The sequence below is a fragment of the Lingula anatina genome, chromosome 5 (genome assembly GCF_051362555.1).
Source record: "Lingula anatina isolate TDL-2025a chromosome 5, LinAna3.0, whole genome shotgun sequence".
NCBI classification, from domain to species: Eukaryota; Metazoa; Brachiopoda; class Lingulata; order Lingulida; family Lingulidae; genus Lingula; species Lingula anatina.
The window spans coordinates 15,680,927-15,897,160 of record NC_141771.1 but is presented as its reverse complement, the minus strand read 5'-3'; the positions used below and the strand labels follow the sequence as shown (position 1 = coordinate 15,897,160).

The window sequence follows — 216,234 nt, the reverse complement described above, 5'->3', positions numbered from 1 at the left end:
CTGTATATTTAGGATAGCCAAAATCTCGGTTTATAAGTAAAGACTGTCTTTGGTCAAGGTAGTATATATTTATTTATTTACTTCCTTGCTTAAGTCTTCCCTTGTTACTATGCATGGATAATACCGCCTGCTCCAAGCATTAAAATTTGCGACGATCTTTTCACCATAACTTTGCCATTTTGCAGGTCAAAAATACATTCCATAGAAGTAATCAATTAAAAAACAGTGAAGCTTTTTAGTGCATCTTCCTAACTTTCACCAAAGAGATTATTTCATTTCTTTGCCTTCACCTTTTTGCGACGCCTTAAAACTTCGTAATTCACCCCCCCCTCCCCTGCACCGGGCAAGGTGCCGTGGACCTGCCATACCCTAGATAAACACTACATTCTTCCTAAGGAAGCCACCCCAAGGAGCCCAGCCCCTCGGCAACGCCGTGATGAACCGCTCCCGTTTTGCCCCTGTTCAAATACAACAGGAGTAATATAATAAGAAGAAGCACCGGGGATGGAAAGCTTCTTGGAGATGACGACAAATATAGGTACAGTTTCACGCCCAGTGGCGAGATAACGGGACGGTATAATAAACAGCCTTATCGCCGCAGTCGTGACGGACGGGCAGGCTACTGTAGAACTACCCTCGGCCGATTTAGCGACCCTGTAGTCCAACGAGAAGAAAGGGTGATTTCTGTGGACGATGATCAGGGATAATAATCGATAAAATTGGCAAATTGGACGATTGATTTTATTTATTATTTGTTTTTATTGTCATTTTTGAAAGATTTGCTTATACAAAGTAGCAACATATACGCGTATGTTGGGATTTGGGATTTTAAAATTGGGGAGGGGAGTAGTTGTCCCTCAGTTTGATGAATGAAGAATTTCTTGAAGCTATTTGTGTGCCCCCATGTAACTAAGTAGTCCATTTCTGGGTTTACACATGCAATGCCTGTGTCGTATCAGGCACTGGAAGTCTACGCGGAAAGTAAAAGAATTAATTCGCTAGGGTTCACTAGATACGTCTATGTGGTAAAAAGTAATACGCATAAAATCAAGAGAGGGAGGTGTGAAATGAATAAAACTTACGGTTTTCTCCCCCGTACCCTTTCCATTGATGGGATCCTGTTTCCACAATTATAGCTGTGTATACTCTTACATATACAGTATATCGAACTATTCCTAATCTGCCAAACTGTACAAGATCACTTACTCTGCTGCTTGGTCTTGGAGTTACTTTATGTTGTGTCATTTTTTATCTTCTGAGAATTTTTCTCCTGATATGATCCTGAAATATGAAGTGCATAGATACAGTATATGAGTGCACTGATGCATACATGAGAACGTTCTAAGGATTTTTACATGTGAGGAAGACATGGGTTATAGGCCTATTCTTGTGCTTGAGATAATGAAAATAGAAATACGAAAGTCTCTCTCCTCTTTTTTTCTTCTGCCCCCTCTCTCTCTCTTTCTCTCTCTCTCTCTCTCACACACACACACACACACACACACACACACACGGTGGTAAGTTCACAAAACCTTTACAACCAGTATGCTTTATGGCGTAAGGTAAACTCGGGCGACTCGTGAACCTTTCCCCGTTATCATTTTTCAAAAGACACACAATGTAATAGTACTGAAGTGGCCCCTTCACATTAAGCCTCTGAATGCTAAAATCTAAAGATAACTTCTTCAATAAAGTCATAATAGCAGATATGGGCCAGTAAATCATAAGGAGTGAGGGGTTTTATGCTACATGAGGTGTATTAAGGGTTGGATGAGGACGTTATTACGGAGAAGACCGGAAATCTTTAATAAGTTGTGTGAGAACATCGTAATGTCATATATTTGATATTTTGGGTCTCTGGACCAATGTCCCTCTCTCAGTCTCTCTTTTTCTTATTCTTCTCTGTTTTACTTCTTTTATTTTATCCGCCTTCTCTCTCTCTCTCTCTCTCTCGCACACACACACACACACACACACACACACACACACACACACACACGCTCGCGCGCACGCACTGAACACGCGCGAAACACGCACCTCAATCAGGCGAATAGTGCATGTAGGTAATAAAACATTCTCATTGAGGACACGAGAGCGGAAGCTGAACCGCATAAAGTTGCCTCAAACCCCCGTAAGGTACACGTAATGACTTTGAAGACGCAGTAAACGGAATCTTCCCTCTTTCTTTGGAAGACCCTTATTTATCAGCGCAATCTTGTGCAATATGGGTTCATAAACATCTCGATTTCGATAAGACCCTTAACAGAAATCTTAACGCAAACCGAACAATATTTTGATCGCGTAAGATCCCGCTTTGATGACATAAGACGAAGCCGACAACCTTATTTCTGACTGATACAGTTCAACCACCATCTCTTGTGCAGTATAGATTTACAGACATCAATTGTGATAATGTCCTCCCTCCCCCTCATTACTCCATTACAATTACGCTATAAAAGTCGGTTTTGCGGGCGTACCTGACGTCACCCAAGATGGTAAATTAGTACCCTGGAAAGCGATTACAAGTGTCAAGTTGCACGCTTTATGTCATGCACTGCAATGTTAAATTTTTACTCCTGTCGTTGCCTTTTTCTGCTGCGAGGCGAGTCTGTATTTCGATAAAGCCAATCCCCTTCCCTCTAACAGAGCCGTATATTATATCATGTGGACATTTTCCTTGACAAAGTGAAGAGAATCACCGTCAATTTAACCAGAGACATTTCTGCGACTATCTAGTGAAAAATCAATCTGTTTCTCTGGTAGAGGGTAAACTTCCCCCCTCTCCTTCCTAAAATATCATAATATGCAAAATACGTTTCTAAAGTTCAATATTGAACTAGTAGGCGTAAGCGAGGCAATGTAAAACGTCAAACTGACACACGGGAACATGATAATAAGTATCCCGGTGCGCGTATTGAATCATTCTCTTTCAAAAAAAAAAAAAAAAAAAAAAAAAAAAAAAAAAAAAAAAAAAATTAAAAAAAAAATGTAGAGGAAGATATGGTGGACGTAAACCTTATTAAGAAGCTGACCAACAAAACCGCACTCAAAGTGCATTATGGAGCCAATAACCAAAGACCGCTTTAACTTCAAGAAAAGAACCCCACTTTTCACTAGTAAATATCGAACCGCAGTTTAAGCTATATAGCCTTCAAACGTTCTACATCCACAATCGGCTTACTCTGAATTATCCCCTATAGCAGAGAACAGCACAATGAACAACGCACTCTGGCAGCCGTAGCACTCAAATGCACCGATAGAAAAATTCAATTTGTGACCGTTCTTCTTGGGTGAAATGAATAAATGCCATTCGCCTTTGAATAAAATAACTTTGATTTGAAGGGGGGAGGGAATGGCAAATAAGAAACTTAAATGATGTTTTATTTGCTCAATAGTACAATGCCAGAAAAAAATTCGATTACCCCACACCGTAGAAAAAAGCCACTAATCGAAAGAAATTAACAGCTCTTTTAACCACCTTCAGCGCTTAGATTTGAATGAAAATCGCTATTTGTTAATGAGAATGTCGACCTTTTGAACCGTGGGTTTACTCAACCAGTGTTTGGGATTAACACGTTTTATCAATTGAAATAACAACAATGTCAAGATGTCGGCAAATATTCGAAAATACGTCTTCTGCTTGAGCTGTTTTGTATGGGCCTAAACGAGAAGAGCGCCTTAAAGGCTCGCTCTCTCCACCCCGCGTGGCAAGAGTTTAAAGAGGTATCGGAAAATCTGCCCTGTGTGGAAGCCATGCTCATGAAAATCAGCCTTTTTGCAAAGCCACAAAAGCGTAGTATAAATGATGTTTTGACTCGGGATTGCGCGAGAATGTCTTTCCGGAGCTTTTGTTCTCGCGCGAACTCTTTGTCTCGCGTGATTAGGCACGGGATTGAGGTATGAAAACAATTAAACTGTAGAGGGAAACCATTAGCTTTAAACTTAATCAACAACCCCGGGGTAAAATAATGTAGTTAATGTGGCACGGGTCTCTTTCTCCATTCAAATCTTACTACAGTTCAGTTCATTTGAAAGATCTTTCTTGTGTCATATACCTATATAGTCTCTTTCCCCATTCAAAATTCATTGCGTTTCTCTTCGTTTAAAAGCGGTTCCGTTTTGTTGAGACGGAGATTGCGTGCACCACGCGTGCTTTACAGTTTTGAAGAAAACTTCGGGGCTGTAACGTTATCCAACGTTTCGAGGCGTTTGTTATCTTATCCACTGAAGCGCTCATACTCATGACGCTTCGATGAAGAAAGATGACATCTCCCAGCTTTATGTAAAATAAGGAAAACTCATTGTAGCGTACAGTTGTTGATTCGCCCTTGTAATACTTGCACTTGCAAGTATATATTTTAGAAAGAAGTTTATAAGAGAAGGACAGCGACACTCAACCTTAATTTGATAAGAACAAGGAATCTACTTTCTTGTTTAGAACAACATAGTTAATTTGGTCCATTACAATAAAAGCAAACCGTTAAATTTAATGTTGTGTCCTGTCGTTTTTAATGTCCTGTGATGCAGCTATTTCACAAGCATGCGTTGCTAGATTTGTTTGTTATTGTTACCTTCTTATAACAAGAAGATATATTGTAAAGAAGAGTTTGTGAAAAAAAGTAATAAGGATAGGTTTCATAGATTTCTGAAATAGGCAAATAGACAAAATGCATTTAAAGTAAATTATATGAGCATGCAATAGTTTCGATTAAATATTAAGTACTACTCTACAAAATAGTGTTTTAAGACGAATGGCGTTTCTTACACTGGATATTTAAGGTAAATAATTCTTCTAAAAAGAATAGTTCAAAGTAGGCCTACATACAAAGGGCATCCCAGTTATTTCTGTCTAACTGTCTTTTTTCATATATTCAGCTACTTAGTTACTTATATATTTTTGATTTTTTCTGACTAATTTGTGTCACCAGTGAGAATTTTGTATAGAATTTCAGAAATGACGTCATCTGAAAATTGTCGACTGTGGCTAATATTTGTAGGTCTGGATATAGTATTTTTTTCGAGTTTCGGGGCAAAAATGCAACGTTGTTGTTTTGGATCTTTATTCAGCTGGTCACTGGAAGATAGCTTGATTTAACTACGTGTCAGAATATATGTTCACCAGGAAAAGCACGCCAGGCAAAATTATATTATCTTGTCTTATCTAGTGTTATCTGCACTGCACTTTATGAAACAAACGGATATGAACAAACTGAAAGCGCGAGTGTCAGGCAGGAACTATGTTTTGAACCAAACAATGCATCTGGTGGTGCAGATTGCCGGTGACTGACTCATTGGATATGGAACGCAAAAAAAAAAAAAAAAAAAAAAAAAAAAAGGGAGAGAGAGAGAGACATCATTTTTGATGAGTCAATTTGTCTCCGCTTGACAGGAAATGGGCTGAGTCACAACACGAGACGACTGTGGTAGCACAGGCCTTTTTTTCTTTTTAAATACCCTGAATAATGATTCTTTATAAAGAAACAGCATGCGCAATTAGAAAACACCATCATGCTATTTAACATAAGTCTAGACTTGGCTACTACGTGGTGCAAATCCTACAAAAGATTAACCCCGAATTTTTTTTTGAAAAATTTCAGTATAAGAATGTACATGTTTAAACCCGAATTTTGTCAATTCGTAGGACAGTATCTCTCTTGGATTTACCTTATTTTCTGTTCCTTTATTTATTTATTTATTTTGCTGAGGCGGGCTTTATTTTTGGGAATCTTTTCATATATCAATCATTCGTGATCACTTAAAAGCTCAATGTTCTTTTGTAAAAAAATGAACGTCACTTTGACAATAAATCTTACAGGCGTTTTCAAATAAATTATAAACACAACTCTAACAACGTTATTTACCTACAGGTGCATCTGTTTTTTGTATTCATGTCGCATGTATTTTTGTTATCAGTCTGATTCCTGGTAAGAAATTTGTATTCGTACTTTTTCTTATTTTTTTGTAATAACGGACACAATTCTTCACAACTAAAATACATGCACATATACTCAACATATACACAAAACTCATGGCTTACGCGTTATTATTCTGCTAAATTCGTAATTGATATACTGGATTGGTGCGCATTAAGTACTAATTATTATCTTGAAAATGTCTATTTACTCACAGTCATTAATGCTTAATTAATAAATTAATCTACTGTCAAATAATGACTATAACTTCTTAATTAAATACGTCTGCAATATCCTCTCCTATTGGATTAGATAAGCGAGAGAGACAGTGGAGATGGTTTCTGTTTAAGGACACGTTCACACAGGACTTATCTAAATCGCATCTGGTTCGACCTTATTGAAAAAGTGCCCGCTTCCACTATTTTAATTGTATTCAATCTGCCGAGCCATGCTTACGTCTATGTATGTTGTAATTATGCCGTCAAATCTGCAGACTAAAATTGGAATACCCACTGTCTTAATAACAATCCAACATTTTTAACGGAAGCAAGATAGGTCGATTAAAGAGCCGTCATTTTCGGCCTAGTGTGCGCGCTCCCTACCCTTGGAGAAAATCCAAGGACGTCGCGCTATCTTAAGGTCGAGAAGAATCGATTTCGTGCACCTGCAACCGCGCGTCAAATGTTGGGACACAAAACAAGGCGAAGAAAGACCCAATGTCAACACGGACGACAAACATTGACAGAAATCGAGTATTTGGATATAGAATTTCGTTTAGAAAGTCAAGATAAACCTTGGCGTTAAAACAATGCCTCTCGACTTCGTTGTTGTCGTTGTTACTACACTTGGATTGTCTCGTGGCTTTGATTGATGTTAGGCTGAAAGATTTGTCCAGCTGGCGCTAGCCGTCCTCTGTGATACCTCAGTTAAATTTCACTGTGGTATTCCGCGGGAAATTTACTACGGTTTTTATATCCACACTTCCTTTCTCTAAACAAAGACTGTATATTTCGTTTTGGTTGAAATGGTCTTAGTTTTCAATTAGATTTTATGATTTTAGAATTTATTTTCTATTTTCACTTTGATATTAAGCAGTACATACATAAAGCTACATGCCATTTATTCGTCCAAGACATTATGGGAACAGCGCCTTGATTCCAGTGTAAAGAAAAATATAAATTGGGCTCCTATGTACTGTAGAAAAGAAATTATAAAGTTAACTGTATCGTTTTAATGTTGTAATGATGTTATTCGAAATATTAAATACAATTTATCAAATAGCAGTTAATTAAAATCTACCATTTGATCGATATATTAGTAGTAAAATTATTGATTGCAATTGCACACAAAAACGTCAAAATAGTTTTGGCTGAGGGAAAACTCAATGGATAACAAAATAAATGCATGCTTTGTCAAGATTAATCACTTCGAGTAATACGCATGGAATGAAAAACGATTGGAGTGCAGCAAAATTTCATCTTAAGATGTTCAGCTTTTTTTCTGTCAGTTTAAAAGCCAATATTCTCTTGAAAATTTGTAAAATATTATGAGACGACAAATATTTTTCGTCCTGCGTAAACTATATGCCAATCACTGCGGAGACAAAAACCGTTGCTGTCAACATATTTTTGCATACCATCAAACAATGGAATGTAAAAAAAAGGAGACGTCCTCACAAAAGTGAAGTTTCTTAAAAGCTCTTCAGAATATTCTCGACTTCCGAACTACCCCACTTTAAAATGGCGTTCAAGGAGCATTTATGTGTCAAATTTCTAAAAGGTACATATGTAAAATTCGATCTGTCCCTCTCCGAAATGAGCGTCGTCTCCCCTTCTCATTGTGTTCAAGTTTGGTAAACGCATCAGCCACGGATTAAGGTGTTTTCAACTGTTTACGAAATCCAATACCGTTAAGTAGGGACAGCCTTTCAATTTTCAACCCTTGTATAGAAATATTTATATATTAATTCCTTATGATGCCTCTTCAGTTCTTATCCCTTTTATACACGGGATTACGAAGTCTATCCTGAAAGCCCTTATGGATTGATCTCTTTACCCGATCATTAGAAAGTCCTTCCGTCAATAGCGTTCGTCAATGGGATACACCCCGGGGCGTGGACTGAAAGACGATTTCGGTTTCTGAACCCCGGTCTCGGGGTGTGTCTAAATAGCCGAAACACGTGTAAAAGATCCAGATATTCCCTGGGTGATATGACCCGGAGTGCTAGCGGCAAAATTGAGTTGACAGCTCCGCCCGCGCCGATAAGGAAAGGGGGAGGGGAGGGGAGGAGGGGTGTGTAAGAATTTTGTACTCAATTAAGGTTGGGAATTGTAACATATTGCGTTAGTTTTGCTGACCGTTTTAAAGGATCATTACTACGCACGCGTGTCTCATCTCCCGCGGTCTTTGTTTTAGGATTATCTTTCACCTTATATAAGAACGGTCGCTGTCACTTTTTTTATTCTGTTTACAGAAAATATTAGCATATCTTAGGAGAAATAAAAGTGGGCTTATGCATTCGACACGTTGTCAGTGAATGGGGCCTTTCAATTACAAATCTGCACCTAAAGTGAAGGCTTCGATTAACAAAAGACGAAAAAATATATCGGTAATTGAAAAAAAAAGATGTGCTTTTAGGTAACATATCGAAGTTTTACTCACAAGAACAACAAACTCGTGTCAGTCTTTATAAACCATTTACCTGAAAATCAGATTCTGTTGTGATTAGGCTCTCATTCGGTTCAAATAGTTAATTGAATGAAAATTTGGAAAAGAAGGGGTATAATATTTCCATCACAACGCAACGAACGCAGGTTTTAACATCTGCAATCCAACTTGAACTCGGGCATGCGCAATGGGTGCGATTAAACTCGTGATTCCGACTTATCCGCAAACCTAATAAACACAAGACAGCCATTCTAGCGGCGTCTTGCAATATTTGAAGAAAACTTTAACCCGTACTCGAGTGGTATAAGAATAATTAATGAAGGGCCATTCGCCCCATAATGACTCATAACGACAAACACTACATTCGGTGTCTTGTGTCCTCTCAGATGGCAAAAATTCGGTAAGATTGTCACTCATAGCGTCGTAGCACTTGTCTTAAGTGCGCTCGATTTAAAGGCAAGACTCCGAGGACAATGTGCGCCTGTTAATTAAGACGATGATTCAAGAGGGATTAGGCGACGGCGAGCGCGTCGGCCCTACCGAAACCACTCCCGATTTTACTGCTCTTCTAAATGATGAATCGTGGTTTTGAAAAATATTTGAAAATAATTTATATGATTAGGTTGTTTAAGAAATGCGCTAATCGAAACAGTTAGATGTTTAGTTTGATTATGAAATGTTAATGGGTGAAAGTGAAAACCATTGTTACATAGTATGTGTACACAAACTTGAAGACAAAATTAAAACTTATCAAATACTACTTTTGTGCCTAGTCTTCCGAAAATGTTAAACCTAGTTTTTATTTATTTTTTTAATAAACAAGATTATCACAACGTAATACACAAGCTCTATGTCATCCAGATAGATCTTATCTACCTGATATTGCAAAATCGTATTTATTTATTTATTTATTTATTTATCTCATCCTGCACCCCCTCCCTAACCTCCCACCCCCAACCCCACATCCGTAAAGCTCCCAACACACGTGTCCGTCGCTGACATTGATTCGCGTGTTACGATAACATTACGTTGGGAAATCAACAGCATGTCGATCTTTCCGCTTTCTGTGATCTAAGCACGTGTGTCGCTTGATTCCATCCCGCTGTAGTCTTAATCGCATCACACGGTGTGCGATCGAAAGTATCCATTTTCGTTTATTGCGTATTTGGCCGTACCAGATAGTTCGGTAGAGGATCTCCGATATACACCCTAAGTTTTAGATTCTTACAGGGACTTTTCGTTAATTCAGGGTTGCTGACCGCTTCATTATTAGTGAAATAAAGGTGGAGGAGGCTGCTCTGATGTTGAGGTACATATACAGTTAACGAGGCTATTAATATCGCTTACGTGACTCCTTTAAGTCGTATTTTTTAAATTTTGATAAAATTCTTATATCATTTTTGTGACTTGCCTTACGTTTCTGTACAAATAGCCAAAGAGATGAAAAAGTAGTCATTTTTTTACACAACGGGAGATATTTTGCTTTTCTCTCTCTCTCTCTCTCTCTCTCTCTCTCTCTCCAGTTTATTGCAAAATTATACACGAATGGCTTCCCCATCAAGTTCTTGTATTAGCCATTACCCACTGAGAGAGAGGGACCTGCCCTTATATTTGACAAGATAAATTCTGGAAAACGACGTGTATATATCACATCAAAAATTAATGAAAAAATAAATAAGCCAATGAGAGAGAGAGAGAGAGAGAGAGAGAGAGAGAGAGAGAGAGAGAGAGAGAGAGAGGTGGGGGGGGGGGGGCAGCCCTATATTTTACAAGACAAATTCGGGAAAAATGTGCACATAACCCCAAAAATAAATATATAAAATACATACTGACTTGATATACGCCCGTAGAGTGAGACACTGCCCCCGCCCATTGTGTCCAAATGAGATTACCCACCAATCACCAATAACCACAGATCATCCATTTCATGAATACGCCTATAACCACTAAGAGAGAGAGAGAGAGAGAGAGAGAGAGAGAGAGAGAGAGAGAGAGAGAGAGAGAGAGAGGAACCTGCCGTTATATTTGACGAAATAAATCCAAGGGAAATGTGTACATACCACCCTCCAGACACACACACTGACTATAAATACGGTCGTAGAATGAGACACTTCAACCCTATTAATGCCTGATAAACATTAACCGCCAATCACCAATTACTACCGATCATCGATCTCTGACCCCATCAACCTCCTCCTTGTACCCCTTTGTCACTGGTCACTCAATTATAGCCACTGTTAGGCCGCCTTCACAACCAAAGTAGATGTGCAGACTAACAGAACTGCGGATCAAACATGGTCGACTCACTTGAAAATTTGCCACATAATCTCCTAATATGCACTCAATAGATTTCCAGCAGGAATCACACGGCAAACTTTCAAATGTGTCGGCCATATCTGATCCACGGATTTGCTAGTCTGCGGATCATTTTTTGTTGTGAATGCAGCCTCAGACCACTTAATGACCAGGTGTGCACTCTTTTGTTTCAGAGGGCATGGGTCACCGTACTCAAGGTAGATACTCGATTATCCCATATTTAAAATTTAAATCTAGGGCTCGATGCAGCTTGGACTTGTTTTAGATAAAATCGATGTTGAATAGTTGTAGTGCATTTACTTTCTAAGGGCTGCCATCGAACTGCTGATTGCAATTCGTTGACTGATGGTTTGGATGACATGCTTTGAACTCACAGGTTTAATAGCACTCATTATAGTTTCGACAAATACTACACCGACTTAGACCGAATCGAAACAAGCGTATTATAAGTCCGAGGCCCCTCCCCCTTTATTGGGGGGGGGGGGGGGATAAAGGTAGAGGTGCACTTAATTAAGTGATCACCGCCTCGCCGTTGGCGTTCTAATAAGCCTCATTGTTTATGATGATTGTCAAATTGTTTGAGTTTAAGAAATGACGGAATGTTTGTACAGAGGCGCACAGCTCGGTTTTTGTTTGCGAGATTGGGCGAATTGTTCGAGGCACTGATCCCTACTTATTTCGTTTTTGTAATAAGAGGCGATGTCAAACCTGCCCCGTAAAAACGCTGTGTGATTAAGGTGAACGGACTTATTAGTGGTCGTAAGTTAATAAAAGAACACTTATTTGCATAGGCAGATAATCCTGTGGTATTGTCGGGCGCTCATTGTTGCGGTGTCAGTAATTAGTAGACTAAAGTGAAGCGGATTAATTTCTGACATTAACATTACCAAGCGGTTGTGTATTTTGTTGTAAGCATTATTTTGATTTATTGATATGTCATTGGGTCCCCTACTTATTAAAAAAAAATGGATATTTATATTTTTCACCAACCTTACAGCTCACGACAGATTACCTATTGTTCCTTAAAACGTTGCATGATAAATCATACTTGTATAAATATAAATATTATATATATATATAAAAGCACAATTCAGTCCTTTACAGGCCTAATATGCATTGCCTCTGACAGTAAGGTTTAAAACTACTGCAAGTGGTATAAAGTAGTACATTTAAGTGCTCTTTAACTTCATATGTTCTTTAAAATATTCAATAGTTAAATGTACAGAGTTACTTGGTTTAGTATGACTGTAACGTTTTAGAGATATCAGCAATGGAATTAAAGTGCCGGATTTGCTTTATCCCTAAATCTTAGGGATAATTTCAGCAATATCTGCATGCAAAATAAATCTTTCTTTATTACACAATATGCAGGCAAATGATGAAAAAAAAAGAATCCTAATCTTTAACTAACATGCAGATACAACATTGACGTATATATATACATATATATACAATGTTGTATATATATATATAGATATATATATATATCATTTTCGTGCGTCAAATTTTACAAAATAATTATAGCCCGAAATTTAGTATGAGTGTTACACCAAATATTTGTTACTCATATCAGTCCGTTGATGTGTTATTAAAATGAACACAATATTTCATTTTCCTGCACTTGTACTGCTGGCACATCTTTGGTCGAGTATAGTAAAAAAAAATATGTAAAAGCAAAGACCGATTTTCCACCAAAGTTATTTTTGAAACAGGTCCAAATTGCCTGTAATGATAGAGCTGAAGTGTAAACACAAACGCGCGTGTAAAGGTGTCGCCACCGGTCGAGGAGTGTTCACTCGCATGTGTTTGTGGTCTCACGGCTGTGAACGCTCCCATCTGACGCTAGGCTCAGAAACGATATATTAAATACGGCTTTGTCTTAGGCTAACAATATCTCGTAACTTTAATTGAACGCTGAATGGCGCGACTTAAATAGAAGACCGTTTACGTGTTTTATTTATTTTTTTTAAAAATTAGTCAGAAACATGCATTTCAGTGAAGATATTGCATATGTTGAAAAATCAGAAGAAATTTGAATATTGATGGGCTCATCTCTCTCTCTCTCTCTCTCTCTCTTTCACACACACACACACACACACACACACACACACACACACATATAAAACTAAAACAACACGATTTATAAATGCATGATTGACCATCCATCATAATAAAGTCAATTACTGCACATTTTTTTCTCAAACGCCGGGTTTGTTTGTTTGTTTTTTCTCTAACTATCGCAATTATAGATTATCTTCTTAGCAGGATTATTACTTTTGGTAAGCCTGTTCGTTTAAATCGTTGACGTAACACCCACTCCTGCAGTAATATCATACACGTATTTGTACATGTGCGCCGGGCATGTAATTTCATACCCCAAAAAGAACAACAATAGCATCGCCCCGGTGTGTTTTAAACCCATGCCAGTTATGAAATATAATATTTTCACCTGTCTGTTAATGATCCGATTTCAAAATGATCGGTCAAGTGCTTGCCTAACTCGCTGGCATATCGGTCAGGGTTGTTGATTTAGTAATGTTATCGTCCGTCGCGAGAGCCGCACGTGTTTAAGTGCCACTCTCCGTGTGTTTTCTCTCGCTAAAGGTGCATTAACTATTTTACAATCGTAGTAATTCTATCTGATTACGCCAACTCTAAACATGGGGTGTTATTTAAATCGCTGTCAAATAACAATCTGGATCCTTGACACAAAATGTAGTGTTAAGCGCTCGTGTGCTATTATTGACCGTCGCTTGTGTAACAACAACGACAAAAAAAAAAATAATAATAATAAAAATAAAAAAAGAGGGGGGGGGCAAGGGTGCACTGGCTTTGGAATATACTTGCAGCCTGTTTCACAAAACAGGCTATATTAATATAGTCCAAAAGTCAGTCCAAACATTTACACCGAAATGTGAGTCCACTTAGGCACAAGCTAGTAGTAGTCGTAGTCCAATAAAATGCTACACCCTGTTCTATAGCAAGAAAATAATGACCATTACTTTAGACCAATGCTTTATTGAGCTGGACTACTAAGGGCTCATCAGGTATGAGATACGGCACAGTTTTAATCTAAAAATTCAGACCAAATTTCGACACGAAACTTTTGTGAAGCAGCCCCGGGGGTTAAGCCACTCAGCCAGTTAAACACTCTCGTCCCTCGCCTCGCGAGGCTTTATTAAAACTCGCGTTGAAAAACGATATTCTTGGTCACTTGAGCTGGCACTTCACAGCCGCGTGTGCTGATTTAGTGGGCTTTTACACGCGAGGCATAATAAAAAGCCGCAATAAAGGAAGACGGATCGAAATGTACAAGAAATCTACAAGGGCCCTTGAAAAGCACACTCTTCCTTTTCAAGATGAGCCGTTTGCAGATGCGAATCGATTTGAAGGGGCTTATTGCTGAGTTAATTTGCACAATGTCTAAAAACGCGCTTTGTTAAAATGGATTTTTCCTTACGCTCATCGATGCAGATGCTTTTGTACTTGAAATCAACGGTAAAATGACAAACAATATTTTCATGAAAATGAGCAGTAAATGAAATATAGTCTTTACCCGCGTTTGTTTCCCTGTCTCGCCACGGTTTATTGGCATTTAAGAACAGTATTTGATACTCAAACAAAAAAGGATATTTACAGACAGGTATAATTTTATGCAATAATGATTGGAAAGCACTATATTTAGAGGTAAAGAGATAATAACGAGGTCGATTTTAACACGCGTTTCTACCAGAGCGATGGTTTTACCGTAGCAGGGCACACAATACGTGACATTCTAATTAAATGATATGTCCATCTTAGGGTAATTTTATGAAGGAATAATTGGAAAGCACTCCAGCAAGCTCTGGCGTGACAACTTGTGTCACTGTCAAGTGCATCGTATACGACCATCAAAGGGACGCCTCTGCTCAACACTATCAATTTCCGATTATCTGACATATGCATTTTTGTTGCATGTTCATTTGAAAACGTTTTTACTTAACATTTAATGTTAACCGGTGACTTTCATAATCCACCCTCTTGACAACGAAACCTCACTGCGTTTTGGGTTTTTAAATTTCGAGGTGATAGAACTGGAGATTCATTTTAACCGTCAAACTCTCAAAATCTTTCACTCACCTCTCCGCAGTTTCACTGTAACTTCTTAATTATTCGAGCTTGAAAATCAATATTTTTATAGCTATTCCAACCGCTAACATGTAAGCCATTTTTCTTAAGTACCCATTGTAGTTACTTTGCCATAGAAATATGATAAAAGATGATACTAATTATCGATAATTAATTTTAACGAAGATACCTTAATGAATTCTCTGTGTAGTGAATGGTTCAAGCTTACTTTTTATTCTAAGGATGAGAAAGGCGAGTTATCATTAGTAGGGAAGTGTTATAATAATAATAATAATAATAATAATAATAATAATAATAATAATAATAATAATGACACAATGTATGTGGCTAACACTGTTGTCCGTTAACTATTTTTTTTCTTATTGACAATATCACGTTTGACGTCTAGTTTGCTTCCGTTCTGCCCTGAAAATATCTTTAATTATTTTGTTGCTAACATAACGGCCAGGTTTGTGATTAGATAAGCAGTGCTAATCCAATTACTCTACATGCGTTTCTCTAACAACTCTTTTGTTTTGAAATCTACTTGGATTTCCCTGTATATTTAGTGTTTAATGCTAACGAAGGGAAAATGCCTTAATGATCCACTTGTGAAGAAATTTAAACAAAAACAAACTCTTAACCATCCATGACAATATAATGACGTTAAAACGTACTCGTATTACGCTGACAATCTACGGCGCGTGCCTGAAATTTACAAAGGCCACCGATTGGTTAAAATCTCTCTCGGCCACGTGGGTGATATTGACAAGTTTTTCACGATAAGATATGAGGCGCGTGGCAGGCGCACGCTTAGTATTGAATCCCACTTCATAGCCGGACGGAAGAGCAACTTTGATCCTTTTGTTCTGTTATTGAATTCGCCATTTGCTGATAGGCGGAGAACGATTAGTGAAAGTATGCAGGCTTATGGATGCGACCCCTTTGCTCGACATTTCTACCCAAGCATTAATGGGTTTGACAGTGAAGCTTATTCCGGTTATTCCTCTCATTCGTATGATGGATACTCCCAGGGCGATTCCCCTGTCGATTATTTGAGCAGTTCGGACCAGGAGAATAACAACAGCAGTAACAATAACAATGACAGTAGCAGCAGCATTGGAAAGGTCCGACGACGGAGGAAAAAGGGGGCCGGTCAACAAGTATTTCAGAGACAGGCGGCGAACTTGCGCGAGCGAAAGCGAATGCAGAGCATTAACGAAGCGTTTGAAGGATTAAGGGCACACATTCCGACTCTTCCGTACGAGAAGAGGCTGTCGAAGGTTGACACTTTGAAACTGGCTATTGGATATATTAGTTTTCTGACAGAGATTGTTCAGTCGGACCTTCAATCTAAGGAAAATATTAACACGCAGAATAACGACCAGCCGAGGAAAATCATAATACATTGCCACAGAGGTGAGTTGCATAGGTTTTTTTCTCTGCTTGTTGGCTTGTTTTAAAAATTCCTCGAACCCGAAGAGAGAGAGAGAGAGAGAAAGAGAGAAAGAGAGAGAGAGAGGGGTACATTTTTCCTTCAATATCTCTCCTATGGACTTAATTTGCCTCGTTAAAAAGACTCAAAATTAATAAACAAAAATCAAAAGAAATGAAAGCACACCGTTTATCGATATTTTTCTTTTTTAGATTCCAAACTATATATTGATCAATTAACAACCTAAATATCACACCAGAAATGGATTCGCTCCATGCCTTTTTTATGTGTGTGGGTGTTTTTCTCTCTTCCTGTGTGACGACTCGATTCTCTATAAGTAAATTACATTATACTAAATAATCTAAAAGCACATAACTATATATCTTATAAAAACAACTACTTCGTAATCGAGAAAATAACTGGACAATCTGCATTACAATTTTTGCATCATGCGTTCATAACAATACTACATTTTTTCGCAAATCGAGAAAAATTCCTCGCATTATTGACCACAACTAACTTAGATTTCTTAGACCATAAAAATGTAAAGGGATTACAAATAATTGTAAAAGAGACTAGTGCAGGATCCTATCTGAATATTTTAACAAGCGGATTTAGTTGATTGCAAACTCCTTGTGGTCTCCGTACAACTGTATTAAAATTTGTCAACATGTTAACAGTGTTTTATAATGTCAATCAATACAAAAATTCTCGTCGTTCAATATCCTAGAAATTGCCATCGACTAGGACAGCTTAAGACTGATATACTCATGCCAATGGTGGATCGGTGGAGAGAACAGGAGTGCTCCCTCCCTAGCACACACATTTATTATTTGTAAGAACGCTCCCCCTTCCCCAAAAAAATTAATAAAAGCAAATAAATAAATAATTAATAAAAAAACGTAACAACGAAACAAACCTACAAAGCCTCTATCACTATGACTTACATAGGCTTATTGCAGTAAAGACTTACATATTACAGTAAAATTATCCTTGTCTACTTTGTAATATGATTTTTTTATCCTTGCAATACCACCACTCTGTGTACAATTGTGCACCCGCCAGTGCGGTAGTGCACGTATTGTGACTCACAGAACAATTACGACCAGATAGGTGAGGAAAACAGATATCATAATTGCCGAAATCTGTAAATTGCGTGTGTTCAAAGTTCCTGGCAGTGTCTCGTCATTTAATGGAATCGTTTGTATGATCATTCTTTGCGTGATCTTTTGGTTAATTCATTAATTTGATTTTTTGAAAAGATTTACTTTGAGTGTGATGTTTTTTTATAACACGTTAGAGTACAATGTCAAATGTGCTGCTTATTTCTTAGAGTGTTTAAAGCGTTTTACTGCCTATAACATGTAAATATTTTTTACATATGAATCTAATTAAATAATAATTGTCTTCTATTTAATACATCAATATGTATATCTGAATATATGACTATTTCACAAAAGAATTTCTGAAAATAGATAAAACGTAGTGGTTAATAAGTTGCCATTTTTGTTCCTTTTTGACTATAGTTACACACTAACCATTGCAATGCTATTTGCTTTTCTCTCAGTTATATAAACCCGAACACGTTTATTTCAGTGACAATTTGAAGGTCGGTACTTTCACCCCAGCGTGCGTTTAATATTACGACCTACACCATAGAATTCTCTACAGAGGTCCTTATACCAATCTTTAAATGAATTAAATATGCGAAGAATAAACAAAAATATGTTGTTCAGTTACACACGTTATACATTTAGCAAAGTTCAAGCGATGGGTGCTATTGACAAATTGTTTAAAAATCGAGATTTGATTGGGCGAATATCTACTTAGTGACGTACCTCTATCTTCTTTCATTAATTCAATTTTTATTATATTAATGTTCTAATTTCTAAAACATATCTCTGTAAAAATGCCCGGCTATTTGCAATAGCGGTTAGCTGAAAGAAACACCTGTTAGCAATGAATATTAGTACACTTAATGCAACTAACATACGTATTACTATCGAGAGGTAATAGATATTTAGTTTAACAAATAGATAAAGACATACGGTTACAAGTAGGACAAATATCTAGAAGACTATAAGTGCAATCATTTTCTTCTTTTGGCTTAATCTTTTGGCGTGAATGAGCAGGGTTTAACGTATATCTTATGGTGGTAGGTTTCACTATTATCTGGTTTCTGCGACTATTAAAGCATGCTTAATGGCAGAAACCCACGTCCACTGTCCAGTCTAGTTCATTCTCTGTCGGTGATTACTCAATCTTTTTAATGGTCAAATTTAATAACCAATGGTTAATTTTATAACCATAAAAATCATAGTTCTATATAGCATATGTGTTTCTTTTACTGCACATAATAGAATCATAGAAAACCTGCTTTATTAAAATTCTGTTGCTACCAGGAATGTTCTAATTTTAAGAAATTATGACTTAAAATACAGTAACTATAAAATCCACAATTTCCCCCATTGATAAGATAGCCTTATTACCGTACTCCTGTCCTGCACGAGTCTGGGAGGTGCCCTGTACTTGGACCCCTTTTTAAAGTCCAGATTTGAACGAACAAATCCACTTAACGCCAGCACTAGTTTAATATGAAAATTACCCCTAGCACAAAACGAAAAAACGATGACCAAACAAGCTAGCGGTCGTGTTTTCATCTGCTGATTTTTTAATTGCTTATAATAGATCCAAATTGTTCAGTTAAAGTACTTATTTCAGCGCATTGCAGTGTTCATGAACGGCTGGAGTTTTATGAACTTAAAGGCAGTTGTTAAAATATTAAAAATGGGGTGATACAATGTGGTACAATGGGGTGATAGAATTACTTCCCATGGTCTCCGTTGAACTTTGGGACAGCGATATTTTCAAATCTAAATTTTAACTTAAAAGTCTTCTCGTTTACAAAAAAAAGAAAAAAAAATCATTTTTACTTCTTGACTTTTCGTCTTGGGCAATTATATTAAAACTTCTGATTGATGGTCGTTATAATCATGCTGGTCAAATGTTATTATTACTATTATTATGGCTTATCTTCTTCTTGGTTTGGTCAGTAATTTAGAATATTTATCGCGGCACTTTTCGCTGGTCGTGATGATAACAACCGATTATCAGAATTTACGTTTTGGACAGAAACGTCAATTATAGACCCGTGACACATCGGGGTTTTAAGCATTTATTCTATAAGTGCTTAAAAAAATTGACACTCGTTAAGTCTCATTATAACGCGGCGGGGATGAATGTGCCGTAACTGAACGCTATCGCCTGGACATTTGACCGTTAAAAAGGACAGCAAATTGATGAATGACCATAAAGAATATTGTCGCGTTAAATGACCCGGTAAGTTCCAAATGCTACTATTAACTGCAACGCTTTGTTTACAAATCCTTTATCTGTTTTGGGTAATATGAGAAGAAGTGCAGGCCAAAGCGGGCAATTGTTGTTTGTAGGATAAAAGGTATTTTGTACAGTAAGAATTATTAACACGTAGCCGTGGTGACGTTCAGTTTTAGGATCGCAAAATACACGCGCGTGCACGTGGCATTTCTACCTACATCCTTGAGCCCTTCATGAAGCGCTTCAAGATACATCTAAGCACCTTAAAGTGTAGAGCTACATGTACTATCGTACTCTCTTGAGAGATAAGTATTTTATAGTTTTCGTTATAATGATGTGGAATGTTTCACTATTCTCTTTTGTGTGACTTTCAGCGCTCTTATAAAAAAAAAAAAATCTGCGTTTTGGATTATGACCTTAAATATAACATATACAAAGCGAATGATTGTGTCGGCCTTTCATTGCTACAGGTAACTATACGTAACTCAACATTTGTTTTAATTATAACTTTATTTTATAGTTTTAAATCTACTTCATATGTACTTGGCCCGTGCGAGTGGAGGCAATGTGAGCTTATTTCGTCAAAAATGAAAACTACAAAAACTATTATTATTTTTCAAAGAAAAGAAAAGATTCAATTTTTTCTTTTTTGTTATTTATTTCAATGACGAAATAAATGAACCATGCTCTCTAATACACAGAGAGTATTCAAAATACTAGAGAAGATCGTGTCATTTTCAGTTCACTTTTTGAGTGAGTGAATTTTGATAATTTTAAAAATTATACTTTGTCTTGAGTAACATCTGAAAAAAAAAAAACGCTTAAATTGTAAACAGATTTCTTTCTTTAACCAATTATCGGACATGTCAACATTCAGCCGAAGAAAGGGTATCAGTGTCCAAATTCGCTGACTAGATAGCGCCACGGAATATCTTAATTAAAAATATCACCTGTTCAAACGTCCCAACTACCAATTTAGTTCAACTTTTCTCCATCGCCCTAAATCTTCCAAACAACTGCTCCTTCTAATCAAGTTCATGTGACTCCATGCATTATCGTATTGCCTGTCTGTCACGAATTTAGCCTTACAGATGAAACATGTTGTGGTTGACCTAAGGCTGTTTGTGTGTGTAAAGAGATTTAGAATAAATAAATAAATAAATAAATAAATAAATAAAACGCACAAAACAAAACAAAACAAAACATAACCAGTCGAAATAATTAGTAAAAAGCATGTCCCATTCTTCATGAGGTTTTATCATAAAAGGACAAACAGACGTCGTATATAAGATATATATATATATATATATATATATATATATATATATATATATATATATATAAGGTTTTCTTATGTATATCTTCTTCATTGTTGAATTATGGTCCAGAATATCTCTGGGAAAGCACGCACCCCTTTTCACCAACTACGCTGAAATTTCCTCTGAAATTAATTGCCGCTGGTAAACGAAAAAAAAGTCAATGTAAAGAGTACAGGTGAAAGCCATTGATTACACCGGTATATTTAATAGGGACCCTTCATTTAGACACAATTAAATATAATACGACAGCGTTCTCATTATTAATTATGACGTTAAGCATTGATTAACTAGGGTCTGAAACATTAAAGAAGAGGCGTATGAATATAGCTGTCGGATGGATATGTAACCAATACGCCGTGAAGCGATGCAAACAAACACGCTTAGGCAGTGATACTGGTATTCATTTGAAATGGGGTATTGTGCTTTTTGTTGTTTTTGTGTGTGTGCACGTGTGCATGTGTGTGTGTGTGTGTATGTGTGTGTGTGTGTGTGTTGCAAGAATTTTTGTCTCGCATACAATCAGAGGTCAGAAAAAGGGAAATCACATCAGGCTGACGACTTTCTTTTATCAATATGGTAGAACGCAAAAAAAAAAAAAAAAAATAGATACATAAAATAAAACTTTTAATGAAAACAAATGAAATATCAATAGGCCTATCATCAGCATGTGTCAACAAATAAAATGCATTCCACGTGTCGGTTTTGGAGACAACTACTACTACTACTACTACTAATACTACTACTACTAATAATAATAATACATGTTTTTTCTTATAATAATAATAAAAAAAAAAAATAATAATAATAATTAAATAGCTATATTCTTTCTTGCAGCCTTCCAAGACGAATGTGAACAGAACGGGCTCCCTCCTCTGGCGGGTCACTCCCTTTCTTGGTGCGACGATAAAAAGGCCCCGTGTGTCACCCAACAGGGCCCCAAAAGGACCATGACTGCCAAAATCTGGATGCCGGAGGACCCACGTACTCGAAATATAAATGGTGAACTTATCCTCGAACCCTTATCTGACGAGGAGGAACATTCAAATAATACCGGAGAGCCGGATACGGATTCTGTTACGGATCATCCGGAACCGGATTCAGATCCCGAGAGTTAGGATTTATTTGGGAAAGTTTATGTCTAGGCAGCTTTTTAGGAATATTAGGCAGGTGCAAATGGAGGTTTTGACGCAAAATATTTACAACAAGGATCGTTCTGCTCACCCCTACCCTCGATATTGGTTTATTTCAAGACGTAGATCTGAATGTAACTGCTGATATTTATTATTTTTGTCTGTGGTTCAAATAATTTATTGTGAAATATTACACCGTATTTGTTGTTTAATTCATCCATTCATTCGCTCATTCGTTCGTTCGTTCGTTCATTCATTCATTTATTCCAACATTCATGAATTCTTCCTTGCATCATCAAAATCAGAAAAACCTCCTTGATATTATTTATATCAAATCTAATATCTGATGTAAATTAGTACGGCCTTGACCACAAAGTATGCAATGCTTCTCAATTAAGCCTCTCGTTTATGTACAGTGTTTTAGGCCCCTTACTAATAGGATAAAAAGCTGGCACCTTAGCAAGTTCTACCAGCACGAACAAATATTTCACTCAAGCTGTCAGTTATGAGTCTACTTTATATAAAATTTAAAAAAGAAAGATAATTTCACCATAGATCACTTGTTCACACAAAGTCGCGGTAAGGCCTACATCCCCCTCCCCCCCCCCAAAAAAAAAAAAAAAAAGCGATTATAAAACAAACTATCTGTGCATAACCGGTCGGTGATTGAGGGGGGGGGGCAAAGTGATTACCATTTTGTCAGAAAATGAAAAAAATGCCGTTTTTTCTCTTTCTAACGAAATGGAAATCTCTTTGCCCCGCCATGCACAGACCATAACTCCATACCCACCTGACTGTGCTCTGTGATTGGTCGAGTCGGTTGTCGTCTGGTCCCAACCACTGTCGTCTGATCATAAAAAATCCTTTCCACTCGATGTCAATCGTCCCGCCCTGAAATGCGAGAAACCCTTTCACTTCGAAGAAAACAAGAATATCAATATCGACTCCTCCAAGTGAAGAAGATGGTCTAATTATAATGAAGTAGATTATAGCATCGCTTGGCTTCATTTGCCTCACTCAACCGGACATGCTTTGTGTGCTTTATCGATGTCACGGCATGGCCGCCGGAGGAGCGGAACGAAAAGAATACAACCGGGGTCACGATGATACTTCTAGGGCGCGATAACAATGCGAATGAGTTATGAGTTGGTTGCTAATAAGACGCAGAGTGGCATGGGGTCGGTTTTTAATAGTGTAATGTCAGAGGCGTCCTGCCGTCAGTTCATCAGGCGGAACTGAGGGCCTCAGTGTAAATACAAGTCAGGGAGTCATTAAGCGATAATTTAAGTGTCATTTCGAATCAGGAATACATCCAGTGATCATCCTTGTGAATTAAATTGAAGTGCGACGAGTTTTAATTGGATTTTTGCCCCTCCCATTTTTTTCTAGTCATTGGCCTTGTCGCGTTTATTTGATATGTGGTGAATTATTTGAATCTCGTTGCTGTCTTTCATTTTCGTGTTGATCTCTCTCTCTCTCTCTCTCTCTCTCTCTCTCTCTCTCTCAGAGATGTTACCTTAAAATGTTGATCAAATACGGGCATTTACTGTGGCATTCCAAGCATTTCTATCTTAATTCCCATTAACTGCAGTAGCTATTATTTTAATAATAACCTATTACAAAACTGATGGATTTTGAATTCTACAATATTAGCAAACTTGCTGTATAACAGTTGCATGTGCAATATTTGTTGAGACTATAGGTCTTACTGTGTTATGAGAAATTGGTCAGGTTAAAATGACCAGTGAAAAAATCTTACTTGAAGATTTTAATTAAAATGTAAAAGATGTAAAAGAGCAATATTGAATATCAGAGAGTGTTACTTATCATTTTTATACCTCACTATTTTTTTCGTGTACTGTTCATATTTTTTTATTTGTATTTATATTTATAAAATTTGTGCTAAGATATTGTTCTTTATGCGGCTGGACACATATACGCAATTAAAATATAAAACAAAATTTAGAACAGGGGACGTCCACTTATCTAACTTCCAAACTAGTCTTTTAAATTTTTATTTATGGCAACTGTCTAAATAAATCAAACTCTTCTCTCTAACGGTGAAATTGTATTCGCAATCTGTGTTTGGTTTTTAGCAACATTATTACCACGTTAATAGGGATGGGCAGATAATGTTCCCTAGGCATGAGTTTCTTGACAGTTTGCATAAACTATTTTGTGCTATTTTGGGACTTACAAATATTTCTTTAGGGGTAAATCAAAGGAAGAAAATGTAAAAAAAAAAGGTTTGATGGCCAAATACATCATCTCTCGGGACAATTGTCTTCGGTGCGAAGAACAGACACGGTTGAAGAGCGGTCCATTTCGAGATCTTAAAATTACAACAAAAATCGATTTCCTTGAGATAGTCGCATGTGTACATGACTGTGGATGAACGATATTTCCATCACACTTTTCGCGTGTTCGTGTGCTTTCGACATGTGTTGGAGTGAAATTAAAACTTTTATTGACGACGCGTAACCCAGCGATATATTACGTTCGATAGCCCGTTTTATTATTCAGAGAGAAAACAGACAAGTTGTATATTTTGAATTAATCATTAGATTCCTCATTTTTGCTTGTTAAGATGTATGTATGGAAAGTACAGTGCTGTTGAATGCCTTGCTTCAGCAGGGACTTAGCACAGAAGTTTAATTGCAGACAAATGCATCGCTGCCATGGTCTTAATGTAAACCAAAAACAAGCGAAATATTTTTCTCTGACCACAGACCTGCTTGTAGTGTGTTACAAAGTTATTGTATCGCCTATACTTTAATTTTGTGTACTATTTAAGAGGCCCCTGAAATCAAAGGGTAGCAAAATAATATGTTTTATAGACGCAGCCCTTTCAGGCAGTCATGGCAGCCTTTGAGACCAAAAATGACCATAAAGATATTTGTCTACGATAAGCTATTGTGAAGCTCTGCCTTTCACTGCCTTAATTCACTGCCGTCCAGAGAGATAATGCTTTGGCAAATTACTTCAAAAATTATCTTTCACGCTCTGTTATCCAATTTTATACCGCGTTAGCTCTTGCTAAACCATCTCATCTTTTTGAATTAATAAAAATACCCTTTTCTATTTCAATATTATAATCAGTCGTTGCTTTATAATGAAGATTCCAGATATGTTGATGATTTTATTCTATTAATTTTTTGTTTTTGCATTGCTTTCGGTACCATTCTGAATTTTCTTTTTTTTATATAATGCGATATCAGAGACTGCTTTAATTGTACTTAGAAAAGAAATAATCAACAGCGTCAGCATCATAAAAAAGAATAAAAACTTTAAGGTCTTTGTATGAAAAATAACCCCTGCTTTCTTTAAAAAAACTCCGTAATTAGGGTTCTAATACTCATCGTTTCAATTAAAGAAAAGCGAACGTGAAGAATTCACCTGGTCTACATTCAATTTACCCACAGCGACGGCGTAAGATGGCCCAAAGAGCACGCACACATTTCAATCATACACAGGAAAAACATATGTTAATTAGAATAACCAGATGAAAGGACTTAAAACAAATGTTCGTCAACCTTTTGACTGTGAGGATGCATAATTTGCACAAATCGGGAGGTTTTTTAAAATGAAAAATCAATCCTTCAAAAGCTAGGGAAAAGGGTTATACAACGTGATGTAGGCGCACTTCTAAAGTGTGACCAGACACCATAAAATGGACCGGTGATACAGGAATGGTAGTCCGCTAGGAACCGTAGTCCCCTACCCATTACTTTGAACTGGTGACGTTCGTCCCATATACTAACCCCTATACTCCAACTAACCCTAACCTGTACTTATCATATGGGAGTCCGGCCGTCCATTACTAGGACTACCATCCCTGTTACACCGGCATGGACCCTAAATGAAGTCACTGAACAAGGAAATAAATTCAACTATGTTTAGGATGTGTACTACGTGGGTGTTGGATACCCCCCCCCCCCCCCCAACCCCCAACCCCCCCCCCCCCCCAACCACCTCTTCGCACAACCACACCACTGTTGATTAATATTAATTGCATTTATCATTATCAACAAAAGTTATCCATATTACATGGAGGTTTTTATCCATGCATTTATCAAATTTTTAATGAGAAATAATTGAATACTAGTTCAGCTATCTCGTTGTCTTATAACCTTGAAACCCAAACCGTCCCTAGACTTTTGATGTTCGTCTGTGTGCCACGCGGGTACATGAGCTTGCATACCTTAAACCAAACCGAGAGCCGGTCGTCTACGTAATTGCTTCAAAAGACTCCCCAGTGACGGCCAGAAAGATGTTGAACAAGTGTTTATCGTTGTATCGGGCATGAGCCTGAATACGTTTAAGCAATTTTACTTTTTTTCGCTCATTTGTTTCTTTTTTAAAAAAATGTCCGCCCTGTGGGAGGATGTTGAACAAGTGCTGTTGACATGGTAAATGAACGCGTTTGCGCATTTTTCCTTTTTTTTTTTTTTTTTTTTTTTTTTTTTGAAGAACACCGCTCTTTCTACCTAATGAGTTCTCAAGTAGATTGTCATTTTCAGGTGATCTTCAACGTTTCTGGTAAACGCACGCAAGCTTAAGTAAGAATACCAAGTAACTTTTTGATTGCAGATAGCTACAAAGATCTGGAAGATTTATAGCAATAAAACAATGTCAACTCCCCAGAAATTTGTGCATTTCGTTCTATGGATTATTGGGTAATTATCGCACAAAACTTAATGGGACGCTGAGTTAAGTAATTTACATTAATTGGCGGTTCGAACATTTAAAGGCATTTCAGAAAAGAAAAAAAAAGTTCATCTATTCTCAAAACACTTCTTTTGAAAATGAAAAAGAAAATACGCAGCCCTGAGAAACCGCCAACCTGCAAGAGGTGTTTTTCGATAATTGTCTCGTGCGTATCAAATAAAAATCAGCTTTGGTCCGTCGCCCTTTCTGATAACTCTGGGAAACTCGGTGTCTGTTAGCGATTTCGGTGCCATTGATTGGCATACAGAGTAAATGGTGGCGTTATCATGTTGAGTCGTTTTGCGTGTCCCGTCTAGGTGATCGATGTGTGAACTCGCCAGCTGGGTTTCTACTCGTCCTTGGGGTATCGCGTCTACTTTTCTGATGCGTTCTGACGGAGGCGTTTGGCAGTGGAGGCAACGAGGTTTAACCTGGGTTCTTCATTTTGAATAATTTTATAATCGTATTTTGGATGGCTTTCTGGAAGTTGACCAATGCTCCAAAACAATATGGATAGTATGTACATTTGTTATGAATCTAGTTAATAAAAACGTGTCCAAATATGTCTATATGTTGACAGTTGGTTTTCATTCTAATAGAAAAAATTAGTCAAATTACCAATAATAATTGTAGTCCACATGCATGAAACATTGCACCTGTTATAAGAACAAATATGGCGACTGTTTACACCAATAGTTTCTTTTTCTCAGTATCTTACCGGGGGCGTGTTCTTAGTAAATATAGATCACAAACTTCGATCTCAAAATTAAGATCAACTTTAAGGCTTTAGTACTTTTATGAAACCGTCCTCGAAACGATGGAGTAGTTGACTTAAAGCAACACGCACCGGGGGAGAACTGAGTGGCACTCATGTTTTTATCGAAGTAGCCAGCAGAATAAATCAAACCCATGTTACACAGAGAAAGGACACATGCTACCAGCCATACTCATACATAAAAAATAATAATAATAATAATAATATCGTAGGCCTACACTTATCTGTACCTAAAGGCCACTATTTAAACCAGTTCACAAGATGTTTATGAAATTGTTACGATACAATAAACTGTATCTTACTTGCCTACATGCTGTGAACTGGACACGTGCCTATTGCCACCCACATTGCCCCATGAACACATTTGAACGCATGGTAAGATCGTCTGTGGTTAAAGAGATAACCGCTGTTCGTTTTGGGCAAAAAAAAAAATTCCTAGGATGAGCGACATTTTCCCATACTTACCAATGTTAAATGAATCCGTTCCGACATTTAAAGTTAGTCCCTGTTTTTTGTTCCTTGAAAGTTTTTTTGTCATAATCTATTTAGAGATTATTAAAGAGGGTAGCCATCTATGGAGGTCACGTGGTCCGTCGACAAGCACAGATTCCAGATGAAATGCGATAACCGTTGTTTTGGTGGTAAAATATAATTTATTATATTTCTATGAGTTGTTTAAAAGGTATCTATTTTGAAAAATGGATCTCATGCGAAGAGTTGTTATCCCTTTAGACACCACTGGAGAAGTGCAAATTGTCCCCAAGCATATAGGGTCAAAACAATTCACCCTAGCAAATTTTATCGTGTCAAATTTTATACTGTGGAAAAGATAATGGGTGAAACAGTTCACAAGGGTGGCGGTTGAAGCACAATCAATATTGGAATACTTTTTAAATTAATATAATAATAATAATAATAATAATAATGATGATGATGATGATAACAACAAGTTCTTCAAAACCACGCTCTACGTTCGTCTCAGGGCTGTGTACAATATAAAGATTTCAGCCGGTCACTCACACTCTATCTCTTTCTCAATTCATGTGTGTTCGTCACCATAGCCTTCATAAATCACCCAGTCTTTTATAATCGTTTAATATCGAGTACGGAAACGACTGGGACGTTCAGAGCAATAAACCTCGCTCCGCAACCACCCAACAGTGAGGAGAAAGCAAATACTTCTATTATACGCTAACTACTTTTAAATTGACGGTCTCGAGTTAAACACGATACCGCGGCGACCGTTAATCGGGCGCCGCGTCACGGGGTCCATAGAGAAGATGTCCGCAGGGACGCCCCGGTAGCCGGGCAGTAGAAAGAGCGTGGTGTCATCGGGCCCTGAAGGGGGCGATTGTTTCCCTGACAGGCGCTTAGTCCAGGTGACGGTGACTTGACAATGACGTCCTTCAGCGTCCCTTGGGTGTGCCACTTGTAAATGGAGACGCCGAGGAATTGATTAAGCGACGTTTGTATTAATGACAAGGGCGGGAGGACAAACGGTCTTTGGTCTAAGAGCAATCAAAGCGGCCAAATGGCAAATTTAACGATGATGTAGTCGACTAAAGAGAGGATGAAGGCGTTTTTTGTTGATCAGAACTGATAGCCTCCCGAACGGATTGCGTTACACAATTTAATGTGATCGCGAGCGATAATGTATTCATTGATTAAATCTTTTAGAGTAAGTGCAGTATTTAGAAGAAAATGATACGCCTCGAAGTTAATATTAAATCACGATGTTTAACTATGATTTATAGCCCTAGTTTTATTTGCGCATTTCAAAATTTCCTAATTTTTTTTTCTAATTCAGAATATGAGCTACCAACCTTGCATCAAAGACGATAAATTTATTTGGAAATCACGTATAATGTCCATTGATTCCTATCTCGGTGACGCAAAGTCCTGTTGAATTTATTTGTAATTTCAAGATGTGGCGTTACTTACGGTATTATAAAAGTTTCGTCTTTTATCGAAGCAAAAATCGGGGCCAATCCTGTAACCAAAGATGAAGATAAAGACCAATTGCAAAGAAGAAGACAAGGTCAAATAAATAGCCCCAGTATAATAATAATAATAATAATAATAATAATAATAATAATAATAATAATAATAATAATAATAATAGTATATTATTTTTGGTTACTGTAAGCGAATGAGAGACAATAGAGGCTAAGCTTTGGAAGACGATGAAAGACCTTGAGAAAAACCTCATAAAAAAGAAACAATAATTGATTCATAAAATTAAAGACACAAAAATCCTTAAAAATCTCTATATATTACAGAAACAACGGACTCGCCGCTGTTTATTTAAACTGGAAAACTTACTCCAATGGTGATAAAACATTCGCTAAAATATGACGCCGGAAAACGTAATTCAAGAACAGAATTGATCTGTTATCATACCGAAATGATACAGTTGAGGACATTGTTTCTCTAGCTGGTGATATAGATATGCAATTGCATTACCTTACTCACTCCATTATCAAAAACATCACAAACAACAAACCCGATGCTGATAAATCATTTAGCATCGTAAAGTTTTTGTTAACGAAAACGGATAACATGCGATAAAATAGAGAGAAATGTGCCAAAGGGAAAGCATGATTCTGAAGTCGCAGAAAACAGACAGGGGAGCTTTTTGTAATAATTGGTAATTGATCATGTAGTGAAAGTTCGAAATAAAAAATTATAAAATAGAAGGAAAGGGAACATAAAACCTACATGTTATGATGCATTACTTATGAATGGGTACTTTATTACGCGAGATAGCCTTGTCACAATATGCTAATAGATGGGAGTAGATAATACATGTGTAAATACTACTCAATTACAGTTATTCATTATACAAAATGTGGTTGCTTTTAAATAGAATTTAAATGTGTCAATAACGACCTAGACACAAGCCCAAGCTGCTGTCTTTGCTTCGAGTATATTTTCCTTAAACAATTACTATAATCAAAATGCTTTCGTAATCATTAAAATGAGGCTTCCCTTTGTTAAGCAAATTAGCTTAAAAGGATGTGAAAGATTGTTATTCAAAATATAATATGATATAAAAAGGTTGTAATATTAAAAAAAAAAAATGTTGTTATATTGTAAACAAATGCAATGTGACATACATGTAATACCACAGAGACGAAAATATATTCAATTTTAGGAAGATGATGCTTTTCAAATATCTCTTAAAGATTGTAAGCTCTAATCGTACCAATTTATTTATTTATTTGTTTGTTCATTTACATACGTTTTTACATCGATAAAACTGTATGAACCATGTGCTATTACATCCGAATACTACTCTTTAAATGGAAGTTAATGTCACGTCGCAACTTTTTGTGGCTACAATACTAATATTTACTTTTCAATTTCAGTAGACGTGCATAAGCGACACAATTCATTGCGTCGATTTCTGGAACCTCAGGTCAAACAATTCCGGTTTGTTTTACTAACGCACTATTAAAACCGGGTCAATCCAGAAGAAATAAGCCCCACAAAAACCGCCCGAAAAAGAACGAAGTTCAAATAATACTCTTAATTACTCTTTCTGTAGGTAAAATGCACATAATGAACTATGTAAATTTTAACTAGACACCTTTTAACATTTATCGAATTTTTGTCTGCCTTTCCGTATAGGCTACAAAGGGTGTGTATCCTCCAGCGTTAAAACGCACGGTGCATTTGTATACTAGAAACATTGAAAACTGAAGAAGAAAACTGGCCTTCTCAACTGACCTTCTTTATATATAATACAGGATACTCAAATAGGCTTTTATGATGTCTGAATAAATCATTTTGGAATGTTTGTCGATTTTTCTGTTTTCTTAGTACCGTATGTCGTTCCCTTGGGCAGTTTGACTTGGAATAACCTCAGTGAAAAGTCATAATAACAATCATGGATGTGGCTCGGAAATTATGCACAAAATAACTTAATATGCTCCTTTTAAACATTTCAGTAATATACAGTAAATTATAACAGGCCCCTATTTAATTTCTCTGTACTTTATAGCACTTTAATAATTAAATTAATATTGCTGTATGGTGTTTAGAACACAGAAGTGTATCTAACATAAAATATTCATTATTTATTCAGGGGGATGGCTGCACTTTTCAGCTAACCTTCAAAATGTAGCTTTCAAGAGTATCATGTCGAAGAACTAGCCAACACGATGCTAAGTAGGAAAATAACAATAAAAGCATCGAAGGACAGAAAGGCCGATTTGTTTGATTTTTGTTGTACGAGTAACATACACTCGCTAGACTAGCTGCAGAATTTTTCCTTTTTTTGTGCAGTCAGCGAATTTCTGTGTCCAATATTGGCCTCTACTTCATGTATACTGTATGTGTTTCGCAGTGGAGAAAAGAGTCAGAGTACGATTCAAAGCAGACAACATATTTGCGTTTCACGGAACCATTTAAAGCGCAGACAAATCGATCAAGCTCGATAATACACGTTGAGGGGACTTATTTTTACACCCACACTAAAGGATGGGAATTTAAATGCTTAAATCGATGAAGGGCAGAGTCAGGGCACAGTGAGCGACGTTTATGGCCCCAAGTCTGTATTTTCAAGCGCGGTTGTCCACGTCTCGAGCAGGTGCGAGATACGACTAGATTTTCCCGGATTAAGATGCGATATGAAGAATTAAATATCAATTAGTTATATAGATGGTTATTTAGACAGGAAGGAAGGAAGGAAGGAAGGAAGAAAGGAAGAAATTTGCTTACAAGGAAGGATGGAGGGGTGGATGCAAGGAAGGAAAGATAGAAGGATGGGAAATGGAGGAAATAAGAATTAAATATCAGTTAGTTGTATAGGTGGTTATTTAGACACTGAGGAAGGAGGGAAGAAAGGAAGAAAGAATGGAAGGAAGGAAGGAAGGAAGGAAGGAATATAGGAACAAATTTGTTCATAAGAAAGGATAGAGGGGTAAAAGGAAGGAAAGAAAGTAGAATGGGGAATGGGGGAAATAAGTAATGGGGGGACGGAATGATGGATGAATAAATGAAAAGAAGAAGGGAAGGAAATACGGATGGATGGATGGGCGAAAAGGAGAGAGAAAGGAAATTAGGAAGGAAGGGTGATGAATGAAAGAGATCAAAGGTATAAGGAACAGATGGATAGATAAAATGAAGGAAAGAAAAAAGAAAAAGACGAAATAATAAGAACATTCAACAACCGCAGAGACAAGCATAAGCCCCAAGTATTAGTGGTTAATCACATCATATTTATACATAAAAAAATCCTTTGTGAAAGAACGATTGGAAGTATCTGTGAACTCCCCCCTTTAATCTGTTTCTACATGCAGCGAGCACGATGTTCACGATATCAGACAACACTCAAGATTCCACGTGTGTGCTAAAGCATCATCTTTCAGTTTTCACTGGCCCGACGCGGATTATTTAAATCTGTCAGACGTGTTGTTGCCATGGTGACGTAAACATGATGTATAATTTCGCAGCGGCGATGTGACTGAGACAGAATTGTAGTGGACTTGGGTTATTATGATTGCCGTAAAATAGTTTTAAAAAGAAATGAGAGAGCTATTATTCTTTATGGGAGTTGAGACGAGACTACCCTTCGGCTGCTTGGTATCATAGTGCTGTACATTGATCTATTTCGTTTATTCATTTATTTAATCGGAACTCACATGTCGAGTTAATTCGTGGCCATTTCTGCACAGTTTTGTATATCTCAAAATGGGAGAGAAACGAGAGGGACTCAGGCAACATTGGACAAAATGGGGGGCATTTCAATTGTGAGCAAGGGTTAGAGGCTGGCCTATACTATGACCAGACTCTTTGAGGGACAGAGGGTTAGATCATCCTACTTTTACCTTCTTCTTCTTAGTTAAGAGTTGTTTTAATAACTTAAATTTCCAGACTCTTTGAAGGGCAGAGAGTTAGATCTTCTTACCTTTATCTTCTTCTTAGTGTTGTTCACTAATATTTCCAATCGCATAACATTGTAAACACACCGTCCACTGATGTCCTTGACCGAGGGATGACCACACTGTGTTAGGGGAGACGGGGAGTAGTGGTCAGGTGTTAGCTGGAATCTCAGGCCAAGCACAATCTTCAGAGAGAGAGAGAGAGAGAGAGAGAGAGAGAGAGAGAGAGAAGAAAAGAGAGAAAGAAAGAGAACGAGGTGAAATAGAGAGCGCGCGCGTTTGTTTGTGTGTGTGTGTGGGGGGGGGGGGGGGGAGGGGGGATGAGCCACCATTCATATGACAGTCGCTATACCCCGACCATCTATGGGCTATAAATAAAATGATAACGCTGCCTTACGTGAACATTTAAATGTTGCAGATTTAGTCAATTCATCCAGGAATGTCGCTCTCATAACTCTGCAAGAGAGAACAGACGGGGATGAAAAGAAAAAAAAAGATAGATCTATTATCCATTCAAAATAGTCAAAGTAAAGACCTGTTTCATGTTTAATTGTGACATATTTAAATGATACATCATTGATATATCCCTAAAGAAGAAGAGACCTCTGGGGTAATATGAAAATAAAACAATTAAAATCATTGCTATTTGCATTTTATTGTTATTTCTTATTTCACTTTATTGTATTTTATTTTTTATTGTACATTCTATTTGATTACGTTGATTAAATACTAGAATGGAAATCTTTAAATACAACTCTATTATAGCATTAATGAATATATTTCGTAGTGACTGAACAAAGCAATATCATCAATTACAAAATTGAGACTTAAAGTATTACTTTTATTTGAAGAGATACATTATGATATTCAATAAATATAATACCTACTTTATTTAACGTTAGTATTAGTAATACAAACAGCATAATGTATTGCGTTAGAAAAAAAGTTCAACTACATACTTCTGATAGCGGCTTCCTATTCAAACTGTCCACTCCATAACAATACCCTTTGATTAAGCTCGTCTCCAATGATTCAGTTGTACCGCAACAATGATAAATTCATGACCTTTTTTTTTTCTTCCGCGCGATTAATAGCCTAACAACGTCTCTTTTCTTGGCTACGATTAATGAAAACTTAATGAGAGACAGCAGCAATATGACCACCTGCGCAAAACACTCTGGCAGAGTCAATAGAGTCACGGTTCGAGAGATATAATGAGCAGTAATTAACAGATTAATTAGTTCAACTATTACCAAGCATATGAGAAGCAGCGGTAGTTGGTCTATTAGAACGGCGTTTAAAAACGGTGGTCGGTTAGAGGCACGCTGCGTGATATTTGCCCGATGTTTCTGGAGACGAAGCGATTTTTTTTTGCCTGCAATTCAGCTGCCGCTATGCACGAAAGGCGGACGGCGGAAAGAGAGAGGAAAGTTTGTGAAAAAACGAGGAGGAAATGGTATTTTGAGATCGTGACTTAGATGTTGGTGAACTCGCCGGGTGCGACGCTGAGTTATTTAATTAATTAATTAAAAAAAAAACTGATTGTCGCACCAGATGAGTTAATCGACATATAATTTATTTATTTATTTATTTATTTAATCTATTTATTATTTTAATTTATTAATTAACTAAAGAGGAGGAATAAAGAAGTGAAGGGACTGACCGAATGAAGACGTCGTGGAGAGTAAACTTTTCGAGGAAAAAAGGAGCAATAAGACATCGCAGTAAGTTTGAAGGGGAGAGTGTTTCGTGTACTATGCCACTTACACCCACCATAGCGAATCTCTGTTAGGAACCTCCTAAAATAAAACAATAAAACGATACATATACATACATAAGTTGATGAAATTTTGGGGCGTAGATTAAAAAAATGAACTATTATACAGCACAGCCAGCAAACGTTTGTCAACTAACATAACGTTCTCGCATCGAGAGAAAAAGAATGATTTAATGATTTGTTCATGACAAGAGAGAGAGAGAGAGAGAGAGAGAGAGAGAGATTTAAGGGTCAAGTACACCTTAAATGACTTCACCTTGTCGCTGTCCGCTTTTTTTACGTCCATACAGACTACAAAACCTCTCCATTAATTCTTTTCTGAAGTTACACGCAGCCGACCCTGTAACTTAACTCCACTGCAGCAAAAGTAACTCGTCTTCGTAAGTCCGTTTTCGCGTGCAGCGAGGTCAAGTTAATGGCCGGAGTCAACCAAGTGACAGAAGTGAAAAATAAATAATTATTCTAGCGCCGGCAATAATACACCATCCTCTTTCCTTAAAAACGCACATATTGTAATCAATACGTTAAGATCCAACTCGATTAAGTAGCTCGAAGCGCACTTAAACAATAACCAATAACGGACACAGGGCAGATGGACCTCCATTTTTTAAAAAGACCATGTCATGACCACAAAGCCAAGATGTTTAGCAGACGACACCTAAATACGTGATGCAGGCGATCTTAATCCATCATGGAGACTGCGTTCACATTGTGTTCAGATTGACCGACGATCAATCAAAGCAATGCGTGATTCATTTTCACAATATTCGTGGAACTCGGCTGTCGGCAATCTGATGTTGATGTCGAAAAGACACAAATAATAAGTTCACTTTTATTTCATTTTTTAAATTTCATTTCTTTTTATTTATTCTATTTTAATTTATTTTTTAATCTATCTTATTTTATTTTATTTTATTCCTTTCCTGTCATTTAATTTAATTTAATTTTATATCTTATTAAAGAAAAAATTAGCCTGGACTGCACGGGAAATGTTGTTACGAACACCAAGGTTGTCAATATTCTCATTTCTGACAAGTTTCTTATTTTAATGATATTTAAAACTACATGCACACACATGTTCAAACATAGAAAACAGACTGCACACAGTACAATACTTTGGTTAAATTATTGGCCTGTTATGAAAAAAGGGGCATCGGAGGTTTCAGATTGAAACCGTTAAAATGCCTGGTTAATATCTAATCTACATTGCCGATCAATGCTTATCCTTATACTTTGGAAGAATTAAATGAGAGAGAGAGAGAGAGAGAGAGAGAGAGAGAACTAGTAAGAGTATTTTACAATTGCTCTTTTATGCACGAGTACATGTGCATGCGTGAGTTGAACAGTTAAAAGCATTTATACTACATCTTTGAATAATTAATAATTGCAGCTTAGAGGGCCATTTCTGTTTTGGTCAATTTTTACTTACATAATTCGATATAATGTCACGAATCTCTTCACTTTGACTCAAATTAAGAAGGCACATACACAACACACACAACGCACACAACTCACTCGCACACACTTGCATAATGCACACACACACACACTCACGGAGAGAGAGAGAGAGAGAGAGAGAGAGAGAGAGATACTCCCTCAGTCCACCTACAGAGAGAGCACTTTAAAAGCCAAACGCTAAACACGTGTGATTGTGTTAGATGAGCCGGTAAGCCTGCACAATGTGTCCCTTAGTAGAGAGAAGAGAAGGACTGAAGACGGAAAACTGAAGTTCACGTAACATTTACAAACTTCATTTCAAGTGAATATAAACTAATTGCGTAATTAAATGGATAATCAGGTAAGTCTTTGTCCCTCTGACCAAGCCTCTGATTGCAGACTCCATTTGTTAACCGCACGTGTGGGGAAACACAACGCGCGCGGCGGCGTCGGTTTTCTCAACTCATTTCTGCCGAGTAAAACACGCCCTAATCCGTCATCCCGACGACAGCGAACGCCAATTAAACATCGCTTATATGAAAAACTAACAAATTCATAGACATTAGCAGTGGATGGAAAAGCAGGGGCTCTCTTTTCACGCGGCTTTACTACGCAATTTGATCGTCTCAAACCCCTCTTGGATCTTCTTTGATAGGCTCTGCGGGACACCTGTTTCAGGCAGATAACTCCTTGATTTGGTTAGTTACAGGCGTTTAAAGAAAGGATACATATTCATCAAGACATCAAGAAAACATAATAGCGTCCCAAACTCCGATTTATCTCAATTCATGGAACTTGGGATGAATTGTATCTTTAGTCATATCGTTGCGATAAAACGACGCGGTGTTTATGCCGTGCACTCCCCCCCACCTGACTCTCCAGAGTCTTTGTCCGCCTTTTCATCCTTCCTCCTAGGTCACAGGGATCAAATTGAATTATAAAAATGTCAGGTTTCGGATAATTTACCGCTGAAAAATTTCCCTTATAATGAGTGCCTTTTATCCGTCCCTATTTGTTTAAACGTAAGTTACTGCTAATTCGCCAGGCGTTTCCCTGAAAATCTGAGGATAAAACACAAAGAATACCTGCAATTCTTGCACCTGACATTAGTTATTATTCCCAGTTTCACCTGCTAAATTTGATTTCTGGCTCATTACGGTAACAACACGTAATATAAGAGAGCTTGGTGCGGATCACTTAGAGGTATATTTGAAGTTCCCACACTAACGCACTCCAGGCGCGTATCGCGCATGCGTTTCTGGTTGTTGCCAGGTAACCGATCGTAACACCTGGAATGGCTTCTTTTGTACCTTGAAGACTTCTTTGTAAAAATCAGTAAGATATGTGTCCAGTTTAACAAATCTTGTGTATTCCTATATAGGTTTAGGTTGCGTCCGGAATTTATACATGAAAATATTTGCTCTTAGCATTAGGTGCACATGACTGAAAAGCAAGACAAGGGAAAATAAAAGTTGAAGATCATTTAGGGCTGATTATGGAAACAGTTTCATGAATTTGAAACGTTTTAACTATTATAAGTCGATTTTGTTCATTGTTGACTCACTTCAAAAGGAAGAAGAAAAGAAAGATATTCAATATCATAAACACTGGGTCAAAATGACAAGAGTATGTGGGATGATGAAAGAACTCGAGTCATTATGAGATTAAATGTGAACTCCAAAATCGATTAAACTTCAGGATCGAGGAAAAATGCAAAGAATGGTAATTGCTATATGATGGTACGGGGTCCTCTTTTAAAGAGAGAAATTACCCGGACTTCGGGTCACGGTGTTGAGTTCAATGAAAAAAAAAACTCGGCCATTAAAACTTGTGTTGATCTGGCATTTTTATCAATAAAGGTGTAACACGAGAAAAGCTGATTAGCAAGGGCCTCTCAAAAATCACCTCGCTTTGATTTCAGAAAGGTAGTTTATTCTGTTCTGTACCATGTTACATTCATTTGTCTTTCCGCCCTATTGCTCTAGAATTGTATGTATGAATCGGCAACTGTATATTGGTATTGTTGTCAATCTATGGATACAAGTAAAAATCACTGATTTCCTACGTCAAAAATAATAAATTTGCAGCAATAGTTTTAGATTGTTTTGAAACTTTTTTTTCTACTTCCAATTTCGGATCGGACACAAGGGAAAGCACAGCAGGTGCGTAGTCCACCCTTAACTTCGGAGATATCCCATTCACCCCCCCCCCCCCCAAAAAAAAAAAAGGTAAAACAATAAAGCAAGTGAAATGAGACAAAATCATGTATTTTTGTCACCACTGTGCTCTACATATCATTATAAATCTGTCCCCATTACCATCCATTGCTTTATGTATTCCGATCGGGGCAATCTTTTAAGCTATTTTTTGTGCTCCCCCCTCCGTAGCAAAATTTTGGATGCATCAGTGACTTCATAAAAGTGCGCCACCATTATTGACAAAATCAAATAGTTTCCAATAACAGAAAAAAACTTGCAGCGAATGTCAGAACTATCGTTTATTTTTATTTACTACAGTGTAGCTAGACCGTCTCAGCGACGTAATTGTCGTTTTCCTCATTTTCTTTGTAACTCTCCTCGTTATTCCCTTTCCTCGTTAAATTAAAACCACAGCGATGATTAAATAGCGAATGGGCTGCACGACACGCGAAACGCGTTCTTGAAAATAAAAGATAATCATTAAAGAAATTCGTCGACGAAAGATATCACAGCGATTCACAATGTTGCCAACACAAAATGGATGAGATAACTTCATCGTTTACTTCCAATAAAAAGGAATTACAGTCGATAATTTTGCTAAAAGAACACGAGTGGTATTCCCATAATGGGCAGAGGTAGCGAATATACAGTATGCTTAGCTATGCAAGCTACAATGAGCGTCCTAGGCGCCACCTTTCGGCGTTACATTGTCCTGTCCCAATTAACACTCACACTTTACAGTATATGCACAGCCATATTTTCATATCAAAAAACTTCGATTTCTTCATTCAGACCTTGAATATTACAAATCCTCTACTCTTTTAACTGAGTCAAGCTCTGTGCAGGCAGCAAGAGAATCCTCCCCTCACCCACCGACGTTTATTTAATTTACTTTCCTTCGCGCCTGCATTTATTTATGGCCATCTTATGGCATCACTGACATCTACTATCAAGTCAAGCTAACCTTTTTTTAGATTTCTTCTCAATATTCTAATTAACCGAGGAATGCTTGTGTTACAGCAATTATCGATAGTTTTAAGAATCACTAACTGTTTTCTGTGCATGGTTAGCGGAGTGTTATCATATGAGTATACTTTGCAAACCATAGTGCACCATTTAATATAAGTAAAACCTTGCTTTCTACACACCGAACACGTAAGTGGTCGTGGAAAAAACTCTACTGTGTATATACCTGCTTAACGTTCATTTTTGTGACAGGCTAAACGCTATGTACTATCGCAATTGCGGTAGTTGGTCTAGGGAAGAAATTGTGCGCGCGTCATTCGCAACAGAAGCAATATAATACCTGTGCAGCAGATGCAGGGAGGTGAATCATTTCAGATACTAGGATTCCCTACATTTGTATTACGGAGGGTGGGGGAAGGGGTGGGTGGTCAGTGGGGCTTAAACCCTCTTTTTCACCCACGTCAGTCCTATGCCTTGTAAACAGGTGGCTAATTATTCCGTTAAATTCTTTAAGTCAGATGTACCCGGTATACTTAATTATTATTTAAGATATTGCGTCAAACTAAAAAAATGTTTATTTTTATGTATGGTTATCAACTCATCTAAAAAATGGGATTCCTACGCGTCTATATTGGTCCCATTATTCAAGAGTTATTATACATTTACCAGTTCATGAAAATTTTAAAAATGTTACTACGACTTCCATAGAGTCCTAACTAAATATGTAAACGATATATGTAATGCAAAATAAATATAAGACTGGGTTCCCATACCTAGATCGATCTAACAGGATTTATCCATCTCCAAGGAGTTTACCCCCTAGCAGCTTCAGAAGGTGTGAAGGACATTTAAGTTAATTGCAATTTAACGAAAATCCCCTTTGGAGATAGATCGATCCACAGTTAGTACAATAAGGTCTGGAAATGGTCCCTAATGACCAAATTGTCTTACACGAAATGCCCTGTTCGTCTGACGCTTGGCGTTTTCAAATCCTCTATATTGCTGTTAATGTTTCAACCAGCTTCTTGCTGGCCACCACCAGTTAATTTCGTCCTTATTTTTTCGCCCTGAGCGACCCCGGCAGTGGCACCGTCGGCGTTGGGGTCAACATCAGGGCCATTTCCGGTCAGCACGGATGGCTCTTGTCCGACCAGGTCATTCTGTCTTAAGAGTTCCTGTCCTTCGGGCCAGACCAATGGACAGTAGAAACGGACCTCGTAGTCGTCGCATGTCTTATTAATGGTCAGCAGGTTGTGGTCATCTATGCAGAGTAGCCCCTGGGAGCTGCAGGGGATGGCGAAGTACTGACCGGTCTCCGTGGAGTCCATGTAGTCCACTCGTCTGCGACACTCGGCGGCGATTGGAGGTTTGTTTGGCGCGCAGGGACTCTGGGGGAGGGAAGAGGATAAAAAAAGTATAAAATGAGAGCTGAAAACGGAGAAGATCGAAATAGAAAGGATGGAGAAAAATGTAAAGAAGACTGACCAGTGATGATCATTACTGGTGCACAATCCTCCCCTCTCTCTCTCTCGTTCTATGTTTCTCTCTCTTTTCTCTCTTTCTCTCTCTCTCTCTCTCTCGCACTCTGTTTCTCTCTCTCTCTCGTCCTATGTATCTCTTTCTCTTCTCTCTTGCCCCTCAATCTTTCTTCCCTCTCTCTCTCTCTCACACAGATTATTTCAAACATTCCTTTTACTTACCGGTTTAGTTTCAAGCCTGTCATATAATTCATTGTCCTCGCCGCCGACTTCATCTCCCTGGTCCATGTTCATCCAGGCAGACCAAGCTTTGAAAAAAAAATAACAAAAAAAAACATACATGATTATCTTCACAGATTTATAGTAAACCGTCAGTAATTTTAATTCGTACTTTGAGTACTTCTCAACGTACGAATGCTAATAAAATGACACTTCCAGCTTACAACTATGTGATTCTTTTGTATCTTAAAAAAAAAATTGACAGCAAATAATGTCTATAAAATGACATTTTCAACTTGCAACTATATGATTCTGTTGTATTAAAAATATCAAATTGGCCTCAGAGACTCTTATCAATTCATGCACACATAACTATATTTTTCCGTATTTGTCACGTCTATTAAGAATGACTCTTCCAGGCTTATATTCGTGTTTGTAAAACAGAGAAGATAACAGTAGTAAGCGAAAACTTTGTCAAGTACAGCTCAAGTAAGTGTAGAAATTTAAAAGTTTCAGCGCATAAGATTACAAAACAATGTTAAAACATCACACTCACCGTGGCGCTCGCATGGGTCGGGCCTGCGCCTCGTCGATCGTTTTCTCCTCATCGCACACGGGGCCTCGTCGTGTAACGTCCCCAGTTTTAGAAATTCCGAGCGCACTCGGGTCCCAGGCGGACAGGGCATTTTATAGATGAAGAAGAGTTTATCGGCGGGGTTAACGACACAGCGGTAGTAGATACAATGGTCGTAGAAGTCGGCGATGTAGTCCCCGTTGTCTTCGCACAGCATGACTTTTGGAAATGTTTGGAAATAAATATGGAAATATTTAGAGAACTGGAATTGTGATAGGTACGAAAGAAAATGCAGCGTTTTTAATTAGAACGTTATCGATTTCCTAGAGCATCTACAAATTCATGTATGCTAAAATTTAAACTTTAGAAATTGAAATTCTAGAATGTAGTATAACCTGCAACATTCAAATGACCGAAGAACGGGAATTAAGAGATAGTCAGTGATTTTTATGGATACAGGTTTGCTTATCGTGATGATTAAAACACAGTACAATCTGTAATATTGGAATAACTTAAGAAAGGGAATTACGAATTTGATAAGTGAAATGTCAGTGAAATTGTATCTGTCAAAATTTACGGGTATGATTGCCGTGGCTTTTATTATACTGATAAGGAAAAAAAAAACAGTTTTACCTGAAATTAAAATAATTTAAATGCAAATCAAGATGACGAATAAAACCAAATGCTGTTGACATCGCCGTTCTTAAAATCTTTAGATATGGCGATAGCGGAGATGAAAAATCGTTGAAATACCTAAAATATTAAAAAAAAATTAAGTCTAGGAATTTAACATAGATGAGTTTGAGTTAAAAACGCAGCGCCGCTGACAGCATCGTTTTCAAAACCTATAAATCTGCGATATTTCCCTTTATTTGAATGCCCTAGAAGGAATTTTGTTGGTAATGAGTTGTTGCCATCACCTAAGTAGCCAGTTTTTTTTTTCAAAAGTCATCAAAACCTAGAGATTAATGCGCCTTGTTGTTAAAGGAATGAAAAAAATTTCGTCGTACATTATCCCCTACTGCGGCTGACAGCGGTGTATAATAAGGCGTTGTCCATGTCAGGAGTTTTTTTGCGATGCAATTATGATAAGAAAGTAGTTCATTTAAAGGTAACAATCGGCTATCTGTAACATCGAAATGAGCATAATTTAACATACATGTACCATCAATGCATTATTATTCTAGACATTTTCTAATCTAATAGCTTTCCATTTTAAATGACATAATTAATTTATATATATCGTATGCCTATTTCTTTGGTGCCTGTCCGTGTTAAGACTTCTTTGCCAACTGCCACTAGTTAGATTTCACTGCGATCATAAGGCGTCTACCAAGCATACAGCAGCGGTTTAAGTTGCCAAGGAGAAGGTTTTACGAAGTTCTTAATTAAGTTAAAAGATATTGAAATTGAACGTTTGCTTTAAGACCGGATATGGGAGTCTCTTGGAACCTTAAGTAAATCCATTGTAGTCCTTATAATTGAAATAATTTATCAAGGAGGTTATACAAATACTGCCGTACATTTCTACTACTAGCAAAGCTACCTTATTACTACAGTTACAACAACAACAACAATAACACCACCACCACCATCGAAAACAACAACAACAACAACAACAAGAACAACAAAACAATCATCACTTCCAGTACTAGAGATTTTAACAAAAAACCAAACTTTTTAGAAAAAAAAAAAAAAAAAAAAACAGGGACTAACTTTGAATGTAAAAATGGATTCATTAACCACTGGAAAATGTATGGAAAAAGTGTTGTTTACTCCAGGAAAGTTCATTTTTTGGCCGAAACGAAGAGTTATTATCCCTTTAATATCAGCATGATAATTATATTGGAAGGATCAGAATATGTTTGTATAGCACTACGTAGATTAGACGTCTGTCTCCTTTCGCTTGTAAGATGGAAAGGGGGGTTATTGTCGACAAATATAGGCACGTAGAAGTGAAATATCATCTTTGTTAGTCAATTTTACTGCCTACTCAGTTAATTGACAGGATCTTTATTCTTTCCTCATTTTCAAACATGTACGTGTATACATGTATAAGCTAATGGCTAAGATTATTACTGTCTCTTTGCAATTTAGTATTCTAAGTCTCTTCCAAGATGTTTATGTGGTACATGTAGATATGTTATAATAACTATGAACTTGTCAGACCTTAGAAAGGGTCTATTTGCCCATTTAGTACAATTAAGTGGCATATGTACTTGTTAATGTGACTGCATGCTTCACGGGGTTAGATATAAACCTATCGCACATAATAGGAGAGGGGGGCTACCATACATGTATGGCAGACGGTGCTTTTAATGTTATTCGTTATTAAGTTTTTTTTGTAAAATTATATCTCCTCCGCTTTTATTTACATCTATGATGAAATATCTGTGTCAATTTCAAAGAAGAAACATTACGCAAGAAGGGTGGATCCTAGACAACGTGAATGGTATGCTAATTGACTAACTTGTAGTGAAAGTAGTCTAAGAATAAAAATGTCTGCTACATTACCTTGAGCTAGTGCAATCCCTGAAAGTCCTAGAAGAGAAAGGCAGATGATTGTCAGCCATTGTTGTAGTGTTGTTCCTTGCTTGTCTCCCAGTGTCTGCTTCATGCCCCAAAGAGTCGACATGGCTTTCTTAACCCCAACAAAATGGCGGTGTCACGTTTGCTCGAAAATCATTCAAAATTATGCAGTGATGTCCATAATTTGAATGGATTAACGACAGCAAGTATAGACATTTAGAATTCCATTCAAATAAAATCGTCAACTGTCTATGTTTTTGCTCAAATCGATTGTCGTCTGTTTTGAACGCGTGTCGTCTGCAGCGTAACTCAAGGGCGTCTGCTGAACTGAATGTGTGTCCCCAAATACATATACCTGTAAGCGTTCACCTGTGAGTGTACATTTGCTTCGGTACAGAGTAGGCCACCGGCATGCAATGATAGTAAATTCCAACCGTTTTCAATTAGAAAATAATGCAAATTACTGCCCCGTCTTTCTTGAAATATTGACCAACATAAAATAATATGATGAAATAATTCAAACTTTGAAAACTTTTTTGTGATATTTAATAGAAATAACACAAAGACGTATGGCCGTTAAATTCACATTTAGGACTGAATAATTTATTGTTTGACTAACTGTGTCTAAGGCACGGTTTTAATACTTTTTCATTAAGTGCCATTAATATCAACTGACTCGCTCCTTTCTCGACACTTTAGAATAATAAAGTACATTAATGACTTAAAAACCGCATCAAGTTGAAATGAAGGGTCTTCTTAACATCTTGGAAGGTAAACTAAATCACAGTTCCTGGTGCGTTAATTGCGGTGCTTGCATTTTTGAATTATTTCTATATTAATGGCACATAAATACTTATATTCAGAACAAGCCTCATCTAAAAGACCACATGCCTTCGTGTTAAAGTCTCCGCATTTTAAATTTCATACTTTTTGGTTTTTCTAGATAAGCATGTATTTATGTACCTTCTGATTTTTACACTTAACGAAAGATACACGGTTTTTACATGTAAATTATGTAAAATCGCGAGATTCTGAGATGTTGTAAAAAGTTATATAATGGAAGCTGTGAAAAATAAAATTGGGTGTTCATCTTTTTTTTATTAGATTCCTTTTACGAATACCCATCGCATAATTTAAAAACCATTGTCATACGTAAAAAATAGTGAGTGGTGAAGCACAGAGAGATATAAAACAACCATCTCAACTTGCGTAGCATATCAGTAGGTAAAACGTGTGAGAGAATATATGCGTGCACGTGCGTGTTAAGTGTGTGTGTGTGTGTGTGTGTGTGTGTGTGTGTGCGCGCGCATGGGGAAATGCATGTACGAGTGCGTGTGTTTACCTGCATGTTTGTGTGTGTGCGGGCACAAGTGTGTGCGCGCGCGTGTGTGTGTAAAGCATGCACAATATAGTTTCAACTTAATTTTCCATAGCCTTTCCTTAAAAATGGAAAACTTGTTCCCGAAATCTATTTTATCGTAACATTATGAGACGCATTTAATTTTACAACACGCTTAACAGATAAGTTCTGTCAATAAAGAACATTACCTCTTGGTTTATCGTTTAAATGTACATTGTCTAGAACCATAATTCACTCCTCACTACTTTTACTGGTATTACGGTCAGCTTAAGCTAATAATTTAGCTCTTGTAAGGAGTAATTTTATGCATTTTAGTCATGGATGTGGTAAGTTGTCCACGCAAAAGTTGGTCAGTATGTAGACTTTATTTCTCTCGCCCTTAGTTAATAATAGCGTTTACATAGATATTGCGCCCAGTAATGTAGATTTTTATTTTCTGTCCGCGGTGAATATCAAAAGGCAGTTTGTGACTCAGTCTTAGTCAGATCTAGATTATGGAAAAATACTGCTGTTTTCCGCGTTCGAATCCCAATCGTTACAACAATTTGTTTAATCGAAGCTCATTTATGAAATCTGCTTTGAAACGGCGGACAATGCGTTTTTGTTTAGGAAACGCTGGAGGTTTATTGCTGAATCAAACTTGAGAAATTATCGGGACGCTTTGTACAAGAGGATGTCACTTGGAAAACCACCCATATCCTTTCTCTGTCGAAAGCAGGTTGTGAGGAAGATGGATAGTTCCTTGAAAGTTTCCGCCATCTTTTGTCAATTTGCACATGCGTACTAATTATACCACACAAAAGAGAAAAAAGTAAAATATTTTTTCTGCTTAATCAAGCATGGAGGCAACGTAGCAGAACAATTAAACTACAATTTCCTTTTCCTTCTGTATGGTTTGAATTGTTTCTAGTCAAAGAAGTTATCACAAGCAATTTAACGCCATTTGGATTCTTGGAGGCACCAGTATGCGAAGATGGAAGTGACTGAACTATATTTTTGCTATTTGTATGTCATATTCTTTGGAGGCTAACTTTGACTAAGAGAGAGAGAGAGAGAGAGAGAGAGAGAGAGAGAGAGAGAGAGAGAGAGAGGGATGAAGAGAGAGATATTTTTGCTGAGAGCAACTGAATGGGTTTAATTTTTTAATTCAGAAAGAAGGTTGGAATAAAGACGACAATTTTGAAAATAATTTTCGTTCATATCGACATTAGACACAGTCACCATTGTATTTATAATACCTACAACCGTGTGCTTATTTTGAAATGAGCAAGCGGCGCATTCCATTCACATTTACCAACAGTAAACAGTTAGGCGGTACCTGAGCGGGGTAATTTGTCTGGGATGATGGTGCACTAAGAGTCAATTCACGCGTCATACACACCATTTATAGCATTGTTAGCCTTGAGGTCATTTGAGAAACTCGAGTCATGTCACGGCGTGTTTTAGATGGCCGTTTTAGATAGGGTGTATATATATATATATATCAATGGCTTATTTGAATGGTGTGTGTGTGTGTGTGGGGGGGGGGGGGGGCGGTGGTTTACAGTGGTCAGCGCTCCCTCCAACCCCCCCAACCCCCATTCTTAACTTCAGATGTCCGGTACCCCTTATTCAACCTGGCATTCTCTTAACTACCCGATAGAAACACACACACACACATACACACACACACACACACATGGCAAGGGAAAACGAGCAATTTCTTACTCCTACGGGCTACATATTACAGTAGCCTACAGTTTAACTGTCCTCGACTATCAATCAATATCTGCCGAGTGAATCAAAACAAAACTATTTTCCTTGTGTTCCATCTGAGAGAACAAACCTCTGGATCCGCCAGCGCCTATCCTACAAACAATACGGTGAATGTGCTGTGAAATTGTCCCCAGTGTTAAACAATGACTGACCGTTTATTTCACGCATCATCTTTGTCAATTTCACACTCCCGCAGACCGTGAAAAGGATGTAGGATGATTTTTTTCTACGAATCTTAATCGTAACTCGTACCAAATATCCTGTATTCCGTGTCCGTATCTTTTGTTGTAGTCCAAACTATTTGGATTTTAAGGATTAAATGGTGTTTAATGGCTCATTTCCAATGAAATTATTGTTCTACGTAGATCGACCGAACTCCGTTGGGACCCCTCGACACTCAGTGAGCGTCAGACCTAAAGAAATCATCAAAAAAAAAAAAAAAAAAAAAAAAAAAATCCTTGATTCAGTTATTTAGCTAAACTACCATTAAAGTACACTAACCCAAAACAGTTCAACGAATCTCCACCCAAAAACCCGTTGTCTACTTCAAAGTTGCAAGTTTTTGAGTCATTTTCTTAAAGGAAACAGAGACCGGTGAACTATATATGTGGCGGAAAGAATAAGCAAAAATATAAATATATTTTGGAACAAAATAACGAGTAAGCCGTAAACGACACATAAAGGGTGACATTAGCGTTATGGACGTTAATATATTGATGATCACTCCTATATGTGAATAACTCATCAGGGCATTGGCTTCTGAGTACGAAGAAAATAAGAATGCGGAAACCAAGGGAGAGAAAAGAAAGTGAGATAGTTCTATGACCTAGGGGTTTGGGAATGTCTTTTTCATTGAAATACAAATAACAGTTCCACTTAAATTAACATTTTGGTCTGTGGCATCTCATTTCAAACTGAGATTAGCAAGATATAAAACACTGATTGCTTTTTGAGATTTATGGCATCAAATTCCTCGTGAATCGCGGAATGCGCAGCCTCACCTAACACATTTGTGGTTGTGACGGCAGGGGAAATGAGACTTACACAACTTGATGCTTGGGTAATCGTAGTTTACTAATAGTGTGTTCTCTTTGCTTGTGTATCTGATTTTCTGTCCGTCTCTCTTTTCCGCTGTTTGATCTGTCTTTAATTGTTATCTGGTCATTTTACATAGACGTCTATCGCTATCTGTGCTCTCTGTCTCACTTTCCCTCTCTCTCTGTTTGCCTGTTTGCTTATCTTTTACCCTAGCCGTCATTCCGCTGTTTTTAGGTTCTTCCATCCGCCTGTCTGTTTGTCAATCTGTCTGTTTTTCTTTGCCTGGCTGTCCGTCTGTATATCTGTCTGTTAATTAATATGCGGTCTGTCTGTCAGATTATCTGTGTTTTAACCGTCATTGTACATGTACCGAAATAACTATTTATCACGATCGGTTTTATGATCATATAATAGGAAGGAAGAAAAAGTAGCTCATTTTACCCTTGTAAATGTTGGAAAATTTTAATTGAATACATGCTACGGTCACACCCGCACGCACAGACACGCACGCACGCACTCACGCACGCACGCACGCACGCACACACACACACACACACACACACACACACACACGTGAACGACCATCTGTGATGGTAAATTAAATAGTCTTCGGCAGCACCTTGAAATATTTCTCCGAATTCCAAGTCACTATTGTCCATCGGACTGCATTTCATTGCTGGTCACTTGAGCTTTTTTTCCCAACCAGCCGTGTCCAGTTACTATACTCACGATGCCCCGTGCAACCACTGAGTCGCCAGGGGGAACATTTACCCTACCCCTACCTCTACCCCCGCCCTGTAGGGTCCATGCTAGTAGGTGGCTAATGCAACTAAAGTAAACAAAAGAGACAGTACTTGAACCACAATATTGCCGCCTCTTTAGTACACGCCCACCAACATTTTTGCCTTACTGAGCAGTATTTATTTTACGGTAACCTCCGCAATTTCTGGATCATACATGCATTTCTAATGAGAAAAACAATCCTAAATCAATTAAGCTGTTAATTATTGAATTTACGCCTGACCTCAAAAAGGAGCCAAGTACAAGAAAGTTTTCTCGTGCGTTACGTCAATCCACGACGTCATACTCGTTGAGTTTGTGTTTTCTTACAGCATATGTTAACAAGTTCAGGCCCGTAGCCAGCAATTTGAAAGGGGGGGGGGGGTTCTTTTTCTGAAAAAGTGGACCTTTTACCATATAATCCCCATGTACCTAGGTCAAATTTTACCCAGAGTGGACCTTTTTCCAGCAAAAAGGGGGGTTCTTTCGAACCCCCTGAACCCCCCTGGCTACGGGCCTGAAGTTCTACTGGCATGCTGTCGGCGTTTGTCCATTTTAATTAAATTACCATGCACTATGGCAGCAGTTTATATCTTGCGCCAAAGGTAAATGGCGTTTCAATGAGGAGAGAGAGAGAGAGAGAGGGCTAAATGATCAAGAATAAACCCTGGTATTGCACTCATTCAGTGGATGATTCAAGAAGTTATTTGCCAGAGCGTCTTTTTGGCAACTTTGGGTCTGGGATTCATCATGATAATCGCAAGTAATTCAGTTTCTCTAGTTTTACTAGAACGAGAGTTGAGATTAAATAACGACGCCTTGGCCAAATAAGAGAGATGTTAAAGAAAGAGATCCCGGCAAATGGCCAAAACCTAATATGGCAAATGACCACAGCTTTAACAGCACATCGATATCTTTAACTCAATTTCGGATACATACAAGCGCGCTAAAATCTGTATTGTTGGCGTCCTCATTTCATTACTTGTCACTGGTAATTCTTTTAGCGTAATGTGGATAGAGGAGAGCATTATATAGATGCCTCAAACTGCACATGCATATCAGAAAGCACACCGTAATTAAGTCCCATTCTTCAAGGGTTCTCGGCTGTCACGGGCCGCTTTCAGAACAGTGGACTTACTAGTCCGAGGGTCAAAAATATGGCGACCCACTATAAAGCTTGAAATATTATCTGCTAATAGACACTGAATAGATTCCCCGTCGGGAAGTATCCAATTGAGTCGGCCATATTTGACCCTCAGACTAGTTAGTCCACTTCTGGATGCGACCATGGTTTCATTCGAAGGGTCAAGTATGGTACTTTGAAAACAAAGAAGCTGGCCACCGTCCAGTTCTGAAACTAAGGACTGCAGAGGTCGCTTCCAGTTGATTCCAAACCCCTTAATTCTACATGTGGGTTGATCTGAAGTAATCCGATCTCGTTTATGATAGCGGATCGACGGGAAAACCTTATATCCTGTCAGCTTATGTCTTGGGCTGGTCATTTCGTGTCAGATCAGTGTATTAATTGTGTTTCTGGTTTGACATGTATTCCGGTAAATGATTGGGAATGAATTTTCCAGCAAAACAAAATTTGTTGTGAGTCATGCACGTTGCAATGCCTGGTGCCTTCTGTGCGATGGCCACGGTCCCGTAGCCAGGTGGTAGGGTTAAGGGGGTTCGAAAGACCCCCTCCCTCTTTTTTTGCAGGGAAAAGTTCCCCTCTGGGTGTAATTTTATTTAGGTACACAAAGGTCTCATGGTTAAAGGCTCACTTTTTCAGAAAAAAAAAAAGATCCCGCCTTTTGAAATCGCTGGCTACGGGCCTGGCCATGCAGTATGAAGAACAGACCCAAAAATGAAATTTAGATCAAACGCTTTGGCAATACTTTCTAAGTCTTATTTGACACCGGAAATGTTGTTTTTTAAGTGAAATTGCAACAAAGCCAACATCAAAATATGTCATTTTTTAATTATTTTCACAATGAACAGTGTCATAGTGCGTCACCCTTTTCAATAGCCAAGTCATATTTTTACTGATGTCAGATGACTGGGTATAATGGAGATTGTTTGACGTGTCATTTGGGACTTTAGCCTAAACTGCGCCAGGTTGAAAAACGGTTTGGGAGAAAAACATTAGAGTGTAATGCTAATAATTCTAATAAAATGATAATAATTGTAACATCAACAACAAAAACAACAACAATAAATAAATAAATAAATAAATAAATAAATAAATAAATAAATAAATAAATAAATAAATAAATACACTAAAGGTGACTCTTCTGGAAAACAAAGCAAATTGTCTTTTCATCTCTAGAACTTCAAAAACTTAAAGATTGCGACATCAAAGTGGTAATATAATGTTTATAGCCTATAAATGTGTGTATATACACATTTTAGAAAGACTTTCCCCTGGACGAGAAAGAAAGAAAACAGCACATTGTTTCCTGGGTTTTTTTTGTACTTAATCCACGCGATAAAACAGCGTGAAAATGTACAGAAATACATTACAGAATCATAAATCAGTAACGCACTTTAGATACATACATGTGATTTTTTTTAAATATAGAATTAGGTTATATCAGATATGAAGAATGTCCATGTCAACCTCACTATATATTAGTGTTAATGGCATCGTGGGTGATTGATGACATTTCTTCATTGCTAGAAATAGACACGAAATAATAATACACCTTTGTCATCCTTTAATGAATTGTTTGCAGAATTGGCTATTGTCGCTCAAGAAGTGTGAAGGAAACCGGATATCCTAAGCCTGTCTTGGGTGCACGAGTCACTCGGTACGAAGAGCAGACGATCTCGATTCTTATTCAAGGCGAATCAGGAATGGCAATTCGCGTCACTTCTGTTGGGGTTGAAAATTTTGAATTTTAGCACTTATATCTAAAGTGTTTAACATTTGACTGAACGTCAAGAAATGGCGGAGAGAAAAAAACTCCATTTATTTGCATTGAATCAAACCAACAAGCACGATTTTAATTAATCAATATTTTTCCCAATTTTTAAATTTGTACATTATCTCACAAAAACTATTTGGCAAAAACAATAACGCAGCTGTGGTAGTAAGTTTCTCGAAATGCGTGGGGCCCATAAGTAGCTACCAGTATATTCGAGGAAACAGCTTTTTTCATTTGGCACTTGTGTTATGACGAAAAAAAAAACAGAGACAATCCATAAGTGAGTAAAACCAAGATCTTTTCACGAAGGGTCGAAAGTTTAAGCCTCACACAAAAAACATTTTGTCACACTGCACATTGTTTTTAATAAGTACCCGGTAAGCCACACATGTGTAAGCGGTAGGTTACATACGTAAGTAAAGGGATTACTGGTATTTGATCGCAGCCAAGGGAGGGGATCGTAGCCGCGGGTCCTACTTCCTACCGCGTGTTCTACCTTTTTAAGACCGTTATTTAGCTCTTAATCCCGTACTGACCTCGATTGCATTGAAACCTGCAAACATGCATTGCACAATAACTAAAACGGAAACACAGCTCAGCTTATTGGAAATGTTGTTTAATCAGTTATAGTCGGCTACTCAACGGCTTTATAGTTGCAAAATGGTGACTTGTCCCAAAAAGCAGAATTATCGGGTTAAATAACGCGTTCCGCATTATTTCGGAATGTTGAATTTGGTTTACTAATACTCTTCGTTGGCGTTGAAACTACGTCATTACATCTTAAACGTTCTGTTTTGATTTTGGCAAACTTTCATTATCATTTCATAGTCAAAATCTTTGATCAAAATGCTTATCTGGCATGTGTGTGTGTGCACCCTAAAATTGATATCTTTAATGAGATGCTACTTTACATGTATATACAGTGTAAATTTATACTGAGTACATGTACAATATCTAACGTATTATGGACGTTCTTAATTCCGTTATCATTATGTAAATATAAACAAATGTTCCCATATATCCATCGCCCTATATTAAAAAGAAATAGTCTTACATGTAGATCTAGAGATCTTTTCAACAGAAACCTATGCCAATTTCTTTATTTTTCTCCCTGTTTCGTGTCCACTCGGATCATTTCGCACATGGGAAGGTCCTGACTTTACTTGATCATCAGTAGATAATAAGCTATATTTAAAAACCGTTTAATAAACGCGTTTGGTTGTTAAGAAGACTCACTGGGGTATCTTTAGAAAATAAATTCTATCGTTTTATAATAGCATTACAGATCATGGGCTGTTTGTTTTCCTTCATCATAGCTTATGAATCTGTTTAAATGAACTTTAAATGGGCACGATTTATCATTTCATTTAAAAGTGTTAATTTAAACGTTAGAATACTTATGGCATGTTCTTCTTTTACGTCCATATTTTCAACAAAATGTACAAGTCAAAATAGGAATCAGGTACAAATACATGTAGGTTTTGCTTCTTTCAAAGCAGCATGGATTAAAAACCTCATTTATTTTGTTGGATCTCCAAACGGTCTGACTAATTTTGGTCATGTCACACCTCGAGCAAAATATCCAGTATTTTTTTTTATATACTCTTCATCTTTGTCTAATTGAGGTCACACGAAATTTATTCAGAGTAACACAACTAGCATTAATATTTCAATAAAAGGTTTTATGGAAAAGGCAACTCGATATGGTCTAAAGTAAATTTAAGGTTTTAAAAAACATTAAGATAAACCCAGATCTTTAAATATCTAAAATGATTCACCACTCAATCCTTTTTATAGGTTTTTGCTCAAATAGCACAAGGCCCAGGAGTATGCCTTCCAAGAAGTGATGTTGTTTTATGAAAATGGCACTTTTATATATAGTTTTCCAGGTAAGCCCTGGTCATTTAATGTGACGTTCAACAGCGTTAAATAATACAGAAAAAATAGCTAGGACAGCCTTTTAAATGTTGCCCCACTTAAACGAACTCCAAAGGGTAACCGGAAACGGATGTCGGAGAAAAAAGAATTAAAACAAAACCTGGGAAGTGTAACGTTTCAGAGACCGTTTGAAAGTCCAGACCTCTATTAATGTACTTGTTGCCCCGGAACGTTTGATAGATAACTTCACTTTTCTTTGAATCAGCCATGAGCTACAAGGACGCTGTATTAACAACACGAAACAGAGTTAGAAGAGGAAGCGGCGGTGAGGGTTTGACACAAACGAAACAGAATTGGAAACGGAAGCGGCAAGGAAAGGCTGAAAGCTGTAGTTGTATGGTGACTGATGTAAAGTCGGGGGAGAAACAATGGGTTGCGTGATATGTGAGGTTTTACATGTGTGACCTCCTGGGTGGAGGCCTTAGATATCCCATGTACTTTATGCTGCGTTATCTTTGACGGAGAGAGGTAAGCGCAGTCAAAAAAATAATAAATAAATAAAAAAAATTATAATAAGTGAAATTATGAGGTACTAGTCTGTATAAGGTTTGACTAATTGATTTAAACTTATGCGTACATATTTTTACCCATTTTTTTCCCTTTTCGAAAATGATTCCCATAGACCTCATAATTTTTTCCTCTGTACATTTTGGATCTGCCAAACGTTTATTTCAAAGAACCTGACTTTTGCACTTGAAGCTGTCTCTTGCACTCAGATGGGTTCAAAATCCGGGTAGTTTTATTTCCTGTATCTTGGGGTTACCGTCGACAACAATACACAGTTGTAATTTTTGTTTCCCTTCGGGAAGTATTAAGGTTAACACGTGCACGTTAGATAATCGTGAAATGTCGTGATGCAATGATGATACAATAAACTGACGGGGTGAGGGAGTTGCTGTCACGTGGGTAGGAAGCAGCTGTCACGTGGGTAGGGAGTAGACGTCACGTGGGTGTGCTAACGTCATCTAGGCTGACAACCTAAAAGTCTCGTCTCGCAGGCAGGTAGATTTCAGTGTTTTGTGTTGTGCATAAATATATTACAAATGGCAACAGCAACTCAACCGAAATTGCCCCCATGAAATTCCAGCCTAAGACTTCAAACTGATGCTTTGAATTCAGTTTCCATAAAACAAAAAATCCACACTCGCAATTAAGTCATATGATTGATGGACGTTGAAATTGAGGAAATCTTGAAATTATTTTTTTAAAACTTTATGATTTTTAGGTGCGTGGTTAAAAGTTTAATCGAGTTGGTTCTGATCCGTCTCTTTTTCGCTGGTACTCTAGTACTTAAATTACCTTTATAACACCGTGTGGTTTGTAAATTCATTCCGACGTCATATTACAACCTTAATGCCAAGTATACTCCGATATGTACTGTTAAATATGGGTGTTGACAAGAGGGCGACTAGCAAACCAGAATACAAATAGACAGTGGGTTGCAAATAACCACGTACATCACCATAACGCGTCTTTGAACGTGCTTTTAATTTAGTGCTTGATTTAAAGATATGCTTGCAAGCAAAGACTTAATTTCAGAACCTAATTTTGAGTACACCGTGCGGTTTAGTGCTAAAACGCGCAAATCCACCGAGACCGCCATCAAAGGCTTTTTCACCTAATCACATATTATTATTGCTTATGGTCTCATCCAAAAGTCATCATTACCAAATTAAATAATTGCCGCCATCGTTTGGTGTTTTTCCTACTTTTATTCCCAGTTATATTCCCCCACCTACTTTAATATAACTTATTTCTTTCTACATGCTCCCATGGCCTCCGTTTTTTAAACAGCGATCTCTTGAAAAAAACTCCTGGAAAAATCGGCGCTTTTCAATATGATACCATTTGTATCATTGTTCAACTTGATAAAAATACCTGTTTTTCGCCCGAGGCCGACACTGGTCAATTAAGCCGTTCTTACGGTCGGCAGTCGCGTGATTCTATTTTCCCTTCTTCGCGTTCTCTCTCAATATCTAAACGTTAACGGGTTTACGCTTCTATAGTTAATTCGCACAACGTTTTATGTTGAGTCTATTTCCGAATACCTTTACCCAGAACCGTTTTACACCCTGAAGAATACAGTTAAGGTTTCTTTTACAAGGAAACCGGTATAAAATGCCCGTTAACCGCTTTGTTTGTTCCGGACAGTGGAGCGGATTCTGGACGTAACCCATTCGTTACCTAACGCGCTGATCTTGGTTAAAAAGCTATAGAGATATGATCAATGTCAACACGACTTTAACTACAAGGTATTCTAAGCTATTAATGTATGTAATCGGCTGGCAATGGTAATGGTGATGGTAAACTTACGCCTGCAATGTCCTTAGGCCACGAGCGAATGGACTGTCGTTCACACCGAGGGATCCGAATCGTTCCTGAACTGGTTTGTCGTAGTCTGGTGCCCATTCCGCAAATGATCTTAAACCCGAACACGCTAGTTATTCGGCTAAATTTTCCTATGGAACTGGATTCTGAAATTAAAGACTGAATAAGTCAAAACTTACGACCTGTTTTTTTTTATTCTTAAGCTTCTTTTCTGAACCAAGAAATATAAGCCAAACATCCTAATTGCACTGTTGATGTTAAACCACAATTCATTTCACAATGCTATATAGAAAAAAATACGTATTGGCAAATGAAAATAGCTCTAAATAAGTCAAATGTGACGACTAAAGCAAGGTGTATCTGTTTGATGACAATAACCAATTTTGAGCCTCGATCTGAACGGGTTTATACAGGAGATCGTGGCTGCGGGTCTATTCAAAACCGATCCATCGAAACCGTAGTGTGAGCGAGGCCAAGCCCGCACTGCGGGAGAGTTGAAAGGGAGCGCTCATTTTGCAACGCGTGTTGTCATAGATCAATGAAGCAATGACGATATTAAGTATATGTTAGACCACTGACAATCAGCGCTTGGCTAGGCGCCCAGCACGTGGGTGATTTAAAAGCCGACGGAATTATCACTAATTCCCCGCCCTGAGGGCATTTAAATGGCGCTCAAACACAGGCCATGCACTGATTTGGAGTTCTTGCCTCGCAACGTAAAGGCAGGCCCTCGCTCTCCCGCCCAAACGTAACAAACGTTTCTAGATCTACTATTCTTCGGGACGCGTGAAAGTCTTTGTGACAAAATTTGACGCTTTCTATGAGGCAAAGGAGAGAGACATTTTAAATGCTGACACACTAAGAGGGAGACTATTTTTTTGCCTACAAAGGAGCGAAACAAAGGGCATATATCGACCATTGCTGTCCAACAGACTGAAATACCTGGACAAAAAATTATCTTTATTTGTCCTACGAGAACGTTTAGCTGACAAAGGTTACCAGAGATAAAGCAAGAGGATATTACACAAATAATAAGGTAAGCTGCAAGACACAAGAGACACAGTGTACTTCAAGAAATATTTCACACTTACAATTTTTGCATTCAATAAAATACTATTTTCGTATTACGGTGATCGTTGAAGAAAACTGCAAGAAAAATAGACCCGAAACATACATTCAGGTTGTTCCATTCACAGTTTCCTGTTAACAGGTTTTGTCTTTAAACAAGATACCTTAAGCTGAGTGATTTTTTTCCTAGAAAATTGAGACAAAACCGTATGAAGTGATTAAAAATCACATCAGCATTAATGTAATTCATTAAAGTGATGTAAAGGCATGCGTCATCCGTTTTTGATCAGCGGATCTTAAACAATAAGGTGCACTATATGTTTTCTTTTAAAACAAATGAATGGGAAGGTTACGTACGTGCTACAATATACTTCACTATTTATATATATACTGTCTTTTGTCATTTAGTGACTTAGCGGTTTCAGATTTGGCAAAGCCAGCGTTATTCACATGTAATACTATCTGTTGGTTACGTTATTGACAGAAGAATCCAATTTGAAATTAAACATAATTGACGGTAAAAATGTGAAGGTATCCAGGATGTGTCAAACTTTCAGGCATTTTAATGTTGATATTAAGTAATTGTGTCAATTATTCTGTCCTTTCCCTGTCAACAAGACCCAATCACACACACACACACACACAGAGAGAGAGAGAGAGAGAGAGAGAGAACTGCCCACTGCCATTTTCAACGCCCTATCATCAGATACTGTGACTGACCAATAAGCGCATTATTTAATCTAACCGAAGTGCAGTTTCGAATAGGTTCCATAATATTGCTATGTTTGGTTATCAAAATTCAGCTAATTTTGATGTTACTATATACGCAATACCCAGGCATATCACACAAAGCTTATAGTGTGCCAGTTGAGCAGTGGATGAGGACGTGTTTTTAGTTGGGATAACATTTTTTCACATATCCAATCGAAACATAAAGATATGGAAAGTATTGCCAACAATAATACTCTTCTTTTTGTTCTAAAAGTACGCGTACATTGTATCATGGATATTTTCTGTAGGCAGAAACAATTGATGGAATATCAACATGTATGGGTTCCTTACACATACGGCTCGTTCGCAAAGCAATATACATATGTACATGTATAGGTAAAGTGACAGTCTTATATAAAGTCATTTTGTCTTGAAATCCAGATGAGGATGAAGATATGAACATGCCCATTATCTTTGTAAATATAAGCTTATTCACATGTTAAAACCCATAAGGTATCTACAATTTTCTGTAAAAATGCCTATAAATAGCGGAAGCACCTGGCAATGCTACGTACAAATCACATTTTGTTTCTTTCCTTCGCCATAAAATATCCGGAAATTATTCTCAAAGCAAGACGTAACCAACTACGTTTTTTTAAGTAAGTCTATGTTAGTTTCGCATTTAAGCAAGAATTATGGCAGATCGAAGAGATGTACGGATTTGACGCCGTAAAGTAAGTACAAGTGTCCTTGTCAGACAAAAAAAAAAAAAAAAAAAAAAAGAGCGTGGCTTGGCATGGCTGCAGTATAAGCATTGACTAATGGGCCTCTCTGACCATTCTCCTACTCGACCCACCCCCACCTTCGATGAATAAACACCAATGTGATGTACAGGTACATTTGCGGTTTATTTCACATTGTCCAATGTAGCCTAAATTGTCAATCTTCTTGACCATCACAAGAATAAAAAAGTTGCCAGACTATAAGTCACTAGGTCACCGGATGTGAAAAAGAAGGCTTAAGCTAGACCCGAACTACATACATTGAATATTACCCACAACATTAAAGAAGGCGAGTTGTCTTAAATCAAGATTCAACCCGTCTCCGGAGTATTGTTCAGGAGATAGAGGTCTATAAAGTAGACAATAAAACGGTCGTTTGGCTAATTTTCCAGATGCTTCGACATCGCATTTCTGTTAATAGTGGCAATATATGTACAACTTGGTTCGTCGAAATAGATGGGTTGTTTTTCGCGAATGTGTCATATTCTTTTACAAGTTTGCGTACATTGCGCTATTTGGAACATTGAGTATTAGATTGTATTTAATATACGACTGCATCCGGCCATGCTATCGCTAAACGGTAAATAATCGTGCAAATGTCAATGGCAGTTTACAAAGAATAATGATCTATACTTATAGCATAGGTCATATTCATTTTAAATCAAATAATATATCTGTTGCAGCTTTGGTCCCAAATTGCACTAGTTTCCCGTCTATAAATATACATTACATTGCAAAAGTGTCCTGAAGTGCTAATTGGACATTGTGGAACCTTATCATTCGAAAAATTACAAGGTCAGTGCTTTCGGGAGATGAAATAAAGTTTAGTTCTTATGGACTAAAAGCAGGCAAAGAAGAAAATGTTAGCAAACTATCTCAATGGAATTCAGCATGAAAGTCCTGAAAGTGGCAGTGAAATTGCAGGTAAATTCTAATTTTGATTTTGAAGAGAAAAAGGGGGACATCAGTTGAGTCTCGAATATCAATACGTTAATGCGTGCCTAAAAGTGATTCAAATACACATACAGACGCATTCCGGATGAGAAGACATTGCAAACGGGAACTCAATGGGGATGATATTATCAAGCAGAGCACAGCTAATTGTTGTAATTGAAGTCGTTCCCAATGTCAATAAGCCAGTTCTGAGGTCAACTTCGAAGATTAAGTTTGTAATGTGGTAATAGAAACATTTAGAATGGACCATGATCGATTCAGATATTAAACAAAAAGTATTACATGTACATTTTTGTAGTATACGAATAAGTGTAGACAAATAACAAACTTATCTGTTTGTTCAAACGGCATAGCGGTGCTTATAGAAAACTCTCTCTCTCTCTCTCTCTCTCATTCTCTCTCGTGCACAATGCAAGCAAGGATATTACATAGACGAGCTGAATATGGTAATATTTCTTACTGTTTAGAAATCCATTTCTAATAACTTTTAAAAGACATTTGACAGCTTAAATCCTCCTATAATGTCTTGCGCTTTTAAAAAAATCAAGAAAGATAAATAACATTTAATGAATGATTCAACGGCGTCCCAAAGGATCTCCTTCACGAGTTATTTGAGACAGCGTCTTTCCCTCTTTGGGACCATTGCCGATATTGTAATAGTAGAAATTAGATTGGTACAACTACAGGTGGGGTAACGGCAGGAGAATACTGCCTCGGGCCTAGGACTTCGACAACAGGGCCACCTCGGCGTGGGAACACTGTATCAATTAAACGTCAAATAATTGGATCCGAAACCGCAGTTTCCGCTTCATTTGTCCTTAATTTTTTTAATATTCAGTTGAGAAATGTGATTAAGTTATATTTATACTCAACAAATTAACAAACGTTTGCGTATTTCCACCAATGTACCTGATTACTATTAATATTATTTTTCGTTTTTGTTAAAAAGGGGGGTGGGGGGATGGGTGGGGGTGGACCACCTTTATTCAAGCACCGTTTATTGTGATCTGATATAATTCCTGTTCAGCTATAGATTCCGACTCCTTGAGAGCTAGATAGATCTTTATCATTCAATAAGACACGAAAACGCCGAAAGCCTTTCATTTAATTCAGTTTTGATACCCCAGATAAGCCGGTGTATCAGGAATGGTAGCCGGCTAGGAACCGCTGTCCTTTCCCCATTACTTTGTACATGTAAAATTAGTCCCAAAACTTACCCTAAAACTCAAACTAACCCCTAACTTTTACCAATCACAGGGACCCCGGTGTTCCATTCCTAGGACTACCATTCCTGTCACACCGGTGTTAGTGTAACATTTTAATTTTAACATTTTAATTTTAACTTTAAAATTTGCCAGCCCCGCCACCAAGGAACGCTTCATATACTTTTTGCGTTTTTGAATGTGTTGATTGGTATTTTTCATCTTCGATTAAGAATTGAAACACCGTTTATACATTTGATTAAAACTAAGCACAGATCCCTAGACGTATCAGCACTAGGATCTGAATAAACCTCATTTTGATGCAGTCAGATATTTGGATTGATTGAGTAGGTAATTTAAGTCAAACATTTAAACATTCCACCAGGAATAACTTGTAACAGTGTTTGTACAAAGTGATTTTTTATAGCATAACGGTTGAATTAACTTAATTTAATCTTTTTCCTGTCAGGCACCATTTTTTGGGGAATTAAAAAAAGAATAAATTGAATAGCTTCGTGGATCCATAGGTCTATGAAGAATGACCCAACTCCGTGGGTACTCTTGCTGAATACAATCAGTTGAGGAGATACTTTGAAGTACGAGTACAACTGATATTTCAAGCAATATAATTCATCAAGGGATACGTGTCATTGACTTGACTAAACTGAGATTTCAGGGGTCCTTTCACATTTTCAGAATAATAAGAAAATAGTCGTATAATTTCGCGATATATCCGTGTGTTATAGTTTGTTACAGTTTTAATGGATGCGAAAAAGTATCAGGTGGTGCGTTTCGATGGAATATTTGTAAAACGCATCATGACAAGTGCGTACGTTAACTGTTCAGTGCATGGAGATACATTATTTCAGTGTGAAAATATAAGACAGGAAAAACGAATGCAAACATGGGGCTTTGTGTTATTCCTCATTCACCTATGACAGTTGTATAAATTCAAAAAACCAACGTTGTCATTTTTATTTGGTTTTGGATAGGGCATACTTTGGTTATAAAGGGAAGTTTTGTGAGGTTTTGCTATGTTAAGATCTAAGCAGTGTTGTATGCTTGTCTATGCATAATTCTCCTTAATAGAAACACTGGTTGGCTAAATGATAATAACCGCATTCATTTCTCTCCCTTTGGCAGCATTTGATAACCAACTTTTCACATTTGTCAACTTAAGGAACATGTCCAGTATACTGCAGTTCAAAATGTGTCACTGGAGATATCGTGGATGGCGTACCAGACTTCTTCCGGCCGCAAAACTTCCTGGCACCACGGCTGTTACAATACGCCATTACAATAATTTGTCTCTAATGTGGTTCTCATGTACGCATGATTGTCACGACAATATTCAGATTTGGCGTGTAGACCAAATGTCTACCGAAATAAGTAATAGGCCTACTCTTCAAACTTCGAAAGTGATTTATGTAAATTATAGTCTAATAGCACAATGTACTTCGGTGAATTTCGCCTCGGTAAATTTGTGTATCTGTGACTTCCTAATAATTGCTGTACCACGAAGTCAGTCTCTAAAAATATTATTGGAATTTCTGTCGCTCTATTAGCGTTCGCTGTATATAAACTCTTACAAACTACAACGTTCAAGAATTTCCATCTCGAAATGTGCAGCGATGTCACTTTTTTTTAAAGTCCGACGTCCATTTCGAAATAACTACTGATAGGCAGATATGGATTCCTTGGTGACCAAATACATAGATCTAATATTTAAGTCTAACAGCTATTGTCAATTGGTGTTACAAATTATACATCTCGGAGCCAACAAATGGTAATCCCCCCCAAAATGTCTTGTTTCTTTTCGGGCAACTAACGCAGTGGTCAAAATGCCATCAAAATGTTCGATATCCACATTAGGAAGTCAATCCTATGGTGATTTGGGGACAAATAGTCTAATCGGCTCGTTTATGCCATAGTTAATTTGATAATCGCCGTTAATCGGTGTACAAAAGTTACCCAGTGAATGCGATATTTAACCGGCCAAACCATCATTAGTCGACGAAAAGCATGTCTCATTCTATTATACAACGCAAACTTCGATAATATCGTTTGCTTAATAAGAAAAATGTGTGGTTTACAAATATAGATCTTAATGAAGAAAACCGGTGATTCATGGATGCAATTGTATAATGCAATGTCGTGTTCGATAATCAGGCTGTTTACCTCTGCAATTAAAGCAATTGAACCAAGTGCTTTCCGACAACCATGTTATGCCTTGTAAATGTAAATTGCCCATAAATACCTCGTTGCCTAAACTGTTCGCATGCTATCGCGATATGTGTACAGATTAGAGAGAGATGCGACCGGGTGACAAATATTGTGTAGATCAAAAGCTAAACCAGCTTTGGAGTGGAATGTCCTTACACTATACATGTGTATTACATGCAAAGATGCGTTTTCGCGAGATCACGTTTCTTCTACTTTAACAGCCACCTTGTCAACTTGCATGGAGAAAATATCGTTTGGGTCGGTTTCTTTACTTAGATAGCCCAAACTTAGCACGGTCGATACTACACCATACAACATTGCATCATTCCTCTGTCCGCCTATGTGCCTCGATTGACTCTTTTGTGTCGCAGCATAGCGCGCTCATTGTTTGGGAAATGTCACCAGTAGTCTAGTATATGACGCTCAAATTTGTCGCGACAGTTGGCCTTTACCGAGGCATCAAAGTCAATCAGGGAGCCAATTGAACTGTACTAACTATCCTGAGTCAATAAGATAGAGACGAGCGAAACGTGCTGTACTCGTAATTATGTTGACACGACTCCACTGACATGTGAACATTGATTCCTTGACCCAACCGTGAGCAGATCAAATGCTTAGTTTATACATTGACTCCTTTTAGAAAAAAAAGAAAGAAAAATATTTTTTGATATTGCTTTACACAAAGATAGAAATCATTCTTACGTGTATTGGAACATTTACCGAAGGTCTGCAATGCATATGTGAAAAAGGTGGATACACAGAAGATGATAAGATTAACCAGAGAGAGAGAGAGAGAGTACGGATGATTTCCACCACGTTTTAGATATTTGAAAGTCGTACAGTGTAAGTGTCATTCTCTCAAAATGTCAACAAACAATGTCTCTTCCAATATGGTCAACTGAAATAAGAAGCAAACATGCTTAAATTTCAGGTGAAGCGGTACGCTTTACTTAGAATAGAAAATACGGAACCAGGATTACTAAGTCGCAATTTGTGCTGTTTCTGAATTCTAGTATAGAATAAACCACTTTTAATAATGAAGGGGAATAATGGCACTTTTCATGGTATAATACATTTGAAATACAACACGCTGTTTTCATTGATATCGCCTTATGAAATATACGGTTGTCACAGCATTGGTGTCACCATATCAATCATCCACGAAAGTCATGTGTCATTTTGGCGAAGGCGGGGTCATTAATTAAAAGCGATTAAGCTTCGAAATCTGTTATTAAAACCTCTTGGATCGTTAATTATGATTAAGGAAAACCATAATTGAGATTCATATGCTACTTTTAACATATCCTATAGCAATATGCAAAGCATTAACCCATTCCGTTATAATATTTCTGGCATTTTTCTTGATGATTGAATGGTATACTCAGTAGACCGCTGCAAACGCAGAGTTTTATCTTGGAAGTTGAAGGGTCACAGGCATTTAAAATCCGATCACAGATGAGATGTTCAGCCATACTACTGTACATGTATGTGGGGTAAAGCGATTGGAAAGTTGCTTAGTTTTATGGGTATTTATTATGTCGGCGAAATCCTTCTTTTAAATACAATAGTGAGATACTGACTATGAACTCTACAAGGCTGTTTTTTTTATTTATTGTAATTGCACAAATTTCGTTTTAATTTGCTTTAATTGAATTGGTCTGGTTGGCAAATTTAAGAATAATTTTCATTTTAATATTCACATCAAAGTAATTATTGTGTTGTGTGTTCGTACCACAAAATTTGGGATAGAGACATTTGGAAATTTGGAGAACTGCATGCATTTATGTCAATAGACCAGTTTCACGAGTCAAAATTTGGTCTGAATTTCGGGGGAAATTACCAATATCTTCCCCGGCACTCGTGCACACTCTAGTAGGGTGTTGGGAATAAAAACGCTCACAGAACAAGCTCCTATGAAAATACTATCTTTTGGCAACAGAATTAATTTTTTCGCTGGGCGACTTCGACATATTACAGGCACCTGTAGCAGGAAAATGTTTTAAATGTGTAAAATCGACATCTTTTATATCCCATTGACGACCCATTAATTGCCGTTGATGGGGCTGTCGTAACAGATTACGCCATTAGCTGAACATCGAAAAACGCTTCCCTCGCGGGTTATCTTTGATAGACAGACTTGAATGATGATATTGGATGTGTGTAACCCTAGTAGGCAATGCTTTTATGTCACATGGTAATGCCTGTGGGGCTGTTTTGTTTATACGTTCCAGTTCTTTTTGATCTACCCTGAGACCGCCACATCAAATGGAATTTTGTATGTAAACGGGCATTAAATTCAATTTATCATCTGCTGTATTACAAAACAACTTTGCACTGTTGTTGTTGTTCATTTTTTAGTTAATTTTAAGTTATTACACCAATAAAGCAACAGAGCATGAAAATAGCTGAGCTTAATCAGTTTTGTCTTAACGAGCTATAGCGCAGCTCGGCACAAATCTCATTCTCTTTCGTTCTCGTTTATAATTTCCATCTACACTCTTGCAAGGGTGAATGGTGGTTTTTGTTGGCAGCTAGTCTGTCTCCCACAGCTTCTGTGGTTATTATTTACCATTCCTCTATATTAATGACGCTTGCGCTAAGTTCCTTATCCGGTAGGATGTAGAGTTACATGTAACTGAATTGCGTAGTAGAGCAAGCGTGAACGCAGTCGTCCCCCTGGTTTTGCCATATTTGCTTCGAAGCGGAACGCAAAACGTGTGAGTACCTTGACGTACTAGTACGTGTAAGAACTTCAGCTCTGACATTGTACTAAACACAGTAGATATTTAAAGATGCGTTAAAATCTAACTTATGTATTTGTTATAAACTAGATATATTTATAATGGATCTACATGTAAGCCTAAATGCTTGTTTAGAATGAAGGAAGCTTGAGGTTATTTTATTGTAATTAACACTTTAATGTGAGAAAAATAAGTGCGGTATCCATTCATTTAAAAGAAACTGGGAAAATGGGAATATACTTAAATATACTTAAATTACTTAAATAAAAGCAAAGCGGTAATTTTTTATTTTTTTTCGTAAATTGCAAATTTATAGCAGAATATACAGAATATTTAGTATTAAGTATTTTTCAAGTTTGAGGATATGTACGTCCCGTATTTCATGTATGTTCACGGTTTAAAACCACGTTAAACCGAGCAAAAATGGGCCTTCATCAGTCTGATGAAGGTCCAAGGCCAGGTTGGCCGTAAGCTAGGGGAAAGTTTTACGGCTTGTGTTTGATAATTTTTCATTTATGATCACGTTTAAATCGTATAACATTACTCTGCACGCGCCAGGGACCAATTAATTTGAAATCCAAACGCACTGCTAGCAGCATCAATTTATTAAAACATTAGGGGAATTATCTCTAAACACCGATCTGTGTGAAATCAAAGATCGATCAACTATCAAATCTAATCCCGTGGCCCTATTGTTCGAAGCGCCAACCGTAGGATAAGTCGATAAATCGGCTGCGCCACAAAAATTATGCTCTTGTTTGTAGCTAGTATACAATGGCCGACTCGTGTTGTAACTAGTACAAATAACACCTTTGGGCTTTCTAATCTGGCCCGCCTTTTAAATGCCGTTCGCTTAATAACACCCTAGACGTTCATTGAGTAAAACAACAAGAAGAGTGGCCGGTATCATAAAGTAATTACCCTCCATCATCCATTATTTATTATCGTAATCTGTCTAACTACAGCAACCAGTGTATAGCTCAGTACACCGTGTACTAATACACATGAAAGGGGTCGGAATTCAAGGAGAATCTTAAAAGTTATTGAAGGATCCTAGATTTAGGGAGCACAAGAAGAGACAAAGGGTAATTACACAAAAAGTGAACAGTGCGTTTATTTGCCATGGGATCTACCCTGTAGCTGCAAGGTGCCGTAGTCTCAATTATATAAAGCGAAAACTCGTGTGATTGATGCCCGTTTTTTTTTTTTTTTTTCTTTTTTTTTTTTTTTTTTTTTGCGTTATATTTACATAACTGTTTTAATCACTTTTAACTACTTCAATTTTTTTCCATATTGGATAGTACAATAGTAAAATTAAAACAGCAAAAATTATGGAATATATAAAAAATATACAAATGTTTCACAAAATGTGTGCTTCGCTGGTGTGACTCAAATTTTCTTTTTTTTTTTTTTTGGGGGGGGGGGAGGGGGCCTACAAAAATATCCAGCAATTAATGCGATATAAAACACAGTGCTTTTTTATCATTACACCATCCATGCACAGAATGTCACCTAATATTATCACAATCTCAGCCGCATGTCGTGTTAAGATATAATTCTAAGATAAAATACAATTCTAAGGTGAAACGTGATCCAATTTATATAGCTCCCTTTCTGCTGAAACTTCATAAACCTTACTCTCAAAGACATTCACTGCATTACAATACCTATAGGTGGATATGAATAATCTGATAATTCTTTCAGAGGCACAAAGCACAGCAACGTGCAAGTGAGCAAAACACATTTATTTCAAACGAGAAGGGCATTATCTACAGTGCATTTGAATGCTTTCTTGGAAATATGACTCTGTTGCTAGTTTTGTGGTAAAGTACGGATGGCAATGAGTGGATGTCGCTTGCAAAATGATGTAAGGCATATAGGACTTAGCCTGCTACATGTATGAGTGTCTCCGCTACTGTCAACTTTGGCATTGCTGCTCATCTTGTAACTCGAATTATCGTTTACCAGAACAAATCACGTGGATTCTTTTTTTTCTTCGAGAACCAATATGAACAATTTTAACGTTGCCTGTAACAACAATTTTGAAGCAGTTAAAGCAACATTCCAGTTTTAAAAAAATTGGGTTATATTAAGTTCTGTGGTATCAATGTATAACCGCCCTTAGCAAAATGAAAAGTCTGTAGCAACAGGTGTGCAGGAGTTTGCGAGAAAAATTGTATTGTTGCAACTTTGCAGCCATATTGTAGCAAATTTGCTGCAAACTTGCAAGAATCAACTGCAGTTTGCAGCAATATTGCAGCAAATTTGCTGCGTTTTGCCGCATTTAAAGATAAATCTTGACTCCTTAATTGAAACAAGTGCATTGATGTTTATGGTTGCAAATTTACATTCGCGGGCCATACGTTAATTACTTGTCGAGATTCATTTTGTTTTATTTAAACAGAAGATAGCGATGTATTGTTTCTAATGCATCAACTGACGCTGCGTTTTTTTTTTCAAACATGTTTTTATTCCTGTTAAATGTATCATCCATTCGTGCAGAATGCGTTAAATGATAATCAAAAGTGCCTTCCAACAAAACAAAGTGATGTCCAAAGTACGAACGATTTTCTATCTGCTCAATTTATTCATTCATTTCCCTTTCTGAAAGCGGACTAAAATGATTTTGTTGATGCTCAATTACGTGAGATATATAGGCTATGCATTGTGTTTTACCTCGATGGAAAACACATTTTCTGAGGTCAAAGCCTCTGAAGTCTCGAGTAGACATTCCGTCGAAGCCATTACACGTTTCCCTTCAATATCATGCCGCAACATACCAACATCTTTGAGGCCATATTATATTTCGCTTCCATTCCCGGTTCTACATTGCACTGTTTCTTTCTTTTTATACCTACAGTGGTGCATTTATTTTCAAGTTGCGTTTTAACTCTTGGTCTATGAGAAACAAATTGTTTTTTTATATATATTTTATGCAAATTTTTCTATGTTCCTTCACTTCACGTGTCTTATGCTTTCGTTTGGAACCCGTCCAAAATTTAGACCCCATTCCCATAAACACCATCGGTCTACGTAAATCGATCCAAAGTTGCTGGGACTCTTGCTGAGTGCAATCAGTTTGACTGAATGACACATCTCCTCTGGTTTCCAACGTACTAGTATAATCACCATATTTTCTGTATTCTATTCAACGTCAGGAGGAGGCAAGCCATTCAATTAAGCTGATTGCATTAAGCAAGCTGCCTGGGTGTGGAGCCTTATATTCAAGCTATAGTTCTGTTTTTTCTACCCTCTACCAGGGCCACAGATTGATTTTTCACTAGATATTAATAGATATGTCTCTGGTTAAATAGATGGCCAATCTTTGCACTGTCGCCTTAGCACATATGTCCACAATAATAATGGTAGAGGGTATGGTTTTTCAGTGTTTTTGACAACGGCGAAAAGGGGAGTTCAGGAGACGTGTCCCGCTGTGCCTCAACTGGAACCGTCACTATAAACAGAAAGTTTAAGGGATAAAGATTAATAGAAAGGATGCGTATCAGAGGAAATAATTCCATATAAATCTTCATCAATAATAGCAGTTACAAATAATGTGGTCCACGTCGGTCACAATTAGTTTTCCTTCCAACCAGCGTGTTTTGCAGCATGCCTGATTAATCAAAAATTTTTTTCGCGACTTTTCTATCATGCGATACGGCTTAATTATACACTGTTTAATATAGTCGTGATAAGCTTATCCGTTCTTCGGCGTGACAAGCCATGGTATTCAGGTGATGTGGAATTCTGTAATGAGTTATTAACGGTGTGCGGAACAAAACAGAGAGTTTAAAACATGGTCAAAAGGCCAACTGAATTTGGGATAGTGACGAACTGAATGAGAGTGAGGCAAGGAAATTAAAGATTCTCCATAGAGCGGGCTTCTGTTCGTTGTGTTTAATTTTGCAGATATTTTGACATTTGCGAAAATGTGTGTGTGGGGGGGGGGGGAGAGCGCATGTGCATGTACATGCGTGTGTGTGGGGGGGGGGACGGGGAGGGGACGAACATAAGGTCTTTAGGACAAAGTGGAGTATATAAAAACCAAATAAAATTGACAATAATGGGTACTTATCGTGTAAAGTGAGACTTGTATGTTTGGCATTCTGTTGGCATTTGACTTGATAATGTTGCATATGTACAAATGGATGCCATAGTCATACATGTGACTATAAGAAAATGACTGTTCATAAACATGTCTGGTTTTAAAAAGGGGGTTTCCGTGAGAGGGGTGTTCAAACTACATAAATTATTTTGCGGCAAAATCACGGATCCATATAATGTTACTGTTAGTGCTATGACAGATTCGAGAATAATTGCATATTTGCGATAAACGCCGTTTTGGTGGTAAAATAGAGTTTATTATATTTCTATGAGTTGTTTGGAAGGTATTTATTGTGAAATATGGATCTCATACGAAGAGTCGTTTTAACTATAGCATAGGACATATGGCTAATATAGCAGAATTGCAGCGACACAGCTTTCCAGTTTGAATGCAGCCGACAAAATGTACCTTGTTTGAGGAATGGCAAACCAAACGTTTGCTTTCATGAGCTTGGTGCGGCTTTTTAAAGTCTTGATTATGCCTTTTTGTAGTGACAAGACATTTATTGTGGTTACAAAATGCATATTCGTTTTTTTTTATAATATACATCCCTGGAGTTTTTCTGTGATATTCAAGCCTAGATCTTGAACATGCGTAATTATCTACAAAATCCGATGGACATTGCTGACATTAATCCTCGATGCCCCACAATTAGGATGTATTAAATATTTTCTATCTGGTTATTTAAGCTGTGTTGAAAATGAGCCGGATTAAAAGACATGTGCGTTAAAAGAAATTTATACAGCAATAACAAAAAAAAAAAAAAAAAAAAGGAAATTGGAGCGATTTATACTTGTACACCAAGGTTTTTCTTACTGTACCTAAAACTATTTTCGAGTTTTAATTTTCCATTTTTCCGTTAAGGTCGAGTAGAATTGATAAGCCTTTTTATCTACTACCAGAGAATCTGACTTTTAGAACATGCAAAAGGCCTGTGTTTATGGGTCGTATTTCTGTGAACTGATTTGGATATGGTATACCTTTGCGGCTACAGGAATGGTGTTCAAGCTCTGGTGTGCGATATATTTATTTCAAATCTTCATACCAAAATGATGAGAAATACCATGGGAATAACCAATATTGGCAACCGTTAAATTCCAATTAATGTTCTCGTCTTACCTGTCACGTTAACTTCAAGATTATAAGTGACCTGCCAATTATTTAGTCCAGTAGCGATTTTACAACTTTACGAAACTATGATTAGCGGGTAAACTAAGGCTCAGCGCTGTTCCAAGGCTAGACCAAAAGTGGACTAATTGAAGATTCTGAACATCGGAATTCATAGCCTGAGACGCGATAAAGATCGACTGCTGAAGCAATTGGCTCATTTCCAATACACGCACGTACGGTGGTGAAAGAGCATTTTAGTGCAGTCACCCTTGCTTCCTTGCAGTGCCTCTCTCTCTCTTTCTCTCTCTCTCTCTCTCTCTCTCTCTCTGTGTGTGTGTGTGTGTGTGTGTGTGTGTGAATGTTTTCAAACATTTATTATTATTATTATTATTATTATTTAAAAAAGAAAGCTATGGTGGTTTTAAATGAGTTATCAGCTTTTCCTGGTGGCACGGATTTATACGATATCATCCTGTTATTAGATAATAAAAAAACTGGTACAGAGATATGAGGTCCATTGGCTACTACATGATTACATACGCTACAATTTTAGATTTTCCATCCTTTGAAAGCAACCCTCACAAATACATGTACAAGCACCCTCTCTCTCTCTCTCTCTCACACACACACACACACACACACACACACACACACACAGAGAGAGTTCACTTTTGTCCCCATCAAACCCCTGTAGTCAATACAAACGTGTAGTACATGTGCAAATGCACAAAAATATTTAATAATGCAGATGTGCATTTTGAACACGCACGATATGCGCCTTTCTCTCATCATCTCAAAGCTACACAAACTAATAATTCCTCTTTCGTAAGGTTCAATTCTAAGAAACAATTATAAAAAAAGGTATTCCTGGCAGGTTGACTCAGGTAGAGCAGGGATGGAATGACGTCAAATAAGTTCATTCCCGTGAGATCCCTATATAATTGCATTATACAATGTACCGTCTATAGTTCTTAAGTTCCTGCCTTTGCGTGGTCGACAAGTTACATTCTCTCACCACACTCGCCAAAACATATGTAACACATATCAAAAGACTTAGAGTGCGAGGACGATACATTTCGTAGCCGACCAAGCAAAGCAAAGAAGAATAACCAACGTATTAAGGGGTTGGTTTTTGTTTTTATACAATATCATTATTGTTATTATTATTTTATTATTATTATCATTATACTACAAGTGCAGTGTACAATAACATGTAGGCAGTTTTTATTTCAGGGAAACGTTATTTGAACCCAATGTTTATTTCCTTTATTTCGCGCGTCATGAGGTATTAATCATGAGCATCCGATGGTGACCGTCCAAGATAAGACTATATGCGGCTAATTATTTTGAAATAATGCGAGATATTCCGAGAGTTGGTTTAAGGGAGGGGGGTGTCAAAATCACGGTTATTATTCCATGTTTTTTATGTTTTGTTTTGTTTTTACAGCATGCGGTCCAGGCGGTGTCAACCCTCATCTTATGGTGTCTTCATTGCCCTGTTAATAGTTCTACTTAGTGTTCTTATCACCAGTGCGACTGACTTCCAGCAGCTCGACAATACGAACTACTTGGCGGACAAAGATGCAAACGTAAGTGGTTAGATGCATGTGTACTTATATGTGTTTATACCGATATTTACATGTATATGTACATGTATGTTTATATGTATGCAAGTATGTATATATGTTCTCTATGTGTAAACGATAGAAAATAAATAAATTGGTGAATGAAATAAATTAACACAAAAGCAACTTTTGACAAGATAGGTAGGACATACCGCTACCTGGAGCACAAAAATGAAAAATTAGAAATAATGAGAAAATTACTAGTTAATTTAAGACAACGAAATGCGGAGGATTGCCAATACCACTCCATTTGCGTATCATGGAGATATTTCATTCCTAATTTGTTTTCAAGGCGCTGCTCTTTGATTCAAGAGGTCCTAGGTAATTTCGTGTTTTTCGACAGCATGTTAAACATTTGATTCTAAACGCGCCATTACACTTTTTATTACAATGCATTATTATATATACTATTATATTATATATACTCGAACGACATCTTAATCGATTCAATTTCAAATAATGATAAATATATTAATAAACAACAACAACAGCAACAACAAGAATTTGAATTTTAAGCTATGTTAAGGCGAACTGTGTGATAAGAACAAGCTGTCAGACTAAAGCGAACATTGATATACCGTTCATTTGATGTCGCTTTTGCGTGTGTGGGTCTAGGCAAATCTAACACCACCCTTAATTTCTGCAGTAGGTTTGTCTGTGTTGTATAATAACTATCCCGACTCAGTCTAGTGGCTTTATTTAAGTGTACATATAAGACTGTGTGTGGCAGATACGCGGGTAGGGGGGGGAAGGGTAGTTACAACCGCCCTAAGCTCCGAAGGTACCTCCGTTTCATTCACGAGAGCCATCATTAACATAACAACAACAACAACAATAATAATAATAATAATAATAATAATAAATAAATAAATAAATAATTAAACAATTAAATAAATGACAATTTTTTTCATCCCAGGGCCTAATTATAATAGTAAAATGTCCTCGTGTACTGACTGTTTTATATTCAGTCAGCGAATGGAGGCAATTTTTATTATCATTGTGCCCCCCCCCCCCCTTTCCTTTAGCAGAATCCTAAACTCGCCATTATATATACTAGTATCTTTGGTGATTTGTTATAGCCTCAACTGAGGAGCCCAAGGTGCAAGCTTTTGTGTATACTGTACATACCTCTGAAAGCTCCTAGTAGGACATATTATCAATTTCCCTAGAAATCACAATCCCTTTGCTGCAATCTACCGTACATCAAAGCGCTCTACATTGAATTGTAATGAAGCAGTATCAATCAGCGTATTCCACCCAACAAGGCATAGTGAAGTGTTGGTTTCCTATAGAAAAAAAACAGTCGTTATATCACAGTGCAAGGAAATACCTTATCAGTGAACGTACATGGACAGACATAACTGTGTTGGGGGGTGGGGGAGGGGGGGGAGGGGGGGATGGAGGGGGGATGGGGGTGCCTGGGGGGGTTGGAAGGGAGTACAATGAGTAGGTTAATGTTGATTTCGCTATTATCAGCTTCACTGCTTGTTTTCGCGTCTAAGTTTTTGAAATAATGAAAAATAACCGATTCAGTAGTGATTAGTATTGCTTTTTACGATAAAAGGACAATCTGAACATTTTATACCGTCTCAAAAACTCTTTGTTGGACCTCTTTTATTGTGATGAAGTCAAACCCACCAAAATGCGCAAGAAATCTGCGACGAATTTTCGTAATGGCGATGGTTAAAGAATAACAACCATTTTCTTCCATTTTTAGGACATATCCACTTTAGCTTTCAAGATACTGCGATTGGCTTTAAAGCCGCAACGCGATCGGACGCTCATGAGGAATACCAAGCGGAATCAGTGGACCGTGGATTCGCTGTACAACCTACCGGACCTGACGGCTGTGGGGCGAAGACGACGAAGATGATGTTGATTCATCTTTGAGGAACTTCTTCTAGTTAAGTTCAAGGTGCGTGTGCTTTTGGATTGTGTATTCCCTCACAAACCACCGACAAACGCACATGCACGCTCATGTGCAAATGCACACGTATACACATGCACGTACGCACAGCACGGTTATTTTAAAGTAGACTGAGTAATCCCTATTTTTTCAAACTGCCACACTTATAATGTAGTTTTTGTTCTGAATTTCCACGCGTTTGATTGTGATAAATCTCACCTAATGCATTGCATGCCTCCCTCTCATTAGAAAATGCGCTCGGCCAACTTCGGGCGCCTTCGTATCCAAATTGTGTTACGCAATCTGCCGAACTTACATCTCGATTAAGATGTACACATTATCTCAACTAATGCAATCCATGTTTTAATTTCAGATCAAAGAACAAGACTTGTCCACCTCTTACTGTGATCACAAATGCACTTAAGACTGAAAACTCTACAGCAATTGTACCAAATACAAGGCATTAAAAAAGGAAGAATACAGATGCACTTAGTTTTTCATTTTTTCCCAAAACTGCTTTCCCAAATGGACAAAAAATTCCACTTTGCTCTACCGGGGTTGATATTCAATGGGGAAATGTCATTTGGGATGGAACAAGGCAAATTTGATTGGTTTGCTGTAAATTGTCCATGATGATGAATCACATACATGTACAATAAGTGGAACATTTTGTATTGGGAGGCGAGGTCAGTCTCAACAGTCCATTATCTCCAATCTTTGGCGCGTACATTGGAACACAAAGGGACTTGCAGGTTGAAAGCGACAGAGATGAATGTAAATTAATAAGCATCGTGGTTTGTTTTGGATCTCCTGTGGGGTTAAAACTTCGAAATTGCATCTGAACCATAGTATTATCAGCATGGACCAAATTCACTGATGCTTGTCAAAGATAACGTTAAATATTACGGTGCGTTCGCAATGACTCTATATACTACTTTCTAACGCGCACTACCTCCTCAAGGACTCTCGCTGAATGCAATTAGATAAATAGATTAACACACCTCCTCCTAGTGTTGAGTACAATACAAAAAAGTTGGTGATTATACGAGTTCGTTGGAAACAAGAGGCGTGGTAATACGCCAATCTGGTTGCATTCAGCGAGAGTCCCCGTGGAGTTAATACACATAAGCTAGCACGATGGATTTATTGTTAACGAACCCTTTTTAGAGACTCACTCTTCACTTATCAATAGTCTTAACTTAACCGTCTTGATTAAAATAAAACAATCGCTTTGTTTATTGTACATGTAATTGCAATCAAGTGCGATATCTTCTGGAAGACAATGCATGGAGAGCCCCAGTTGGTTATATTACATGCAACTATGAAAATTAACAAAACACATTGGAAGACCGCATATTGGTGAACCAGTTGTGCACGTATTATTTGGACATGGCTTTTTTAGTTGTCGACGAAAGTGTGAACAAGGTTTGTAACCTGTATTTACCTTAATTGATCGGTTTAAATTTCACTTCAAATTTCGAGCAAGACGACAAATGGTATATTGCTATGTTATACTTGACTTGAGAATTGTAGTGGAACCTTTACAGAAATAAAAAAAAAAACAGCCAGATAATAAATCATACCAATGTTTTATGCTTGTTTAAGGTGGATTATTTATTCGTCTGTTTATTTATTTATTTATTTATTTATTTATTTATTTTTGAGCACGGTCAGTTTGTGTGTAAGCAATGTCACGCCGGACGCACAACAATAGCATACACCATTTTACGTTTCGTCGCAAACTTAATAAATCGACGGTGAATGCAAAAAAAAAGCTGGAGTCCGTCTCTCTCCTCGCCATTAAACAAGATAATCTCATGTCCAGAGTGCCTTGCGCTTACAAAGTCAACCATAAGAAATAGAAATCAAAACTAAATCTATTTTAATACATGAGGCTTGGGGCTGGATACCAAAAAACATGAAATATGCTATGATGTAATAGCTTCTGGTTTATTTAAATTTCTATCTCCCTCTCCCTCTCTCTCTCTCTCTGCTCAGCAAAATAAATAAATAAATAAATAAAATAAATATATAAAAATAAATAAATAAATAAATAAATAATGTGGTCTTGGATACCTTATTTGTATCTGTTTTTAGCTCATAATGTAATGTATGTGCTTTGTTTTTCCGAGGTTTATGTTGATGGGTAACAAGCGCCTATACGCTACGCTACTCCATCAATCCACTCTAATTATCGACAAGGCTCGCAAGGTCAAGGCCAATAAAAATTGATTGCTGGCTCGCGTAATACGCCAGCTTTATTGCACTGCGCTTCGTTAGTAATCTCCAGTCGGTAATTTGGTGAAAAAAACCCTGAAGACTATACATAGTGAGCGATAAATGCTGTATACTAACACGACACTTAGATTTGGGAGCCCAAATGCCCATATTAACGATTCCAGTCATGAATTAACTACCCCAACGTAAATTAAGAAGCCGCACAAACCACATATATTCAAATTGTTGTTTTTTCTTTTTATCAAGAGCTTGTAAAATATGTGGGTATTACCTCCAATATTTCTGTGACTGTCAGTCACCATCATCAGGGAGTAAATGACTAGGGTAGAAATATTGGAGGTAATACCCACATATTTTACAAGCTCTTGATAAAAAGAAAAACAACAATTTGAATTGATACATACAGAGCTAATGAAACTGTTCTCTCAAACCACATATACATATGCATATGACTTTTTTAATATGGCAGCAATTAATGTGGCGAGAATTTTCGGCTTATAATGGCACAGAACGTACCGAACTGGTAGATAAGCGCATTTGCGCTTTACGGGTCCTGTTGCTGTGCTCGTGACTACTAATTTTGCGTTGTGATTCTTAATTCTTGGCTCGAGTCGTTAAGTTGGGCATTTGTGTCCACAAAACTGATAAGAGGCTCAAATTGGCTAACGCCTAATCCGTTTATAGGCACGAAGACTGGCGGGTTTAATTCGCTAATCACTGAAATAACAGGAAGACATTATATTCTCATTTATATCTTTGTTAATCACATATATGACATTTATTGTGCAATAAACAAATTGTGGATTTGCAACAGCACGAAACGCGTGCATCTCTTACGAATGGAGTTAATATTGCTATTTTTTTGTTTGTCATTTTTATTGGCAACTAGATGTACCATGCATGTCGCGCCATCACCAGGTTGGACCAGGGGACCAATAAACCCTATGAGGACTTGGTACGCTTGATGACTTACTTAGGCTCTGTTCTCACAACTTTTAGATCGATCTATCACCGCGGGGAGTCTCACTAGATTACTGTCAGATAATCCCCCTTAAGTGTCCGTCCCCGCCTACTACAAGCTTTAAGGGGCAATTAACTTTCGTGTCCGCCCGGCTGACAGCTATTTAGCGTGAACCCCCAGGGAGTTAGGTCGATCCAATGTAGGTCGATCTAATCTATGAGAATGGGGTGTTAGACCTTTCGAACACCGAGCAGTACAATAGTTTTGCATGGCACCAATGTATTATTACGGCTGACGTAATTAGAGAGACACCTAAACGAAGACTCCACATTCGGCACATTCAGTTATAACCATATTTATATTGGGACTTCCCATAAAGTGGGTCTCCCGATGTTGGAAGCGAAGTTGTGACAAAGAGTACCCCCCCCCCCCGCACACACACCTAACACCCTACCCCCACCTCATTTACACGTTAGAACCAGTCAGAGGGAATATATACATATACACAGAAAGGTGTCCTGCAATATGCGAAAAGGGCCTCTGTAACAATGTTAGAGTCTGAATATTTATAAATTTACACCAATATTAAGTCTACCACCTGATCGTCATCATGCATATTATTCAGGCCTACCCAACTACCAGACTCGGCACCGAATGATCCTGAATTCACCGGTAAATCGGATCACACTACCCGTTTTCAAGGTGTGTATCAGTACGCATTTCACAGTATCAGACGTGACACCGCTCTTGCCTAGTACGCGATGTGATAGGGACGATTCTCAGCGGGGTTGAAAAGCATTGCATCACCACTCAAAATTTGTTCAGGGTATGATACTGTGTAATGCAAACTGACTCACACCTTGAAAACGGGTAGTGTGGTCTGATCTACCGGTGAATTCAGGATCATTTGGTGCCGAGTCTGGTAGTTGGGTAGGCCTGTTATTAAAAGCTGGGTTAACGTACATCAATACCCTGATATTACACCCCTTGCCCCAAAAGTACATGTACTCTTTGATATCACGGGGACCTCTAAAAAGTGTACAGAATTGCAGTATAATATATGCTATGAACATAAAGTACTTGCGGCCCATGTAGTCAAAGAGGATCCAATGGGGGTGCAGACCTCCAAAACGAAGTGTGTGTGTGTGTGTGTGTGTGTGTGCGTATTCAGATTAAGGTATCCGGACATAAGTACACGCTTGCTACATACAGACTTGACATTTAATATGGAATATTTTTTCCAAATCATAATTCATCAGTTTTTTTTTCTATTTTGCTGACTGATAAATGAAAATAAGGATTAAAATCGTGTTTTAATAACTTTTGATAATCTATTCGATGTCATTGTGACATCAGTTCATTAATTGAATTCGCCACTGAAGCATACAAAAATACATTGCCTATTTTAAGTCATACGACAACCACTGAAAGCAATATTTTGGATCTCCTATTTTCCTAATTATTGTCTTAAAAAATGTTACACGTCCCACTAAGGCCCCCTATGTCAGTGTCTAGTCACAGCAACAGTCGCTCTTACGCTTGACCTCATCTTGCTGTTACCAGAGGTTTCAAGCCGCAAGGTATTCCTTATGATAGGTTTTAAGAGTTTAAAAAGGGAATCTGTCAACAACGTTGCAAATGATTACAAAACCGGTGCAATGCGTACAGTTGCAATAACAGGTACTACAAAAGTGATCTTGTTCGTGGTATACTGACAACATATATGTTCACAGTTCAGTTAATTCTAATCATAATAAATAAATAAATAAATAAACAAATAAATAAATAATTAAATAAATGTGAACTTAAAGCTAAAATCGAAAGTCAATAAATAAGAGTGTTGTTTTTTTATTGAAAAACAATGCATTTTTCAGGTACCTCCTCTATATCATATGTAGAATTAACTTCAAAGTGCATTTAAAACATGTAAAGGCAAACGGACGTGATTATTTTTGGTTGAAAGGCTCATGAGAATGTAAACCTAAAGTAATCTTCCTCCATTACCTAAACATTCAAAACATGATATATGGCAGCCTTTAGGGACTAGGTTTAGTGGGCCATTCATGTTGCAACCTTATCAATATTTACTGACATTTACAGAATTCAGTTAGGCCGTTTCGCGTTGATCATGGAATATACCGCTACTTTATGTTACTGTATGTCGAAGTTTTGAGATTGCCAACGTAATAGCCCAAAAGGCGTCCAAATCTTTTGCTAGTGCTAGTTTTTCTCACAATGGAAATGATGGCATTCAGCAAGAGTCCCCATAGAGTTTGCGTGCATTAGCTAGGTCGACCTCACTCATTCGGAACGGACACTATGAGTTAGACTGGGTTCCCACAGATTCAGATCGATCCGTCTGGATCGACCTAACTCCCTGAGGGTTCATGCTAAATTGCTGTCACCCGAGCGAGCACAAACGTAAATTAACCCCTTACAGCTTTTAATAGGCGGGACAGACATTTAAGCCGGCTAAGCTGGCAGCAATCTAGTGAGACTCCCCATGGGGATAGATCGATCTAAAATCTGTGGGAATGCAGTCTTAGAAACCATTTCAACAGATGTTTGGATCGATCTATCTCCCTGGGGAGTCTCACTAAATTACTATCAAACTAACCGGCTTAATCGTCTGTCACGCCTAGTAAAGCTGTTGGGGGGTAATTATCTTTACCCCTAGCTGATTTGGTAGACGTGACAGACATTTAAGCCTCTTGAGCTGACAGCAATTTAGCGGGAACCCCCAGGAAGTTAGGTCGATCCAGATGGATCGATCTAAGAGCGCATTCGCACAGATTTAGATCGATCCACAGATTAAGATCTGGATCGACCTAACTCCCTGGGGGTTCCCGCTAATTTGCTGTCAACCGACCGCGCACGGAAGTTAATTACCCCCTTAAAGCTTTTTGTAGGCGGGACAGACATTTAAGCCAGCTAAGCTGACAGTAATCTAGTGAGACTACCCACGGGAATAGATCGATCTAAAATCTGTGGGAATGGGGTCTAAGTATGCGAACCCAGTCTTAGGTTCAACGTCCGCTCCAAAGCTGAACTATTAGCATACTTAGAGCAGATAGACTACGAGTAATCCCATGATTGCTGTTGCATTACAGTGTTGATTTACACTAATTGCAGAGAGACATATCCCACGAGAACTTGTTTTTTTTTTTTTTTTTTTTTTTTTTCTTTTGCCGTGAAAAGTCTAATGGGCACCGTATGCCTATAGGGACGGCTACTTACATGGTACCTGGGAGAGGGTCCCATTGGGTTTCACTACCCGTGAAAGTCTCTTTTTATTTCCCGACATGCGTGAAACGTTCATATCATTTAGCGTGTTCCATGAAACACCTCAATCCCATGACTCGAGAATGCAGTTTTTTATTCTTCGTCCCACGCGAAACGAAGTCATAACACCCGGTGATAAGTTTTTTTTTCAGGATTTTCGACTCGCATTACCAGTAAATAAAGTTTAATTTTCTGCGATTTGTGTATGACGATTTCATTTCCCTCGAACTGTAAGCACTACCCCCTTCCCATGGAACCCTCCTGTAAGTGAAGGTAAGAACAAATGGTGCATTTTTTCTTGTTTTACTAGCAAACAGAATCTGAGAGCGCATTGTGCAACGCGTTGAGCACATATTCCACAAAGTGAATCACAACTGTAATTATTTTATCACCTTGTTATATTTTATTAGCACAAAGAAATGAAGACATTCAAATGACACAAATCATACCATAAGCATTATGAATTTCTATTCCCAACATATGCAAATATAAAAAATGTGCGTACGATTACCCCAAAAAGGTACTTTGAAAAAGTTCCTTGAATTTACACACTTTTCAGTGTTTACTAATGCCACATGAACATGAAAATAATAAATATATATATATACCGTCACCGTTAATAAATTCGATTTAACATACAAAATTCAAAAGAAAGGGCCAATATAGCCACCGTAATTTATGAACGACCAAATAAGGTCGGAGAACTAATTCTATTTTTGTGCTTAATTCTGAAACATAATATGTTTAACAGACATGTCAGCTTATCAGTTTTTTTTATCCTTTAAAATTGCTGCCAAAAAACCGAACCTCTCAAAACTAGGGTCGGTCGCGCTCGTCAACCACTTTGGCTTTCCCTCTGGATTTACCTATCATTTATTATCAAACTCGTGATGATTTAATAACCCCGTGTATTAAATACCAAACTGCATTCCTAACACGCGTGTTTGTATTATGTGGATATTCATTCCATCTTCTTTTTATCAGACGTTGGAAAGAAGCAGCCATGAATCAATAGTCTTTGACATAATGGCATCGTAAGACTTTTCACTTATACAACGAGTGGGTGTCCAACACACTCCATGCAACCAAGCTATTTCATTGACAGCTTCGTTCATTCTTCGACGTCGTAGATATTTAACTCACGGTCCAACTCGGAAGCTGGTTTTCAGCATGGAAGCAATTAGCTACTTATAGACAGCTGATACTCCGAGTCATCGATCAAAGCGAAAAAGACAGAAAGCCAGTTAAGCCTTCTGAGAACTGGTTAAAGTAAGGTTTACATAGGGGATGCGGGTCCCACACAGTTCCATATAAATGGCTCTAAATCCATAATTGGGGAGGGGGGGTTAAACACTGCGTATTTGCCAACACTATTAAGTCAGCAAAGTGGGACCCACAGTTGACTCCAATGGGGCTTATTGTGATCCTCATATAAACCCAACCCCGCATTTGTCGTATCTTGTATAACTAGTGAGAAAATACAGTTAAAAATACAGTTAAAAAGCATACAAATGCCACATAAATATGACTTAAATACTCCTTGTATATCATTCCCCGTGCAAATTTCGAAATTTATATATTTTCCAACAATGCACAATCCAAATTCGACATTTTTACCCTCGTTATTTTATCCAGACTCCAGTCGGTTTTAATTGATTTCGAGCTCACTATGCAACAGTATAGAAGAAGTAATCATAAATATAGCATGACTGCGTTACTGTTGTGAAGCTATACAGAGTGAGTATTCGTGCTAGATCGCGTATTCCATTATTTAAGGAGTTCGGTGATATTTATTTGGAATGAGACTTTTATCTCATTTTGTCATCTTGCTAGGTAAACAGGACAAAAATAAACTGCATCGGTAGATCGTTTTCATGCTGGCACAGTGAAATAAATAATGCGGTATTCATTTGTAAATAGAATATATCTTCTCTGAGCATAAATTGTCAGATATACGTACGTCCACAGGTATTTTCAAGGTACACAGGGTTTCTCAGCGAACTCGGCACTGAGCGTGGTTCTCTCCGAAGCTCTTCTCGACATTCTCGAAGAAGAGAAATCCTGCATCGTCGTTCCGTTGTCCCTTCCCGTGCGGTCCGTCACCCGAGACATGCGGCCATCTTTCCTATTGCTCAATCCCCTCAAGCACCAGGCACCCTTGACGGTCTTCCTGAACGACTTTCGAAATTCGTTCGACGCAAAGTTATAAATGATGGGGTTGAGACACGAGTTGGAGTAGGCAAGGAAAGTGGTCACCAGGGAAACAAACGGCATGACCTTCCGATCCGCCTTACCCCCCAGCGTCGCAAACAGCACCAGGAAGTTGAAGGGACCCCAGCAGACGACAAATATGGCTGCCACGGCGATGACGACTACGATCACTTTGCGGTTGTAGCCATTTGCTGTGACAGACGGGTGTTCAGACAGGATAGAATGGGCCTGAAAGTGCCGAACAATGACCGCTGTAGCTCCTATGACAAACAACACTGGCAGAAGAAAGTCGGCCCCAAGCATGACGGTGAGAAGGAGCGCTAGGGATTGGTCAGAAATGTCGTCTGCTGTCGTACATTGTCCATTCTCGCGGTAATAAATGGCCAAAGGCGTGTTGACCGCAAGCATGACCAGCCAGATAATTAAACTGGTCATCATTGAATGGCGAGTGGTCAAAAACCGTGACGCTTGGATCGGAGAAACGATGGCGCGGCAACGGAAAGCGCAGATGGCCGCCAGGGAGTATGCACCGACCGCCGTCGAAACAAACGTCGTGTACTTGAGCATTTTGCAGGCATGGGTGCCAATTTTCAACTGGTATTTCGTCACAAAGAACGCCGCTTGAAGCGGGACGCAAAACACCAAGAACAGAAGATCGGACACCGCCAGATTTAGGAACAGCATGTTCGGGCATGTTCTCATGTGCTTGTTCGAAATTATGACGTAAATAACCAGCACGTTCCCAGTGACTCCAATGAGGAGAACGAATGTGTATAACACTGGAAAAAGCACCGCCGTTGTATTCCGCATGTTGAGAATATATTCGGGTATGGAGCTGTTTCCAAGTTCCGTTTCATCAATGCTTTGATTCATGGCAATGATGTGATCCGTCTCGGAGTCCGTTTCAATGCAGGCTTTAGCAACGTCTACTGAGCGATGTAGGCCTACTGTTTGTTACTGGTAATTTTGCAACCGTGCGGTATCGTTCAACGTCTTTATGCCTTATAACTGATCTGCGTCCGTTTCACCGTGCCTAGCATATGATTGCCTTATTAAACGTAACGCAAGCCAGTTAATGTGGACTCTTTAGGAAAAACTTACTCAATTATATACGGTGATAAATCGCCGCAGTAGGTTCAATAACACGTCCCTATCGCATGTAATTAGTAGAGAAGTCTGAATAGTACGAACGCTGTCCTGATTTTCTATAGCTTATAATGTGGGCATAATTCGTTTTTTTTCCTGTGAATGCAAACTATGCTTTGTCCCTTTTTTATAGTGCTAACCATGGGTAAAACGTCCCTGTTTCTTTGTTCTCTCAAACGCAGTCCTGTGATCTTCTACTTATTTGTCTATGTGCTTCGTCTCTGGCCCTGACAGAGTGAAGTTCTTTTCGATTAGAGCAACGTTTTTAAGTCACTGCGAGAAAATAATAATAATTCCGTATCAAATCGGCACCGACATTAATTCGGATCCCATGTCTGTCATTTAAACCCTCTCGATCGCTATTGATTTAACGATTCAGAAGCCATTTTATTTAAAAAAAAGAATGAAAAATAAATTGCTTGAAACATACGTCTTAATTATATCGAGGGAAATAGATGTCGTAATGACTCTCAACTTCAAACTGCCGCGTTTGATCTGTCTCGTCTATTGCGAAATAGGCTTCCTGGAAACAGCAAGACTGATGTGCTTTATCGACTGTGAAATACATTGTCCGATAAACAATACGTTCGAGAGGCCTGGCGTCACGTACTCGTAGAATTGTCTTCGGAGAAAAAAAGAAATTACAAATGGTCCTTCCACGAAGCGCCGATGCTTAGCTCAAGTGATGATCTTGTTGTGGCTCCCTTCACCGGAAGTGAAATGATTTTGTTCAACGCAGGCGTCGCTGGTGAATGAGACGCTGATAAAATAATCCAGGATTAGACGCCAATATCCGATGTGACGCGGTCGCTCCTTTGTATCGCTCCACGTTACCTGGAATTATTAATCAAAAGCTGTCGGTATAAAAGAGACTGCTTTTTTATTTCTTATATATATATCATCTGTTAGGTATGGCCATATTTACCTCCGATGGTGTTATTTTCAATTCATGTTTTGGGCAATAGTAATGTATTACCACACTGAACCCATCAACACTGGGCTGCATTCAACAGATGTGATTGTTTGGGGATAAATGAGATGTTTATGAAACAATATCGATCATTAGAAATACATGTAATACCATTTTTAAGTGCTATTAATGTCCAATGAGACCACTGTATGCTAGTTTGTGTCTATTGCATATATGTTGTAATATGTGTTCGTGTGAAAAATGTATGTTTTGTTTTGTGATGTCAAAAAAAAAAAAAACAAAAAAAAAAAACATATATTATGAAATTTCATTAAGAAACTTATGGGCCTCTTGTGCTTTGGGTGCCGTCACATCTAGCGTAAAAGAGGTACTAGTACGTACATGTATGTGAAATCGATTGTATGCGTAACTTTGAGAGTAAGAAACCAACCTTTTTCCGGCGAATGAGAAAGAAAGAATAAGCAGCGTAGAAACGGCGTATTGGCGTATTGAAAGCACATTCACACCTTATAACTTGCGATTGAATACCGTCTGAGTAATTTAAAAGGCGTGTTGTTGTTAATGTAGCCTTTATGGACACTGTGTATCAACGTATCAGTTACGGATGAGTACCGTATATTCGCGTACAATTAGCGTATTTGAGCGTTTGATAAGCGCATACACGAGCGTTTCCTTAGCGCATATGAGGGTACGAGTACCGTAAATAAGCGTATCATTAACGCATATGAGCTTACATGTATGAATAATGCACGGATAGCGTGCTTCTGTTTTGTTGATAATTCATGCATCACAAACTGGATCAAATCCAACTGGATATTAGCAAATATCTACATTTATCCTCTCCATTTGGGGCAGTTGTGATAGAAATGTGCAAATTGTACTCTTATTTTATGACAAAAGGATGCATTTGTCATACGGTAATCATGTGTTAAGCAAACGAAAAATGCGTTTGGCATACGCTACTATGAGCAAAATATGTTAATATACGGCAAACATTTGTTGAAATCCATCAATTAATCGTAAGGGACTCGGCCCACACGGTACTTAGCTGATATACGCTGCGTATATAAAATCACCGCATTAAAAACGTAGCTGTTAAGTATGTTTAGAGTCATTATAGCTTATTCTTCGTATGCCTAGCGTATGTGTAACGCACGGGCCGCGTACGACTTAAACGCGCGTATACGCTGAAAAATCTTGAACATGCTCAAAAACCTTTCCATCCTTCTGCGTATATAAGCTAACACTAACACCTGCATGCGTATGCAAAACGTTTATGGGATAATAACAACGAACCTTATGCGTTTGTCTGCGTATATCATACGCAAGTGCAATACGCCATTTAGTGTGACAGTGTCCGATATTTTGCTCTGTTTATGTAACGTTTAGGTTATGATATTGGCCTCTGTACGAAATACAGTTCATTACTGGTTTTAACCATATTAGTTGCCATCACCCTGAGTTTCAAACACTCTGTAGTTTCTTCATTTTGTACCATTTAACTAACCATCACCCTGAGTTTCAAACACTCTGTAGTTTCTTCATTTTGTACCATTTAACTAACCATCAACCTGAGTTTAAAGCACTCTATGGCGTTTCTCTACTTAGCACCATTTAGCAAACCATCACCTTGAGTTTCAAACACTTCACTGGTGCCTCTACTCTGGATGGTATAATTAGCTATCACCCTGAGTTTTAGAGTATTAATGGCGGTTTTGTTCCGCACCAGACTACCGGTAGACATACTACTCGTCTCCTAGCGTTACACAGTCCAAATGGCAAAATTCCGCTGTGGTAACATGCCAGCGTCATTACGCAGACTTCATAACACAAAACGTGACCCTCCCCCTCTTGTAGCAGTGTGCGCTGGCTGACATTATAAATAAATGTTGGGTTGGAGGAGAATAACCATCCGCCGCCAGACACACTAGGTGCGACCAATTTTATTGAGCGTTCAGATAAATTCATCTTACAAGCTGGATCGATCCAATTCTGTGGGAGAGTCTCACTAAGTGCAATCACTGTAATCGGCTAAAATGTCTGACACGCCATCACCAGTTGCTAGTGGGGTAATTAACCAATCAATTATCTTTTCAAAGAGTGTCTGGCAATTAACTGACTAAATTGAATGCACTTTAGTTAGAATCCCACACAGAGTTAGATCGATCCAGCTGGTTCGATGTTTGAATCTGAATGCGGTCTTAATCTACACAAAGGGTCTGTGGGTTATAAACTTCCGTCTCAATCATCTTAATTGCAGTTACGCCACAGCGACAAACCCCGGGATCCAATTAAAAGACATAATCATTCAACTCAAGCGTGACTGAACAATAAATCATGAAAAATGAACCAACAAAATATATTAAACAACTAATTTCAGAACACGAAGAGTTATAATCACCACCAGACAATCAATCCGTTTCCCTATGGCGCTCGTCTAATTTATAAAGCACAACAAGGGGACCAAACGATCCCTCGGTTGGCTAGCTTATACAGTTCAATTTTGGAGTAAAACTATATTTTTGAAGCTGCCCCTCCACACATCCCGGTATGAACCCATTTAAATATGGCGACTTATGGGTACTGATTCAGTGTAAAACCCTTCAAACATCTGAACCCTTGCAACTGTTGTCTGCGTTGGTGTTCTTGTTTACACCGTGACAGAAAAAATCAATTTACTACGGTCGTTGAAGAATATACTACTTTATCGTTTTTTGATAGACTGACTTAATGAACAACTCATTCTCAATGATCCTAGCGTGTGCTTGCAAAAGATAACACGCTCATTACACGAAGATTTAGCATATTCGAGTTTAAGAGCAGCGAAGCGAATCGTCCGAGATAGTAATAAAATGTCAGGATTTTTTGGATTTTGTTCAGAAATCAAGCTGGATTAACACTCTGTGACACACCACGAATTCGCCATATTTTTCACGGTTCCTTTTTATAACATTCCCGGAGCATAATGTTTAGAATAAAAACAAAACCCTGACTGATAACAAAAAAGTGGCAGGACTATTATTTAAAAAAAAGTGGCAGAGCTATTGAAAACGTGGCAAAGAGAGAGAGCGGGAAGGCGGGAGAAAGAGAGAGATGCTTTGAAATATCCAATGCTTCACAACATTTAATTGACCTTAACGGGTAATGGGAATAACATGGAATAGCTTTTACTTCGAGTCACCGAAGAACCTGGTTAATTACATCATCAGTCGAATCAATGTGCTGTCGCAACACCTAATTGCCTGATCACGTGCTCTGGCCCTATTACTCCAGCGGTGTCAAATGCTAATTATCTCGATCACATTTTGTCTTTATGATTGAAAACGATGTTTCTGACATAAGTCCCAAATACAAACCCATTGGATCATAGAACAAATCCCTAACGTCCCCAAAGATTACAACAAAATAGATTAAGCTTTCTCTGAAGTGTTTCTTTCGTCGCATGGTACATGTACTGTACCTGACAAGTCGTTCAATATCTTTGCTACCAAATAATAAAGCTGCTTAGCTCCCTGCCCTTTTGGAGGAGTTCCAAAAGTAATAACCCTTTTGGATCTGAATCAACATTTCCATCAGGTGCTAATGACTTTGATTTGTCGATTACTTTTCAGTAAATAGAGTAGCATCGACTTTCTTAATGTTGTCGGGAAGAGTTCCCAAAATATGTGCAAGCGTTTACCGGTCTGCAAACACGACCGGAAATGGTTTTTAACCAAATAAAAGCGCAACATTATTCAGGCGGGTGAGAGGTGGATAAATCATTAGCACCCCAGTAATACCCTAATAATTTTAACCAGCTATATTTTAGAAATATCTGTAGGCATGAACAGTTTGTAAGACAATATTCAAAATAAAAATGACCACTGTCTACCCTTTACACCTTTGGGTTTGTGGGACAAGAAAAATTGGTCGTTTTGATCTCTCTCTCTCCCCCTCTCTCTCTCTCTCTTCCAACCTTCCCCTGCTTTACGTCTGTTATAACAACCAAATTCTCAATATACGCTCTTTTCGCTCTTAGAAGCGTCGCATTTCGCAACTGAACGCATTTCTCGCTCGTTACCAGGTACTAAACCCGACGGCGTTCTCCTTTCTAGATTTTGATCGGCAGCACGGTTATTGCTCAGGTTCTCTTTAATGAACAAATTGGTTTTCGGACATGCAGTAAGTGCACACTGTTTATTACTTCTCTAGCCAGTGTGTATTTTTGCGTGTAATAGAGACTAATAGAGGGAAAAAGCAGAGAAAGACACTGACAGTTAAAATTGTTGCTTATGAACAACTGAAGAGGTATAGTATAGCGAGCACTGCATTACACTTGTCACAACAATATATGTATAAGTGAAGAGAGATAGTGAAACAGCAAAAACACAGAGGGAGATTGATTTAATACACACGCTTGAGGATAAACCAAATGGAATATTAAGTCATGGGAAATAAGATATTACAAGCATACACCGGGAAATAGAAATGCAAACTTATTTTTAGCGAGTTCACATATCAGCAAATTCCCTCCTGGTTTTTCCTTTAACCCTAATTCTTCTTACAGATCATTCTGAAATATGTGCATATTTCCTACGTCCTACGACCTTTAAATATTCCTTCGTGCTGACCATATTGCGATCTGCTGAGTAAATGCTTGCCGACATGTCTTTGAGAACCACTAAATCAGAATTTACCCATTCGCAACGCCCCTTATTTCTTGGGGTGTTATTTAAAGCGTTATGGAAATAAGCACCGATCCTGCGTGGCTCGAACGTTCCGTGTTTTGTGATCAGACCGTACGCGTCGTGTTCCCACTGTTCTCGAAGTTTTTTTAATGAAAATAAGTATTGCGCCATTCAGAATAGGGGACTAACTAGTCCGATGGTCAAATATGGCCGACCCACTTGAATACTTCCCCACGGGATATCTATTCAGTGTCTTTTAGCGGACTAGACGGCAGGATTTGTAGTGGGTCGCCATATTTGACTCTCGGTCTAGTTAGTCCCCTATTCTGAATGGAGCGTTACGCTGTGAAGTTTATTTCTCAATTATGATTTTATGTTACTCTTGTTTAACGAGGTATAATACAAATGTAGATACACGAAAAATACAGCTGAAGTAAAAATATTAAATAAAAAAATGCTCTGATCTGAGGCTCTAACCCCAGTGCTGATAATCATGTAACTTGCCCCTCTTAGTTTTATTTGAAGCGTAGACTAGCGCCCTGGAAACGTTTTCCAAACGCTCCAAAGTTGCTGTCTCCGCTACTGTTTCAGATAAAGCATCAGCCAGTAGGTTACGTAATGGTACTGGCAGTGGCACAGGATAAAGTCTAGCAATTATTGTCCTGTCAGTGCTAAAACCTTCCACAATTCCGTCCAATAAAAGGACCAATGGTGTATGGTCGCATGTTTACGGACTACAATTAAAGGCATTACGTGAAGATACCTATATTGCATGTGAATTGTTGAATGTCTCTGATACCGTGATTACAACATTACCCTTGGCACCAGAAGACGCGGGTGCCAGAAAAAATGGGATGATTTCTTGAGCAACGTCGACTTCACAATGAATCAGACACAAAACTGCTGTCGCAACTGAGAATGACACTTTGTTGACATGAAATTCTTTTTACTCTTGTTGTAAGCTCAAAAAAACTTTTTTTCTGAGAGCTCACATCGTGTCGCTATCGTCAATTTGCTGTATAATGAGAAAAAGATGCATGTGCTTAAAGAGACCAATCTTCTGTAATACCCTTTTGTAGTCAGTCAAACCCAAGATTATCCCATCACAAATGAAATTCAACTGCCAGCTTTTTTTTTTCAAGAAATTGCAGATCTTTTTAATAACAAGATAACGTTAAAGTCATGTCGAGAACTTGGGAAGCGTCTCAATCAGCGAGCCAGGAAATAAGAACCCACGCACGCAAAGCGACCATCACTGTCGGCGAGTTCACGCACGCAACCCGTTTACCTGATTGAGATCTTACAATGTTTATGTCATCGGGTTGTGGTGAATTGCAATCAAGGGGGATGTAATGCCGACTGCACGCCACTGGCTGATCCAGAGAACCACACACCCTGCTTATCTTCGGAATCACCCATACACCCCCAACTCCCCAATAAAGTATAACAAATAATAGAGACAATAAATAATAATAATAAATTATCTCTCACAGTGACCTTAGTATTACAGTAAAAAATTGCCCTTGTCTGATGTAAAATATTCGACTATAGAATCAATACAATTTTTAATCCTTGCCCCTCCTGCCCCCCCCCCCCATCCCCCGCTAGCGAAATCCTAGGTCAGCCACCGCAACACGGCCTAACCATGAACGACAGAGATGTATTTCCACCCACCCCCCCTCCCCCTTACCGTGCGTAATATCTTAAGTAATTGATGAATAATAGTGTTATAACCAGAACGCTTCTAAAATGTTCCACTGATCCTGTGTGAACGCAGCTAAATTGGTTCCTTCGCTAAACGAGCGACAGCAAATGGGCGTTTTTTATTCGATGTCATGATTTGAAAATTAAATCCACTCACATTACTTCTCCCTAGGTTCTAATACAGACAGCATTTATTCAACATCATGCCTTTTTTCACAATCAAGTATACCAAGTTTAACGAAATATGACGACTGATAATGAATCCCTGTGCTCTATATTTTCCAAGAAGAGACTTCAATCATTTCAAAGCAATCATACTCAACCGACAATACTTTCAACAAATTCTTAAATCTGGAAGTGGGCTTTATCAGTGAAAATGAAATTGCAAGGGGGACGTTTTTTCTTGGCAGCGAGTTTCATTTCTAATAGTACCCCGACTCCTGAAGTGTTATAATTTCAAAATTGAACCTGACATAAACGGTCCCTTCTTAATTTCAGGAATTAAAAACGAAGCTTTTCAGGTAGTCTCGTTAATCTACCAGAGCCTCAGTAATCTGGCAGCTTTACCCAAGGGTGATATACAAATGATTGGAATTTTGGGAGATCGTAATCAAGCACTTTCTTGTTTTCTTATCAAAACGGACGTATTTTGTTAGATCCAGATTGCATGCGTCTTTTGTTAAAAACGTGATATTTAAAAGAAGTCTGTGTCCTGTTTGCGGGACGACACGGTGATTAAAAGAAGGAAAAAAACGTCAAACTGACTTGGAATAATTGGCTTGACATTTTCAATGTAACAAGATTTTGAAAGAGAATCTTCGAAGATAGTCTAAAACGAGATCTTTGACACAGGGTGACGTAAGTTGACACAATAGAAAACATGCGAAAACCGGATGTCAGGAAACATTACGTGGGAGATTTTAAGTTTATTTGTGCGGTAAAATGGGCAGTTTTCAAGCTCCTCCAGTGCTCGATGCCTGGAAAATGCCTGCAAATATCACTATCTTCGAAAATGATAGACTATTTATTGTATTTATTACGTCCACACATCTCTCTAAAATGTTATTTTACTTACACCACTTTTCCAAGGAACAGATAGGCAGAAAAAATGGTCTTATGAAAGATAAGCTAATCGAGGCACCTATCCATCTACTTCGCAGGTGTAACCAGCATTTTCCAGCCTGTTGAACATCACAGTGATCGGAATCAAAGTCATCGTTCAACAACGTTGAGTGAAAACCTTTTGATCTTGCTACTTTATACGTCACCTGGTTTTCATACTAAATGTGCGGGCACAGTGGAGAGCTGTACCCGCAGAAATACAGCAACTAATTTACACCTGGCCTTTTAAACGGGTTAGGTGTTTGCAACCTCGAGCTTCATATTTGTAGGCACGGATGCCCAAATTAACGACTGGAGCCACGAGCGAAGACCCCCACCCCCCACCCCCACCCCACGTAAAATTTGTAGCCAGGGTCACAGCGTTACGACACACGAACCGCTCTGGCGCTACGTGTTCGTGTCCACTAATTTTACTGTTGGATACATAATTCGTGGCTCGAGTGGTTAATTTGGGCTTTGCTCTCAAATTTATGGCCCGTGGTATTATACGACAATTACCGTAAGAGGCCTGAACATGAAAGTAAAATGTGTTATTGTACAGTGTACCAAACTTCATAAACATGGCTTGAACAGATTTATGCATAAGATAGCTACTTCATTACATTAAAAAAAAATGTTCCATGCAACGGAAACATATGTTTTACTTTTAAGTTCAATGTTAAGGGAATTGAAGGGAGAGGGAATGAAGAGCGAACTAGGGAGAGGCTGTGTTTGATAAATAGATAGTCTCTAACTAGGCATTCACGCTGTAGAATACGAAATGCATTTTTTACTTTTGTGTCCCTTGTACGACGAATTTAGATTGAAATACTTTAGAACTGAATGGACAACCCGTTTTCCAAATAAATATTTGAAGTGATATTGTAGATAAGAATGTTAACAGTCCGGATAGGTAAATTACATAATTGTATGGTGTATTCATAATTGATTTCCTTATGTACACATAAAACCTTGATTGTATAGGTCTTCTGTATATGTACAGATTGTCATGTATTTTAGGTCAGAGGCCTATAACTACTACGAATAAACACATCGTAATCGTCATCTTCATCATCGAATGAAGAGAGAGAGAGAAAGAGAGAGAGAGAGTTGAGAGACAAAGAGAGAAATAAATAAATTTAATACGGGCCCGTCGATCAGTAATCTCTTCCAATTAAGTCTACCATCTCCACCGGCTTAGGTCGTATAGAGAGATCTGGGGGCAATTTAACATATGCTTCCCGTATAATCGTCGATTGAAATATATTCCCTCTCGTGCGACGGACTGTTAAATCATTGTACAAGCTCTCGTATTAAGGCTTGCATAAGTATAACATCGAAACACTTACCACTGTGATTCTTACCCGGATGACGAACAGTCAGCGTGGCCTTTGAAAAGTCATCAAGACAGATGTCCGCAACAGTCAATGTGTGCCTACAGTTCGTACACGTAAGGACGCGGAAATCTGTCCTTTCTAGACGATGATTTTACAGTTCGGCATAATCTACAGCCGCGTTAACTTGCGTATCTTCTATAATGAATGTAAATGGATCATGTAATGAAAATACGGCCTGCTGTGACAAAACTCGATGACGTAAGTCACACCCAGACGCTGGTAGATCGATGTAGATTTGGTCCGAAGTCTTTTGATTTTGAAATTGCATTTACGTCTTATCCGTGCAGAATAACTTCCTGCCCGGCGTCCAATTCCGGGATGCCGACCGAAAAAGGTTTTATTATGAAATATAACAGTAGTGTTGTGAAGAATTCCACTTGATTGCAATTCGCGTAAATTTGCGCAATTGTGGACGTTCAGTGCTCCAACCATAAAGCTAGTGTAAAGAGGTCCAACAATTTCATCACAAAGACATCAGCTTTGTATTAAAAATCGCTTTCGGCGTTAGATCAAAGGTAGCTGTCGTTTTTTTAGCCGTCGATTGATCTATTTTCACATGTTGTCTTCTTTACGGACAATTTTCCCTTTTTCATCTTTCGTGAATGAGTGCAGTAATTATCTTTATTGCCTGCACACATTTTTAAAAATTGCCTTTGTTTCAACAACGCTTTATAGTAACATGATCTAACATTATACCATGTCATTTTAATGCGCCACAGCTAGGTCTAAGTGACATTTTGGATCACAACGACACCGATAAAGACTGGTCGCAGCTTTTGAGTTTTTTTTTTTTTTTTTCTACCGGTACCAGCATATTTTTCGACCAAACTATTATCTTCAATTGTATTATTATATTTAGACTCGCTACAAACAGTGATCAAAAGGGGGGGGGCTTTTTATATCCACCAACAGCACACTCGAAATTTATGATTCTACAAAGGCCTATTATATCTCACTGGCCTTCTACTAGTACATGTACGCAGCATCGCATATTTCGTCGCTATATCGCCACAGAAAATATGTGCGCATACATAATATCCTTACCTTCAAACTTCAAACTTCAAACTCAACGTGTCTTTATGTAGACTAATACATGTATGTAGTCTTCCACATCTTGAAGACTAGCAATGCGCGTAATTATAAGACCTTGGCATGAACAAATTCAAGCTCACCAATATGGCTATTGTACATTGTATGCCTTTGTGATTGAGACAAGACTGTGAAAACCTTGAAAATGTTTTTTTTTTTACCATAGAAAGGTCTAACCATTACATCAGAGATTATTGAAAAAAAAAACATATTCTATACAGACTGAGTGTGTACATTTTTACATAAAGCAACTCGCGGGTATAACTCTACCAGATATGACGCTAAAAGATTTCTGAGGATTGTTAATTTTGAAATATACACCGGTGTCTGGGCTCTTATAATTTAGCTGTGTCTTCAAATCACACTATATAACTGTTATGTGAATAGACAGCGTGGGACAACAGAGACTTGGTTTCAAGCAAAATGCCTTTGTGATTGATAGAAGACTGGGGAAAATGGGTTTTTTACCATAGATAGATCTAACCATTACATCAGAGATTTTTGAAAAAAAAAAACACACACACATACACACTTAAAAAACAATCGACCGTCTTTGAATGCCTGAACGTATTCAATCACACATTGGTAAGAATGGGAAAATCGTCGTGTACCACAAGAAAATCTGTTTTATGGATCTTTTCCTGCCAAAATTAGCCCTTCTTAAAAACAGAATGCCTCTCAAATTCGTCCGCTGCGAGTGAAACACTTATAACAAAGTAAGCTATTGAGTTTATTAAGGAAAAAATATTTATTGCATGCAGTAGGAATAAAAACCAGTATGACCAGATAAAACGAAGGTGACACAATAAAAATTACGGTATTTATCTACTGCTACAATAGTGATGATTACAAGGTAGGCTACACATTTAATGCATTTCATGAAACAACCCAACTTGTCAAAGTAAAAAAAAAATAAATTAAAAAAAATTAAATTACCAAGTTATGTCAAAATCAAGTAAGGTTCCAGTGGCACACTTCTGTGGGCGAAGAGTAGTCTGAGACGAAGCGTGATGAATGTTCACAGCATGTTAACACAAATCTACACGTACGTTTTCTCGTAGCACGGGGAAATAAATAAATGAAAGTCTGCAGTGTAACAGGAGTACGGTAATAATAACATCGGTTTCGTGGTGCAAGCTCACAAAACACAACCAAAATGTGGTTCATGTACTGGGAGGACTGCAATTTATCACGCGTTAATTGTATTGATGCGTGTGGATCGACTGAAAGATAGCGAACGGATGAGCGGACACAAATATAAATGATGACTAGAATTAGACTAGCAGGCAGACACTTAGATATAATGGGCTTTTCATTTGAAATGAAGCAAAAAAAAAAAAAAAAAAAAAAATCGGCGGCCACACTATGCGGTCGAACAAAGCTAGCATTCTGGTAATTTATAAATTGAATATAGTTATGAATGCTGGTGATATGGGAAATTTATGGGTGTGTGTGTGTGTGTGTGTGTGTGTGTGTGTGTGTGCGTCTGAGGGTAAGGCAATGGATTCCTAATCTAGCATACGGACAGCCAGACAGGTATACGAACAGGCACAATGTCAGACAGACAGCCACTCAGATTCACTGGGAGACAGACAGAACGGCAAACAGTCAAACAATCGAAACAGAATGATTGAGAGAAATACCGAAAAGAGACAGGCAGACGAGAAAAAATGTTCTTGACATAACCGAAAAGGCTGTTTGGGGTAGAACACAAATTGCAGGAGACAAGGTTAAAAACAGGGACCAGTTTCCCAAATGGACCAGACAGAAAGTCGTTTCTTTAAGATAGAATTATGGAGGCTACTTTAATTCGGGGTTAATTTGTAGCAGGTTACAATGATTAAGCGGACATTAGGTTAAAATATTAACCACTTCTGACTTGTTATAAATCGAGTCGAGTTCCAGTGATTTAGGACCCCAAAGTGCCGGTGTGACCGGAATATTAGTCCGAGGAATGGAAGTCCGGCTCCCATATGATTAGTGCAGGTTAGGGTTAGTCGGAGTGTTGGGTTTAGTAAGCCTACATGGGACGAAAGTAACCTGTAGGCCTACATTGTAGCCTAAGGGAAAGCGGACTACGATTCCTAGCGGACTTCCATTCCTGTTACACCGGTGTGGCGGGAATGGTAGTCGTAGGGATGGAAGTCCAGGCCCCTAGCTGTTTCACAAAGAATCTTTAATTCGTAATGATTAGCTCGAGCTGAGTGACCTAGCTAGGTCGACTACGCTGCAGTCGACTAACACCCCATTTCCATAGATTTTTAGAACGATCTATCCCTGTGGGGAGTCTCACTAGATTACTGTCAGCTTGGCCGGCTTAAGCGTCTGTCCCGCCTACTAAAAGCTGTAAGGGGTTATTAACTATGGTGCCCGCTCGGCTGACTGCAATTTAGCGTGAACCCCCAGGGAGTTAGGTCGATCTAAATCTTAATCTCTAGATCGATCTAAATCTCTGGGAAAGCACCCCTAGGAGTGTTTCACAAATAATCTAACGTCTTAGCTTGGCGTACTTACCGTCGTCGACGCGCACTAGAAACTCTTCAAGAAAAGGAGGTGTAAAATTTGTAAAGTTTCACAAGACATGACGTTTCATGGCCTCTGTCGGCCGAGAACGATCGTTTATCAGCAATAAAGATCAGTCAAAACATAAATCAAGTTTGTTTTTGAACTTTATTGATTAGTTAAACTTCAATGCAACTTCAAAGCAACAGTAAAACATTAGCTTGTCTTGGAACACTGCTGTAGAACATCTAGCGGTCAAAAACATTAATAAACCCGCGATCGGCTGGGTGAAGTTGCATTTTACTTTTTATTTAAATATGCAATAAATGTCAGTGCTATTCAAGAATATTATAACACTATACCTTGAAGGAGGTATGTTCTATCAAAATTTTTGTTGTTTATGCTGTAATTTACCGACTTTTAGTTGAGCTTGCTGACTTAAGTCTCCTCCTGTGGAGGCTAGACATCGTTGACTAGCAGCTATGAAAAAAAAAAAAAAAAAAGCGACGTAAGCGACCTTTTAGATTCTTTGTGAAACGGGACTAAGTGACGTAAGGACTTTATTACGTTGGTAACCAAGCTCTTAGTTAGGGAAACCAACTTAAGTTTTTTTTTTTTTCTTTTTTTTTTTTTTTTTGTGAAACGGGGGCCAGGGTCCCATATGATTATAGTGCAGTCTTGGGTTAGTCGGAGTACTGGGGACGAGTGTCAGCTAGTAAAGTAATGGGGAACGGACTACGGTTTCTAAAGGACCACCATTCCCGTCACACTGGCGGTCTCAGAATGTGGTCTAAAAATTTACATCAACTGTTGGTCCAAATTTCCTTTACTATTTAATTTAATTTATTTAATTTTTATTTGTTTATTTATTTATTTTGATTTATTTGCTTTTTTTTTTAATTTTTTTTTTTTTTTTTTTTTTTTTTTTTTTTTTTTTTTTTTTTTGTGAAAATGGCATAGGCGTTACGATTAACGGAGACTAGTCCGAGGAGAATTTCAAAAGAAGCTGTTAATCAGAGGGATGCATGAGCTAAGATTTACTTAGCACTCTTGTTGCGGTGTACTTTCATAACACTTATGAATTAGAGTAGGCTACCTTATAAGTCCGCGTAGGATAGTGCACTGGCACTAGTACTGGTACTTGTACAGTGTAGGTTCTATGCCCATGGTTGTGGATTCCACACCAAAAACAACAGCATACAACAACAACACTTTTGATGATGATGATGATGATGATGAAAATAATTTAAATGGTGGCGATAATAATAATAATAATAATAATAATAATAATAATAATAATAATAATAATAATAATATTAAGACAGAAACCTGCGTTTTTCTCATCTTGAGAAATAAAAAAAATCCAACTCATACAAACAATTAATTACAGCATGTTATTAAGCATCAATGTTTTTTTTTTAATTTGTCAGTTTATGCTACATGTACCACAGGGTGAGGCGAGACGTGGTGGTGGTGGTCGTGTGTGTGGGTGTGTGTGGGTGTGGGGGGGGGGGGGAGGGGGAGTTAGTAGGTCTTTCCATGCTCTTGGCAGCATATATATGACATTTTATTACATTTACGTATAAGTGAATATTTTGTGGTTAATACTACACATTGGACGACGGTGTGTTCCTCTGCATGGTTATCCTGTGGGTAAAGTAATGTTTCTCAAATGCTTTGTTATATTACAATTTCAAACAAATGAGATAAAAAAAAAACACAAAAAAAGCAAAAAGCTACAAAAGACAAAAGGAGAGAAGCGCTTCTAGGCAACTGTTTCGAAATGTCTTCAACTGTCATAAAAATGCAAGCAAATGTATTTCATTCTTACTTTCTTTCTTTATTTATTTATAAAACCCTATTTTTGAGGGTAAAAAAAGGGTTAATTTAAAATCTATCTTCGACATGGCCTTTGAACATAACAAGCCCATGTAGTTTGCAGTCATTGCCCAAACAGTCCGTGTTTGCCTAATATATAAAAACAGTCAGTGATCCTTACTCGTTTATACGATTCTCGACCTTGAAACCATTCAGAGTGATCTTGGGAAAATACGTACATCATACGATCAATTAAGAAAACACATGCGAAAAAAGGGAGTCACCCGTGTGCTTTGAGGAATGACGTGGACGCAAGGTCTGACATGCTCTGCTGCCTTTGCTGTCCTACTTTATTCTGACGAATATTGTCAGTTGTATTTACTGCAGCCTGTGAATTGGTGATAGTATTTTCCGTTACCTGCGATCACTAGCCCCCCCCCCCCCCCCCATGGAACCCTCCTGTTATATCACGTGGGACACAGAGTCCCAGCCTGTTACGTAGCTTATACATGGTACTGCAGTTCTGTTACACACATCATATGTTTTTTACACGTTCGATAACACCCCGGCCCTGCTATGTTAGTCATGTTCGTAAATCATTTTGTCAGTCATAAAAATTTTTACAAGGAATAAACCAGCAGCAGCTGGGTAGTTGGTGATTTAACGTTGGGATTAGAGTAAAAATGAAAAAATAGAGAATCTCTCGTTTTAAGTGCGGTACAACCACATTTTTTCAGTTAATTGGGCAATAAGGGAACTCTTCTTCATCTTTTCTTCTACAGACAAATAATCATTTTTTCTCAGAAACGCTGTGTATCAATATGTTTTTTTTTTTCAAATGCTGTGTTTTACGAGAAAAACAGCCACTTTTAAAGAAGAAATAGGATGACAACTGTTACGTGTAATGAATCACAAATTATGACTTTTCATTTTCTTTAACATCTTCCTGTTTAAGATTTAATGAGTTATTCAATGATACACCAATGTACGACCAGGGCTTTTAGCTGAAGCCTACGGCGTCCCGCTTTGGGCGAAAGTCATCCAACCTTTAAATCAACCTGGCCCTATAAAAGCAGCAGGTCGCCGAGTTAATGCAAAATTAATTCAAAATATACTAAGTAAATCTTCGAAAGAATCCTCGACGGGATTTTGGCAGCAAGACGAATTTTCAACGAGATTGAAGCAATTTTCTCCTGCCAATCATTATGCGTACCAAAACTAGACACAATCCCGCCCATTCATCATGATCGGAGAATAAAGACTTCGATCTCACTTCATAACAAGAAAATGTCCATTGGTTTTTGTTCGTGGCTTTGTTCTGGAATGGTCGCATTCACAACCAAAGTTGATTTGCGGACTAATAGATCCGAGGATCAAATATGGCCAACCCACTTGAAAGCTAACTTCGTGAACCCGCCGGGAATCTATTCAGTGTTTAAAAGGGGATTATGGGACTAGCTTTCAAATTGATCGGCCACATTTCATCAGAGAGTTTCTTAATCCGCGGATCAACTTGTTCCGAATGCGCCCTATATACAACCCTCTTCTAGAGGTCTTCTCCAGCTGTTACTCAATTGAATATAAGGCATGCAATTTTATATCACCCACAGGAGACCCTTGTAGAGGGTATACCTACAAGTATATCGTGTATAATATAGGCGATTTTATTCCTCTAGTGTCGTCGAGGGGCTTGAACCTTGCTCAGTGCTAAGGTTCAGGAGGGACGTTTCAGACGGCTTTTGACATGCAGAGTTTTGTCGTTTTTTAGACTTGAATTGAATTTAGACTTGAATTGTGGAATGTTAGACGCCTTGTAGGATAAAAAAAGAAAAAACTTTTTAAAAACTTTAAAAAATCGATAAAAAAGAAAAAAACTTTAAAGCATTTTCAATAATGTGCAGGATACCTTTCAGCAGTTTTATCTTAGGAACCGTAATCTTATTTCCGTCTTCATGGTTATTATGGCTTCCAATACGTATATGTCTTTATTAAATTATATCATTTTTGGGCCGGGAGAAATTCTTTGTAATCGAATGGCTGCTAGCGCAGATGATCCAATTTTACAATACTATGATTTTATAACTGTCAGTTGATGGCGTTTTGACGTGTTCTTGCCAGTAAATATTATATTATGTTTCTTTGAAGCACCTTGCCTCAGGGACAGGAAGGCTTATAAGATTTACACGCTAATTGGGATGGATGCCATTCCTCATGAGTGAATGTAAAGAAAAAAATGTGTTTATTACTGGTCTTTTCTCTTATGTATCATTTTCCTGACTGAAACATCGATTTAAAAATCGTTTTGCAGGCGCTCGAATCAAAACTGCTGTGGCATCAGTTTAAGTCACAGGAAATACTGAATCTACAATGTATGTATGTACAATACCATGCGAGTTAGAGTAAGACACTTTCATGAAATAAAAGGTGACTTTTATTTATTTATGTATTTATTTATTTATTTATTTGTTTATTTGTCTGTCTGTCTGTCTGTCTGTCTGTCTGTCTGCCATTTTATCTCCCTGTTTGTCCATCCGTATTTATTTATTTATTCATTCATTTATTTGTCTGTCTGTCTGTCTGTCTGTTTGTTTGCCTTTTTGTGTCTCCGCCAACGGGTCTGTCCGTCAGTCCGTCCCAACATTCATTCCTCCCTCCTTTCCTCCCTCAATCCTATCTATATATCTATCTATCTATCTATCTATCTATCTATCTATGGGTGAGTATCAGAGTGTCGTAATTTTTTATATTCTACATCATGCAGGGGTAACTCCCAATTCTAAAACTAGGAAACGGCGTTTGGGCGTATCACATCTCATCATTGTATTAATTTGAAATCAGAAGAGGATTTCAGCCTTTGGATAGATATCTTTTATTTTGATATCTATTTACTAACTCAAATGATATATATATATATATATATATATATATATATATATATATATATATATATATATATATATATATATATATATATATGGGCCATTTTTCTCTCGGGAATGTATAGCTCGGAAGTTAATTCAAAGGTCCCATTCTGAGTCAATATGTAAAAGTGTCGCTATTGATGCCTGTCACGTGACCAGAACCACTATCGCATTCTCTTGTCAGGTCTCTCTTTATTCATTCCAACCTAAGATCTAATAAACAGAAAGATTGGACAGCGGCATTTTCCCTTTGACCAGACGTTCGTACGGGTAAACATTGCTCTATTGTTCCCCTTAAGTTGTTTTGATAGCCGGGCTTAATTTTAATCCCCATTGTACCTAACCCGTGTTTAGCGAATAGCGTGATTTCTCGTGCATTCTCGCGGACGCCACATCGTCGTCAAGTAGATCCGCCATATTGGATAAGCAATGGCACACGTGGAGTTTTTTTATTAAAAAGTTCTAAAGATGTACAGTTTGTTTACATTTCGTAGTTGTCTTAATACTTTATATTCAGAGGAGGCAATACCCAATAGCGCACTACCTGTAACAACAGCTGCCATTTTATAGAAATTGACTCAACTTGGAGATATAGCCGGAAACGTGACGAGATCATCAACGTAACAGATAGTGATATTCGATGCCGTTTTGGACAATAAGGTCATGCTAATCACTGGGAGAAACTGAATGGTGAAGCTACACCAAAACAGAAACTTGATCTATTATGCCTGTTTGTAAAACTTCGTCACTATTAGCGGTCATTCTTTTAGAGCATAATCACTTCAAATTCACCAGAATATTCGTAGCAAATCGGTGAAACAAAAAGGACTGAAAAAAAAATCCTTTAAGAAAAAGTAGTTTTTAATTTCACTTTCACAAACACTAATTTGGGTACCTACTTCATAATGATAGTGAAAGGTAAGACATATCTTTATACTGACAATCAAATAAAAGTAAACTCGTTTTTTCATATTTTTAGAACACATGCAATATAGTTTCCTTGCGACTTCATAATCATGCACATATTTTTAAACTCTGCAAAATCTGTTTTGAAACATATGCCTTTTGAACATCTTCCACAGAATGTATTGGAAGAATAATATGTGTAACAATTTTGTTTTCCATCTCACTAAAAATGACTAAATAAAAGATGATTGCTAAAAATTATCAATATTTCATCAGATTTAGCATTTAAAACTGATCATTCATTTCCGGCTGATAAAGTAACATAATACAAGTCATATTCTGTTCATAAGCATTTTATTATAGATTTAATAAGGCACAGATATTGAAATGCAAATAAAAATGTTAACACCTTTAGATACCACTGACTGTTACACAATCACAACAGATAGGTAATTTATTTAGGAGTACTAGTTTGACATGACAAAGAATTATAGCATTTTCCCCCTATTTTGACTTGTTTCAACATTAATATCTCATTCAATAAAAATTATGCACGTGATGATAATATTTATCTATTGTTAAGAGCACTACTGACTAATTCCAACCTAGACTTGACTTCAGAGTTTACAGAAGGGAGACAATTTATAGTGATATATTTGTTTTTCATGAAGAACAACATATGGCTAGTTTCATGGTGGTTCATTTGCTGAAATATCAATGTGCCTGTCAGGTTCTTGAGTAGCACCGAGTTAACTAGACAGAGGTACGTCGTCATCAGAATCACTTCCATTGCAACATATATCTGAAAAAAAAAAATTATCACACAGTTAAAAAGATGCTGACGTGTTAATTGCTCATGTTATGTTAAAGTCCACTGTACGGACAACACTGACCTAGCTTTTCCTGCACTTGTAAAACTATCGAGCAAAAATTAAATATTTAATTTCGGGCAGCTTACCATTTTGCTTATTTAATACACCTGTGTGTCTTTTTGATTGTTTACAATCACTTTGCAAACTTGACAGTGGTGCATCTAAATCATCTGCAACACTTGCATTATGACATTCACCCGAAATAATAAAATAATATTTTACTGTCAAAAAGGTTCTGACATGTGCTAGTCTCTTATTATTTGTCATTTGTATAATTCCACTCAATCCACTATGGTGATTGCACCTGCCTTTTTGTATCCGATACTGGTAATAATGTTGTTGGTACAGTGGAAATCCGATACTTGTAATAATGTTGTCGGTACAGTGGAAATATCTCACTGAGCATGACACACAAGGGACAGATTGATAGTGCCCATGTATGTAAGACATTTTACTTTCAACTCCATAAACTAAAAAGTTCTAGTTATAGACCAGAAAGCTTACCTTTTGATTTTGCTGCCAGATTTTGCTCTTTATTTTTTCTCCTGCGGGCCTTGACCCATTTTAATGGCATCTGAAAACGAAAAATAAAAATAAGGATGTGAGGCACATTTTCACGCAATCTTCTCATTACTTAGGTATAAATCCTGGATAAAAATATCACCAGTTGTAGTCCCCGCCATCTTGTTTTATTGTCATCTTTACCGATAAATATTTCTAAGAAAAAAACTAAATTTGAGCTAAGTTTGACCCTACGACCTTCCACTACTTTTTTAGATGAACACAGGTTAACTGCCAATGCATAGTACAGATCTAATTTCGTGTTCGGTTGTGCATTTGAAGCCCATCGATAACAAAAGTCGCCGCCATCTTGTTTTATTGTCATTTTTACCGTTAAATATTCCTAAGAAAAAAAGCTTAAGTTTAGCTAAGTTTGACCCTACGACCTTCTACTACTTTTTTAGATGAACACAGTTTAACTGCCAATGCATAGTACAGATCTAATTTCGTGTTCGGCTGTGCATTTGAAGCCCATCGATAACAAAAGTCGCCGCCATCTTGTGTTATTGTCATTTTTACCGTTAAATATTCCTAAGAAAAAAAGCTAAATTTTAGCTAAGTTTGACCCTACGACCTTCCACTACTTTTTTAGATGGACACAGTTAAACTGCCAACGCATTGTATAGATCCACTTTCGTGTTCGGCTGTGCATTTTAACCCCGGCGATTATGATCAGCACCGCCATTTTGCTTTATTGCCCGAAGTATTGTTTAAATTTTCATAGAAAACTAAGCTACTATAAATTAAATTATCAACCAATAAAACGACAGTGTTATTCAGTCATCAGTAATATAAAAACCAACGTACATAAAGTTAAACTATCCGTGTTAGACCTTAGGTAACAAAGCATTCAAACTCGCTTGTCTGTCGCCATATTGCTAATTTGAATGCAACAACGGATTGAAGGCAAATTTTCACGATAATATCTGCTCCAAAATATTGCATATTTTACACACAAGTGAACCCTGTTAGTTTTCCCTTCTGCACATACATTCTCAGAGAAACTACAAGACTAAAAGAGGTAATTTACCTACCTTGAAATCGCCCACATGCAACAGAGCTCTACCTGCGCACGATCACAACGCGACTGACTACTTCCGCCGTACGAACGTCTTTCCACAGTTAATCGGATTACCCTTTGAAGAATTGCCGAGTGTCCAATCTTTGGTATATTAGATCTTAGTTCCAACCAATCACAATCCCTTTTTATGTACAGACACATATGTGGCTGTACATATAGCCATCACTTGCGTCTGTCGTCACCGTGCACTAACACGATAAGTGGAAAACCATTTTACCCTCTGGCTTGAGACTTACAGAACGGATGAATATTCAAGACAAATTAGCTTGATTGGACCATTTTTACAAAGGTTATACTGTTTTCAGGAAATCCCCATCTTCTGATTCCGAGCTGTCTCCTAACTCTGTTTTTTCACCATTTTTCTGCCTCTGCACATGGTTGGTCTGTCTTTGTACGTGCTTGGTTGTCACTCGTTTTTTGAGTTTTGCATACTTTCTGGAAATGATTCTACTCGCTGCATTTAAAACATTGTTTTTCACTAGCAGGACAGTTATCTCTGTTATGCATTTGTCCTCCATATCTAGAAAACTGTAATCTTGTGCTTGGGTTAGTAGGTTTCTTCACCAGGTGTGGGTATCTTCTTTTCGGTCTGACTCTCTCTCCATCTGAGATTTTTGCCACTTTTAATTCGATCGTTTCTTATGTAGTCAACTTCTTTGTTTATATCTTCTTTCTGACTCACACCTTGGACTCACCTCTCAGGTTCGATCTATCTCCGAGGGGTTTCTCACTAAATTCCTTTCAGCTAAAACGACTTACACCCCCTTTCCATAGATTAGATCGACCTACTTTAGATCGACCTAACTCCCTGGGGGTTCACGCTAAATAGCTGTCAGCCGGGCGGACACGAAAGTTAATTACCCCCTTACAGCTTGTAGTAAGCGGGACGGACATTTAAGTCGGATTATCTGAAAGTAATCTAGTGAGACTCCCCGCGGGGATAGATCGATCTAAAAGCTATGGGAACAGAGCCTTAGATGTCCGACACGCCTACTGAAGCTGCTAAACAATAATTAATTACCCTCTATCTGCTTCAGTAGGTGTGCCAGACATTAGAGCCTCTTCAGCTGAATGCAATTTAGCGAGAAACCCCTCGGTGATAGATCGATCCTGCTAGATGTATCTAGATATGGAAACGGGGTCTATGTTTAAGCATGAAATAAACCCTGTGCTCATATACATTTGAATCGACATTGCATAAACGTAACAGACAAATCAGCCGTTGTCTTACGAGCGCCTAATCCACAAGTGGACCGTAGAAGTCGTTATAGAGGTTATCAGGTTCGTCGGTTAAAAAGAATTCAATATAACCATATGCAAACTCTTCGAACGATATGAAGCCATCTTTGTTGCTGTCCATCACTTCAAAGACGCGTTTGGACTCTTCAACGGGGGCATGTATACTGTAGAAGAAGGACGCGTGTTCTTCTTTTGACAGGCGACCATCGCCATCGACGTCCATGGCGTTAAAATCGACTGCGATAAATCTCTTGTAGCCTTCCGCCCGGACACTGTGCTCGTTGATGACTGAAAGAAGTTTCTGTATATATCCCTCTTCTGATATCTTTTCTGTTTTGTTCCCTTTTAAATCGCTAGACATAAGTGCCCACACGTCAAGACGCTGGTTTAGTAGGCGTTCGGTTTGCTCATCTGAAAGACGAAACGCAAATGGACAAGCGAAACCTTACTGGTATGGTAATTTGTAGAGATGTATATAGAAATGTATAAAGAGATAACGTCTAAACGTTTCACTTTCAATAATTAACGTAAGTTTTTTCTAGAAATTGTAATGTGTTTGAAAAAATTAGATATTGTACTTTTTTGTTATAACCACACTTAAACAATTTCACCATCATATGTTTTTCAAGTTGTGCTGATGACAGACTTACATTAATGCCTATTAGCAACTATTTAATTTTCCCTCTTTTCATTACACGAAATCAAACACTGACATGACCTTAGTTGAAATATGATATCTTAAAGAGACCCTTTTCCCAACTTAGCAAAAAAAAAAGTAATCGTTTTTTACATGGTATATAACCATGAGATGCTGCTGTATAGTCAGATTGTGACAGTTGAGATCGGGAACTATTTGATGCATAGGCCAACACGTGATTTAGTGATATGTAGTGATATGATGGGATGTGGAGATCTTACCATTCTTGTATATTGCATTATGGTCTGCAACACTCACATTACGTAAGGTAATAAAATATTAAGAACTTCCAATCACACTACAACAGTGGAAAAATACCATTTATAGATACCATTTAGATTCAAATATCCCGCTGCACGCCTTCCGGTTTCCACCCAGTCTTCTCCGGTAATGTAGCCATCAGAGTTGGCGTCTAAACCCTTGAATACAGTTCGCATTTTACGTCGCCAGTGCTCGGATCCAGTAACCATAGGGTAATCAACTGGCATCTGGAAAGATTTCAACGATAAAATTAAGTTAACACCATCGTTATCATCCACTATATAATGTGCCTATATAAGTGCAATTTAAGACCAAAACTGGACTGACGCGGTCTTAAGGATTAAGTAAGGAGTCTTAATTTGATCTTAAGACTAAAAACGAACTGAAACTCCAGTGAGTAAGACTATAATTGGTCTGACTTCAATTGAAGTGGTACATTCAGTTGAAACTTGGACTGACTTTCCAGCCAGCCAGGTGAAGATAGCAATCAAGAAGATGGCCATTGTGTGAGTAGCAAAGGGTGGTCTCTGGTCAAGTACGTACGAATTGCCTAATTGCTAAAGGGTGATCAGCGCCAATAACTCAATTCTACCCACCTTTTTAAGACAGAGAGTTTGGTTCGTCAGTCTCTTGGCTGGCTGGAAGAATGGCTCAGAACCTTGAACTAATCTAGGTTGGGAGTTAGTACCCAATTTCAGGGAAGTTTGAACAATCAATCCCCGACTTAGCTGGATAATCCTCACTAATCCACGACTACGTTGGGTGAATTTTGACATGTTGTGCAGCATGAATTGTGCCCCGTCTCCTAAAGTCACCCTTTAAGCTACAGCAACTCCTATACAGGTAAAATATAACCTACTTTCTTACACCCTTTATTCAGTAGAAAAAACGCGTTGACGCGATTCAATAGCAAAAAACGCGTAGTATCATGTTCAGGTCCGTAGCCAGCAATTTCAAAGGGGGGGGGGGGGTTCTTTTTCTGAAAAAGTGGACCTTTTACCATGTAATCCCCATGTACCTAGGTCAAATTTTACCCAGAGTGATAATATGAAAACTATGGATTATATCAAGATAACGACCACAGAATACGTAAAATATCAGTATTTAATGTCATATTTACAACATTTGATATTTGGAAAAAAATCTACTTGCAGCAAGTGCGCTACCACCACCTTGACTATACAATGACAACGAGTCTATATAAAACCCAAATCAAATTGTATAGTATGTGTCTGAATATAAATATATCCAATCCTAATTCTAATGGAAGGACAAATGTGTAAAAATTCTCTCTTATTACCTTAAGCTAACATAAATAAAAGCTGCACGATTGAGCTTAAAACAGACTCTACGATTAGATAGCGCTAGAGCAAGCTGTCCTTAATATAACCTTGATATGTATTTATGTGTAAACAACAACGCCAGACATGTATTTAATATCAACAGTAACAGAATGGGTTCCCATACTTAGATCGATCTAACAGGATCGAACTATCTCCGAGGTCTTTCAGTTAAAGCGGCCTAGATTTCCAGCACGCCTGCTGAAGCTGCTGAACGATAATTAATTACCCCCTAACAACTTCAGTAGGTGTCTCAGACATCAGAATCTCTTCAGCTGAATGCAATTTAGAGAGAATCCTCTCGAAGATGGGTCGATCCTGCGAGATGGATATAGATATGGGAACGGGGTATTTGTTTAAGCATGAAATAAACGTTGTGCTAATATACACTTAAATCGGCGGTGCATAAACGTAACAGACAAGCTAGCCGCTGTCTTACGAGCGCCTAATCCACAAGTGGGCCGTGGTACGCGTTATAGACATTATCAGTCTCTTCAGTTAAAAAGAATTCGTTATAACCATGTGCAAACTCTTCGAACGATATGAAGCCATCTTTGTCGGCGTCCATCACTTCAAAGACGTGCTTGGACTCTTCAACGGGAGCGCGTATGCTGTAGAAGAAAGACGCGTGTTCTTCCTTTGATACACGACCATCGCCATCGACGTCCATGGCGTTAAAATCGACGGCGATAAATCTCTTGTAGCCCTCCTCCCGGATGCTTTTCTCGTTGATAACTGACAAAAGTTTCTGTATATATTCCTCCTCCGATATCTTATCTGTTTTGTTCCCTTTTAAATCGATAGACATGAGTCCCCACATGTCAAGACGCTGCTTTAATAAGCGCTCGGTTTGCTCATCTGAAAGACATCAAGTAGATGGGCAAGCGAAACCTTACTGGTAATTTACAGAGATGTATATATAGAAATGTATAAAGAGATTACGCTTAAACGTTTCACTTTGACTCTCTAGTTAACGTAAGTTTCTCTAGAAATCGTAGTGTGTTATAACCATATCTCGACAAATTCACCATCTTGTGTTTTTCGCGTTGTGCTGATAAATCCCCCTTTAAACTGGGCGGCGTCCTTTCTGCGACCATGAAAATTGCATTGCTGTGGTCGTAAAAAGGGGCTTTAGTTGCAGAATGAATGTTCAATTATTGACTAGTTGTCGGCAGGTAAATCATTATTGTTTTTTACTCTCAAACAGGGCCGTTGTACGGGACGCAGAAAGGACGCCGTCCAGTGTAAAAGGCCTTAACAGACACATCAGTGCATATTAGCAGCTATTTAATTTCCCCTCTTCTAACAGGAAGTCAAACACTGACACAGTTAAAACGTGAAATATACAATTAAAACATCTTTAAGTGACGTTATCTCCCAAGTTAGACAAAAAAGATTTTACATGGCGCTACAGGTATATTACCATGAGATGCTACTGTACAGTCAGATTGTGACAGTTGAGACAGGGAACTAACTGTGCCCAAGTCCCCTTCACACTGGACATCGTCCATTAGTACGACCCCGTTTTAGATTAAAAAATACTTTACGTGCCGACAACTCGTTGATCTTTGAGCATTCATTCTGCAACCAAAGCAATGCGTGTACCTCCTTTCTATGACTACAGCAATGCCAGTTTCATGGTTGAACAAAGGACGCAGAAATGACGCCGTCCAGTGTCAAGGAGGCCAGCACGTGGTTTAGGGCAGTAGGCCTATACTTCTGTACTGATATGATGGGATTTGGAAAGCTCACCGTTCTTGTACATTACATTATCTTCTGCAACTCTCTCGTTACGTACAGTAATAAAATGTTAAGAACTTCCAAACAAGCTACATCAGGGAAAACTACCATTTATAGTTACCATTTAGATTCAAATATCCCGCTGCACGCCTTCCGTTTTCCATCCAGTCTTCTTTGGTTACGTACCCATCAGAGTTGGCGTCTAAACCCTTGAATACAGTTCGTATTTTACGTCGCCAGTGCTCGGATCCAGTAACCATAGGGTAATCAACTGGCATCTGCAAAAATTTGTAACTGATTTAAACGATAAATTAAGTCAACATTATTGGTATTACTATAATATTCTTCGGGTATGCCTTAGAAGCCAAACAGATTTAAAGGAATTTGAATTTGCAATTCAGCGAAAGTGTTTGTTATTTCTATTACTCCTTTATTATTATTATTATTATTATTATTATTATATGTGATTGATCAGTTCTATTAAGACGTGAGTTCTACCCACCTTTTGAAGACGCACTGTTTGGCTCGACAGTCTCCGGGCTGGCTGTAAGAATCGCCCAGAACCGTGGACCATTCCAGGTTGGCAGTTAGTCCCCAATTTTAGGTAAGGTTGAGCAAGTCTTGCTAATCCCCGGTTTAATTGGATAATCCTCACTAATCCACAACTGCGTTGGGTGAGTTTCGACATGTTGTGCAGCATGGATTGTACCCTAGTGTAGAAGATATTTTCTGATGGCTTATAGGGCTCACTTCTACATGTATGTAAGGCCGCATTCAAAACCACTTGATCCGCGGACTAACAGATTCTCCGATAAAATATGGCCGATCCGCTGGAAAGCTTGCCGCATACACACACTGGACAAAATAAGTGTCATCCCTACTGAACCAATACTTTGGGGGAGATAAATGACTGTGGAATGATATGCTCCTGGTATCATTTAATTAACATCAAATTTCACAAACAAGATCAACGATACAATCCCATCGTACAGCGGTTTTGTACTCATTAGTCACATTACTGTATAAGTAGACCAGGCATTATAACTTTGATTACTCTGATTCAGGGGGTGACACTTCTGTTGTCCAGTGTGGGTAGTTCCCCAAAAGACACTGAATAGATTCTCCGCGGTAAGCTTCCAAATGGGTTGGCCATATTTGATCCACAGATCTGTTAGTCCTTGGATCAACTTTGGTTTTGAATGCGCTCTTAGTGTGCTTAGTCCAAATGTCACCATCAATTTCAAGTCAGATTACCATCAGAATGGATATACACTGACTTGTTGGCCTGGTGACCACTCAACCGTTATTGGTATCCTCTATTTACATCTGCGTTTGAAATACACTGTAGTAATTATGGGATAACCGCAGAAAAAAATAACATTTCAACAATTGAGGTATTTTGTGGTGGGGTTGACGGTGGCGATAACAGGCCATAACAGGAAGATTACAGAAAACTAATTTAGAGAGACAGAAAACTAATTAATTATTGCAGAAAACTAATTAATTGTGATAACTATTCCTCTATATACAGACTTGACATTTAATATGGAATATTTCATTTTTAAAGGTATACCTAGGTAAAAATGCGTTCTTTTTTCAAAAATTTAAGATTTTATATACGACATCTGACTAGAGAAGTGTGAAGTCAGGTGTGTCGCTGCCAATTAACTGCTTACCAAGTCTGTTGCACTGCTGCCTTGTGTAATATGCCTTAATTTAATTGGGCAGTGCTCCTTTGGGCTAGTCAAAGCTTGGCTTTGGCGAAGCATGGTTCTGTCAAAAAAGTATCCATATGTCGGCAACTACTGCATAGAAGAATTTGAAATTTTGCATGCAAGCGGTCGGTTTTGCAGTGCGTAAAATGAGTTAAGCAGCGTTTTACATAAATGTTAAGCTGTGCCAGAATGGCGCGAAAAACACAGACATTGCCAGACAGATTATTGTGTCAAACGGAACGGTCTACACAGTTTTATAGAGTTATGCCCGGTTTGAGACACTACGCAGAGACCAAGCCCAATGCATCGACGTCTTACAACCAAGGTATAGAACTCACTGTCCTTCAGGATTTACTGCTGCAATTGAACCAAAACCACCCAGTCCGTTTTGAATGAGGGACAAATTGTCACCAAAACGTGTTTTTCAAGGCCCTTAGCGAACACCAAACTGATATCAGCAGGTTAGGATTCCAGACGTCCTCTGAGGAAGCCACCGTAAACAGCAAAGTAGCCTAGTCTATTTCTCTCATGAATTGGGGGGCCATGACAGTTTTTGGGTAAAACAATGAAACCGCGTGGCTTTCTTTATTGAGGTCAGATTTAACCTTTACCGCTAAACTGGTCAAAACAGAGTTTACAGACATCCTGAAGAGGCCTACGACGAAGCGTGTGCCACTTCTTAAGTGACTAGGGTCATTGACAGTGTCGGTATTTGGAGTGGATACCACATTGGTGCCAAAACACCAATGGTAGTCATCGATGAAATCCTGAACCAGATCAAATAAAGGAATAATCTGGGAACCACTTGACTATTATTTGATAGGGGGCACCTTAGGAACAATTTTAGGTTGCAGGTTGAGGTTGCCGGTTCAAACAGAGCACTTTTAATAGCAGATAACTTACAGAACCAAGGGAATGAGTAGCTACCTTGGTCATCAAAATCGCCATATTTGAACCACATAGACAATATGTGGGTAGGTCATTACTCGACGAATCAACGGCTTGCATGTCCTACATCAAAACAGAGCCAAATTGGACAAGTTTTAACCGTATTCTGAAATTTTATTCCAGATTAAACTCTAAAAAGCCTATCATAAGAAATGCCTTGCGGCTTGAAAGCTCTGGTAGCAGCAAAATGAGGTCAAGCGTAACAGCGACTGTTGCTGTGACTAGACACTGACATGGGGGCCTTTGTGGGGCGTGTAACTCTTTTAAAGACAATAATTAGGAAAATATGGCGATCCAAAATATCGCTAGCTTTCAATGGTTGTCGTATGGCCTAAAATAGGCAATGTATTTTTGTTTGCTTCACTGACAAATACAATTAATGAACTGATGTCACAATGACATCGAAGAGATTATCAAAAGTTATTAAAACACGATTTTAATCCTTATTTTCATTTATCAGTTAGCAAAATAGGAAAAAAACTGATGAATTATGTTTTGGAAAAAATATTCCATATTAAATGTCAAGTCTGTATTTACTGACGCGCATATCTTTGTCAACAATTAAGCGTCAGAGAATTATATTTTCTTCTGAGCGAAATGCTTGTTTTAAATTATTTGTATAAATCTGGTTCATATTCTCTATTCCTCAACTTCCAAATAAATAATTTTCTCACCAAAAACGTCATCCCGCGTCGGAGGCAGACACTCTGACCTCAAGGAAATACGGTATTCATTTGGTAATCATATTGTGCGTTCATAATACGCACGAAATCCCACGTTTTCTCCAACTTTTCGGCCGTAGACCAGACGTAGAAGGTATGTTGGGACCCATGCTTTAGATAGTGAACATACCTTGACAAACCTTGACATAGGACCTACCCCTACATTGTATAGGCTACTCTTACGATATTCAAGAGGAAGTTGTGTGGTGTAAACACGGTATCAATACGCTGTTTCTACGCTGCTCATTCGTTCTTGATCATACGCCTGAGAAGAGTGATTTCAAACGCTCAGAGTTGTCCGTTAATTTCATATGCTAGACTCATACGTACCTCTTTTAAGCTAGGTGTGACCATGGAAGAAAAACTGGAAATGGATCGCGTGGTGGTCTATTGTCTGCTGTGTGTCAAGAGGAGGGCAAAGGGTCGTGTGACAGGCCAAAGTCACAGGTGGTGACCCGTGGAAATACACAGAGCACTCCGTTCTCTCGCGAAAAAAAAAACGGTGTTACGGAAATGAGTGAGGGTCTGTGTAACAGAGAGTCCGCGCGCCATTTAGTTATAATGGTTAGGGTTAGCCTTACTTGAATGTTCAAAATCCAGGGCAGCTCGGCTTACCTGTACAAAAATGAATGGGAAACGAACTCTCTGTCATGGAGGACTCTCTGTTACGTTATACCAGATTCAAAACGGAACATTACCACATTTTAGTTGGTAACAACTTAGATGCGTATATGTTAAAAAGTTATTATTATTATTATTATTATTATTATTATTCTGGAGAAATTGAATACGCTTTGGACATTGGCGACTTTTTCCCAGAGGAAGTGTCAACGTTTCGATAATGAGCCAGTGCAAGTGCCATGATGCAAAAGTGAACCTAGGTCAGCCGTTACACAGTTTTTTTTTTTTTTTTTTTTGGATACATTCGTGCACCTTTTTTCAGACTACGAGTAGTTTCCGTGAAATAGCAGATGTCAGTTCATCCATTTACCATTTAGAATATTGAAAGCATGCTAATGAAAGTTGGCATAAATATGAACCAAAAACACGAATAAAACATCTCGTTGGTTTATCAAGACTACAACTTCACAATGAAAACCACACACAGTGTATCACGTTTGATATATTTAAGATCATACTGGTAGTTTGTTTCTCTTCTCTGAAAGAGTTCCGATACTGCAGGTGCAAAGCCTTTTGCAACTTTTTTATATTTCTGTAGCTAGTATCCTAACCCTACTCATGTGCACAGAATTTAGAAGATCATGGTAAGAACCGGCGTAGTCATTGTGAACAAAACGAAGGTCCCTTTCCTGGATTTTTCCTAATTTTTGGTATCGATTTCCACACAAATTCCCACACAAGTGGGCAGTATTTAAGATTTGACAAGGCAAATTGTCTAAATGTGCAAAGTCTACGTGAAGAGTCAAGATATGATAGGTCTTCTTACTACATTTAACTGATTGCGACAGTTGTGACAGCGCCTTTATCTCAATGGCTGTGCATGCTCGTGCTTTAAGCTATCATAATTTATATACAGATGAACATAACCTATTTTCTTCCACTTTTTATTCAAAAGAAAACGCACAATCGCATCATCTCTGTTTTAATGTAAAAAAAACGCATTGACCGTATTATCATGTGTATAAGTTACGGTAAGTCATAATAAGCCATGGGTGGATCATATATTTTAATGGCACTGAATAGACATCATATTACATTACGTTGGGGCTATAACCGCGACAGATATTCCTAACACCTTGCGATGTTAAACATGGCTGCCCGAGGCTTGACAACCCAACCACTGCGTTTTAAAAAAGTAAGTTAAAGTAAAGGAGAGATGGGGTATGCTGCATTTTAAAAAATTTAATGTAATTCATGGATGAACAGGAATCTCTTACAAAAATGAACAGTTTTTTTTAATAATGTTTCATTTTGTTTTATTCATTTTATCATTAATTTCATGTGGAGGTGTGGCAGAAAATGATCAAAAGTGTCAATATTCAGTGCAGTTGGGTAAATACTCTTTGGACTAGCAACTGTAAGGAAATGTCCGCACGCGTCAATATAAGTATACACAAAGTACCACAATTCAGCTTGTCATAAATTACTTTATAATGATTCTGGATCGTTGTTCATTGAATTATCTAGATGCCGGCGGACTACCCACTTGTGACTGGCTCGGAACACTGGAGAAGAAAAGTCCGCACCGTATTCAAGTGCTTAGATTCCAACGCAGATGGCTACATCACTAGAGAAGACTGGGTGATCGGGGTCCACCGTTTCGTCCAGTATTTGAGCATTGATGGTAATTTTCTTAAAAAACACGCTCGAATAAATAACATCGTTTTCAAGGTTTATTAATTAATCATCTTACTTCCTCGCACAAATCATACAGTTTTAATTATATTCCACTCATTTAATACTTGCGTATTATTATTATGTAAATCCATTAGTTTATTACGCAGATTATTTTATATGTGCTGAATCAACGAATTAGGGATATAAAGCGAATTAGAAGCGGAAGAAGCCCCCCCCCCCTCTCAATCTCTCTCAGCAACCATATAAATAAGGTGTGCATAAAAGTTTATGATACCAAATAAATAAATAAATAAATGACATCTAAAACAGAGATAAATTAATTCAAATCACGATCTTCGTAAGCAAGCGACGTAAACCGTGCATGTACATGCAGGCCTACATAAATAACGCTCCTCGCTTCTTTCAGATGAGAAAGCCGAACGTATTCTAAACGAGCGCCTCGCAGTCTGGAAATCACTCGTCAAAGACTCAGAAGACGACACAACGGCCAAGATTTCAGTACAGGAATACGTGCAGCATAGTTTATCGTTCGTCAACTGGGTCAACTACCGACAGGAGTTGCAAGTAAAACTCATCTCGACCACCTTCAATGGGATGGACGTCGACGGCGATGGCTTGATTTCCAAGGAAGAACACGCCGCTTTCTTCTACGGTATCCACGTCCCCGTTGAGCACTCGAAGGACGTCTTTAATGTGATGGACGCGGATAAGGACGGTTTTATATCCCTTGCAGAGTATGCAGAGGCGCATATGGAGTTCTGGTTGACCGACGATCCCGATAATAAATATAATGAATTTTTTGGACCATTGGTCGACTAGGTACTTTTACTTTTAAAAAAGAAATGCATCGAAGTAATTTAAGCGAGTTGCGTTGATTTGGGGATTGGTGATGGACATTTTCAAAAGCAGGATAAAATAAGCATTATCTCCATGACCAGGATGTTTTGAGAATGAAACAGAGCATTTCAGAAAGAAAAACTGGGAACATTTACTGGAAAACTGACATCAAGGTAGATGTATAGCGCTCACTGAACGAATGGGTTTTCTGATAAATCCAACAGTGTGATAGATCACGTAATGATAAAACCCTGGACTTACAAGCTGTACAAAATAATAACGCAACGATTCGTCGTTGCGAATCGATACCATCGTTCTTGAGTCAAATCTTTTTCTACTTGAAACGCGCAATGTTTGCCGTCTTACGATCCACCATCCCTCATACTTTATTATCAGAAGTAAGACTCTCGCGATGACATGTTTCCTGGGACCTTCAGCATCAGAAGCCAAAATGGTGGAGATACTTTAAGCCTGAGTCACACTGCGCTTGCAACCTTTTGGCAACCATTTTGCAACCACAAAATCTGGCAGTCGCATGTGATCACTTTGCGAGCTTATAAAGAAGCTATGGACAATTCTGATCGGCAAGCACTCGCAAACCGGTTGCAAAAAGGTTGCAGTATGGTATCTGCAATCTCTTATAGACTGTCTTCAAGCTATAAGTTACCAGTCGCACACCAGTAAAAAAACCTATCAGCAACCACTTGGTGATTGAAAACCGGTTGCAGGACTGTAGCAATCGCTTGTCAACTGGTAGCAGCCAGTTGACAAGGTCGCACAGAATATATATGTTGCAAACTTGTGACGGTAGCTGCTTTCTCATAAATTCCCCTCTCAGAAGACAAAAAAAAAAAAATAGTCTGGTAAAATGGCTTATTTTCAAATAGATTGGACTGCTATATCAATGGCTTTGACTACCTAAGAAGTAAAAAATAAAATAAAATAAATTGGAAGCACTGTGTGAGACCGTGGATTGCAAGACGCCCTTTGTTAGACTATTACAAACATTATTTGTTGAACTTGGACTTGGAATTCAGGAAGACTTCATTTCCCTCCTAAAATAGTCTAGACTAGGTTTCTGAAAAAATCACTGGTATTCCCCTCTTGGAATTAGAATTTTTACTAATTGATTAATAGATCTTAACCGTTAGAAATGACACTGTTTGCCCTCCAAAACACTCCAAGGGTTCGCATCCGAGGCCTGTCAGTCCTGAAAAGTCTGACCACCCTCCAAAAAATCCTGGATCCGCCCCTGTATCACGTTTGATTTATTTAAGATCGTAGTTTGATTCTCTTCTCTGAAAGAGTTCCGATACTGCAGGTGCAAAGCATTTTGCAACTTTATATATTTCTGTAACTAGTACCCTAAGCCTACGAATCTGTAAAATACTTTAGCCTGTCAAATTTAGAAGGTCATGGTAAGGACTGGCGTACTAGTAGGCATTGTATACAAACCGAAGGTCCCTTTCCTGGATTTCTCCTAATTTTTGGTATCGATTTCTACACAAATTCCCACACAAGTGGGCAGTATTTAAAATTTGACAAGGTAAATTGTATGAATATGCAAAATTTGCTTGAAAAGCCCAGATATGATGAGTATTCTTAATACATTAAATTTATTGCGACAGTTGTGACGGCGCCTTTATCTCAATGGCTGTGCATGCTGGTGCTTTAAGCTGTCATAACTTATACACAGGTGAACATAACCTACTTTTTTTACACTCTTTATTCAAAAGTAAACGCACGATCGCATTATCTCTTTTTTGAGAGTAAAAAATAACGCATTGACAGTATTGTCATGTGTATAAGTAATGGAGAGGTCCTACCTTTTCATCGTAGGTCATAGGTGGAACGCATTTTTAGCTGCACTGAGTAGACATTACATTACATTATGTTGAGCGTTATAACCACGACAGATATTCCTACCACCTTCCGGTATTAAACATGGCTGCGCCATTGAAAGTTGCTGGTACATGTACTCGAGGATTAGCTAAGTACATACCGGTTTATATACATTCAAGCCGGGGATTAGCAAGAATTATCCAACCAAGGCGGGGATTAATAAGGATTAAGACATCCTGGAGACCTCGGATTACTTTTCGACCATGTTTGATTGCAGGTTTCCCCACATCGCGTAGACCTGCCCGAGGCTTGACAACCCAACCACTGAGTTTTAAAAAAGTAAGTTAAATGAGAGGTGGGGCATGCTGCATTTTACAAAACTAAACATAATGCATGAATGTATATCTCTTACAAAAATGGAGAAGGTTTTTTATCTTTAATTTTTTGTGTGGAGGAAAATGATCAAAAGTGTCAATATCCAATGCAGTTGGGTAAATACACTCTGGACTGGCTACGATAAGGACACAGACATTGCCAGACAGATTATTGTGTCAAACGGAACGGTCTACACAGTTTTATAGAGTTATGCCCGGTTTGAGACACTACGCAGAGACCAAGCCCAATGCATCGACGTCTTACAACCAAGGTATAGAACTCACTGTCCTTCAGGATTTACTGCTGCAATTGAACCAAAACCACCCAGTCCGTTTTGAATGAGGGACAAATTGTCACCAAAACGTGTTTTTCAAGGCCCTTAGCGAACACCAAACTGATATCAGCAGGTTAGGATTCCAGACGTCCTCTGAGGAAGCCACCGTAAACAGCAAAGTAGCCTAGTCTATTTCTCTCATGAATTGGGGGGCCATGACAGTTTTTGGGTAAAACAATGAAACCGCGTGGCTTTCTTTATTGAGGTCAGATTTAACCTTTACCGCTAAACTGGTCAAAACAGAGTTTACAGACATCCTGAAGAGGCCTACGACGAAGCGTGTGCCACTTCTTAAGTGACTAGGGTCATTGACAGTGTCGGTATTTGGAGTGGATACCACATTGGTGCCAAAACACCAATGGTAGTCATCGATGAAATCCTGAACCAGATCAAATAAAGGAATAATCTGGGAACCACTTGACTATTATTTGATAGGGGGCACCTTAGGAACAATTTTAGGTTGCAGGTTGAGGTTGCCGGTTCAAACAGAGCACTTTTAATAGCAGATAACTTACAGAACCAAGGGAATGAGTAGCTACCTTGGTCATCAAAATCGCCATATTTGAACCACATAGACAATATGTGGGTAGGTCATTACTCGACGAATCAACGGCTTGCATGTCCTACATCAAAACAGAGCCAAATTGGACAAGTTTTAACCGTATTCTGAAATTTTATTCCAGATTAAACTCTAAAAAGCCTATCATAAGAAATGCCTTGCGGCTTGAAAGCTCTGGTAGCAGCAAAATGAGGTCAAGCGTAACAGCGACTGTTGCTGTGACTAGACACTGACATGGGGGCCTTTGTGGGGCGTGTAACTCTTTTAAAGACAATAATTAGGAAAATATGGCGATCCAAAATATCGCTAGCTTTCAATGGTTGTCGTATGGCCTAAAATAGGCAATGTATTTTTGTTTGCTTCACTGACAAATACAATTAATGAACTGATGTCACAATGACATCGAAGAGATTATCAAAAGTTATTAAAACACGATTTTAATCCTTATTTTCATTTATCAGTTAGCAAAATAGGAAAAAAACTGATGAATTATGTTTTGGAAAAAATATTCCATATTAAATGTCAAGTCTGTATTTACTGACGCGCATATCTTTGTCAACAATTAAGCGTCAGAGAATTATATTTTCTTCTGAGCGAAATGCTTGTTTTAAATTATTTGTATAAATCTGGTTCATATTCTCTATTCCTCAACTTCCAAATAAATAATTTTCTCACCAAAAACGTCATCCCGCGTCGGAGGCAGACACTCTGACCTCAAGGAAATACGGTATTCATTTGGTAATCATATTGTGCGTTCATAATACGCACGAAATCCCACGTTTTCTCCAACTTTTCGGCCGTAGACCAGACGTAGAAGGTATGTTGGGACCCATGCTTTAGATAGTGAACATACCTTGACAAACCTTGACATAGGACCTACCCCTACATTGTATAGGCTACTCTTACGATATTCAAGAGGAAGTTGTGTGGTGTAAACACGGTATCAATACGCTGTTTCTACGCTGCTCATTCGTTCTTGATCATACGCCTGAGAAGAGTGATTTCAAACGCTCAGAGTTGTCCGTTAATTTCATATGCTAGACTCATACGTACCTCTTTTAAGCTAGGTGTGACCATGGAAGAAAAACTGGAAATGGATCGCGTGGTGGTCTATTGTCTGCTGTGTGTCAAGAGGAGGGCAAAGGGTCGTGTGACAGGCCAAAGTCACAGGTGGTGACCCGTGGAAATACACAGAGCACTCCGTTCTCTCGCGAAAAAAAAAACGGTGTTACGGAAATGAGTGAGGGTCTGTGTAACAGAGAGTCCGCGCGCCATTTAGTTATAATGGTTAGGGTTAGCCTTACTTGAATGTTCAAAATCCAGGGCAGCTCGGCTTACCTGTACAAAAATGAATGGGAAACGAACTCTCTGTCATGGAGGACTCTCTGTTACGTTATACCAGATTCAAAACGGAACATTACCACATTTTAGTTGGTAACAACTTAGATGCGTATATGTTAAAAAGTTATTATTATTATTATTATTATTATTATTATTCTGGAGAAATTGAATACGCTTTGGACATTGGCGACTTTTTCCCAGAGGAAGTGTCAACGTTTCGATAATGAGCCAGTGCAAGTGCCATGATGCAAAAGTGAACCTAGGTCAGCCGTTACACAGTTTTTTTTTTTTTTTTTTTTGGATACATTCGTGCACCTTTTTTCAGACTACGAGTAGTTTCCGTGAAATAGCAGATGTCAGTTCATCCATTTACCATTTAGAATATTGAAAGCATGCTAATGAAAGTTGGCATAAATATGAACCAAAAACACGAATAAAACATCTCGTTGGTTTATCAAGACTACAACTTCACAATGAAAACCACACACAGTGTATCACGTTTGATATATTTAAGATCATACTGGTAGTTTGTTTCTCTTCTCTGAAAGAGTTCCGATACTGCAGGTGCAAAGCCTTTTGCAACTTTTTTATATTTCTGTAGCTAGTATCCTAACCCTACTCATGTGCACAGAATTTAGAAGATCATGGTAAGAACCGGCGTAGTCATTGTGAACAAAACGAAGGTCCCTTTCCTGGATTTTTCCTAATTTTTGGTATCGATTTCCACACAAATTCCCACACAAGTGGGCAGTATTTAAGATTTGACAAGGCAAATTGTCTAAATGTGCAAAGTCTACGTGAAGAGTCAAGATATGATAGGTCTTCTTACTACATTTCACTGATTGCGACAGTTGTGACAGCGCCTTTATCTCAATGGCTGTGCATGCTCGTGCTTTAAGCTATCATAATTTATATACAGATGAACATAACCTATTTTCTTCCACTTTTTATTCAAAAGAAAACGCACAATCGCATCATCTCTGTTTTAATGTAAAAAAAACGCATTGACCGTATTATCATGTGTATAAGTTACGGTAAGTCATAATAAGCCATGGGTGGATCATATATTTTAATGGCACTGAATAGACATCATATTACATTACGTTGGGGCTATAACCGCGACAGATATTCCTAACACCTTGCGATGTTAAACATGGCTGCCCGAGGCTTGACAACCCAACCACTGCGTTTTAAAAAAGTAAGTTAAAGTAAAGGAGAGATGGGGTATGCTGCATTTTAAAAAATTTAATGTAATTCATGGATGAACAGGAATCTCTTACAAAAATGAACAGTTTTTTTTAATAATGTTTCATTTTGTTTTATTCATTTTATCATTAATTTCATGTGGAGGTGTGGCAGAAAATGATCAAAAGTGTCAATATTCAGTGCAGTTGGGTAAATACTCTTTGGACTAGCAACTGTAAGGAAATGTCCGCACGCGTCAATATAAGTATACACAAAGTACCACAATTCAGCTTGTCATAAATTACTTTATAATGATTCTGGATCGTTGTTCATTGAATTATCTAGATGCCGGCGGACTACCCACTTGTGACTGGCTCGGAACACTGGAGAAGAAAAGTCCGCACCGTATTCAAGTGCTTAGATTCCAACGCAGATGGCTACATCACTAGAGAAGACTGGGTGATCGGGGTCCACCGTTTCGTCCAGTATTTGAGCATTGATGGTAATTTTCTTAAAAAACACGCTCGAATAAATAACATCGTTTTCAAGGTTTATTAATTAATCATCTTACTTCCTCGCACAAATCATACAGTTTTAATTATATTCCACTCATTTAATACTTGCGTATTATTATTATGTAAATCCATTAGTTTATTACGCAGATTATTTTATATGTGCTGAATCAACGAATTAGGGATATAAAGCGAATTAGAAGCGGAAGAAGCCCCCCCCCCTCTCAATCTCTCTCAGCAACCATATAAATAAGGTGTGCATAAAAGTTTATGATACCAAATAAATAAATAAATAAATGACATCTAAAACAGAGATAAATTAATTCAAATCACGATCTTCGTAAGCAAGCGACGTAAACCGTGCATGTACATGCAGGCCTACATAAATAACGCTCCTCGCTTCTTTCAGATGAGAAAGCCGAACGTATTCTAAACGAGCGCCTCGCAGTCTGGAAATCACTCGTCAAAGACTCAGAAGACGACACAACGGCCAAGATTTCAGTACAGGAATACGTGCAGCATAGTTTATCGTTCGTCAACTGGGTCAACTACCGACAGGAGTTGCAAGTAAAACTCATCTCGACCACCTTCAATGGGATGGACGTCGACGGCGATGGCTTGATTTCCAAGGAAGAACACGCCGCTTTCTTCTACGGTATCCACGTCCCCGTTGAGCACTCGAAGGACGTCTTTAATGTGATGGACGCGGATAAGGACGGTTTTATATCCCTTGCAGAGTATGCAGAGGCGCATATGGAGTTCTGGTTGACCGACGATCCCGATAATAAATATAATGAATTTTTTGGACCATTGGTCGACTAGGTACTTTTACTTTTAAAAAAGAAATGCATCGAAGTAATTTAAGCGAGTTGCGTTGATTTGGGGATTGGTGATGGACATTTTCAAAAGCAGGATAAAATAAGCATTATCTCCATGACCAGGATGTTTTGAGAATGAAACAGAGCATTTCAGAAAGAAAAACTGGGAACATTTACTGGAAAACTGACATCAAGGTAGATGTATAGCGCTCACTGAACGAATGGGTTTTCTGATAAATCCAACAGTGTGATAGATCACGTAATGATAAAACCCTGGACTTACAAGCTGTACAAAATAATAACGCAACGATTCGTCGTTGCGAATCGATACCATCGTTCTTGAGTCAAATCTTTTTCTACTTGAAACGCGCAATGTTTGCCGTCTTACGATCCACCATCCCTCATACTTTATTATCAGAAGTAAGACTCTCGCGATGACATGTTTCCTGGGACCTTCAGCATCAGAAGCCAAAATGGTGGAGATACTTTAAGCCTGAGTCACACTGCGCTTGCAACCTTTTGGCAACCATTTTGCAACCACAAAATCTGGCAGTCGCATGTGATCACTTTGCGAGCTTATAAAGAAGCTATGGACAATTCTGATCGGCAAGCACTCGCAAACCGGTTGCAAAAAGGTTGCAGTATGGTATCTGCAATCTCTTATAGACTGTCTTCAAGCTATAAGTTACCAGTCGCACACCAGTAAAAAAACCTATCAGCAACCACTTGGTGATTGAAAACCGGTTGCAGGACTGTAGCAATCGCTTGTCAACTGGTAGCAGCCAGTTGACAAGGTCGCACAGAATATATATGTTGCAAACTTGTGACGGTAGCTGCTTTCTCATAAATTCCCCTCTCAGAAGACAAAAAAAAAAAAATAGTCTGGTAAAATGGCTTATTTTCAAATAGATTGGACTGCTATATCAATGGCTTTGACTACCTAAGAAGTAAAAAATAAAATAAAATAAATTGGAAGCACTGTGTGAGACCGTGGATTGCAAGACGCCCTTTGTTAGACTATTACAAACATTATTTGTTGAACTTGGACTTGGAATTCAGGAAGACTTCATTTCCCTCCTAAAATAGTCTAGACTAGGTTTCTGAAAAAATCACTGGTATTCCCCTCTTGGAATTAGAATTTTTACTAATTGATTAATAGATCTTAACCGTTAGAAATGACACTGTTTGCCCTCCAAAACACTCCAAGGGTTCGCATCCGAGGCCTGTCAGTCCTGAAAAGTCTGACCACCCTCCAAAAAATCCTGGATCCGCCCCTGTATCACGTTTGATTTATTTAAGATCGTAGTTTGATTCTCTTCTCTGAAAGAGTTCCGATACTGCAGGTGCAAAGCATTTTGCAACTTTATATATTTCTGTAACTAGTACCCTAAGCCTACGAATCTGTAAAATACTTTAGCCTGTCAAATTTAGAAGGTCATGGTAAGGACTGGCGTACTAGTAGGCATTGTATACAAACCGAAGGTCCCTTTCCTGGATTTCTCCTAATTTTTGGTATCGATTTCTACACAAATTCCCACACAAGTGGGCAGTATTTAAAATTTGACAAGGTAAATTGTATGAATATGCAAAATTTGCTTGAAAAGCCCAGATATGATGAGTATTCTTAATACATTAAATTTATTGCGACAGTTGTGACGGCGCCTTTATCTCAATGGCTGTGCATGCTGTTGCTTTAAGCTGTCATAACTTATACACAGGTGAACATAACCTACTTTTTTTACACTCTTTATTCAAAAGAAAACGCACGATCGCATTATCTCTTTTTTGAGAGTAAAAAATAACGCATTGACAGTATTGTCATGTGTATAAGTAATGGAGAGGTCCTACCTTTTCATCGTAGGTCATAGGTGGAACGCATTTTTAGCTGCACTGAGTAGACATTACATTACATTATGTTGAGCGTTATAACCACGACAGATATTCCTACCACCTTCCGGTATTAAACATGGCTGCGCCATTGAAAGTTGCTGGTACATGTACTCGAGGATTAGCTAAGTACATACCGGTTTATATACATTCAAGCCGGGGATTAGCAAGAATTATCCAACCAAGGCGGGGATTAATAAGGATTAAGACATCCTGGAGACCTCGGATTACTTTTCGACCATGTTTGATTGCAGGTTTCCCCACATCGTGTAGACCTGCCCGAGGCTTGACAACCCAACCACTGAGTTTTAAAAAAGTAAGTTAAATGAGAGATGGGGCATGCTGCATTTTACAAAACTAAACATAATACATGAATGTAATACATATCTCTTACAAAAATGGAGAAGGTTTTTTATCTTTAATTTTTTGTGAGGGTGTGGAGGAAAATGATCAAAAGTGTCAATATCCAATGCAGTTGGGTAAATGCACTCTGGACTGGCGACGATAAGGACATTTCCGCACGCGTTTATATACATATACATGTATATATAGAGAGTACAACAATTCAGCTTTTTATGCCTTATTTGTTCAATGATTCTGGATCTTGTTCATTGAAATATCTACCGTGTAGATGCCGGCGGACTACCCGCTTGTGACTGGCTCGGAACACTGGAGAAGAAAAGTTCGCACCGTATTCAAGTGCTTAGATTCGAACTCAGATGGCTGCATCACTAGAGAAGACTGGGTGATTGGGGTCCGCCGTGTTGTCCAGTATTTGGATATTGATGGTAATTTTCTTAAAAAACGCGCTTAAATAAATCACACCGTTTTCAATGTTTATTAATTATCCCCCTTCCTCGCATTAATTTTAAAGTTTTTATTATATTCCACTCATTTTATACTTGCGTATAATTAGGTAAATCCGTAAGGACTAAGTACTCACTTTCCCCATTATGAAACAAAATGGTGAATTCTGCCCCCCCCCCCCCTTTCAAAAGAAACTGTTTTTGGTGCTACAGTTTATTCATTATTTAACCATCTGTGTATTGCCTCCTCAGCGAAATTTTGAAAGCAAACCCCTTAGGACCTAACCCCTCTACCTAACTTCTCACCATCTTTGAACAGATAATGACATCTAAAAACGGCAAGCTAGGTGAAATAAGATGAAAAGGATGACCACGCAGACTATTTGAAATACATCAAATCATCGAATTCGTAATAAAGCGAGTCGGAAGATCAGAACTTCTCTCTCTCTTCTCTCTCTCAATGACCATAGATTTACATGTTTGATACGAAAAAACAAGCAAATAAATGAAATAAATAAATAAATAATACAAAACGCAATCTTTGTAAGCAAGAGACTTAGACCCCATTTCCAGAGATTAGATCGATCTACTTTAGATCGACCTAACTCCCTGGGGGTTCACGCTAAATAGCTGTCAGCCGAGCGGACACGAAAGTTAATTACCCCTTACAGCTTGCAGTAGGCGGGACGGACATTTAAGCCGGATTATCTGACTGTAATCTAGTGAGACTCCCCGCGGGGATAGATCGATCTAAAAGCTCTGGTAATACAGCCATAAACCGTACATACTAACTAAAAGAGAGCATTCACATCGAGATGAGCCGAGGTCTAATAAGGCCGTGACCTTAATATGGCTGACCTCACCACGCGTTGTCCTTCGACCAGTTAAATTGAGCCGATATTTAACTTGTGAGCCCCTGAAGGGACAACGCGCAGGGAGGCGTGTGAGAGGCGGAGAGACCATTTTAATCAAAATGGCTTAGGCGGTCTTCCTTTCATGTAAGTCAGCCATATTTAGGTCGAGGCCTTACTAGACCTTAGCTCTTTTCGATGGGAATGCTCCCTTAATATCTGCCCTCGCCTCTTTCAGATGAGAAAGCCGAACGCATTCTAAACGAACGTCTCGCAGTCTGGAAATCCCTCGTCAAAGACTCAGAAGACGACACAACGGCCAAGATTTCAGTAGACGAATATGTGCAGCATAGTTTATCATTCGTCAACTGGGTCAACTACCGACAAGAATTGCACGTAAAACTCATCGCGACTACTTTCAATGGGATGGACCTCGACGGCGATGGGTTTATTTCCAAGGAAGAACACGCCGCTTTTTTCTACGGCATCCACGTCCCCGTTGAGCACTCGAAGGACATCTTTGATGTGATGGACGCAGAGAAGGACGGTTTTATATCCCTTGCAGAGTATGCAGAGGCCCATATGGAGTTTTGGTTAACTGAAGATCCCGATAATAAATATAATGAATTCTTTGGACCATTGGTCGACTAGTACTTGTACTTTCTCTTTTTAAAAGGGATGCATTGAAGTAATAAGCGAGTTACGTTGATTTGGGAATTGGTGATGGAAGTTTTCAAAAGCAGTGGGTAAAATAAGTAGGGAAACTCAGCTAGCATCATCTCGATGACCAGAATGCCTTCAGAATGCAAAACTAACACATTTCAGCATGAAAAACTGAGGACATTTCCTGGAAAAATGACATCAAGGTACATGTATAACGCTCACTGAACGAATGGATTTTCTGATTAATCCAACGATGTGATATAACATAGCATGATAATACCCTGGACTTACAAACTGTACGACATAATAACGCAACGATCCGCCGTTGCGAATCGGTACCACCGTCCCAGAGTCCGTCATACGATCCACCATCGCTCATACGTTATTATCAGAAGTAAGACGATAGTATGTTTCCTGGGACCTTCAGCATCAGAAGCCAAAATGGTGGAGATACTTAAAGTCTGGGTCACACTGCGCTTGCAACCTTTTACTCTTTTTTCAAACACAAAATCTGGCGGTTGCATGTGATCACTTTGCGAGCTAATTAAGAAGCTATGGCCAATTTTGATCGGCAAGCAGTCGCAAACCGATTGCAACAAGGTCTAAAATTACAACAGCAATGTTTTTCGAACTTTTGAACAGACTACACCCTCGCCTAACGAAAGCAGTGATGTAATGAAAATATAAATTTGAATATGTTTTAATCCTTATAAATCTTATAACACTCTTTTATATTTTCTTGTTCATGTATAAATACTTGATCTCTTTGAGGTCGCAAGGCCTGTGCGGTTAAGATCACAATGAACAAAAAAACCTCTTTGCGACTTGCAGCTGTCACCGGTTTCAAAAAGGTCGGCGACTGGTTGTAACAACTCGAAAAGTGGTTTCCAAATGAACGTTGTGTTAATATCAGGTTGCGCCAGTTTTCTGTGCAGCACCGATAACCTCCTGGCCTCCGAAAAACCTACTTGTGGTATCCTACCGGTTGCTAACAGGTCACCGACTGCTTTCCAACTGATTTGCAACCGAATGTGTGGTTTTCCCTTTGTCTTTTTAACCCCAGGCGTTTTCCGCTTACTTTTCACAGTCTCATCCTTGTAGTAAGGATACCAAGCACTGGAAGGATGTTAAATTGTATGTATTGAAACTATTTTTATTTAAGATTATTGGACTAATTTAAAGTTCTGTTACATTGTTTGTAAATAATTTTAATGGTTGAAAATATGATAATAAATAGCAATTATACATGGTTGATTAAATATTTCTATTTTCCGTTTTCTCTCCATTCGTGTATTTGTTCCATTGTTTACTCAGATAATGGCTTTGCAGATTTTAAATGACATAGAGCGATAAAACATTGAGGGAATCGGCATATTTTAAGCGACCAGACGACTAAATACCGTCAATCAACCGTGTAGTTGCAAGTGGCATGCTTCTGGTTATTCAACCTACTGGCAACCAAGAAGAGACCGATAGGCAACCTTTAGGATATCGAACTGGTAGAACTGGGTTCCGTATCTCGAAAGGTTCGCTATGTTGCGCACGTGCGCAAGCGACTCGATTCCATAACCGATTCTATTTCGAGATACGGGGCCATGGAATCGAGACGCTTGCGCACGTGAGCAAGTGTCTCGATTCCATAACTCACCCATACTAGTCCCATATAATACATTGTAGCCTCTATTTGATATAGCGATTCGCAATACGCGATGCTTTCGAGATACGGGGCCTGGTTGTCGGTGCACAAAAAATGGCCTTCATATGTCAACGATCGCAGGCGACCTGTTAGCAACCTTATGCGACCACTTTTAAACCTATGGCAATCTCCTTGCGACTGAGGTTGCAAAGAGGCTGCCAAGAGGTTGCAAGCGCAGTTTGACCTAGGCTTTATATCTGCTAGGACTCAACATTGAATCCTGGATATATGTAATTTCCATTAAAATTTCAATTAAAATTTAGTATGAGAAAATACTGTATAGTAACTGAGGTTTATTTCAAGACGGAATTAATGGCACAATATTAGAATCTCTACTACTACTACTACTACTACTACTACTACTACTACTACTACTAATAATAATAATAATAGTAATAATAATAATAATTTATCGTTCAGAATATAATTTCCTACATGCAGAGTAACCACCTCCAGCTTTTCAAAGCATTATCAACACGACCATGAACGACAACACAAGCACAATGTTTAGGCAAATTCAGTACAAGGTAAAATGTGCCATTCATTTTGATTTATCGTCGGTTCGACTCATTTAGTCCGACTATATGTCCTTTTTGACATGGCTCGTCTATATTTGGGACCTGTTTCACAGGATAAGCTTAGCTATACACATGTAATAAGTCTCAACATTGAGAACAAAGGCACAATCTACTTTGAACTAATATAAATCGGAATTAGGCCAATTTAATAATTGCACTTTATAACAATAAATAAATAAATAAATAAATAAATAAATAACATGGAAAAGAAAAACATGAAAAATATTTCAGACCAAAACTCGAGACTTATCTTCACAACCAGCCCATGATAATAAATGGGATGGTGGTAGACCAAAATTCACGAGAAATAAAACCATTCATTCACAAATCACAGTAAATTAAACTTAATTCATACCTCACTCATGATGCGCATCACCGGGTATAATTACTTCGTTTCACGAAGGGCGAAGAATAAAAAACCACAATCACGAGTCACGAGAACGCGGTGCTTCAAGGATCACGTTAAATGAAATGAACGTTTCGTGCATTTCGGGAAATAAAAGGTGGTTTTCATTGGTAGCGAAAAGACCAGACGGGACGCTCATCACCTTTTCTCACTCATAATATAGCGTACAACCATAAACAATCAATCTCAGAAAAATAAAATTCCAATTAAAATGAGGTGATTTGAGGTACACCTGGGTATTAACATTTTCCTTTATTTTTGGCAGAAAGAAGCATCACTTCTTCGGCCAGTGGTCCGTATAACTCGTTGTATGCGTTTTCTGGATCCTCGGTAAAAAAGTACTCCATAAATACGTGGGCAAATTCGTCCATGGATATGAAACCATCTTTGTCGTCGTCCAACATGCCAAACATTTCCCTCGATTTGTCGATTGGAACATTCAAACTGTAAAAGAAAGCCGCGAATTGGTCCTCGGATGCAAATCCGTCGCCGTCTAAGTCCATGGTTTTGAAGTCCACGGTTAAAATATTTAGGAGATACTTTTGTCGAAAACTATCTTCGTTAACGACCGAGGATATATTCCTTAAGAAATCTTTCTCTGTAACCTTGGACGGGTCTTCTGGGCTTTTCGGAATTATTCCCCAAAAGGTAAGGCGTTGATGTAAAAGATGCTTTGCTTTCCTGTCTAAAAATGGAAAGAGAAAAATTGAAACAAACTATCAGATATACATGGCGCCCCATGCATTTTCAATATAACTTTCATTCAAAGTTAGAATTGTGCTCGAAAATGACAGCTTGATAATTCTCATACGGTTACCCGGAGAGAGAGAGAGAGAGGGAGAGAGAGAGAGAGAGATGAACAGAGTGCAATTTTTTTTTGAGCCGGCCGACCACACACCCCTTCATCGAATAAGTTTCACTAAATTTCGCTAAATACCCATTGCTACCGGCATTTGTCCCCATGGTAGCAATCAAGCCAGTTTATGCATTCTTCATGCATTATGCGACATCACTACGAGCATGAGACTGTTGAAGTAATTGCATCATTATGAATAAAACAATTAGGTACATGTAAAACAAATTTACTTAAACAGCCATAGGCTTATAAATATGTGAAATATTTAAGCGCCAACTGGGTCAAGGTATAGATCTTTTAAATAACACACCGTACTACTGTGTACCAGTAACTTATTATACTGTACGTTATATATTACATTTTGTGTTAAACCACAGAAACACATCAACTGCTTTAATGCATTTTTAAAAATTACGTTACACCATTACCGTCAAGTCCTAAATATTCAGTTGCACGCTGAGTGCTTAACATGAAGTCCTCCTCTGTCAGGTAGCCGTCAGCGTTTATGTCGTAGCATCTGAATATCGTGCGGAATTTTTGTATCCAGTGGTCTGATCCCGTCACCGAAGGGTAATCGTTTGGCATCTGAAATGTTTATGTTGATTTCTTTAAAGCGATGAAAAAATAACGCATTGTGTATTTTAATGTGCGGTGACATAGAAGACTGATAGTTTACTGACTATAAAATAATGAAATATCCAGTCTAGGCTTTTTAAGGAAATTACAGTGTATACATGCTCATGTAGTCAACTTTCGGATGGTAATATATGTATGGATGGAAAAATATCAAAGACATTATGTTTGAAATATGGGAACAATGCACCGTTTATTGTTGAAAATTCACACAGCTAGCCTGAGTTCAAATGGATAGCAAAACGCAACGGTGGAACGTTATTATGTGATTGTTTTTTTTAATACCCAGTGTGAAATGGCAGAGAGTCTTACCCATGATAGAGAGTCCGCTTCCCCTTAATTTACTCAGGTAAACCTCGCCTTAGAGACCATTCCCACATATATTTAGATCGTTCTATCCCCCTGGGGAGTCTCACTGGATTGCTGTCAGCATAACCGGCTTAAGGTAGATCGGTCGTTACATGTTCCAACGTTCGAATTTTTTTAAAAATTTTTTTGTTTGAAGAGACACCCAAGAACATTAAAAATTTGCAAAAAAAAATTGGGGGTCACCGACCAAATAAGAGAACTATGCCCAAATATGTTACACCCTGCATATCGCACTAGTCCCCATTCAAATCAATGGGAAAATGGGTGTTTTTTTACTAAATCATTATTTTCTGTGATTTTCTAACGTTCGAATTTTTTTAAAAAAAATTTTGTGTAAAGGGGTATCCAAGTACATTTAAATTTTACAAAAAAAATTGGGGGTCACCGACCAAATAAGAGAACTACGCCAAGTTGAAGTTCATTACACCCTGTGTGACGCACTAGTCCCCATTCAATTCAATGGGAAAATGGGTGTTTTTTCACTAAAACGACATTTTTTATGAATTTCTAACATTTGAATTTTTTTGAAAATTATTTTGTGTAAAGAGGCATCCAAGTACATTTAAATTTTGGAAAAAAAATTGGGGGTCACCGACCAAATAAGAAAACTACGCCAAGTTGAAGTGCATTACACCCTGCATATCGCACTAGTCCCCATTCAAATCAATGGGAAAATGGGTGTTTTTTCACTAATAGGTTATTTTTAATGATTTTCTAACGTTTGAATCTTTAAAAAAAATTATTTTATGTAAAGAGGCATCCAAGTTCATTTAAATTTTGGAAAAAAAATTGGGGGTCACCGACCAAATAAGAGAACTACGCCAAGTTGAAGTTCATTACACCCTGCGTGATGCACTAGTCCCCATTCAAATCAATGGGAAAATGGGTGTTTTTTCTCTAAAGCGGTATTTGTTTATGATTTTCTTATATTCGAATTTTTAATTTTTATTTTTGGTTTTTGAGGAGAGACATCCAAGTATATTCAAAACTTTCATTATGTTTAACAGCTGAAGTGAGTATACTAGCTATTTTCAGATTTGTCATACTGAAGCAAAGGTGTAAGCCATAAACTTTACTACAGATTTACTGAAGAGAGTAATAAAGGAAATACATCATTCATGTGAAAATAGTTTATTGCCATTGTTATTTATCTATGTAATGAATATAACATGAATGTTACTTTTTGGCTCACCCCCCCCCCAAAAAAAAAAAAAAAATGAGCAGCACTGCAGAGGTTTATCCAATTTCTTGATCAGAGTAATCTCATTAATGTTGTATGTACCAGCACCACTCAAAAAGTCAAAAATCCAACAATAACAACATATTGCACTTTAACAGTTCAAGAAATAAACTTTACCAGTGCCTAATGGAAAAAAGACACAACTGATGATATAATTTTAATAGATTTTGTTACTCTTGGTTTTCCATTTTTCATTTTTTCACCTAAAAGATCAGCAACTCCCTGATGACTGTTTCTGTCAAATGCTAGCTTTATGTGTTTTAACTGTAGGCCACTGCTAGCAATCTTCTCTAGCATGGATTTACTGACGAGATTTTTAATGGGACCAAGAGTTTCTAGATTTTTCTTCTTCGCTGCCAACGCTACCAATGACTCTTTAACAAAATTAACATCAAAACAGTGCTTTGCCATGGTTTCAGGACAAGGTGTAAAGGAATCAACTAATTTTTTCAATATTTCAACATCCTCACGTGCATCATGTGCAGGGTACTTTACTGCAAGACAATCATAAACTAATTCCTCTTGCCTATATGATTTCCTGCCTGGCAAGATCTGTCTAAAAAATGGGAGAGTGCCTGGCAAGACCTGTCTAAAAAATGGGAGAGTGCCTGGCAAGACCTGTCTAAAAAATGGGAGAGTGTCAAAAAAGGAACACACATTTTTTTCAAGTGCTCCCAACATGCCACATGCTTTTGCTGCATTACACAACACCCTTGAATCAAACGAGCGAATGTTGTGCCCAACCAAAAGAACTGGGTTACTCTGATCAAGAAACTGGATAAACCTCTGCAATGCTGCTCTTATCTTTAAGGCTTCCACTGGCTGATCATGGTGGTAAATTTGTCCTCCCAGCACCTTAATGCCAGTGATGGCAGAAGCCTCAGCAGTGATGCACTTCTTAGGAATCACATACTCATTGAATTTTCCCATCGATCCCTGGGCTGCTATCTGTGTGATATGAGCATTTGTTCCTAAAACAAAGTAGTATATTATATATATATATATATATATATATATATATATATATATATGCAACAGGAATAACAATGGTAATACAAGCAGGCCCTATATAATCAATGTTCATATTCTAAGCAAATTTAAATCAAAATATATAATAGGATTGGATGCATACCTAAACCAGTTGTCTCTAGATCAAAATATACCAATGGCACATTGTTCAGGCATACAGACTTGGTAGTAGGTTGCTTTAATGGTGGAGGAATCCTTTCTGTATCCGGTGCATCTATATATATATACATATATATAGTTTTATAATATACATTGCTTAAACTTTATTAAAATGATTAAGAAATACATCAGATCAAACAGTTGCAGATTATAGTACTCAAATCAAAAGTTGTAACATTTATGCCTTGAATTTTAATAAGTGCAAAGCACACTACACATTCCTTAGTGAAGCTTACCTGTTTCAATATCAATATTGGTGGAATAGGATGTTCCTTCCCTCAGCTCTTGGGCACTCTTTTTAGAATATTTGATAGCTTTCAGCTGGAGCCTCCTGAGTTTAGCCTTTCTGTTTGATCTTTTTATTTTGTTTTTCTTCTTCAATGAGTCTAGTTTTTTTGCTAAAGCTATGGTGTTTGCGCCTGGAGAGACACCAACTCTTCTATTTACCTTAATTTAAAAAAATAAAATTGTTAAAACATTATAAATTAAACTGGCATATGCAAGGGTAATTAAGATAGATATCTCATATGTTTGTACTTTTGATGCTTAGTAATGCATACTTCATGTACTTTTATTTAAAAATATTGATCTGTTTTAATAAATTGCAGTACTAGTCAAACCTCAGGTACATATGACTGGCCTTCGTTCTTTTGTGCCACTGCAGCTCCTACTCTGAAATTCAGGCTTTCTGAACCACTATAATACTTAGATTTAGGTGCTTTGCTTGCTATAATGTTATTCAAATTTTCATTAGCTTGAGTGCTTTTCAAATTACAAAGTTTTTCTGGATTAAAATGTCCAAATATTTGTTGAAGTTTCGCCTTTAGGCTGGGATCATTCAGTGGACGGCCATAAGGAAGTGATCTAAATTTGTGGCTCTCTGGATTCTTTAAATGTCCACACCAAGAGCTGCTGCAATGGCGATGGTCCCCAAAGCAATGGCAGGGAATAGCAACCAGACCTTTCTTTATACTTTCAATGTCACCTTGATTTTGTTGGCACATGTAACTGAAATTCTTTTGAACCCTTACGAAAATTTCCTATAGGATTCCTATAGGAAATTTCCTATAGGATCCTATAGAATTTCCTATAGGTTCCTATAGGAAATTGGCCCAATTTCCTATAGGATCCTATAGAATATCCTATAGGATCCTATAGAATTTCCTATAGGTTCCTATAGGAAATTGGCCCAATTTCCTATAGGATCCTATAGAATATCCTATAGGATCCTATAGAATTTCCTATAGGTTCCTATAGGAAATTGGCCCAATTTCCTATAGGATCCTATAGGAAATCTTATAGGATCCTATAAAAATTTATATTAACTGTTTTGAATATTTTTACAGCTTTTTATATATTGTTGGAACTTAGGCAAAATTGGTTATAGGCACTGGTCCCTCAAAACAAAAGAGAGTATCATGTTTACATTCTTTATTCAATATATAAAAATGTATAAATGTACATATTCCACAGTATGCTATGCAACCAGCTTACTAGAGAATTGTTTCATAGATTTTTGCAAATTTAACGATGCTGCTACTGCTTTTGAATTATAAGTTCTATAAGTTATCACAAGGATCAAATATGTCTTGTCAAGCTGTGGCATCACTGTCTTTTTCTTGTGTGCGTTCGAACTCCTGCCAGAATGAGTGGCTAAAACCTCCCTTGGCCAGATTGTGTACATTGTCAGCATACTGCTTTAGTCACTTAATAATTGAAGAATTTTAGACAAAAGTCTTTTGCACATTGTTCAACTTTACTGTGATAGTCTTCTTAAACTCCATCTAAGTTGTGTTGAACCATTTGCAGACACAATCTAAAAGAAAAACATTGTGAATTTCAATTAATTGTACATGTCTACAAAAATGCAAAATGATGAAGGAAAGATTTTCTAATGAGATCAATAATAATCATTGCACCAATTTTATTTTGAGCATTTCATAGCCTTTATTAGTTAACTGTTTTTTTCAAAGACAAGGAATTAAAGCTGGATAATTTGTAAAAAAAAATTTTTAAGAACTTGAACATATTTCATAGAACCAAGCCCACAGGAACAATCAGAAACGAATTTTAAAATGCAGAAATCAGCAGTGGAGAAAACTCTACTCTGGTTAAATATGCAATTGGGCCATTACAGAGCTGTCAGGGCCAAAAAAAGTCTCAAAAACTCATGGAAAACTAATTTCCGAGGGTAAACAGTAATTCCCTATATTCTGACCAGTCTTTGCTTGACTTAAATCATCAGTCCAAACCACAAAAAAAGCAACTCCAAGTTAAAATTTATAGCTTCCGTGTAAGCAAAATGGTCAGATTTTCACAATGCACATTTCATTTCCAATATGTATAGGTAAGCAAAAAATATTTTTAAACAAACTATGGTGTTTACCTCACATTTATGGTTGAAAAGAAATTAAATGAAAAGAAAACTTGGCAAATAAACGATCCTGAAGAACATGTGAGGTAATGAAATTTGCCCTGACAGCCTCTCTAACATGTTAATTGTATGTTATTTATTAGCATAGGTCTTTCTCAGTTATATATCATGATGGTTCCTTTGAGGCAGTTGTGGATAACATTAATAGATAATTTTTAATAAATCACAAACCAAAAGTTATATGAAATGTAATTTTTTTTTTAGATTCAACTGCATTTATAGAAATATTTTGATGAGCAATTGATCACAGTTTTATAAGAAATAAAGAGAATAAACAGTATTTCTTTGTTGGCTAAAAGGGAAGCTATACTTTATAAATTTTTCTCAAGATTTTAACTTACAACAATTTCCTATAGGATCCTATAGGAAATCCTATAGGAAATGTGCCCTATAGGATCCTATAAGATTTCCTATAGGATCCTATAGGAATCCTATAGGATCCTATAGGAAATTTTCATAAGGGAATGTATTTTATAATTTTTGAAGATAATTGTTTATGATTGGGTTGAAGGCTATATAGCTGGTTAGTTAATATTTTCTTGATATGGTTGGTATCAGATATCTTTTGGATGCCTTCATCAACCTCTCTATGGACACGTGCCATGGTGGTGCTATCTTCGTCTCCAATTATGGAGCAGATAGTATTAGATGAGTTCTTGACCATTTCAACTACCATGTCTGCTTCCATAGCTTTTGCACTTCCTTCCCAGTTCATACGGCAGTCATGCCTTTTCATTTGGTTCTGACTAAGATTGCAAAATCTGCATTTTTTACTTCTAACAGAGTAAGACAGAACTTTTCCAGTTTTTGTGCCTATCATTGCACAGTGACCTAACAAACGAGAGTGAAATAGGTATTGTAAAAACCAAAATAAGAAACCTAGTGCAGTGCATCATTCTATAGATTGTACATTATTCTTTTTAATGAGATTGCAATTTCAATCAGAATTTAAATCATAATTAAATAATTATTTTATAATTTAGTAGATAAGCAATAGTTATGATAACTATTCTATTTTTTAAATAGGGGAAATGGTGAATATTATTTATTTATTTTTAAGTGATTTCTTAAATTAGAACATTCCTAACAGAGTTATTATGGCTAATCAATAGTTAAAGCAAACATGTTCTGCATAATAATAATAAATTATGTATTTGATCATTTGAATATTTTACTAACCTGAAAGACTGCCATAATTACGGCCACTTCCACGTGTTTGCCCCCCACCATCCACACTCACTTCTAACTTTGGTTCCGCAGTATTGGCAGCACTGACAATTAAAACAAGGGGTTTAAAAACAAATTGTATGCTTAAAAAAAACACTCATTTTAATGAGTGTTAAAACTCCTTAAGTACTTTTCACAAGTCAACTTTAGAATGATATCAGAATTACAACATGTTTAAACACTAGCATAGAATATTTATATGTTACTTTAGCAAGTGCATTTCTTCTTGTGTTGCTGAATCAGTGGATGACTGTGCCACCTCTTCTATGGCTATCCCAATTTCCCTTTCACTCCTTTTTACAATGTTGTGACCCAAAGGGGGGAAGTTAAGGGTACTAAAAATACTCTGGAGCTGAGAATGCCCAACTCCTGCATGAATCATCCCTGCAATACAAAATATGTCATAATATGTGAAAGTACTGCAAGGTGTCAAATTTCACCATTGATAAAATTAACATCATGTTTTTGACAGATAACATTATAATATACCATTATGTAATTTTATTATCCACTGAATTTATCACATAAAGTAAAGACAAGATATGACATTACCTGTAGCTAATTTGGTATTCACGTCCCACACTTTTCTTCCTGAGCGAGTTGAATTATGCCTCTTTCCTAATGGTATATTTTGGATGTGCTGACAAATTGGATTGTCGCACCTCACTCTTACCCATCCTCCTTATCCTGCCTTTTTTTCACCCACACAAGACGACAAACGTAGAGGCAAACTGCAACCTTCACATGAGTCCAATGCATCAGCTAACATACCCAGCTCCACCACCCGCCTCCCCTCTCTCCAGTCCAGAGAAACAACCTCCTCCCCATCAGATGTTTCATCATCACCCACAACCTCCTCACTGACACAAAAATTAATATCAGCTACAGACTCTTGAGGAATGTGATATGTATGGCATCCCTCTGATAATGCCTTGTGCGTGCCTGTAAATTCTTGCTTAGAACTAGTATTTTGGAGGATTCTAGAACACTTTTTTCTACGAGTTTGCTCAGATTTTGTTACAAACTTTCCCTTCCCTCTCACATCATGTGTTATTCTGCTGAAAGTTGCAGGCTCCATTGTTCATTACCCTGAAAATGAAATAATCATGATATACTATATATATATATATATATGCAGTTATATAATGGTATATGTACATGTATAAGTATTAGTAAATACAGAAAAAAATCAAAATGTAAAATTGGGTACATAAGTTACTTTTTAGAAAAATGGACTATATGATACATGATAATGATACATGATAATGATTCAGAAAAAAAGTCTGTTGGGTATATTTGACTGGTAGGCAAGTTGCAGAAAATATAACATTAGAGAGAGCCTGGGAATCGAACCCAGAACCTTTCACCTGCAGGTATAAGTAGGTGAACGCTCTACCATTGAGCTTGCATGCTTTCCTTAGAAAAATATTTTTCATCACACTTGCCCAATATCCAATGACCCAAAATAGCTCTTCCCAAGTTACAGTCGGAGGTACTGAAGCTATCAAGTAAGCCTCCATTTACATCTTGGGCAGTACAGAATAATAATAAAATAAAAAATAGTAAACACTGCACAAAAGTATGATGTCTTATAAAGTTTGTACTTCCCTTAATTGCTTGGACCGCTATATGTAGTACGGGATTCCAAATATTGAATGCCAAGTAACTGCTCAAGAGCTTTATATAAACACATCGCTATTCCCTGGGCGTCCAAAAAACACACTGATATTGTAAAGTGATGCAGAATGAAGTTAACAACTCCAATGTACCACAATGTATGAAGAATACTGTGAGGGAAATTATAATCAGCTGATTGGAGTTAGATTGACCTTAATATAGGTCAGCCAAGACGAGAACAAGTCATTCAATTCCCAAAGCGCAACAACCACACTGCGCAATATTCACCTTTAGCACGGTTGTCGTCTAAAACTCTGTACTTTGTAATAAGATGTTAATTGTATCTTTAAATGATCTGACTATGCAGAAAAATAACACTGTCACACACAAAAAATAATAAAACAGTAAAGGACATTTTTTTACTTACTTTGCGCCTTTTTCTTCTGAGCGTTTAAAATTCCCACGGCGAAGAACTGCTGCAAGCCGCAAAGGATTGTGGTCTAGACGAATGACTTGGCAATGTTTACAAACATACGCATGAACGTTCTACAGTTGTCGTATGGAATCATAGTCGACGAATGTTTTCGAAAATCTGTATCGATCGTACCGAGTTACAGACAAGTTGATAATGTGTGTTTATCTTATAGATAATTGTTTTATTTCCTCAAATTGATAAAACAGACTGAAATGTCGTTAGAAGCGATTGACGATGCGCTGAAATTGCGCAAATCGTCAAATTACGTAACGACCGATCTACCTTAAATGTCTGTCCAGCCTACTAAAAGCTATAAGGGGGTAATTAACTTTTGTGCGCGCTCGGCTCCAGGAAGCTGACAGCAATTAAGCGTGAACCCCCAGGGAGTTAGGTCGATCCAGATGGATCGATCTAAATCTGTGGGAACCCAGTCTTAGGTTTTGACCCCCTTACACTGTACGTCAGGACTACCCTACCCAGCAGACAAACGACATTGATTCACTGTTGAATCAACGTTAATTTTGGTGGATCAACGTTGAATCAACGTAGAATCAATGTCGTTTGCCTGCTGGGTAACCTGTATAACTAAATGGAGAGTTGTGGACTACTGCGTTACACGGATCCTCAGTTTCGTCACACCGGTACTGTGCTATGTGATAAAAAGGCCGAATTAAACAAATGCGTCTGGGGAACTTAATGGGGTTAGTAAGTCGGCCAAATGGAGATATAGCCTGATAAGGATTACGTAGGGAGTTATAGACAGAGTTCAGCTGAGGTGCCTTACGTAACTATAGGGCGGACCGAGGCCACTGCTGACGAACTAATTAACCCAACTGTAACCCGACCAAAAAATCTGTTTTATGAGTCCTAGGACAGACCTACATGTATATTTATGCTATGACCCGATACTGAGTCCTAGATTTATGCAGATGAAAGAGAGTGATTTCGCAAATGTCCCACCCCGATCTCGTTAAATGCAATCATTAAAAACATCTATTTGTTCCTATTAATGATCTATCCCCGGTGGGAGTGGGGATTTGGCGGGGTGGGGATAGGTAACGCGTTAGTGGCCATATTCCTTTCAGACTTGTCCTCAGTGTCTTATAAATGTAGTTAAATGTGTACCCAAACATCCCCTCCAGGCCCGTAGCCGGGGGGGGGGGGGGGGGGGGGGGGGGGGTCGGGGGGTTCGAAAGAACCGCCCCTTTTGCTGGGAAAAGGTCCACTCTGGGTAAAATTTAATCTAGGTGCATGAAGTTTTCATGGGAAAAGGTCCACTTTTTCAGAAAACGAACCCCCCTTTGAAATTGCTGGCTACAGGCCTTCCCTCATTTCACACACACAAACACACACACACACGCACACACCACCGCTACCACCACTTAGGTTATAACCTTTAGTATAGATGGAATTCGCTATGAAAGGTATTTTCATAACGCCCCCCCCCCCCCCCAGTTCTTCGAATACCCACCTTTCTAAAGGGTGGCACGTCTGGCTGCTTTTTTAATCCTCGGCAAGGTTGGACGCAGGGGGTCCATCCTAGAGCCGCACCAAGAAGCACACTGTATCCTGTTCTTTTGGCATAGTCCGCAGCCATTACCAACCCCCGGCTCGACTGCACAAGTCTCTGCACCCACCAACTCCGTTGAAAAAACTTCGACATGGTGGTCCTTTTTTTTTTGTAGCTGGGATGCAATAGGAATTGATAACACTACTGTTGACTGTATGCAGCACTATCCTCTTCGCCTAATCATGCGCCTGATGAATCCTGTACCCAAACATCGGGACGTTATCTAATTACGAACCAACACAGTTTATGACCCAAATGGTACAATTGTCTAGAACACTGAACCCTCCAGACGGAAAAAACTAAAAATTAACTATGCAGTTGACCTTATAGCTACAAGACAAGAAAGTAGGTCACAACAAGCGCCATACGTCGCATAACAGACTTACTGTGTCACGTAAATAAGCAGTGATGCAACTGAGCAGGCCTACACTGCACATTTATTCGTTGACAAGGTGGGTACGGCCATGGAACTATAGGGTACAGCACACACTTTTAAAAGGCACTCGTGTTCACCCTGCGGACCCTATTGTATTTATTACACGGGTAATATTTATATGTACTTCAAAAAAAATAATTGCAAAGTATACATTGGTCCCACTCTGCTCGTTGAGCTGTTGATGTATGATAACAGAACTTGTGGGGCTTGATTTGAATTTGAGCTTATGCATAGCGGCTGCATTACGTTTATTATCACATTGGTCGTGTTGTTTATATATTTTTATATAAAATATGTATAAACGTATTATAATATCATATTATCATTATAAACGTATTATTCATAATCTGTCTGCAAACATTCGTTTAATATTCTGATTCCACCATATATTGTACCACGCATATCATTATGGGCTGATTATTTCTAAGAGAGGCAAAATGGAGAACGTGCACGGTTTAAACCGGTTCAAACCCCAGTTTTACATTGTATATCACTGCGCATGCTCGAATTGTGTTCATTCGACAAGTGGTCCGAAAAAATCGTTGAACCTGTTACCTGGATCCTCCGTCAACATAAATTCAAGATATCCACGCGCGTACTCGTCAATAGATATGAATCCATCTTTGTCACTGTCCAATACGCCAAATAACTTCATCGAATCTTCGATAGGGATTTGTATACCGTAGTAAAAAGCTGCGTGCTCCTCCTTCGAGATGAAACCATCCCCGTTGATGTCCATGGCGCGGAAATCCGCGGAGATGCTTCTGGGATAGAGGTCCTGTCGGAAAGAGCTTTCGTTGATGACCGATGTCCAGTTCTGCATGAATTCCTTTTCCGTCACTTTGGCGGCTTGGTCATCAGCGTCGTTGTCAATGTGAAGTCCCCACAAATAGAGGAATTGGTGTAAAATACGGTGGCTTTCCTTTTCTGCAAGACGTAAGATTGGGATATATAGGTTATAATAATTGTTAATAATACTAATAATTATTATTATAATTATAAGAATTGAAATGCTTATAATCTTCAATAGATAACAACAACAATAGCAACAAAAATAATGAAAAGGCTCACTAATATTGAATAGATAATAATTTATTATTATTATTTTTATGAATGATAATGACCCTTTCAATGCACATGAGTCTACTCAGAACCTGTGATATATTTTATTGCTACATTCAAGAGACAACGAAATACACTTGCTCGCTTAACAAAATATTTTATGTGCAGTTTCTGTACAAGAGACAAAATGCCAGGGTTTTCAATATACATCTATCTTGGGAGTTCAACATCATAGAAATATAAGGCACTGTAGAGCGTTACTTGTAGCAATTTGGATTGTCTAATTACCATTTAACCCCAAATACTCCGCAACCCTTGTTGCACCCTTAACATAGTCTTCTCTTGTAAGGCAGCCATCCCCGGTCGAATCTAAACGGTTGAACATTGTGCGTATTTTTCGTTTCCAGTGGTATGAGCCAGTCACTGGCGGGTAATCACTCGGCATCTGGAATGTTTCATTGAAAAACATCAGTCCCAAAACATATTGTGCTTTTTATTAAAGCTGAGGTAGTACATATATTCTTCTACCCACTTTTTAAGACGTGATGTTCGGGTATTTAATCTCCTGGTTGCCTGGAAGTAAAGCGTACAATATAGAAACAGTCTAGGTTAAAGTCTTGCTTTTTATAAAATAAAAAAAAATTATCTGATAGTCGGCATCGCATGATGTCTGCACAATTTTGGCGGTTGGCGACATTGGGCCAACCTTAAGACAGCCACCCTCTAGCGCATATAGCACTCACGTATGAGAAAAATGACTGATCACGTATTCCCGACGTACGATAAGCGCATGGAACACGTATCCCCTACACGTACGTTTTATTGCCTGCGGGTTAATCATATTTCTATTTAAAAATATGTTCGTTACAGCTGTTGAGAGCACCAGTTGGACCTGATCCAGTTGACAGCGCAAAGTAATCAGCAAAATATTTCGATGCTTCAGGTGCGTTACTCGTGCGCTCATCTACGGCACTTATATGAGCTCACATACGGCATTCAAGATTCCAGGACCACCCCCTCCCCCCCCCCCCCCCCGCCCCCCGCCCGACAATCCCCCTCCCCTTGGACAAGTACCCGAAGACCATTTGCCGCACCTTCCCAGGAAAGAAAATAGGTTGCTTTTGAATCATATATTTGGGGAACTTAAATATAAAACCTAAATATAGTACTCAAATATTATTAATGTACGCTTACAAACGTTAACATACCCATGCTTGGATATGTTACGCATACGCTGTTCTAACGTAATTTCTACGTTACAAATATGCTATCCATTTAATGTCTGTACGCAACTTTAATGTTCATTATCATACGCTGGAAAAGGGGTAATTTAATTTAACCTCTCAAAGTAGTGAGTATAATCCATTTCAATTGCGATACTCATTCTGACATTGATGTGCTGGAGTGTGATCGAGCCTAAATATAAAGGAGGGGGGGCTCGATAATCCGACGGTTCATTGGTCCTAGAAAATCGTATGCACGAGCCTCTGTTGAATTTTACTTTATTACCAGTACACTCTTCACTTTATTTATGAATTAATTTCCGACTCTGATGAACTTAATTTATTACTTGTACACTCTTCATCTTATTCATGCATTAATTTCTGACTCTAATGAACTTAATTTATTACTAGTACACTCTTCACTTTCCTCTAGAATTAATTTCTGACTCTGATGACTTTAATCTATTACTAGTACACTCTTCACTTTATTCACGCATTAATTCGGACTCCAATACTTAACTTTACTGCCAGTACACTCTTCACTTAATTCAAGTATTAATTCGGACTCTAATACTTTAAAACTTGATTGCCAGTACACCATTCACTTTATACATGCGTTAATTCAGATTCTGATCAATTTAACTTATTACTAGTGCACTATTCACTTTTTACATGCATTTATTCGGACTATTGAAACCTATGACCAATGAACCTTCTGACCATTGCCCCAATATAAACATGCATCAGGTTAATACTTGGGGTTAGTAGGTCAGAGAAAGATAACTTATTAAGCGATAGAGCGGACCGTGCCCATTGCGGCCGAACTAACCAAACTGTCCCAAGGGTTTCTATAGTTCTAGTGCTGCATAATGGGTTGATTTCGGAAAAGACCCACTGCCAATTGCGTTCAATGCATTACAGATAACATAACTGTCCCTACGTATTACGTATTCGGAAGTGACAGGGATAGTAGTCCTAGGAATTGTAGTCCGCGGTCCCATATGGTTATAGCCCCCATATTCCAAATACAAAACTACCCCGGTACGACAAACCCTGACATGCATTTTAATCATATTGTTATACATGTAGCTAGTGCACTATGATCCTGGCGTGAACTATAACAATATGCCTATAGTACAGGTGAGGGTTAGTAGTAGTTTTGTGGTTAGTATATGAGTCAAGTGTCACCTGTACAAAGTGATGGGGAATAAACAACGGTTAACCCAGCGGACAACCGTTCTTGTCACATCGGGTGGGATGTTTTAGGGGTTTGTGACGCGTTAGCGGGTACATTTCCCGCCGACTTGCTCTACCGATAAAATTGAGCGGGTCCAATTAACAAAAAAGCAGTTTCCTCTCTGTGTCCTGTCCTACATTGCCGATGGAAGCTACACCAATTATTTGTGCCCTCCCCATATATATATATATATATCCCTCCAACAAAACGTCAGTGCCTGCTAAAAATGTAACAGCCCTGTGACTAAACACATCGAGGGCGTTCGATATTTTTAAATATAGAATCATAAAAAAAAATCTTTTCGAAATTCCTCCTTCTTAGAGTTACAGTACATGTACTTACTCTTGTTAAGGGAGGCGCTGGTGGTTGCTTCTTTAATCCTCGGGAGGGTTGGACGCAGGGAACGCATCCCAGACCTAAACAAAGAGGCAAACTATTTCCCATTCTATGGGTAGAGTCCATAGCAATCACTAACCGCTGAGTTGACAGCATAGCCCTGCTTGTTTGGAAGAGCTTAGGCATATTGGCCGTCTTGAGATGGGGCGCATTCGGGCTTAAAAACAGCTGTAAACTGCACCGTATTCTTTGCCAAATCATTCGCCTGTTGTAAGTAGTACTTGTTATACCCGAACACCGACAGAAAGATATGGACACAATATACAGCTCGGATGGCAAGGTTATCTGAGGACATCAATACACCCGCTGCCGCTTTAAATAACCTGTCCACCTTATACAGTAGCTATACTTCATTAGGTCACGGCAGGCGCCCGGGCTAGTAAAATGGTGTCGACTTGGGCCTAGGTTCATCTACAATGGATAGTGCGATCCCTTTGGTAACACTGCATTGGGTGCATTGGATAAAAAAATATTGTCCTTGTAACAATTAGCCCGAGCGTAGCAGGTTTTTCAACCATCGGCCCAGGAGGCACACACCGTTGATTCAGTGTTGATTCTTTGTTGAAGTAACGTTGAGACGTTGATAGATGTAAATGTTGATTCAACTTTGATTCAACGACCACATTTCAACAATGGTACGTCATGTAATTCAACGTTGAAGTGAGATTAAGTGTTTAAACCAAATTTATTTCAACATTGATTCAACTTTCATTTTTTAACGTTGATATTTCAGTAAATTTTTAATGTTGATTCGACGTTGATTCCATGTTACGTTGCAACATTGATATTTTTATCAGATGTAAATGTTGATTCAAGGTAGACATTTTAACGTTTCAAGAATTTATAGATGTTGTAGCAATATATAGATATGTAAAACAATATTTTACCCACGGGATGGCTGTAGAGAGGATAACTTAATCCAAGTACTACATAGTTTCCATAGGATATAGTGCTATTAATTATCAAGTGTTGATAAAACCGGGCCCTTTTGTACATACTAATTATTCAACAAGATATATATTTGTTGGTCATGCAATCATATAAAGAAGAATCATATAAAGAAGAGCTGTTGTATATGCCGAATGTCCCTTTTGGTCTATCTTAGGCTCCATTCAGAATAGGGGACAGCATGTAACTAGTCCGAAGGTCAAATATGGCGACCCACTACAAAGCTTGTCGTCTAATCCACTAATAAACACTGAATAGATATCCCGCGGGGAAGTATTCAAGTGGGTCGGCCATATTTGACCCTCGGACTATAGTTAGCCCCCTTTTCTGAATGGGGCCTCAGTGTGCATTTAAAGCCTCACCAAGCCTGTTCACAAGTATTTAAACTCGCAGCAACCTGTATTATATTTCCTGGTGTCAGAATCCATTATTAGTGCTGTCACAGAAGGATAATTTATAACATTATATGTCTCGAATATATTATATGATTCACCTGGATTAATCATTTAAGTTGTCAAGAGTTATCTGGAAGCCATTATAAATATGTAAGTCTTCTGTATCATAGGTACGTGTGTCATAATCCCAAAGTCAGGCGAGAGTAGTAATATGTGTGCATATTATGCTGATGTGCATAGTAACTTTTACCTTATATACATGTACAGAAACAGCAGAAAACTACAAAGACAATAGAACCGTCAAAGTCCGCATTCAGTACAAGTTGACTAACAGATTAGCGGATCAAACATGGCCGACCCACTTAAAATATATGCCGACCTATCCCCTGATGGTTAACCTATAAGGTGGTGATTAAGCATCTGAACTTTTTTCTGCCAAAATGTGTGAGGTAAACTTAGATTTAAGCATAAACATAAGACGCTGGCATTCAATTTTGCTTTCATATTAGTGATTGGTTTATTTGAGTTAGTGATAAAACGAAAAACAGAAAGACAGAGAGAAAAGCGGAAGTGAAAGCTTAACATACTTCGGTAATTAAAGATGAAATGCAGATATTCTTCTACGTACATGTACATGTACCTTTTCAAGACGTGGTGTTTGGTTCGTTATTCTCCTGGCCGCTTGGAGTATAGCGCAGATCCCAGAACTACACTAGGTCGGCAGTTAGTCTTGAGCCGCAGGGTACCTGTGGGTTGAACAAGTTTTGTTAAATCACGGTCTATTTGAAAGAGCCGCACTAACGACCGAGTACGTTGGGCGATTTTTGACACGTTGAACATTTTCAACCAGAACAATCAGTGAGCTTGGAAATAATAAGCTCCGCCACTGCATTAAGCCATGCTAAATGAATAATATGGAATAATAATCATTGCAAAATTAAATTGCGATTTGGACGTAAAATGAGCATCAAAATTGACAACCAGTGATCTAACGCCCAGGCAACCACCCTATTCAAACTGAACGTCACCTTGGAATGTGGCAGATGAAAAGGTGCAATGTTTAATTCAAAGGGTGTGTGGTTTGATTTAGAGGGCATTCCCAACAGTTTATCCTCGGACTTACTGATCCGCGGATCAAATATGGAGGACCTTACATGATGGCAGAGCCTACTAATCCGCTGAGGGTCTCTCCGCGACCACACGCGCCGTCCCAGCAGGGGCTAGCGATTAAACCTAGGAGACGCGGTTTAATCCGTTTAATGGCGCTGGCGGCAGCAGGGAGATTAACAGCGGATTAGTCGGCTCAGGTTTCATGTAGGATCCGCCATATTTGATCTGCAGATCAGTAGATCCGAGGGTCATCTGTTGTGAATGCCCCCTCTTAGTGGCCGCCAGGTTCGCGTCAATGATATATGGCGTTATATGCATCCATAAATAGCTATCTTCAAAATATAAAAAGAGTTTTTCCTTTATCACCAATGTACTTTTTTTGTTTCCTATCCAAACCTGGTGAGAAAAGTTACGGTATATACGTCCGTTTTCGATTTTTCTTACCGTGATGCTATTTATGGATATAATTGTTTTTGATGTTTTTAACAGTCCTAGGCCACATTCAGGACAGTGAACTAGTTAGTCCACTGGTCAAATATGGCGACCCATTAAAAAGCTTGCCGTCTATCCCGCTTATAGACACTGAATAGATTTCCCGTGGGGAAATATTCAAGTGGAATGGCCATATTTGATCCTCGGACTAGTTAATAATATACCCAATAGACCACACCTAAGCAGCCTATATTAAGATAGCCATCAAAACTCTAGAATTTTGATGATTTTAGTTTTTTCATAGCATATGTCTACCAGAATCATATATTCAGTAATACAGTATGTCTTGTGTCTGTAAAGAATTAATGCTGGTGGGAAAATGAATTCGTCGAAAGTAATTGCGATCATACTTTTTGTCCCTTGTATTATACCTATTGATAATTGTAAGAAAAGCTGTCCGACATTATAATGCTGGTATCATTTATTTTATCTGTCAAAATGATGTTGATGCCTGAAAATACGTACTGTTCCAGTAGTCATAACGCGCAGTGACATTGCGAACGATAGGAGTAAAAGCGGTTGAAAAATAAGAAGAGGGTAAGTTACCATGAATGCGTAAACGTGTAATTGTGCAAGTAATAATGAAATCAGATATGACAAATAACTTTCTTATAAATCAAATAAGAAAATACCGGTTCGAGTCATATGTTCCTAAAAAAAAACTTTTTAGATATTGAGAAAAAGGTCGTTGTAGACTGAAGAAGATGTCAATTTGACATTGAAACGATTTTCTGAGGATCTAAAATTGTTGTGTTAAAAGAAAAAAAGAGACTAATCTTAACTGTCGGATTAGATTTATTAACAGTTGGTAAGCATGGAAATATTGGCGTTCAATTATTTTTGAAAATCCACTTTTTGGCCAAAACGAGCAGATGTTATCCCTTTCTAATACATCCGAGATAAATAGGTCTTACTATGTGGTTCACTTGGGTTAGTAATTTAAGGGGGGAATTATCAAATCAAATTTTAAATAGTAGTTTTCTGAAAAGGAAAACAAAATAAGTTACTATTTTTACGTACTCCAAGACGAGCAAGTTGCCAATTCATATTTTAAGCGTTTTCTGAAGGTATAAAGTAAAAATCAGCGTGGGTGTTTCTCTGTGGGCCTGTTGAACACATATATTGTATTTCAGAACGACTTGTTTACTATGAAGCTGTTAATAATCGTGCAAGTAGCTGTTCTGTACGCTACATGTCTGCATGATGTCAAGGGCCGTGAATCCACCACCGAGGTAGTTATTATGTTTAGATGGTATTAAGCCATGAATGTCTTGTCAGAAACTATACAAAGCTTACATGTAATATTGAGCTCTTGACAATTTCAAACCAACGATAAAAAACTCCAGTGGACTCTGAATTATTTGTTCATCTAAGCCCAGACTTGTAAATATTTGCCAATGACTGGAAGTATAGCTCTAATAATTAATATATATATATTTCTCCTCTCTGACAAAAAATTGTGCAATCAGACTTGTATCTGTGTAAATACTTTATATTAAGGAGTCCTCAAACGCGGAGCCGTCTGCCCTTTTCAAGAGGAAAATGCATGCATATCTTACACAACTTGATGTCAACAAGGATGGCAAATTGGACAAACGAGAGTACGTGGATTTAACAACAGAGAGAAGTCGACAGGCTCTCCCTTCTTGGAGGTCAAAGGTCGTATATGCAATTTTGTCTGCTTCTTGGGGTACCTGGTTTTCAAACGAACACAACCAATATAAGCAGTCAGTTACAGTCGATGAATGGATTGAATTACTCAAAATTGCCAATGCAAATTTCACGAGTAATTCAAAATTCTCCGAATGGTGTGAGGACTGGTTCGATACCATCAATTTGGATTGTGGTGAGGATATTTCTGTTGATGAGTTTGGTAAATTCTTGGTGATATTCCATAGTGCCTTGCCACCGGAAGTGCCATTCAATACCACTGATCAAGATGGCAATGGCGTCATCACTGGGCAAGAGTTCGCAAATGGTTGTGCCCAATTTTATTACAACCAGAACGACCCCGAGACAGCTTTCTTTTATGGATCCCCGGACAATTAGATAACGACAGCGTCAAAGAAGAGCAATTGATGTGCCACATTTTATAGCAGCTTTTGCTCAATAAAATTATGAGTAAATATTTGGTTAGCACATGATAACATTTTTTTTATGTTCGCTACTGTTTTGTTATGCTTTGTTATTATCATATGCGAAGTCGATGATTTTCAGGAACTGTCATTAGTGGTCCAAGGAAGAGATGATTAGTTTTTGGTGGTGATCCGGATCAGTAATCAATCAATAATCAAAAATCAATCATCAACACCGATTTTGATGAAATTTTCAGGGTTGGTCAGAAATGGGTCAACTTAGAAGTGATTAGTATTTGGTGGTGATCCGGAACAATAATCAATCAATAATCAATAATAATAAAACATTGCTGCCTTGACGGAGGACTGCGCTCTCTGAGTGCTTTTCTAGTTTTATTAATGGTGTAGTCCCTCATGTCCTCGTTGAGAATACATATTCCATTTAAAACAATGATGCTTTGTTTTAAGATATTTAGAATGCGCTTTTTGAGGGCGAAAGGTGCCATTAGGTACGGTTTAGAACTATGATTCAGCTAGGCAAAATTCTAATTTCAAAAGGGGACTATTGGTGTGATTTTTTTTAAATCAAAGGGGGGTGTCAGGACCCCCCTGACACTTCCCCTAAGTCCGTCACTTTTCTTGCCACATGCTTGCTGTTGTCTTATCCACTGATGGTTTTCCCGCCTCCACACGTGACGTCCCTGCAGGGGCCTAGCAATCAAACGTAAGAACCAAGATTTTATTTGTTTAATTGCGCGGATGGGGCGGAGAGACCATCAGGGGATTAGACGACCTGTCTTTAAGTAGGGTAGGCCATATTTGGTCTGCGGATTAAATGGTCCACGCATTATCTGTTCTGAATGCGTCCTTTTGGTTTAGCAGAAGCGTACCTTGTGTCGTTCTTAAAGGGATAATAACTCTTCGTTTCGGCCAAAAAAGGAATTTTCCTGGAGTAAACAACAATTTTCCCATACTTACCAGTGGTTAATGAATCCATTTTTACATTCAAAGTTAGTCCCTAGTTTTTTTCTAAAAAATTTTTTTTTTTTTGTTAAAATCTCTTCAGAGATTTTAACAGAGTATAGCCATCAATGGGGGTCACGTGGTCTAAAGACAAGCTCAGACATCAGAAAAAATAGCTATAACTGCCGTTTTTGTGGTAAAACAGAATATATTATATTTCTATGAGTTATCCACAATGTTTTTATTGTGAAATATAGATCTCATACGAAGAGTTATTATCCCTTTAACTTCTCGATCCTCTCGTAGCCAGTGTCAGATTGTAACGTCTGTATTACACACGGCACAGGCCTGCGATACAAAACAAACCAACTTGCAATTTTATGTTTGAATACGAGCCAATGCGATTGATGGCAGATGTATATATTAGAATGACTGAGCAAGGTGAAATGCAGATATTCCTCTACGTACCTTTTCAAGACGTGGTGTTTGATTCGTTATTCTCCTGGCCGCTTTGGAGTATAGCGCAGATCCTAGAACTACACTAGGTCGGCAGTTAGTCTTGAGCATCAGGGTACATGTGGGTTGAACAAGTCTTGCTTATAACCTCGGCCTACTTGGAAAAGCTGCACTAACCACCGACTACGTTGGGCGATTTTTGACACGTTGAACATTTTCAACCAGAACAATCACTGGGCTTAGAAGTAAAAAGCTCCGCCACTGCATTAAGCCATGCTAAGTGAATAATATGGAATAATAATCAATGCAAATAAAATTACGATTTGGACGTAAAATGAGCATCAAAATTGACAACCAGTCATCTAACGCCAACGCCCACCACTCCATTCAAACTGAACGTCACCTTGGAATGTGGCAGATGAAACGGTGCAATGTTTAATTCAAGGGATGTGTGGTTTGGATTTAGAGGCATTCTCAACAGATGATCCTCAGATTTACTGATCCGCGGATCAAATATGGCGGACCTTACATGAAAGCAGAGCCGACTAATCTGCTTAGGGTCTCCCTGCGACTACAGGCGCCGTCCCTGCAGGGGCCTAGCAATATACCACAGAGACGTGGTTTAATCCGTTTAATGTGGCTGGCGGCAGCAGGGGGGGGGGTTCAGCGGATTAATGGGCTCAGCTTTCATGTAAGGTCCAATGTACTTTATGTTTCCTATCCAGAACTAGCGAGAAAAGTTACGGTGTACACGTTCGTTTTCGATTTTTTCTTACTGTGATGCTATTTATGGATATGATTTTGTCAATGTTTTTACAGTCCTATGTCGCATTCAGAACAATGGACTAACTAGTCCACGGGTCAAATATGGCGACCCATTAAAGAGCTTGCCGCCTAACCCGCTAAAAGACATTGAACAGATTCTCCGAGAGTTGGCCATATTTGACCCTCGGACTAGTTAATAATATACCCAGTAGAGCACACTTAAGCAGCCTATAGATAGACACCACAACCCGTAGTTCCTAGAATTTTGATGTTTTTAGTTTGTTTACCGCATATGTCTTCCTGAATCAAATATTCAGTAATATGTCTGTTGTTTGTAAAGAATTGATGTTGGTCTGAAAAAATGAATTCCTCGAAAGTAATTGTGATGATACTTTTTGCCCGTTGTATTATGCCTGTTAATAATTGTATGTAAAGTTGTTCGATATTATGTAATGCCGATATCATTTATTTTACCTGTCAAGATGATGTTGATGTCTGTAAAGGCGTACTGTTCCAGTAGTCTTAACGCTTAGTGACATTGCAAACGAATGCAGCAAAAGCGGTTGAGAAATGAGAAAAGGGTGAGTAACCATGAATATTATCAATGTTCAGTAATTTTCCAAGTAATAATGAAATCAGATATGACAGATATAGTTTTTTTTTTATAAATCAAATGAGAAAATCCCGGTTTGAGTCTTATTTTTCCTAAAAAAACTTTTTAGATATTGAGAAAAAGTTCGTTGTAGAGATTAACATTGGTACGGTTTTCTGAGGATCTAAAATTGTTAAGTTGTGTTCAAAGAAAAAAAAACAGCACTAATCTTAACTGTCGGAACAGATTCATAAACAATTGGTAAGTATGGGAATATTGACGTTAGATTGCCTCGGGAAAATCCATTTTTTTTGTCCAAAACGAGCAGTTGTTATCCTTTTAACGATCTGACATATTCTAATACATGTACATCAGAGGATATATACATACATATACATGTATGTCTTACCATGATGACATGGGGTAGTGATTAAAGGGGGAAAATGACTAATTCAAACCAAAATGTCTAATACCACAGACATATGTAGCAAATGTATTTATTTTAAATATATGTTTTCTGAAAAGGAAAACAAAATCATTTATCATTTTAACGTATTCCAAGACTAGCTTACTGCCAATTTATATTTTAAGCGTTTATTTTCTGAAGTTATAAAGTAAAAAATCAGTGTGGGTGTTTCTCTGTGGGCCTGTTGAACACATATATTGTATTTCAGAACGACTTGTTTACTATGAAGCTGTTAATAATCGTGCAAGTAGCTGTTCTGTACGCTACATGTCTGCATGATGTCAAGGGCCGTGAATCCACCACCGAGGTAGTTATTATGTTTAGATGGTATTTAACCACGAATGTCTTATCAGAACTCTATACAAAGCTTACGTGTTATATTCAGCCCTTGAAAATTTGAAACCAACGATAAAAAAACTCCAGTGGACTCTGAATTATTTGTTCATTTAAACCCAGACTTGGTAATATTTGCCAGTAGCTATAAGTAATCATAGCTCTTAGTAATATATAGTTCTCCCCTCTGACAACATATAATATAATATAATATATAATACTTAGAAGTCCTCCAACGCGGAGCCGTCTGCTCTTTTCAAGATGAAAATACGTGGATACTTCAAACAACTTGATGTCAACGAGGATGGCAAATTGGACAGACGAGAGTACATGGATTTAACAACAGAGAGGAGTCGAAAGGTTCTCCCTTCTTGGAGGTCAAAGGTCGTATATGCGGTTTTGTCTACCACTTGGGGTCCCTGGTTTTCAAACGAACACAACCATTTTAAGCAGTCAGTTACAGTCGATGAATGGATTGAATTGCTCAAAATTGACATTGCAAATTTCACGATGAATTCAAAATACTCCGAATGGTGTGAGGACTGGTTCAATATCATTAATGTGGATTGTGGTGAAGACATTTCTGTTGATGAGTTTTCTAAATTCCTGGCGATATTCCATAGCACCTTGCCACCGGAAGTGCCATTTAATACCACTGATCAAGATGGCAATGGCGTCATCAGCGGGCAAGAGTTCGCAAATGGTTGTGCCCAATTTTATTACAACCAGAACGACCCCGAGACGGCTTTCTTTTATGGATCCCCGGACAATTAGATAATGACACTGTCAAAGAAGAGCAATTAATGTGCCGTATTCTATAGCAGCTTGTGCTCAATAAAATTATACGGATTGTATATTTGGTAAGCACATGATACCGTTTTTAGTTATTGTTATTGATATGTATTTTTCTGTTATTTTATTTTCTTATTATTATATAAGCAGATAATGATTTAATTCATGCCCCTGTCCATTGCATGCTCGTGCATGATATAATCTTATTATTATATTAGCAGGTGATGATGCATGATATAATCTGGGCCAAGGCTCTGTCACGCGAATCGGACATGAAGTCGATTATACGCACAATTTTGAGCGTATGAAATCACCCCTTTCCAGCGCACGAAAATGAACATATAAGTAGCATATAAAATTGTTTTTAAACATGCTTACAGCATTGAATCTCCCTCGTACACGTAAACGATGTCAGCCTAACGAGCCCCTTGCATAGCAGGTTTCAGTGAACCACTTTCCACTAAACATTTGTCCCTTTTCAGATGTGTTACCTCCTTCAAAACGTGGCTTTTTCACAATAAACCTACACAAGGCGGTGCATCTGGCAGCAAAGAGCAAAAATAGGGGCGGTCGCTGACCCACAAGCCCTTGTTTGGATGCTTTTGGTATGCATGACACCTTCTGGTAGAGTTTTATATGTATCAAAAAGGGATTTCTACTATAAACTCCGTTTTAACCTGAATATCATGGCGCTAATTCACCTTAATTGCTTTTTATTGAATTGAGCGGGATCTTGGAATGCAGGAATCGCACTAGTAAAAAGGGAACAACAGCGTTGCGTTATTTTTGGCGCTATAATGCCTAATCTTGCCCATCCTCATTACGCAAACGCTCGTATTTGTGTGTATGTGTGTATGTGTGTATATATATATATATATATATATATATGTAAGTGTGTGCGCGCGCGCTCTCGCGCGTGTGTGGGGTAACAGTTGAGTGTGTGCGTCTCCCTCCCTGCTTCCTGTGCTTACACCGCCTCACAATTTTATAAAATGGTGCAGTCCCTCATGCCCTCGTTGCGAATACATATTCCTATTAAAACAATTTCATTTTAAGATAGGTTTTCAATTTAATGCATAACAACTTCTTTTGTTTACCTTCTCGCGTTTTCCCTTTCCCCTGACCACCTTTAATTCCTGAAAGTGACCGCAGCAGCTTTGTTATTTTATGTTTAATCCTTATGAATTCCTTAAAAATACGGAGTATTTGAACAAAAAAAAAGAAAACTTGATTATGTGCATTCTGATGCGGTACATGCCTCGTGCGGTGCAGGGATCACGGTCATACATGAAACTAATTACTGAATGGGTTAGAGAGGTGGATGGGGCGGACATATTTAACCCCAAAAGTGACCTACTGGTACATGTAAGTGTTCTCTCATTTCTCTTTCGTCACAAATATAGCAAGTACTATCGGGTTAAATTAGCCGTTGGAAAACGTTAAGTTTTATATACGCATACGCACCGCGGTATTTTTAACATTTATGGATATGTAATACCTTGATAATAAAGTGCGAATATTGCAGAGAATGCACTTTTTTATTGACGAAATGTAAAAACTATCTTGCGTGCGTATATTGTATGTCTTTATACATCTTTAATAACTTACAGCGTCAACGAAATTACACTCACTATATTATCATTTCCAACGCTGTATATGATACGTTTTTGTATGTCGGAGTCACGTATAAGTATGCGGGAGCAATGGTTATTTAATGAACAATGTATAAAGTATTCAAAAATTTGCCGTAGATTGAGAGATAAATTACCATATGATACTCCAGCTAGATCATATTACCATCAGAACAAAAGAGGTTATGAATATGAACAGATGGTCAAAAACATCCCACTTTTTCCGAGTTCTTTTTGTACTATGTTGCTGGGCAGTCATCGCGGTGCTTGTTGAGCACTATATCGTGTTTATAAGACGAATAAACCAGGTTCTTACAGACCAACAGCAACCACTGGCGAGAATCAGGCATCTGGGGTCTCCACATTCCCATTTTCATGTCAGACGGATTTACAATCCAGGTATCCACAACGGAGACGTCCACGACCAGTTTTATTACCACAGCAACCACTATGTCCATGAAAGTTCTTCCACGCAGGAACTTTTTACAAATTTGCCGGAAACACTGGATACATTTAGAACAAACCAGCGCCTCAATGGTGATGGAAAAGATACCAAATTAGAAGAGGGCCCCAATGTTTTTAATAGATCGGGGAATCTAAAATACAACATTACAGTCAACAAACCAGTCTCTACATCGGAAAAGTCAATTTTGCTTTGGAACGATTATCAATACTACTACGACGTGAAGCGGGAGCCACTTTTTGAGTCTTGTCCAGTAAATTCATGTGTCATTACGACCGACAGAAACCAAACCGCTGTTGTGGACGCGATTATATTCAACGTAGCGCCTAGAGCATTTCACCAGGAATGCCAGGGAGTGGAAAAAGAGTGTGAAATTCCACTTCTTAAACCCAAACACCAAATTTGGGTGTTCCACACACTGGAACCGGCCTGCCTTACTTCCATGAGAAAGCAAGACAACAAAGAAATGCTATTCAACTCGTTTAATTGGACGTTCACATATAAGAGAAACTCCGATGTGTTCACTCCTTACGGAATGATTATAAAACGAGAGGAACCTCTCACACGCAACTTCTCAGAGATTATCAAAGCGAAAAAGAAACTGGTTGCTTGGGTGGTCAGTGATTGTACCACCAGAAGTAGGAGAGAAGAGTATGTTGCAGAGTTAAGTAAATACATCGATGTGGATATACTAGGTGACTGTGGAAGACCATGTAGAAACTGCTGGAGATACGTCAATGAGACATATAAGTTCTACCTTGCCTTTGAGAACAACCTGGCGGACGACTATGTCTCTGAGAAGTTTTTCAGATCTTGGAATTTGGACGTAGTTCTTGTGTCAAGAAGCGGAGCCAATTACTCAATCTTTGGTGTGCTCCCAGAAATGCACATAGACACGTCAGCTTTTACGACACCAAAGGCTCTGGCAGAGTACCTCCTTTTGCTAGATAGGAACGACACGCTGTACTTACAATATTTAAACTGGAAAAATTACTACCGGACAACAAGACCCATGGACGGACCGTATGTTAACTGGTGCAGTTTTTGTAGTAAATTACACGAGGAACCTCAAATATCGAATGTTTATTCTAAACGTGAGCTATGGGACTGGTTATACGGGTCTGGAACTTCAAATGGATGCAGAGCTCCGACTGACCTTGACTTTAATAAGACAGACGCTGTTACGAATAGAGAACCAGAACTCGAATGATTCTGGTATCAGTATTCAACCAGTGATTTTTGTGATACATTTTTTATCTCTTTCATTGCATGCTCTACTTGGTTTTCTTTACATCATTAATTTTGTAGAGATTCAGGAATTGAAGAAATTTGCATGGCTTTTTTCCGCCAAGGAATATATGCGCATGTTGTTTATTTGCTCACTGTCAACTACATCTCTGTCTTTGTTGCACTGATATTGATTCTAACGTTGACCACTTGGAAGAAGAATTTTAACCTACTCTATCAAATATGAAACAAAAGATAAAATTATACAATGTTTACAGACCCTTTCATTACTGAGTACTCACTTTAATGCACCGCTATGATACAAGTAGCGCTTGTTACACGGTGCATCTTCCCAGACAGGAACACATTTATGTCAAAGACAGGCCTCAGATATAAAACATGAAATCAAGCATTAAGCCTTTCTTGAAAGAAGCCCAATTCCGATGAAATGATAAACAAAAAGTCTAAAACAATTTTTTCTAATTATAATGAATTGTTATTGGTGCACACCCCACACCCGAAATCTTTACCTAATGCAATATATACGTGTGTGTGTGTGTGTGTGTGTGTGTGTGGGTGTGTGTGCGTGTGCTGGTATACATGCCTCTTCCCTTCGTGCCAAACTATGGACAGGCGAAGATGTGGGATCTCTCGTTGCAGATGCCCAAGACATTGCTTCCACACAGCCTACGTTATCAGCCTTTTAGGTGATCCACGTGGTAATTGCAGTTGTTGAGACTTTTGCCTGATGCATCAAAACACAATTGGTTTCGTTACGTCCTACGTCCCAATTTTGAGCTCATTCTAGCAGGATTTCAAGGGTCTTACTATTTCTCTTTTCCCTCTAACGCAATAAGAATGTTTCGAATGATGTCGGAACGCCCTACGTATATTTAGATTGCACCCATAGTGCAGTTAGAATAGACTAAGCATGCCATTCGATATTTTTCCATTTGGAATGCACTTCGAAAGTTTTGAGCATGAGCAAAACATTTGGGCCGGCCACAAGAATGGGTAAAAAATATTTGGAATGCACTCAGAAATTTTAGAATGCTCTTTGAATATCCAGGAACGAACAAAGAATTGTATTTCCGTCGGCATTCTTGCTCATTCCGCCTCTAGTGTGAACGGGCCATCAAGGTTCGGTCACCCCTAATGAGGCACGTGTGAGAATCAAACATGAAATCTATAATACGCACAGTTTTGAGCACATGAAATCATCCTTCTCAAGCGTATGAAAGTGAACATGTTAGTAGCAAATGCAATTGTTTTTAGACATGTTAAAACATCGTTTGTCCCTCCGCGAATGAGAATGTACTCCATCGTTTACCTGCGTACTTGAATACGTAAACGATGTTAGCCTAAAGAGCCCCTTGCATAGCAAGTAGCATGATCCACTGCCCACTAAACATTTGTCCCTTTTCAGATGTATTACCTCCATCAAAACGTGGCTTATACCTACACAAGGCGGTGCATCTGGCAGCAAAGGGCAAAAATAGGGGCGCTCGCTGACCCACAATCCCTTGTTTTGATGCTTTCGGCATACATGACACCTTTTGGTAGCGTTTTACATGTATTAAAAAGGCATTTCTACTATAAACTCCGTTTAACCTGAATATTATGGCCCAAATGTCATTTAAATCGTTTTTTATTGAATTGAACGGGACCGCTTGGAAAGCATAAATCGCACTAGCAAAAAGGGAACAAAGGCGCTACGTTATATTTGAGGGTATAATGCCTTATCTTCCCACTCATTACGCAAACGCTCGTGTTTATGTGTATGTGTGTTCATCTGTATGTGTGTATACGCTCGTGCCTGTGTGTGTGCGCGTGTATGTGTGTGTGTGCATGTGTGAGTGTATGTGTGGGGGTTCATTTAAATATTTTTCTAATTTAAATGTTTTCAATGCATAACGCATTCTTTTGTGGGCTTTCTGGTAGCAGCTGTCTCTTCTGACCACCTTTGATACTGGGAAGTGACTGCAGCAGCATTGTTACTTTACATTTAGTTCTAATAAATTCCGTAACAATACAGAATTAAACGTATGTGGTACTTGGAGCGGAGCATCTATCACGATAGGTGTAACTGATTACTGAATGGATTGTAGTTTATAGAGGTACATGTAGATGGGGCGGACATATTTGACCCCGAATGTGACCTACATATGGGTGTTCTCTCGCATACCTTTAAAAAAACTAATAAAGCAAGTAAGATCGGATTGAATTGGCATGGGCATATGCACTGATACCTTGATAATAAAGTGAGGACATTGCAGAGAATGATTGTTTTTCATTTAGGACATGTATTAAATTATCTAGCGTGCGTATATTGTGTGCCTTTATACATCTTTAAATAAGATACAGCGTCAAGGTAATTACACCCACTGAATGGTTATTTCCAACGCTGTATATGAGACATTTTTGTATGTCTGAGTCACGTATAAGTATGCGGGAACAATGGTTATTTAATGTAAAATGTATAAAGTATTCAAAAATGTGCAGTTGATTGAGAGATAAATTACTATGTCTGATACTCCAGCTAGAACATATTACCATCAGAACAAAAGAGGTTATCAATATGAACAGATGGTCCAAAACGTCCCGCTTTTTCAGCGTTCTTTTTGTACTATGTTGCTGGGCAGTCATCGCGGTGCTTTTTGAGCAATACGTCGTGTTCATCAGACGAATAAACCAAGTTCTCACAGACCAACAACAACCACTGGCGAGAATCAGGCATCTGGGGTCTCCGCATTCCCATGGTCATGTCAAACAGATATACAATCAAGGTATCCACAACGGAGACGTCAACGACCAGTATTATTACAACAACAACCACTATGCCCATGTAAGTTCTGTGCGGCAGGAATTTTTTACAAAATTTCCGGTGACACTGGATACGTTTACAACAAACCAGCGCCCCAATGGTGATGGAAAGGATACCAAATTAGAAGAGCGCCCCAATATTTTTCATGGATCGAGAAATCTAAAATACAATAATACAATCAACAAACCAGTCTCTCCATCGGTAAAGTCAATTTTGCTTTGGAACGATTATCAATACTACTACGACGTGAAGCGGGAGCCACTTTTCGAGTCTTGTCCAGTAAATTCATGTGTCATTACGACCGACAGAAACCAATCCGCTGTTGTGGACGCGATTATATTCAACGTGGCGACTACTGCATTTCACCGGGAATGCCAAGGAGTGGAAAAGGAGTGTGATATTCCACTTTCGAAACCCGAACACCAAATATGGGTGTTCCACACACTGGAACCGTCCTGCCAAACCTACATTAGAAACCAACGCAACAAAGAAATGCTATTCAACTCGTTTAATTGGACGTTCACATATAAGAGAAACTCCGATGTGTTCACTCCTTACGGAATGATTATAAAACGAGACGAACCTCTCACACGCAACTTCTCGGAGATTATCAAATCAAAAAAGAAACTGGTTGTTTGGGTGGTCAGTGATTGTACCACCAGGAGTAGGAGAGAAGAGTATGTTGCAGAGATAAGTAAATATATCGATGTGGATATACTAGGTGACTGTGGAAGGCCATGTAGAAATTGCTGGAGATACGTCAATGAGACATACAAGTTTTACCTTGCCTTTGAGAACAACCTGGCGGAGGACTATGTCTCTGAGAAGTTTTTCAGGTCTTGGAATTTGGACGTAGTTCTTGTGTCAAGAAGCGGAGCCAATTACTCAATCTTTGGTGTGCTCCCAGAAATGCACGTAGACACGTCAGCTTTTACGACACCAAAGGCTCTGGCAGAGTACCTCCTTTTGCTAGATAGGAACGACACGCTGTACTTACAATATTTAAACTGGAAAAATTACTACCGTACAACTAGACCCATGGACGGACCGTATGTTAACTGGTGCAGTTTTTGTAGTAAATTACACGAGGAACCTCAAATATCGAATGTTTATTCTAAACGTGAGCTATGGGACTGGTTATACGGTCCTGGAAGGTCAAACGGGTGCAGAATTCCGACCGACCTTGGTTTTAATAACACAGACCCCGTTACGGATAGAGGACCGGAAGTAGAATGATTCTGGCGTCAGTATTAAACCTGTAGAGATTTTGTAGAGATTCAAGAATTGAAGACATTTGCAGGGCTTTTTGTGTTAAGGAATGTATAGGCCTACGCATGTTGTTTATTTGCTCACTGTCAGGTACATATCTGTCTTTGTTGCACAGGTCACTTAGGATTTTAACCTACTCTTAATAATTTAGAGTACTCTAAAGAATATTAACCTACTCTATCAAATAAGAAACAAGAGATAAAAATTATGCAACATTTACAAATCCTTTCCTTACTGAGTTCTCACTTTGATCCTCCGCTGTGATACACGTTGCGATACCGGGGTATTTATACGGCGCATCTACCCCGATTGGAACACATTCAAGTAAAAGACAGCTAGGGCTCAAAATGATAATTTGCAGTCTAGCATTTCTCGAAAGAAGCCGAATTCCGATGACCTGATACACAAAATTCTAAAACATTTTTTCTAATTATAATTAATTGTTATTGGTGCACACGCGACACCCTAAACCTTTAACTTATGCAATATACTAGTTCCTATAATTCTGCTTTAACCGCTACAAGTACAAAATCTTGTTAATATACAGACAAAGGTAATCGATATATGAATATGCCTAGAGGCTTCATCTGATTTTCATCAATGTACATTTTTTGTGTGAAAAGACAGCATTTCTTAAAGTCTTGTTCATCATAACGAGGTTGGCTAGTCTGGCGTGCAAGGAAGCTTTCTCTCCGTTTATCATAGCCTTCTGCCACATGGTAAAATAAGTTAGATAAACAAAATGATACGACTTTACATGGTTATTGGATACAGATGACTGCCTTAGTCTTGCCTTACTGGCACGCAAGGAAATATAATCAGCCCAAGAAACTTTATCTTATTGCTGTTTAAAAACTATTTCCTTAAGTATATATATATATATATATATATATATATATATATATATATATATATATATATATATATATCGTTGAGCAGACAGAATATTTTCATTTTTTCCATTAACTCCACGCCTTCTCTTCTGCTGCCATTTTCATCAACTCCGCGGTCAGCTCAGCGTATCTTTTGGCGTTCTCATCACTTACCCTATTGGTACAGTAGTCAAGGTTGTAGCAGAATCGACCACGGAACTTGAGCAAATAATGCACAAAAGGCATAGGATACCTATGAGACGCGGTAGATGTGACAATCTTCGTGGCGTGGACCTCGTCGTCTTGTCCACCAGGAGGACATAACTTGTCACAATCGCCGACACTGGATATTGCAAATTCCATTGTACAATCTGGTGTAGCTAACATGCTTTTCACGCCGTCGTCACCGATGTAATCCGCTATTTTACAAAGCCGTATGGGATCTCCATTGCGAAGCATGGAGTGAATCACTTGGGTAGCATTCTGAGCATGTTTCCAGAAGGCAGCGAATGTGGCATCTGTAGGCGTCGTTATCGAGACGCTTGGTATAGCAGTGAAAAATCCGAAAGCAGTGCTTAGTTCTGACGGTAGAAAACGCCGCGTATTAACAGAATGAATAGAACGTATATCTAGGGCGCTGGGTGGTTTACCATCATTTATCAGACTGGCCATGGCCATGGATGCAGCAGCAAAGAAGGCACCATGTACAGTTGTCCCATGATCCTTACACTTCGCTATGAATCTCTCCGTTTCTTGAATCGACAATTCGACTGCCACTGTTTTTGTATACGTATTAGGTGTTGCAGATGGTGGCGGAAATCGCTCCATATACATACTCTTGCTTGGAAACAAACTTTTCAACATTAATGTTGCCATGTGAACGTAATCTCGCCAAGTAAGTGCCATTTCACGTCGTGGCAACAGATCTTCCAAAGCTGGCTGGAGCATCACAGCATTGTCGTCACTGCGGGATGCGCCTGACATGACAGCGTTTAGACTGTGAAATAGCCTGTGTAACATCAAGAAAAATGACGTTCCATCTATTATAGAGTGATGGCTCCCAAAGACCAATACGCTGGTGAACCTCGCATTTGAGATACATCTCTCCGTTGTTGAACCATCGTCGTATTCAGGCATTCGTGCAACTTTTACTCTCCAAAGCGGACCATTGGTAGTGTCATACACCACGCGCATCATATCCTCGTGGATCTTCTCCCATCCGTCTTCTGACGTCAGATTAATCATCTCAAAGTCTACTTGAGGGCTGTTCATATACTTGAAGTGCCTCTTCCCTTCGTGCCGAACTATGGTCAAGCGAAGATGCGGGATCTCTCGTTGCAGATGCCCAAGACATTGCTCCCATACACCCTCTGTTATCAGCCTTTTTGAGGTGATCCACGTGGTAACTGCAATTGTTGAGACTTTTGCCTCATGCATCAAAACACAATCGGTTTCGTTACGTCCTAGTGGGCGAATGATATCATTTGCAATCATTGGTGTGATTTCCTTTTTTCTTTTGTTTGTTACAAACAGGCACCTAAATATAGACATGGGGGTAGAAGAACGTTAAAAACCTGGTATTAGAATGGAAACCATGGAGACTGCTGGGATTATATATTACATCGTTTAAGTTGTTACTTTAGAAGTAATAAATACTTGAACTTGTGAATTTAAATGCTATATATATATATATAAAAAAAACAAGTATGGCAGGACTTACTGGCGAACGTAGGTCGCATTCAGAACAAGCTGATCCGCAGACTTACAGATCCGAGGACCAAATATGGCCGACCCACTTGAAAGCTTGCAGCAAAATCCCGTAATAGACACTGAATAGATTCCCTGCGGGGATTAAGTGGTAAGCTTTCAAGTGGGTTGGCCATTTTTGATCCGCGGATGTATTAGTACGCAGCTCAGCTTTGTTTGTGAATGTGGCCATACTGACGAAGGAGAAGGCGGGGATAGTCCGCCCCCGGAGAAAGTCCGTATATCTCAAAAGTGTAAAGTTGGATCTGGCCTCCCGTCATTTCAAGATGTCACGTGGTATGTGCAAGAGTTATAAAACAAAACTATGGGGTGCAACGCAGATGAAACGTGACTCACAAGCCACGACTCATTTATTTTACCTTGGAAAGAAACTTTAAGAGTCTCAATTGGTGTCTGTTTTGTAATTTGAATATAGATTACATTTAGTCATTCAGCCCGTGGCGGGGCATGTTGGCCCCCTATACGAAAATGCAGTGGGTATTCCACGTAAACGCCATGAAATACATTTTTACAATTTTTTTTATCAAATTGAATTTTGAGAGTCTTTGATTTTTTTTTAAACATCTGTATTCTCAATAGGGTTAAATATTGATACAGTATAAATAAAGGTGGCAATTCGCCTAGGCATTATATGCTCACCTTTGGAATTTAATAATAATAATAATAATAATAATAATAATAATAATAATATTCAAGGAAAGGCAGTGACTAGAACATGAGTGGCATTAGAGGGGAGTAAGGGACAGGGCATGGGGGGGGGGAGGTAATTTTGGGGGGAGGGGCAATAGGCCCTATGTAGGCGCCAGAACAGAAATGGAAGAAGATTCAGACATTTTTAATTAAGAAATCAGACACTATTTCGAAGAGTCTTTGATGAATTAGTAGTTCAAATGAGGCAGATATATTGAGGTTTCTGTACCTTACGTTGTATGTAAATAACGCGCTTCAGTTTTATGCCCTGTACATGTGCTACATGTATATTCGATCAAAGCCTATGAAAATAGATTTCAAAATGTCTGTAATAAATATACTTTAAGACACATAATTTTTTTATTTGGACTCACCACCTAAATTAAACTTTTTAACGCTTTCTTGACATCAGTGGATACGGTCACTTTTCAAAATGATGTGATCGTTTTTTTACCCCGTAGTTTTTTTTTTCACAAATTGACGGGGGGGGGGGGGTATCTTACCCCGGGGTCCAACTAGCCCAGGTCTCCCCTATGTCTTGTGAATATTATGCGTGGAACAAAAAAGCCTCCTCGGGACAAATTCGCCCCTTTTTCACATGGCTTTCTCACCTGGCCCTGGGCATGTATATATGTCACAACGCTGACTCTGATGAATACAAGAGAAAACGACACTTTCATTCTAATGTAATTACCAAACCTCGATCAGCATAAACAGATGTACATAACGTGATGTTACCTGACGCATTAAAGATAGAGTAGTACATGTATGATAAAACTTGTGACATTTCGGTCAAAGTGAATTTGCTTTCGTTGATGCTGTTGATGTTTTTGTTAAGCTTGTACATGTAGGTTTATTTTAGGAAGTCAGAGACGAGCAATAATGCACTGTGCTTTAATGCTGCCTACCTTAGTTGCCTCTGTTACTCATTTTAATCCAGTAAAATGCACAGAAATGGATACAAGTATTTTTTCTATTGGATTTTATACGTGCGAAGTTGCCCCACAGAGTGATTACATTTGCCCCGGGGTGGGGCGCATTCCCACACTTAATTACACTAGACATTTTAATACAGAATTTACTGAAAAAATTACACTGGACTTTTTGATACTTCACCACCATAAGGTTATATAAATGAACTTACTTCTGAAAAAAATCTAGAAACCTTCCTTTCATCTCAATTTTTTTATAAAAAGAGGGCGAATTACATGTGGCCCCGCTTTCCCCTACATATACTGACTGTCTGGTTCACTGACTGACACATTTTTACGTCAAAAATAATTAACGGAATGCGATGAAACAGAAAAGTGTTTAATATAGTACTTACCGGCGAATGGTGCGCTGTAATACAATTCTGCCAAGTAAAAAGCTTTTACCGTGCATGATAGAAAACAAGCCAAATAGAGACCTACTGGTTGTTGTACCATGTAGAGCCTTGAATGAAATGTTCTCGGGTTATGTTATGCATGGAAAGCTTCGATGTCATTTTGGCCGAGACTCTGTATATATCAGTTCAACAGGTCATGCCTGCCCTGTATTGCGGTCTGTCAACATCATGAATTATGGAACGAAAATAACAAATAATGACGGAGCTGCCTGTCACTTCATGCTTGACCTAGCTCATACACGTTAAATACCATATTATAAAGGGAATATAAGGGCTGATGAAATTTGCGATTTATATACCTGTACCGTGTTTTTTTTTAATATAATCACCTTCTTATTTTCCCATTTAACTGTTACATATTTACATGTTAAACGACGGCAGACGTTCTGTAAAATATCAAGTGATTAACTATTAAATTTGTACTTATAGTAAATGTGTCCAGAGATATAAAAAAGTCAATAACAGGTTTTCACAGTCCTGATGTTGGCAGCTTATGCTATGATATTTATTCTAATTTCCTGTCTTTTGCCTTCGTCTTCTATGTCACTCTCCCTCTCTCTTTCTTTCTCTATATTTCTTGCTCTCTCTCTTTCTCTCTCTTTCTTTTTCTCTGTCTGTTCCCCCCTCTCCCTCTTTCTACCTGTTTATCTGTTTCCTCCTCTATCTTTATTTCTCTCAATCTGTTTCTCTGTCTCTCTATCTGTTTCCCTCTATCTCTTCACTCTCTTTATTTCTCTATCTCCTCCTTTCTCTCTCTCACTCTTTATTTCTCTCTATCTCCCCCCTTTCTCTCTCTCTCTCTCTCTCTCTCAAAGATTCGGTGCATGCAATAACCTTACTGCCGGCCCCTTAAAGGACACCATCACGATAACATCGACCAGAACAATATGACAAACATGCCTCGCCCATAAACGTCCTAAGAGGCTAAACACATTTGCTAATCGTCATCAGTGCAAATGTTCAGTGTAAATAGAAGATCGACACAGGGGCAAACTAAATAAAGCTACTGTTGCGCAGCAGTGAATGGATTATTTGTCTTCATATTGTGTCCTACATAATAACATTTCGTTTTTTTTTTTAATAATAAAAAGGAATGCGACTTGTCTATGCATAGTTTTGGACGAGCTCGCTTTTTTGGCCAGTCTGTGCGTACGTGTCGTTATTGAAACGTATTGTGCATCTGCTTATACAGGTAGTATAATACTGGACCTTAAGGCATAAGGGAGATAAAAATAATCCAAGAAATCATTACTATGTTTTTTGTAACTGTCTTCAGGTAAAACAGCCGAGTCCTTAGTTACCATTCTCGATTACAAGCAAGTCTCTTTCTGTTCTTCTCCTGCTGCCATTTAAATCAACTCCACAGTCATATCATCGTAACTTTTCACGTCCGTAACGCCAACCCTTTTGGAATAAAAATGTTCAATAAGCTCGATTAAGAAATCATTTAGATAACTGGCTTTAGGCAAGGCATACATGTACGAGCCCTTAATTAACGTTTTCGATTACAAGCAAGTCCCTTTTTCTTCTTCGCCCGCTGCCATCTTCATCAACTTCACGGTCAGAGCAGTGTATTTTTTGGCGTTCGTAGCGCTAGCCCTATTGGTGCAGTAGTCAAGGTTATAGCAGAAACGACCGCGGAATTTGTGCAAAAAATGCACAAAAGGTACAGGATATCTATGTGCCGCGGAGGAAGTGGCAATTCTCGTGGCGTGAACCTCGTCGTCTTGTCCTCCAGGAGGACATAACTTGTCGCAATCGCCGATATTGGATGTTGCAAATTCCATTGTACAGTCTCGACTTGCTAGCATGCTTTTCACGCCTTCGTCCCCAAAGTAATCCGATATTTTACACAGCTGCATGATTCCCCCATTGCGAAGCATGGACTGAATAACTTCAGTTGCATTCTTTGCAAGTATCCAGAAGGCGGTATATGTGATTTCTGTTGGGGTCGGTAATGTGACTTCAGGTATACAAGAGAAAAGTCCTAAAGCAGTGCTCTGTTCTGAAAGCATAAAGCGCCGCGTATTAACAGAATGGATGGAACCTATTTTCAACACGCTGGGTGGTTTTCCATCATTGACCACACTAGCCATGGCCATGGATGCAGCAGCAAAGAAGGCACCATGGACTGTTGTCCCATGATCCTTACACTTCGCTATGAATCTCTCCGTTTCTTGAATCGAGAATTCAACTGCCACTGTTTTGGTATACATATCAGCAATTGCAGGCGGTGGTGGATATCGATTCATATACAGACTCTTTCTTTGAAACCATTCCATGAACTTTGATCTTGCCACCTGAAGATAATCTCGCCAAGTGAATGTCATCACATCTCGTGGTAAGAGATCTTCCAAAGCCGGTTGAAACACCACTGGATCGCCATTTTCGCAGGATACACCCGACATGTGAGCGTTAAGAATGTGAATTAGCCTGTGTAGCATGAATAGATTCGAAGTTCCATCCATGATAGAATGGTGGATCCCAAACACGACTACACTGGTGAATCCGTGGTTGGCATTTGAGATACCATTCCCCGTTGTTGAACCATCACCTCTTTCGGGCATTCTCGCGACTTTGACTCTCCAAAGTGGACCATTGGTGGTGTCAAACATCACGCGCATCACATCCTCGTGGACCTTCTCCCATCCATTTTCTGACATCACATTAATCATCTCAAAGTCTACCCGAGGGGTGTCCATATACTTGAAGTACCTCTTCCCTTCGTGCCAAACTATGGTCAGGCGAAGATGTGGGATCTCTCGTTGCAGTTGAACGAAACATTTCTTCCACTCATCATTTGTTATCAGTCTTTTTGAGTCAATCCAAGTGGTAAAAGCAACTGTAGAGACGTTTGCTTCATGCATCAAAGCACAGTCGGTTTCATTTCGTCCCAGTGGGCGAATAATGCCATTTGCCATTTCAGTAACGTTGTTTCTTTACTCGTTAAAGATGGCAAGACTTCGAACCTGAATAGATATGGCAACAGAATACATTTTAAAACGTATTCACAGTGAAACGGGGACGAATATGCAAGAACCAAGCAAGAAACCTTTTAATAAGTCATTCTATAAATTGATTTAAAATACTTTAATTGAGAAATGAATATATGAAACGAATTGATTAACCACGTATGGCAGGATTGACTGGCTGACTTGCTGACTGCATACATTGCTTATAAACCGACCTCTCACTTTCCACATACCAGGTATATGAATGTAGTTAATTTCTTAAAATGCATTCATTGTTTACAGGAAAACAATACGATATATTATTGTTTGATAAATAGATACTTACCTTATGTACACTTTTCTAGTAGTTCTAATTTTTTGGGAAGTGAAACACCTTCTCTGCAGGAACAAGCCAAATAGTGTCGACCAACTGAAAAACTAGGGTATTTATTTAACAGCACATTGGATCATGCCTGACCCGACTGTCGAAATTATGATAGAATGAAAAGAAATTATAACGATGGGGCTGCATTGCACGTAATGCTTGACCTACCCTGAAGTTAACCCCATAAGGCCGGTAACCACACGTGCGGTTCTTTCTTAAAGGTCACTTGTCCTATTCTTGTTATATTCATGTAGGAAAGATTCACTTAGTAGAGTCATACATGCATCAAGTAAATGGAGGTGTTATTAGAAGTGCAACCTACATTACGTTCAGGTAAAATGAAGAGGAATGTGTAATTTGCTTAAAATGTTTCACATGCCACGACATGCCACGACAACCAAGATAAGAGTTGAGACCCATTTTAAACATAAAGTCTATTTTCATGTAAAACCCGTAGCAAGCGACCTATGTCATTACACCAATACGGACACATTTTTCTCCCACAGCACATGATGGCGTCCATTTAGGGGAGTTGAAAACGTGCGATCATGCACGAAGCTAATGTCTCTACAATTGTTTTTACCACATGGATTTACATTTGGCACAGAAACGATACGCTAACGATTAAAACGTTTTGTTATCTTGATTACGGACGATTTTCCTCTTTCACTGTCTCAGTGCAGTATCCTGAAACGTGCAACATAAAAAACACCAAAAGTTGCAGCACAATTTATTGAATCGTCAACAATAACAATATTTTCTGAATTTTTATTTACCAGCAAGCAAGAAATACGTATTGCTGCTGTAACGCAAACCATACCGGGTGTAATATTATTATATTTTTTTGAGAAATTCAATAATAACAGGAAATATATATATATAGCGGAGATCGGGTGAAGATCCGTTTGCATCTTTGCAGGTACAAGCATCGTCCACATTTTCTTTCTGGTGCACGTGCAATTCAGTTTGCACCATCCCCGAGTTGATATTTAAATGTATAAGGTGTAGAGCTTTAAAAGCAGATAAAAAACATTGGTGACCCAGAATGTAGGCCTACTCATCATGTACACTGTATCCCTGTTTCCAGTTATGAAGAGAATGAGCAAACATGAAACAGGTGTGAAGTGAATATGAAATGGGGCAAGGCTGTAATCGTACTATTTAGTGTTGCGTCTGGCTCTATTTATCTGGTCATTACTTAAAGCATCTAAAAAAGATAAGGAAGCCAAACGCGCTATCGTTCATTAACGGGTAAGTACTCGTACATTTTAAAGGTTTTGCCATTAAGAGAGATTATAAAAGAGTTGAATATATGTTCATATGTACACCAAACCAACGACTATCCTTAAAACAAGATTTAGTTGGTGTATTAAAGACTCGAAAATTTATTCAAAGACCAGACAGAAGTATCATGGGCTTGAACGACAGATAAATATCGTCTTGTTTTTTTTTTCAAACAGGTAGTGATATTCACTTTCGACAATAATAAAACTGCATCAGTTTTCACAATAATTAGATAATCATTCATTTCTATAACATTGCCTCATACATCTCCCTTGTCCATTCCTAATAACGACTTTCTTCTTATTTATGCTTTTGTCAAATAGTTCTATTGAGCCTACTTTTATTTTAAACCCGCAGCAGGCGGCCCCTTTCATCCTGGTAGCTCAGACCCCAACTTCTTGATGGCCAATAACGTTATTCGCCCACTGAGAGAAGTTGAAAACAGTTTTGCGATCCTAGACAAAGCTAATGTTTCCAAAATTGCGTTTACCACGTGGATTAAATCGAAAAGGTTGATAGCCGAGGATGTGTGGGAGCAATGTTTCGTTCAACTGCAACGACAGATCCCACATCTTCGACTAGCCATAGTTTGGCACGAAGGGAAGAGGCACTTTAAGTATATGGACACCCCTAAAATAGACTTTGAGATGATAAATTTGATGTCAGAAGATGGATGGGAGAAGGTCCACGAAGATGTGATGCGCGTGATGTTTGACACCACCAATGGTCCACTTTGGAGAGTCAAAGTCGCGCAAATGCCTGAAAGATGTGATAGTTCTGCAGCAGATAATGATATCTCAAATGAAAGCAACAGCTTCACCAGCGCAGTTGTGTTTGGGGTCCATCACTCTATTCTGGATGGAACGTCTAATCTCTTCATGTTACGCAGGGTAATCAATATCTTAAACGTTGTCATGTCGGGCGTACCTTGCGAAGATGGCGATGATGTAGTACTTCAGCCGGCTTTGGAAGATCTCCTACCACGAGATGTGATGTCTTTCACTTGGCGAGATTACCTCCAAGTGGCAAAATCAAAGTTTACGGATTGGTTCCAAAGTAAGAGTTTATATATGTCGCGATATCCGCCACCGCCTGCAAAAGCTGATACGTATACCAAAACAGTGGCAGTTGAATTCTCGGTTCAAGAAACGGAGAGATTCATAGCGAAGTGCAAAGATCATGGAACAACTGTTCACGGCGCCTTCTTTGCTGCTGCATCCATGTCCATGGCCAGTTTGCTATATGATGGGAAAACACCGCGTGAGTTTAACATTGCTTCTGCCCACGCTGTAAATATGCGACGTTTTCTGGCCCCCGAATTGCGCACTGCCCTTGGAACTTTAATTTGCGTACTCGATGTTAAATTAGCAACTTCAACAGCTTTCACATACAGTGCCTTCTGGATATTTGCCAAAAAAGCAACCGAGATTATTCACTCCAAACTTCACAATGGCGATATTATACAGGTTTGTAAACTTTGGGATTATCTTGGCCTAAACTTAAAACGGATTTTAGCAACTTCAGACTGTACAATGGAATTTCTAACGTCAAATATTGGAGATTGCGACAAGTTATGTCCTCCTGGTGGAAAAGACGACGAAGTTCACGCTACGAAGATTGTCACATCCGCCGCAGGGCATAGATACCCTTACCCATTTCTGCACTTCCTGCACAAATTCCGCGGTCGATTCTGCTACAACCTTGACTACTACACTAACAGGGTTAGTGATGCCAACGCCAAGCAATACGCTGAGCTGACCATCGCATGGATGAAGATGGCAGGAGGAGACGAGAAAATATTGGAATAGTTGAAAAGATGCCAACGGAAGAGAAAATCTTAGAATACGGTGAGAAAGGAATCAATAAGGCGAGCTCCATGGACTGTTTATCTACACTAATTAATTGCATTACAAAACAACACGTGTCCGCAAGATAAAGATATTCACACCGAAGGAGAGAACATTTCTTCCCAAATTTATACACCAGACTGGCAACATAAAAGTAAGTCTGAGCGGGAAATATCCCAGAGCAATGCAATCGGCGCGTAGTATTCAGTGGATTTTTCACTCCAAACAGGTGGCGATTAAATACATACACGAACAGACTTTATATAGGAGCCTATATGTAAGGCTCAATTGACTAGTATCCATATCACACGCTTGAAATTTATTACTATAGCTTGGATGTGGCGAATGCTAATTTTGCTTGTGAATATACATGTATTTATTTCTATATAGTTTAGATATGGGATATGCCAATTTTGCCTGTACATATATGATCAAGTTATTGAACCACGATTACGGCTGATAATCCCTTTTCACCCTAGCTCTCTGAACAGTATCGATCCAAAAGTATGTAACAGAAAAAAAGGTCATAATATTACTACACATTTTATTGAATCGTCAACAATGACAAACTTTTCTGAATTCTTTTACTACTATGCAAGCAAGTAATGCGTGTTGTCGTTTTAACGCAAACTATATATACAGGATGTTATTGCGACTGTTATACAAGTAAATTTGATTTTTTTTTTAGAAATTCAATGGTAACAGAGAATTAAAAATTTTATAATTTACATCTGATGGTGTTTTTTTTCACGAAGTCAATGCCGAATAGACATGAAAAAAAATAATAACCACGCAAATAGGTTAAATTACCTGTTTTTATTCTATCTTTTTGTCTTTTTTTTAACTGGGACATATTTAGATGCAAAATAAATGCTTTCTATTTAGGCATCACTGAGGACTTAATAATTGAACTTCATCTATTTTCAACGGCTGCTAACGCATTCTTTCTTAGCCCAATCACATACCTCCGGAAGAAGTTACTATGTTCTTTATGCTTGGTCCTTGAGTTATGAACCAGATATATAACAGAAAAAAAGCCGTTGACTATGGCCGCATTCACAACACATTCACAGTTGATCCGAGGGTTAAATGATCCGTGGATCAAATATAACACGAACTTGACAATGGATCCCCGACTCCCACGCACGCCGTCAGGGTTTGATAATAGATGAGCAACAACCGGAGTCCTTTGAGTGCCTCATAAAGTACACCATAAGCACGTGTGCCCTTGAAAAATGTCAGGTTTTGATTTTGGATTAGATTCTATATCGGTTGGCGTCCTTCGAAATTTGGGGTGACTATCTGTTGTGCGGTGGATCCCAGGATAAACACGTGGCTCCCAATCACATGACTCCTGAAGAGGTTTCTATATGCTTTAGGCCTGGTCCTTGAGTTGAAAACAAGATATTGTCACCCGCTATAATTACTTAGAAAGCCTTTGACTATTTCCGCATTCACAACCAGTTGATCCGAGGATTAAATGATCCGTGGATCAAATAAAGCTCAAACTTGACAATGGATTTCCGACTCCCAAGCACGTCGTCCTAGCGGGGGGGGGGGGGGGGGGGGGGGGGGGGGGGGGGGGGGGCACAGTAATAAAATATCGGCACCCTTTCAAGTGAGTCTGCCGAATAATTAGTGTGAAATAGTTTTAACTAGATTTTGATTAGAAAGTGTCTCACGTGTAATTCAATAATATACATTTGGATGTCCTGTATTAACTGAACTATCATGAAAAGAGTCTTAAAGTGAAAGAAGACACAATGCTCTCTTTTGTTGTTCATGTCAAGTACAACATACAACCGTACGTATAAACTGCTATGACTTACTATTTACAAATTAACTGCAGGCACCGTTCGCGGATAAATTGAATGCTGGACCTACATACAAACGGCTGTGACATTGAATCGCACATTTATATAAATAACGTAACATTATAAAACAGTTTCAGGGGATCTCGCATCCTGCCGTGCCAAAAAACAGTCAACGTGCATGTGATGTGTCTACAGAATAAATTTCACATTTGTTTACTGGTTTAAAAGAAAACAAACTAAACTTACAGATGGCCTTATAATCATAATGCAGGTCAGTTTTTGATTAAACTTTTATTCTAAAACTCAAGTCACGTACACTTCATAAAAACATGCTATTGGCTCACATTCCCTCTATAAGTAAACTTTAATACTTTATTTTTCTATAAAAATTCTCAAATTTGACATCATTTGACCTTTGACCCCATTTCACTTCCACGCAATTCAGTGTTACATTACTTTTATAACCTCCATGTTTAGAGTTATATCTTAGCTATACAATGATTATAAACCATTGTCAGATCTTACCTAAATTGCAAGTTATAGATGAAATTCTCCCCCTACCCCCATTTTTTAATGTGCTTGCTTTAGTCACAGGGTGTAACATATAATTAAATTTAACCCCCATGGAACATTTTTTTCGCTCTGGGAACATCTAGAAATAAAAAATTTACATATCAAGGATTAAAAAAAAAATAGGTTTTCATTGTTTTTCACGTGGTGGCACGTGAACCCCTCCTTCCCACCAGACTATCAGCGACAGATAAAATATCAACTTGTTTTCATCATGCTAAAAATTCACCGGGTAAATGCATACCAGGCACATATTGGTGTTATTCGTAGTGCGATCTACTCATATAAATGACATATGAAGCAGAATGTGCCATTTCAAACGATTCTTTATCGTTTAAAAAGCCACAAAACTCTTAATGAGACCATTTTAATGCACAAAACGACCAAACAAAGGAAGAGTTCAGGCCCATTTAGAACATAAAACCTGTTTATTTTCATTTTAAACCTGTAGCAAGCGACCTCTTCCATCAGACCTCCTCAGACACTTTTTTCCTCACACAGCACTTGAAGACGTCCCTGATGGCAAATAACTTTCTTCGCCCACTAAGGGAAGTTGAAAACGTATATGCGATTATGCACGACGTGGCTGGTGTCGCTACAGTTGTTTTTACCACATGGATTGACTCAAAAAGGCTGATAATAGATGATGAGTGGAGAAAGTGTTTCGAGCAACTGCTACAAGAGATTCCACATCTTCGCCTGACCATAGTTTGGCACGAAGGGAAAAGGTACTTCAAGTATATGGACACCCCTCGGGTAGACTTAGAGATGACTAATTTGATGTCAAAAGATGGATGGGAGAAGGTCCACGAGGATGTGATGCGCGTGATGTTTGACACCACCAATGGTCCACTTTGGAGAGTCAATATAGCGCGAATGCCTGAAGTAGGCGATGGTTCAACAACAGGGAATGGTATCTCAAATGAAAGCAACAGCTTCACCAGCGTAGTCGTGTTTGGGGTCCATCACTCTATCCTTGATGGGACGTCCAATCTATTCGTGTTAAGTAGGCTTCTTCACATCATAAACGCTGTCATGTCGGGCGTACCTTACGATGATGGCGATGATGTAGTACTTCAGCCGGCTTTGGAAGATCTTTTGCCACGAGATGTGATGTCTTTCACTTGGCGAGATTACATTCAAATGGCAATATCAAAGTTTACGGATTGGTTTCCAAGAAAGAGTCTGTATATGTCACGATATCCGCCACCACCTGCAGTATCTGATACATATACCAAAACAGTGGCAGTTGAATTCTCGGTTCAAGAAACGGAGAGATTCAGAGCGAAGTGTAAGGATTATGGGACAACTGTCCATGGCGCCTTCTTTGCTGCTGCATCCATGGCCATGGCCAGTCTGCTAAATGATGGTAAGCCACCGCGCTCGTTTAATATTGCTTCTTCGCAAGCGGTAAATATGCGACGCTTCCTCGACCCTGAATTAAGCACTGCAGTTGGGGTTTTAGTTTGCGTACCCGTGGTCACGTTAACTACCCCAACCGACTCCACTCGCAGCGGGTTCTGGATCTTTGCCAAAAAGGCAACTGAAGTTATCCACGACAAGCTGAACAACGGGGATATTATACAGTTTTGTAAACTTTGGGGTTACCTTGGTGAAGACAACGTCAGACGGTCCTTAGCTTCTCCAGAATGTTCATTGGAATTTGGAATTTCCAATATTGGTGATTGTGACAAGTTATGCCCTCCTGGCGAAAGAGATGGCGAGGTTCACGCTACGAGAATTGTCACATCCGACGCAGGACATAGGCATCCTAAGCCATTCCTGCACTACTTGCACAAATTCCGCGGTCGATTCTGCTACAACCTTGACTACTACACCAATAGGATTAGTGACACGAACGCCAAGAGATACTCTGAGCTGACGGTGGAGTTGATGAAGATGGCAGCAGGAAATTAAATTGGAAGGCAGTGTGATAGTCGGAAAGATGGCACAAGAAGAAAAAGCCTTAGAATATACAAAAGGCAACATGCGATGCTGTGTAAAATGACAGTCAGCGCACAACAGTGCGGGAAGAATCAATAACAAGAATTTCTAAGACTGTTTATCTACACTAACCTAAAAAAATTAGAAGTAATTTCATGTACATATACCATATAAATGCAACCCTCACGTTTAAATATATCCACTCTTAAAGAGCGCACGTACATTAACATGCCTTCCTAACTGAAATAAACTGCGGCTACATGTAAATTTACATATCAACATTTCTGAGTGTATTTAGGGGACCTTAAATATCAGCATACCAATGCAATTGATATAAATAGTATTTAGTAGAGTTCTTCACTACATATAAAATGCAGGTGTATATTAAACACACACACACACGGACGACTGTATGCACAAGACTATATCAGGGAATTCCCTGACTACATGTATATGTACCGCGCACTTTATATACGAGAATCTACAGGTATATCGTACTCTCGAGGTTCATTACTTTTGTTTGGATATGGGAAATGTCACTTTTACATGCAAATTGATGATTACGTGCATAAATACCCTCTCGCACATGTAAGTAAAAAAGGCTCCCTCTACCATGGCCACAGTTGAATTTTAATTAGATAAAACAGATTAAAGGGATAATAATTCTTCATTTTGGCCAAAAAATGAATTTTCCTGGAGTAAACAACAATTTTCTAATACTTACCTATTGTTATTGAATTCACTTTTACGTTCAAAGTTAGTCCCTGTTTTTTTTTTCTATTTTTTTTTCTAATCTCTTAAGAGATTATAACAGAGTATAGCCATCAATGGAGGTCACGTGGTCTAAAGACAAGCTTAGATATCAGAATAGTAGCTATTACTGCCGATTTTGTGGTAAAACAGTATATATTATATTTCTATGAGTTGTATTCACAATGTTATTATTGTGAAAAATAGATCCCATACGAAGAGTTATTATTCCTTTAACCTTTTGGTTATTTACGACACATTTCTCTTTCGTGGCGAGGAAAGAGCACGTAATCAACCTGCGGCTCTGGTATTGGATTAAAAACGGTACGATAACAATTAAAGCGCTGTGTTCTCTTGATTAATGACGATAATCCTCTTTCTCTGTCTCAGAACACCATCCAAAAGTGCATAACCTTAATAAACCACCAAAAGTTGCAGCACAATTTATTGAATCGTCAAAAATAACATTTCTGAATTTTATATACCAGGAAGCATCAAGTAATACAGCGGTACGTTCTGTCGTTCTAACACAAACCATAACGGATGTTACATGAACATACATTGAGAAATTTTATTGAAACAGAGAACTAAAAAAAGTTTACGTACGTCGGTGTTATGATCCTACGCAAAAAATAATGACCACGCAAAAAGCTAAATTACTTTTTTTTTCAGGTCTGTTTACGTAAATATTTCAAATCTGGTTACAAGCACTTTTTCTCTCTGAAATACCGTTGATTATATTTGAGGTCTCTTTGCCAATAAAACTACTGTTCTATACGTAAATCGATCCAACTTCTTAGTAACTGTTGCTATTTATACGAGCACGTCAGAAACAAGAGTAGGCGTGCTAGTCTGTTAATCTCATTGAAATTAGCGCGAGTCCCTGTGCATTAGATCGATCTACAAAGACTGATAGTTTTATTGGAAATGAATCCTCAAACTCAATATTTGTAGGATAACAAACAAAGGGGCGGTCTGGATTATATTGGTACATGTGAATGAAACTAAGAAAACCATGTGGACAGACATTAATAAAGAATATTATTATAGGTATACTTAGAAGTTCACATTTTCTTTTCGGTGTACATGCACTTCAGGTTGCACCATCCCCGAGTTGATATTTAAATGTTTAAGGTAGAGCTTTAAAAACAGATTTTAAAAAATTGTGTCTAAGAATCTAGGCCTACTAGTATTCATAGCATGCACTGTATCCCTGTCTTCAGTTATCACGAGTACCTGTATAAGGAAATACTAAATCGGTGGGAAATGAATATGAAATGGGTCAAGGCTATGCGTATTTTTAATATTACGTCTGGCTCTCTCTGTCTGGTGATTACGCAAGGTAAGAAGCTGAATGCGCCATCGCACATTAACAGGTAAGTACTTGTACTGTACATTCAGAGGGTTTTGTCATTAAGAGAGGTTATAAAAGAAATTAATGTTCGTGTATGTGATTTTATTACGGGGGTTAGATTGATCCATTTTGCTACATATACATTTCAGAACTCACACACACACACACACACACACACACACACACTTATAAAAAAAAAGTTGGTGCATTAACCCTCAAGAGACCGAGCTATTTTACTGACTGAAATGACCAAGTGGGGTCATCTATAACCCCATTAGACTCTCTACATGGATCCTTATTATAAAAGGCTGGTTGGGGGTTTATCACACCTATACAACTTCCAGCATTTAAGACAGGTATTTTATAATGATCTTATGTAATAAGTATTTGGTAAAAATACTTTTATTGCAAGAAATAACTAAACACAGATTTTAAGAACGACATTACAACATTATTTAGACAACCCTTGTCAGTTCCCACTTGCAAAATATTTTTTTTCTTTTTTGGCCACACTAAATGAAAATGCACATCAAAGAAAATACATTTAAGTAAAAAAAAAATGGCTTATGTTGAGCTAGCATCCTGCCAACATCAATAAAAAATAATAAGCTGACTTGCTGACTAGGGAATACGCTAATACTGGTAAGGAAGTCATCCTACTCAAAACACATTCAATGAACCTATGTTACTACCACACCTGTGTATAAAACAAAAACCACACAAACATCTTGTTTGTATATGTGTCATATGATATCGACAAAATTCTTTACTGAAATACCTGAAAATTGTAACAGTCAAAATGAGAGACCCAGTTATGAAAGCAAGTTCCAACAAAGCTACTGAAATTAGATTCAGCGATGTACAATTAGTAACATTTCAAGCACAATCTTCCCAAAGCACTTGTTTATGGCTATGTTCTAGACACACTGGCTGGTTGCATGAAGCACATGGTGCACTGCAATACAATATAAAAGTACTGATAAGAAGTGGAACATTTGAATAACACTTAAAAAAACAATGTTTAAAAACCAACGCTTCTCTTCGGGGTTATAAATGACCCCACATGTGTTTGTGATGTATACGCCAAACTCATTGGTTGATCCCTGCAAAAAAATGTGGAAGTGTGTAGGATTAGTAGACTGACAAACTCAAACTAGGAAAGAAAATTCGGATAAAGAATAAAGAGATGGCACATTAAATAATATGGCTGGGGTCGTTAATAACCTCACACGGTCACTTGAGGGTTAAAGTCTCGAAATTTATTCAAAGACCGAAGTATCATGGGCTTGAACGACAGATACATATCGTCTTGTTTTGTTCTCACAGGTAGAAAGACGAACTTTCGCTATATAAAACCACATCAGTTAGGTTTCTTTGGTAGTACAATTTACGTTATGAAATCCCATGAGGAATGAGCTATTTCGGTCATCCACTATGTATGTTTTATACAAATTTGTAAAATTAACTGTCTTATATGCACGTAGGACAGTGATATGAAAGGATTTATTAAGGAACGCTTATTCATTAAGTTTATTTCACTACATACCGGTCTTTTCACAATAATTTGATAATCATTCATTTCTATATACGACTTGCATTATTCGTCTCGTTTTCGATTTTGAGCGCAATGCATTGTGGGTAAAGTGGGACCTATCTTGCGTTGCCGCCATTTCTGTACACAGAAATAAAATGCCTCTCGGCGTTTCCATGTGTTTTGTGCCTGTTTGTTTCAACAATACGAAGCGAGATCGAAATTTTTCATTTTATGCTTTCCCCAAGGACCCAAAAAAGAGAGGTATATGGATTGACAATATTGGACGAGCGGGAAATGAAGGCACATTTAGTAAGTTCGAGCCCGCCAAGCATCACCGTGTGTGTAGTGCTTATTTTAAAGGAGGGAATAAATCGTATTTGGGTGGTAGACCAACTATATTTCCACTCAAGGAATCGAAGATTTGTAAGCCCCGAAGAAAATTTATTAGACATTTAACTGTTGATAACTCTGAGACAAATTTTAGTGAACCTGGTGGCAAGTGGGAAGTTGAACAGCGAGGACGAAAATGGCTTCTCAAATACAGACCACGATGCCAACTGCATTGTATCAGATGCAGGCTCAGAGGCGCTTTTAACGACAGTTAAGGAAAAACAACATATTATTTTCAGTAAGGAACAGAAAATCCGATCTTTAGAAATTGAATTTTCGGAAACAAGAGTGGAATTACAACGAGCAAAAAAAAAAAAAAAAAAAAAGAAAAAAGAAAAAAAAAAGATGCATAAAGAAATAGTGTGACAGAGAAAAAGTACATAAAATGCTGGAACAACTGTTCAAAGAACATGAGGAAGTTGACAAACACACTTTCAGCATAAAGTCTATGCACAACAAACCTGAAATGGTTAAATTTTACATCGGTCTTGAAACCTACGAGGAATTTAAAATTTTCATGACTTTTTATACCCTGACATTACTAAGTATAAAAAAATGGCATGAAAACTGTCATGTGAAACTTTGGTTTGATTTCACAGCAAGGTTAAAGCTGGTTTTAGTTTTACTTTGGTTTTAGAGTATTGTTATCGCCATTGCTTAGACCTGAGTAAAACTAAAACCAGGTATAAACCTGACTGTGAAGGAGTATTGAATCGTATATTACTTATGCAAATAACTAAAAAGAGAACAATTTTACCAAATATCTCATTTTTATTATCACAATGCACTTGAACATATCTAGAAAATGTTTAAAACATTGCATTTTAAAACATGAAACAGACCCGTAGGCAGCAATTTCAAAAGGGGGGTTCTTGTTCTGAAAAAGTGGAACTTTTCTCATAAAAACTTCATGTATCTAGATCAAATTTTACCCAGAGTGGACCTTTTCCCAGCAAATGGGGCGGTACTTTCGAACCCCCGAACCCCCTGGCTACGGTACTGTGAAATATCGTAAGGTACCTTGGAAAGATATTTCCATCATTGGTTTTATTATGCAAAATAAAATTGTGAAACGAAATATTGAATTGTATTTATTAATAGGTAAATAATACAAAAAAAAAAAAAAAAAAAAGGGTTGGGCATTCCCTTCAAGGACTTGGTCCATTCTCCACTGTCTTGATTCAAACTTCAATCTGGTAGGCCTACTTCTAATTTTCTCTGCCGTCTGGATCCAATATTTTGTTTCTCTCTCTCTCTCCTCACTGTACAGTTTACACCTATAAAACAAGTAAAAAATAGCCATGAAAATAATTATTAAAGTCATCATCAACACATCTATAACAGTGATTTATTTACATACATACATATTAGACTGATGACAAAACAGAAAATTGACTAGTCATATTTTTTTTAACCGAAATCTACCTGGATACACAACAGAAAGATAATGAAGTGAAAACAAAGATAAATGCACTGATATTGACGTTGAGCTTGTACTAATTACCTGTACAGTGCACTAGCCCACCTCGGAGATTGTATCAGATAATTGCCTGAACCAGGTGACAAATTTATCTCCCCAATAAATGACTCAGGTGAACATAATTACATAATGACCACATTAGGGTTTTGTATTTGGTCTTGTATTTAAGAAAATATCGTGTAACATACCTTTTTATCAGCTCTTCTTTTTTGCCTGATGTGTGGGCATCCTACATTTTAACCAACGTTTCAACTTCGGCACCGTTGTCGCCTCAAATGGCTTGTTTAATATCGCCCACGGCACGTCTTATGCTTCCATCATGTGTTCCTATCGCTGTCAGGAACGCTTCCGGTACCATTTTGACCCCTGCAGTGCACAATTCCGGTCATGCGCACATCGCACCTTTCGAATAATGCAAGTCGTATATAACATTGCCTCATACATCTCCCTTGTCTATTCCTAATAACGGCTTTCTTATTTCTTCTTTTGTTAAATAGTTCTATTAAGCCTACTTTTATTAAACCTGCAGCAGGCGGCCCCTTTCATCCTGGTAGCTCAGACCCCAAGTTCTTGATGGCCAACAACGTTATTCGCCCACTGAGAGAAGTTGAAAACAGTTTTGCGATCCTAGACAAAGCTAATGTTTCCAAAGTTGCGTTTACCACGTGGATTAAATCGAAAAGGTTGATAGCAGAGAATGTGTGGGAGCAATGTTTCGTTCAACTGCAACGACAGATCCCACATCTTCGACTGGCCATAGTTTGGCACGAAGGGAAGAGGCACTTTAAGTATATGGACACCCCTAAAATAGACTTTGAGATGATAAATTTGATGTCAAAAGATGGATGGGAGAAGGTCCACGAGGATGTGATGCGCGTGATGTTTGACACCACCAATGGTCCACTTTGGAGAGTCAAAGTCGCGCAAATGCCTGAAAGATGTGATAGTTTAGCAGCAGATAATGATATCTCAAATGAAAGCAACAGCTTCACCAGCGCAGTTGTGTTTGGGGTCCATCACTCTATTCTGGATGGAACGTCTAATCTCTTCATATTACGCATGCTAATCAATATCCTAAACTTTGTCATGTCGTGCGTTCCTTGCGAAGATGGCGATGATGTAGTACTTCAACCGGCTTTGGAAGATCTTTTGCCACGTGATGTGATGTCTTTCACTTGGCGAGATTACCTCCAAGTGGTAAAATCAAAGTTTACAGAATGGTTCCCAAGCAAGAGTTTATATATGTCGCGATATCCGCCACCGCCTGAAATAACTGTTGCGTATACCAAAACAGTGGCAGTTGAATTCTCGGTTCAAGATACGGAGAGATTCATAGCGAAGTGTAAGGATCATGGGACGACTGTCCACGGCGCCTTCTTTGCTGCTGCATCCATGGCCATGGCCAATTTGCTATATGATGGGAAAACACCGCGTGAGTTTAACATTGCTTCTGCCCACGCTGTAAATATGCGACGTTTTCTGGCCCCCGAATTGCGCACTGCCCTTGGAACTTTAATTTCCGTACTCGATGTTAAATTAGCAACTTCAACAGCTTTCACATACAGTGCCTTCTGGATATTTGCCAAAAAAGCAACCGAGATTATTCACTCCAAACTTCACAATGGCGATATTATACAGGTTTGTAAACTTTGGGATTATCTTGGCCTAAACTTAAAACGGATTTTAGCAACTTCAGACTGTACAATGGAATTTCTAACGTCAAATATTGGAGATTGCGACAAGTTATGTCCTCCTGGTGGAAAAGACGACGAAGTTCACGCTACGAGGATTGTCACATCCGCCGCAGGGCATAGATACCCTTACCCATTTCTGCACTTCCTGCACAAATTCCGCGGTCGATTCTGCTACAACCTTGACTACTACACTAACAGGGTTAGTGATGCCAACGCCAAGCAATACGCTGAGCTGACCGTCGCATGGATGAAGATGGCAGGAGGAGACGAGAAAATATTGAAATAGTTGAAAAGATGCCAACGGAAGAGAAAAGGCGAGCTCCATGGACTGTTTATCTACACTAATTAATTACATTACAAAACAACACGTGTCCTCAAGATAAAGATATTCACACCGAAGGAGATAACATGTCTTCCTAAAATGATACACCAGACTGACTAATAAATAGATAATTCTGAGTGTGTAATATTTCCCAGAGCAATGCTCTTTTTGCACAGAATTCAGTGTATTTTTCACTCCATACAGGTGGCAATGAAACACATACATGGACAGACGTAATATATGAGGCTATATGTAACGTGCGATTAACTAATATCCATATCACACGCTTGAGATTTATCGCTATGGCTTGGATGTGGTGATTGCCAATTTTGCTTGTGAATACATTTATTACTGTTCTAGTAGTTTAGATATGGAAAATGCAAATTTTGCCTGTAAATATATAATCAATTTATTACGGCCAATAATCCGTTTTTGCCTTAGCTCTCTGTACAGTATCGGTCCAAAAGGATGTAACAGAATAAAAAAGGACATGAAAAATACTACACATTTTATTGAATCGTCATCAATGACAAACTTTTCTGAATTCTTTTATTACCCTGCAAGCCAGTAATGCGTATTGTCGTTTTAATGCAAACTATATGAACCGGATGCTATTGCGACTTTAATACAAGTAAAGCTGCATGATATTTTTTGATTAATACAATAGTAACAGATAATTAAACATTTTAAAGTTTATATCTGAGGGACCTATTTTCTTACGCAGTCAATGCCGAATAGAGATGAAAAAAAATAATGATCAAGCAAATAGGTTAAAATATGTTTTTATATTTTTGTCTTTTTTTTTAACTGGGAAATATTTGCATGCAACGTGAATGCTATCTATCTAAGCATCATTTAAGACTATATAATTGAACTTCATCCATTTTCAATGGCTGCTAAAGCATCTTTCTCGGATCAATCCTTCAGTTTATTAGTATGTGCATATTTATTACGCGTATTTATTGCGTGTATCGTTTAATATTGCTTTTAAGCACGCGGTAAATATGCGACGCTTCCTCGACTCTGGTTTAAGCACTGCTACTGGGGTTTTAGTTTTAGCGTACCCGTGGTCATGCTAATAACCTTGCGCTCGTTACACGTCACGGGTCTTGCGTAACTACCCACGTGCTACGATTTTCACTTGGGCGGGCGTCAAGCGGACATTTTGTACAGGAGCAATGCAAAGATGGGTGAAAACGACACGTTGTTTTTAACCGAAGATGATGTCCCCGGGGCGAAACTGCCTACACCAAAAGTAAAGGATCATACCAACGTTGTTTTGAAACGATGTAGTTAGTCGGTCAGGGGCGAGTTGGGGAGAAAAGAGGAGCACTGATAGCAAGGTACTGTGTACACGTGAACCGGCAAAGTCAATGATAATTTCATGTTGCAAAAGCATAATTAAATTAGTTATTTTTCAAACGATATTATTTGAATAGCAGATACATAGGTTAAACTAACAATAATACAAAATTTTGATGACACTGAAAATCAAAACCTGCCACAGCAAGTAATGCATGAAATTTTGTTACATAACACCATATGCTTGTGTCGTTGTTAACTCTCGGTATTATTGCTGCTTAAATTAATACCTGATATTATTTCTCAGGCTACCAAGTACATATCAACTTATTTTGTGGCAATTGACCTCCATGTTCCAACATGTGTGCAGGTTGATTATTATTATTATTATTATTTGTTCAAGCACATTTTGATGGCTACATGTGCTTTAACAAGAGAAAGTCAAAATTTATGCAGAAGTTTAAAAGATTAAATCATCACTAGTATGTACAATTAAAGCTATTTGATTATGCATATTACTCTTCGGGGAATCTCGCAAATGCGTATTGTGTGTAATCAGCACAATTGTCTGACGCGCCTACTCGGACGGCCAAGGGGTAATTAAGCCCTTCGCACGAAAACCAATTACCCATTAAACAACCAAGCAGATTACATTGATTGTACCTCTCTCAGATTTAAATATGTCCAGCTAATGCGGTATCTAAATCTGCAGGACCTTTCACCATAAAATATTCAGAGTGGACCTTTTCCCAGCAAAAAGGGTTGTTCTTTCGAACCCCCCCCCTCCCCCCCGGGCCACGGGCCTGATCTGATCTGTTTATTTTAGATAACGCATAAAGTAGATTTGGGCTAAGTTCTCGGTGTCACCTGGCTGGCTTTTAAAACATTCGTAATGTCTTTTGCCGCAGGTCATTATTTTCATTTGTCTTATGTTTTTGTAATATTTACGCCATTTGTAGAATCTTCAATTCAGTGACATCCATGATTAGCTACACAATATGGTAATATGGCACAGTCAATTGTTTTAGACGAATCACGGTAAAACTCCATTCTCATAGAAAGTAATTTGCTAAACCTTCGTTACCAGGCATTGTGAAAAAATACACGTGAGGTTGAAGACAAAATGAGTCAGTAAAATAAATGTAAATCTCTCTCTATAATGCACTCTTATTTATGTTAGTACTAATAAAGTGCGAATATTATCCAAAATGGTTGTTTTTTTAAATACCTTCTTTACTGAGTTCGAAAACTAGCAAGGCATGAATCAGAAATGTTTGCATTATTACACAAAAAGCTAGATTTTGCACTTTCTATCATAATTGGTTTAAGGAAATAGAAGTCGCGATATCCTCCTCCTTCCCACTACTAGACACACCAGGTATAATATATTTATATTATATAATACATATTATATGTTTATTATATATTACACGTATAATATATAATAATATAATGTATTTAATATTATTTTTTAATTCAACCTGTCTTTCAACGTGGTGAAATTTAAATTTTATTATTATTATTTTATTTTATTTTGCGGTGGGGGGGGGGGGGTAGAGTGGGTAAAAAAAACGACCCCTCTCCAGGTAATCTTGATCATCCCATGCATTTTATGTATTTTTATTGATGATTGTTTGGTTGCAAAGTGAATGGTTTCTGAATCGTCATCGCTGAGCACTTAATAATTAACTTCATTCATTTTCAGAGGTTTGTCACACATTCTCTCTTCCTTTCCTTTCATAACAAACCAATTACTTACCTATATTTTCTAATATGGATATTCAATTGTTTCGGGCATCTTCTTTACTGAAATGTCGTTGATTATTATATCTTAGACTCAGTTGTTGAAGGGATACCAAACAAAGAGAGGAGTCGGTATTGTACTACTACTACTACTACTGCTACTACTACTACTACTACTACTACTAATAATAATAATAATAATAATAATAATAATAATAATAATAATAATAATAATAATATATTTAATATAATGAAATATTCCATTAAAATATTTAATCTACGAAATGTTCAGTAAACTTAACAACATAAAATATATAAAAAATGTATAAAATTACCTGCAGACATAGTTATCCGAAGTTTTTAAAAATCAATGTTTCGCTTTTTTATGTTTTTTTGAAATATGATTAAAGTTATGAATAATAAATCTTTAAAACGTGAATTTTAAGTTCCTTAATTCTGATTTAAATATGAAACCTGTCTTTCTATTTCCCTTAGGTGAATGGGCAGCTTATACAATGTAGGCTACCACTCCACCGGTGCAGTTAAAGAAAATGCTATGTCACTATATGTTTTTAACCTGTAGTAGTTATGGAGGTTTCCAGTAAAAGCTTGTCACCAAACGATGGCGTTTAATCAGGTCATTTATATATGGAGCTAGATCATACCAATACGTGTAGATGAGAACCAACAGAACCATGCATTCACAGAGATAAAAAATATTATCGCCGGTCTATGTCGAATTGAATATGTCCCAGACAGAGGGGAGCGACAGGAGGGAGATCCCCTAACTTCTTCACCATTACACCGTCTATGTAGTCTTTCTGGCGCACGTACAAATCAAGCTATACGACTCACAAGTTGACATTTAACAGTTTAGGAAAATTTTTAAATCACACAAAAAAAGGGATATGAAGTTATTGTTGACCAGAAGCATATCCATAGTTCACCCCTCTTTTTATCACGAGTGCAAGCAAACACTACAAGTATAATCTGACACTAGGTCACAGAATGTAATCGTAGCTTATATTGGGTCTGACTAATTTCCCATATAGAATAGTGAGGGAAGTTGCATGAACGCGCCGCCACACACGGAAGGTAAATTGTACTGTAGTACATTCAACAGATTATATCACTAAATAGATTATACCAGAAATGAACAGTCGTGTGTGTATGTGTGTGTGTGTGTGTGTGAAAGAGAGAGAGAGCAAGAGGGAGCATGAGAGAGGAGAGAGAGAGAGAGTGTGTGTGTGTATGTGTGTGTGTGTGAGAGAGAGAGAGAGAGAGAGAGAGAGAGTGTACATGTGTGTGTGTGTGTCATCCATTTAGCTATATTTAGGCTAATCCGTACATCATATAAAAATGTATACGTATTACCATAAGTGTTGGCTTATACTCCTGGTAAAAGTGGAGGGATAAATTATAAATAGGCTTCAGGTCAACAATTCTTTTTAATGTGATTTTAAGTCCCACCTTATGCATTTCAATAGCGACCTGTGAGTAGGAATATATAGCCTGAATTGCACCTGCACCTGAAAGAAAATGTAGACTGAGTAACTGCAAATAAGTCATTGCCCCCCTCCCCCTCCCCCTTGTTCCCCTCCGTCTTAGATGTTCTTATCGTGACCAATTCATTCTTTTTGATATATCTGTGGCGGGTGAGAAATCTCCTCTATTATCACTATACTGTTAAATGTTTACATTATCCTGCGATTAAACTCGTTTTGTTCAAGGTGCATTAAAGCATGCTTTGTTCGAGGTGTATACAATCATGAATTTCAAGGAATGCACGGTAAATATACCCAGACGTCCCCATTAAAGCATTTCCAAGATCATACTATACCTCTGCATATTTTAAGTTATTTTATATAGAGATATTCGATCGACCCGCATCTACTGCAGCTATATAGGCAAAACAGGTGCAGTCGTTGAAAAATACCAGTATGTAACAATACAAGTATTAAGGTCAGACTCTATATTGGCCTATGAACGGAAAACATGCCCCTTCTAGTCTAGTGGGATTTTCACAAAAGATGAATAGTAGGGGCATTTTGGGGTAAAAGTTGGGAACCAGGCTTATTAGCATAATTTTGGGATGCTGAATCCGATTTACCCGGTTCCCAAGCAAAATCTTGCGTTTTTAACGGTCTAATTTGCAAAAAAACAAAATGGCCGCCAGATTTCCTATTTTCTGCAATATCTCTGGGACTAGACATGTGAACATGACAAATGAAGTGTCTTTACCTATATTTTCAGGGTCGAGGAACATTATTAAGATGTTTCTGTTAGAATTAGATTTACGCAATTTTCCTAAATATGCAAATTAGGATCGCCATTACTGAAAAACAGTTTTACTTCTGTATCTCTGTAATTAGGCAAGCAAACATGACAAATGAAGTGTCTACACCTATGTTCTCAGGGTCAGGGAATGTGATAAATCAGATGTCTTGTCTTATGGGTAGCACTGACTTTGTGTATCGTGTCCGAGTAGCATCTTTTATTGTTTCTTCCCTGTATCTGTCAAACACAAGTCAATATGCTGATAGTTAGAACCTGCCTTCAGAACTGCTTTTACGTTAACTAGGCAAGCAAACATGACATATGAAGTGCCCACACCCATGTTTTCAGCGTTAGGGAAAGTGATTAAGACATTTTCACTATAATCAAATCAGCAATGAGTGCTACACTGTCACACTGTAGCAATTATTCGAATCTGAATTGAATTTTGCAATTAAATACTGCGCTGCCATTGGGATGTAAACATATTGGATCACACAACTGCCCCTTTTACCTAGATTTAAAAAAAAGATTACCTTATTAATGCAATGGAGGGATTTGCTGAATCAAATAATTCATGTGATGCAATGTACAGACTTCACATTTAAAATGGATTTTTTTCAAACAAATTTTCTTTGAATTTTTCCCATATATTAGTAAAGGATGATAAAACACTTGTTATCGTGTTTGAAATGGCTTTAATAAATCAACCCGTGTGAATACATCATCAAAAATTTAATTCAAATAATAATTTAATATTCAAATCAGTGTTATAATCAGCGCATGGATAATTTTATAGCTGAAAACAAGGTATTAAATTCTTATGAACTCGATATTATCAAGAATATCAGTTGGTAAGGATTTTCTCTCACACAAAAGAATCATCAATACAAATGTGAAAAATGGAAACTGATAACAACGCGTGCAGCCTCTTCTAGCTGCAACCAGAGCCCTCATTCCATGCAGAGAGGTTTCTGAGAGTATGATCCAGTATTGTGTTACATGCATTAGTCAGAGCTTGCCTAAACTTGTGCCGATTTGCAGGGTGGACGGGTAAGCTCTTGATTCTGCTAGCGATTTATGCCCACAGGTTTTCTATAGAATTCATGTCAGGGGAATTTCGTCGGCCAAGGCAACTGGTTTACCTCTTGGTTTTGCAGAAAAGCAGTTATTGCATGGGCATAGTGTGGTCGGGCATTGTCATCTTGCAGGATGAAGTTGTCCTGGAAGTACCTTCTTGCAAATTTCAAGTATTCTCTAAAATGTCCCTGTATTTTATCTGGTTGAGGTTTCCGTCAATTGCCACCAATAGTGTTTTGGCTCCAGAGTGGAAACCGGCCCATACACAGATACTGCCACGGCCACAAGTCCTTGTAGTGTGACACAATCCTCGTGCAGTGACTCGTCTGGAAACCTACTGACTCTGATTCAGCCATCGCGGTGCTGGAACTCAAACCCTGCCTCATCTGTAAAAATCTTCATGAACCCAGTGCTGTGCCTGGAACCGCAAATGGTGTTGCTCTGTTTATAGAGTTAACCAGCTAAAAGTAGCCTTGCATTCACTAGAGTTCTAGAAACATGCTTTTGAATGGTAATTTGCCACTCATTTTGTACAGCAAGAGTTGTCTTTGTCCGGTTGTTGCGACATAACCGCAGAAGCAAGCAGTCTTCCCTTCTGGTGGTGACTTTAGGACATCCTGGCCGTGGTCTCTGTGTTAATGCACCAGTCTGGGCATGTTTCTGTAAGACGTTAGAAACTGCTCCCTGGGACACATTCAGCTGTCTGGCAATAGCAGTTTGCTTCTGTCCATTCTGGCATAATGCAACAATAGTGTGGCAAGTTGCTGCCGTTAGTTCACAGACCGTAAGGTCAGCTAAGAGTCTGCAAAATATCAAACTTCTGACTGGACGTTTTGAAATATAGACTTATTCTGCAGAACTACTGCCCTTTTATACGCATTCTGTAACCAGCCAAAGAGGACTGCTCAGAGAAACTGCCACATATTACGTAAGGCGGGTCCTGACTCCCCCCCCCTTTCGAATTCTGGTCCCCCCTTGAAATTATAATTTGACTAGCTGAATCATACTTGTAAACCATACCAAATGGCACCGTTCACCCCTTAAATACCAAAATTTTTCGTGGCCCTTCAACAGGCCCCTAACCTGTTGCCAAGTGAGGGGGGGGGAGGGGGGAGGCTTTGCTTCCGCGGACTCCCCCCTTCAAATAATCCTGGATCCGCCTCTGCTCACCTTGCCTTATAATTGATGGGCAAGCACTGGCAATTTCACTGGGAAAGCCTGACAATGCAGTGACCTTTGGTAGTTTGACTGACACGTACGTAAGAGCAGTTCTGAAGGCAGGTTCTAACTACCAGCAGATTGTCTAGTGTTTGACAGATACAGGGAAGAAACAATAAAAGGTGCTACTCGGACATAATTCACAAAGTCAGTGCTACCCATCAGACAAGACATCTGATTTATCACTTTCCCTGACCCTGAGAACATAGGTGTAGACACTTCATTTGTCATGTTTGCTTGCCTAGTTACAGAGATACAGAAGTAAATCGGTTTTTCAGTAATGGCGATCCTAATTTGCATATTTAGGAAAATTGCATAAATCTAATTCTAACAGAAACATCTTAATAATGTTCCTCGACCCTGAAAATATAGGTAAAGACACTTCATTTGTCATATTCGCCTGTCTAGTTCCAGAGATATTGCAGAAAGTAGGAAATCTGGCGGCCATTTTGTTTTTTTGCAAATTAGACCGTTAAAAACGCAAAATTTCGCTTGGGAACCGGGTAAATCGGATTCAGCATCCCAAAATTATGCTATTAAGCCTGGTTCCCAACTTTTACCCCAAAATGCCCCTTGCCTCTTATGCAGAGCCTTTTTTCAAAAATCTCACTAGACTATTCGGTATTTATAACAAGGCGCGCACCTGTTATAATACTTTATAATTATTATTATTATTATTATTAATGTTTTTTATTTTCTTTTTTTTTATTTATTTTTTAGAAATCACATGATAGCCTTGTCACGGTAGTAGCTTTTCATGTTCTTTCACTTTTTCCGCATCACAATCCCTCCCCTTGCAGCTGCAGACGGGGACTAGTCAGCCATTAAACGGTCTATTATTTGCTGATCGCTGTAGGTAATATATGAATATGCGAACTATACTACTGGTATATGCATCCTTGCATCCTTATAAACAAGCGCAGATATATCAGAATAAGCTAAGCGGCAATACGCACATATCCATGTTATGTGGAATAAATCTCTCTCTCTCTCTCTCTCTCTCTCTCTCTCTCTCTATCCATTGTGAGACTAATATGCCATATAAATAATTAAGTCTTAGAAATTAAACGAATAAAATATTTATGAGCTCACAGAACAGTACACTGCACACAGCCGACATATCGAACCTGTATTATGAGAAAAAAGAATACCAATCGTATATGAATTTATTCATGCATATACTCTATTAATTATTATAATTATCAATATTTTGCCATTTTAGGAGTAGATTAGTGAAAGACAATGCGACTGGTATATGGACTTATTAGTATATGGACATTATTAGTATGATATTGCAATTTTAGGATTATATGGATTATAATGGCTGTAACGTCCTCACCGACTTCGAACTCTAAGGAGGTCATTCGCCAACTACACGGCATTGAAAACACCCTCGCCGTTCTGCACGAAAATGGCACCTTCACGATCGTTTTCACGTCCTGGATTAAAACAAAATTGCTCTTAACCACTGACCAATGGGGACAATGCATGGAGCGACTGCTGGAAGACATCCCACATCTTCGAATGACCATAGCTTGGCAAGACGGCCAGAGACATTTCAAGTACGTGGACGACCCTCGAGCAGACTTCGAGGTTCTGGATGCAACATCTTGCGATGAGTGGAAAACAGTTCACGAGCACATGACGCTTGTGACTTTTTACGACGCTGATAAACCCTTGTGGAGAGCAAAGATTCTGCGCATGCCCAAAGGAAGCACGGGTGCGGAACAAGACGAGTGTACCCTCAGCGGGGACACATGGTTCACTAGCGTAGTCATTTTTGCGCTACATCACTCTATCATCGACGGTAAATCTGATTTTCTCCTATTAGGAAGATTACTTCGAATCCTTAATGCAGTGATCTCAGATGCCCCGGCCCGTGATGGTGGTGATGCCGTGATTCTCCTGCCTCCTTTAGAAAACCTCTTGCCGAAAAATAAAATGACATTCACTTGGTTCGACTATTTTCAAGTGGCAAAAATGAAATATAAAGGCTGGTTCCCAAACAAAAGTTTATTTACAAAACGGTTCCCAAAAATGTCTGCACCAGGTGAAAGCTGTACAAAAACAGTGGTGGTTGAATTTTCAATTCCTGAAACGGAGAGGATCATAGCACAATGCAAAGACCGCGGGGTAACTGTGCACGGTGTCCTCGTTGCCGCTGCCTCGGTAGCCATAGCCAAGCTCATAAATGAAGGGAGACCCCCCAAGGTGGTGAACATCGCCTCAGTCCACGCTGTCAATATGCGGCGATTTCTCTCTCCAGAACTGAGCACTGCTTTCGGGTCTTTGTCGCACAGCCTTTCTATCTCATTGAGGACCCCAACAGCTGTCAGCTTCGATGCGTTCTGGGACCTTGCCAAGGAATCGACCGGTCTCATCCACGCCCAGCTTGATAATGGTGATGTCGTACAATCTTTGAAAGTATGTAACTACGTGTATGGTATAGAAAAGAAAAAACGCCCGTTGTCACCTCCGGAGTGCACAGTTGAATTCTGCACTTCCAACATCGGCGACTGTGACAAGCTGTGCCCCCCTGGGAGGGAGGAGGCCAGAGCTCACGCGACGAGTGTCATCACATCTGATTCACTGCACAATTGCAATATTCCGTTCTGTCACTTCCTGCACAAATTCCGCGGTCGCTTCTGTTACAATCTTGACTACGCAACGAACAGGGCAACCGATCTACACGCCCAGAGATACGCTGAGTTGACCGTAGAACTGATGAAGATGGCTGCGGGAGAAGAGGAAACATCTAAAGATGAACTACGATAAACAGTGTATTGTGATTGCAGACTGTTGAAATAAAGGCCATTTGCATTGTAAACTATGATATTAAAAGTTAATAAATACAATAATACAAGGAATACTTTCAGCTGACTGTTTTATGCTAAAACCTGTATTGTTTAATCCGCGCGTGCATCGACGGAATGTAGAAGGCTTTCTCATCCAAGACTGGACCTACTGTTTCAAAATTACGTACATGTTTTGTGAGGTAATTAAGAGAACAACGGGACGGTTCATATTCGAACTTAGGAGGCAGGTATTGTTTTCAGCGCACCCTTGTGTTTGACAGACGTCTTTGCCACATTTTGACTCGTTGTTTTATCAAATGTGTTAGACAGTAGACAGTATATTATTATTAAAATGGAACAGTTATACATATGCTTCATGTATCACTTGCATTGATTTTAAAAACATTATATCAACACCCAAGTGCAATATAAGATAGGACCTAGAAAACCTCGTAACACCCTTCCCTCCTGATTGTTCACGTAACAAGCAGATATATTGAATGCATCATTATACGTGGTAGAAAAAAGTTACTTTTTCACCAGCAGGCTGCTAAAAATTACATCATGACATTTAGTCTTTTATGATACAATTTACAGAGGAAATACATAATGTTAACAAAAGATATCTTGTTTAACAGTATATGTTCACACATAACGCAATACCAGTACCTACGTCATTATTGTCATTTTGCTTTACCAGACACATTAAAAATATAACGGAGACCGTTTTCTATATTGCCTCACTGAAAAGCTTTTAAATCACATTATACAGCAACACTGGAGCTCCTGACAGGTGGGTAATTGAAAGGTATTTTAGGGATATGCATTTACCATATATGCAATCCGGATTTCGTAACTGTGCTATATGTGAGTTTGATATGCACACATTTATGACGTAGTTTTGATAACGAATATCCATAAATATCCATATCGTAAACGTCTTTAATAAGAGACTTAATAAAATACACTTGATTCCATGCTGAATAACAAGTGCCTCTCTCGCGTTTGTGTGCACATTGCATATATTGTGATGGCCATAACACATTGCCGTTTTAATACTTCAAAGGTAGCAATGGCTGACAATTTTAAGGCAAACCCATCGTTGCGCACCACGGAAGTTCTTCGCCCACTAGGAAGCACTGAAAACAAGTTTGCCGTTATGCATGACGCGGGTGTCAGTATTACAGCATTTACAACGTGGGTTAAGTCAAAACAGTTCTTATCCTATGACGTATGGGGCCTTGGTCTCAAGCGTCTGCAAGAAATCATTCCGCAACTTTGCCTGGCTATTGTTTGGCAAGACGGCAAGAGGTATTTCAAGTACATGGACGAACCTCGAACAGACTTCGAGGTTCTGGACATAGCATCATACAACGACTGGAAGAAAGTCCACGAGCATATGATGTGCTTGATGTTTGACACAGCCAATGGTCCACTCTGGAGAGTGAAGATTCTGCGCATGCCTTGTGATAACACGCAAATCGATTCGGGGGAAGAGGTGTGTTCTCCGATAGCAGGAGACAGCTGGTTTATCAGTGCAGTGGTGTTTGGGGTACACCATTCTATATTGGATGGGATATCAGCTTTAATCATGTCAAAGAAACTGATCGGTATACTAAACGCTTTTTTGGCAGGCAAGCCCCGCGAAGATGCCGATGCCAAGAAATGTCTGCACTCTTTAGAAGAATTCCTGCCAAAGGATAAAATGGCAGTCGGTTGGCGTGACTATTTCCAAGTTGCAAAGGTGAAATATAAAGATGTATTCCCCACCGAAAGTTTATTTTCAAAGCGGTTTCTAAAAGTTTCAATACCAGGTGAGGGCTGCACGAAAATAGTGGCGGTTCAATTTTCAGTTCCAGAAACCAAAATAATCATAGTGAAATGTAAGGATCATGGAGTTACTGTACAAGGCGTTCTTTTTGCTGCTGCCTCGATGGCCGTGGCTAAGCTTATTAATGAAGGGCAGTCCCCGCGAGTTTTGGAGATTGTCTCCACTCATGCGGTTAACATGCGACGTTTTCTCTCCCCGGAATTAAACAATGCCACTGGAAGTTTGGCCATACCTCTTGACGTCCCATTGATAACTCCAACAGCCACTACATATGCTGGGTTTTGGGAACTTGTCAAACGTGCGACTCAAGTTATCCATGCCAGTCTCAACAATGGCGACGTCATAAGAGATACAAAAATCTCTAATCACCTCTTTAGCGATAGAAGAGTAAAACGAATGGTATCAAATCGAGGGTGTACATCTGATATCTGTACCTCTAACCTCGGCGACTGCGACAGACTGTGGCCTCCGGAGACAAAGGAGGACTTGATTCACGCCACGAGACTGGTTTCATCATCTGCTATACACAAGGCGCAAGCACCATTTTTTCATTACCTACAGAAATTCCGTGGTTGCTTCTGCTACAATTTGGCCTACGGCACAAATAGGGTGACGGAATCGAACGCGACCAGATACGCTGAAATGACCGTGAAGCTCATGAAGATGGCTGCAGGAAAAGAGGACGCCTGGAAAGTAATAGAATATCAATAAAAACACTATGACTTGGGTATAATGCAGGCAGCACGTATTGTCATAAAAAAGCTTTCTGAGTGTATCCTTTCCGGATCTGGGCAACTACCTGTAACTGAAACGATAATTTGTATTTGCAGAAATGTAAAAAGATAAAGAACGAATTACTTTGACCAAGACTAAAATTTTTATAACCAGTGGATTCAATTCATTATTTTAAAAATGGCATATGGTACGTGTTTGCACATGAAGTAACGATTTTGCGCTGCAATATTTAATTTTTTAATGTATATATTCACTTATTTAGGTGATAGCTTTGAAGCATATGGTGCATGGCGTGACCTTATTTTTTATGATATTTTCCTATTACACACTTAAAATAATTATACCATTTTTATTTTCCGTATGTAAATAGACCGATAGTATTTTGTTTTTAGTAGAGGCTGATAGGTCTGTTACCTTGACCAGTGAGCGGCAAGTGTGCCCCCCCTCCCCCGATATGAACCGATTGATCAGTTAAATAGCCGTTGCAATTTTTTATGCAACCACACTCATAGTCTCTCTCTCTCCAAGGTCCAATGCTTTTCTTGCGCTGGAAGCGTTTTTTTTAGCAGAAAAACCAGTTAGAAAAAGGCCAAAAATGGAGTAAGTCTTGTACAAAATGTATTTGCCGATAGTCAAAATTAAAGGTTGCTATGTAAAATAACATTTCCTTGTACCTACCACCTTTTATTACTTCCGTTCCGTTTTATTGAAAGGTACAAATGTAAAGTGAGCATAGTCAATTATAAAGTGCGTTTAGTTGCTTACATTCTGTTTAGAACATGTTTGAAAAAGGCTTAATTGGCATATTATACGTACGGATTTTTCTAAAAGCATAAGAAATTTTAATATCTATATTTAAGTTGGATATACTATTTTAATAAAATGAATAACATTGGTAATTAATTGGAAATAAACTTTTATTGATCAGGTTGATTTGGTAGTGCCTACAGATTTCGATATATGTATGTAAATGGAAATAATATGCCTTTATAACATTGAAATATAAAATATAATATTTAAATTATTTCTGTAGAAAAAATAATCACTAGGTTTACAAAAGCAAGGTACACTTTTTTTCTAAGAGCAACCCATGTGAAATGTGCTGTAATCATTAGAATAAATACAGATATGTATATACATCGGTTCAAAATATAAAACATCAATTCAAAAATAAAATACATATGTCTTACCAAACTGATATACGGTGCATGCCATTTCACACACAAACTAAGTAATATTGTATAAAATCGAATTCATTTATGTAGAAAAATAAAAAAACCCGTAAAATGGGGTTACGGAGAACTCTGCATCGGCAATTACGAGCACTCGCCACACGCACGTTGACAATTAACAAGCATGTAATTCGGGTTCTTGGCGCACTCTCCCCTCTTAGACCATTGATCGCAGAGAACGTTCTTGTCAACGCAGGGAGCTGGAAAAAATATCAAATAAAGGAAATTAAATATCAATGATAAATATATTGATAATGACAAAAGTAAACAGAGTCAGGTATACCAAGTTACGTTTTATAATGCTTCAGTGACGACCAATATTTAAGAATTATCTGAAATCTATATAAAAATCATTTTGAAGTAACGCTGTTATAGATTAATAAAAGAATACTTTATAAACAGTACAACTATTTCACTTCAGCTTAAAACCAAACCAAAGAAGTTATGTGTGACTGTACCTCCAGAGCATCTATTGCAGGATTTTGGACAGTAAGGGATCATATACCGGGGGTTACGAGAGCACTCGCCACGTGCTGCCCAAGTGGCACAATATGTGTCGTAGTCAACACAACTGCTACTTCCTGGAAAAGTGATAAAAAAGTAGTAAAGATATTTTGGTCATTTAGACTAGGTACAGAAATTCCGACGAAATAAAGATATATTTGGGGTTACACAAGGAAAGGTCAATTAAGACATCAACAAATTCGCGACAGGCATTGATCTAGATTTGCAAAATATTAGAAGATGACGGCTGTGAAGAATAAGAATACTGCCACGAGGTACATGTTGCTGCTCGCGGGAAAAAAATCGCATTTATAATATTTTTCATTTTGGTTTAACTAAAATTCATGATTTCATTTCTATTTATTTATTTGGATTCACTAACTAAATTCTTCATAAAAGATATATGTTTTTCAAATAGAAGGTTATATGCCGAAGATAAAGGTAAACTCAATATAAACTATTTTATGCTGGGGGAGAGAATAAAGTCCTTCCTAAAAATAAGGGTAACAAAACAAAAGACCCCATACCTCCTCCTCCTCCGTTACACAAACGACATGACTCTTTACAGTAAACGTGCATGTATCCAGGGTTACGTTGACACTCGCCTCTTGACGCCCAGCCTGCACAATTGTTGTTGTTATCCCGACAGTTGTCTGTAACAGATAAATGTAACAATCAAGTTCAAGTTCAAATCGACCAAAGCTGTATCACTCATTTCTTGTGACAGTTTTTCGAGTGAGATAGAAGTGAGCACCAGCGTTTAAAACGCAATTCTCAAGAAAAAAGAGATACGTATTAAAATCAAACACAGATGCATTCAACCTACTATTTCCGCCCCCGGTTCCGCCTCCAGTGCCACCGCCAGTACCTCCCCCGGTTCCTCCCCCGGTGCCGCCTCCAGTTCCGCCCCCAGTGCCACCCCCGGTACTGCAGGGTTGCACAGGAACACCCCCGTTAGTTCCTGGGCACATACAGCGGCAATTCTTGTCCACGAATCCCGGGGAGGGGCATCTAGGTTTGTTCGTGCAGCCACCTGAGACATAAAATGCATGTTCAGTTGAGAGAAAAAGTGTACCTTACTTTATAGGCGTCAGAGTCAGCGAGAGAGTCACATCACAAGAGCAGGAAGCAGAGGCCAACGGGTCTTGAGACCAAATTGGTTTTCAAATAATTATTAAACTATAACATCAAACTGACAATATTATTTTCAATGGTCACACAAACTTGAACTTTGCTCGCCACGGGCCTGTAGAAGGGTAATAAAATCTACAAATTATACTTAACTTCACACTAAAAAATGAGACTGTATAATTACTACTTGTCGCAAATGACTTTTAAAATGCACGAAACGTAAAATAAATCGAGGAAACTCACGATCGCAACTGTACATGGCGTTTGCCAATTTGACATCGCCGAAGCTGAGCCCGAAGCTGTTTCCAATTGTATTCTGCTTGGACTTATCTTTGGTTATGATAGTTGGACGCCCGTTGGTAGAAAATGCCTGAGAATATGAGATTTTCTTGTAGGTTAACTATATTCTGGAAGGTCTAAGGTCAACAATGAAAAGAAGGACCAAAAGAATAAGTAAAAAAAACCCGAAAAGGTAGGAGTAAGAAAAATTAGAAGTAAGACGAAACATAAAAAAAAACTGAACTTACGTATTGGCCGTAATGCATGACGCTGTCGTAATCGTACGGTACGCCATGCGTATTGGTAACAGACTGCGGATATTTTTCGAAGTTGTAATAAAGATGTCCTGGAATGTTTCCTCTGACGATGGTGACATAGTTATCGCGGTCATATCTCGTCTGCTCGTGGTTGAACCCTATCGCGTGTCCCAATTCATGGATGATGATTCCTTTCTAAAAGGCATAATGCATTATGTAATAATCTTATACTTAAAAACATTGGCTGATAAAGTATCGTTTTCTATCTAATGCTACTGACAAAATAACGAGTACATTTCTATTGATTTCCACCAGTTTTCCAACTACAACAAGCAATATTTACCACAATTTAAATTGGCATATGAATGAGGCATGTTACTGGGGAATAACTGGATAAATACGAGGCTTCATAACGACTGAACTTACAGATCTGCATCCTTGTCCCAAGGTAACCAGTTGGCGTCCCCGTCCTAACATTCCGACGAAAGATGAACACCTAGAAAAGAAAACACAAAAGCTTACGAAGCATATTCAAATAAGAGGAAATCCAACATGCCCTATACAAGTCTGTTTGATAATTAAATCAAAAGACGTGATTATAATGTGAATCAAATAGAATTCTTGACTTTTCATGACCTTCTATGTAACAATCACTTGTTAGAAATACAAACCTGTAAAATATGTTTTTTTTATTTAATAAGAACCAAAAACAAATTTATTTATCCAAACTAAAATATAAATTTGAATATGTATTGCCTTTGAGAACATTCATGACATTGATATATTTTTGTTTAAGTACTTAAATCAGGTATATGATTTTAATAAAAATAACCGTCTTATCTATTCTCGAAAGTCTTTCATTTTTCAATTTCATTTATAATACAAATTAAAAATTAACAAGAAGATAAATTCTATCTGAGAAACTTCTTCCTTCTTACCCGCTGCCATTTTCCAAGTGAATGTAATTCCTTTCATTTCTTCGTGGCCTGAATTGGATACATGTGTATTTGTTCCAGTCATCCAAGGTCTGCTGTATGGCTCTGCGATCTGAGGCAGCTGGAAACATGGATCAGAAAATAAATATTTCTTTGCATGATTTTTTCAATGCACGGTTTTGTTTGGTGTGGCGTTGTTTATTGTACATTCAAATGTAATGGAGCACCCAGGTCGTGGGTAAGGGGGGGGGGCAAGAACAACTGTCACCCCCTTCAGTTTTTACAATAGGGGTTACACAGTATCCCACTTTCTCTTTTCCGTCCAAGAAAAACAGCATGAGATCAGAAACAAAGCAAAAAAAAAAAAAAAAAAAAACAACAAACTTGTTCATTCCTGTGTCCTAGGGATTATGTTAAAATTGACTACGTCTTCTTTTACTATTCTTATGACCCACCAACAGACCCCCACCCCACCTATGTCAAAATCTTGAACCCCCCCCCCCCCGTTTCTAAATATATGTGCGTGCATCCACAGACGCGCTCGTCTGTTTTTAAATAATTTATGTATTTATTTATATACTTATTTATTATGTATTTATTATGTATTTTTTATATGCTTATACACTTATTTATCTATTGCGAGTGTTTTTTTAGATTTCAATTATTTTAACTTTTTTTCATACAACTTGTACTTACACATCACCGATGATATGGTGTAAGGAACTACACCATTTGGCCAGCGGCGTCCTAAATCTCTGACTCCTTTCCTTTTCTTGCGGGTACGTTCCCCTTCATAATTACCGTCCTTGTCAAGCAATCTTCAGATAAAATTTAAAATATGTTTCGTCAATCGATGACATACTGTAAGGGCATTTGTCTTAATACATCTTCACCTTTATTTTAGAAATTAACTCGCTTTTTGTTCTTGAGATATGACGTTTTGATTATTATAGTCAAGTAAAAAAACATATTTACTCTCTTTAGAAACAAACCACTATCACTACATATAATATTTGTGCATGCTCTTATAACTATGCCACTGTTCTTATTTTTATTTTATATAAAAAGGAAATAATTGAGAAATAATCAAGAAGCAAACGTGTCGTAAATATAGCATTTTAATGTTTTAAAAAACGTATCATTTCAGTTAAAATGAATTTGACATCCCATTCTTAGGCCGTAAATGTGCTATTGACAAGGAAACATAAAAATCGCTTCTTTGGTTTACTTTTATATGCGCCTTATCAAATTCTAATTGTCCTAAAATATGACGACCTTGCTTACCCAAACTCCTCCTCCCTGGCTCTTTCGAGAGCTTGAAAATCTTCTTTAAGCATCAATATATCCAGTTCACGTAGAACAACGCTGTCATCTTGTATAGTCTCCAGTGCTCTACCTAGTAAAATGTGAAAACGAAAATAAAAATTCACCATCGAGAAAGTTTTTTTTCTGGTTCGAATAATTATTTTTCCGTGTTCTTTTTTTCAGCTGGATGACGATGAATTTATCGCGGATTAAACACTGAATCATAGTATAAGTACAATAGAAAAAAGTCAACTTATGTTTGACCAGGTTATAAATGTGGATTGAGAATACACTTTTCTCATATTGCAGGTTTTGAAATTTTACGTGCCCCTTGGTAAGGAACAAAGGAAATTATAAAAAGTTTATATTTACTTTTATTTGCTGCGATCTTGATTAGTTCATCCATCGTCGCTGCGTGTGACACATCTAAAAGCTGAAATATTTCCCAAAAGTATGTTTGAATCAAGCAGTTTCAAAAATTGAAATGGCACTATTTAACCTAGTCCTTTCTGTACAAGCTAGATATTAAAAACGTTAAAAACAGGTATCCATTATTTTGTTGGTGCATACACAGTAAACAATTATTAACCGGAAAGTTTAGCCAGTTTCACTACTTACCCATACTGCACAAACTGCCGCTGTCAGTGCTGCGGCTACAAATCTCGATACAAACTGTACGTTTTTCATACTTCTGTTTTTTTACTAATGACTTGCCTGTTCTGAGATCTCTTTTATACATTTCGATTGCCCCTTGCGATTTCCCTCTCTACTTGATCTAAACTTCCGCATTTCCGGGTTTTATTTGGTTCACTGATTATTTAGCTTCATCATCTCTATGACAAATGTAATAATTTGGTATTTTATTGAGTCAGACTAAGAATGAGATTTTTTATTTGAAAGTTCACAGTGCCCTAACAATGGGATGAACAAGCAGGGAGTTAATGCGTTTATCGCCCTTGGTCATCGATTTAGTCATGCAGACAAAACACGCATGTAAATAAACATTTTAACTGACCATAACGGAATGGTCGTCTTTATCACAAATCTAATAGTGTCCAAACACTGGGCCGGCCAGCAGTAAATAAATGCGTTTATCGCCCTTGACATCGATTTAGTCATGCAAGCAAAACACACCTTAACAAATATTTACACTGACCACAACGGAATGGTCGAGTCTGGGGCTTTAACTGGGTCACCCAAACTGGGTCACAGTGGGTAAACCCTGACGTCAATCGGGAGCAGACGAGATTCATATCAATGATTTGACAAGGGATGTGGTCTGAGCCAAGGGATGTGGTCCGAACCCTCCCTGGACAAGAGGCTGTCTGCTTCGTAACACTTTGGTCTCTAAATGATAAAACACTTATGAAGTAAAATGGAATCTGAGACATTGGTGGGCTTTTACAGGTACACGTATATGTACCGTATGTTACTCAGTTTCGTGAACGGAATTAAGTACATGTACAAACCCGTTTTTATGACATCAAATACGTCATATTGGCCATCGTTTAGCTTTCTTTTTTGTTCATTTTCTTTTTCTTCAAGGAGTCTTCAGTGACCATGCTGAGATAGCACATACATGTATGCAAGTTATGAAGCATTATATACGTTTGACCCTCTTTTAGAACATTTTCAGTGAGTATATTACTCGAAAAAATGATTTTGACCAGCGCAACACAAAGATATCAAAAATTGAACGCCTCTCCCATAAACCCAGACAAAAGGAAAGAAAGGGTGGGCTTAACAAGAACATCCAATGTCCGCTCTGAAGCCAACCATATATAAATACATACATACATGTAACACTTTTTATTGTTGTATACTTTGTCATATCAAACCCACTCCACCCCTTCCATCCCCCATCTTCTCAAATCATTTTTATGTCGTAAAAGGGAACCGAGGCTGTAGACTGAATCCAAAACGTTTATTCCACCTTAATGTGTATGATGAATCAAATGTCCAGTTTATTCACTTTGTTTTTCTTTCCTTTCGGTAGCCTTAATCACGCTGATATTGTGTCCGAGATTTCACGAAATGATAGGGAAAAGGAAATATTAATAATAGAGTCTCATGAACATGCACTGTCGGAGCAGCAATGGACAGGAAGATGACTTTTCGTGATTCATGTCGTTTTTCTCAGGTCGTTTCTTTATCAGTGTCCTATATTTATTACAATGCATCTGACCTGTAAATATAAACGAGAATCGTGGGCCAAGGCCAATACTTGGCGGGACAGGAGCAAATGCTTATGAGCAGTAATACTTTAGTACACCTGTAAGCAGGTTGTTTGTTTTTATTGTTGTACTCACACGTAAATCTATACGTTGACTGGAGAAAATGTAAGAGATTTCTGGTGGATTTTGAATAAGAAAAGGCCAAAGAGTTTTTCAAAGATTAAGAAACCTATGGGGAAAAATATGGGGAAGTAGAAAAATATCAGGTAATCAGAGATATTGGTCAGAAAATGGGACAAGACTGCAGTGACACGCAATTTATTGCGTTGTCTTTAAAATATGCTTAAAATATTAACTCGAGAGAGAGAGAGAGAGAGAGAGAGAGAGAGAGAGAGAGAGAGCGAAACAAACAAACGAAAATAATGTTTGTGAAAAACTACTCGTGCGTCTTCACATTTAAAACAATTTTATTAGCGTTGCCGTATATCTGCTAGAAATCACAATCCGAAAGGCAATCACAGAAAATGACCTGTTATGTTGCCTCGCATGCGCATCAGAACAAAGGTACCGGTAGATCTCCTAACATTATATTAACAAGGTGGCCGAGACGGGCATCTGTTAAAGATGTTCGTCCCTTCGATAACCCAACACGTGGCTCGACCGGTGAACATTTCCTTTTGGTAGCGTGCAATGTGAAGATGAGTTCCGGTAGAGCACGGACGCACTCCTGGCGCGTGATACATGACGATGTAATCCGTGCTAATAATGCCGCTCATTCTGAGGCGATCATACACAACTTTGGGATCGAGGCCAGGTACAACGATGTCTGCCGCCTGACCAACTGCGTGCTAAAATGAAAGGAGGCTTAATCTGAGCTACAGTATACTGAAAATACTTATATATAGATAATTTGTTCAGTACTAGAGAAAATTGCAAACAAAAAACGGTATACATCGCAATAACTGGAACAAAAATGTATTTTTCCTTTAAAGAGATGGGTGGTTTATGACCGGGTGTTAAAGTAAAGGGGAAATGTTTAAAGGTTGTTCCGGAAGTTAGGTACAGTGCCGCCGGAATGTCCCCTTACTTACCCTCCGGGTCGCTGCGGGTTGTACGGACGGCCTGGCTCGGTAACTATGGAAATAACATTGTCATCCATACGCTGTTTGGTTTCTGTTAACAATAGTTCCATACCCTGCCCGTCGTGCAATTATCGTGACAAACTTTCTGCTAACAAAAGAGCCTAACCCTAGCTCGCTGAGATAAAGATCGAAGGTGAGCGTGGTCGCAATTAAGTGTTCGTCCAAGCGTTAATTGACCTTTAATGCGCGGTGGCTTCACTCTACTCTGATCACTCTACTCTGATTCGGAGATTTTAAGTATAAGAACTTGCCAACAGTGATTTTTAAAAGTTGCTTTACCAAAAAGATTCGGTGATGACAGCAATTTTCGTGTACATTATAGCTATGAATTGATTGAATTTACATAGAGTTTAATAAATGAATTTATGAATTTCTTAAAGATCAAATAAAACACTACTCGTACTTGAACATGTAATACACTGTATTTATTAGGCTTCAAACTGTCTTTGCTATATATATATTATTAACAAGATTGAAATTTATTTTTATAGTATGTCTTTATATTTCTATTAGCTTTGTTCATAGACGAAATGCATTTTTTCCAAAAAGACTTGTCAGTTGTTTCAGTGATAAATATTTTGTTAGCCATATCTTTAATATAGTTCTGTCTATATTTGCATGTAGGATCTCTCCCATCTACACCCGTAACATTTCTGTCCTTTCGTATTCGTTCATCAATCGTAAACAACCTTCCCATCAACTGAACGCAAAAGTTGCCTGGGGAACTGGCCCGTTGTCGAATTTCGAATATTTCTTTATTTGACAAGGCGACGGGTACTGGCCGGCCGAAAGACTGATTCCTTGATTATGTAGGACAAAAAGCATCAAAAGAAATTAATTTATAAAGCTGGATTACAATCTCTCGGGCTAACTTCACTGGTTGGCACGTGTCATTTCACATTAATTAACAATCAGTTCAGGTTAGCTTTATTCATGCTGGGTTAACACAGTGATTAAGCCCTGATTATTACATAATCACTACTGTGTGACACGCGTCGTCTAAAATTAATGTTAACATTGCGATGACGCTCTTCAATCCAAACTAATCAATTGCACATAATTCTAAATCAACTGACACGTGTCAACAGGATTGTTTGTGTATCTGGTCTTCCTAAATGGCCAATAAGTATTTTGTATAATATGACAAGTTTATGTCACTGATTTCTGTGCCTTCGTGTCACCTGCCAAGTGAACGGTATAAATCGACACTCAGATTTTCCAAATCATCACAATTCCAAGAAGCCTCTTAGTGATTACGTGCGTCTGCGTATCATCGCCCTCCGAGAACAAGGGGTGCGAATTAAAAACATAACCGCACAAATGGAAAATGAAGACCATAAAGTGTCGCGACAAGCCATTTACTATGTGTTATAGAAATACGACGAAGAGAAGGTCGTGCATCAGGCTACTAAACTAGCAACACATGTAATAAAGGTAATGAGACATTGATATTTATTTGATGTATTAGCTATTTATAATTTTCCATTTTAACTACGCTTTTGTTGATCGTGACTTACTATCATCAAATAAAATTGTTATACGTGTTTTAAAACTAAGCCTGATTTGTTCTTCAGAGTTTTGTTCTAATATTCGACTTGCCTTTACTCGAGTCTTCTGTTGCAGTTGATACATAACCCGGTATTGTTTGCTCGTGTCGATAGCAGTCTCTTTGCATCAGCTATAATAGAAACCTTAAGTGAGGCAATTAAGAAGGGGCAGACCGTGTTCGTTGAACCGACTAATTTGGGTGTCCGATAAGGATTGCTTGGGGATTCCCCTACCCTGTAATTATCATACGGCCTCTATTGTTCGACCATATGGGGCAGGGTTGGGAAACCATACGGCCATTTGGTAAGGGGACATTCCGGCGGCACTGTATCAAATCTATGTTACCCAATGGCGAAAAAAGCTTTATTTCGAGTAAAAATAGTTATGCCAATTCCAATGTCAACACCGTTTTCCGCCTTCCTTTTCGACATATATCAAAACGTACGTGTTCGCTAAACCAGTGACTTTTCTAATTACATGTAGGAGTTAATATGTTATAGTCTATTACTCATCTCTAAGTTTTATTTCATTTTTTCATTTATTTGTTTATTTGACTATGTTCTATTTGTTTCTTTAGACAGTCATTACACCTTTAGAATGCTGAACAAAATCTCCTTACTCAGTTTAACGTAAAACAATTTTCAAACTGACAAGAGGAAATAGACGAAAAAAAATTCATGTCATTATGGTAAAAAAATGAGCATATCGTATAATATATTTAACATTTTACACATGAATTGTTCACATTGGAATAATATCTTTTTGTCACGGGCGTCCAAGTAACTTAGGAGAGCGTCAAGTACTATCTGTTGCAGCTCATTTACCAGACACGAGTACCCACTGGTCGAGAGGGTATCACGTACGTGGGATGCTGTGTTTTATATGACTATCTATCATTTGTGGCGAGTATGATACATTCATTTTAAAGCGCGCGCACACACACACACACACACACAGAGCTTGGGGAAAGTCTCATACAGCTGTATTTTGCATTATAATCCTTTTTAATTATTAATCATTTATTTTAGCTGAGTCTGCAATTATCCTAACAAAGTGAGCAGTGTTGCATTATCACCTTGGCGACATGACCAGCTCCGCCACGAACACTGTTGACACTGGCAGATTTGCCCAAGCTTATATCTATACAAACCGCTTTTTTGACAAACACAGTGAAAATATCAAATACTTATAAGCATTATTTTGGGTTTGCTTAAAGCAACCATTGTCACATCGGGGGTCAGAACTTACTAGTACGTACCAGTATCATTATATCTTTTCTTACATTATGTCAACTGTCGTCTACTCACGTGGGGGTCTCCGCCTTGACGCAACCCGCTGGTAACAGTGACGGACCCGAAAAAGTTGGCGATCTCCTGGAGTTTGTACCTGAGCGCGTTGCTGTAGATCACCTGGTTCCCATAGTTCACTATACCCTGGGGTGGACCTGGGTGTCAAACGTGCACGTTATTGTTAATACACCGGATGTGCGCATCGTGTAGTGCGCAGACGTTAATTAGGGGTAGGCGGGTGCAGATAGAAGGGACAATGGTCTGCATGTTTTATGTACCCGTATGAAGGCGCGATGCACGTTTTTGACTGGGAATGTACAGATTAAGTTAAGTCTACATGTACCGACCACTTTCTACCACTTTGTAGTCAATTTCCATTAATTCTCATTCTTTTATACAAGGTGTTTTTTATTTTTCGACGGCACAGCAGCTAGTATCTAAAGTTCTCAATAAAATACTCAATGCTCTTTCCAGTAAATTATACAGTATATTATACAGAGATTTTAGTAGATTCTCCTTTACAGTGGTGGATTTAGAGGTGGGGTCAGGGGGGGTCCTGACTCCCCCCTCCCCCTTCAATTTCTGAAAAAAAATCACACCAATTGCCCCCTATTCCAATTAGAATTTTGACTAGCTGAATATTATAGTTCTAAACTATACCAAAGGCACCTTTCACCTTCTAAAATACCATTTTTTCCAACGCCAACGGGGGGGGGGGGGGGAGGGGGGGGAGGGGGGGGGGAAGGCTTTGCATCCGCCGCTGCTTTATCGCTAAAGAGTGCCTTATTCATGTAATACCGAATTCACAACAACAATTACTATCAATAAACACGTTTTAAAAAACCTACTCCGGCGTATTTATGATTATCTGCAAATTATAACTTACTTTTATTTCTTTCATTTAAAAGCCAAACGGCTTAGACCTGCCATATACACGTATAGGTTTATACATTATACAGTAAGTGAATTACCAAAAATATAAAATTGAAACAAATAACGATGAAAATGCATCTACTTTCACTGTGTAATTATTGAACCAAATCATTGTCGAAGAAACCACGCGAAAAAAATCATGTTCAATATCCACAATCAACTAGCACCTTCCTATGTCTCTACCTATTTCACTCCGTTTAGAAATAAATACATGCTACCTCTACGGACAACATCTAAACGAGACTACATAATTCCCTCTAAATTCACATACAAAGGTCCCGAACACTTTTTGATGACAAGCTGGGATGAACTAAACACCACTCAAAAAAATCTTCCTTCTGCATCCTCCCTTAAGTATAACCTTAGAAATGAAACCTTCCCAGCAACAATGTCCACTACCCATCTGAAGCTTCCGAGACAAAATGAAAAAATCCTAAATAAGGCCCGAGTCGATTTGTTATTTAGAGCCCAACTATATGACCACAACTGGACAGCTATGGCTTCTCCCAACTGTTTATGTGGGAAACCCGAAACTATCCGACATTTTTTCTTTCAATGCCCACTGAAACAGAGGAAATATCGTGATCTCTACGAATCTGTTGAAGATATACTTGGTGTAACTTATGCATATTTCAGAACCCAACTAGATAAGATATCCCTCTTCCTACATGGCCATAAAACACTAACATCTGGACAAAACGACAAGATTTTCGAAATAGTGTCAGATTTCTTAATCAAAAATGTCTGAATCTTCTTCCATTTCTGTTCTGGCGCCTACCACTCTCTCCTGATGGCCCATTGCCCCCCCCATAATTACCTTTCCCCCATGCCCTGTCCCTCACTCCCCTCTAATGCCATTCATGTCCTCGTCACCGTCTTTTTCTTGAATATTATTATTATTATTATTATTATTATTATTATTATTATTATTATTATTAAATTTCAAAGGTGAGCATATAATGCCTAGGCGAATTGCCACCTTTATTTATACTGTATCAATATGTAACCCTCTTGAGAATAAAGATGTTTAAAAAAAAAAAAAACTTTCACTTTCACAAATTCTAAGTAAAAAATGTGTGTATGTACTGTTATACATGTAAGTAACGAATAGCGTCTACTTACGAAAATAGTAACTTTGGGCCCCAAGACCAAGACACAGGAAAATTAGAATTGCTACTTTCATTGTCCCGTTTCAAAAGTCGTCTGCTTGCTGCTGGTCAAAATAGGATAGTGACGTTTCGAATGACAGAACTGTATTTATACACATCGATCTTTAGAAATTAAACAAGTGACATGTCCATTAATAAGTACACACTGACCAATTTCGACAAAAAGCTGTCCTCTTGATCCGAAAACCCAAATAAAAAAGGAGCAGAGGATATTAATGTGGACCAAATGGGTATAACGCCTGCCATTTTGATGTTAATATAGTGATCTCTAACAGCGGTTTCATATTTTAAGGTATCATTTTATAGATTCTCTAAAACCAATACATAATTGAAATAGTTAAATGGTTTAGATTATCGATGTATTGGCATGCCGCTACTTGTTTGGCATTTTCTCTGATCACATTCGGTTCACCGCAACGTTATCCATTAGCACTTTTTATGGGGTAACGAATCCAAAAACCCTGTGACATACATAACATGCCTATTAAAGAATGACATTTATTTAGTTGATCGCAAATTAAATTGAATGTTCAGCGGTAAGTACAAGCTACCTCAAGGTGCCTTCAGTTCTGCACCCATTGACCTCTGGCACCTCACCTTAGGTTTTCAACAACCCCACACACACACGCCCCGCCGCCCCACCGCAACCAGCCCACCCACACTTGCCCCCCCCCCCCCCCCCAACACTTGTGCTATTGACAAGAATATCCGTAGGGGAATTGCGTTGGAGGTCTTGGTTCAGCTGACTCGACCCCCCCCCCCTACATCCACCAACCACCACCACCCCTCCCCCCTTCCTTACCCGCCCTTCAGCCAAGTGTACGTGTACTTGCTTAATCCTAGATTAAGCCTCGGTCACAACCAGACGCACAGATTTAAGGACCGTACGTCCCCTACAAATTTTGGGTGCAGTGGAGGCCGTGGAGTTCGTAGAAGAAGAAGAAAATTTTCAATGGAAAGGTAAAAGTCTGCCTTGCGAGTCGTAGGGGTCACGTGAGATGTCCTTTGAAGCAGGGACGCTTATTGCAAGGTGTGGTGGTGGTGGAAGCTGTACTCATTTCTTGAGTTTGTTTTGATACCTGCGTACCTTGCACGCACTCCCCACTTATGAAGAGAATGCGACGCACGGCGAAAGTAGTTCCCTTTTGCGTCACTTTTGCTTCGCACTTGCCTCACACGCTAATGATGACGT

General features: G+C 38.3%; 16 protein-coding genes across 22 annotated transcripts; 7 read left to right on the top strand and 9 right to left on the bottom strand.

The window, feature by feature from the left end:
- The first annotated feature begins 15,797 nt into the window (after window positions 1-15,797).
- Window positions 15,798-22,415, top strand: LOC106159609 (pancreas transcription factor 1 subunit alpha). The gene is made up of 2 exons (XM_013535922.2): window positions 15,798-16,421; window positions 21,927-22,415. Exons 1-2 carry the CDS (start codon window positions 15,923-15,925, stop codon window positions 22,205-22,207), a joined length of 780 nt encoding a protein of 259 aa, XP_013391376.2. The 5' UTR covers window positions 15,798-15,922; the 3' UTR covers window positions 22,208-22,415.
- Window positions 22,416-39,116: 16,701 nt separating this feature from the next.
- LOC106159610 (uncharacterized) lies at window positions 39,117-98,578 on the bottom strand. 3 transcript variants are annotated; one of them, XM_087013955.1, is made up of 7 exons: window positions 98,550-98,578; window positions 74,531-74,688; window positions 56,867-57,027; window positions 44,753-44,779; window positions 42,221-42,457; window positions 41,668-41,753; window positions 39,117-41,355 (listed from the first exon to the last, which is right to left on the bottom strand). In XM_087013955.1, the coding sequence occupies exons 5-7, from the start codon at window positions 42,453-42,455 to the stop codon at window positions 40,981-40,983; spliced, it is 696 nt and encodes a 231-aa protein (XP_086870081.1). In that variant the 5' UTR covers window positions 42,456-42,457; window positions 44,753-44,779; window positions 56,867-57,027; window positions 74,531-74,688; window positions 98,550-98,578; the 3' UTR covers window positions 39,117-40,980. The 3 variants fall into 3 exon arrangements, with proteins under 3 accessions (XP_086870081.1, XP_086870080.1, XP_086870079.1); XM_087013954.1 differs by lacking the exon at window positions 44,753-44,779; XM_087013953.1 differs by lacking the exons at window positions 56,867-57,027; window positions 74,531-74,688; window positions 98,550-98,578 and having other exon boundaries at window positions 44,753-45,141.
- On the bottom strand, window positions 82,103-86,163 carry LOC106173669 (allatostatin-A receptor). The gene has a single exon (XM_013554869.2). It carries the CDS (start codon window positions 84,871-84,873, stop codon window positions 83,764-83,766), a length of 1,110 nt encoding a protein of 369 aa, XP_013410323.1. The 5' UTR covers window positions 84,874-86,163; the 3' UTR covers window positions 82,103-83,763.
- A 4,870-nt stretch (window positions 98,579-103,448) lies between the features above and the next one.
- LOC147761727 (sarcoplasmic calcium-binding protein-like) lies at window positions 103,449-109,723 on the bottom strand. Its single transcript, XM_087013617.1, has 4 exons — window positions 109,490-109,723; window positions 108,964-109,120; window positions 106,806-108,346; window positions 103,449-103,482 (listed from the first exon to the last, which is right to left on the bottom strand). Exons 1-3 carry the CDS (start codon window positions 109,679-109,681, stop codon window positions 107,934-107,936), a joined length of 762 nt encoding a protein of 253 aa, XP_086869743.1. The 5' UTR covers window positions 109,682-109,723; the 3' UTR covers window positions 103,449-103,482; window positions 106,806-107,933.
- A 272-nt stretch (window positions 109,724-109,995) lies between these two features.
- On the bottom strand, window positions 109,996-115,833 carry LOC106173685 (sarcoplasmic calcium-binding protein-like). Of its 2 annotated transcripts, XM_013554886.2 has the most exons (4): window positions 115,689-115,833; window positions 112,476-112,683; window positions 112,095-112,251; window positions 109,996-111,091 (listed from the first exon to the last, which is right to left on the bottom strand). In XM_013554886.2, exons 2-4 carry the CDS (start codon window positions 112,671-112,673, stop codon window positions 110,679-110,681), a joined length of 768 nt encoding a protein of 255 aa, XP_013410340.2. In that variant the 5' UTR covers window positions 112,674-112,683; window positions 115,689-115,833; the 3' UTR covers window positions 109,996-110,678. The 2 variants fall into 2 exon arrangements, with proteins under 2 accessions (XP_013410340.2, XP_013410341.2); XM_013554887.2 differs by lacking the exon at window positions 115,689-115,833 and having other exon boundaries at window positions 112,476-112,929.
- Window positions 115,834-117,129: 1,296 nt separating this feature from the next.
- On the top strand, window positions 117,130-118,496 carry LOC106173672 (sarcoplasmic calcium-binding protein-like). The gene is made up of 3 exons (XM_013554871.2): window positions 117,130-117,174; window positions 117,507-117,663; window positions 118,084-118,496. Exons 1-3 carry the CDS (start codon window positions 117,130-117,132, stop codon window positions 118,494-118,496), a joined length of 615 nt encoding a protein of 204 aa, XP_013410325.2.
- Window positions 118,497-120,250: 1,754 nt separating this feature from the next.
- Window positions 120,251-131,814, top strand: LOC106173683 (sarcoplasmic calcium-binding protein). Of its 2 annotated transcripts, none has more exons than XM_013554884.2 (3): window positions 120,251-120,695; window positions 127,999-128,155; window positions 129,263-131,814. In XM_013554884.2, exons 1-3 carry the CDS (start codon window positions 120,459-120,461, stop codon window positions 129,673-129,675), a joined length of 807 nt encoding a protein of 268 aa, XP_013410338.2. In that variant the 5' UTR covers window positions 120,251-120,458; the 3' UTR covers window positions 129,676-131,814. The 2 variants fall into 2 exon arrangements, with proteins under 2 accessions (XP_013410338.2, XP_086869276.1); XM_087013150.1 differs by lacking the exon at window positions 120,251-120,695 and adding an exon at window positions 127,149-127,683.
- A 3,146-nt stretch (window positions 131,815-134,960) lies between these two features.
- LOC106177003 (uncharacterized) lies at window positions 134,961-140,698 on the bottom strand. The gene is made up of 7 exons (XM_087014053.1): window positions 140,521-140,698; window positions 140,267-140,358; window positions 139,557-139,918; window positions 137,274-137,693; window positions 136,890-137,100; window positions 136,598-136,708; window positions 134,961-136,436 (listed from the first exon to the last, which is right to left on the bottom strand). Exons 1-7 carry the CDS (start codon window positions 140,694-140,696, stop codon window positions 135,589-135,591), a joined length of 2,220 nt encoding a protein of 739 aa, XP_086870179.1. The 5' UTR covers window positions 140,697-140,698; the 3' UTR covers window positions 134,961-135,588.
- Window positions 140,699-143,936: 3,238 nt separating this feature from the next.
- LOC106173680 (uncharacterized) lies at window positions 143,937-154,660 on the top strand. Its single transcript, XM_087013152.1, has 4 exons — window positions 143,937-144,428; window positions 151,749-151,812; window positions 152,409-152,507; window positions 152,776-154,660. The coding sequence occupies exons 3-4, from the start codon at window positions 152,424-152,426 to the stop codon at window positions 153,322-153,324; spliced, it is 633 nt and encodes a 210-aa protein (XP_086869278.1). The 5' UTR covers window positions 143,937-144,428; window positions 151,749-151,812; window positions 152,409-152,423; the 3' UTR covers window positions 153,325-154,660.
- LOC106173675 (sarcoplasmic calcium-binding protein-like) lies at window positions 144,927-145,859 on the bottom strand. Its single transcript, XM_013554873.2, has 2 exons — window positions 145,763-145,859; window positions 144,927-145,339 (listed from the first exon to the last, which is right to left on the bottom strand). The coding sequence occupies exons 1-2, from the start codon at window positions 145,857-145,859 to the stop codon at window positions 144,927-144,929; spliced, it is 510 nt and encodes a 169-aa protein (XP_013410327.1).
- A 288-nt stretch (window positions 154,661-154,948) lies between the features above and the next one.
- On the top strand, window positions 154,949-157,779 carry LOC147761726 (uncharacterized). The gene is made up of 3 exons (XM_087013151.1): window positions 154,949-156,115; window positions 156,801-156,899; window positions 157,151-157,779. The coding sequence occupies exons 1-3, from the start codon at window positions 156,083-156,085 to the stop codon at window positions 157,697-157,699; spliced, it is 681 nt and encodes a 226-aa protein (XP_086869277.1). The 5' UTR covers window positions 154,949-156,082; the 3' UTR covers window positions 157,700-157,779.
- An 8,290-nt stretch (window positions 157,780-166,069) lies between these two features.
- On the bottom strand, window positions 166,070-170,113 carry LOC147761725 (uncharacterized). The gene is made up of 2 exons (XM_087013667.1): window positions 169,788-170,113; window positions 166,070-167,540 (listed from the first exon to the last, which is right to left on the bottom strand). Exons 1-2 carry the CDS (start codon window positions 169,841-169,843, stop codon window positions 166,094-166,096), a joined length of 1,503 nt encoding a protein of 500 aa, XP_086869793.1. The 5' UTR covers window positions 169,844-170,113; the 3' UTR covers window positions 166,070-166,093.
- Window positions 170,114-182,629: 12,516 nt separating this feature from the next.
- Window positions 182,630-188,151, top strand: LOC147761724 (uncharacterized). Its single transcript, XM_087013947.1, has 2 exons — window positions 182,630-182,768; window positions 186,680-188,151. The coding sequence occupies exons 1-2, from the start codon at window positions 182,747-182,749 to the stop codon at window positions 188,128-188,130; spliced, it is 1,473 nt and encodes a 490-aa protein (XP_086870073.1). The 5' UTR covers window positions 182,630-182,746; the 3' UTR covers window positions 188,131-188,151.
- A 1,150-nt stretch (window positions 188,152-189,301) lies between these two features.
- LOC106163615 (uncharacterized) lies at window positions 189,302-198,652 on the top strand. Of its 3 annotated transcripts, none has more exons than XM_087014185.1 (2): window positions 189,302-189,509; window positions 197,088-198,652. In XM_087014185.1, exon 2 carries the CDS (start codon window positions 197,104-197,106, stop codon window positions 198,556-198,558), a length of 1,455 nt encoding a protein of 484 aa, XP_086870311.1. In that variant the 5' UTR covers window positions 189,302-189,509; window positions 197,088-197,103; the 3' UTR covers window positions 198,559-198,652. The 3 variants fall into 3 exon arrangements, with proteins under 3 accessions (XP_086870311.1, XP_013396717.2, XP_086870310.1); XM_013541263.2 differs by lacking the exon at window positions 189,302-189,509 and adding an exon at window positions 191,779-192,306; XM_087014184.1 differs by lacking the exon at window positions 189,302-189,509 and adding an exon at window positions 196,476-196,639.
- Window positions 198,653-202,043: 3,391 nt separating this feature from the next.
- On the bottom strand, window positions 202,044-208,249 carry LOC106163614 (zinc metalloproteinase nas-14). Its single transcript, XM_087013902.1, has 12 exons — window positions 207,406-208,249; window positions 207,160-207,220; window positions 206,767-206,878; window positions 206,179-206,300; window positions 205,486-205,603; window positions 204,974-205,043; window positions 204,539-204,742; window positions 204,255-204,381; window positions 203,707-203,913; window positions 203,408-203,533; window positions 202,835-202,957; window positions 202,044-202,576 (listed from the first exon to the last, which is right to left on the bottom strand). The coding sequence occupies exons 1-12, from the start codon at window positions 207,472-207,474 to the stop codon at window positions 202,461-202,463; spliced, it is 1,455 nt and encodes a 484-aa protein (XP_086870028.1). The 5' UTR covers window positions 207,475-208,249; the 3' UTR covers window positions 202,044-202,460.
- A 1,132-nt stretch (window positions 208,250-209,381) lies between these two features.
- On the bottom strand, window positions 209,382-215,132 carry LOC106163617 (uncharacterized). Its single transcript, XM_013541265.2, has 3 exons — window positions 214,996-215,132; window positions 212,959-213,095; window positions 209,382-209,809 (listed from the first exon to the last, which is right to left on the bottom strand). The coding sequence occupies exons 1-3, from the start codon at window positions 215,054-215,056 to the stop codon at window positions 209,552-209,554; spliced, it is 456 nt and encodes a 151-aa protein (XP_013396719.2). The 5' UTR covers window positions 215,057-215,132; the 3' UTR covers window positions 209,382-209,551.
- Window positions 215,133-216,234: the final 1,102 nt, after the last annotated feature.

Excerpts from the sequence above, each read along its gene's own strand:
- LOC106177003 (XM_087014053.1), bottom strand. The coding sequence starts at position 140,696 with ATGATTCATGCAGGAGTTGGGCATTCTCAGCTCCAGAGTATTTTTAGT. Across the intron at positions 140,359-140,520 it reads GAAGAAATGCACTTGCTAAA|TGCTGCCAATACTGCGGAAC; the intron begins GTAACATATAAA and ends TTTAATTGTCAG. Across the intron at positions 137,694-139,556 it reads TATCTTCAAAAATTATAAAA|GAAATTTTCGTAAGGGTTCA; the intron begins TACATTCCCTTA and ends GGAATCCTATAG.
- LOC106159610 (XM_087013953.1), bottom strand. The coding sequence starts at position 44,873 with ATGTCGACTCTTTGGGGCATGAAGCAGACACTGGGAGACAAGCAAGGA. Across the intron at positions 42,458-44,752 it reads AGGGATTGCACTAGCTCAAG|TCATGCTGTGCGAAGACAAC; the intron begins GTAATGTAGCAG and ends CATTTCCAAAAG. Across the intron at positions 41,356-41,667 it reads ACAGGCTTGAAACTAAACCG|AGTCCCTGCGCGCCAAACAA; the intron begins GTAAGTAAAAGG and ends TCCCTCCCCCAG.
- LOC106173683 (XM_013554884.2), top strand. The coding sequence starts at position 120,459 with ATGGCTGCGCCATTGAAAGTTGCTGGTACATGTACTCGAGGATTAGCT. Across the intron at positions 120,696-127,998 it reads AACCACTGAGTTTTAAAAAA|ATGCCGGCGGACTACCCGCT; the intron begins GTAAGTTAAATG and ends TCTACCGTGTAG. Across the intron at positions 128,156-129,262 it reads CCAGTATTTGGATATTGATG|ATGAGAAAGCCGAACGCATT; the intron begins GTAATTTTCTTA and ends CGCCTCTTTCAG.
- LOC147761726 (XM_087013151.1), top strand. The coding sequence starts at position 156,083 with ATGCAGCAAAAGCGGTTGAGAAATGAGAAAAGG. Across the intron at positions 156,116-156,800 it reads GGTTGAGAAATGAGAAAAGG|AACGACTTGTTTACTATGAA; the intron begins GTGAGTAACCAT and ends ATTGTATTTCAG. Across the intron at positions 156,900-157,150 it reads GCCGTGAATCCACCACCGAG|AAGTCCTCCAACGCGGAGCC; the intron begins GTAGTTATTATG and ends TATAATACTTAG.
- LOC106163615 (XM_087014185.1), top strand. The coding sequence starts at position 197,104 with ATGGCTGTAACGTCCTCACCGACTTCGAACTCTAAGGAGGTCATTCGC.
- LOC147761727 (XM_087013617.1), bottom strand. The coding sequence starts at position 109,681 with ATGCTGCACAACATGTCAAAATTCACCCAACGTAGTCGTGGATTAGTG. Across the intron at positions 109,121-109,489 it reads AAACTCTCTGTCTTAAAAAG|ATGCCAGTTGATTACCCTAT; the intron begins GTGGGTAGAATT and ends AAATCTTTCCAG. Across the intron at positions 108,347-108,963 it reads GGGATATTTGAATCTAAATG|ATGAGCAAACCGAACGCCTA; the intron begins GTATCTATAAAT and ends TTCGTCTTTCAG.
- LOC106159609 (XM_013535922.2), top strand. The coding sequence starts at position 15,923 with ATGCAGGCTTATGGATGCGACCCCTTTGCTCGACATTTCTACCCAAGC. Across the intron at positions 16,422-21,926 it reads CATAATACATTGCCACAGAG|CCTTCCAAGACGAATGTGAA; the intron begins GTGAGTTGCATA and ends TCTTTCTTGCAG.
- LOC147761724 (XM_087013947.1), top strand. The coding sequence starts at position 182,747 with ATGCGCCATCGCACATTAACAG. Across the intron at positions 182,769-186,679 it reads GCGCCATCGCACATTAACAG|CAGGCGGCCCCTTTCATCCT; the intron begins GTAAGTACTTGT and ends TTAAACCTGCAG.
- LOC147761725 (XM_087013667.1), bottom strand. The coding sequence starts at position 169,843 with ATGCACGGTAAAAGCTTTTTACTTGGCAGAATTGTATTACAGCGCACC. Across the intron at positions 167,541-169,787 it reads TTACAGCGCACCATTCGCCG|GTGCCTGTTTGTAACAAACA; the intron begins GTAAGTACTATA and ends GTCTATATTTAG.
- LOC106173672 (XM_013554871.2), top strand. The coding sequence starts at position 117,130 with ATGGCTGCCCGAGGCTTGACAACCCAACCACTGCGTTTTAAAAAA. Across the intron at positions 117,175-117,506 it reads AACCACTGCGTTTTAAAAAA|ATGCCGGCGGACTACCCACT; the intron begins GTAAGTTAAAGT and ends TGAATTATCTAG. Across the intron at positions 117,664-118,083 it reads CCAGTATTTGAGCATTGATG|ATGAGAAAGCCGAACGTATT; the intron begins GTAATTTTCTTA and ends CGCTTCTTTCAG.
- LOC106163614 (XM_087013902.1), bottom strand. The coding sequence starts at position 207,474 with ATGAAAAACGTACAGTTTGTATCGAGATTTGTAGCCGCAGCACTGACA. Across the intron at positions 207,221-207,405 it reads CGGCAGTTTGTGCAGTATGG|CTTTTAGATGTGTCACACGC; the intron begins GTAAGTAGTGAA and ends GAAATATTTCAG. Across the intron at positions 202,577-202,834 it reads CTGCAATAGATGCTCTGGAG|CTCCCTGCGTTGACAAGAAC; the intron begins GTACAGTCACAC and ends TATTTTTTCCAG.
- LOC106173680 (XM_087013152.1), top strand. The coding sequence starts at position 152,424 with ATGAAGCTGTTAATAATCGTGCAAGTAGCTGTTCTGTACGCTACATGT. Across the intron at positions 152,508-152,775 it reads GCCGTGAATCCACCACCGAG|GAGTCCTCAAACGCGGAGCC; the intron begins GTAGTTATTATG and ends CTTTATATTAAG.
- LOC106173669 (XM_013554869.2), bottom strand. The coding sequence starts at position 84,873 with ATGAATCAAAGCATTGATGAAACGGAACTTGGAAACAGCTCCATACCC.
- LOC106173685 (XM_013554886.2), bottom strand. The coding sequence starts at position 112,673 with ATGCTGCACAACATGTCGAAACTCACCCAACGCAGTTGTGGATTAGTG. Across the intron at positions 112,252-112,475 it reads AAACAGTGCGTCTTCAAAAG|ATGCCAGTTGATTACCCTAT; the intron begins GTGGGTAGAACT and ends AAATTTTTGCAG. Across the intron at positions 111,092-112,094 it reads GGGATATTTGAATCTAAATG|ATGAGCAAACCGAGCGCTTA; the intron begins GTAACTATAAAT and ends GATGTCTTTCAG.
- LOC106163617 (XM_013541265.2), bottom strand. The coding sequence starts at position 215,056 with ATGAAAGTAGCAATTCTAATTTTCCTGTGTCTTGGTCTTGGGGCCCAA. Across the intron at positions 213,096-214,995 it reads GGCCCAAAGTTACTATTTTC|GTCCACCCCAGGGTATAGTG; the intron begins GTAAGTAGACGC and ends TTTGACACCCAG. Across the intron at positions 209,810-212,958 it reads GTCAAGGCGGAGACCCCCAC|CACGCAGTTGGTCAGGCGGC; the intron begins GTGAGTAGACGA and ends CTTTCATTTTAG.
- LOC106173675 (XM_013554873.2), bottom strand. The coding sequence starts at position 145,859 with ATGTTCAACCGTTTAGATTCGACCGGGGATGGCTGCCTTACAAGAGAA. Across the intron at positions 145,340-145,762 it reads GGAGTATTTGGGGTTAAATG|AAAAGGAAAGCCACCGTATT; the intron begins GTAATTAGACAA and ends TACGTCTTGCAG.